This window comes from Streptopelia decaocto (genome assembly GCF_964273445.1).
Source record: "Streptopelia decaocto genome assembly, chromosome: 6".
Classification (NCBI taxonomy): domain Eukaryota; kingdom Metazoa; phylum Chordata; class Aves; order Columbiformes; family Columbidae; genus Streptopelia; species Streptopelia decaocto.
In genome coordinates, this window is record NC_138660.1 from 59,817,502 (window position 1) to 60,105,859 (window position 288,358).

A 288,358-nucleotide genomic window follows, 5' to 3' on the forward strand; every position below is an offset into this window, starting at 1 on the left:
GTAATTTTACAGCATCTTTTCACATTTGTGTAGGCAGTTTAAGTCACCTGCTCACCCAAAGGCCTGTTTCTGTTCTCTAACACAGGTTCCAATCCTGCCTAGTCCTCGAGTACAAATCAGAAGGAGAACACATATCCAGGTTGCATTTTCTCTGAGGCTTTAACTTGTCATCTTCTTTAATTAAGCAACCATGGGTGTGTTTCCAGCAAAAAGGAGGCTGGATCTTTCTCGTGAAGCTCAGGCAAAGGACAACAGGCTACAAATGCTGTAACTGTAAGCACATTTCCTATGTCTTGAAATATCCCAACAAACCAATTTGACAGCTGGGACATGTTAGTTTAGGCCTGCTGCTGCTTCAGAGAGCATCATAGATTCTGTTTGTCTCTCAGTGGGAGCTGTAAATCCACTGCAGGGTTGGCCAAAGTGCTCCCAGAGAAGCCTAAGTGCACTTTGCCAGGACCAGAATTACCCCCACGCTCTTCTGCTGCCACAAGCTGCTTCTGCTGTACGGTACCCACAATTTTGCTTGGGTCTAAAGCACCTGTGAATAATGATATATATTCTTGAGTGCCTTCTTTTGTCATTATTTCAGTTCGAGTGATTTTAGGAAAATTTCCTTTGTAGAACTGCCTTTAACCAGACCAACCCTGAACCCGTTTGAAAAAGTCTTTTAAATAACATTCTCCTGATCTCTTTAGTCTTCAAGTAATGATCCAAATCAAAAATATGCCATTACTCTTTATCTCTGAAGAAACACTGGGTGTGAAAAAAACAAAATCTGGTTTCAAGAGCAAAACCTTTCAACAGCTAGTTGTTTTTAAGCATATGTAAAAATAAATCTCTTAAGTTGCCTTCTTTTTGTCTTTCATCTTCAGTAATTTTTCAACTTTCTTTCTTAGGATTCATTCAAAGGGTATGCTGGGCACCTCTCCCTCATTTTGGTAGCAATAAGAAATAAATTACGTCATATAGTGCTTTTTACCCAAAATCTTTTAAAATTATATACATTTTCAATTGAGCAGAAATGTCCACTCACCTGTTTTCTTAACGAGAAACTCAATTCTCATGTATTTTGCACTTCCAGTTCAACCTGATACGTCCGTGACTCTGCAAGTCACACCTCAGTGAAATACCACTAGAAAAACAGACAATCAAATTCCTGTATACCAGGTAAGCAGCAACTGAACTGGAATGATGACAATACCTGTAGTGTCTAGAAAACTTTAGGTACCTCGTTACTTTATAAGAGGTAAATAAGTCCTTAAATACATTTACCATCCTCTGATCCTAAACTGTGGAACAGAAATAACTGCTTTGTCATGGGGATTTGCTGAGCTGCTGAGGTTATAAGCGTTGCACATGAGCTATTTAGATATAAGGATTTGAGACGTTTCCATTAGGGGTTTCAAGCAGCCCAGTCTCCCTTAGAGGATGCTGAATTGCAACTCTTCCTTACTTGTGTGTCAGCAGGGCTTAATTTCAAGGGTCCTGGCAAATTAATGACACTTCACATTTCCAGGTGTCCAAACGCCACAGGCCATGTCCATTTTACCTTTACCTGCAGTATAAACTGACCTTTAATTGTTCATCTGAAAAGTCTTTGCTTCTATATGTCATTTTCCTCAATTCATTTGTTGTTCCATAACAGGTGCTATTCAGTATAGTACTTTAAAAATTACCATATTAATAATATATTAACACTGTGTAACAGCATGATGAAAGAGGCAGTTTAGAGCATGCTTTAGCATATCTCCATTCTATTTTTATGGAATGGAAAACATTTCCAATTATTTCCAATTATTTAATGTTGTATTAACTTTCAATTTGTCTCATCTAGCTGTGATTTATCACGTGATTCCATGCCAGAACTGAGCATTCCTTATAAATCATACTATGCAAATCAATAAAATGAAATAAAACAAATAAGGTTATTAAACAATGTTTTGCAACCCAGATTTTTATTGGCTTATATAAACTTTAAGTTTAATTAATTTTAGCTAGCCTATTTGCCATTGTATTGCAAAATGACTACTCTGCTGCTTGCTTTGCATTTCTGTTTTATTTTGATATAAAAGTCAGACTCTTGCACAGCACAGTGCTGAAAATTCTGAAAATTACATGAGAATATAAAGCACTAGGAACATCCTTAGATGTCAGTGAAATAGTTTGACATTTACTGTGATGCTACTCAAGGGATTAGACCCTCTAACAGTGACACTCCAGGGAACAGTATCGTTGTATCACTTGGCATGTGCCTGCCATAGCAGGAGTTCAAAGACAGTGTTTGTGGAAATAAACAGCAAGGAAAACAGTGCTAGACCATTAGAAAGTAATGTAAAAGTGCTACAATCTGTAGGGTACAACATCTCTCAAATCAAATATTTCCTTTCATCCTTCACAAATTCTTAACTCCTCATGTAAGGCCACCCATGCCAGTTGTCTCCGTTTATTTATCATGGATCACCTCTCTCACAGCAGATAATAATGCACAAATCAATAAAAGCATTGTGGGTAGGAATGCATGAACTCTATCTGGAACAATAATTAATCCCGTTAAACCAAATTTCTCCAAATTTCCACTTTGTTTAATAATAGTCATAACAACTGACTATTACTTACTCTCAGCATTCATCAATTCCGATGAATATACTTTCTAGGAAACAGTTCTAGCACATCTTTATTGACTAAGGTCTCAAGATTCAGATGCTGAGAACATACATATTTACTTGCTGCATGCACCGTCTTTATAAATATTCAAAATTTCTGACTACCAGTGTTTCTAGTTCTACCACATCTTTTTTTGAGGGAGGATAAAAATAAACATGGTATTCAAAATTACTGGATGGCTTTCTAAATCCTGGGTTTGTACAACTGCATAATAATGTTTTCCTTCTTATTCTTTATGCCTCCTCTATAATCCCCAGTGCTTTACTTGCCCTTCTTGCTGTTGCACAGTATCCGGAGAACAATCCAGAACAGATTTGTGATCTCTCCCTTGCATAGCAATGGCACAGTTAGAGCCTAACATGCACAGAAATAAAACAATTTTCCCCCTCTATGCATTAATTTGCATTATTGCAACTGAATTTAATCTGCAGTTTTATTGCCCAGTCATCCAGGACTGCAGGATCCTTCTGTACGTTTTGGCAGTCAGCTTTGGATTTGTCAGAACAAAGCAATCTTGTGTCATCAGCCTAGTTGTTTTCTTGGCTTCCCTTTTGTCTCTTTTTCACCATTTATGATTACCTCAAGCAGAACAGACCCCAACAGAGTTCTTGCTGGGATAACTCAAGCCCAATAATTCATCACCATCTTTGTTTCCTGCCTTTTAACTAGTTTTATTGCTCTTCTATAACAAAAAGCTTCAGGACAGTTAGAAAACTTGGTGAACAGCTTTGCTAAAAATCCATGCATGTGATGCTAAGACTGACGGAACAGTCCTGTGCACCTACCTTGACTCCGCAAAATTCACACACCTCTTCACTGTATCATGTGTCTTTGAGTCCTTCCATTCCTTCCTTTCCATAGCACCTGTTTCCATGTCAGATGCAGAAATCAGGCTTCCTTCAGTGCAGCCATCGTTCCTTATGTGCTTTGAAAGACTGGTGGTGTTTGCCACTTTCCCCTCTGCTACCAAGATATATTTAAACATCACATACCACCAATAATAGTTCATCAGTTTTACACCTAATGTCCTCAGAGAGCTTTAGGGCAAGAGCATCTGGACCTGGCAATTTGTAACTGTAAATTTTATTGATTCTACTGAGGTCTCAATGTGGGATGGCTCCTCAGACTCAGCCCAGCACAGGTCCTACCTCTGCCATGAACTCTTGTGCGGAGATTCATCGCACTTGTCCGCATGCTCCCTTGCACCCTTCCTCTACCCAAGCCCTGCAGGTGTATTCTTTGCCTTGCCAGGTTTTGGGAAGGTTTCCATCATCAGCTTTTAAGCCTTAAAACCTTTTCTGATCCATCTGCTGTGATTATACATTTCAGCTACCAGAACTTGTTTTTTATCTTTCTACTTGTCCCATTTTTACATATTATTCATGTTTTAAAAGGTGCCTTTATTACTCCTAATAACATCTTTTACACTGCTGTTTAATCTGGATGGCTTTTTTCCACTTCTAAACAAACTTTTTCTTAACTGGGTATTTACACTTTGTCCAGGCATCTAACAGACCATCTTTAACCAACCTCTATGACCTGCAAGCTGCTCCTTTAATTGGTTTTCTTCATTTTATGTTGTTCCCCTTACAAAAGGTGAAAGTCACTATATTGGGTTTTTAATGCATGTATTTTTCATCTTTGAGGATGCTGAATAGAAAAGTAGTATGTTCACTGATACTGATAGCCTCTTCTACAGTTAAATCATATGCAGGTTCAAACTCACAACTAATTCACCAGCTGATTTTCCTCCTTCAGCTTCCCCCGTTACTTGATCCAGGAAAAAAGCATTAAAATCTCTAAAAAATGTGACATCTTCACCAAATCCTATAGGATATTTATTCTCTTTGCTTAGGGAAAAATGGAACAGAAAGCATCTCCTGATCTCTGCAAATCAAGACTGGTTTCCTTCCAGAAGCGTATTCTCTAGACAATCTCATCTTTTAAATAACCCCAAGTTATTCAGATTAAAGTCCATTTATGTGGTAAATGGACGTAAGAAAAGGAATGGGAATAAAGAGAAGGCCAGATTAATGGTTCCTCCTAAGATTAACTGAGAATCTGTATCACTTGCTGAAGTGTCATACATGCTGTTGTGCTCTTGAAGGCTTATTCAGCAAAGCAAAACCTCAGGGTACAATCAACAGCTCCTAGATGCTGGAATGAAATGCAGATCTATATACCCCAAGATGAAAGTTATATTCAAGAAATCCAGGACCTCATTTACAAAGGATAATAATTTTGCACATTTAAACCATGGGTTTGCATGGTCTAAGTGAATTTTTCTTTCCATTATTTCCACTGCTTTCCCAAATGGGGATTTTCATTTGCAAGTCAGGTAGCAAGGAAACTAAATGTAAGAATTATACTAGGCAAACCAGTAACAGAATCTGTATGTTACACGTATTTATTAGTGTTCAGTAACCTAAATTCACAAATCCACCTTAAAGCAGCAATTATCAAATGGCATTGGAAAGAATTCTGCTTTTTAGGGACATCAGATTTCCCGTATATTCCATCTGAAAGCTAATTCAGATTCCTGTAAAAGATAACACAACACCACTAAAGCATTGGAGACATTTTAGGTGAAGCAGTTTCTGCTTTCAGGATTTTGCATCCTGAAATATCTACAGCAGATGGTAGAAAGCAGAAAATCCAACTCAGAGCTGTCACATCCACGCTATTGACTGCAAGTAACGAGATTTGTGTCACTTCATCAATCAGCATAACTGTGCATAACACATGGTTAGCCTTTTTTACTTACCCAGCAATAACAGGCTATCTTCTCAAGACTCACACCACAAACAGACCTGCAGGGAGAAGCTGAGCAATTGCACCCTGTGAGCCAGCCCAGAAGGGGCTGTTTCAGAGCAGAGGGCAGCATCTGTAGAAGAAGCTGGACTGTGTGACTTTTGCTGGCTATAGTGCTCATTCACATCCATGCAAAGCACTGGATGAGACTTTAAAAAGATGGAATCTGAAGGAAATCCATAGGGCTGTCACTAGTTTTCATAGGAGCAAGTCTGTGATCCCTCGTTCTGTCAAGCCCTCCTCAGCGAGACAGAAAAACCTGTGTATAAAATGGTACTGTGCACAGTAGATACAAAATGAAAAGATCTATCATCTATCAAAATCTGATATATGGATTATTCAAACAAGAGTGGGCGAATTTGCCCCCAAGGGCCTCTGTTACTTTTCTTAATAAAATATATTAACCTGCCATTTTATATTCTTTTTACTACACCTTTTACCAAGCTGTACTTACATGTCCAGGTTGTACAAAAGACCTCCCTTGTACTTTGGGTACAAGCCTAAGCCATTAAAACAGTAGGCCAATTCTAGATTAACATGCAAACTAGGGTGTTTTCAAGGATCTTCACTCAAAGCCATTACAGACAGAACAAATCCTGTTACTGCCCTCCGTCCACCTCCTCTCTGAGGACATCGCCCCAAAGCAGCAGGACACAGAGCCCTGCAGGAGTTCCCAGCAGAGCTGAAAATCAATGCAACTCCACAAATATTCTGCTTATTTTGCTTTCCTTGATGGACTGATGTCATGAGTACAGAGGTGGCTTACTCTGAGCCCCTGTGGCTCTGGCAAATCAACACAGTTGATCTACCAAAGTTAAGCAGGCTTTAGGACAAGATTATGGTAGCATCACAGTACAAAGTGACCATAATTCCCATGGAATTTGGCTCCTGGTATCGATTGCTGGGCGGACTGTAAATGAGTACAGCAGGAGGCTACAAGTTTCAAATACCCATCAAATACAAATGAAGGAGCATTAGTGTGTCTCATTAGTTTTCATCAGGATAAAGAGCTCAAAATATATAAGAATGTTTCCTGAAAATACTTTTTTGGCAGGAAACGGAGCTGTCAACAGCAGGAGAAGAAAATGTATTCATCAAGGGATGCTTCCTAAAGGGACAGAAGAGATGTCACCGAGAGAAGCTTAAGGATGAACGGGCCTTGAAAAACATACCTCATTTTTTATACCACTGATTACTGGTGTCAGAGACCTTGATCTCCTGAAAAGGCAGTGTATCAACTCTTATATGGACAGAATTGTCCATATAAATACCTAGGAAAGGAGTTTTCTTGAGTGCGGAGATGAAACACCAGTTCATCCCAGTGAATCTGGGGAACATTTTCCCTACTCATTCTGAAGAAGTGTCCTCAGAAACACCAGCCAAAGCTTTCACCTGCATAGCACATGAAAGGTGATCCACACAACCAACCCCAAACAGATCAACTCTGATAATTTCTCTGTCAGATCAGCAGTAACTTTCTCTTTCTAGACCACCTCAAGACCAGATTCAACGTTCATTTTTAAAGCTGGCAGCTTGATGCACAACAGTGGCCACAATTCCAGTCTGCTACAGAGAAGGAGACATCCTGGTCAGGTCTGCTTCACCCCTGGATCCCGCAAACCTTTCTGCACCAGCTTGGTGCCACTAACTGTCACACTGCCAAGGGGGAGAATAGTTTGATACCATCAAGACTGTTTAAAATTAGTCAACCATTAGACATATCAGAGGGAGGCAAGTTCTCCATTTACATTTGCAGTGGTGCTGCCACAGGTAGTGTGCAAAATAGATTAATTTAAACAGTCTATGTGATTCAACATTGTAGATAAAAACTAAAAGTCATTTCTGTCCATGGGTAACAAGAGGAGTGCAGGAGCAGGTTTTCCCACAGCATTTAGGCATTTGCACTCCCAATTATTCTTCTTGGTCACCTCCCATCCATGAGAGCCATCCATATATACAGTCTCTCACAAACAAACAAAACACCATAAAGGGGTTGGGAAGGATGGAGATCCAAAATCAGAGCAGGCACACAGGACTGTGAGTTAGCCAGGTCTTATTTACCCCATTTAGGATGGCAAAGGGAAATAAAAAGGACCTGACACCTCAGCAGTAAACAGGAGGCGGGAAATGTGGACAACAGCAGGAGGGAGGGAAGTTAAGCAGTTATTTTTTTGTTGTTTTCCAGTGAGTCCATGGTAAAATTTTAAAACTATGTTAAAACAAAGAGGAATAAAACAGGCAACAACCACAACAGACACAGGATGAAACACTGCAGCTCCTGAAGGAAAAGGATATTTTGTCTGTGAAGCTTTCTCTGGGCCAGATAACTACCATTATAGCTGTTTGTTCTTCCTTCTCTTCTGCTAAACATTTACTGTTCTACACAGCACACAACCTAGTCATCAGTGAGGATGCTCATCAATCAGAAGGAACCCATGTCAGCATGTTAACTTCCATCCCACAGCCCAGTCTCACCAGGTACCCAGGAGGAGATGCTCGGCTGGGAGTAGCAAGGCAGTGGTTTCTCCTGCTTTTTATTCCCATCTTCTGATAAAACAAAGTGCAATCAACAGTGATAACTCTCTGCACTTCCACTGAACATGAATGCTCTAAAGAATCAATACAAATAATTATTTAACCATAGACATAATGCAGACAGTTTATTTTGCTTAATTCGTTTGCCCCCAGAAAAACTCTGTTTGGACAGCATAAATAGGTAATATGCCAATACATTAGACTTAAGTATTTAAGGTAAATAAATCAGTCCTTTTTTGTGCCTTTTCACAGCACTATGTGTTTATTCCTCTGCTTCACATAATGGGGAAAGAGAAATCCTAGTAGTTGGGTGTTCTTGTTGTGTTACAATGTGAAATGTCAAAAATAAATCTGTTATACATTTTGAAGTTTATGATGTAAACTCTCTTCTTCCAAGCTAAGTTATCTTTGCAATTTCACTGCACACAGTAACTTGGTCTTTCAGGTTGGAATAGCTATACTTCGCTACGGCCAGAAATGGATTAGGGAGACTGTTAACACAAGTCAGACAAAATTGGCTTGAACCCGAATAACCCTCATCATTCCTCTTTAGAGAGGTTATTTACAAACGGGTAAGCAAGACTTGGATGGAAACGCTTTACATTTTCATTCTGGCAGAAAGAGTGTGTGCACAGCGCACAGCAAAAGACATCTCCTCAGTTCCAGGACAGAACTCATATAAGAAGTTATTGTTGCACATGAAGTGTCTGCAGTCGGAGAACAATACTGTGTCCATCAATGCCCAAAATCCCCTTCAGAGTTTGCATTGGCTTCACTTGAGTGCAGCTCACAAATCCTGAACCTCTAGTTTCCTCTAGTACATCCAGATGCTGAGAAAAGTACCTTAGCATATATAACAGGTGATTTTCTCCTCTCAGGGGAAATAAATCTTTAGTACTTGCTCAGTATTTTGTAATAAAACCAACGTAGCTCCTTCTGTGTTGTCACTGTACGATCTCCACCAGACCAGGGTAGATACATTATGACAAGAGAGCAGGACAGGTCTGATCCAAACCCATTGAGGGCAACTGGAAGGTACCTGCTGACTTATGGGGCTTTGAATGCAACCCTTTGAGAATCATTGACACTGTGACTAGACTTCTTATAAAGCCACATACTTCAAGCATAGGAGGAATTTTGCTGCTAAAACACCACCACAGAGCTCTCGGCTGCTGAGCTGCTGGGGCGGTGCAGCCAGGTTGAGCATCCCAGCAGAAGGCACAAGCACAGCACTAAGGAGGGTTAACAGGGAGGGAGTGAGAAGACAATTTCCATACTCCTCCCATTAGCTGCTCTTAATTTAAGTGTAATGCTGAATGAGAGATTTGGAAAGCAAATGTAGTTATTATTAACGTGCAGAAGTCCAACTGCAAAGATGTCAAGACAGTCAGTAAGGCAGGATAATCTTTTGCTTGGACGTGTTTTAAGTGCACTCATATTGAGAAAAATTTAGCCTTAATGTTTTGTGTATTTCTTAAAACTAATTGCTATAGAAACAAATTAAATTGCCAGATTCTCTCTTTCCCAAATTGCCCATCAAAAGCCTTTGTGCTGCATATTTCTTGCATTTTAACAGGCTAAGGAGCTCATGTCAGAGCCCTCTCTGGTTTTGAAGGACAAAAGGAGCGTGCATGTGCGGGGAGGGAGGAGGAACAGAACAGGCCATTTATCTGAATATTTTTCTTGGGGCACTGAACTTCATCATAAAAGTAGGGGTTTACTGTTATGATCTCCAGTGGAATTTTAGTTCAATGTTGTAGGCATTTTGAGATGTGTAATAAAACATTGTTGCATTCACCTGGAGAGAGTTATAAGTTTGTTTTAGCCATGTTCTTTTGAAGAACTGTGAAAATGCTTTCATCCATAAAGATAACAGTCCTGCTTCTGTCTGTCTGAAAAGAAGTAGGATGTATGCTAAGGAAAAACATGAACGTCAAATAACAGAATCATTAAAATACAGAAAGCAAGCTGAGAAGCGCTAGTGTCAGGGAGGTGAGCAGGATAAACAACTCGTAAGTATTTTTTCAGCCATTTAGCAAGAGAGAACCTTGTTCCAGAGCTGCAAAACAAAACCGCGTGTGACCAAAAAAAAAGAGAAGACAAGGCAGGGGTATTAAGCACATTTTCACAGAGGGATCCAAGGAGCAGAGGAACCAGGGTGGTTTGTGAAGAGAGGAAGAAACTGTGGGAACTTGGGTCCCTTTTCTTGCAGCCTTTCAATAGCTTGTCATTTGAAAGCTGGGCAATATAAGCTGAAAAGAGCTGGCATAGCTGGCTTCTTTGTGTATTAGGCCTTGCCACTTAGCTTTTTCATCCAGGTATGAATGTAGGATTTGCAATCCTTCTTTCTGACAGTAAACACATTGCAGCCCACCCAAAATTAGTTGCATCACTTACCTTTGGTCCTCAAACCCATTTTCAGTACCAGCATTTCAGCTCTACTCAGTGCAACCATAGAATTTCTCCTTTTCAGGCAGAAATATCATGGCTGAAAGCCTAAAAGAAACCCCTTCAGCTCTGGAGTTTGGGGCTTGGCCCCTTGGAAACAAGTACAGACAAGACCAGGCAGGTCTTACCACTTTTCCTTCCTTTGCAAACTGGTTAGCAGTGTGCAGAACCAAACCAAGTGTGTCTCGTGCTCTGAAGGAAGGAAAAGTGCTGATGTTGTCAGAGTTGTCCTCCAGAAGCCTTCTGTTTTGGTTTTTTTTTTTTTTCCCTTTTTCACAAGAGGACATGCATTACTTCAAAAAATAAAATGTATCTTTCCGGTTTCACTACTTATGTCTCACTGTCCTGACCCTGGTACCTGAGCGTGTTATGTCCTGTGCATCTACATCACAGGGACCTACTATACCCAGAATTAACTGGAAAATCAAGATACAGAAAAGGCATATGCAGATACAGCAGAAGTTGTAACATGGGAGCTTCTCTGTATTCTTATCTAAAGACACCACAAAACAGTAGCAGAACTAGATCTCTACTTCTCTGGCTTCTTATCAATCTGGGTTGCTACAAGATCATCTGACCTCTTGTACTGCAAACTGATAGTTCTTATAAATACACTATTACATCAAGTATAACCTTCTCCTATATACATAAACCCTTTGGGTTTGGGTTTAGATTCTCCAGTAATCTGGGTCCAGCACAGATTTCCCACAGAGAAGCAAACATATAAAACCTCACTCCTTTTTTTTTCTCATTCATGTTAATCTATGCTGTACCCATGGTACCTGCATCACCTGTAGATACACTTCCGTTATCACCCAGTGGAGCTTGTAATTCTCTGCATCTCTTACAATGGTCATATGTGCCAGTTTATAGATTACATTACAGAGATAGAGATACTTAAATGAGGCATTGATAATCTGAAAAATCAATTTACTTGGACAATCCCAGATCCCCCCTCCTCAAGTCAGATGTGTTCTTTTACTGTCATGACATTATTATAATTGCTTAAACCACTTCTGTTGGATATATTTTCTACCTTAATTTTCTTGTCATTTACTATTAGGGATGTTAATATGGTCATTAAATGTCACAAATTGCTTTCCATTTTTGCTCTTGGTCTGGTTCACATTCCTGCAATTCAGAATTGTCCCACATACTTTTATACATTGACGTGTCTTAAACTATGCTCAAGACCAAGTTTATTACAGCATTAAATTGATGAACTTGCTGTAATAATCAATGTATAAATAATCAATTTAATGCTATAATAAAGAAAACATAAACCAGACAACTCTCTGTTGAGTGTGCAGAGCTGCAGTGACATTTGGTGGTAATGCATGGCAACATTTATACAAGCTTCATTTAGAGAAGGTGGCAGGTTAATTGGGACAAAACCCAAATGCAGTACAGCATCCATAATAAGAAGCCTGCACTAGTGGCATAAAGAAGGGAAAAAGAACTGAAAACCTGTTGCCACTCCTTCCAGACAGCCCCTCTCAAAATAATGTTCAGAATAAGCAGATAACTTGAATTAGTAACAAGATATTTTTATATGAAAATATACTAAGATATCTCAGCAGGCATCAAGTTGGTGGTTTTGTTTGTTTGTTTTCCTTTACAAACAAAATATTTGTAGCTCCAGACTCCTATTGCAGTAACTGGATGAAGTGCAGGTTAATGACACAGATTGCTTGGATTCAATTTCAACTAATGGAAGGTGGAACTAGTGTTGGAGGGGTAACACCCCACAGCGTAAGACATCATAAATGTGTGTTACACGGTGTTACTCGATTTTCATTTAAGATATACTCGTGTCTTTCTCCCCACCCCAAAGTCTGCCACAGAAAAAGACCCAAAATAGGAGTTGATGAAGAATTGAAGGCTTCTATGGCAACAACATCCGTATTCATCTGCAGAAATTCAAGCTTCAGCTAGGACTCTAGAAAACTGCTCTTAGATCTTTCAAATTCATCACTAGTCATATTTTATAATGCAGTTTGCATATCAGTATTTCCTCTTACATTCCCAGGGTGCCATACTCACACTATGACAGTTACAGAGGAACCAAGACTGATATGCTAAAAAATGCTAACTGACAGTCAAACTTAGCCCTGCAGATGTATTAAACTATAACAGACATTGTTTTGCCAAAAAGATTGTTTCGCCAAAATATTAATTTTTAACATGTCTGGGTTCAACACATTGTTTTTTCATCAAAACCGTAATCCTACATTGAGTTACCAGAAGAGGTTGTGTTTACTTTTTATTTTCCATGTTTCATGGACTGAAGGGGCAGATATGGGCAGATACTCTTAATCCACCACCTCAGCAGAGGCAAAGCACACAAGGAGTGGTTCATCCTCCCCACTATCAAAGAGCCAACAAAGACAGGTCCCTACCAGCAGTATCTGAGGACTCTTTACTTTGTACCACTTCAGCTGGAAAGACCTCATGCAGGGCATATGCAACAACCCTGCTTGCAGGTCAACTGCCTATCACATGGGGGATTTGCAATATTACGATCCTCCCAAAATAAATTTACAATCGATGTTCTCTGAAGGCACTAAAAACAAATAAATATGAGCTATGGGAGTTGTATCATGTCTCACAGTGGATGACTAGAACACATGCAGGAGTATTTGTCACCCTTTGCACAAACACGCTGGATGTTGTTAGCCCACAGGGCTACTGCAAATTTACATTAATTATCAATGTGCACCTCAGCAGCACACTCAGCCCCATTCAAAGTGAGATTGAGCAACACCTGAAGTTTGTGTGCAAATCAGCCCAGAAAGTTTACAAATTCAATTCAGGAAAAACATAATGAGCTCTGGCAAAGGAAGATAAGCGTTACAGAAGCAGGAAGGCCTTATAGTCATGTATAGTGACTAATCCACAGGCATAGCTCAAGTGACTGTGCCTGCAGAAGTAGAAAGAGCAACAGAGATTCAACCCATGTATAGCAAAGGGATCTGACAATCTTATGGCAGGCATGCACATGGCATAAACCCAGGGCTTTGCTGAGCCTTTGAAAGTCCCCCAAGAGGCTCTGCCCCGGGAGCAGACCCAGCAATACAGCACAAAAGGCAAACGTGGCATACCCATCTCAGGAGAGCAAAAAGGTGTGTTGGGAGATGGTGGAGAATGGCTGGAGGCTCTTCATTTGCAGCACCCAAGACGCTTGAGGGGGTGGTGCAGGAGCCTGAGAAAGGGAAGGGACAGGAGAGGCGAGAGCCCGACCTTCCTTCAGCATCTTGCTCCTGGCAGCACCAGACAACCCAGCCCCCACCAAAATCATGCTGTGATCAGGAGGAGGTATGTATTACTGATATACTGATGGTAAGTTCCTGTCTTTGTATAGGAGGAGTTTCCACCTTCCACATAAACAAGCCTTTGAACACAGTAAGGTTTCTTTGAGAAGATGGAGAGTGTGGCTATAACAGTATGTACACAGACTTTCAATGTGATAGGAAACCAGTCCTTAACAGAAAAGTTAACATTTATAAAATATTTCTAAAATGCACCATATTTATGTGACTTATCCACAACAATGTTTTGAGTCAAAGCATGATTTAAGCATGGAAGCTGTTTTTTCCAAAATTAGCATTTAACTCTGACAGTTCTGCTGCCTTAACAATCACGTGTAAAAGATGCACCACACATTTCTCTGCCTTGCCATCACCATATTTCAAAACCTGCTTATATAAATTACTGAGCTGCCTGTTGCAACATATCCTTGTGAGCCTGGCACCAGCTTTTATGAGGAGAAAGGAGGGGCTTCAGGCAGCATTTAAAGGATCCGCTTACCTCAACAGAAGACCATGGCACAGACCTTCCCTGCCATACCCCTCCCAGCACCAGACACAGCATGGTTTTGAATCATGGTTATACAAAGGGACAATCTAAGAAGTGATAAACCTTCAGCATGGTCTACAGAACTGGATGTGTTATCAGTTGTGGGTGCAACCAGTAACATGCAGGGGGTGCCACCCATGACTGCAATGCATCCATGTTAGACAGCAGAGCCGAAACACCTGCCACCTCTGCGCATTATCCACTTTTGGTGGGGATAATAATATTAGCGGTTAATTGCAGAATAGTAACAACCTGGATACACCTTCCATGAGCAATCTAGACTCACAATTTAAGTCCTTATGTTTGAACAGAGATTTAGTAGTCAAACAATCCCATCAAGGATTTGTTTTGTTTTTACAAGGAAAGAGGGAGAAGCCTTCTGTCAGGGATAGCTCAGTTCAGCTGTAGTTCTCTTTCACCACCCTCCAAGTGGGGTCTTCGAGGTTTTGAACATTTTGGATACTCCACATGAAGGTCCCTTACTGAGAATTCACTATTGCTTAGTCCATCCACGACAGCTTGCATTTAAGGACTGTGCTCCTTTCCTCACCACAGCATTTCTTTGATACTGTGCCAAAGAATACCAGGCTGGATTTGTCACAGACCAGCTTGACAGCAGATTGCTGGTCTCTTCCTGTTTCAAAACAAGTGTTGGGGGTCTCGGGGGCAGAAACAACAACTCACCCCCTTCCCTCCCCTTTTTCTTTTTGTTTTTGTGAGAGCATTTTCGTTTTAACTCTTTTGTGTGTGTGTGTGCATGTGTGTTTAAATCTTATTTAAATCAGACTTGAAGGTTTCCTGAGTTTATTTATTATCTCCTTCAGTTTTGCCCTTTTTGGAATAAAAGGAAAATTCAAAACTTACTTCACAGGAAATTCCTAAGGTTTCTCCTCTGATCAGCCCTATTTATTCCTGTACTGGGTATCGGACATCCAGTTCTTCTGCTTTACACAGATTTCTGTGGGGTGCATTTGTAGAGTTTCACCACCCCACCTATTGCATTTTAAATTGCTACTACTTGCTTTCTCACACACACACACATTGATCCAGTTAAAATGTAACACTAGTTTGATATATGTGAAGTTGTGATGCGTCTTAGACACTCACAGCAAACACATCATTATTGAAAACATAAAATAGTATTAAGAATAAGGAAGAAATCATAACTGACCCATGACTAGATAAGCAGTAACTCCCACACAGCGCTTTGCTTCCCGCTGGTTCACAACACAGGGCAGAGAAGCGTGGTCCTGTGTGGTTTCCACCAAGGTTTCTTTCCCTGCTGAGCACACAGTGACAGAGGGGCTGACCTCTCCCGCAACCAAGCACCACCATCTGCTTCCCAAACACAAGCACATCCCCAGGCTCACTTGAGGAAACTCCACTCTCTCCATTCTCCCTTTGAAGAGCAGAATTTCATCACCCAACCTCTCCAGAACAGTCCTGTAGGGACACGACAGATCTGAGAACCAGCTTTCTTCAACCTCAACTATCACTCCAAACCCCTCCTTTGAAAGTTCCCCTCTTCCCCAAAGTCAAGCAGAGGAGATGACTCTTTTCAACCACATAGCTCCCGTTCTCTCCCTACTTGCCCAGGGAGGCCTTTGGGGTGCTGCTCCCCCATGGATGCTCTTCAACACTTTCTTCTCTAGTGCCATGGGAAAGTGAATCAACCACTAAGAGAAGACCCTGACATGGTGACATCAGATGTCATGTTGTGCAACTACATCGCACCAGATGCATTCTGTGCTCTGCCTCACAAGTTTGGTCTCCACTATAATTAATGAATACTAATTAGCATGTCAAAAGAATTAAATCTTCTCATTCTGTTCTCATTACATCATACTAACACAGAGATGAGTCTTATTAGAATGCTGTTTATGAACCATGTTTGTTTCTTCACTCAGGGTAAATCACACCTTGCTCTGTTTTCCTGCTGGGCTGAGGCCGGTTCACGAAGCACCGTGCTGCTTGCCACAACTGCCTGAGGCTCCTGCTCTTCCAACTTGTTATTGATAAGCTCTAATTTTGACTTTTTTCAATGAAGAAAATGTACTGATAGTTGCTCGGGTCCTTGCTAGAAAAATCTGACCACAACCTTGCTTTCAGCTCCAACTCAGTTACACATTCTTGAACCCAAAAATGTAGGATAAAGCAAAGCTATAAAATTCGATACACTCGCCACAGTACTCCTCTCAAACATGAAAGTTCTGCCTAAATCAGTTTTCCACACTGCCTTTTCTTTTATCTTGCTTAATTCTGATTACACTGCCAAATGATTGTACTTGTTCCTTCATTTATGGTCCTCAGCTTCTTAGGATAATGTATATTTTTCATATGATGTTCTGTAAAACCTCCTTCAAATATTTCACTGCTATTCAGATTCACTGTATTTCCACAAGCAATTCTTACAAAAACACATAAACTCCCCTGTCCAAGTTCAGTACAATTTCTATCCCAATTAAAAAACAAAACAACCCATCAGCCTAACAAATGTAGTGTCTAGTAAAACCGAAAAGGAAGAACAGTTAAATCAACAATGTAAATAGCTTTAAATGTAACAATTTGCACTTTTTTGCAAAACAAAAGATTTCACTTTAACTGCTTATTTCAAATGTGGAATTATATTTAGCAATTCTTTTCTTATAATGACTATCTGAAATGCAGGATACAAATTAAACCTAAACACAGGTCTAAAAATCTATAAGAAACCATGTAATTCATAATTCTTTTGTGAAAACAACAGAATGCTTGGACTCCCATGCCATAAAGTTGATCAAATCAAGCATTTGCTGCATTTGTCTCTAAGGTTACCAGTTTTTGTGGCACACGCTAAACCACTTTAGTTTAGAGCTAAAGCTCTGAATAGAGAAACATACTGCAATGGAACATCTCTTTGTCTTTTCACAACACCTTTCTTTCACATCTCTCTCCTAATGGTGGTGAAAACCTTCTCAAGAACAGATCCTACATATTATGCACCCTGACAGCTGTGCCCTGAGCTTGGTTCTGACACCAAATACATTTTAGCAGAAAGCATTTTTCTAATCACTTTCCTTGCGGAAATATTTCCTGAGTATCTTCCTACCAATTAAATTCCCTCTGCTGGTTTTATCAATCAGCAGCTTTTATTTTTTCTTTGGTCACAAAGTCTAAAAATGGACTGCTAGCACTTTATGGGATATTTTAATTAAAAAGAATTGTGCATATCATCTGTCCTCATGGGGTAGAGCCATTATTAAATCAATTTTGTTGTTGTTGAGTTAGACTTATATAAAAGTAGGATATTGGATTTCTAAACTAATTATACAGGCAAGAAGTCTAGTCCTAAGTTCAATGGAAACTTTGGACTGCACATACTCAGGTGGTTTAATTTCCCTAATTCTACCCAAATACCTGATCAAATTTATCTGACAGCACTGTAATTTTCAGGCATCAGAAAGCAGACATTTGTTTTCCTTACCACTGCAAAATTTTGGTACTGGGTTTGTGGGATGCTTGTTGTGTTACTCCCTGGTGAGTGAATTACCAATACTTGTCATCCATCTTGAAGGCACGCTTCTCCTCAACTTTCACGTATGAAATGCAACAGAAAGAAACGTAAATAAATCCTTTATTTTCTTTTCAAAACTCCACGCACCTTGGAAGTTGTGACTCTTCTTAGCCACATCCCACGAGCTCGCCATCCTCTGAAGAACTCTTGAAATCGTTCAAAGGAAAAAGAGGTACTGAAAGATGTTTTGAAGAAGATATACCAGTAATCAATACTGGTGAGGTTCTTCCTTCCCCAGAGGCAACTGACTTGACAGCAGGAGTTACCTGAAGTAAATATAAAGTGCTAGGACCACTGCACCTCACCTATGTGGTTTTAGGCTGTGCAAAAGAAACTGGGATTCAGTCTCTTTGGGACAGTCTTTTCTCTGGCTTCAGTTTCTTCAGTAACATCTAATAAACCTGCAAAGGTCACACCTTGTATCCTCTGCATTTTATTAAAGGAGACAACACTTAACACTCCCAAGTTTCCATGGAGAATCTTTGGCTTCAGATCAAATTACAAGCTCTTCTGTCTTAAAAGGCACAATTTCTCAACTAAATTAACCTGACTCCAAACTCAAAGTAAGTGCCAGAGCTGAGAGAACAGAAGCAATCATCTTCATTTTCAGACACGGGTAGATCTACATATGCCAAAAACATTGGGACAAGGAGCAGTTGGTTACAGCAAATCATAGCAGATGCTGATCAAACCACATCATAAATAATTCTGTCCTTGCTGCAAAAATATTTAAAAAAAGAAGAATTTAAAAATAACCAGACTTTCTTTGTACTCAACAATCTGGAAAAAATATTCCAATTGACAGGCAGTTACTCCCAATTTTGCAATATAATTGAAATTTCAATATGACCTACAGGTTTCATAGATTTTGCATGTCCTAATAGCAGAAAAAGAGAGTGGAAATCAAGAAGGTAGCGATAAGCTCTAGCAAGCAGTAAATGGATAAGCTGATTCCCCAGCTTTCCACAAATTAATAGATCTAGCCTAGTAACTATCACATTTTAAGGACAGCTGAATCAAACAGCAATTTTTCACACCTAAAATGGCATCACAGCGCTTAACAATGGATAAGCTATAAAAAAAATTATCCTTTTCATGCCATTTCTGCGCAATGTGTTCTCATTCTTGACCAATACTCTAAATCACAGACTAATTAATGACTGATTGTCATTAGTTATGTATGTAGATTCTGATGGGCAACAATAGTTATGCTGGAAGTGAAAGAAATAGTTGAACCGGCTAGGAATAGTAGAGATCACTCTGGATCTGCCCTTGAACCAAATCCTTTAGTCTAACTACAATCAGAGGCTGCATCTGCAAATACTTTTGCAATGTCAGAATTTAACTAATGCATAAAACTTTCAGTAATACCAATTAATCTGGGTCTGATGTTTAACCTCATATAGGCGTTTATAGAAAAATACCTGTATTTGTAGGACATTGTGAGAAATATTAAAAACATTAAAAGCATACCACATTTCAAGACACATAAGCCCCATTTCAGCTAACACACATTTTAAACACACCAGTCCTGGCAAAAGCATTCTTACAGAAGCCATGTCCTCAATGCCACCTTCATAGTTACGTAAACTGATCAAAACTAAAGGCCAGATGCTGGGATAGAAAGAATGGGGAATGGGCCCCAGAAACAGAGCTATGGGGAAAGAAGGAGACAGGATGTGTGTTCCACACGTCTGAGACAACGTATTTCCTGAGCACATGCATAATTCTATTGCTGAGACATGAGCCTTGTTGTCTTGTGCAGGTAACTCAAGGCTATGTATGTAAAATACAGTAAAAATGGCTACCTAACAGAGAAACATCCAATGCAAACAGATAACGACCCTTTTCAGGCAGCAGTGTGCTCAATGTGTGCACATGGGTTGTGGATGCCTCATGTGCATTTGGCTCAAGTTTGGGAAAAACTCATTGACTTAAACTGGATTAGGACTTAAACTACTGTGTGTGGTTAGGAAAAGCATCGGTATTGTGTCAGGTGAGCTTTATTAAGTAAGTGGTATAATTTATAAAATCACAATCTAGAAGTCCCAGCCAGCAGAAGACTTTAAAATGTTGCTCCTCTATAGAAAACAGGATTTGCAAAACTTGGTTTGAATTCTTCTTACTTGTTTTTTTTTTTTTTGGTATGGTCTTATCCTAGTGCACATAGTAGCCTCCATATATATATATACACACCATACCTATGCTATACATACGTACTACATATGTACTATAAATACCACAAAGCAAAGCAATCCTTTGTGGTGACACTGGGAACCAGACAAGATATCATTGCACATTAAAACTGTATTAAACTAATTGAAAAATAGTTAAACATTGCTAATAAAACAAGATAAATAGTAAACATTAAAAGACAGAGACTTTCCAGTGTTCCATAAAACCACACCTTTCAGACAAATTAATTATTTGCATCATAAAAAAATGCTAACCATGAAAGAAAATATTCCAGAAGAAAGTAATGAGTAAAAAGCTTCAGGTGATTTTTTGATTACATTAAAAACAATTCCCATTCTTCATAAAATATGCAGAACTTTGCATCTTAAGTAGTGTGAGTTACCTTCAAAAAATTACTTTCTTTTTAATCTTGCAAGAAATGAAACCTTGATTGGGTAGGTAGATATTTGGAATATATCCAGAAAGCAAAAACGACAGCTATTCTCATGTTAGTGGCACAGCATCTGTCAAGAGTTTTCACATACCTTCAGGAAGATACCTTAAATTAAGCCAACATTGCACTTGATTTCAGAGATCAGAGTTAATATTCTGCAAACCCAAACTGGCTGCCTTGTTTATTTCATAGTTTCAATTTCAATAGCTGTAATTCACCTTGGCAAATAAACAGATCTATGAGGGGCTCGCCCTCTGAATGAATAATAAAATTTAACTTGTCAGGAGCTTCCTTTGCTTTGAATGAAAAACATTTCATTTCTTTGTAATGGTGTTGAATCTAAATCCTGTTACAAGAGACTTAATGAGCATCCCTGGAATAAAAACTAATGGAGTGTTCCAGATACGTGGCCACCTTGATGAACATTAGAATTACATCTGAGACCAGGTGGAAGAAAAGGAAGATACGCTATACAAAATATGTCTTCATTTGACGAGTAAAGTATTACTCAGTGATATTATACATTGTTAATAAACTTTCTTTATCTGAAACTATAATTTAATATTTATGTATCTAATTTACATGTGACAAAGTAGCATATTCTAAAATTAGAGTGTAACCAGCAAACTATTAACTACTAAAAACAATACCAAAACACAACCCAAACATATTTTAAGGAAATGATAGATACATTTTTGTACTGGGGAAAGATTTCAATTGCAGATATTGTTTTAAATACAGCTGCTAATTACATCTCAAAAAAATTCCTCAAGCTCATAAAGACTTTCTGCTTAGGGAGTCCTGGGTATATACATAAAGACCAAGAGTACACTACCAAAAAGTCCCTTATTGGTTACTAGTAGGTGCAGTAATAATAGTAAATGCTGAAATTGGGAAAAGAATAATTTTCAATATCAATGATATATGATGCACTAGACAATATATCCCCTTGGAGCAGAAACTAGAGAAAATATCGTGCCCTTTATTATCTCTGTGGTTTCTTATGTGTAATAATAGACAGCAAAAGAATTGCACTTATTGTAACATTGAAGTGTTAGGTTGCAGCTCACCTTTTAAAATATTAGTGGCCATAATACTTATGATATGTTGTGCATTATGCAAAGATGAATAAAGATGTGCATTTAAATTAAAAAACGAGCAACCACGTACAGAACCAACAGTGAGGCTTAACATAACAAACATGCACTAACTCTACACTTATGCAAAACTAATTTCTTCCAGGAAGCTGTAACCAACTGTTGACCTTCCACAAAGGTAAAGGTTTTGTCCCTTGGTAATATGTTTGGACTTTGCAGTCGAATTCCAGTTTATTAGCTCATTGTCTGTAAATGTGCTGTTCCAGTGTGATATCCTTTAGCTGCCCTTGAGCTTCTGCAGAATCTGCAATCTTACAGTCACTTTTATTTAAGGTTTTATTGAGCCACAAAGTAAGTCCCCTTCAGTACTACACAAATAGGCTTCCTTATTCGTCCTCTTCAGGTTCCTGTGGTAAAATTGGTGTCTCCTCCTTTAAACAAGCACTAAAAAACCCAAGGATTGTGCTGTAAAGGTGATATTTGCTTTTCTCAGAAGCAATGTTATGACCTTCATCCGGGTAGATCTAGCAGAGGAGAAGGGAAAAAAGAAAAAAAAAAGAGAAGTAAATGGCTTTTTTAAAGGCTTTTCAAATATTTAGGGGTCTAATCTTCTCTCTCTGATCTTCAAAATGTTTTAGATGACAACAGGATGATAACATTAGTTTTATGGCATCAAGAAAAGCTAATAAAACCCAAAGTAAAACTCATTCTCTTGAAATTTGACCTTAAATAAAGCCACCACTGGAGCAGGATCTGCAGAAGTGAAAAAAATGTATATTCTCAGCCATTGTGCTCGTAACTGGCACAATAGCTGGCATTTTCAATAGTGTCGAGGTATCCAAATCCCATTAATGTCAATAAGAATTAATTACCTTATGCTTTTAGGGACCTCTCAATATCCCAGCTTCTAAGTATTCAGTGAAGAACCTTTTTATTTGTATTTTAGCTTTTTTCCTATCTTATCTAAAGCCCATCATCTTTCTCTCCTAGGGTAGATGTGGGCATTTTTATCTCTTAATTCAAATTCCACTGGTAATTTCTCCTAAGTGAGGCTGAACAAAAATATGCAGGCTGAATGAAGAAATTCAGGCCACAGGATTTAGGATGAGAGACTTGTGGTGGTCTGAGGCAAAAAGCTTCAGCTGCTTCCTCAAACTCAGGTTATCACAAGGTTGAGAACAGTTCTATTGGGTTCTTCTGAGCCACCTCTGTCATTCCTGCATCTTCCTCTCTCCGTAGGCCTTCACATCACCTCTAGCTGGGACCGCAGGGACAGCTGGAACAGATCCTACCCTGCTCAGATTTTATACTGATAGTCCTTTTCCATTAACAAGTGATGATGACACCATTGTCAACACCCCCTCCCTGACGTGAGCTCATACGCTTCAGTGAAAACTACAGGTTCACTTAAGGTTCAGTAAGGTCGAGGTTGGCAATGTGTAACATCAGAGATACTTGGAGGAGTTACCCAAAATCATGTTGAAAATAAGGGGAAATTACTTTCATGTGACCCAGTATTTTTTAGGTAAAAAGGGACTAAAGGAGTGATATCCCCATATTACAAAGAGTGTATGTGGACTCTAAAGCACTTTGTCTAGTGTTGTAGGATAAAGAGGTGGAAAAAAGAGGAAGAGGAGAGAGAGAAGAAAGAGCCCAGAAGAACAAGATATAGTTCTTGACATCAATTCTAACAGTAAGAAAAATAAGATTAAACAGAATTCTAACTGCAAATTGTGGTAATATTGGTGTGTTGTCATAGGGAGGGTCCTTCTCAGAAAAGAAATAGCAATATGAGGTTAAATGTTAAACTGTATTTATAGGACATGTCACAGCAGCACATACCTGCATAGTGTAATTAACTCCATCTTTTATTAGATGTTTAATTAGTTCTGCTGAATGCTGAAAGTGGACTTTAGCTGCAAGACAACAACATTTAGATGTTATTAGAAAAACCTACGCTAATATAAAATACTTATCTGTTAAAACAGCTTCGACTGAAAATATTTTCAACCTTTGTAATTACTGAATCTGCAGCTGACTGGTTCTGGTCAGAAGCCCCACCACAAACAGTGACACAGGGAGTAACAGTGGAGGTTTCGGAGCAGGAGCTGGAAGCCCCAAGGAATCCAAGCTTTCTGGGCATTTGGTGAGGGCTCCTCTCTCTACCCTTGATTTACACACACTGCAATAGTTCAGAGGTGTGTAAAACCATTCTGTTTGAACATCATGACAGTTTATAATTGTGTTAAAGGAAAGTACATTGGATTTTCTATTGCTTCCACAGGGTTATTGCAGCCCATACTTCTTTAAGTAATGGGCTTTCTGTAACATATCAGTAACTTAATCTTGTGTGGTAAAAACAGGCAACTTTATTACCATGTCCTAACTCTGCAGAGGCTGCAAAAGGGCTGGGCAGTGTCACTAGATGTGATATTAAGCAAGGGCAGCAGGCAATCAGAGCCCTAGTGCTGAACACCCTGTATTGCTCAGACATCTATCAGAGTCCCAATTCCCTTCAGCGCCGAGTTCAGAGGGCTAGAAATTGCTGCTGCCTTTTACAATCAGCAGAGTCTGAGACCCTCATGCCTACTCAGTCACCCAGTATATCTCCTCTGCCCCTCTCTCCCCTGCTCTGGGAAGAAACGCTGGACGTTGGGATTGCACTTGGGATCCATAACACGGGTTTGAGAAGTTATACCGGGGTGACAGGCTGGTGGGCGCCATCCTCACTGTGCGGTTGCGCATGTAGGCACCCTAACCTCAGCCTTTGTCAGTGCGAGGGACTCATCCCTCCAGACTGAGGAGTAAGAAACTCTGTGTTATCCCACATTCACTAGGAAAATGCCAGGGAAAAAAGTAGGCATGTCAATCTGTACAGAAGAGTTTGTTGCAGCACTGTAATTTGTGCCTGCATCAAAGCTCGTTCTTTAGACCTACACCAGTTAAGAAAGTTCAGAAAAGCATACTGCAGTTAAATTTAAATTTGTAATTGCAAATTATCTTTTGATTGACACATCTTATGATTCAATTTAAAGTATCAGAACTTTGTTTTACTCATTCTCTGTCTTAAACTACTGCTGAAAGTATTGGTGCTATTAAAAGGCTCCCCATAGCTTCAGCTTCAGGTGCTTTGGCACTACCTTTTAATTAATTCGCTGGAAAGTTTAACTTCCCGTTTTGTGCTGTACTTCACCAACTATACTGATAATTCTTTCTTCAATTGCAGAATCTCTATGAATTTAAAATACCATGAAAAATGTATGTTGTTCTATTAATAATTCATATAATAACTTTCACTAGCAAGACGGTGGTCCACAAGATTTAAACAAATTAGAACATACAGGTACAAATATTCAGCAAAGTGTCATCAGTTTACAGTTAGAAGTGGCAATTGAAATAAAATAAAAAGTCCTATCAGAGGGATAATAAAACAAAAAATATACTTGCTAGGTGCGTGCCTAACCTGTCTCTGAATGCCTGGCTATTTAAAAACTCTGTCTCCAAATGTAATTGTGTCTGTAAATACTTACTATCAGCTGTCCCATGAACTATTAGCAAATTCGCTTCTTTTAAACCATGAAGATTGTGTAGTACGCTGGACACCTAATAAACAAACACACACAAAGGTGTAACTGAATTGCATTTTAAGAGTAAAACTGCCATATTAAGTTACTTGTTTATAGTAACTTACCTGATAGGTATGTTCCTCTTTTGATGGAATACCAAGGTATCTTTCTGAAAAAGCTGATGCTGTGAAAGTAAAAGCAAAAACTTGTGACTTCGTCAAAATTTGTTTTAAAAATCATCAGCTTATTATTTATTATTATTTTAAAATGGTTAGGAAAAAAAACAAACACAAAAACGCCAGCTCATTGAAGTAACCTGGTCTGATAGCCTGTGCCCAGTAAATACCCATACAGAATCAAATACTCTGACTGAATGATGACATGGTTGACATTGGAAGAAATTCACTGTTAACCTTAAATTCATTCCTATTTTAAGTCTTGATTCAGGCTGATATACCCGAAGGATTCTTAGGAAATGGGGTACCTGATTGAATTTCAGTGGGAAATGGGAAATAACACTCCTTCGCAAATATCAGTGGTGTTAATAATAATATATCTGTTGCACATTTTGGTAAACTTTCCCAGCATTAGCATTTAAAGAAGAGAATGAGACAGTGAGGTGAAACCTATGGCTACCTTGTCTGTCCTTAGTTAAAATGAGTAGCAGGTCCATGAATAACAATATATTTTTAATAGACTATCACACAGGTGAAGGGAAGGGAATACTCACCATACCACTTCATATCTGTAATTGGTGCCACCACAGCTCCACATTTGAAAGGCCGTTCACTGGATTTCAGGACCATTGATGTAATGTAGCCACCGTATCCCTAACAACAGAAATGATATGTAGATATTTATTGGTTCATTTGTCTTTAGCAACAACAAAGTTAAAGGCCATTGTGCTAATCCAATGGTGTAATTTTACAGTATGGATTAATATCTGCAAGAATTGCTTCTAAAGGAAATGTAAACCTACACTTAAGAGTGAATAAAGATACAGTTTGACCTGGTCATGGTCTTTAAACTATGCAGTTAATATTAACAAGTATACTTCGGCTTAAGCTCCATTACTCTACCATGAAATACTAGCCTATAGGTAGTAAAAGATTTGAAAATTACAGAAAAAACAAACTTCAACCAAAGGAAAGGCTTTGGGGAACATAGCCTAGACAGGAAGATTTGTACTCAGTTTTTAATATATTAAATGTAGATATTTGCTAGTTACCAAGCCACACTAAGCATTTTGCTGACAGGACAGAGAGTACAAGAATGGGGGAAACCTGTGACCCAATTTCAGTTTGTCATTCCCTGACACTTGAACCTTCACAGATTTAATCCTATTGCTATTAATGAGGTTTCTGCTACAGCACTGTCAGATATCCCACAAAGAGGTACAGATCCTGCACTGTTTTGCAGAACTAAAAGCTGCATGCAGCCACATTGCTCTATATTATGCTCTGTATTATTTTTGTTGTTGTATTTTGTTTGGCACAACACCCTTAAGGAAGAAGTTATCCCATGACAGGGAAAAGAAAAATGTATACCACCAACCAACCCCCCAAAAGAACAATGTGCGTCAAATGGTCATAGAGTTTTCTCATGGACTTTTTTGAATCTTGCCTGCTCCTGTTCTTCATGTCTAAATATTTAATGAATAGATGGTTTCTATGGAAGAACAGGAATATTTGAAAATCCTTTAACCTTAGTTAAGAAAAATAAGCAAAGAGGAGTGCTCTTCAGATTCAACCTATAGTAAATGCGAACAGACACACTGAAGGAAACACAGAATAAGAGCTGGATTTTCAAGGTAGTGTGAGGAACTGAGTCATCTCTTTCCCATAGAAATTCCATCCCAGAAGGCCAAGAGCTGCCCAGAATTGTCCATGCACAGGAAGAGATTTTGCCTAAGAAAGAATTTTGGAGTGGGCACCAATAACTTGTATAACTCAAAGAGTTTAAGAGAATAGCAACTTTCCTCTGCCTCTGGGTCTCTACTTTTGGTTTTAATATTCTGTTTGTATCTTTCACAGTAGCTTCGCAGCACAATTTTAATCCTGGGATGGCTATTGCAAGGTTATTTATTATTTATGCCTTGTATTCATTAAGAGCTTGTTTAGTTCTCCTGGGAAATTCTTTCCTTTGTGCTCGTGCCCTCGCTTCCAGCCAGGCTTTCCAGGACAAAAACATTACCAAGCGAGATCACATTTTTAGAAACACTTCACAATGACAATGCAGAAGAGCGTTCGTATGTTCTGATGCAAGGATACATGGTGCCTCACTCGTTGTTCGGATTTCTGGTGGTTACAACCTAATTGCCGTATTTTCAGGAAGGCGGTTGGCTGTAAAGTTGCAACTTATTTTCAAGCTCTCTTTCTACTTCCACGAAAAAAACCCCACAAACTACATGAAAACACAATTTGCTGTCTAACAGTTTCAAAAGGCCCTTGGATCGCGCATTGCTTGGGCTTGTACCCTCCCAGAGGTGAGCGAGGGGGCACTGGGAGATTGCCTGGCAGTTAGAAGCAGAGATTTTCCACACTCCGCCCTTCTGGTCAGTCTTCTTACTCTTGTGCCTAGTTCACATTGCTGATTGTGACAAGAGATGTATTTCCGTGTAGTTCTAAAACCTACATGAGACTACGCATGAGCCCAACTTTATGAGACCAGCATTAAGCAATTCCAAAACCATCTTATTTTCAAGCAGAGTGCACATCCTATTTCTATGACTAAGCCAAATTAATGCATAGAAAAAAAAAATCTTCCTATCAAATTGTTGTACATAGTAGAAAGGAAATGAGTTTTAAAGAGATTTTAAATTGACTCTAAAATAAGCAAAGTGGAGGCAAATACAATTAACTCTAGGAAACTGTTAAATAGACTTTTGTTTCCTGATTCTAAAACTGACTTAATAATTTTACGAATTTTTGTTTGACAGCAGAAAACAACTCAGAGGTTAACTTGGAAAGGGTAAATTTCCCTGAATTCAAAGCAGCACCAAAGCTTATCAAATTTCCCAGTTTTTGCTCTTGGCTTTCTCATATTTCCCCTTCTAACTCCTCAATCTTTCTTTCAGAAAATAAATGCAGGAACACCAAAATCACTATTTTGTGAAAGAAAAAAGTCGTCTTTGTGGCTGCCTTTGGCAGATATGCAAAACCATGTTTACATTAATGCTCTACAATAACTGACTCATCACTTCACCATCAGGTTAAGTGTCCTGCCCAAGGCCATGGAACAAGCCAGTAGCAAAGGGGATGGGAACTACAGGTTTTGATAGTGGAAAGTCTGCTGCTCTTATAACTGATGACTGAGAGGTTTGTCTTGGTATTTGACCAGAGTTTGTTAGTGCTTTGAGGTCAAAGGCACAAAACATCTTTTTCAAGAAAACACTTTTTAAAAATAATAGTTGCGCATGCTAGTTCATAGAAGAAGTAGCAATTATGTGGTGTGTCTAATTGTTGTTTTTAACAGACGTCAGTAAAATGCTATTTAGTTTGTTACTAAAGGTTAAGCCTTTGCCTTGTTCTGTCTCATGCCAGAGGCATCAACATGCCACACGGTGAAGCCAGCTGACATAACAGCAATGGCAAGATTTCTAGCATATGTCGCGAAACTGAAGTTGTTGACAGTACCAGAGGGTTGTAACTCAGCTAAACTTACAGGGTCAGTAAGACATTCAGATAGAAAAGCTGCACTGGAAGGCCACTGTCAATTTAACTGCAGCGCAAATGTAGAAGTGCAAGAAACAAGCTTTTGCAAAAGCTAAGGCCATATTAAACATTTCTGAGGAAAGCAGGTTTTTTAAACAAATACTTTCTCCTACAGATTCTGAAACACAAATACTGCAGTACCATAGAACTGATCTGATAGATCTCAAACACCCATTCCGAGAGTAAAAAATAATACACAGAACTTACAGTAAATTATATAAAGGTTTTTTCCCCTCTTTTAATAACTAGAATTTTCTTAGGAAAACAGATAAAAATATTTGTTTATGAACTGATAGGGTTTTCTTTAAGAACCATGATGATACATTCTGCACATTACCTTTCCAAATATACTCAGCCTCTTAGGATCAATAAAGGGTTGTTTCAATAGTGACCTGCAAGGAAAAAAGTGTTGTATTTTGGGTTTTTTTGTGATAAAATGGTGAATTTTACTTGTTGAATCAAGTATGTAAGGAAAATTGTTTGTACAGTAAGGAATTGTCATACATGCAGATCAGGCAGAAGAACAAATTATACCAATAAAAGTATTATTGCACTGAGAAATGTGATTTGCTTTCTAATTCCTTCTCGATATGGCAAACAGCTGGTATTGAGCTCATCTCATCTAACTTTAGATATCTGAATTTGAACATCTTGTCTAAATTGCCCATTTACATCTGCTCTTCAGTTAAAGGAGAGCAGAGAGACACCCTCAAACAGCCATTCTTTCCCACCCATGTTGGAAACCTCTGTCAGTGTGGGGAGAATCACCCTCCAGAAATACCAGGATTTCCCACTGAGTGTAGCTTAAATGACTGGCTTTGACCAGGTGCCTAGTCTTCCACCACCTAAAGGATGGTAAAATGAATGCAATTTCTTGAATCTAGATAATTATCCAAATAATTAATTCTCTCATCAAGGCCATTAATCAGCAATAGTGAATTTTATATAGGAAGACAGAATAACCTCAGGGCAAAATCCAACTGCTTTTGAGAAGACAAAACCAGCCACAGTATCTTCTCTCAGCCAAGGGCAACTTCCCTTTTTCCCCATGCAGCACCATCCACATGTAATTTAGCCTAAAACATCTTAGTGGTTCAGTAGCGAGCTCAGTTCTCACAGCCCAGTGTATGGCCTGCTCCTGATGGCCCTTTCACAAGGGTCACCTTGAGTTGCTTTGCTCAACGCAGCCCATTCCTGACCAGCATGAACATCAGGAGACCTATTGCCCAGGTATGTCATGTCAGAGACAGCTGCCTACTCATGCAATGGTTGAAGCATCAATCCCTTTCAAAAGAAGAAAAAAACCCCCAACCTCTGGCTTAAAATCTGTGTTTCCTTGAGAATCCCTAGAAAAAGTCTATCCAGACCTTGGTATCAGCCATTTTGGCACGTGGACCCTGAATAAAGAGTGTTGTCAAAGCCATGTGGGATTACACCACAAATGGAAATGACTTTTATCTGCAGCTAGTGGATTTATATCAGTCTAAGAATGATAAAGCAAATGAGAAATAGCAGGTATTTGCCCAAATTTTGCTCTGATTTACCCCATTATAATTCCATTTACTTTGTATGATTATTCCAGAACTCTGTGGTGGAAATGAGAGTAGTATCCTATTGTATAGGCCTAAAATACTGTGACACAAACGCAGCTAAACATTAACATGTGCACTGCAAGAAATTTTCCTTAGCAATATAGACATGTACAAATTAGCTCAGATAGCATATTTACATTGCACACGGAAGAACAGCTTTATCAAAGAGAAGCAACAACACAAAAAGCAAACTCCTCTTTGATCTTTTATTTGCTGGTTATAATGAAAATGTTATTGTTTCAAAATTTTCAACTGCATTAAAAGTAAACATTAATGGCATTCACAATGCAAAGAAAACATTATGAGCAGCTTGAGTTAAAAATGTTCGTTCATCAGACAAGGTAAAAGAGAAGAAAAGTTTGCACATACGTACTCTACGGCTGCTATTTGGTCCTTCACTTCCACTGATCCTAAGCCTCGGTGGACCTCCTGGAGAATCTTAAGGCCTTGAAATCCACTCCCTCTGCCATCAAATCGAGCTACGATGACATTATCAGAGTTGACAAGCACTGAGTCCCAGTCAATGTGAAACTTATCTGTAACCAACTGGCTGCCTGGAGCTTCATCACTGCAAATACCAACACACCAGACACAAACGAAGACTATTGACAATGTGATGCACTTTGCCGTTCTCCGATATTTTATTTAACCTAGCTGGCAGAGTTCAGTCAGTTACGGAATCCTGTTGAATTATCATCACTTCCATCCATACCGCCACATTACCTAGTGCTGGTATCCCTCCAGTAGTAGTAAGCAAAAGAGTTTCTTTAACTTTATAACCGCTATGTTGCAGTGTTGCCAATACCTGAATATACTTCACAGAAAGAAACAGAAAACTGAGGCATGTAGTGCTGCTTATAGGTTAATAAAGTGAACAGAAAAAAATAACATAATCACTAATGGCTAGCTCAGTTTTGAGAAGGCTCATGTAGAATTTAAGTCACACTAAGCAGACATAAGGAAAATTAATCGGTATCCTGAATATGATTTTGTAGGATATATAATACTATTAAGAAAGATGCCATCTTAGAAAACAAAAATAATTGCATTATTGTATCCTTGAATGGATTTTTTTGAAATTGGGTACAAAGAAGACTAAAATACATATTGGAGAAAATTATATTTTCTCCATCCAAATTCAGAGCAAGAAATGGATGCCGGCAGGAGTGATAAGTTTATTTTATGACTAAAAAAAGGTGCTTTACAGCAGAAAAGGTGGAATAGAATGGGGAAATGCAGCTTCTAGAGGAACAATAAACATTTTTTTGTTGAAGCCAAATATATTCTTTTCCTTCCAAAGAAAATAAAATGTCATTTTTAAAAGGGAAGCTTGTCATTATTTTTCCCCCAAGATAAACACAGAGAGCAGGCTACCATAAAGTTGTACAAAATGTGAAATACTTCTATGCATGCTGCATCTGTCAGTTGAATGCAAATTAAAATGTAAAAGTGTCTGTGCTGGCTGTATGGAAATTAGATTGGACAGTGTCTGTGGGAATATCCTGTCTTAGGTGAAAGAAAGATGAAGACAGAAATTATTATTTTGCCAAAGAGACTTCTATAAACCTGGGGGTAGGAAAGAGAGATAAAAATCTCCTACAATAACTACTGTCTTGTATGGACAACAATTTGCTGATACAATATCTAGTTTTGGCTGTGGATAACACAGACCATCTTCAAGGTAATCTCTATATCAATTAGTAAGCTTATGATGAACATATATGTTCTCAAATTCAGACTGATCTACCTATGTAGTTGCTATATCATGTACTAAAATCAAGATTACTTGATTATTGACTCAGGCACAACATGTTATGCTTGATTCACCATTATCTTGTGCATCAAGTTTTTACTTGGCTTTATAAAAATAAAGGAAAGGCATTTTTTTTTGGTTTGGTTAACCAGTTCAGTTGTGATTATGTTAACTGCCAACAGTGCAGAATGATTAATTTGGAAACACTGATTGTCAAGTTGACTCTGCAGAAAACACATTTTAGAAGTATATTATCATTATTATTTACAATAAGAGCAGGAGCAGAACAATTCTTTCAATTTCTGCTTGTTGTACAGAGCAAGGTTTCAGAATTCAGCATTCTACACGGACATAGATGTTTTCACAGACCTTTTACCACTGCTTCCAATAGTAGAAACCTCAGACCAGTTACGGGTTTTTTTTCTAAGTTCTTCCAACTTTCCACAATAAGATAATATGTCAGAATCCTTGTTTGACTAGCTATCTTTCCAACAGTTTAACGCACCCCACACAAGTGAAAAAATCATGAGTCAGCCTACTTCCCTCCCACCTAACACAAGAACAAAACAGTGTTCACTTTTGTTTTACACGTTATATACCTAAGTATTATACGCATGCGTATGTGTTTCTATGTATATGTTATGTATCTAGACACTTGGGAATAGGGGAAGAATTGTTATATTCGTAAGCCTTTCTCTATTAACAGGAAGTGCTTAAAACCAAAAAAGGGTTTTAAATGTAAGATGATTCCCTCAGATAATTTCTTCTATTAAGAAAGGAACAAGAAGAACTTCAGCAAGTTTCTCAATGGGCGAGGATGGTCAGTGATGTTTTCCCAAACTCCTTCTCTGGAGGGCACAGCCGGGCTACTTTTAGGCTCGGAATTTAAACACTACACATCTTCCTCTCCTGCATGATGGGTTGTTTGACGTATTGCTTTTGGAAGCAATTTTCCAGTGGTTAATCTATTTCAAGAATGTCCACAGTAGTAATCTGTGACAAGCATTTAAAGCTATTTCCATTGAGGTACATGTCAAAATTCCCATTAGCATCAAAAGGTCTCTTTACTCTTTAGCTGCTGCTATAAAATGATACTGATTATCTGAGGTGTGCTTCTGTCCTCCACAGAGAGACAGCATATATTCTATGCACCATTTAGGCCCCACTTTTAACCTTTTAAGTGGGGCTTCTGCAAGGTATTTATCCTTTGTGCAACTTTGAATATCACCCCAAGGGCTCTGTAACAAAGTGAGTTTGTCACTACAGCGCAGTAATAGATGCACAGCCTGATTTGTGAAGTTTGTCCTGGGACTGCAGCTACCTCAAAGGTCAGGTTTTGTTTTATGCTCATCACTACTTACAGCCTAATTACAATTAACTACTGTTCTGTGGTATTCTCTTCATAGAATTATTTCTAGACCCCACTAGTAAGCCTGGAAGGAAGTCTGTGCCATGTATGCTTGAGTGTAATACAAATGCAGAAGTTTTCTTCCCACCTGGCTCTGGATGGCCATAAGGGAACCACCGACTAGTCAAAGCACTACAGCAAAATCAAAGCCATCACTGACAGGTCTATGTGAATCCACGGGCTCTTCAACATCCCTCAAGGGTTCCTTAAGGAGCATCATCTCCAGAGTCAAACATCAAGAGCGAAATTCTTCCCGATTCATTTTTTTTTTCTTTTTAAGTGACAGCATTTCTACTTTCTCTATTTTATTTTTTGCTCCTGACTTTCAATGTTCAGAGCTGTCTTGTACGTGCCTTCAACAGCAACTATACTCAGATTATGAGCCCACCGTGGCAGTGCAACTGCTGATGACTTGGTCATCCTGCTGAAGTTCACCGTTGAGGTACCATTTAAATAGACAGAAGCCATCAATAATAAACTAATATCATTGACCTTAGTGGGTAATTTGTATGCTTCATGCAAGGCAGTCACATACATCTCAGACAGTTTGGAAAAAGGGGCAGCTCATCTTAAGTTCATATATTGCTGAAAAGGGAAGAATCTGTTCTTTCAGATTCTATAACTAAAAGCTTAAACTAAAGTCTCTGTTCATGACTTGAGTTACAGCCTACAGAGGATAATGTAGTGTTACCAGAGAGGCTGCTGCTGTACTCTGAGCAATACTCCTCTGCCATGCTGCTATCATGACTGCAGCAAAATTTATTCCAGGTTTTGCACCACTTAAAAACTAAGTGGCAAGATTTTAAATAGGAAATTTAGAAGTTATAGGGCTGACCAAGCAGCGGGGGAAACAATTTTAAAAGACATATGGCAACTAACTGCTATCATCACTGCTTAACTTCCAGTACATCTCTTCTGTTTCTGCACAACAGTGGATTTGATGCAGCATATGGAAAAGGTATCTTGATAGCAAATATGTCAGAAAGACTACAACTCCACAGATTAAATCTATGCAAAGAAATATTACTAATAAATGTCATCTTTTGCTTGTGGTGAAACTGAGTGGGGAAAGAAGACCATTTTGCAAAAGTAGTGTAATAGAAAAATCTACATCATTTCCAGATCTTATAAGCATCTCTTTCACAAGCATCAGCTTTGAAGCACACCCATCACTACAGGTAAAAACTCATGGAACTTGAATAGCTTCAAACACTGAGGACAAAAAATTCCAGATGTTTTCTCTCTGTTCATATAGTTTGTTCAGATATAGCAGACTGCAACTGAAAAAAGATCATGTGTTTACAACTCCTCCCTGCAGATATGGTCAAACAAATGAACACATCACCAGAAGTGATTCCATTACCAGGGTAGAATCATGCCATAAACATGACTGAAATAGATAGAATAATACAAAAAATAAAATGATCATTCTTAAAATATCTTTCTGAAACCCTTGAGGCTGAAGACTTTAAAAATGCGATTTTGAGAATATGAGATGTAACACTGTCCTGCATCCTCAGAAAAGGAGGTGAAGTTTTGAATCTCCTCGTCTTTTTCTGAGGAAGATTAAATGAGCATTTTATTCATGCAGCATGATGTGTTCTGCTGTGAGAGGAAATGGGGGTAGGGGAGTCTGAAAGAAGAAGGATCGTAGATCAGCTATTTTCCAAGCCTTTTGTGGGGACACAACTGAAGAGAAAGGGAGCGAGCAGGTCCGTCACTGCCCAGAGCATCAGAACCGCTACTGCAAATGAAAAAGCTCAAGTAACCCTCCAGTCTAACCCTCTTCTAGCCTAAGATATATGAATTTTCCCTCTGGGCCCTGAAAAATATTACAAAGTTTGAAGAATGGGGAAGAAAATCTAAAAGAGCAAACAAATACTTTGATGTAACAGAAACACAACTGAGCAGTGAAATATTGCCACACCAGGCAGAGGCTGAATGAACATGGGCATTACATGGATGGCTTGCAAAACATTTAGTGCATCGTTCACACAACTCAGGGATCCCCAAAAAAGTGAACTTTGCAGCTGTTTTACAGCAGAAGAACTGGCCAAACAAAAAGGGCTTCAGGGATGTCCTCCATGCAAACATACTGCAAAGTAGTGGAATTCACCACATATTTTTACAATTCACCATGTATCCAAGCATTGTTTCTTCACTTGCAACAGCTGCCAGTTAGAACAAGTAATATACTTTACAACAAATGAAAGGCACACAAGACAGCTATTAATACACAAAGTGTTACCGTACTTCAGATCTCGAGTATTTCCCAATACTTACATTATGCCTCTCTACATTTCTAGTCTTTTAATGAGTTATTCCCGAAGCTGTAGAAAAATCTTCGCTTCCAACCCTACTGTCTCATCTTGCTATCAGTCCCGAGAGTGTATTAACTGGAGGCATAAACAGGTTTGTTTGCCTGTGCAAGGCCTAAAACTTTCATCATTCAATAACAGGTGAAGTGATTCCTGTTTATTGCCAAAATATAAGAAAACAAGTAAACAAGCAAACAGAAACCTCTTGGAGACAATTCACTATTACCTTGGTGAATACTTGTTGTTTCTTTCCCCCTCAAAGATCAGAACAATCTCTCCACTAATTCAGGTTTACAATAACCACTTACATATTGGACAACTTTAAATGGCGTTAAATAACAAATGTTGACATTAAAGATACATTTTCTACAGATTTTGAAGGAATGAGCTTAATTATGTTCAAGAAAAAATAAAGAATGATTATCACCTCTCATTTTATTATCTGGATTAAATGACAGAGTCTTAATAATTGCCTATGTGTTATCAAGGAGTGTATCTTCCAACTTTTTTAATAAGTAAGGTGAACCATGAGAAAATCAAGGATCTGAAATTTAAACTTTGATCTTAATTATACAAAAAAGAGATAATAATCCTTCTATCAGGCAATTATTGTAACCCTCTCTAATCTACAGCTGCCCTGTAAGCATTATATCAGAAGGAAACTGAGTGTGAAATGTGTTAGTGGTTTAAGGAGAACAAATGGAAGAGAGTGTTATAATCTGTTTAGCATTTTATAGCCTATGCATCACAACTCTGGAAAGAAAAACAGTGCTAGCTGGCATTACCAGTTTCTACATTAGACCTATCTGTTAGGCAGTCCAGCCATACAGATGGACATAAATTTTAACATAGCAATACAATAATCTCCTATTTGAGTGCTTCAGCATGCTCTGCAACTACTCATGGATGAATCTTCACAAAATCCTTATGATGAAGGTTACAGGATATTCGGGGCCTGTTCCTTAAGCTGAGCTTGTGTCTACATGGAGCTGTACTGAGTTCACACCAAGGCTTCACACCAGGACCAGAACCCTTTGGTACAGTCTCTCTGGCAGGATTCAGCCTTAACACTCAGACACATGGGTGCCATATGCTGGCAGGTCAAATTTATCTGTGGGCATCCTTGCAGGAATACAGGAGCCTTATTACAGTCAAACACTTTTAACATGGTTACTAGCTTTCAGTGATTTGAAAAAAAAATACCAAATAATATCAAACTTTCTCCCCTTTTTCCATTTCTAACTTACTGTGATTATACCCCTATTGATCCAGAGAGCACATGAACACCACACAGAAGTTGCTGCTGAAAAAACAGAGTAAAATTATGAACCTCAGCCACCAAAACCCCACTGCATTCTGAGACAGTGAAACCAGTCACCAGTGCAAAAATCCTGCAGACAGAGCTGAGACCACACAGGCAAACCAGGTCCTAGCAAAGTATATGACACAGGGAAGGTCAGTCTCCACCAGAGGCCTGGAGTGACTCTGAAGCTATCACTGCAGCCAAACAGCCAGTCAGAGCCTGTTAGATCTTATACACCATATTTATTTACCCTTTCGCTTAGAGGACAAAGCCTATGTACACTTAGAAGCTCCTATGCACTTAGAAGCTTATATGCCATTAGAAGCTTATATGCACTTAACTAGGCATTTAATTTGCACTGCAGAGACATATTAAGTGAATTTCAGGTTTAAACTCACATTCGCCTTTCCTTCCCTCCCTTCCCTCTCTTTTTCTTAAGTCCTTGTCAAATTGCAGTGTTAGTGATATGGAAATCAAAAGCCACTTCATATCCGCAAATACTTAACTTTTCCAGATATATATTTTCTCTTTACATACATTTAAATATATGTTGCCTGGATCAAGATGTTATATAGAACATACAACTAAACCAACACTCTTACCAAGAACATTGGCAAGAACTCTTTTTCAGATTTTCAGGAGCTGGAATATAATGATAATTTTATCATGGCTGAGAATGTAAGCAGGGAAGTGGGTGTAGCTGAACAATATGAAAGACAGTGCTTGTTATCAGCCACTAATACAATTCCTGTTTATCACTTCTAGCAGTAGGAATAGGGGTAATTTCTCAGTCAGCCCCAACAGTCCCTTTGCCTGGGACTCAGGAAAATCAAATCTCCTGGAAATGATACCACATATACAATTAATCAGTGTTTCCTGTAAAAGCTACATGTTCTTCTTGGACTGGATTTTTTTTTTAATGTAGTACTTCTGATAATGAAATAAACTGTCAATTTGGAGTTGTGTAGGTTAACAAACTACCCTCTGCACACATGCAGATTTCCCATACTTCTTTCTCAAGAGTGAGGCAGAATTTATTAGGCTCCAATTATCATCCCACAGGGTAACCTCCCATAACTTCAGTGACAGTTTTCAGTTTTGTATCTCATTTGAGGACATCTTTAACTCAAAAAGGGATTGCTGGCAACCTTAGCTTAAAGTCTGCAAAAAGCTGCTGAAGAAATATAACTTATTGCTCTCCTAGGGAAGAGGGGGACACAACATAACGCATGTCACGTCACATGAGCCAGGACAGATTTCAAACCTTCGGTTTCATAATTTCATTAGTGTGTAAGGTTTTCTGAAACTAATTGCTATTAGAGCTAACACTGAGAATTCAGTATTGCAATGGTAAGGATTTGACTAAAAAGGAGCAAAGCCTCCATATTGTAAATGTAGATACCACAATCTGTATTCATAAGTGGATGAATTTCCTTTTTATCCCATACGCACATCATAAAAACCTAAAATAATTATAAAACATAGCTTTACATTATGACTTGGCCACATTACTCGCTCACTGGGTACTTACAACTTCGGTAACTTTAAATTCAGACTTTGCCTCAATACTGTTCTTGGTTATTTCAACTCTTGATATCCGAGAGTATTTCCTTAGCGTTTTTTTTTTTTCCTTCTCTTGTCAGTTTTGGCTTTGGCCTTCTCCAGGTTTCTGGTCCTTCCCTCCTGCCTTCTTCAGGTTCTACACAAATATATAACCTCATATTCTACCATAACTGTATATAGCAGACTACGTATTTACTAGGATACTTAAAAATGGAAGCATTATACTGCTAACACCTTGGTGTTTCCTTACTCTCAGAAAAAAGAATAAGTGCAAGCGTTTGCAACTCCCCCTAACGCTGCCGGTGTCAATTCACAGAGTCAGTTTGCCTTTGGCATATGTAAAAGAGCTGCTTAAAATATAGTCATGCTTCAAGAGCATACCTGCAAATGCTGCAAATATTAAAAAAATCCCTGTGTCCTGCTTTTCCACAAGAAAAATGTGTTCATGAGCCATGTAAAGCAGAGAGCCTCCATAGCTGCAGACAAATACAACTGAAAAACCTGAGTTTTAAAGACAAACCGGACTTCAAAATAAGCAGTTCTGTGCCTCTCTGTCCTACTATCTAAGATCTAATTTGAACAGAGGAATCTGGGATCACTCAGCATCTCAAGCTTGTGAATTTGACCTAATATGCAACAATAAGGATCTCTGCTGTCACTAAGGGAAGTTCTACACAGCTCCACTAATGTGGCATTTTTATGAATTTAGCAGTGCACTCCTACATCTGTGTTAGCAAAATCCACATAAATTCCTTCCAAATGGGACTGGAAGACCTGTGTGTATAGGAAAGCCCTCTACACCCACAGCAGACCCATGCTGAGCTCAGGAGGAGGAGCAACAAACGATGCCCTGAGCTGACCATCACCAGTTTTCCCCAGTAGGATGCAGGTACACTCATGGCTGCTCTCTTCCTCTGCCATACATTCTGTATACATGCAACTTAAAAGTTGTTTGTCTCTGAAGGAAATACACACACTATTTCTTTTTAAAAGAACAGCACAGGCTGCCGGGGAGTATCTCCTTCCTCCCACAGAGGGCAGGGATCAGTATTGACCCAGGAAAGATTGCAGAACTATTCACAGCTACACCATCAGGAGAGCCAGTGCCTCATGAACATAAAAGTACAACAAAGCAGAGCTATGTTTGACAGGCTCCAAAAACTCCAGACATCTCTTCCACATAGCACCTATAACAAAATCTTCCCAAGAACAGGTCTTTTGATTTATCAACTCAAATCCATAAGGTAATTTTCCTACACAAGGTAAAAAAAAAAAAAAACAAACCCAAAGAAAATAAACTAAAAAAAAAAATTTTCCTATTACAGAGTCAAATGTTTTCTATGAAGTATTTTTTTATTATTTTGAGTGATTCTACACAGATACTTACATTATTAATAGAAGGGCATACCGGTTTCGATCCATGAAATCCTTTGGCAGTGACAACTGTAAAGGGAGTTCTTTTAAGAAAAGAGCAAAACATTAAAGGCTGGTAGTTACACAGATGAAAAACATTAACATTGTAAGAAAGCTTTTGGTTCGTTAAAATAACATTTTGCCAAATTTACCGTAATCCTCAATGTGAAGCATTTTAATTTCAGTCTTGGAATTCTTTTTCTTATAAACAGCTTCTTTCAACACAGCATTATTTTCCAAAATATAAAACTCTGTAGAAAACAGGAAGAAAAAGCAAGTTGGAAAGTACGGAGAATCATCACATTGGAGACAAATCAAGATTTTAAAAACTTGAAGAAAAAGAGATAAACATGAAAGGATAAATCTTGTAAATGAATTCCTTCTGTAAATACTTTTTTTCTAAAGCCACTGCTTTCCAATTCAGGAACTGAGCAATCAGTTTAATTCAAAGCATATACATTTATTCCCTTTTCTGGCTTCGGTAGGCTTTGTTTTTGTTAAGCACTAACAAAGAAATTGCTGATGAACAACACAAATAGCAGTATCCCTGACAAATACTAACAGCTGCTGGGCAGTATCTGCAGGGTCGAGCAGGGATCCTGCTCAGGCAACACACTCCAACTCAATATACAGCCAGCCCAGCTCTACTTAATCACCACATGCCCTCCTCTGTCTTCTGCACTTCAACCAAAAGCAAGACCTCAGTCTGGTTTAAAGCTGCAGACAGATCTGAAGCAATCCTTTTGCACATTAAAGAATAAATAATTAGTTCTTTTAAATTTTCTTTTCTTTTTTACTCCGATTACCAATCTTGCTTCCAAAATGTAGATTTTTTTAACTAAACAATAACCCCTTCAGGTAGGGCCAAAATGGGTAATCTAAGGAGAATGTTTGTTCTAGGCTGTCAACAAAAATGGTATAATTACAGTCTGAGGATAGAATAATTGAAGTAATCTTTAATCATTATTTTATGAATTGAAGAGAATAATCTAATCTTGCACTGAAACCTTAAGAGTAAATTATCTCTTTTATTTGGTTTCTTGCTGTTACAACAAACAACATCCCTCTCTCCTGACTTGCTTTGCTTTGCTCTAAGATTCTGTACATAAATCTCTTTTATAATAATTCACTATCAAGAGAATTTTAGATACAAGAAATAAAGAGTGAAAAGTCTACCTTCACAGAATTGAATAGCTCTACAGAAGTCAATGAATTTACTTTGAGCAGTAACAGCTACCCCTTATCAAGTTGGATAGAACTCCCTCCCCATGGTGTGTTATGGCACTCAGCTTTGCAAATACTATCAACAGTGACATTAAAAAGAAAAAAAATGGAAGCCAAAGCATAGACATTAATTAATACTTGACAGTGTGATACTATTCATCAGTATGCTACTTCAACATGCAACGTTACGTCCACTGTTCTGGCTGAATAGTGGTTGATGCATGACAAAAGGGAAGCACATGAGTACAGTTTAGGGCTTTTGGATTCCAGAAAAAATTCTGGGGATAATCTGTTGAATGAAATTAGAACAGGTAAGGATTGGTTTAGTGGTTTTGAATGGGAAGATGTCCCCTTTTTCCTCTAATCCACACGTTCATGCTACGTGGAGCCACAGTGGAGCTGCTGCTGAAGGACAGTCCTCCACTACAAAGCCCCTCAAACAGCAACAGATTTGGTGTCAATATACAGGAAATTCATGAGTAAAACTTGAAAATTAGAGGTATTGAATACCCTCCTAAAAATCCTTTATTCTTGGATTTGCTATAATTGAAAGTATCAGTGGAGTTGCTCTGATATGAAGAATGTAAGAGCAGGACTACGTTCATTGTATGTAGGTCAGATTTTATGACCAGTCATCCAAGGACTGTACCTTGCTTCAAGATAATTGGATTTTAACTTTAAAAGCATCTCTAAAAATACAGAAGGTGTATCATAATGGCAGCATAATTTACATAGAAAGTGGAATGGATGAAGACCAACTTGCCATCTAATTAACTCAAGTGTAAATAGGCGATGAATATATATGCACTTAGCATAAAACATATCCAAAAAGCCTAGGAAATTTTTAGCCACTTGATTAACTTCTTTCCTTATCATTTGCAGATGTGGATGCTGCTGAGAGTTAATTAATAGAACTTTATATGAATGAGCCATCTATTAGTTCTCATTTACTTGTAACTGCCTTTCCCCTCCCCCGTGGTCCCCAGAAAAAGCAAGGACGATAATAAAATATACCTAATCCATAAGGAATACTCACTTGCAGTATTACTTGTACTGTGCACGCTAACAACTGGAACGCCTGGCCCTGTTTTGAGGAGAGGAGAAAAACAGAGGAAGTGTTAGGTAGTCAGTACTCAGTATTTCAGTCAATGACAAAGAATGAGAACACCAGTGACCATGTCAGGCCAGATCCTGGCAGCCCCATACACATCCTTCCCAACACAGCAGGAACTCCACTGGTGTTTCTTGGGAAGGACATGGGTTGGACTATGGTACCAAAGTGTGAAACAGAAAGCACAGAGAAGCTTTTTTTTTTTTAAATCTTCTCATTTTAGCTATAAGTGAAGAATAAAAAGAATTATGGAGGCATTTAACAGCACCGTCTAAAATATAGCAGTTTGACATTCAGAAACAGTAACTTTAGGCTGACTGGAAGTGAATTAATGATAATATTCGCTTATAATTTCTATGGAAAAGCTACAGAGATGTTGAAAATTTATCCCATATTTCACTTTAGCTCTTTCACAAAAAGCTCCTTTGGTACATCAGCTCTGCAAGACCAATGGCATCATGGTTAAATCTAGATGTAATGTAATCTAATCTTATTTCATGGTAATGTCAGACACTTTATTTTTACTGTACCACTAAGAAGCTAAAAGCACCAGGAATAATTCTCCTTGTCAATAGGTACCATACAAATGCACAAGATGGCATGTGAAACTGGGGTGACCAAACATTCAGCACACTCAGAAACAGAGCTGAGATCACTGTCCCTGCTCTGAGGATTCCCACTAGTGTAAACTGGGGAAGAAAATGCATCCCCGCCCTGCACATAGAATTTGTACACAGGAAATCTAGTTTTATCTCAGAGAGACAAGAGCTTGAATTACATGCAGGCAGTCACTATTGGGCTAGGAAGGATGATGCAGAAAAGCTGAAGTCCCTGAGGACCCCATGGCAGGTGAAGGCACGGACCCTCTCAAATTAGGAGTTCAGACTGTTCTTTTTCGGAGAAAAAAAAGATTCCCTTTGAGAGTGGTTCAGAGACAGAGCTTAATTTATGTGCTCTGAGTCTTCCTGAGGAGGTTGTCTCTCTCAATTAATTATGGCATGAGCCTAGGGAAACCTAAATACCTGAAATAAATAGTGTGATGCCATTCACAGCCTCTGACAGTCTCCTCTAAAGATTTTTATCAGTTTCATTCTCTGCCTCAAGAGAGACTATTGACAAAAACCCTACAGGTAAATTTCTGACAAATCAAAGCTTTCTGCCTTAGCTCTTCAAAAGATAATTTCTTCGGCTGTCTCTCTTTTTTTTCCCTTTTTCCTCCCAGTTCCTTTTACTTCTGAATTTGTCATCTTGCTTTGAATTCTGATTTAAGAAAGACAGTTTTTGGAGGTGAAAGCAGTATCATTTTCCAGGCCAGCTCTATTTGTCATACTAAAAGACGGAAGGATGACGACAGATTTTGAAAAAGGCAGATTATAGTAGATTAAAGAGCCGATACGAAAAGAGAAAAACAGACTTGTGTTACAGGCATTGTGTTACAGCTCATCAGAACTAAGCACAGCACTTGGATTTCCCATTGACCTCCTATAACTAAACACTAAAATCCACAACTTATTTCCTGCCGCATAAAGTGGGAAAACCAATTACTCCCTTTGTGAAGTATCTTATTTGAGTGGAGAGATTAACATCTGTTAGTATTTACGAAGTGCTAAAGGAAAAAATCCACTAACAGTGTGGAAAGTAAGTGTAAAGGACCCGCTTGCCAAAACTGAGAGGCTGTAGAGCTGGTCCTTCATCTATGGAGTTAGAAATAACTTCTCACTCTGCAGAGCCTCTGGAGATGGATACAGCTGCTGTATTGAGACAGATCTCCTGGCTGAGGGTAACTAAGGAGGAAAAGCCATCCTAACAAAGGTCCTCACAGGTAAACAGGAGGTGGAAGAATTGAAACACGTGCAGATCAAACCAGTTCAGAGTCCCCTAAGGATTTTTCTGGGCAAATTGCTTTTGTTGCAATTCAGCTAGGCTTTTTGTTGCTGGAAAATGAGTGTGTATGCATGTAGGTGTGGTGTCATCTGTCTCCTTGAAGCAGTTTACCTCTCACTCTTAAACGCAACTCTCTGCAGAGGAGTTTTAATACCCGCTCTCTGGTGATGTTGCCATCAACTCTGACACTGTCAAACACCCGCCTCACCACAGGTATTTTGCAGAGTTGTGGCAGTACACAGGGCCACGCTGCTTCCATAGCTGTCGAGCTCTGATGAAACACTCTAAATAACCCCATGTTGACAACTATACATTAATGTTAGACACAGGAAAACCTAATGACTGTGTTTTATCATCCCTGCCCAACATCTGCAGCTTAGGACAGTCTATTGGTTGCAACTCAAGGGAGGGCAGGTTTAATGCTGGGAGGATGATCTACAGTTTTATCAGCTCAGACAGAGAACTGCCATCTCCAAAGTCACTGGAAGTCACAAGCTTGTGAGCAATTTCACGTGCAACCTTGTACTGGCATTCACTTATATCAAAGGAACACATTAAAAATTAAAGGCTGAATATACTTTGCTAAAATAATAAAAAGAAGCTAAGTTTTTGGGCCCCAGCATATTGCTAATTCAGGGCAAAAAACTCCTCCCAATTTACCAGCCCTTCTTGGTGCAGGATTCTGAGATTTTCCCCATAGAGACCATTTCAAGCACAAGGGAAAACTCTGTTTAAGCCATAAGGAGCTCATTACTACTGCAGCCTTTACTCAGATAAGGGCCTCGGGATTAGCTCCATAACTTCTGCCGCAGCTTTAACCATGTATAAACCATACAGCTGGTATATTTTTTTTTCTAATCAACTATGTATTATAGGTGCACTTCCACAAAAACAAAACCAAACCAACCTTATTTTACCCAATATATATTCATAGTTTGTTTGTTTGAATAGATTCAATTCTCAAGCTGGCAGATATTTTATTTTTGTGCAATAAAAATGTACAGTTGCAAAAAAAAATAGAAAAAATGCATGCAAATAGAATGGGCTATTCACACGTATTTCAGATGAATTGTGTTCTACTCTTTTCAATCTGACGCTAGTTGAATAAAAATACTCGGAGAATATTGTCTGTAAAATACTGCAAGTTTCAAGGTCAACAGGTCTAGCTATATTCTTTATTGCTTTATGCTCTTCTGAACCTGTTTTTATAATCTCACTTATTTATCAGTGTTTATTTCCTGGGTGTAGGTTATAAATTTCTCAGTGTGGGATGGTTCTAGTTTTCTGTTTATACAGAAACTCTGAACCAATTGGTGCCATTTAGTGCTGCTGGGAATGCAGCCAGCAATAAAAAGCTAAATTGCAATTGTATTGATAAAGGGGATCTGTCTGTGTGGAAACCGTATCTCTTTTTTGGTAGATACATGCATACACAGATATACACGCTTATGTGGGTGTGTACAGACCTACTCTACGCACACATAGAGACATAGTGTTACAGAAAGCAGGCTCTCATTTTTAACGAGGTCTAGTTACACAAGATCAATCCCAATACATAAGATAATGAAGCTGCTATGAACCACAGTACTGTCACTATAAATCCCACATTTTTTGGTGAAGGGTTTTTATTCAGGTGAAATTTAAAAGTCACTGTCCTTTACTAGAACCGAAGGGCAAGGACTGGAGCAGCTTTCTGATATCACTTGTTATTTAGCTTTTACACAGAACATCTTTACTTACAATCTTGCAATAAGCTCTGTACAGAATTTTGAATAATCCACTACTGAGCTAAACGCTAGGCTCCAGCCTAATGCACTTCTCAAGGGAATACATTAATTCAGACACAAATACAGTATTATTACACACTCAGCATTTGACTTACCTTTACAGTGCAGTAAAAAATGCCTATTCATGGGGCTAAACTTTGCACTGAAGTATGTGCACTGGTCTTTCAAGAAGTTACATGACAGACACTGACGATTCAATGATCCCACTGTTGATACACTGGGGAAAAAAATTGATCAGAAACATTTTCCATTGGAATAAAATACAATAATCCAATAATTAGCTCATCAGAGTGACAAAATTTGTTTCAGCCCCTAAACTTGCCAAAATATCACCATCTTATTTTGTGCCTGCTGCAAACTGTTTTCAGGTGACTCAGTGGACGACTGTTCTGTAAAGTGAGCAATGTGGTTAGGATCCCAAACCTGCCCAAAGCACGACTGGGGTTCCAATAATGATTTGTGCTGGGGGGTAACAATGCCAGTAGGACACCATGAAAAGCCTCATTAGCTTCAGATTTAAGCACTGAAGTTTGTATAAGGAGGAGGTGCTTTGCTCACACACTTTGAATTGCATAATTGGACTCCATAAACATTATTTTTAATTAGATTTTCACTACTTTAAAAAATATAGTCATATTACATGCCTGCATTTAGGTTTAGTTTTTTAGATGCTTATAAAGGACTAGTGAAGACATAAGTCTTCATTTTGTGTGAAAATATTTTCAATTAAAAAAAAAAATCAGCATTTTTAGTTTTGAACAACTGATTATTTCTGTGCTACAGTTCAATTTTTACATATTATAAATACCCAAGCCCCATAACAGTAATTGAGCTCACAGAACATGATCACAGCACTTATCGCTTGGGCTGAAGATGCTGTTAACACAGCCCCATGTATTCCTTACCTATGTAGCTGTCTTCCTCTTGGGGATTCTTCAGTGCTTAAGAAATAACTGCACCCAAAAAATTAATAAAGTTAAACTCAGTTTGGTAAACTGTCAGATTCAGGTGATGTTTACAGAAGTAAGAGATGCCACAAATAACATTTTTTTAAATTAAAAATTCTAAAATACATGCAAAGAGCAAACACATATATAAATCTAAACTCCATGATTAAACTTAGATCTGGTATACTGAGTAGTTATTTTGGATGCTACATGGTTTCATATTAAAACAGTGCTCACATAGTATTTCATGGTTTCTGCTTAATTCCTGTAATGCCCTGGAAGTATCAAGAAATTCTCAGATCAAGAAACTCTTCAGATATATTCTCAAAACCCATGGAAGGAGTTGCCTGAGTGTTTCTCCAGTAACACTGGAGATGACGGGCATTGTCGCAGCCTCGGAAGGGTGCTTGCTGAAATATCGTTTATTTTAAAGCAAATCAGAATTAGACACATCCATTTATTTTTTGCCATGTGCAGATATATATGAAGACTAACCAAGATCCACTAAAGTAATCTGCAGCCTTCAAATGCTTTGTGTCAGTTCTTTGCTTGTCCCAAAAATCACCAAATAGATGTTGCATTTCCTTCCCACTATAATGTCAATATTGGCTTTGAAAAAATGTCCATCTGGATGAAAATAACAGATTTGGATAATCTATATAATTTGAATTTATGGGGTTCCATCAGATCTCTGAACAAAGCCCAGAGACCTGACGTGGTAACCAAGCAACCATGAAAACTGAAGATTTTGGGTTTTATCAAGTACTAAAAATAGACTATGACTTCTTTTCTGAGATCCAGGAGAGAGGTCACCAAAATGTTACTACTGCTGCATTCTGTGTCAATTTATTTTATTTAAAAAATACAGTGAGTCAACTGATGTCACAGTGTGTTCCTTTCTCCTCTGCATAAAAATGCATGAAGTACTGTACTGGAAGGTAGATTGTCTCTCAACTGCATTTTATGTACTTGGGAGTGTAAAATTTACAGTAATGCTCAAAAGTGAAATAAATATTGTTAATTTTAGACACACAATTTACATTTAAATGGATTTTACTTTAATAACTCAGATACCTCAATAAAAAAAAGAGAACAGTGCTTACATCTTTTGCGTATTTTCATCATATGCCAGGATTTTGATAACTTCCCAGTTTCCTGATGTCAGGTGTCGCACATTGATTTGTTCACTTTTAGCCTGGAGAGAGACAGAAAACATTAACTTTCACCTTAGTTGTTACATTTTCCTTTGCCTAGCAGGATTGTCTGCATATGTCATTACTGATTACAGCGTTTTAAACTTCAATGTGCAAAGTAACATATTTATATTTATATCACAAACCAAATATTTTGACAGGCCCGAACTTCAAATATCCTTTCCTGCCGATATATAAACTTTTCAAAGTAATTAAAATCATCTCAGTTTCCATTGCAATGTTTCTTTCAGTTGCCCATTTGCCAACAAACAATAGAAGTCCTATACTTCAATCTAAGGATCTTGTCATTATACACATTTTGTTTCTTTTAGTGTTTCTTTACGGTAGCAGAGCAGGAGAATCTGACTCAGACCCCTTTAACCAAAATCCTGCACCAGAACGTGCGCACCAAGCTTCCATGTTTATCATACACTTGTACTGAACCAAGATTATCGCAAAGATGCTGTGCCAAGCCAGGGCATCAACACCACCCTCCAAGGAGGAGGCAGGAAAACTTCTATGAGAAATGCGCTGAACAAACTCAGACACAGAAGTTCACAGGATCCAAACTTAGCTGAAGCCCCTGCTCCACCACACACTCTGGAGAAGCCTCTTTTTATCCAGGGTCTATGAGGAGAGTGCAAGAGCAGCTCCAAATTCTAGTAACTGAGCCAAATGCTTACATGTTGGGGAACCCCCCTTGCTCCTTCTTACAAATTGTTTCTATGCCAGTGCAAGCCAAGGAAAATAAATGCGACAAGGGGAGACTGAAAACCTCTCTCAAAGAATGTGTCAGCAGTTTTCTCGGCCAACACATCAGGGAATGAATTAGGAAACATCAGGATGCAATGGATATCTGCCGACAGGTGAAACCAAACTCTTTGCCTGGAAGTTGCAGCAGATTCCTAATCAGACATGGGTTAAAAACAATGAAACCTGAAGTGTGAGAAGCTCATTTGAGAGTTCTTCCTAGTGCAAAAGGTAAAATTGTGGCTTATGCTGCTGAAGATTAAAATTTCAACCCTCACTGTAATACAGCATGAACATACTTTGTTTTTTTCTATATGAAGGTTATGATGCTTGGCTTGGATATAAAAATTCTTAGTTTTAAAATTCTAGACAACTTTGTAAAGAAAAGAGGTGATGCTTCAGCTCATATTTCAGCTTTAGTAGGTGAAGCTGAGCAGCAGAAGTTATAAAGAAGAGAGATGAAGGATCTAGTGGTGCTTTCTGGCCATGTGAATCCAGAGCACCAGTTCCCACTTAATCACAGTGGCCTCAGTGGTTATGTGGCCTACAAAAAGTCACAAAGGCAAAAAGCCTTTTGTTTTGTTTTTTTTTTCCCCAGTCCCTCTCTTTCTGAACTGCACCCTGTAAACTCCACACTCTACATCAACAGCAGCAATAACTAGAAAGCAGAAAATGCTCAAGTTCACCTATGAGAGATGCCTGGAACCAGCAAGGCAGAAAAAGTCCCTAAGAACCGATCTGTTTTCTAGCAGATCCACAAGGAAGGAATGATGTAGTAACTCTATGACAAGTGTCGCAACCACCAAATGAAATCAGGACGATGTGCTAGGTGCTGTACCTATGTTTATGATGATGGTTCCCTTGTTCAGGAAGGTTCTGATACTCATTGCTGTTTCCAGGAATGATTAAAATACAAATTAGTGATATATTAAAAGTGACTATTTCTTCTTCTTCTTGAGAGAGAAGCTGCAACTATTGAAAGAGATATTTAAATACTGGGATCAGAGAATCTAACAAGAAACAGCAATAAAAAGCCCAGCCAAGCGTTAATAAACATGGTTATTTTTCAAGGTTACAGCCATAATACATAATTTATGAGGCTTGCAGGAAGTTTTTGCCTTGATCCATTAAAGCTACTTTATAATTCTTATTTTGTGGTTGGAAAAAAGAGACTTTCAAGAGTTGCAAATCCTCATGTAAGAAGTTTCTAGATACATAACATGATTCAACCCATTTTGAGATTAGTTTCCTTTAAATATTTCGTAAGTTACTAAAAGCATTTGAAAACAATAAAACACACATCCAGACAGTAAATAATATATGATAGACAGGAACCTTGTAAACAGTAACCTCCCTTTGCAAGAAGATTTAATTAGATGCTTCTGCTAACCTCCTTTGATTATATCATCAACACATGCTTTTCTAAAGTACAGCCAAAGAAATGCAGCCCAAGAAAGACCATAATTTGTCAGCACTTGTTGTAAAATTGACAGATAAGCCTCAGCGATAAAATTAATCTAAATCGAGCCATTAAAATTTACTTCTTTGTCACTGTATGTCCACGTTGGTTCTGTGTTTTAACTTTCCTGCAGTTGGAGGCTGATTTCTGTTAATGAGCTGATATCTGTACTGAGAAGTACAGAGAAGTAATGAGAACCTGAATGCCAAATTTCAAAGTTATCTGAGTTCCATAATGAAAAAAAACTGTGATCATCTGGGTACCGGTGGCCTGCCGACTGCTTTGAATTCTGCAGAGCACTTGTCACGCCACTGTGGCTCTCACAAGGTGTGACCAACATCTGATGCGACAAAAGACTTTATGTGCAATGGTTAATAAAACTTTTATGCCTCCATGTTTGCTTTAGAAATAATGGGCAATCAGATTAATGCAGTGTGCAAAACACAGCACATAAACACATTTCCTGTCCTTTATTGCCTGTATCAGCCCCATTACCACGCAGAATGTTGCTTATTGACGAAAAATGGTTGATACATGGGATATCACATTTCTTCTTCTTTTAGGGAGCAGCTATGTACTTAAAGCCAAATTTGTGATTGGTGGTACCATTCAGACTTGTGTATTCATGGCGATGGTAGTGAAAATAGAAGTATTTTTTATTTTTGGAGCTGTACAGTACCCAGGGCTCTAATTCTGCCTAAAAGGGATAGCATACTAAGCTCTTTATCATAAGCTTGACTTTAAACACTATCCTGGTGGGATTAAAACATGTATTTAGAAGTAGGTATACATTTAGTTATTTTATTGAATGGGAGCTTAGTCTTTTGCTTAAATATTTTTCTGAATTAGGATCAAATTTCCTGGGCTCTTTAGTAGTAAAAAATGTTAGACCCTACAGGTTTAAGGCAAATTCAACTGTATCTATAACATCCTTGGGAATACTCCAAGTTAATTTTCAGATCTACATCATTGTTATCTCATGTATTTTAAAGATACTTATTCATATTGGGAAAGAAACCAAAATAAGACTCGATTGACTAAATAGTTTTGTTCCACTGTGAATTTTTGTGTGGTTACTATATTAACACACCTTTACCAGATCATCATCCAAGTTACTGTTTTCTTTAGAAGATAGAATTTGACATGTCTTTGATCCTTTTTTCTTGTCTGATTCTTTCTTGATATATTTACTCTAGAGAATAAGTATCTTTTTCTTGCTTCTTCAGGTTAAATTTTTATTAAAGTTCTTTCGCTTTTTTTTTTTTTTTTCTGTCTGCAGTACACTGTGAACATATTTCAGACTTAATAATGTTCATACCAGAACACTGTCATAACGGGAGATAATAGAGTTGCCTGGTGCCAAGTCTGCTATTTTGATGTTTTGGGTACCTTGATAATCCCTCCTATGTCATATGGCTCTGCTAAAGTACCTGGATTAATGCTCTGCTGATTTAAATAGATGCCTTCAAGTGTTCTGTTCCAGGGCATAATTTCCTTTATTAGTTCATCAGAACTTCATATTGGTGACCTTCAAAGTCATAGTGTAAATTTATCTTCTTTCAGATTCTTCTTTGGAAAAAGCAATGACTCCGGGAAATGGAAGCCACTGGAAAATGTTGCAAAGGGTAATAAAAAAGTCCTAATTTTCACAAAATTTTAAGTTTTGGGTATTGTCTTCCTTCACTGTTGTATGTAAGACCAGAATTCTGAATATTCTGAATTGACATTTAAAATTATACTTGTGCATACATACTGTATATAAAGAGGGTAAAATGAGCATTCCTGCCAGTCTCTTGAATTTCTGTGGCTATAAAACATTATTATCAACAAAAGGGTTTAACAAGAAAACATCTCTGCTTCTCTGCAGAGGTACAAAGAAAACATGAAATCTTCCAGAGAAGTACTTTGGAAGTACCTTTCATTTACAGACCTTACATGCCACCACAGCAGAGGTCTAAGAAAAGAGAGAGAACCCCACTTACTCTGCAAGAAGTTATAAATATGTCCCTCTACACCAAGGGACAACCTGGACAGGAGAAATGACCACGACACAATGTTCAGACTCTAGTAAAGTGCAAGCCTTTGCTTGGGTCATGTGTCCTCAGTAAAAATCCTAGATGACCACTAGGACATTAAAAATAGCCTGAAGCAAAACCTTACCTGAACAATAAACATGGCTATGTGGTGAAATTCGCCCCGGCCTCCCTGCTTCACTGGGACGGTCATGAAGAACTTACTGCCATCCTTGGAGAATACTGGTTCTTCATTCTATAAATGTAATACCGTGTTAGTTTGTCACACTTCCATTAAACTTCCTAATGAAACATCAGCTTAGGTTTTTTGTCTCAGTGGTTTTGGTAGTTTCTGTGCTCATAAGACAACTAGTGAAAAATCCTTAGATTTTAAATTTATTCTGCTAAGATTAACAAAAATGCGGTGGCCAACAGTAAATGTAGTTCATGACAGTAGTTTTGCAATTTTGTCCTAAGGTATGGGCTACGGTGCTTGCAAAACTCTCGCTCCCAATTAGAGGTCTGGTAGTTTAGTCCCTAATGCAGTGGGACTTTCCTGGATAAAATCCTCTACAGACATACAATTAATGACAGAGATAAGTCCTACCAGTAATGAGGAGAACAAATGTTTCCATGGTCTGGACTCAGTAAAACATTACTAAGTACATGCTTAACACTCATTGATTTTAATAAAGTTGTATGGAAAAAATTAGCACATTGAAGTGATACTCTGAATCATGGTCTTACCAAAAACTGCAGCCTGAAGTGGTACTATTTCTCCAAGTCTAACTTTACACAGAAATACTAAAGGAAAATGGCTTGCAATGAAAACACAGATTTTTAAAAAAAAATGATTTCTCATTTGCACATTGCAAAATGAAGCCTGAAATGTATTTTAAATATAATGTGTTTCATCCGTTTATTGGATAGCTCTTTTGAAGCTACGAAAATGGAACCGTCTGCTGACATATTAGTTCAATGTATTGTTCTGGGTATGAATTTAGAAATATTCTTATGCATTCCAATTACAGCCTGTATGACCTCTAATCTTTGAACTCCTTTGGGATTAATTTGGTGGGGTTACTTTTTAATCAGAAAAAAATCAGCACAGTATGTAGGACATGCTTAGAATGGGATTTGTCTGATCTATCTTTAACTATCCAAGAGTTAGGTAGTTAATCAGCTGGTCATCCAAGTGCTTATTTAACTCAATCTAGAGATGGGAAACTGCAGGGAACATTGGCTCCAAAACCCAGATGGGTGACTTGGTTCAAAGGGCTGAATTGCTCACTGGAAGTGTATATCATTTTCCACCACTGACATGGTCAGCTAGACAGTGAAATGTCCTCTATGTGATGCTCAGGATTCCCACTACCAGAGACACAAGCTGCCATCTGAATGTTTACACAGGCACTGCTATAATCCTCAGCTGTTACATTAATTTAGGATCCTAAAAAGTATTAGTTTTTTAAAGGAATGGATTGTAATAGCTTATAAAATAATATATAATTAAATAAAAAAGACAATGAAGCAATTACACATTATACACCCAGAAAGAGCACTTATACTATACCTGTTTAGGAAGCCACAGGTCTGACTGCATTTCATATTTCTAAAAAGGAAAAAAATTGCTTTTATGGAATAGCTATAGATCAAAAATATTTCCCACATTCAGCAAAAGTCTCTAACCATTTCGTGTTTTTTTTCCACTGTGTTACAATCTTCCCATCTCTTCATTGGCACTTACATTGAAACAAATGATAATTTAATTACAAAGTCAGCTGCTTTATTCAGAGTTTTTGCTAGAACACCACAGGGGACCTAAGAATGCCTTTTTCAGTCCTTTCTGATTAGCTATCAAGAAGCTTTACACAGGCAGTTCTATTTGTTTTTTACCTCTAGGCATCATCTGACAACTAGATATTTTAGGTTCCTCATCAACACTGGGCAAACAGCCAGCATCAAGCTCAAAGTGTGAGACCTTTTCAAATCAGAATCCCTTGCTTTAATGGCTTGTAGTGTGGCATTGGTGAAGAGAAAAAAACAAATGCAAATGATTGCTTCTTGTTGGTCACGCTCATATTTTATATCATGCCATCTAAAAAAAAAAAAACCCAAATACCATGCACACATTGTTTGAAAAAAAATGGACTAGACGTCAACTGTTGTAAATTGTTACAGTCACACTGAAGTAATGTACATTTATTAGCTACAGAAGGATCTGTACATATACAGCCTGAAAAATGAAAGATTTGTAGCTACTACAGCAGCTGGTTTTATACAGTACTTTTTGGAATTGAGAAAGTGTGCAAAACGCTAAAGAAAATTTTTAAAAATTGTAAGTTTACCATTAAAATCAAATGGTCTGATACAATGTTAAATCTTCTCCCAAATAGCCAGTGACAGGACAAGAGGAAATGGCCTCAAGTTGTGCCAGAGGAGGTTTAGATTGGATATTAGGAAAAAAAACTTCACAGAAAGGGTTGGAACAGGCTGCCCAGGGAAGTGGTGGAGTCACCATCCCTGGAGGGGTTTAAAAGGCGTTTAGATGAGGTTCTTAAGGACATGGTTTAGTGCTAGAGTTAGGTTATGGTTGGACTCGGTGACCCTGAGGGTCTCTTCCAACTGAAATGATGCTATGGAATTCTCCCACTATGGCCTTTTCTCATTGATAACTGAATCCAAGAGCATCACTTTATCCCAGTTGAGGAACCATGCAGGGTAATGGGCAGGAGCCCTGGCTGAGCTGTGCTCACTACGGTGACGTTGCATCGTGACCCTTTCTCACCCACCTACAATGTCCTCCACTGCACTTTATTTCTTCTGGAATGGGACTTCTCAGTGTCTCTTATACTATGTCCTGAAATTACAGCTCCCTGGACACCTATTTCAAACAAGTCCAATCGACCTTGGAGCACACAAAGGTTCCCTTCAGAAGCAACTGCTCACAGCGGTTGCTGACTGCCTTTCTTAACAAAAGGGCACAAGGCTTGCAGGAACCAGGTAAAATGCAACCCAGTCAACAAATTTCCATGTTCACAATCTTAATCCACAATCTGGGGACTTATTTGCAGTTTCTGAGTCAGGAAAAGCAACTTGCACTATGTAGTAAAAGAAGCAGACAAGCTCAGAAATGATCCTTAATACTCTAACAGGACTGAGTTCAGCAGCAGACACTGACGGGCGCCTTTTGACTCAGAGGCCAAACTTAGACCTACATTAATCACTCATAACCATTTACGCTGCCAAATTATACCCTCTGCTTTGGAGTATCTGTTGGTACTGATGTTAGCACGTATACAAAACATTTATACTTTTAGCTGGGTCTGGGAGGAGATTGTGACTCAGAATGGGAAAGGAACCAACTGCATTCAGGATGCAAGACTGACTGGGAAAATGGAGAGAAGTAATGCGGGAGTGCCAGAAGTCAAAGTCTGGGTCAAGGGATGGGATGTGGCTGGATTCCAATAGAAACATGTATTTCAGCTTGGCTTACAGTCAAAATGAAATATCACTGTTGCCTTTCAATTATTTTTTTTCTGAAGTTACTTAATTCTGCTATCAAATTTGCAGGAATTATCAGAATGTTACACCCTTTACTTAAACATATGTAAGCTGTGAGAGACAGAAAGATCTGAAATGGAACTCTGTAGGGGGAGAGAGGAGAAACCAGGCAGATGGAAGAAAAGCCAGTCACCGTGCTTGCTATATCCAGAGTACAGGATGTTCAGCAACTGCAGTTTCCATTGAAGTTAATGAATGAATAAAGCTCAGTAATTCTGAAAATGTCACTCAAAGTTGCTAATTGCATGAAATCATTTCACCAGATTTGGAATTCTCTCACATCCATTTTCTCCCTCTTGACTAATTATACTCTGCTTGCAACTACTGCACCTGCAAACTGATTTCCAAAAATCTTTTTCTGATTATGAAAACAAAATGTAGGAAGAAACTTTGAAAAGAGACCTTTGAAAAAATCCAGCTTACCTTGCTGCAAGCCCCAGTCGTGGTTTCACAAACAGTAAGGATGGAGATATTCTGAGGTCTGTTTAACCATCTCACCACAGCCTTGGTGTTGCTTACCCATTTCACCATGGTGATGTAATATTCCCTAAGGAAACATTTGAAAACACAGTGTTCAGATCAGTCCTATTTGAGATTAGACTTTTTTTTTTTTTTTAAATTTATACAGTTAATCAAATGTTGGATTTGTACCGCATGACAGTATCAGTACTAAGGGATGGAGAAAAAAAAAACCCAAATGTTCAGCATCTGTGTTCCTACAAGTAGGAATGCTCAGTCCTAGCATGCTGTTTCCTGGGAAATTTGTACTCCATTAGCATCTCCTTCTCCACCATTTGTAACAGATAAGCTTTACTAACTGTGAAACATTTACTTGTGAAACATGTTGGTAAATACGTGTGAACCATGCAGTTCCTGGCCAGCTTAAGAATAAACATTAAATTTTCACAGATGCCACTATTTTCCTATACCAAATACCTTCAGAAAGCACACATTTTTGCAAAAGAATCCAGCCCTACTGCCAAGCAAACAAACAACCATAAAGGTCTGTAAGTCTGTTAGATTGCAGGTGAGACAACTTCAAAATGTCACTGGTTCTAAAGTAACAAGTATTTTATAATGGGACTTCTGCATGAAAGGGAAGTCAAACTCAGCACCTTGCTCAGCACCTGACAGTGCATGTCAGCTCCTTTTTAACAAGTAGCTCATAATATTGGTCAAACTGTCTGTCCCTGAGGACAGGAGGCTTTCTAGGCACAGACTCATGGTATGGAGCATCTGCCTCCCTCCTCCCAAAAGTCCTGCCAGGCTGTCAGACGGGGGACGCTGCAGATGAAGCCCAGTTGCAGCTTGTCATCCCAGCCAGGCTATTTGCTTCACTCCTCCACCCGTGGCAGCTTTCACAGCCCAGCTGAGTTAAGAGCAACAGTTGAGTGAATCTTTCTGGAAACTCAGGCCCCTTTTAAAACAAGTGTCTTAGCTTGCATATCATTAGACTTTTAATCTAATACTGATGGAGGTTTCGTTACTCCTTGACAACACATATTTAATTATACATTCAAAAGACTTCTTACTAGATCAAAGATGCTAAGCAGTGCCAACAGCCAATTGCATACAACTCTGATGCTGGACAGCGAAGATGCAGGAGACAGCAATTCACCGCAGCTTCCACCAGCCTTGCCCTGCTGCTGTATTTGAAGAACACAGCTGAACCACCCAATATGCTCAAGTTTCTTCTGGCTTTTATGTTTGACCTTTAGTAAGATAGATATTTTCACATGTGGATACCAGAATAATGAGTAGAAATGGTGGCTTCAGGTATATTCTGAATCTAATACTTACACTTTTTTGGTTTAAAAAGCTTTTCATCTTACTGAGGAGCAAAAATGTATGCCAAAAAATAAAAAAGAACACAGCCTGAGCTGTTCCATTTGAAAAAGTCTTCAGTGAGGGATGGAAACCAGAATTCGGAATTCAGAATTCGGCTGTTGTAGAAATTAATTGTTCAAATCAAACCATAACATCATCTTTCATCACAGATATAAACTCCTTGATCATTGAAGTGAAAGCAAAAAAATTTAAAAACTCCTTTTCACCCCTCTTCCATCAGTTATGCACTCACTAATTTCACAACATTATGACATGTTTATTGTGCGTGTAATATAGTGTGTTTGTATATATTTACGTAGAAACACACTTCTGAAATCAAATACTGTCTCTAGGTAATGTCCCTTTGTAATTCACAGTTTTGCAGTTAATCTATTGTTTCACAAATACAGCGTGCATCCACACACACAGAGCAGTTGTGTTGTTGCAGGTCAACAGATACAACCAATTCAAAGTTTGTGGAAGAAAATCATATGTTTTATTAGAGTGGTTGATACAGCTGAATAAAACCAGAGATGCCTGCAGGGCAAAACCTGTTTTAGTTCTGAGGAAGCTGCTATCAGATTGTGTTTCCAAACTTATCAGGCTTTTTTTTGCGACTAATCTATTGTACTAGTAATGAAAATAAGCACACTCTTTTTCCCTCAAGACCCAAATACACAAATGTACTGGGACTAGCAGACTCTCTGCATTTGTACATCCACTAAGTTTCCTCAACAACATCACTTTAAAAAGGAAAGACTATGATGGCTTTCCAGACAAAGGACTGAAGCAAGATATTAAATACAAATTTTCACTATTTTTAGATTCTCAATTTGATACCCATTTAATTAGGTGCTCTACAGCACTTTGCATGTTCAGAACACAACTTCTGTCCTTGTTTGAGAACATTTCTTAAATCAGACTGCAGATTAATTTTCTGCATGTCCAAAGAGTAAAAAATGTAATTACCACTCTCCTGTGCAATGTTGGCTTAAATTCACTGTATTACACAGGGGCTGCGTGGCAGAGACAGAAGCCAGTTTTAGCATCCAATCGGCCTAATAAGAACAGACTTTTCTCTCTTGCTGTGGCTTGTTTTATTCAAGCTGTGTCTCCTCACCCCACTCCTTTCTTTTTCCTACACTTTGTGTAGCCAGCTCCAGGGCTTTCCATATTGACCCCAAATCACAGCAGGGCCAGTCTAAGATGACCATGGGAACCACAAAAAACCATTGATACCTCTATCCCAACCATCTAACAAACTCTTAGGGTTCCTACTGATATCCTTGGTTTTCCTGAAAACCTCATTCAATCCCTGCTTCATAGACCTGCCTTTTTGGTTTTTTACCCAGTTCCCATTTCATGGTCTAATAAAGCTTTCATCTGGAACTTTTTAGAGTCTCTTTCATCTGCCCTCAGAGTTTTTCCTTTCGGAATTCCTTGTTTACTCTGGATAAAGGTGGACAGAAAACACTAACAACACAGAAAAGGCAGTCTCCTTCCACAACATCCCACGATCAGTGAATATTGAAGGAGCTTGTAAGTGACTCAACCTTATTCTAAGTTGGACTGAATAAGGAAATGCATAAAAACAAGAGCTTCAAGCTCATTGACCAGACAGAGAGCTACTTCTGATTCCACATCCCCCTTTAAAATCTGTCGCTTGGCTTCAAATTGGCCTAAGGCAATTATATAAGGAAATCAGTATAAAGAAGGCACAGCTTTCCCTTAGGCCTGTGAACCAGGAACATGACATGTGTACCGTTAGCTCAATAGCAGCAGCTGGACCATCCCGTATGTGCCGAGGAGATGCTGCACACTGGAGAGGTCAGGTCTTGGGGGCTGAGGGGGATGGAGGATATTCAGTGAGAAAAAAAATCTCCAACTGTAGGTGTTAAGAAAGAAGCTGTCTTTCCTGAGCATATGGCAATTAACTTTTTTTTTTTCCAAAGGCTTGTAACTTGATGAAATCTGGATTCATTTTTCACTGCTGATAAAAAACTTTTTAAATATCAAAGGTGTTTATCATCCTTTGCCAAGCTTGAAAACCCAATTTTTTTTAATCTTTCTTTCTTAAGAATGTTTTCCTTCATTCTGATTATCTCAACTGATACACAGTTCTACAGAGATGGTTTAACAGTTTGCTAATGTATTTATCATCGCTCAAGAATGTCCAGCACATCTTGTTTCACTTGTAATTTGTGAGATGCTTGTGACTAGAAAGACATAGATGTGTATCTTGGTGGTGATGATTGTAAGTGCTTAGCAAAGTCGACAGAGACAATAAGATGAACAAAAGAAAGGGATTTGCACTGCATTACACTGGAAGCAGCGTTACAATCATAATTAAATTTGAACATTAGATACTTAGATTTGAAACAGACAGATTAACATCACAGAAGAATAACCCACAGTATTAAACTTAAAAATAAGAAACCATTCAAAAAAGAGAGTCAAAGTTTGCAACTTCATACCATTCACCATAATGAAGAAATCTTTAACTCTAAGCCAATGAGATGATTAATATAAAAAAATCTGCCTAATAGGAATAGCTGTAAGACATTTAACATTTATGGCAATGGAAAATGGAACCTTACTTTTGTTGATGGTTCCAATAGATTTGGATTTGTATAATAACTACAACAGGGTTCAGCTAGAGAAAACCAACTTATTATGCTCTACTGGTTTGCTGGCAGGTTGTTATCTAAAAAGGTAAGCAACAGAAGCTTGCCCCATGCACAATGCTCTAGAATATTTACTACATTCTTAAATTATTTATAATATTCTGTATTGCAAAGAGTATGAGAATTTACAGACACTAGTAGAAAATGTCATTCTCAGAAACACACAGGGAAAACAACACAAATTGAGACATGAGCTGCAAGGTAGCTAAGATAACCAGAGTTTATTAGTATTGTGGTATACTACACATGACTTTATTTGTGCATTGATGGATGTACCACAGTTTTCTTCTGAGACTAAGGCACAAGCATTTGGCTAGAAGGACCTTTTCTAGCTCCCCTTTGCATGGGTGCTGGTGGCCACCATCCTAGCCAGGCCAACAAGCTCTGCTGTTCATTGGGCCATGAACCCTGGCCATGACCATCTTGGTAGCCCTCTGATGGATTCTCATCGTTCCCCTTGAATCCCAAAATTCGTTGTGGGTAGTGCTCTGCTTTTAAGGGACACGGACACCACAACCTTCCCTTAGCTGCTAGCCACACTCCTCCTGGAGCAGGGTCCAGCCCTGGCGACAATAAGCCCGGCTGTTGTCTCCTGTTCAGCCCAAGCACAAATCTTCTGGCAGGACGATGGCTGGGCAGGCAGGCAGGTCCCCATCCCTGCTGACCTGGGTTGGTCCTGGCCCACCTACAGAACTTGCATTTCTTCCCACAGAACAGGGAAGAGAATAATCAGTAAATTCCTTGGCCCTGTGTGGGAAAGCTTCAATACATACATTCTATAAATAAATAAATAAATAAATAAATATATTATGTGAATATATTTTTATCCTGCAAGCTTGGGCTGAATAGATTACAAACATTTGCTGTAGGGTATGATAGTGAATTAATCCTCTACATTAACCTCGTGAGATAGGTATTGTTATTGCCAAGTTACAGAAGAAGGGAAGGGCAGAAGCTCGGAAGAAGTGACAAGACACAGCATAGTTAAGGAAGGCTGAAAGTCAACCCCAATTTTCTTAATATCAAATTGCACCCCTCTTCCTAATCTTTCCCATTTCCATTTAGAATCAAATATGCTTTATATTGCAAAGAAAGGCTCAGATAAACTGGCTGCCAGAAGTATAAAAACAACCTTTCTAGATTCAAAACACAATTTCAAACTGGAAGTGCATAAATATCCAAATGATTCTGTTGATTTGGAAATTTGTGGATGATAAAAACATTGCTGAAGCTTGTAAGAGCATTGCATGAATTTATGCAAACTCAATTTAAGTGTTTTCAGTTCCACTACGAAGGATTAATTAAATTCAATATAAATTATTTAAATTTGTCAAAGTCAGAAGGGTTGACTGTGTATTTCAGTCTCTTTAAAAGCAGGCATATATGAAATGGGAAAGTGGACATCTAGCATTTTTTCAGGCATCTAAAAATACCATTTGTAAAGCTAAGAAAAATTGCTTTTACTGTGTTTTAAAACTACCTGGTCAGCAGTGGCTGGGAATAGTGCAGAGCCAATGCAGCTTGCTCACTATGGCTGAGAATGGGGAAAGTTTGCAGGAGATGATCCCCACGCTGAGACTTTCAAGAGCCAATACGCACTCATAGCAGAAAAATCTTATCATCATGTATGGAAGCACAGCTCTACTCTAGTAGCTCAACTGCAGCTTCTTTCATGTGTTATTTCACATTACCAACTTTCACTTTCGAAAAGAAATTGAAATTTTCTGCCTGACAGGTCTAAATTCAAACATGGGGTTTTCAAAAATCAGCCTACATAATTCCTAAATATCACGTTAATGCCTTATATCTAAATATCACCGGTTCCAAGGATTCTTCAGATGTCCTAAGGTACAGTGGTCTGAACTGACCGTATCGCTTTTTCAAGATTTCAGCAGGAGGTATTAGCTTTCCAACCAGACCTTCAGGAGCTAGCAGTATACCAGTGCACACATATTTCATCTTACAGGTATATTGGCTTTCTAGGACTAATGAGAAAAAAAGCCTTGCAGTGCAAAATCCTGATTGCCACTGAAGAAAACAGAAAGTAATTGAATGCATGGAATGAAAACACCAAGGGGGAAACAGTAATTGCACAGAATACGACCACTGGTTTAAAGGAAGACTGTCAGTCATTTTGCGGCATCAACAGCACGCAGTAGATGGTAAATTCTTCCACAGAATAAAACTTTCAGGACTAAATTTACAAATGTTATTGCTACCTTTATATCAGAAAAACATGAACAAAACTTGGGAAATATTACCAAGCACCTTTATAGAGTCACTGAAATGAAGGCAGAACACTGAATTTACTCAATCTTACATCAAGTTCCCAGATGCCCTAAAAATCAGAGAAACAGTTTTCTTCCTCCATAAGTTCTGCTCTGCACAAAATCTGGGGAGAGTTGAGGATCTGAATGTTACTTTTTGTGGTTATAAAGAACAGAAGCCCCCTTCCCTACCCATTTGTGTGGTTTCTCTGTGTAGGAGTGAATTTCTCCTGTAATAACAGCTCGTACAATACATATTTCCAAAATGTTTCTGCCCTGAAAGATCCATAAAACTAGGTATGATAGTATTCCATTCCATTTAATTCTGGAAGTCTCCCATGACCTATTCACTAGTGACTCCACAACAAATGGATGAGAAAGGTTTTGAAAAAAAAATGGCCCCTAAAAGTACCTACTACTTTTGATAAAAAAGCTAATAGTTTACAAAAAACTTCCAGCCGATACAAACTACAAAGATTTCCGCTCTAAAAAGGCCTGTTCGTAGCTCATTCCTCATACTTGTATATATAATGATATATGGATATATATGGATTGATGACCAGTGTGATGACTGATTACTACTCAAATACTGAGTCAGAATGCAAGATTTACAGTACACTTGGCTGACAAGTATATAATTTTTCTAAATTTTATTGCATGGATTTTACACCTTAAGAGCTAAAATTATTATGAAAATAACCTTTTTCCAGGTTTAAATAGTTTTACTCTGTCTTCTGATACAGTAGCAAACCAGAATTTTCAACATGAACAGTATTTCAATTAAACAGCAACAATATCTTTATCAAGGACCCTAAAATCTGGCAAAGACAACCCTTAACACTCAGAAAAGAAATTCCACAAATTGAGCTACTGCTATAGCCTTCAGCTTCTTGATGCAAAAAATGTTTTAAGATATCAATATCATTCGATTCTACTTTTATTTTCAACCTGTTGTGGAGAAAGAATGAATCTGAAAAAGCAAGAGTGAAACCATAACATCTGAAGAACATTTTCAATGTTTTTTTCCTTGGGGATTTACACATTGCTTTCCCATTTCACTTCTTTGTGCCCTCTGATATTTAAAGGGCAATTTTAATGCTGTTTAAGAGTTAAGATGCTAATCTTGATGGCAAGGAATATCTTACAAATCTTACGCTATCACTTAAATTAATGAAGGGTTAGCAAGCAGCAGGAGATTTTATTATGTTTTTCAGCAGTGGCCCATCAACAGAAAGAAAATGCTTCAAAAAGCACAACTCATTCAAAATCATTCCTTTCACTAACACAATCAGTCAGCATTCCAGCTGACATAAATAATTGCAAGGCATAATTCACTATTAAATTATTCCTGCACTGAATTAGAGTACCTCAATTTGTGTAGACAAGAGCTGTGCCACCTTAAAACTGGTTGCAATGGCTGTGAATCAGTGCCCGCCGCTAACATCCTGATTGTATTGGGAGCAATTACGGTAAAATCTTTTGGGTTCTGTAGGAATTGCAAAAAGAACAAATATATAGAGAGGTTTATGGTTGTTTTTTTTTTTTAGCTAGAGGTAGGTTTATGGTTGGCAATCCTTTTCATGCCTTTCTCTATCTGAAAACACCCTGAGTGAAGAGAGGCAGTAGTGCTTCCCTGGCCCTTAGACTGCAGCCAGATCTGGACTGTAGTAACTCTTTTACAGTTATTATTACCTATATTGTATAATAATTTAGGATTAGAAGATCATTAGCACATGCACTGAAACCAGAATGGGAATTAATCAAGATGACCACTCTTCTACAATCTAGAATATTTGTATGGGAAGGGATGGAATTTTTCTTGCCCTTAAAGGAAAGTTTCAATGCATCTTGAAGTGAGGACAGGTAATCGGGAGCTCAGCCTAAGGTAGCACCTTCAGCAGGAGGTTCACTGTTTTCAGCCAGACCTTGTTTCATCAGCCCCAGAGTCAAAAGGACTGTTATATTAGCTCAGTGTTTCTGAAGCTGTTTCTCCTGGAAAAATACAACACCACCCTTATCAGTCTATGCGATCTGGTGTCATCACATCTTGCCTTCTGCCACCTCGCTGCATCTGTCAGCCACGGGGAGAAACAAAACTTCATGTAACCTACTGGAATTGAAAAGTTCAGACCATTCCTCTCTAAATGAGGAAACACTGATTACATGTTCTACGCATTTGTAGTATACTTCTATATTCTGCGATCTCATTTCAGAAACTGAAGGCAACAAGTTGGCATGCCACAAGGAAAGGCTGGGAGTGAATGCCAGAACAGCCTCAGAACCACGACAGCGTTCAGCCCCCTTGAGCAGACCTTAGGATTCTTAATTTCATATATTTCAAGTAAATTGGTGATTCTCAGAACATCAGACATGAGCAAATCCCAGATTCCTGTGATTTTTTAAGAGAAGCACCAATCCAATACAGCTGTATTTTATTTTATCATCATTATGTTCAGCCACAGTGATGGAGATCAAGTGCATTCCAGATAAGTGTTGTGCTGATGCAGAGAGGCAATGATTAGCCTGAGAAACAGTCACATTAAATTAAACATGAGTTTCACAACAATGAAATTATATACCTTGATTTAAAGCTGTCAGGTGGCATCAGTTCCAGTGTGTGCGCTGGTCCATACAGATTAACTACAAACAGCTTGACTGTTGGGTTTGTTTGACCTGCCTTTGAGAAAAAAGGAAATAGGAGCTTAAAAGGCACTGAATCAGTGACAGCTAAATAGACTCACTCATTAACATAATTCAGTATCTCTATAATTATGAGAAATTATTAAAGTTTAACAATCTCAAATCTAAAAAAAATATTTTCACAGCTATATAAATTACACAGATAAAAATACGAAGAATTCATTGAGTAATTCTCTCACTGTCCTTTACTGATGGCAAACCTGCCTGAGCAGAGCAAGTGACCAATGTTAGCAGTGGTTTGGCCCAGTCAGCTGCAAAAACACAGCCAGTTCCTAAACCAGCAGCTAAATCCAGCCTCCAGCAGTGTCTTTTCCAGACACTATCGCTCCTTCTTCCAAAAAGCTACACTACCTATATCTGGGATAGCATTCCTCCTCTTCCTTCTCCCCCAGCCTTCCTTCCCTGGCTTGATGAGTTGGAAATCTCTGGTTTTGGTCCTGATCAGGACCCAGCTGCTTTGGCAGGCCAGCTCTAAGAGAAACAAAATGCTTCTTGTTGCTAAAGGATAATAAAATGGCAGCTTGATATATATCCACTGGGAAGAGCCTAATAAATCCTGATGATCTACAGGGAAGTTGGACTTGTTCTTCTCCTGGTAACATGCCTTGTTACAGGCTGATGTTCCTGAGATGAAGAGAAAGGACTGGAGATAGAGGAGCTCTGCAGGTCTGAGAAGAAGATGATACTAGTCCCAGATCCCTGTCCTAGCTATATCATATTCAAGCTTCTTGTTCATGTAAATCACAAGAGTCACACAACACAATCTAGGATCCTTGGGATATGGGGGATGAAAAGAGTGCTTTTCAGTGGGGCTGACTTCTGTTTAATATTAGAAGGATAAGGTACAATCACTGATTCTACAGATTTAATCATAAGAAACTACAAAGCTGCATATCTGGCTCCTCACAGGGGTATTTGGTAATGCAGAAGAGCTTGGCTGAAATACTATACATTCACATATTCCCCTTAGAAATTGGACTTATCACAAAATATAGACAGTCTAAATGCTGTATTCAAATGTTTCTGAGTGATATGTGGGACAAGAAAGTGATATTTGTGTATTTTAACTAATGTTTAAAAAAGTTTTAAAAAGTGATTTAATGAGACTCCTGGAATGTGTTTCTTTCATAAAACCTTTTACATTCGCCTCAAAAAAAATGTGGTCACATACATGGAACTACATATCCTGCCCAAAAAGAAATCGAGCACTTTGAAACTGCATGCAAAGGATGGATAAACTAATAACCTGGAAGACAATATCGGTGCTGGAGCTCAGCACAAAAATGACAGCTAGGGAGGCACTGGGGGCAATTTCAGACATTATTCCTGTCTGGGCTGTTCTTTCACTTTCCAACACAAATCTGAAACCCCTTCTCTAAATCTGGAACTCAGTGATAGTTCTATTTTTTATACATATATATATATATATATATATATATTTTTTTTTTTTTTTTTCCTCATTTTGATGGCCAGGAAAAGATTTTACTGTGGCTTAGCTTGTTCAGAGCCAGTCTGTCAGATTTATTAACAAAAGCAAAATTTGCTGAGATCTACGTAACTGCAATGAAACAAGCCCTGCACTGTGCACACAGTGCATACGACTCCAGTGCAGTTGTGACAGTATCTTTTTTTCCTCTGCAGTCCTTTAAACATATTACTCTTCTCCCAGAAGTGGTGGATTGATTTTACCAAGCAATATATCAATTCTGAAATTACTACAAATCAATTTGTCTGCTGCTCCCTCACCCGATAGTTTCTATCCAGCAAAAGGCATTACAGTCTACTGAAAAAAAAATGTAATTAATATTTCCTGAAAAACAACATAAACACAAGCAGCCTCTGTTAGTGCCTAGATCAGTTGGTCCATGTCGTTGAATACTATCACTGTGCAAGGAAGAGCAGGTGGGGGCTGCACTCCCACTCATCTTACCTTAGGATAAGGATACTGCTTTCCTTTTGGATAGATAGCTCCAGTAAACCGGGGAATCACCATGTTTGGTACCAGAGAGTCATTTATAGTCAGGAACGCCAGTCTTTCACCGTCTGGAGACCACCAGTGGGCAATGTGGGAATGAAGAAGTTCCTCTGCAAAACCAGATCTCCTTAGGGTCCATAAAATAACTATCACATAGTTTCCAGCTCATTCAGTTGATGCTGATTTGTTCTTTCTGTACCTACTTGAAATGCATCTGTTGTAGTTTCAGTAATTTCACATTATCCTGGGTTGAATGTTTGGATAACAAGGCATATCAAAAGACCAAACTTTAACCATTTTCCCCAAATGAATACTTCACTGACATCAATAAATCATCTAAATGTGAAAGATGATTGTAACTGCCATATGTTTAGTTCCATTGCATTCCATTAGATGTGTTTAATTAATTTTTAAGTGCTTTGGACCATTTTAATATACAGGTTTTTTAGGACTGTCAATCTTTCAACATACCCGATTTGTCTGAGCTGTGACACCTGGCAACAGACAGATCCTCACACAGCAATATTTAAATAATAATTTTTGGAGTACAATATTTTAGCTTTCCTGTGTCAGTCTAATGGTTAGCTTTAATTCTTCAAAACTTCAGCTTTTCTGCAATGTAACTTTTTGAAAATCCAAACAAAAGTTTATGTTTTTATGCAAATTTTATTTGACCTCCCAACCAGAGTAATTCTCAAAAATGTCCTGCAATGTTTTCTTACATTTATTGTCATTATATTTCATATTAGAAAGAAACAAAACATTAACAACCACAGAAGCAACACCCAAACTCCTGGAATCCCAGTAAATGAGCTCCTGACCAATTCCAGATTCACCCTGTGCAGGTATTCTGTCTTACACTTGTTAGAAACTCTTTTTCAATGCATGTTCAAACTACTGACTTGTTTGGTGACTCTTTTGTATTTTAATTTGAAGAATTTGGCTGGAAAACTAATTGACTGCATACCTAATTTAAGAGCATACCCAAAACTACTTAAATTGTCAACGGAGACTCTCCAAGAAGCTAATCAAATTCTGAAAGTTTTGAAGCGGCTTAATAGGTTGCATGATCTAAGGTTAGGTGCAACGAAGCTGGGGTCTATATTAAAAGTCATATATTCTGGGTCATGCTTCTCTCCCTGGCTGGATAACTAAAATCTTTTACACAGGAGAAAAACAGAGAATGAATGGTGAATATCAGATAGCACAAATCACAACTGTATTTGTTTTGAAATATTACTGTTTGCATTCAAACAAGGTTACTACGCAAAGAAAAGCTATTCCCAAATGCTTGTGTAAGGTAAAATGCTAAACACAAACTCATGCAAATGACAGAAGAAAACAAATGAGGTCGAAAGGAGGAACAGTTCTCAATTCAACTGAAAATCTCTTAACTTCGTCTGGACAATATTCAGCTTCCTCAGCTTCTGACGCTATTAAAAATGGTACTGAATGTAGAAGACTGGTATAAATCAAACAGTGGTTGATGGGAAAGAAGCAGTACGTTCTTCCATGCCAAGAGACACTGACAGTGGTCCTCCAACTGGTAGAGGCAGAATTCCCTTTCAACCTCACTTTAATTACATATATTATGGAGAAGAGCCCACTGCCTGCATCCCTGTGAACCAGGAGAATTCTCTGTATGTTGGGAAATGCAACAGCTGTTTGGGCCAGTGATTAAAAAACTCAGAAAAGAATGAACAAAATCACTTAAGGAAGGCTTTAGGACACGCATCAGTAGGAAAACTTTGGGATGTGTATCACTGCAGAAACTTTCCAGTCCCAGACTGGACACTTTTTGTGTTTCCTTCTCATGACAAAGGTACATGTACAGCTGAAGAGACAGGGAATAAGAAGAACAAAGTGAGGCTTTAACTGACGTGGCAGTATAAGATATTTGGACAAATATGCCTGGCTTCCTTTTCAAAAAAGAAGTAGCAAGCTCCCGGACTTCTTGAAAATCAGCCCTGTATGAGGCTTATGTATCCATGTGTTCACAGGCATATGAAGAAGCCTGTTGTGTTTTGTTGTCAGCTAAAGAAGTTCTACGAAGCTTTAAAGCCCTTCAGTCCCCAAATATTAATTAATAAAGCGTGTCTATGCGAAGGATGGGCATACACAGAGAAGCCGGAGCATAACCCCAGACAAGCATCCTTGCCATTATTGTCCTAGTTGCTCCTACTCTTTCCAGGTTACCCCATTTGCTTTTCCTGTTCATCATGAAGTATTTGCAGCTTAAAGGAAAAATCACTTGTTTTAACAACAGCATTGTTGATCTTTAAAATAAACGAAGTTTAAAAAAATCCACATCAACCTCTTCCAGATACTGAGATACACAGGTAAACTTAAATATAAAATAAAAAGCATATTGGCATGTTTCAAATAAAAGAGATTAGTTTTGATTCTTTTTAGTTCCTAAATGTAGATGTCATGAATACAGAGGTTCAAATCATATAAATACCCTGACATTTCTTCCATTAAAATATGTCTTAAACTTCGATCTGTATAATTCTTAAGTGGGATGTACTCCATCCCTTCCAGACAGCTCCAATAAAACACCTGGCAAATACCAGAACCGATCTGTTGCACTAGGTAACCTTTTGTGGTCCCTCCCAAATGGACTTATTCTAAGATATCTTCCTTTGCAGACTAGGAAGGGATGTTTTTTTAAAGAATCTCATGTCACATTTTGTTCTGTGGAGCAGAGCTGGATAATGATCCTTCACGATATGTCACTCACTGCAGCTCCACGCTGCATATGAAAGAGAAGGGAAACACGGGCTGCCCTCTTCTGAACAGGTGTCCTCAAAATGCTTGCAGCATTGTAGCCACAATTGCCTTGTTGCATTCATGACTGTGACTCTTACTAACTTCACTTTGTTTCAGCAAAAACTTGATATACCATATCAACTTCAATGAGCTACATATGCTTAAATTCCTCAATTTGCATGAAGTCACGTTAGATTTGAAGAATACAAAGTGCATATAAAATGATATGCCATTCCAAAGATTTCCTTTGTCGCCAAGTTTTGAAATGTGCCAACATATTAAAATATTTCAACACATTAATAGAAACCTGAGAAGTGGGTAATTATCAGACATAGGCATTTATATGGCTAAGGGATGCAAACTACCATTCTAATTTCAGAGTTTACCTGGGCAGAGAAATAAAAAATAAACATTAAAAAATCAATTAAAAAAGTGAGCTATCTGCTTATAACAACTGAAATGCCAAGAGGCATGGATAGATCAGTTCTAAGGGCCCCGCTGAAGATCACTGCTATATGGTGTAACATTATTCCTAAAAAACACTGCCCTGCAAAACTCTGCATACAAGGTTATATTCTTCAGGTAACTGAGTATTTAACACCAAACTATTTATCCATAAAATTTGACTCATAGAGGGAATAACTGAAATGCGTACTAAATTTAAGCTCTTGTACCAAGCTGGATAATCTGCTTCCATTTTTAAAAATTATTTATTATTATTTTAAAAGCATTACTGATGCAGAGGGAAACATTCTGTGTTACTATGCAGAAGGTGGCTTCAGAAGCCAAAGGGTATCACAGGCTGAGCTTGTCCTCCACTCCGTTTTGGCACTGCCTGCCAGCAACAGCCAGTTTTCCATCAGTCCAGCCCAGGTTGATTTAAGCAAAAGTAGCGGCCACTGCTGAGGTAACAGCACAACACTTTCAGATCTTGCTACAACACTGATGTTTTCTTTAAAGTCAAGCACAATGTTACTGCCTGGCTTGAGGGGCTGGAGTCTCTCGTCAGTCACAGTAAAGCACAGCAAAACCAACACTGAGGCTGAAGGAGAGACACTGGTAAAACATCAGTGAGGCACCAGGCAGTATCATCTTTGATCACCTTTAACTGTGTATCAAGCAGTAAAAAAGAAAACGTAGCCAAATCTGCTTCTACGCTACGATTATTCTGTGCCCTCTTCTATTATGATGCTTTAACTGTAAGCAGATCAGCACTTGTTCACAAAAGCAAACTTGAGTCCTTCCCCTCCTCAGCTGCATTGTAAACCCAGAATAGCTCCAGAGGTATGAATGGAGTTATTCTAGATAAGCAAAACATACAGGGTGTTTAGTTTTATTTGAAGAGCTCTATTTGAAATGCCAGCCTCACTGAAGTTGGCAGGAAATTCCACATCAAGATTTCACTACTGTAGCATTTTTTACAAGCTACCTAGTCTTCATAATGCATTTGATGCATTCTGGTTGAAAACAAATTATTCTTTCTCAGAAAATATTGTTATATGCAAAGCAGCAGTCAATACAAAGTGTGAATAGATACAAAGGCAATCTTGCAAGAAAATGAGAAGGCACAGAAGAAAAAACTACCTTAGACACCATTCTCTGAAATGAATAGATTTGTGCTGTTGGGTCTGTACAAGAGCTTCTCCTCTGTTTTAATAAACAGATATGTTTGTCTGGCTTACCTTCATATAACCAGTCTGCAATTCCATTAAAAATAATTCCTTCTTTTCCTGAAGATGTCAGGCGCAATGAGCTACTCTTTACGTCAGGCTGATAGTAGATGTTATTTTCAAAAATATAAATCTGGATGAGGTAAGAGGGAAGGAGAGAAAAAAGAACATTTTGGTAGATATAAATGAATGTTCAGCTGTGAGTAATTTCCTCAGGCTCAGAACAGTCTACAGAATAATTCAGCGTGAGTTTTCACCAACACTGGTTTCATATTTATTTTTATTATAAATTTGGACAAACTAAGCAAACTCTTAATACTTATGCGAAGCCAAATTCTTCCTTTGAAATTGTCTTCCCAGTTGAAATGTTTCAATTCACTTTAAGAAATATTATTACATTCCTCAGAATCGCACAGGAGACAAATTTTATAACAGTTGAATAGATAGAGAAATTCTCCATTAATTCCACTCTGTCTAATAAGATAATTTGTTTTTCTAGCTGTGAAATTAGACACACTTCTGCAAGTACATACAGCACAGTACATACATCGTAAATGTAAGTCAGAGCTTTCTATCATGGTGTGATAACTTACTGGAAAAGCAAAAATAAACAGCAGACTGCTGTTAACTTCTCTCAGCTTGCTGACACTATGTTTGACTCTGACACACGTTTTACCCCAAGTGTGTTATATAGATGCTCTTTATTTTCAAGTGTGGGCTCCTCCTTTTCTTCCTGAGAGCGGCAGACTAGACAGACAGACCTTTCCTCCTTCGCTGCCGCTTCTCAGCCTTGTCTGCTTTCCTGTCCCTGCTCGCTTTGTTGCAAAGGTTTTCAAGTTCACCCTTTTTGTGCAGCTGAGCTCCAGGCTCCATGACAAAATACAATAAAGGAAAGACAAAGGCCAACCCCTCTCCCCTGCCCCACCTCCAAAAAAAAGGACTACAGAGGAGGATGGGGATGGCAAAAAGGACAGGAGACAAATACAGTGATGATGAGGAAAGTTTGTGACATGGAAATTCTTGCATACTCAGACACACACCACAATGGGCTATATGTATGCCTTTTCTCCTATCAGCCAGGAGACCCTCAAGCACTTCAATGCAACGCAATTTAGGTACATGCTGTCCCACAGGTATTAAAAAGCAGAAGACAGCTATTAGCTTTTCCTGTAACAATGCTCTTGATCCTTTTTGTCTCTACTCCTGCACTCCTTGTTTTCCTGAGTTGTCAATGCCTGTGACTAGACTTGTATTTGAGCTGTCATTTTCTCAGAGTTGTAGACTTTTTCTTTGCTTTATTACTAAATTACAACGACCACATGTGCGCTTGCACAGCTTAGCAATGGAATCAACCTAATACCAGTATTACACACCAAACTTGTTTCACATTAAGAAAATACATCTAAGAGCATTAGAGAAACAACACACATTAGAAATTTCTGTTCCACAATTTCATAAATGTACACTGATATACAGAGTCTCAGGGACTGCTGCCATGAAGTAAATATATTTCCACCAAAGAGCATTTTAAAAGCCTAGTCATTTATCATTCTCGCATACATCTATGATAAACGACTTATGGGAAAATACTAACCAGAGAGCAAAGTATTATTGTCGCTATTACTGCTGTTCTCTTTGCTTCTAAATTACCATCTGAAACAGATTTCCCTGTAAGTCCCCAAGCTAATGCCATTTCTTGATTTTTAACAGTAGGCACCTCATGATTCCTGCTGCATAAAGCAATAAAGCTGAGTTTTGTTCATACCATGAGAAATGCAATGATTTTCAACATTACTGAGAATCAAGGGTGACTTGGAACAAAGTACTTTTTGGTCAGAAATTCAAAACTGAGCAGTAAGTTCAAACCTGAAGTAAAAATAGTTGATCCAGTTTGAATAATCCAAAATGTACTGATCAGTAGTTACATTTACAGTTTTATAAATAACATTTGATACCATTAAGAATTTATGGGAATGTGACATATGACCCAGTATTAACACCAAAAGAAAACAAGGATTAGAGAAAGATGGACATAGCAATCTTCTGAAATATTGACAAATACTTCTTGTTAATGTATATTTCCACAGTAAAAATGTACATTTTTTGTAAATTAAAAGAAACAGATACAAGTAATAACAAGGCTTGGCTAACTGCTTAACCAAGAAAAATAAATAATTTAGTCAAATACTTGCTATTTAAACGAACTAAAAAATATTCCTATCAGCCTAAATTACAGATGGCATAAGCAGTCGGAACCAGACTGTTGCTGACTAAGGAGTGATTTCTTACAATTGACAATCTCTTATATAAAAAGCTCCTTCCAGGAGATTAAAAAAAAAAAAAAAAGCCTACTTGATCAAATGAGTCTATTTCATTTAAGCTTCTTTAATTAAATGAGTTCAATCTAATTCATTTTTGAAGATCAGAAGTATTGTTTTTGCTTCTCTCCCACCTTTTCAGGCCGTTTTTATTTTTAATGGTGAAGATACCCATAGTGTCTAGTCTCTGCAATGAAAAGCTTGCGTTTAAAGCCACCATTGCCAGATGAAGTGCAGGATTAAGAACTACTTGTTTTATGACTGAACCATGAAAAGGTCGTTAATCCTGTTATTACTATTAGCAGGCATTGCTAATTCCATTTGACACATTGCAAATAAGTAAATATCTCAGAAGGAATACTCACTGTTGTGCCACTGATTGTTGCCTTCCTTGGCTTTATTCCCCATTCATTTCATAAAGCGGCTTTGTTTCCATCCTCAAACAGTTCTCAGCCACCCTCTGAACATCCCCACAATCCTCTTAGTCTACTTTGTCACTGAAATTTCCCTTCTCTCCTCATCACTCTTGGCATGTGTTCTTTCACTTCTGAAAGCTACCCCAATTAATAATATTTCTTCTAACATATGGATTGGGACATTTTAAACTTCTTGAAAAACTTCAGAGCCACCCAATGGCTCTCTCCCTAGCAAGCCTCGAGCTCACAGTGTACTTGAATGTATCATTAAAAATGATGAATTTATGTTCCTTCACAAAACATTTTATGCAATACAACCGTTTGTGTTCCTCCACGTAACTAAACACCATGTAAATGCACAACGATTTAGGGTTGGTGCACTGGCAAATATTGTTCTGCACCGCCTGAAGCATTTGGAAAGATCAATAAGCTTGCGCTTGAGGCTGTAAAAGCATCTTGGAAAGATTCACCGTTATGGTTAGTCATTTCATCTCATCTGGAAGTTTGAGCATTTGTTATATTTCAGGAGGTGCCGTTTTCCACATAAAGCCCACAACCTGCTGTTTGTATTGATAGGAACCGCTTTGGGCACATGTCCTGCGCTGATCCTCCCTAAGCCCTGTAGCCAGGACTGCATTCCTGACCATGCCAAAGTGCTCATCTCTGATTAACTCCTTCAACTCTTGGAAATATGGACCTGGAGTTAAAATGTTGATTTCTGCAGCAAAACAGGCAGCAGAGTTATAATGAGTGACAACATTATCATGAAAGCCACTCGTTGTGGCCTGAGAGGCTCTTTGCTTTGCTCTCTGTAAATCCAAGCTGTGGATTCAATTAAGTGCAAGTACTTTGTGTAGTCATGAAAGCCAATCTCCCATCTTCCATTACTGCCTGAGCGACGGAGCCAAGAAAGATGTTTCTACAAGGCATACTCATTGTGAACTCTTCTTCCCAGTATAATATTGATATGGTACAAATATACCTCATATAATAACTCTGAAAACACTGAAATCTTAACAGATCACCACCTGAAATTAATTTTGTTCACAAGATTGTGACTACATCTTGCTCATCTTTGTCCAGCGTTTGCACACCCAACACTGACCTGCAGGCAAGTGTCTTGGCTTTGTGTCCCCCTGAAAAAGCTGTGAGCATAGAATCATTTCAGTTGGAAGAGACCCTCAGGATCATTGAATCCAACCACAACCTAACTCTAGCACTAAAACTATGTCCATAAGAACTTCGTCTAAACGCCTTTTAAACCCCTCCAGGGATGGTGACTCCACCACTGCCCTGGGCAGCCTGTTCCAATGCCTGACAACCCTTTCCAGGAATAATTTTTTCCTAATATCCAATCTAAACCTCCCCTGGCACTACTTGAGGCCATTTCCTCTTGTCCAGTCACTTGCTACTTCGGAGAAGAGACCAACCGCCTCCATACTACAACCTCCTTTCAGGTAGTCATAGACAGTGATCAGGTCTCCCCTCAGCCTCCTGTTCTCCAGGCTGAACAGCCCCAGTTCCCTCAGCTGCTCCTCATCAGACTTGTGCTCCAGACCCCTCACCAGCTTCGTCCAGAAGCAGCGTGTGCCCAACTGTGGTTTTACCAGAGAACACTGAACTGGGTCCTCAGCTTCTGTTTGCCTGCTGTGGCCACAACACCACTCCATGTTCCTTCTGCTACCTGAGGTGGTGTCAAATGTGAAAAATGAGTTTATGAGGAAAATGGACACTGGTTTTATGTAGTTTATCATGAGCACACCAGCTAAGAGCGGAAATGGAACTACTCCTCATCTTAAACATGCAAAGAATCCTACATCAGGCCCCAGAAGCAAGGGAAGTCTTTAAAACTGAGTGACAGAGAGAGCAAGTGGCTGGAGAGAACTCAGACTACTATTTTTCCTATAAGAGAGACTTAAACTCTTAAATACTGCAAGGCAGATAGCAAATCATGACACTGAGATAAAAGCTATTGATCAAAACAAACAAACAAACAATTACTGGAGCAGAATCTTGCAAATACATGAGCCTAAAATCCCGGCTCCAGTAAGTAAAACCTAAGAATTTCCAGGGCGGCGACCTGACATACTTAATCACTTTGTATATTGTGTTTTAGGCAATGTCACATAAACCAAAAATTTCCCTTGCCAGTCTATCTCCACTCAGCTATTTGGGACCAAGTAAACAGGCTTTTCTTAGGATACACTTCAGGCTAATTATTACATCATGAGGACAAAAATGTTGATTGCAAGTACTGAATCTTCCAATACTGCTAAAAGACGAGTTGCTAACTCAGTATCAGACAAGTATTCTCATTAATACATCAGCAGCATTGTGCCCAATATGCTTTCACAACTTTCAGGCATGATGATAAGAAAACAAATTGAAAAGGGCACAAAGTGGAACCAAGATATGCTATCTTATATGAAAATTATTATTATGCACTTTTTAACCTCTTCTCTTCACCACCTACTTCCCAAGTATTTTTAAAATATTTAGAATTAATTATTAGCTAAGATCATTTGCTAATAATGCTGTAAATAGGGATAAATATCAGAATCTATGGCTTTCAAAATTATTTGACTTTTTGTTTTCTTAGAGATGTTGCACAGCTAGTTATATCAAGCCTTAAACCAAATGAAGAAAAAGCCACACCATTTCTTTAATTAAGTACTTTTCAATTAATGAAAGAAAACTGCAAGACTGATTTTGATTAATGAGAGATAAGTTGTTGATAATGATCACAATTATTTTAACTGATAGTGAAGAATTTGAAGCTCTGCTTGGTCTAATATTCTACCTACAGTACTAATCCTTCCCCTTCTTCCATATCTGTCAGCCTCTAAACTATTTTTTCATAAACCGCCTTCTAAATTAATTTCTTCCACAACACTTATTTATTGTTTGCAACATGTTTCACAATTACATGATCTTATTTCAGGCTGAGGTCTTATGCGGAGCACCCAGTCCAAGCAGCAAGTTCCAGATGGCAGACATCTGTGACAACACAGAAACATCTAATCCCACAGCTGACTGGCAAACCTGGTGTCAATAGCTGGAGAGGGCCCCTGTGTGTCTTCAATAATTTCAAACACTACAAGCAGAGAAAAGCCACTAAATTACGGAAAAAATATTATACTTTTTCCCTTTAGGTGCTCGCTGAAGCTTTTTCCATGGGCATGTCCACACCTAATCACTCCTCTGATCGCAGGGTAGCACATCACCAACAGCTGAAGCTTTTTACTCACCAACTGGGCAGCAGCAGTTTGCCTGGAGCTGTGTGGAGGTCACCATGCAATCGCTCACCCAGCACACCAGCAATGAGCGTGGGTGAACAAGGGCTTTGGGCTCTGCCAAAGCAGGGCCAGCTTCTCCATCAGAGGCTGGTTAGCCCTGGCAGTGGAGACAGAGTCACCAGCAGATGTTTCCATGTGTCCTATAAATTCATCCACACACCAAAGCTCAGACTTGTATCCAAAAGCCCAGTTATCTTTAGGTGGAAGAGAAATAGAGCTGCAGCCCTTGCTGAGAAAACCTTCCCCAGGACCAGTCATCAGTCTCACTTGAAGAGAAAAGCTACCAAACTGAGAGAGGTAAATTTCTCTCAAACCTGATGATAAGGTAGACTTAACCATCTAGCATTAGTCCTTTCTCTGCCTTACACATACATAAACTTATTTTCATATCAACATAATGACAACTTGTTGCATGGTAAGCTACGTTATTATTATACAACCACTGACCATATGGGTGTAAGGTATTGCCACTGCTGTTCCCCAATATAAGACAGAACCACCTTGAGTCTAGAAGCAACATTACTCGCTCATGTCATGCTTCCCTCAAGCTGAAGGTACATCTTCCCACTCTGTACCACAACCAGGTACTTGCTGGCCTGGGTCACACTTCTCAGTGGAGTGTGACCACAGTTTAAAAGCCATGAGAAGGTAACACTGTCCTATAGGGCACAAATTTGCAGATCCCCAGTCTAGTATTTCCACATTACTTGATGTGAAATAATAGCAGAACTCACTAACAAATAACACAGAAGAAAATGAGTTAGCACGGTCTTTCAAATTGCCTTGATATTTATCATAGGGAAAAATTGGATGCCTATCCCATAATGGTTAATATATCAGGGACTTATATTCCTTACTTAATGAGTGAATCTTTCTAATTAATCCTCCAGAGTTTGAATATGGAAGATTTGTTTGACTTCCTGATTGATACCACAAGTAAAAATAGATTTTACCATCAATAATAAAAGAACTACATAATGCAAGCTGCAGATATCAGTGGGCTTTGTAGCCACAATTTACCCTTACAAAAGTTTTAATAGCTCCTGAAATTAATTTTTCAAGATAAAAAGATAATGTCCAGAATCCAGCATCTTGTCTTGAAGGAAAGAAACTCTAAAGCTACTGGGCAGATACAGCTGGAAAGGAAACAAAAAAGGCATCTGTACCAATATACTTCTGGTGAAAAAATAGATTCGTACAACAAGAACTGGTTTCTTCCAGTGTAGGTGAGTGTCCCACCTATGAACTGAGGAAATCGTCACATCCTTCATTCCACAGACTCTCTAACCAACAAATACATGAACAACTATTCCAACTTGGAACAACTTCAGCACTCGCACTTAATACCCTAGAGAAGATGACAGTCTTCCTTACCTTTCACAGAGACAACAGGAGCTACAACAAGACTATGGCATTTCAGACAACGCTCAGAAGGAGACCTTCAGACATTTGGGAAATGCTGCTGCCTGCAGAACTCCGGCAGTGACCACTCAACTGCACTTCTTGCTCTATACAGAGGGGTAAGTAGCAGTTTTACTGACAGAGAAGCCTCTGTGGTCCGGTGCAGTAGTCTGGCTAATCATCCGACTTCACCACCCTCATGGCTGACAGCTACATCTCAGCATAGGATCTATCAGACTTCTTCATTTCCTAAGCATATGGCAAAATTCCATCCCTTCTTCTTGCAAGACTGCCAGCTAATTAGTTAGATAATTAATTCTTCAAAAGCTTCAAGATGTTTTTCCGTCTGGGCTCACCTCTTCCCATTTGTTCTGTCTCCTGTCTTACCATACATTAACCAGGGCCAAATTCAATTGCCCTTAGTTAGATCAGTCACTAAAATTTCCAGATGAAATATGTTTCCCTGCTAACAACTGTTAATACAAATAATATCAGCTATTCACTAGACAGACAGAAGTAAAATAAAAAATACTTTCTTAGTCACTCAGCAAATTTTGTACATTGCTCTTCAGAGACCTAACCATGACTTCTTCAGTTCCAGGTATGAGACCAGGCTGGCACAACACTGACTATTTTACCGCTAAACCTCATACTGGGAAGGAAAGATCCCATGACACAAGCAGCAGCTGTATTTCTCCTAGTTTTGAGTTAATGTTGGAACATGTGGTGGAACAAAACACACAGCATTGAGGGAATGAGAATTACTTGTTACACCATCTAGACCACAGCTAAAGGAGCACAATACGTAAGCACAGTTTAAATAGCTTTCATACAGCCAGTTTCACCAGCAGTTAAAACCCAAAGATATTGGCACAGAGAGCCCACACACATGTTATGAGGAAAAACTAGCTTGAAACTAAATAGATTGATCAAAACTTGCTTGGTGGTGTTTATATTGTATGGCCATATATATGCAACATGCATATTATATATATCCAAAGAGTCAGTGTTTGTTTCCTTAATGAGCTGCTCCATATGCAAAGTTCAGTGCAAGTAAGTGATCTTAACAAATAAATATGTTGTATCATAAATGTAATCATTCATTTAAAAATTTTAGAAAAAAAAAAAAAAACAGTTTCAAATCCTACTTCTGTTTTGGTCCCAGTTATGGAAAATGCAGATATCTATGCACTCCATTTGATTTGTAAATAACATTTAAACTAACTCTGGATTACAGGAATAAATTAAAATCAAACCCCTGTAACCACATGGAAACCATTTGTTTGTGTGTTTTCAACACTTGCTGTCAAGATAACAAGTTTGATTTTCATTTAAGTACTTAACATATTTGTTACCACTTTCTGCTTCACAGATCTGAAAAATTATACAAATAGCTTCACTTCAGAATCTTACAAGTATTTTTTATCACTGTAAGGAATACTGCAAATCAGCCACTGCATTCGTCAGTGTATTATCATTACAAATAAATACCTGGCTTGGCATCTTCCCTACCACTGTTCGGCATCCGCCAAAGCTCTGATAGACACATTTTTTCTCACAGAGCCATCAATTATGATAATCATAGTCACAGTGTAATGTCTGTTCTCTTCTTCAAGTCCAAACGGAACAAACATTTTCTTTTCATCTACGATTTCACTTACTATACCCCTGGGACTTACAGATTTAAATTGAGATTGCCAGATCATTATTATACCCACTGATACATTAGTTGAGTACCCCTTTCTGGCTTTTTCCCTTGCCAAAATCTCATTTAGTTGAAGCAGCTTCCCACTGAAGAACAAAGTGTACTTAAGATTACATGTTTTGTGTGTTGATGCAACAACAGTATAACTGCTATCTTTTTCCTCTCACAGAAAAAAAAAAAAAAAAATGCTCATTTTGGGAAGGAGACACTTCCAAATAACATCATCCAGAAGAATTGCACATACAGAATTATATAGGAAGAGTTGTTTATTATACCCAGTTAGAAGTTCCATGATGGCAATCCAAACCTTCTGGTCTGTATCAAAATTCCTCTATGGCTAAGAGCCACAGGGCACATGCTGCAGTGAGCCACAGAAATCCTTCAGCTCTCCATTTGGTTGCAGGGAAGAGGTGGATTTCCTTGTGTTCTCGGATCAACCGGTGTTTTGATGTCATTTGGCTTGTTTTTACCTACAGCTTGAGACTCAACACCCATCTTCAGCAGAACTCTACTGAAAAAAGTGCTGTCACAGGGGTCACTCATGGGCTGCGTGCTTGGTGAGGATGATGGGTACACCACCAATCTTCCTCTGACAGTGCTCTATACATGGGTCTTTCCAAGTTAGGTGTTGATTTAGTGTTCCACACATGCAAATGTGAGATCTGTTGTGTTCAAAGTCACATGGACAAACCATATTTCTAAGGGGCATTTTGAAAAAGTGGCAAGATAAAGGGTCAGTATATTGCCCACAGTAATAAGCTGCGGAGGAAGCTCCATGGTAACAAACCGGGACACTCACACACTGACAGGCAAGTACAATGCAAGGTGGCAAAGTATTACCAGAACAGATATAACGCATTTCACTGGTGTGACTGATTATTCTGCTGATGTCTTTCTATCAGGTCCTGCAGCGATCTCCAGACCCAAAGAGAATTACTATATTTTGGATAATATAAAACACAGAAAAGTGGCTTATAAAACTTTTATAAGTGTCAATTTTGGATGCTTAGTGTATTCATTAGTGTCTTTGTCAGTTACAATTATGCACACTTTTTCCACATTTGTTTTTCACATCTTGTAAATTTTCTATCCAGATCACGTATGTTACAGGATGACAATTTCAAGGGAAGTTTTATGGAATGCTACTGCAAAGCAGCAGTTCGATACAGTTTGCAACACAGCTGCTTTGCAAGTTTCCAGTAGTGCAGAACTGCGCTGATCTTCTCTTTGCAGATTTTATTCTTTTGGAGCTCAATCGATACAGGTATAAAATTTTCAGAGGTGTGCAGCTCTGACTTGCTCCAGCTCTTACTCCTTAGTTCCATGTGCACCACAGATCACTAAATTATGCAGGTACTGGGCACAGCAGGTACCATCAGCTAAGCAAAGCGTGGCCATAGATGAAAATCTACTCATTGTGATCTGTGTTTCAAAATCATAAGACACATTGCAAATGAGTCAGAAAACAAATAAGAGATAATAACAAAATTATTATAATTGTAAGCAATAATAACTACATTCTCTCTTAAAGGTACCAATTTTCTAAAGATTGTGATTGACCTAGGCAGGAATTTTCTCAGGGGAAGCTTTCAAACCTTTTGATTATGTTGTAACAAAAGCAGAGGGGAAGTAGTTGTTGATCAGGATGAAACATGGAGACCTCAAAACACATATATCCCCATGTCATACGGTACCTTTTTTATTTTTTGTCAGTTACAATATGTTAATTTTATTTTTGCAGTCATCAAGCTGCCAGCCATAGCACGAACAGCAGAACGGAGCACTGAAGCACCACTTTGCTTCTGTCTAGATTAATGCCACTGCATCACAGTAATGTGTTAGCGCAATTGTTTCTGAGTAACTGCAAACAAACTATAGGGCTATTATATTTAATTGCTATTTAGATAGTTTATAAATCTACTGTAAACAATAGCGAGGATACACTCGTAATGCAGCTAGACCATTAGTTACTAATGTCATGGAATAAACCAGGGCATGAACTCACAAAGTACCAGCAAGTCCATGAGAACTCTGATGCTTATGTCCTTGATTTACAATGAAAGTGAGGAAGCATTGCCCTCTTTTGTTTAGCCAAACATTAATTATGTTGCCTTTCCAACGATATTGGATCATAACATGCACTAAATTCACATGCACTAAAATCCCATAATAACCCACTCATGAGCGCAAACATTGTGCTGTGTGTTGTACAAATAAAATCACATATAATATCTGAACTACGACCTACGCAAAAAAGCTGCTTTATAAATCTTTGTGATTGCACAGAAGATTCCAGTGAGACTGCCTTGTCCCCAGGCTGATAGTCTGGATCTGCTTCCTCCCCATAGAGCTGCCTGGAGAACCACGCTGGCTGCAGCAACTGTGCAAGACATCTTTGAGGAACCAGACTGCTCAGCCCTTTGCTCTTTGTGCGATGTGTATAACAGACTCATCTATAAACAGTGCATGCTCAGGAGCTCACACGCCTTGTTCCTCGCATTCACTGATAGTTTCTGACTAATGAACCAGCATGGAAGAGCGTGGACAGAAATGTCACTCTTACACGCCTAGGTTGCTCCTACGGACCTAAAAGAAAATAATAATCTGCCCTTAACATAAAATCTTTTTAAATGATCTCTGGTATTTTGAAGGCTCATCTCACACTGATATCAAGCGTTCAATTTTGCCCAGACTGATCAATCCACAACAGAAGCTAAACCAAAAAAATTTCAACCTAGTTACTCTGAAAGAAAAAAGGCAACGTTGGGAGATGGGATAATATCTAAGATTACTGTCTGGACTTGGTGCCAGAGGAGGAATTTTCTCTGTCTCCTTTGACAAAATGTAAGTAGCCTCCTAACAGCAAGAATCAAAGCCATGAAAGACAGAACTGAAAATCCTGTGCTATTAAGTCATATTTAAATTTCCTACTATTTCTACAGTGCTAGATGATCCCTGAGAACTTTGTACATTATTCAAATGCTGAAGTAGACCAGCATATCCCTTCGATATGAGAAACCCTAGCACAGTTTAACACAAAGCTTTGTCTTTTCAGCTACTATTGCTGACCCACCCTATCTAGTCATACAGTACGTGTGCCCTGGTCTCCCCACTGTCCACTCTGTTCAAGTTGCCCATTGTCTTTATGATGGTCCAGCATTTCAGCAGATGGCATCTACCCATACAGACCCCACAACCATTTACCACTTCACACACACGTGACATTCCATGCAAGAAAGTCAGCTTGTCTTAAAAACGAGACAAATAGAAACAAAAAAATTCTGACTAACGCTTATAATAGCATTTCTGTTTGCAACATTTCAGGGTCTGCGAAGCAACACTTGAAAATAACCGTTTGTTTTCTTTCCACACAAAACCTCTATTTCTGTAAATGCACTGCCACTTGCCATAAACGGTGAAGTAAAAACGTGCAGCGTTCTGCAATACTATCTATATGATAAAGTAACACCTATTAGTCATTACGGATCAAGCCCTGCTCATATATTCAGTGAGTATATATGAGCACATGAATACTATTAATGCATTACTTCTTGACCATACCCTATCCTCCAACTAAAGTGATAAATAAATTGATCTGCACAGACTTCTGTTTTCCTCATTAATGTTGTTTCCATCAGCTTAAAACTGACCTGATACCAGTTTGTTTCTGCAAAAGAAAGAATTGTAAGTGTTGGCTGACTGCTGGTTCCTTCAGCCTTCTTTCCTCCCTGCCAATCAATGCTTCATTTTCTCTTACAGATCAACTGTATACCTGTCTTTTTAATCCTTATCCTCCAGGGCTGTCCTGGCCTTGAAGCTATCAGTGAATATACACTCCCCTCAATTACACACCTGCGAGCAGTCCCCTGCGTTTCACTCTCTGGCTCAGGCTGAGTCAGCACGAAAGCCTAAGCCACTTCAAGACAGTGTGGCAAGTGATTAATCTACTGTGATCTTTCCATGCAAACACAGGGGGAAGTCATAACCCCATTGTAGGAAAAAAAACCAACATGCAAGGACAGTTATGGGCTGGTGATGATGGAATTTAACATCTCTTTTTTCAAGAAGGCCTTGCCTGAAATAGAAAAAGAGACTACAAGAGCATTGAACAAGCCCAAAGCTGTGTGGTCATAACCTGTTGATTTTTTTTCCCCTCATCACAGCTGTCTTTATTATAGAGACTCAACAGGGAGCCATGACACCATCATACATGAAGTATATACAGCTTCTACTTTTTGGGGTTTTTTTAATTATTTTTTAAATAGTAACAAGGACCATCTATTCCATATTTGCCCATAGGAATGGTGGACTGACATAAAGGGCCCACTGATCTAAACTGGGCCAGGATATCATATCTGGAACAACTGAACTAAGTTTCAAGGACACGTATCATAGGGGAAAAGGAGGTTCAGTCCCACTGAAGAGGGGAGTCACTGTCACTTCCATTGACAGAAACCCGTCTATATTTTTGCTGGACACTACATACCAAATGAGAAAATAAATGTCAACATACAGCAAACAGAACCTATTCATAGGAGAGCCACAGGACCCTTGCATGCAGCAACAGTTCAGGGGGTTTTGCTGCCAAGTTGGTTTTATCCCTTCACCTTGTTCCTCTGCAGGCAATGGTGCCATCACAGGCACTTCTGCAAACATTTTACAAGAGCTAAATAAAATCTGTGTTTACCATTGGATAAACCACCCCCCCCGGCTTAGAACCTCAACAACAAAAACATTAGAAACGTTAGTTCTTCAAACTCTTCTGTTTTGATATTTTGGCACCTTACCATTTTGAATTTTCCTCTTCTTTTTCCCCAGATGGTAAGGAGGAAATAGAGAATACAATATATCTATTGTTCTTATCTAACAGATAAGACTGACAGGCAATTTTTCCACTCCATCCTGTGGTATATTATATTTTTTTAATATCATATATTAAGTGATTAGGTGATTATGTGATCCATGGACATAGGTAAGCCTGAAATGTTTTTAGGCAGGATTTTGGAGTTATATGAAAATACAAGTCCATAATAAAACTTGCTACCTAACCATTCTCAACTCTGATTTATCAAAAGGTTCAATCAAATTTTGACCTCTCTTCTCATTGATTGTGTATCTAGTTTTTATGGGTGGTTATTTCTAAAGAATTTTTGACTGCTGAAGTATAATTTTCCTTTTTCTGCTTTACATAAAGCTATGCAATTTTCACACAGGAAGCACAGTAATCCTGTTTTATGAGCCATTGACTTGCAGTTAATATTAGCTAACAGACAGTAGTGTGACTATTCAGATATGCTTTGTTACACATACACATGTTGAACAACATGACAGTCCAGATGAGCAGGGTGTATTTCTATTTTCATTGCTCCCTGCAGGCTGCTGCAAAGTCCTGCCAATTACTCTTATCGAATATATGTCTCTGTGTTTTTTTGCATGAGTCTCTGTGGGACTGTGCATATGTACGTATATATACATACAAATATCTAAGTGAAAAAAATAATTTGCTGTCTAGTCAAATGATATGTCAAATTTCTAATATATTGCCTTTCAAAAGAGTTAACTGGTATGAGTCTGGATAGAAAAGTGCATTACCTGTGTGCACAGTTTATATACTGACTCAAATATCAGCTGCATGCTAGAGCAGTGATAATAGAAAGTGGAGAGGAAATATCTTTTCTCTCTTCTCTCAATTTATTCACTATAGAGGTTCTGGGCCTTTTATTGTTCCACATGAAAAACAGTAGTAGAGGAATAATGCTCCTATAAAACATATGATTTTCTTATTATTTCTTCACATTTTTCAGATATAGCTAAGGAGCTACGCTTGCAAAGGGCTAGCGATATCTACTCCTTAACAGTTAATATTTTTAAGTTACCTTTGATACCAGGACATGTTCATTGCATTTCACTAAGCAAAATGATGAAGCAACTTCTTCCATGCTCAACTTATCCCAGTTTCCATTTGTAAATCTTCCTGCTCTCTAGACCTCATGAAAATTTTATTGAATATATCCAACCTTGATATGTTAAAATGTGTTTTTCCCGTGTTTTCCAAAATGTCTGTGTTTGCTGGCTCCATTCTCCTTTCCTAAGATGGAGAAAGCTGCATTCATATTGAGTGTCACTTTTGAAACCAGAGAACATTTAATGCTTATCTTCTCCTCCCACTTAATCTATATTTAAGTGAAGTAGGTACCATGAAATTAATAATTTAAAATGAAAATTAGTTCAATAGAATACCTCCAAAGAAACTAACAGGTTTTTTTTTTTTTCTTTAAAGAATAGTTTGGATTGAATTATTTAGATGGAAAAGCAAAAAACACTTACATTTTACAATGCTAGTTTGAGCAATCAAATAGGAAATCCAATGTGTAGCAGAAGCTTAGGACGAATGCAGTTTTATCCACGACTTTTAGATAACTCTAAATTTTATGTGAAGAAAAATATTATATTTCCTATGCTCACCACAACCCTGATAAAAAGCAGTTCTTGTATCAAAAATAAAGCTACAGACAGCTTTTGCATGTAAGTGGCTTTCATATAATTTCATAACAGAATCTGCTTAGCACATTGCATCTAACACAAAAAAAACCCAACCCAAATGACCAGCCTTGCAAAATAATAAACAATCTATTTTCAGCTGCTAGCCAAAAGTTGGTATTAAAACAGTCTTTTTGTGTTCTTTTTTTTTTTCTGTCAATAGTTTTGCTTTCTGTTTCAAATCCTCAGCCTCTGACACAGTAAGTTTCCCTGCTGGAACCTAGAAATGCAACGAAAACATCTTGAAGACAAAATAAAAAAGCTTTAGTAGCCTCCTTAACTTCTCACTGCCTTCAGACAGGCATGACTTGAGCATTTGCTAGAGTTACGGCCAAATCCCTTAGGGACTCAACTAGGTGGGCAATGCTCAACCATACAGGTTCCCTTTTTTATAGAAGCATCCTCAACAGGACAAAGGATCTCCAAATATGCTTTGAAGTACAGAAGCTCTGTAATGAGCTCCTCATACATTTTAAATAAGAAATCATATCTGAGGTTAATGTCACATTAAAAAGTTATTGTTTATTTCTGGTTTTCAGAATAAATTCAAGCAGACATTTTCTTCTCAGTTTTACTGCCATTTGCCTCATTAGCATAATGATTAAAAGGAAAGATGAAATAAAGCCTTGACATTTCCATATGTGATTTTAAGTTACTCATAAAAATACAGCAAGTCTAAAGAGCAAAAGACTTTGAAAATAAAAACAGTGGATTAAATATATTTATTTATAACTTAGTTCATTAGCATTAATTAAGCTTCTACTTGGCTCATGAACCCTGAGAGTTCTTTTCTTCATTTGCAAATGGAGATGGTTTTGCCAGGAGGGGGTGCCAAGTACTCACAGCATTAATTATGCAAACATAAAACACATGGCAAATATTTTACAGAAAGTTGTTACTAATTTTTATAGTAGTTGTACTTTGAACCTTGATAGAGCAAATAGTAAATGAAGCTTTCAGCAACTAATAGCTGTTAAAGCATCTGTTAAACAAGGTATGTGTCTAGTATAGTCCTGCTCATTTCTCATTTACTAAAATTAGTCTAGTGCTTATCTGGGTACTTGGCAAATAATACAACATCAAAGAACTCTTCTGCTGCAGCGTTTGTATTAACTAAAATGGTATTTGAAAGCCATATAAAAAGGCTAACATTTTTATAAGAGAAGGCAACTGTAAGGAAATGTCATGTTAATACAGCAACTGAACAGTCTGATAGATCTTCGCATTTTTGCAAGGCAGTAGGTGTTGATGAGTGGGGAAGGAAAGGTGAACCTCCAAACAACACAGCCAGGATAATGGTGACTGATCACAAAGCAGAGGAACAGAGAGCTCTTAAACTGGTATATTTATTAATAACACTTAAAGCAGATTTTGCCCACTTTTTTTTTTTTTTTTCCCTGTGTTTCTGTTTGTATGCTTGTTTTTAGGTAGTTTTAATACAAGGTGAAGTCCTTTTACACTTTTTTTTTTTCATTCTTTTTGTAAAAGCTTCTGCTTTAAAGCCCTATTACCTGTGAGTACCCTGTTCCATTTTTTTGGAACACGGAGCCTATTTTCTTGTTTTCTAATATTGAAAATATTTTCTAAAAATTGATGAAAGCATTCCAAATCCACAATTCAGATACAGTCAACAAATTGTTCCTTGTGTATACAGGATAATAGGTAATTTACACAATGATGACCTAAATTACGTTAAAGCATAGTAAAAGCTCATCTTCAGTCCTACCATTTGATAATGTTATGTTCTGTTGATGGCATTAAATGTTGACAAAGAAAGCCATCAAGCTTCTGCAGAATAATCTTTTTAGTACTTTGGATAGTTTTATTATTTTCTTGATTTCTGCTTTGTTAACATATGCATTTATTTATGAACAGACATATAAGTCAATCGATCATTATTTATGCTGACCCATCCAAATATATGATTCAAGCTCCCTTCAAAAACACTTAATATATCAAAAGAAAAGTGAGCTCAATGCAATAAATAACATGAAATACCTATTATAAATATAAAGGCAAACTGACTTTCATGGATGCATGTTCATAGAATAAAGTCAAAAGAAAGTATTTCAATACAAAATGAACATGTACACCCAGGCAGAAGAAACTTCACATATAGCTTTCAAGAAAAAGCTATGTAAAACTGAACAACTAACCACACCTCACTGGGAGCTACTTGAAGTAATACATCTGATGACTAATCGGAAGAACTATCCATAGCGCAAGAAGAACTGCAGAGAAACACTACATCTTTCACACAAAACGGCGTACACTGGAGACCAGAGGTCAGTTTTTATATTCAGGCTTCTACTGTGATACATCACCACAGATAGGTACAGACAGAAAAGGCTCTCTCCCCAGTGTCAGAGAGGAGCCAAGGCCAGCACAGAAACATGAAAATCTACAAACTATTGGAGAAGATAAAGCCAAAGAAAAGAGAACCATTAGATAAAAATCAGGTATTTCAACACCAGAGGCCTTTTAAAATCCCCCCAAGCATGTTCCTCCTCAGTAAAGCCTTCCTGCCAGGTATGGGATATCTCTTTGTCGGAAACATGCAACAAGGTCTCTCATCAATTAAACAAGAGGCAGAAAAATGTTGACAAAACCAATTAGCTATCTAGTTGTGCTGGTTTATTTTCTCTGGAAATACTTAATGCTGGGGCAATGGATTCTACAGATGCAAGGTTTGCCTAACTGGTGAAGAGGGCTTTAAAATAAAGTTGCTGGGTGAGTGGAACATCAACTCATCCCACTCCTAACAGTTTGATGCCAGTGCCAGCAACAGATGCCCAGAGAGGGATCACAGGTCAGCAGGAAAACACCTGAAGAGCAGCACAAAGGAATTCCAGCCACTCCAGCCAGCAAGTCAGCTCCATCGGGGGCCCAACTGAAATGCCTCTGTGCAAACACACGTAGCATGGGGCATAAACAAGAGGAGCCAGAGACATGTGCATACCTGCAGGGCTGTGATCTCATTGGCATCACGGAGATGTGGTGGGATTGCTCCTATGACTGGAGTGTTGGAATGGAAGGACGCAGGCTCTTTAGGAAGGATGGGGAGGGAAGACAAGGAGGAGATGCCACCCAGAGGGACCTCGACAGGCTTGAGGGATGGGCCCGTGTGAACCTCATTAAGTTCAACAAGGCCAAGTGCAAGCTCCTGCGCTTGGGTCAGGGCAATACCAAGTACAAATACAGGCTGTGGGGAAAATGGATTGAGAGCAGTCCTGAGGAGAAGGACTTGGCCATGTTGGTTGATGAGAAGCTCCATGTGACTCAGCAATGTGTGCTCGTAACCCAGAAAGCCAACTGTATCCCACCTCCAGCTCTGGAGCCTCCAACATAAAAAGGACATGGACCTGTTGGAGATGGTCCAGAGGAGGCCCACGAAGACACTCAAAGGGCTGGAGCACCTCTTCTGTGAGGACAGGCTGAGAGAGTTGGGGTTGTTCTGCCTGGAGAAGAGAAGGTTCCAGGGAGACCTTCTAGCAGCCTTACAGTACCTAAAGGGGACCTACAAGAAAGCTGGAGAGGGACTTTTTACAAGGGTGTGTAGTGATAGGACAAGGGGTAATGGCTTTAAACTGAAAGAGGGAAGATTCAGATTCGACAGAAGAAAGAAATTCTTCCCCATGAAGGTGGTGAAGCCCTAGAACAGGCTGCCCGGAGCAGCTGTGGATGCCCCAACCCTGGAAGTGTCCAAGGCTGGATTGGACAGGGCTTTGAGTGACCTGGTCTAGTGAAAGGCATCCCTGTCCATGGTAGGGATGATCTTTAAGGACCCTTCCAATCCAAACCATTCTATGATTCTATGAGCTAAAGAGATATTCAATCGATCTCTTTCAAAATTTTAATCAAATATAAGGAAATACGAGAAATATTTAACGAACACATGAACAGCTCCCTAACATACTAAGACACACACAAATGGTGCTTTACATCTGGCATAATCTTAACACAGTTAAAAGACACCGACTTAAAGAGTGTGTGACCTTGAAAACAGTTATCAAAAATAACATATACGTGACCTTAAAATCTATTAATTCATTAGGTAAAAGTTTGTTCTCCCCAACGACGAACTTACTCAATTTCGCAATCCAAATGTCATGACTCAAACAGCAGATGTTTCACTGAGCTTTTCTCTTAATCTTTACAAAATCCTCTATTCTAGGTAAATAGCAAGAAACTGAAATAACTTGCAACCACCGTGGTAGCTTCAAAACAATGGTATTATGGCCCAGTCATCTGGTATCTGATATATAAACATAACTGTTGTTCTTCGCTAGCAACACGTGACCTGCTGTCCCATTAGACAACCCTAGAAATTATTCATAATGGTAGACAACATGGACTGATGCATGATTTTCACAAGGAAATAAAGTATTACTGTATACTTGATTTCACTGTAGCCATATTCCCTCCTCTGTGCAACAGGCACTTCCTGGCTTCATACAAACTTTCATGCTCAAGCATTTCAGTTCTATTTTTTTCTCTTCATCTTCTTATATTATCTATTTGAAACTCTTGGCAATTCCCCCTCAGGGAAGAACTCAGATTAAGATTCCTGTGTAGGCTACATTGTTACTTGGGTCTTCTGAACAACTAAGGATTGGAAACATCTTATTTTACACTATAGGCAATCTACTGAAAATAGCTGATCCAAATCCATGTGTTTTCCCACATCATTTGGATTTAATCCAGGACCTTCCAAATAGTTTCAGTGTAAAGTTAGGATCGTTGGCTCAGTCAGACATCCCTGTGCCTTGTGTTTCACATGTTGCGCTCGTTTTGCTGACGAGTCATGGCTACAGTATTGGTATTTTCTTCTGCACTGCACCTGGAAGGGTGTTATTCCTATTCATTTTAGAGGTTTATGTGATGGCCACAGGATATGTGTTATGGGTCTTTGTAGGTGAACTTTTTGTATATAAAGTTAATTTCTTCTCCTCCTGTTCTTCAGTTGTAAAGAATGGCTCCTGGAGATTACGCAGATTAGTAGACTATGATTATATTATTTAAAGTATGTATTCTAATGCCTGTTTTACTATGAATTATTACTATTTCCTTATTACATGGAAAGACATGTAAGGTAGTTGTCAACATGGATCCATAAAACTGCATCTTTGTTGGAACCCAGATACATGCTATCAATAGCTACTGCTGATGTATCACCATGCGTTAGATCTTCATGGCTTCCTCTTTACCCAGTTTCACTGCCCTTTGCTTCCTGTACTATCTTTATTCAAAACTCACTGATGACGTCTTTGTTCTAATGACAAATTTTATAACTGAGAGCCATTATAGCAATGTGTCCTCAGTCACACATCTTTTCTCTGCTTAACCTACACTGCTGGAATGATCTCTACTGTCCTCTTTCTGCTAGAGGCAGCTGTTCCATTGGCCAGTAGCAACAACCATTATCCACAACAGTTTTTAATAATTCATGCTCATTCTACTCTTCTGGCTTGCTGCTGGAGTGGGATGGTAATGTGGCGAGGCACTTCTGCCTCTTCAAAAACCTCCTTTTACCACATAAATAACTTAAAGAGCACATCCTTCTCACCAGCAAGTGTTATGGAAGTGACCTTCAGTATATTGTCAATGCAGGTTTGCATCTGTATGACAACACTTGGTATCATTCAGAGTGCACAGAAGATTCAGTGTTTTAATGAAAGTTATTATTTCCTAATTCTGCAGACCATATGGCACCATAAAGCCCACAGCAGAGCAGATATTTTTGAAGCATGACATTAACTTTACTAGGGACATTAACAAAGATGAGTAATGTTATCCTCACTGAAGTATAAATTATGCTAACGTTTTCAAATTCGGATGATTAAGTTTGTATCTAAAATGACCACTTATTTTTCTGCAGTTCTTCGACTTAAAAGTAGTCCACCTGTGCCTGTATCTGAAAGTATCCACACATATTTCCAGAATGCCAATCTAGGCAAACTGATAAAGATAGTTTTATTCTGATTTATTATTCTTCTGATCACGTTCTATTTACTTTCTCCTTTCTGCCTCCACTTGCTTAATGTCATACATTCAAACCAGAAACATTCTCACCATCTTGATGAATGATATAAGCAATGGGGTATATTCTTACTTACCAGTTGCTGTCCTTGGACGCCCCAGGCTGCATACTGTAAAACTGAATCCTCTACTTCTGGAGGGTTTAACTCCCAAACTTCCCTTGAAAAAATGTAAACATTTTTACTTGAACACACTGGGATCACCTTATGTATAGAATCACTGAGAATGTCATCATATTGAAAAAACAACGTGACATACCTTGTGTGTATGTTATAAATCACATACGAAGCTGTATAAGAATAATGAAAAACCTGTGGAAAAAAAAAAGGCAAGCATAAGAATTACAAAAACAAATACTGGATTAAATACAGACTACCACTTTGATAGTTACAGACTTTCAATCCCTGTAAACACTAATATCTTTACTACTGAAAGATTTTACTGAATTAATTATAACCATTAGACTAGAACCAGGGTTTGAATGCTGTATGAAGGAGACACATACTCACCTATTATTTTAACCAGATACTTAACCTGTACAACAACTGTACAGAAAAGGGCTGTGCAGAAAAAGCTGCATTCCTATTTAACAAACCAAAACACAACCAAACAAAAAACCTTAAGAACTTACATTAGGAAAATAAATCACTTTTTGCTGTGCTTCGTCATCGCATTATGGTCAAAATCATTGTACAGGCATTGCAGCTATTTTACTTGAAATGCAGACAGATGCAGTATCCTGTGATACTTTCTGACAACCTGCTATGTACAGCCTGAACAACCTTCTGGGCTATTGCTCACAAAACAGAGCAGAACAGAATAACTAAGAGCTGACAGGGGCTGTGTTTGGCATGGCTTTCCTTAAACATGTTTCAGTCTGATTCTGCAGGAATTTCTTTGAAATTCAAGGAAAGTTTATCTGATTTTTTTTTTTTTTTTTGTATGCAACCTTTTGAGTAAAACAAAGAGCTATTTGCCAGTAAACCTTCCAAATTCATCAGCGACCTCTGGCCTCAGCAACCCAAGGATTCTCTGGACGGGAGAGACAAGCAAATCTAACATACAGTCTTATGCTGCTGTATTTATTTGTTGAAAATTTTGTTTAAGTTGACTGAAATGAACAGGATTGCCATTCAAGTACAAAGTACCAAGGCCTGATGTGTGTGGACCCAGAAGATCCACGGTGGGCAACAGCACAATACAGTGTATACTGTGACATACCACCACATTTGTTAAAATCAAAGCAACCTATTAATGTTCAACATTTAAGAAAACATGTAGTCTATAGTCTATAAATACAGTGAATAACAGACATTTTGCTGTCCTCCAGGCTTGGGTGATTGGTTTTAACTTAGCTCATTTCTCTACCACTATGTCTCGCATTATGAAAATAGCATAATTCCACAGTACTAACTAGTCTTATTATGAATTGAAATTACTTCATGGTCTTGGAATACTAAATATATTTGTGACTCATTATCACTGTACTAAGAGAAACTCTTATTTTTAGTGTAAGCTACTGTCAGACGTAGGGTGACATCCACTAGACTTACTAGAGCTTCACGTCTACAGTTACAGTGTCTCTGCTTGGCATATGATGGACTTATTTTGGACAGTGTCAGGCTAGTTAGATGGAAACAGAGACAGCTGTAAAGCGAAAACCTTGATATAGATATATGTGTTGGGAAATGTTTAGTTTGTATTATCTGCAGCAGGAATCTCAGTATCTCCAAAGAGACAGATGAGGATGACACACAAATAGAGCCACTGGAATTTGCCGCAGTTGCACACGGAGTGGTTTCAGAGGGTCTTATTTTGGCTGGAGGTCATTCCATAACAGAACCATCTGAAACATCCTTCCACTGACTCTGTTTCCATTATTAGTTCCCTGTCAACACACACCAAGAGTTTCGCATGTCCTAAATCCTTTCTGGATGATGCCACAAGGAGCTCACAAAGGTCTGTAAGATTAGTAACTGTACTTTGTGCAACAGCTGGATTTCCCTTCTATAGTTTCCTTTTTGGCAAGAATCACTCCCGTTTTACAAGTCTATGATGATAAACGTAGAAAAGGTTGCTTCAGTACGAAGAATCACACATATATTAATAATTATGCCCCGAACTGTTCATTTTTTTAAATATTACAGCTTTTGATAAAGTGTTTCATCAAGCAAGCTACGAGGTTACTCTGAGAAGTGCTAAGTGTAACAAAAATAGATACAAATTATAATAATATTACGATCACTGTAGGAGGTACAAAGATACCAAGAAGAATATTCTTAGTAATTTGATACTTATTTTATTTCAATATCTATATATCTATTACCATGTCTCTATACTCTATACACATATGTATCTAATGATATACATAGTAGAAGTAGACTACTGGCTTACATACCATCATGTTTAAAGTTCAGTGGGAAAAATTAACTTGGTAACAACACGACTGAGGGACTATCAAGATAGATGTATGCAAGTACTGCTGGTGAGACAATGAGACAAAGCTTTGGCTTCAAAGCTCTTGCTTTCTTTTATAAATATTATAATGCTAGAGGTAAGAGACAGCAGATTAAAGGGACGTAAACGGTTAAATCATGGTGGTTCCCCGCAGGGCACACATTGCCAGAGGCGACCCAGAGGGGCACCTGCCAGCAGCTGTTGAAGGGAACAGGACAGTCTCACACAACCAGCTGCGGTAAAGAGGAATCGGCCCTTGTACTTCGGGGAAAAATGTATCACAGATACTGTGTGAATAGTTGGTAAATGTTTACAACAGAAATATTTTAAAAGTAAATTAGAAGACGGAATATATTCCAACAAGAAATGCTAAGCTAATAAGTCATTTTGACAGATTTAATAGAAAATAAGCAATAACAGGAAGAACACTTTATACTTCCTGTGGAAACTCTCCTCTTGCCTTGTGGTGAAAGGTTAGGTATTAATATCTTTGTGTTAAAAGTATTAATAATTTCAAAAGAGCTCCACAATCAGAGGATATCAACATTACTGTGAAGTCACTTTCAGACAGGATACTGACATTTTTCTCAAATTGCTCATGTTAATTTTATTTCTTAATAGGAACACCATGAATAAATTACAAGTAGGAAGTTTCCTAACTCATCCTGCTTGCAAAAGCCACATACTGAAACACCATAATTATTGAAATTAAAACACACAAATAAAAAAGAGAGTGTAGAAAAACCTTTATTTTTCAAGTCTGGCTTATGTAGTAAGTGTCATATTCCTAGGAAGCTCCTGCAGTTCTGTACCTGTGGAGACTCTTTTTAGGATGTCCACTATTTTGGTAAAGCGTGAGCTTGCATAGAGCCATGTCAGTGGCTGGGACTACACATCTCCTGATCCCCCCCATGTACCATATCTGTTGAAAATATTTCTTGTAGTCCACGCTTTCTAACTAGGGTGGTATCCAAAGACTGAACTAAGGCTAATATTTAAACATGGACAGTAGATTACTCCTGCTGACAAAAAAAAATTACATGCTTAAGCAGTGTGAAACTAAGGAACAGGAAGAAAAGTTGTAGTGAAAAAAGACTCATCTTCTAGGTACAAAGAAGAAAATCAATTAATGAATATGGACACACTGTCTCTAGGAAGTGAAGCAATGCAGAAGAGCAAAGCCTTTTAAAATATTAAATGCATTACAGTAATTTCTGAACTGACACATCCGTGGAGGAAAATGAAAAGAGGAAAATGGCCTGGCATAGTTTCTTTATATAACTATCTATGTTAAGGTGGGACATTGCGAGGATCCTCAGTGCCATGCATGGCATGGATGCTTGCTAGGGTTCAGGCCTTTCTGACAGGTAAATAACTTATTTGTCTGTTTCTATTATGATAAGGTGGAAAATGGTCCCCACAAGGTTAAGTATTGTGAAAATGGCTTTATAGATCAGACAGCATACCTCTCAATAGAATTTATTTAATTTTTCTTTTGCTACAGAATGCAATAGGTAACAACTATTGCATATCGTATATTTCTTCTGAATTTAGTCTTTCATCAACTGAAGACAGGCTTTCATGTGATGCTGCTCTACACTGAAAAGGTAGCTGTATTTGGATACAAAAAAAGTAAAATCACAGAACTATATTACAAAAGACCTAAAGAAAAAAGGTGAAAAAGCTATTACAAGACGAATTGCTCCAGTCAAATCTTATTGAAATAACAATCTATTATTCAGCTAACAGCCAACAATAAAAAAAAAAAACCTCATTGATCAATCATGATCTGAACTTTTAGATGACATATTTTTCTGGGTTTTATATGTCCTTTATTTCCTATGTCTTAAGGAATGTCTTTCTCTTTCTAAAGTTCCTAACAATGAAATACTGTTATGGAACACAGTGCTTAGCCCAGCAAGACATAGGAAAACAATATGTAATATACATTTAGTCAAATACACTCCACTAATTCTGTGGTATACACCAGGAAATAATCAGTTAGCTGTCCTTGGGTAATTTGGAAAACATCCCTCAGCAGAAGAGTGTTTGTGCTAAAAAGCTGCCACTAACACCTCACTATCAGTATTACTACAGGATGATGAGGGTCCTCAGCCCCAGCGAAAAACAGAAGAGATGACATTAGAACCTTGCAGCCCTATCATCACAAAATTATCAAGCATGCCAAACACCTTGACACATCCTTTAACCATTTCCTGTGTTATGAACCAATCATATTTTTTCTTGTGTTTTTTATTCAGAGCAATAACGACACCTCCTTGATACCACAAAGCTTTTGGCAAGGTAGTGAACAGACTGTCCCATATTTTTGTTTTTACCCATGCAAACACCCATACTCTGAACTCATCTCTGCAGTTCTCAGCGCTGTTAAGACTCTGTAAATGCTCCTTTCAGATTCCAGTAAGACTTTTCACAGGGTATAACAGCACTTAGTCTGAGCAAAAATGATAAAAAGTGACAGTATATGAAATATCCTGAAAATTTTAGCCTCTGCAGTAAAACTTCCAGTTATCTCAAATTTTACCGACCAAATGGAGTATATATCTTACACAGAATATTCCTATGGCAGATAACTATCTGTTTGTATTTTACCTAGCAAATAACAAAGTGACTATTTAAAAGCCATGCCCTTTGCATTAATTAATAACAATGCAGTGGAGTATCATTAAATAACTGAAATTGCAGAATATGCCAGCACACCCATCCCACTTATCTCAAACACCTACACAGACTTGCAAAGAGAGGCAGTTTCTCAGATAAGGTTCAAAACTGTACAGATCTTTATGATTCACCATTGCGGTATCAGATCTTTTATGGATTAATTGACACTTCTGATCACATGGGAAACAAAATCTAGTTTAAGAGACTAGTAGACGGAATGAAAAAATATTATATTATCCTATGAATTAAAGGAATTAATCACAATTAAAAATGGAATTATCAACCTTAGCTCTGGGAAGTGTTAACTGCTGCAATATATAGATGTGTCTCAAATAGTATTATTGATACAAAGAGAAATATCAAGAAACTACTTTTATTGCTTCAAAGGCACAAGTCAGTTATTAGGCAGTTCAAAGCTAAGAGAACCTGACCTGGAAAAGGTTTTGTGAGCCTGAGAGCTTATCTATTTTTGCCAGCTACAGTCAGTTGGTCTAATAAAAGATATTACCTCTTCCCACAAATCTTGTCTTATTTATCTCTTCAGGCCATCACATCTATAGCAATAATGTAACTGCAAAAAAACATTCCTGAGGCCACCTGAAAAAAAGGACTACCTAAAACTAAAAATGATCCTTCCTAATTGATAACCTGTATTACAATGTATTTCACAAACTGCACGTGAACCAAGAAATCAAATGACACACAGAAGCAGGGAAATAAACAGGAATACATCTTTCCAAGGACACTCATTCATCCATGGCCCTTCTCACTTTTCAAGGTATTTAGCAATATATGAGTTAAATGGTTCGGCATGTTTTCAAACTGCTTCAGTAGGTGCCAGGCACAGGAGCTGTTGTACACAGCTTGAAGTAAAGCAACACGAGCAGGATTTTTGCCTTCATCCTCTTTTCCACAATTGAATTAAGCATTTGAAGAATTACTGAAAAATCTACTTAAGCTCAAAACCGAACCAAAAGACTTTGCCATGGTAAAGTGATTATACACGGTGCGACAACATACAAATTAAGACCCAAAAGAGGTTGGATGGCTCTATGTTGTATTATGTTGTATGGTAGAGATCTGACTTTTGCTACTTAATTTTCAGCTAGCATGAAATGAGCCAGCCAAAACAAATAATTGTATTATGTATTTTCAGTAAGTCAAGTTACTCTGTATTCAGATTCACTCTATACAAAATCACAGACTATACAAATTATATAAAATTATACAAAGTCTATACATATTAGCTATATAAATTATGTAAATTATTACCTAAATTATTTCTCCTCTAGCTAGTGATATTTTACTCTCAGTTTTGCTCGGTGTACACTGCTGTAATTCAGATTTCCAGCAATGAAAATGACAAAAGACTTTGAGCAGGTCATTAACGTCATATACAAACTCTTTATTCTACTACACATTTACAGAACACCGAATTATTTCAGGCCAGACTTCATCCTTTGTGGTAGTCTGCTGTAAGCAAACGAGTTACAGTGGGAGGGTGTTAAGTCCTTGCCTTTTGTCATCAGTATCCCAAGCAGCAACTTTTTACTCTCCAAAAAAATTGATCAACATTCACATAAAGCTTATAAAAACAGATGAGGAATAGAAGTTTGTTAAGACATGCAACTTTGCTAGGACTGCAGTGCAAAGAGATTGGTATCAGTATCTAATGTGCTGAACCAGAACTTCCACAAAACAATAAAAATGATATATTATTTTCTTTTCTTTGTATTATGAGATGTGTGACACCCCTGGCGGTAAAACTTGTGATAGAGGAAATTAGTGGCAGCATAACTACTGCCAAAGACAAAGTACAGCTGCTGGATGAATCCTCCATCCATTTTGCAATTTAGGTGCTAAATAAATCACTAATGTTAATGTTATGAATAACATTATTAGATGAAATCCACCTTCCTTTAAAATTGCATTATCATTCACTTCAAATGTTCCCCATTTGCCTGTCCAGTCTGACTCCATGTGCTGTTCAGCATAGGAAATGCTTCTAAAGGGGATTTAACAACTAAATGTGGCATAGCCATGTTTGAGTTTTATGTAATTGGCTCACTGAGTGTGTAAAAAGTGACGAGAGCTCTGCAGCATTAACTTCCAAGCCACAGACACATGAAACCACTATATAACACTTATACTACAAATGAAGAGTTTGAATAAAACACACACTGTATCAACAAGGCACTGACTGCATATTTATAAGAAAAATATTGGTTAAAGGTTGGACTTCTGCCATGGCAACAAATACAGTGAAACCTCAGACTGCGTGTTGATACCAAGGCTCAACTCACTTAGGGGTATAAATCAGAAACAGTTCACGCTGTACTTCAGTAAAGTGGTACCTTTTGTTCATGGGAGATGTACTGTTTGGCTGTTATTTGCCTGGTCCTATATTAAGCAAGAACTTAAGCGTATGAGTTAATGACTGATTTCATATGGATTATATCTGGTGTAGAGAAGGACACAGAATTTAACTCCTTCATGAATTATGGATTTGTACCACAATCCAGTAAACTTTTCAGTTTATCTTACCTTTAAACTGCAGTAAACGATAAATTAATTCATAGTTCATACAGGTAGGATGCGCTGCTAAGATCATCATGTCTGACCTACATCTGAAACAGTTTATGGGCTTTCTCATTCTAAACAGTATGATACACAGAGATTCCTAATGTGTTCTTCAATGGGTTTCAGAGTAAACCCTGAGAAACAGCCAACTAGAGTCTGTAATAATGAGATGATGGATTTCCACACATCTTTGAATCCTATAGTTTCTACTGAATTCTAGAAGCAAAAAAAAATAGAGGTAAATTTTACCAGTACAGATGTCTAAATTTCTCTATGTTTTTTTCATAATTTTTGGCATTTATAGGTAGAATATCTTGTTTCTAAAAGCTCTGTATCTATTTGGAAAAAGTTAATCTAAGATAGCTTGATGCATTTGCAGCACTGAAGTTAAATTACAAGTTCATAACTTTGCAAAGCATTGTGTTTATTTGTTTCAATCAACATCCATTACTTGTCATGATTGACAAGAACCACTGCATATCACTGGTACTAATTTATGGTTAGCATTAATGCTTTGGGGTATGAAATATTGCCAGCCATAACAACTATATGCTGCCAAACCAAAATAAATATAAAGGCGAGACATTTCTAGACATGTAATTTATCTGTAAGAAGAAAGGCTGTCAAGCAAGCCTAAACAAAAAGCACCTCTAGAAAATCTGTTGAAGTGTCAACTGTTCCACACATAATTTTTCAATAAGATTAATTATCTCAAGAAAAAGACATTCACTGCGGAATGTTAATTAATGCACAATTAAACTCAGTTCATCTAACCAACAGTAATGTGATACAAAACACAGTTCAGAATAACTGCAGAAACTTTTTCTTCTCCTACATCAAGAGCTGAGATAGACCACCCTATATTTGGATATACAACTCAATCATTTTTGAATATATAATAACTTCAGATGAGTGAATTATTCAAAAAAGAATGTTCTGCATTGCTGCTTCTGAAAGCTTCATATATCACTGTCATTTGAAATTCTATTAGTTACACTATCATGTAAAATATGTTTTTTGAGTCTTGTATGAAGTTACTTATGACAGAAATTTATACGATTTTTTTTCTGGCTTATTCACCTTCAACATTAAAATCAGGTATTACTTCACTGAAATCACTGTTACATGATGGCGACACCAGTAAGTCTTGAGCCACAAGCATAATGTGCACAGTTGTTTTAATTGATACAAATGTACAAGCTACACCATTCTCAAGTGTATGCCCACACTCATATTCAGTATGATCAAAATTTTGACTTTACAAATATTTCAGGATTTATAGAAACTTGGCTTTTCCTGAACTGATTTGCAGACAGCTTCACATGCATCATGCATATTTCGATCTGGACTAGAGTAAGGGGAAACAGAAGATATCAATTTTGACAACACAACCAGAACTTTACCTCCATAGAAATATGAGGCTGGTGAGGGTGCTTGCTTCTGGTCATTGCTCCTAGAGATACCAAATCTGTCTCAGAAAAATATGTATTTAAGTACTTTAATTCTGCCTGATACTTTAAACAGTCTGATCTCTTTACACAGTCCTTCCAGTTTAACCTGAATCCTGTATAAGAGGCATCCCAAGGTTGGGAAAATTGGATTGAGTATCCCCGCACATATTGAAAACTGTTAATTGAAAACACAATATGTTTTAAATCACTGACTCTTGAAGGCAGAGCTGCATCAAGTCTCCTTAGAGTGTTTTGTGACGGCTTAATTTAGTTTGCTCTTTGGGATATCGTGGAATAAAGAATGAAGCCAAGGCTTGGTTTTCTTCTCAGCTTTTCCAGGGTAACATGTTTTTTGCATGTTGTACATACTCAAACAGACTGCTAAAGAGAAAACTGGCAAATGCATAAAAAAATACCACCTTGTTTTGAAGAGACACACTTCAATATCTGGTGATTCCTACAAAAATGTGCATAAGCTGATTCAAGTGAAACGTTACATGCAAAGAAACAGGTAAAAAAAGTTGTTGACAAAATATTTTTAAAAAACACATTCCTAATAAAGTGTCCAGGTTCTGAGCATAGAACTGAAGATGCCCTGAAATGATGAGGCTACAAAAGAAAATCAATGCATACAATGGGACAATTTTCAAGTAAACACTACAGTCTCAATATCTCTTTTTCTTCTCCAGGCACCCTGACTCACTTCAGCAGCAGTAAAAAAACCCCAGATACCGGATGCTCCTCTGCTGTTTGCTTAAAAATGACTTGAGGAGCTGAAAAGATCTGCTGAAGCTGAAGAAAGAACAAGCAATGAGATAAATGGCCTGTGGGTCTGAAGAAATGCAAAGGAAAAATGGAAAAACGGGCTGAGGGGAAGCAGATGGGTGAACCAGTGAGCATGTAAGACAGAAGAAGGAAGACAAAAAGAGAGGGCTAAAAATATAATGATAAGAAAAAAGAGAATAAAAAGAGTGAACAAGTTCAGAACGAAACAGAAAAGAGTCCCTTAAAGGGGTGAAAATGAAGAGAATCAGATCAAAAGAGAACAGGCAGCAGGAAGGGAAAGCAGTCAGCAGACCTGCAGGGTGTTGGCATGGTGGCTGGAAAATACAGGGTCTTGGGACTGACGAAGGAAATCTATGCAGAGCAGACTAGCACGTAGAGCCTTCCTCTTCTGGAGGACAACAGATGTGAATGAAAAATGCAAATGGTATTCTCAGGAATCTGACAGTTCAGTACTTGAATACATGAACTTCCTGCCTTTCTCCACCTTGCTTAGCATCATCACTAACTGCTTTGTGTGGATATGTCACTTGGAAAAGCAGGAATGCAGCAGGTGTTTCATATGTGAAAAGCCACCTTCTCTGTGAGCCTCCCACAGTGATACCAATACAGATTTAATGGTATCTCTGGGTGCTAGTCTCTTCCGGGAATTTTTTGTATGCTACTGGGTTTCTTCTTTTCAATAGTATTTTAATTCCTTATTTAGTCTTTTATAGAGTTTTTGTGAGAAAATGACTTTTTCTTGACTTTGAGTATTTATCTGCCTGTAGGTTGAGCTGCAAGCAGGTTTCCCAGGTACTTTCTGAAATCCACGTGGCTAAACGCTCCTGTACTGCAATCAAACCTTTATGACTCAGGCAGACAATATGGCCAGGACTCTATCTCTCCAAACCATTCCCTAGAAACACTATTTAAACTCTTCAAATGATTTAGATGCTGCAACTTAGATTTCTCTCCTTCTTACATCAGTAGTGTACTGGAGTGTGAAGTCCAGCATTTTCAATAAGTTACACTTATGTTAAGACAGTATGAAAAGAAAAAACTTATCCACAGGAGTAAATTCTAGAAGTATCACTACAGCTAAATTTCATCTTTAGTTTTAAGCTTCCTTTCTGGTCATGCCCTATTCATCTACCTTATCTCTATTAATTCTTTGGTGCTGCTGGTCCTGCTAGCTGGCTTGTATTGTTCCCCTTCTGTTCCACTACCTTGTTACAAAACCGAGCAAAACATCACCTCTGTGGGCAGCTTCCAACAATTGAGCTCACAGCCAGTTATCCACTCCAGCACTTCCCATTAGCCAGCCATGGCGCTGCTTGTAGTCAACTAGGCCTACCTTCACTAATTTTCCCTCATTGTACCATATTTCTGCAGTGGTCTCTGTTGTGGCCGTTTTATGATATTACAGTTCCTTTGACAGGGGTAACATGAAGTAGACTCTTGTAGCAAATAAAAGACCTCTTTATGATGAGGCGATTAAAAGGTCATGATAAGAGAGCTATTCATTTAGCACAAGGGACTACTTCACAGTGATCTCAAAGAAGCTATAACAAAGTGGTGAATAGCTCACACCAAACTCAGCTCTCCATGGAACACCTAATCTGGTGCTGTATTTGCAGACAAATAGAATTAAAAGGTGTGCAGGTGGTTGACTGCCTTCACTGAAACATTAATTTATTGCCTAAGAGCCCAGGCTAACAATCTTTCATGCTCAAATACCCAAAAAAGACTTGTCCTTACTTAAAAAGAACACAAAAATTGGACAATTAAGGGGCACATCTTAATATTTCACTAAAAAAGTGGAGTCAACCATTTGATCTGTTAGGTCTGTCACACTATCCGCGTTCCTCAGAGCATCAGACGAAAGCCTGGTTTAAAACATGATGTGTAACAAAGCTTTGCAAAGATGTGCTTAAAACATTTCTCTGGGACAGTTACATGTGACATAAAGGTCTCTTATACACTATCTACTTCAAGGTATTTCAACTCTGTCTATGTATGTATTTTAAAAGATCTTTCATTCTATCTGTACCAAAGTAACTGCTAACTCTCATTTTGTGGGAATTCACTTATTCAACACTCCTCTGTTCAACGCTGTTGAGAGATGCAAATGCCAGCAGATTTATCTGCTTTCCTGACTGACCTGTTGGCCTAGTCAGAGAAGAGATAGCCAGCCAATTTTTCTTTGATCAAGGAGCCAGGAATGCAGCCAATGCCTCTCCTGAGAAAGATGGGATGGGTTCCTCATGCATAATGTAGATGGGAGATACCCTGCCATGCAATGAGCTACAAGAAGAGAATTGTGAGACAGAACAGATAAAATGTTTGAAAAATATACAAACTTTTTTTGTCTTTGGGTATTTGCTCTGGGACAAAGTTTTCAATTAATGGATTACGTATTACTTGTTAAAATCCAAGGCAGTGCCAACCATCTCCATTTGTATTTGCTTGCACGCTGGATTGAAGCCCTGCCTTAGCATTTTTAAAGCAATGACCTGGGTCAGGCTGACCCTCTTCCTTCAGGCTAAGTATTAATAATTCTATATTACTAGAAAGACACAGGCTTTCCATGAAAGTTACTTGTTCATGGAGATGACCTAAACAGTCAGCAACCCATGAAGATAGGTTGTAACTTCAACAGGTTACTCATGTGGGAGCTTTCTTGCAGTGACAATAATACCAGGGTTCTCTCATGGTCATATCTGACATCATTTTCGATGCTGCTTCTGCATAAAACATATGTGGGGAATAGAATTCTAAACTTGATGAAGATGGATGCATTTAGGTGTCACATGAAGTCCAAGAGATGACAATAAGTCAATGAGATGCAGACTTCTAGCATGATTCTTAAAGACCGCCTTTGGTGCTAATCTGCATCTTTAGGCATTCAAATAGGTACGTAAATCTGACATGTGAGCCCTTGGAAATTGTTACCTTTACACCTTCCACACGCACTGAAGCCATCATAATCAAAACATAAAGAAAACCAAGTGATTTTACATAAGATACCTGATATAAAGTGCTGATATTCCTCTCACATACTCAAGTGAAGCAAATTCCATGATATAACCACTTATCTGACATTTAATTCATCTTCCTTGTAATTCAACAGGTAGAATTAAATGATTAAACCTAAAGTGATTATGTACATAATGAGTAAAAACAGATCAATTTTTTTTTAAATTTCAGAAGTGGTGGTTATAAAAATGTTTAAGCACCTTTAATATGAGGAACTACCTAGTAAAATTCACATTTGTGTCCTTTTAAAAATAATAATGGGACTTTAGTCAAATTAAGCTTCTTAGATTTCCAAGTAAGGAGCTGCTATTCTATTACAATGCACTGGCCAGATTCTCAGTTGCTGAACTGTTTTCCTAACTGGAGTCTATTTTGAACACCTACATCCCCTTTTAAAATGTTAGATTTTGTTGGGGTTTTTTTTAAATGTGTTTCATTTGTCATAAGAGATAAACAATAGGTCATATAGTCAAGAAGGAAAACAGCCTTTTCTGTTTGGCCTGTGCCTTGACCATCAAGTTCCATGAAAATTTCTCATCCCTTACAGAAATTTATAATCATTTTAGCAAAGTCACTACAGAATCTCTGTTACTAATAATGGTGAAACAGTTTAAAAGGCTCTTACGTGGCTCTTTTTAATTTTATTTTACTTATAATATCTATATATTCAATATGGAATCTGAGAGTAAAAAAAAAAAAAATACTTCTTTCAAAGATAAGAACCACGTGTCTGATTAATACAAGCAGCAAAGCTTCGTACCTGGCAAGGAGGCACAGGATTCACAGTAAATCCACCCTCTTTCAGGGCGCAGATTTATTCTCCATCTGGTTCACCTGAGACTGAGCAGTGTAATTGGTTCAGCACTCTCTCAAAGTCTGGATCTTTTCTGATTTAATTCAATAACAAAATTTCATGGTCCTCAGTAGTACAGAGCCCAGCTATCCTCACAGACATAAAGAGCCATTTTGGGCATCTATTTCACATGTAGACCTCAGCTTACCATCAAATAAATAAATGTCTCATAAGAGTCTGCAAAGTGACCTTACTATGCACCATTCTCATTCCAGCTAATATTAAATGAGCACAGGTATATATGGATTACATGTGAGTGCTTTGGGAATAAGATTAAATGTGACCCTGAGAATTAGTACTTGTCAAAAAGTTGATCATTCCTTCTTCTCTCTTTCAATATTAAGAATGATAATCAGTAAGAGCAGCTGAGCAGTGAGCCCTACAAGCACAGCACTACCAACGTAATACAACACACATACAGCTTTCTGTAGTCTACTGCTGGTTTATATATGGGTGCAATATATATGATTAATTGCATTTTCATTTAATGGGTTAGGAATTTATAAGAGTCTATTAAGAACTTTATTCTTTATTAGATATGTCTTCTTTTCTCTCTCTCTGTTTTTTTTTTGGTTGTTCAAATAAGGTCAGTGGTACCTGACAGCTGAGATATATATATACATAACCAAATTCTACTGAGTTCTTTCTGTTAGCAGACACTTCTCTGTCAGTACTTAGGAAGCAGATAAAGTTAGTCAGGCAGCTAATGATCTACTTTGATAGAGGAAATTTTAACTATCTCATCATCCATTCCAGTTATTAACTGATGGGGCTTCCTACAGAAGACTGCTTTCTTTACATATGTATCATTCTGGAAGAACTGATCTAACAGGACTCACACCCAGGAGCCTATTACTATTTTTATGTAGGAGAACCTGCATTTTCCAGTATTCCCAAGCAGACCCTTTTAAATTTCCATTTGCATTTCTGGCATAGTTCCTACTGCAATGAATCTCTATTAGACCACCATTAGCTGTAAAATGTAACACTAAAATTCTCTAGTCTTCCCATTGTGGCCACTGCAGCTAATCTGACCACAGAGCTTCTCAAGCAATTACCCTTCTGGTGATTGTAACTCTGAAATAAAAGGATGAGATAACGGCATTGTAACGCTTTTTACAGCAAGACTGTATCTAGCAAGGCTCTCCACTTCATTCCATACTATTAATAATAATAACACATTCGCTTCTTTAACATCTTCTCAAAGATTTTTATCACATGGCAAAAAATTGCATTATATTCCATAAATACATTTTAAGAAATGAAGTGGTTTGGAGTGTAGAGTGCTCTGTCCACAGTGTTTTAGCAGTACAAGTTATCATTAACTTTCTAGCACTGACAGATGATTCCTTGTTTGACTAAATCAGTCTGCAATTAGTCCTGAGTACTAAATTGCTGTGTGCAAACTGACAAAAACATCTTTTTTGAAAAAAAAAAAATAAAATGCCTGGAACTTGATATTCTTCAGTGGAGTTTTTACACATAACTTACTTTTACTTTAACTAAATATTTGCCAGTAATACAAAAATAAGAGCCAACTAAACCAAACTTTTCATAATTCACAAATACAAATGTTCTATCAATATAGCAAATTATGTTACTTTTCAGTAGGACAGACACCAATAAATTTAGGAACAGTTGTTACAGAATATTTATTTTAAATTCAGTTTTCCACTGATATCAGAAGGCAAATAGTGCTTCCTTTATGATCTTCTGAATTACTTCTTTTAGTAATCTTTTAATTCCTCCTATTTACCTAATCCTGGAATCACAGAATAGGTTGGGTTGGAAAGGACCTTCAAAGGTCATCTAGTCTAAGCCCCTTCTTCCCAATCATGTGGTTTTCTCCATGCTGCATCAGATTTGGCTTAATACGTATTTCTCTAATATATTATTGCAAGAAGAGAGCTTGGTGTAGTAAATAAACTGGAATCTGACAACCCTGTCTATTAATGCAGAAGAGCTGATTAACATTCCGATCATACTTAATGCAACTTAAGCAGGTCTTGCAATCAATAGGAAAGGGGAATTTGTTGAGTCTCAAAGATGTGCATAAATAGACTTTTCTGTTATTGGATTATCCTCTGCACTGAAACAGGGTGAGCAGGGGACTGTAATACTAAGCAGTATGAGATTAAGTATCCAAAATACCAATGCTTGATGCAAAAATGGTAGGAAAATCTGACTGAAAACCAGCCATAGTTTCACCTCAAGACAGAATGAGCTGGCCCTAAAGCATAAAGAAGATATTGCTTTAACGAGGTTATAGGAAGTGTCCAAAGGTGGAAACTCTGCAAGCTTTCCAATAAATTTATTTCAGTTTTTAACTGGTTTTAAACTGAAGGTTTCTCTTCATTCCAACCTAAATTTCCTTGTCTACATGTTAATCCTATTACTGCTTCAACCATAAGAGCATATAAAAGAAAAAAGTTTATCATCTCGCAACTCAGGAACCTTTCACGTATTTCACTGAATCACACAGAATCACAGAATGTTAGGAACTGGAAGGGACCTCTAAAGCTCACCCAGTCCAATCCCCCACTGGAGCAGGAACACCCAGATGAGGTTACACAGGAAGGTGTCCAGGCAGGTCTTGAATGTCTCCAGAGAAGGAGACTCCACAACCTCCCTGGGCAGCCTGTTCCAGTGTCTGTCACCCTCACTGAGAAGCAGTTTCTTCTTCTATTTGAAGACTTACATCCCCAGTCTTCTCTTGTTGGGGCTAAGGAAATCAAATTATTTCTTAACGTAAATAAAGTTTTCAAGACTTCATATGTCCTACAGAAAACACATGCTTAAACTTTTTTTTTTTCCTTAAACACTAGGGTATTTTTGTGTGTTCAATTTGTGACCTGCCTCATATCTTCTTCTACAATACTACTGTCTATAATACACTGTCTATTGTGTATTTGTTTACTAGATTTATTCCCAATTAAGTGTAAGATCTTGCCTTTGTGGCTATTGCATTATAACCTACATATTCAAATCACTTCCCCAATTTGTTTGTATAGCTTTCAATTCTAACCTTGTCCTGGAGGCTGCTGGTAACCCAGTTTGATATAATCTGCAGATTTAAAGTAATTTACTCCCTGTTCTATTATCCAAATCATTAAGGAAAATGTTGGTATCTGGTCTCTGGCCAGAGCCCTATGAACCATAAATCCATCTTTTTTGACAGTGAACCATTTACTTGCCAGCATCCACTCCAAATATAAACTGCAATCTGCTTTTAGTGGTCCCATTTAAGCCATGTTTCCTCAGGTCTCTGATGGAAACGCGATGGCTGCTCCTTATCTGCTCAGCAGGCTTTTTGCACAATTACAGAGACAAATTAGACTGATTTGTTAAGGTCTGAACTTTACAGATGGATGTTGGCAGTTTCTCACTGCCTTGTTAACTCCTAGGCACTTTCAAGCACTTTATAACTTTAACTCCTCCCCCAAAATCAATCTTCCTCTGTTTCTCCACCAAAATTCCCCAGAACCTCCCATTTGGCCTCTTTTGGGGAAAGACCACTGTTTGCCCTTTTCAGTTTTATGGATCTCTTCTATCTTCCACGTGTCTTCACAGATAACAAATAATCACTGTTATATTACCTCAGTTACTTCCCTACAGCAATTTTATCAGGGCCAGGAGAGCAATTCTAGCCTTTTATTTCACTATCTTAAGCTAAGTTCTTACCCATTTGTTCCTGACATTAAATGTGTTAAACTATCAGGTCACGAATAAACTCGCCCTTCAACAGTGGGGCAAAAGAGACAATCAACACTTCAGCCTTCACAGTTATTAGCAGTTCCCCCTCTCTCTGAGAAACAGATTGACTTTTTCCTCAATTTTCCTTTGACTATTGTTGAAGTACTTTCTAATGACTCTTTACCTTCACTCGATTGTCCCAGGGGGACTTCCCATATGCTACATCTTCTGCGTCCTGGCTGTGCCATAACTACACACCGGCACAAAACCCAAGTGAATGACAACTCTGACTACTCCCTCGTTCCTCCTCCTCCTCTCTTGTACTTTCACCGTGCACTGCAGGAGAGCCGGTCATGGTGCCTAGTGAGGTGCTCTCCTGAGCATCCTCTACACTGCCCAAAGGACAGTGTAATTCATATACAGTGTAATTCATATACAGCTTTCTCATCCCCAGTATTCGACTGATTTTCTCTACTTGTTCCCATTATTCTATTTCTGTACAAAGTTTGGTGTAAGTCATTTGTTACTTTGGGACATACATTTTCTCCAGGCATCCCACAAATCCCATGAAAGAACAAACAAAGAAGATGATATATGAAAAAGGAAACAGCCTGATTTCCAGCTACTGCTCCAACAAAGTGCAAAGAAAAGAACAAGGGGAGAAAAAGAATCAGCTGTTGCTTCACAACTACAGACCAGCCAGGCAGCTTATAGCAACTATGCTGCATGTGCTGTGGCTCAGTTAAGCATCTGTGCATCAAGATTCAGAGGAAATTAAATATTGAATTGCATTATGTGGTCATTTTTTTTTTTAATTTCAGCTGGAATCCTATGTAAATACAGGATGCTTTTTTCAGTATCATTTAAGAGCCAGCTGTAAAATACAACTCTGATTTGTAAAGTGGATCACAGGGAAAATTTAGGCTGCAGCCCAATATTTCAGCCCTAGGGGAAAAAGAATCACTGGAAGAAACTCAGATATTGACTACTCCTAGAGGCATCCTTTTTGCATTAAAATTCCTCACACATGGCGGGGGGGGGGGGAATCAGTTTTGAAACAGGTGCTAAATTGCTGTGCTATCACACATAAAATACAGCTGATATCCCCAAGAGGTGAACTCTTTGCTCCCCTCTGTTGAATGCCCTCAGACCATCATTCACTGCACCCAAACAGGCCAAGCCCCAGCAATCACCGCTGCCCTTCCAAACGCTGCTGAAGAAGGTGGTGGCCATGGCGCTCAACCCACCAGCTGCCACGAGCACCTGGGTGCCCAGGAAGGGGAGTTTTCTCTGTCTCCAGCAGACACTCTCTCCCTGCCCGCTGAGATGTGAAGATGCTCTGCACCAGAGACCTGCCCACCCTGGAGACCACTGCTCACACAACAAGCGGACAAGGGCTTCAAGGCTCCTGCTGTGGTTCAAAACCAGCTGCACACAGTGGGGTCCCTGGCTGGGGGCCGCAGAGAGCAGCTCATGCAAGTGTTACTCTGGGCACCAGGGATGTGTTTTGGATATGCCTCCTCCAGCCTGTTCCGAGTTCAGCTCGCTCTGCTGTCAAACCCAACCTCAGGAGAGCTTCTCCAGGCACTCTGGGGACATTTCAAGGATCCAGGTAATTCTAAACTGGACTCACAGGGACATCTTTCCGTGCAAATTTACTTTCAAGCCAGGCAACTTATAATGCTAAATGGAAAGACTTTATATTAATAAATAACTAAATTTTGTTTTGTCAGTTCTTATCAGAGAAGAAATCAGTCTGTTCGTGAAAAGGTATTTTCTGGCATAATGAATAACACAGTATTGTATCTCACTGTTAAACAAACACATATGGCCTGAATATGTCAATGCTTTGTGCAGCTCTGGCCCGTGTGGATCTGCTTTTGAGTTTTTTCCTACTGATTTTAAAGTGTGGCAGCTAATGGGAGGAAAAATAAATGCAGAGCTTTTTAGATAGAGATATTCTGTCTTGTATAAAATATAATGAAGTCAGATTTAAATACATATAACCTTGGGGTTATACAGTGAGTTCTTCTAAATGTGCTGTGCTCTGATAATACCTGACATTTAGAGAAACATCTCCCACAGTTATGCAATAAAGTTGATAACTTTCCAGAATTAAATCCACTCGAAGTGTGAAGTTTTGTACAAAGAGCTGAAAGGGAAGTTGAGGAAATACCCTAAAAACAGGATGTCTATAGGTTTGCCCATAATTGATTTTTTTTTTTTTTTAATTTCACAATGAGACAATAAACAATCTGCACCTGATTTCAAATTGAAAGATCTTTCAAAGTTCAGAAAGTAAAGCAGGCATGTTGACTACTTGTTCATTTTGAGGAACAACTTCATTTCAAACAAATATTTCACAAATGCTTAGATGTTGCTTTGTACACTTGCCTGTAGCTACAGTTTGCTGGTACCTCTTGAAACAACGCTATACAAGCCTAGGACTGGCAGACCTTGAACACTAATACTTTCATTGACTTTTTTTTTTTTTTCAATACAGAGGTCTTCCACCAAAATACACTCGATTTGCTTCTCCTCATTATTGAAAGCTTCAAGAAAAACAGTTCTGCCATTTCTGAGACCAAAATTTGGAAACGCTTGCTGAAGCGGAGGAGGAGGACAGCCCAACAGCCTGGGGCACAGCAGCAAAAGCTTCTCAAAGCAGCAGCAGCACTGATTCCTCGGGGTTAGCTAAACCCTGTTAAAAGCCTGTACAAATCTGTGAACCTATGGCTGCAAGCCTAACAAAATGAGATCCCAGATTTGCCTGGGTTGGAGTAAGACACTCATCCTTTTTTGCAGAGAGGAAAGAAGGAACTGTGTTTATGAATCCTCTTCTCTAGGAAAGGGCAATGTGGAGACAAGAGGGCTCCCTACATACATATATGCACATACTCACGTCTTAACATATTCTGCAGTCATTCACCGGGCACAATCTGCTGCAAACTCGTTAGACTGCTTTTACTGGGATGGTTTAATTTATTTTTACAAGCTTCCATTTTATTTTGGGCACATATCGAAAATAATGATATAAACAGTTACCAAAAAAAAGAAATGTGAAAACTGAATATGTATATTTAATGCTCCGTCTTCCGAGAGTGAAACATTACTAGCTGCAGAGAAACTGAAATTGAAGCTCCATCTTTGATGACACCATACTCATTAAACCAACTGTTACATAAAACAGCCTCTGCATATTCTTATGATCTCAGGAAATCAAAGAGAAAGATGTCGAATTGCTATAGGTTACTCACAGTAACACAGGATATACTTCATTTTGGAGAAGATGAAAGGAACATGCGAAAAACTCAAATATCATTTTGTGTTTTAAAGTATTATCTTGATAACCATGCCTAAGATGCCTGTTTGCCTTGGTTGTGAGCTGAAATATCTTAAATGCAATAATGAATTCCTGGAAGAAGAGAAATACACATCTTTACTAAGAATCTAGGCTCAGGTATGGCCTGACTCCCCCCTGCAGCAGGAATGGGGAAAAACAGTGGCATTCACCTGTTTTACCAGATTTACTTCTTTACACATACCCCCCACCACGTGTAACTACAAACATCGTTGTGCTCACATGCATGACAGAAGCCACTTTTTTTCTTATATTCTGACAGAGCATGTAAAAACTTTCAAATTTAAAAATCACCCATTAAGTATTATTTTTTTCCTATATTTAGAACATCTTTTAAAAGGAGTGTTGTGCTTTTTAAAACAAATTTGAAGATGATTGAAACATGCAGAAAGAAAAGCTGCATTCAAAAAATATTCTGATTACATTGTAAATTAGGATTGGATTACTATAAATGCTTTACCTCATAGAAAACAAGTATAAAATGCTACTATTCAGATGTGGTATCAGTCTTATTTAATCTATGACAAAAGAGAGCACAAGATATTGACCTCCGAAATATTAGCCCTAGAATTACTAAAGTTCTATTTTCAACCAACATTTTCCGTCTTCCATTTATTCTGTTGCAAATTCAGGTTATAGAACCATAGAATAGTTTGGGTTGGAAAGGACATCAAGGATCTAGTTCCAATACCTTCCACTAAACCAGGTTGCTCAAAGGCCCATCCAACCAATGCCAAATGCTTTACATGAGACCAGGTACACAATGTCAGCTGTTCTTTCCTTATCCACCAACGCTGTAACCCTGTTTTAGATGGGCACCAAATCTGTCAGGCGCAATTTGTCCGTAGTGAACCCATGTTGCCTGTCACCAATCACCTCCTTATTTCCATGTGCCTTAAAACACATTTTCCTGCTTATGGCCATCTTATTTGTATTTAATAGTATCTTCAGTAACTACCAATTCTGCTTATTTAGCTGGTCTTGCCAGAGAATAAATATATTCCTCAAGGCATACAGAATGGGGAAGCAACACTAGCCATTCACAGTACACATTTTCTCTCCCAAATGCTTTCTTTTTAAATTGCAATGCCATTTTACAGAGCTGTGCTCTCCTGTATTCATGAAAGCCATTTTCACTGATTTTAGTTAGAATGTGAGTGTAATTTAAGGATTAGAAGTGAAGATAAGCTGTACAAACTGATTACTTGTGATCTCAAGATGTACTACTAAGGGGTTAGAAAACTCACTTCTCCACAGGCAACAAATAGAACTGGAAAAGGTATTCAGTTTCTGGTATTTTAGAGGACTAAAAGGCTCAGAAATCAGAGTTTCTGTGCCAGATATGAATACAGAGAACAGTATTATACTTCTCTACTTTTAAGCCAAAAGTGACCATTATAATCATATATTCTGAGCCCCAGCCAACCTTGTGCTAATGGCATACATTACTCTGCAATTGACACATCACGCCAGTAATTTCTGTGTGATTTTGAATATCACTTTAAGAAAACCATCAAGTCAGTGTTATAATCTAGAGTCAGCCCATCTTCCTTCTATAGCCAATTACAGCATCAACAAATCCTATCTTGTATATTGCTAAAATAAGACAAATATGTTCACATGGCTGTTTTGGAAAATCTTGCCTAGGATTCCCTTTCCTGAGAGTTAAAATCCTTTCCTCATGATCTGATTAAGCTTTACTAATATCTAAATACACACTGCAAATGGTGAAGTGCAAGTAGGACTTTTAAAAACTAAATTACACCCATTTTAATCACTCATTAACACTCTTTTTGGTAGCATTCCAATGTCACTGTCAGTTGAGGAGGAAAATTGTACTTGTGAATGTCTTCATAATTTCACATTTAGCTTTACAGAAAGAAAGAACAGCTTTACTGGGGTGTCTGGCACGTAATGATCTCTGATGGAGGGGTTGAAGAATTTTAATTCCTCTTTCTACACTCCCTGAACCAAAACTTATGAAGAAGGAAAAGCAGCACTTCCCCCTGCCCTGCCCCTATAAACCCAGGAAAGGATGGAGAATGTCCGCTCTCATAGCAACTCTGCATCTTCCTTTGCCTCCCCGCTGTCTCGCTGCACACTAACACAGAACCTTTCCAGGATTTAATAAAACCAATTTTACTCCTATTAAAAAAAAATGTAAAAATAATAAACAAAAATCTTATTATTTAAGCTTTTTTTTTTTTTCCTGTGAGACTCCTCCAGGCACTGCAGTGTTACTATTCTGCATCCCTCACTCAACTGCTGGCCCAGGCTCTGCCATGGGCTTGGTGGATGACACCTCCTGGGCAGGACCTGCAGTCACCTGCATCCCTGTGGCACCGCACAGCCAGACGGGGAGGGACTGACCGGGACACACGTCTTGCCTGAAATGTCGATTTCACTGGCGATCAGACTCATCGAACAATGATGTAGTAACAGTCATTCTGTTTTCTTGAAATCACTGTTACCAGTCTTTAGGAAACCATGAGAAGAGACATTGAAGACAGCCTTCTTTATCACCTTATCCACTTACGTTATTATTGGGGTTAGAACAAAAAACAAACTAATTCTAGCCTTTTTTTTTTTTTTTTTTTTTAAATATGTCATGATGATAACTCCAAGGTGCTGCCATCTGATTACCTTATGATAAGCTCTACTAAATTATAATACTTGGAAATTAAGTTCATTGGTTACGTTTTTGAGAGTCTCTGAAACTTTTTCTTCACCATATTCTTTTTACTTCTATGCCCTGCCCTTTCATAATTTTATTTTTTGTACTTATCTTGGTTTCTCATGTTTAGGTTCCTTTCCTCTTTTCTTTCTTCCTACCACTTTTATCTTCCTTTTTTCTTGTAGTCACTGCCCACACTGCACACAGAAAGACTATGCTTGTTGCTCATTTTATTATTTTTAAATTTTTCCTTCTCTTTTGTTCCTTCCTTCTAAGTCTTTCCTTCCCTTCTTCCTTCTTTAGCAGTTTCTAGAGAAGGTAGGCTGTTTCTGCCCTGAAACATGGGCCTGGTGGCAGTGAAAAACAATCTCACTGAGCTTACTCAGACTCCCTTCTGAACAAGCCTGAGGGTAACATGTTTCAGACTTGGGTACTCTGTTTTGCTCCCAGTAACCAGGACACGTTTTCACAGGAAAACAAAGGAAATGTCCTGATGTCTTCAATTTGTCATCATCAAGACACTTGAAAATTTTTGGCCAATGCAGAAATTGCAAGAAAATTAACCTCAAGATATAGCAATGTGGGCAAGGATGAAAAACTTCATTCCGTATTAGAATTCCCCAGACCTTTCCTCCAAATGGGATTTCGTGGCAGGACACAGATGCGAATCTCCCGGCTTAAAAGACCACAAAAACAAAAACTCTCTATTAAAAACAAAGGATAGCTCTATATAATTTTCCAATTTAGTTTAGGTCCTTTAACGAGACCAAACCCCAGCAATGGGAGCAGGTCTAGCAATTATAAAATTAAGCAAAATAACATTTGGATTAGTTGACTATTCATAATTCCCTGATTGTTTTTCTCTTTAAAAAAAAAAATCCTACAATCAATAAGCTTCCTAATTTCTACCTATTTTTATCCTGACAAAGCCTCTTGGCTCACTAAAATTTGCTTGGCTGATTGCAGATTAAAGAAATGAGGATCAATGCTTTTTCTTAAAATTCTAATTATTTCCCTGTTTTTAACTTTGCTCACATTACAAGAACATTGGGAGACATCAGGGCTCTCACACTATGAGTTTGTCAGTGCTTCCAGTAATCTTACTTAGAGAAGGTCTGGTTTTCCATCTCATTTATTTAACCTCATTTTTACTCCAGTTCTCATTCTATTAATTTCAGAAGAGTTTCTTAGGAACCACAAGGCCATTACAGACTAGAAAGTCAAGAAGAGATGAAAATTAAAGTCACTGTTTTAAAGTAGAAAGTCAGTGTGGCCAGATAGCATCCACTTGATATATTCAAATTTTCTCTCAAACTTGTACGGGTCTCTTGGGCTAATAACTAACTTTGAAGTTTGAATTATCTTTTTGTAATTTACAGTATCGACTACTACCCTTTTAATATATCCATTATTCATAGAATCACAGAATCTTTTTGATTGGAAGAGACCCTTAAGATTGAGTCCAACCACAACCTAACTTTAGCACTAAACCATGTTGCTGAGAACCTCATCTAAATGCCTTTTAAAACCCTCCAGGGATGGTGACTCCACCATTTCCCTGGGCAGCCTGTTCCAATGCCTGACAAATTTTGTTGAGGAAAATACAACTAGACAAAATTATTTGTCTTCCCTGTGCCAGTTGATATAGCACAACACCACTGTCAAGACTAGGGTGCTTAAAAATGAAGAAATCTAAGAATGTGCCCTAAAACATACAGGATGCAAACTCCAGCTAGAAAGTTCCATATATATGAGGTGCTTTCTGTTAGAAGGTGCCCGGATTTAAAGATGAGAATTTCCTAACAGAAGGTTGGGTGCTTGCTGGAAACAAAAACATATAATAGAGTCTGATGGGCAGCAGCCATCCCCTGTAGTGAGCAGACCGTGGTTCAAGACTGAAGAACGGGAAGTTCCATCCGAATATGAGGAGAAACTTCTTTACATTGAGAGTGACAGAGCCCTGAACAGGCTGCCCAGAGAGGGAGTCTCTGTGGAGTCTCCTCTGGAGACATTCAAACCCACCTGGACACATTCCTGTGTGGTCTGCTCTGGTGAACCTGCTTTAGCAGGTGGGTTGGACTGGATGATCTCCAGAGGTCCCTTCCAACCCCAACCAGTCTGTGATTCATGGTCAGTCTCACATGAATGACTTGTAGATGCCCCCAAAGCCACCAGCTGTGTGGCTGGAGGCCACAAGGAGAGGCCAGTTCTCCCCCTGCTCTGCCATCTCCAGCCCCATGGGAAAGATCTCTTCTAAAGGCAGCCTAGACATGATGGTTCCCCACTTAAGATAATAAAAAGACTCCTTAAAAAGAAAAACAGCCTCTCTGGGTGTATCCCAACAACTTGTGTGTGACCTTTCAAAGAAGAAAGGTCAAACTTCAGAGCATGAAGTGTAGGACAGACCTCAGGCTCAGATGTACCTGCCAACCTGCAGGCCACACTACATCTTATTATGAAAGAGTTTTTTTCCAAAACCCCTCAGAAAAATAGAGTTTTCACAGAAATACTGACAAAGCCATAATTATAGTGCAGTAGTAGGTGATTCTACAATAAACTATATTTCTTCCCTGTGAAGATATTAATTTACTTTTTTGAAATTTTCATTGCTAAGCCTAAGATTGGTTTTTTGAATTGTGTTCAGAGGCAATTTATGCATAAGTAAAAATACACTCTATCTTAAATGTACAGAACTCTAATTTAAAATGATCTATTTGCCGTAATATACATTCAATCCCCTAGTGAAAAGTTTAGAAGCTTCTCCTCCTTCACATGCAGTACCATCAGGCTATTCTTATGCACTGGGGGTCCTGGCATACATTTCAGATGAATTATGAGGCTTCTATTTCAATTTTTACAGCAAAAAGTTATGGGTTAGATACATGGGTTAGATATAGTGCAGATACACTAGCAAAACAAGTTTCCTAAGGTGCACATTCAAAAGCATCATCATGAAGGCAGTTTCATTTATCAAAATATCAAGCAGTGATTTTGATAAATATGGTTATTTCCAGAAAAACCTAAACTTTGTTGGAAAACTTGTATCCATTTACAAGCACCAGTTTGTGAAGCTGAATAATATTTTCAAAATCAAGACCAATTTTCTTCTGTGCTTCATTTCTTTTATTGTTAGAAATTGGACCCCATTCATTTTTTGTACCTAATGTGTCAAAAAAAAAAAAAAAAAAAAGAAAGAAAATATCACAGAGGACTGTGTTGGGTATGATCCCATCACACCTCATTTACATCTGCAACTGTGTGAGACGCTTTATTTGAAGTAACTACTATGCATATTTTGCCAATTAATGCCCATTTGAATTTTCAGTAGCATTTTGTATTTTAATTAATCCCTGTATATCAAAACATTGGGTAAAGTATCTTTGCCAGTAAAAAAACATCCTGTACGTACCTTAAACGTGTGAGTTCAGGAACAATGTTACTCCTTGTGCTTCTTCATGGGGTAATTTTACTGAGCTCTCTGTGGTTATTTTGGATTCACATTATTTTAGGTAAGAAGTGAATCTGGCCCACCAATTTTGAAATTGCTGGGTCTTTTATTCCTCAGGTAGTTTAAGGAAAGGACTATACTCAGTCTTTTCACCATTTCAATATGTCTTCACTTAGTTAAATAAAGCTGTTGTATTGCTCCTTTAGGCAATAGTGCTGTATTCACTAAACTGAAGAGAGCGTATCGACAGCCAACTGAGAAAGTTTGCAATAGAAGCCTTGTGACCTATATCTTGTCTACCTTGGACTATGCTCTTAATACCACATACAGCAGAAATCAAAGCAGCAAGGTCACAGCCCATGCTCAGTCATGAGAAACAGAGTAAAAATAAAGCCCATCTTATCACTGTACCACGTTTAACTCACTGGCAGCAGTATTTCAACACCCTCTACATGGCTTGTCTAAAATCAATGTGAAGTTCCTGCTTCTTTATTATTCATCAAACAGAAATATTCAATTAAATTTCCCTTTATAATTAAGCTTTCACTTTACGTAATACACCATTTATGTAGAATCTGCAGTTGCTATCATTGCTAGAGAAAAGAAATGTCAACTTCAAAGTTAATATCCCGTACAAATTAGAAATTCTGTCTTTGTACATGATGGTTATAGGTTGTAGACTCTTAAAATAATTTCAATTTGGCTGAACTCTATTTCAAGTTCAATCAAGCACATATTCTTCTCCCATAACAGGTGATGATGAAACAGATTATTTGAAACATTTAAATCAGAATACATTAAAAATACATAAACATATAGAAACACTGAAAAAAAGCCAGGTAGAAATGCCTAAGTATATACAGCTCATAAAGAATAATGAGAACAGAACTTGTACAAAATTTCTATTAACATTCAGACACAGTTTTATCTTTAATTCACTTTGATTATCTCTGGAAGTCAATTCATCCAGGTGTATTCTAACCTGCATTCAAGAAAGCCAAGGTACATGGTTTTTCTTATATCAAATTATACCTATAACCAAGGCATAATTAGTACTGTGGCAGAACACGATTTGTTTTATGATATGTCCTCAATGCCTCTAAAATTTTAACTCATAGGTCCTTGCTCTTGGGACTTAGTACGTACTTTGTAAACTATCATATAACTTAATCAAACCTTACAAATTAATGCAACTTTATCATTAATTTGTTGTGTTGATGCATTTATTGTTAATAACATGAACTATTCACATCGACCAAATGTGTCAGTCTCTACTACAGGATATAATTACTAACTCATAACAAAGCCAACAGTGACTGCTTACCATATACAAGGACATTCAGAGAAAATTATAGCAGCACCAGAGACTATGAACTTGTAGGGCTAGTTCAATGAACTATAAAATATACACATAAGAAAAGTGTTTAGGTGTTTAGGAAACTGCAAGCAACCTTCCATAGCCTAGGAAAATAAAACAATTCTCTGGCTTAGCAAGATACAGTCAAGGTTGTTAGGACAAATAAATGATTTTCTTAGCAGTGATCCAATCAGGGAGATTTTGGGTTTTTTTTTTTTTACATTCGGGACTGCAAAGGCAAGGCAAGTCTGCATGTTTCTAAGACTAATTCATGCTCAGGCAGATAAAGTTTCAGTTAACTAAAGAAGCAACGAAAAAATTAACCCCTTCTGCACACTGTGGGATAACATGATGTTCTGTAACTTGTCAAAGTGCAATTTATACCAGAGATATAATGTTAAATAGACTGGTAAAATAAACCCCACCTCCACTGTCTTATGCAGAATCAGTTCTGGATAACTAAGTAACATCTGCCTTCGGTCCAGACAGGTTCCCAAGAAATACACAAGTACAGTTCTAATATGTTGATCAAGGTGACGAGAACAAAACACAGATGAGATACTAAAATGAAAGAAAGAACAGATATGACATATAAAGAAATAGAAAATTGATTTGGCAACAGCTGGTGAGACAGCTGAGAACAACCGACACAAAACAGTGCTTGAAAAGAGACCCTACATAAAAAGAGGTAAGGACACAGAAGGTTGAATTGGTTAGTGCATTGAATATATACCCTGTAACTACCTAATGGCCTCTAATCATGCCTGATGATAGTATTCGTGAACCCATTACACTTTGTAATGGTAGCTTGCTAATGCCATACAAAAACTGAAGTGCATCCTGAAAACAGTGGGAGAAGGTGAGGAGCTGGAGAGGCTGTCCAAGCACAGACCATGTGGATGACATGAAGCACAGAGCAGATCCTGCAAACTCTTGAGGTTAAGACTGCAAAGAAAGTCAAATATAGAAAAGGAGTTCGATTGGGATCCTCCAGAATGAAAAGAGACTAGCTACTTTTAAATTTTGACTTAACTTCTCATACAGTTTTTTTCCTAATTTCTTTATGGAAAGATTTTGCATCACACATTAATTTGGATCCCTTGTTAAAAATGTGAAAACAAGTAAGGAAAACTTGAGGAATGTCTGTAACCTTGACACTTCTATTCCTCTTAATTTTGTTTCATAGAAGCTGGATAAGAAATGCTGAAGTTTTGATGAGAGATGGGAGAGAAGAAGGAGGAATAACTGATGGTCAACTCCCAGAAACATGATTATTTTAATAAACCAGTCTAAAAAAAACTGAAAAGTTGACCACTTCGATAAGCTTTTGAATTTCAAGAGGAAAAATAAAATATGTGAAATGACTATCAAACACTTCTTGAAAATTGCAATTGTTTTTAGTAGCACTACATCCGAATGGATGGAAGAAAGGAAAGAAACAACAATCAGAACACAGTATAACAGAAATATTTAAAAAAAAGTTGGCAAGGAAAAAAGAAGACTGCTATATGATTACAAGCCATTACTAACAAAATAAGAACTACAAATATTTCTCAAGTGTCTGTTTCGAGTTTTGATGGAGTTGTACAGAATTACTAAGTCATTGTATGAAAAAGATGATCAACCTCCCCTGTGGAATTTAGAGAATTGCCCATGTAACCAGATTCATATTCAGCTTTAATTACTACAAAGAGGCATTTAGAGCTAAAATGCTGCAAACTATCTAACGCAGGATGAGAGATGCATCCAGGTAAAATTCTTAAAACCTACATATATCCTGTCCTATAAAGACATTTATAATTATAACATTTTTAAAAAATGTTATTTAATCAACAGCTGGAAGTATCACAAAGTCTAACTTGAACCTCCACCTTTTTCTTCAGAGCAGCCCTGCAGCAAGGACCTCACCTGTCCAGGTTACAAAGTAGGATCCAGTATAGTGAGAAGCAGTAAGCCTTCAACGAGGCCAATTTATCTGAAATGCTTATGCATATTTACCAAAATCATGGGTGAAATTCAGTCTGGTAAGATTTATAATCATTTACACTTTACCCAACTAAGATATTTTTATTTTGTTCAGCTACAAACCATATAATTTTAAAGCAAATCATCATGAAAACCTATTTATACCAAAGAGCACTGTTAATCAAAATGAAGAGGAACACCTAGACATCTTGATTAATCATATTTATTTATTCCATTTTGTCAACACCTGCTTTTGGGAGTAAGGACAGATCCCTCAAGGAACCTGGTGAATCACGCTAACACAAGGTTTTCATTATAAAAGCTTATAGTGTTTTAACGTTCTTTCATATTGAGCACTACATGCTGTTTCTATTGCCTTGTTAATTTAAACTAATTGTATGCAGTACCATTTTTTAGCTTCCAGTTCTGGCAAAATATCTCAAAAATTTTAACTCGGATGACCTGCACTTATTACTGGTGCATAAGTTGAGAGTTTTCAAATTAAGATTTCATTTAAGATTCTTTGTTCTGTAATAAGATTCCAGTATCCTGGAAACGAAAGCAACAACTGCCCTGCAAACAAACTTCTGATGAAGAACACCGAACAGAAATTTTCCCCTAGTACTACCCATGTTATTCAAGTACACAAGCTCTTCTATGTTCATTGTTGTGCGACACAAGCCGACAGTGAAAGGGAAATATGGATTCCCAAATCCTCTCAATGCAATGGCAACACTCTCAGCTTCTGCACTTGCCAGGACTTCCACACAGCAGAAGACCATGGATAGCATCTGTTGGCTGGAATTTAGGAATCCAACAGCTCTCCAAAATTTGCTATCACATTGGGAGAACATGGATTATAAACAGTGTCATTGCCATTTAAAATAAATTACTTTCACATCATATAGTAATTCACAACCTGCAAACTGGCTCCAAAATGTTTTCACAGCAGATTGGAGTATTACAGACATATTCAAACCTGCTACATTAGCAGGTTTGCTAGATATTCCTATCTTTCTTCAAATTATCACTTGTCTGTCAAGCTTTCCCTGAAGAAAACTTAGGCTCAGAACGGTCCCCATTAACTGAGAAAAAATAATGGTTTTAAAGTCTTTATTTCACACTTGTACATTGTGTATGAAAAGCTTGATCCATCACCACTGAACCAAGTCAATGAAGACAATGGAATCAGGAGCCAGCTTGTAATCACATTATTTCTTAAGAGCTTAGAAGCTGAAAAGTCAAGCACTGAAACAATCCCAGATTTCAAGGACATCATCACAGTGTGGAACTGGATGAGGTATGGAAAAGAATAATCTCTGCTCAAGTGAAAGATATTTATTATCGTATTTTAGTCTGAAAGCGAGTCCACTATCCACAGCAGATTATGCAGGCACTAATTTAAAAAAAAAAAAAAAAGAAATATCACATGAATAACAATCTTTGATGCCAAAAAAGAAATCCTGACTAGACAACCACTAAAGAAATACAAACAACTGACAACTAGCTCACTGAAATGCAGAACTGATTCTCTGTATCATCTTCAAGCTCATTTTCCAGTACATACTCATTTCCTCCAGTTGAGAGCAATGAAACAAGTCACAAACTTCAGTAGATTAGTACACTGATTATGTGGTAAAATATATAACATATTGTGCATGAACCTTACCCAGTCCTGTAATCTACACTCAGACTACAGTCAAAGGTGCTACATAAGCAAGAGCTGAGCAATATGGAATACTGTTTCATGTTATACTGCACACACCATACCGGCAGATAATATGCATAAGAATGTTTACTACATATAAACAGGCTGTAAGTGTCCATGAATTAGTTCAGAAGATAAATGCAAAAAGCTTTCCTGCATTGTTGCAGTGGAATTGATGATCGGAACTGGAAATAGTGGTGAAAGAAATAAAAGCTTTGCCAACTTGAAATCTTTACCAAATGCAAGCTGTATTCACAAATAAACAGCTGAAACACTGCAGCCATCCTGTTATGCAGACATCTTTCTTCTGTTAGTCTCCATTTAGTTGTGCACATAAGTGCATTCAAAGTCCTCAACTTCACAGCTAATAGCTCATCTGATAAAGCCTCCCACATGACATTTGAAATTCTGCTAGTTATGTTAAGTACCAAACAAACCCACAATGTCACTGCAAAACAAAACCAAAACAAGATCTGAGCATAACAACTCCCCAAGTGAATGCAATAATGCTGCTGCTTTAACTGTAACAGGGATGAGGAAACCCCATCTGCAAACTCTGTCGTTCTGTTGTATCTGCTGTACGATTCAGAGTAAACACATGCTGTCACAGTCACACTACCGTTCGTATTCAGACTAAATGAAGGTCACGTCATCGACCCACTTCCCTCATACATGTCATGGCATAGACAGACATAAATGTGCCGGCTGGAAATAATCACTAGAAACATGTGTAAAATTTATTTTCCAGTACTGAAAAACCTGTTTATCATAAATACTTGAGGTTTCAGTGAGACGTACACTGCCAAGTCACATTTCCCAATAGTCTTTTTTTTTTCCTCAAAAGGTCTGCCTCGCTTGCATAATTGTGCTTTAGAAATTATTCTGAAGCTCAAAAAAGGAAAAGGAAAAAAAAAAGTTACATTTAAATTGCGGGTTAATCAGTAGCAATTCCAGTTCAGCATTTTAAGTAATGAAACTTGAAAGTCACTCCAATATTTTCTAGAGTGGCTGAAGGCAGCGGCTGGCCTGGATGGAGGGAGACAGCATTTCTCTTTGAAGTTCAGCCACCGTGTTCAGTCAGAATTTAGAGGCAGAGGGAATGCTTTGAAGGGAGAAATCGACAGTTCTTTTTATTACGGTGTGCTCCTGATTTTTTTGATTATTGCTTTTTATAAAACCTAGGAACAATGTGTTTCACTAAGCATGCACCAAAAACAGAGCTACCAATTAAACAAAATGAAAATCAGTGAAAGAAAAGCACAGAATAGTTTGGGTTGGAAGGGATCTTCAAAGCTCATCTAGTCCCACCCCCTCCCATGAGCAGAGACATCTTCACCCAGATCAGGCTGCTCAGAGCCCCGTCCAGCCTGGCCTGGGATGTTTCCAGGGATGGGGCATCAACCACCTCTCTGGGCAACCTGGGCCAGGCTCTCATCACCCTCATTGCAATTAACTTCTTCCCCATGTCTAGCCTGAATCTGCCCTCTGTTATTTTACAACCATCACCCCTTGTCTGACCGTAACATGCCCTTCTAAAAAGTCTGCCCCCATCTTTCTTATAGGTCCCTTTTAAATATGGAAAGTACTATCATAGAAACTCTAAGTAATGCTACCTCTATGAAAACTTCATTGTTGTTCTTATTCTCTGTCCTATAAAAGAGGATTTCAGGTGTTATTTACAGAAGCTTCAGGCTCCCAAATTAAAATGATACTAATAAAGTAGACTGCACGACTAATGGATCAGAGAAATGACACATTTTATACAATATATTGGCAGTAAAGGCTCAAATTGTTTTCCTAGCAGAATTTCTTGGAATGAGGGGGGAGGGGAGAGAAGACAAAGGGCAACAGCCTTCAAACCACAGCAGACCCAGAGATGTGACCTGCAGGCTGGGGATGTTGCAGGTCCCTGGGCAACACCGCTGGTGGGAGCAATGGGAAGGTTCCTCCACACCAAATTCATCTCTGCAAAGCCCAGAAGCTGCAGGCGATCTGCTCCTGGCTGTTCTTGCTTCCTGGATTTTGCAAGTGTGATACGATCACCTAGAGTGTCTCAAAACCACAACCATCTGACCAGCAAAAAAAACTACAGCAGTTAGGGGAAAAAAAGTCCAAATATCTGAAAGGACTGAAAATGGACACACTATAGAGAAAACTACTATTATTAGCATATAAATCTAAAAATTCAATTCAGGTAAAAACACAAAGGTGTATTCCATGCCCTGCCTAACATCATCAAATCCTTGAATCGTCCTTGCTTTGGTGCTGAGAGAATCTTCTTGTTTTTCTTATTAAAGCCTGAATCAGAACCCTTCAAAATCAGCCACCATAAATGCTTTTCTACTGTCCTAAGCAGCAACCAGGCAACAACCACTTCCCTTGCAAATGCAAACATGTCAAGTAAAGGCCAACAACAGACACGGGCTGTACTTGTGTGTGACCACAAAAGCCAGGTAGCAATCTCTGCTGAAATCCCATCCAGCATGATCTCCTTGAATCAGAGAGGGTCAGATACTCAGGGTGGTTTGTGGGTTTTTTCCTCTCCACAAATTCTAGGCAGGCATTAGAGCATTCATCACATTCAAAGCTTTAAAAGTGAAATGATCACCTTGCTGAAATGTATGGCATTTTCCTGGGGTCGGATCAAGATTTCAGTGGGTGTAGGGCAAAGGCTATCTAAGCTTAGCTAAAGCAAACCTCTCACCTCTTCCATTTTCTGTTTGACTTGCAGACAATACTGACATTAATGGAGATTATAGGGCTGAGAGTTTGCTAATTCTCACCATATATAATTCTGCAAGGTTTCCTTTCCCATTCAAACTATCTGCATCTCTTTTTTAGAGCACAATGCAAAACATGATTTTCCAAATTCAGTTTGCTTAGTAGTTCAGTTAAGGGAGGATGTAGAAGAACAGAGATAATTTATGTCTTTTTTGGGCAATACAATTTTGTTTGCTTCTCATATATACCACATAAATGCACTAAACTTTTTTTTTAATTATTTTATTTTAACCAACACATCAACTAAGTCTCCTCCATAGCAACCTTACTTATCCCAAGGTATCTCCCTCTTAAAATTACAGCTTAAAACAATCCTTATAATATGCCTAAACTTCAAGATACCTGAATATGAATTCTTGCCCATACACCTAAATCCCCCACACATAAAACATACATAATTTTGGTCAAAACTGGCAGGTCTGCTCCTGCTCTGGGTTTGTGCCCACCTCAATCCCTATTCATCTCCACGCAGTGAGATTATAACATAAATTGGAGTTGCAGAAGTCAAACATAGACAATTTTCTACTTCTATTCTTTTTTCTCTCTCCCTGCCCTTCTATCTACCTCTTTAGTCTTCCTGCAGTCCAAGAGCAATATCTGCCTTTGCACTTAACCCTCATTTCCCTCAGCAGCTATTCCCTGCTGTGAGCATCATCCCTTTTGGCTTCAGGCTGCGCTCCCAGGGCTTGCAGGAACGCTGACAAAGTTGGAAGATGCAGGCAACAGCTGCTCCCTGCACAGCTCTGGCAGTGTGGAGCCAGGACTGCAATCTTCAGAAGAGAGAGGCAGGTGTCCAAGTAAGACCTAAGACAGGCATATGAACTCCGCTTTTTGCAGTCGATCCACTTCTTGGCAGGATCTTTCCCCTGTGTGACAAACCTTTCACCTCTCAAAGAATTCAGACTCAAGTTGTGAAATGATGGGCACAGTCATGGAGATAGAAGTGTCAAAAATGGTGCTGCAACCAAGTGCTGACATAGTTGCTATTGTTTTAAAGGGAGCAAAAGTACTGAAGTGTTTTGAGGATGATCATCGAATTAAGAAGGATTCTAGAGGGCAGAATCCATATAAAGAATTTATGCTGCAGCTTCCTACTAAAAATACTATCACACTCACACATCTCAAAATGGCTGTGGTGCAGAAGAAACAAAGAATTGTATGCAAATGCATGAATTTGAAAAAGCCAAATAATTAACTGTATTCATTGCTGTCTGTCCACCAGAAGTTCTCATAGTCAAAGTATGTCTTTCCATGTGCTGCCACATCTTAAAAAAACATGTTGTTCACAGATGAATATTTAAGAGAGCACTCATAAAAATGGAGTTGTAACATTTTATTTGAAAATCAAAGTCCTTTGTATGGACAGCATATGTTATTTATGTCCTTGCAAATCGTTGCCCTGGATAGCAGGGAAAAACAAAGCCACACCACCAATACTCACAGGTTCTGAGAAAAATACCAAGCGAAGTGCAAAGCATTAGTTTTCGTCCTTTGCCACTGCAGCAGCTCTCTGAGGAGAGATGATGTCAGTAGCCGTACTTGTGGATCTTATTGGGTTTCTCCACTCCCAGAGGGGAATGCAGGCAACACATCAACCTGAACACCCATCCTACTGTGTAAACAGCTGAACCAGGTAATAGGAGCTTCTCCAAAGAAACTACACATTCATACTTCAACCACAAATTCACAAAACTGCTTTTTTTGTAGCCATGTATGATGGTAGGCTAGAACATCCTTTTCCTTGGGGCCGTAAGAAAAAGTGAATTAATCCTACAGGGCTCTTATAGGGATTCTTAGGCACATGGGGAAAAAACTCAGGCAGGCAAGTGCAATGCAGTGCGAGGAAGCGACACCTTGGACGTGGCAAAACAGCGCGGGTAGAGGAAGGTGCTTTGGCTGCTGTGTGTTTGAAGACGAGCGTAAGGACACCTGGCGATGCAGAGACCACCCCTGACAGCAGTGACACCACTGCCAGTTTAGAATATGAATCGTATATGCCAGGAGACTATCAGCTATTTTAGAACAGTCGTGTGTGGGTTGCGGAAACCAGTCACAACTGAAAAAAACATTTCAAGGATTTTTTTTTTTTGGTTGTTTACTTAACATTTGACAAACAAAATGATTGCCATAGCAACATGTGTATTCTATTGAACAAATATCTGTGTAAGTACCACAGACGTAAGGGTGTAATTAGCCTATGCTGGTTTACATTCCTTCAAAAACAAATCAATACCTTTTACTGCGTACTCTTTTTCTTCTAATTTTGGTGTATAATAAACACATTTTAGCACCACTTTATTATGAACTCCTTCCTGTGCAGTATGTGTTTCTCTGGAGCTGGTGGGGTAGAGAAGCAGAGGGTTCCAGACAACTATTTGCTGTGCTCGTATGAACTGACAGCATCCATACATGGTACGTGCAGGTGATGGAGCGGGGCCACCCCTAACCAGCCAGGCTCAGTTTAGAAGCCAAAGGAAACACAACAGCCACCAAATGCCTGCTTTGAATATTCCTTCAGTCCACATTTCCATTCAGTGTCTACCAGTACAACACAAGGCGCAACAATTTCTCACTTCAGTCGCACACTCAGAGAACTGACTGTGCTCAGGGCTCCCCTCTTCCTGCATTAGCCCCCAATGACACCCTGAATACCCCCTTGTGCCTTTTACCAGAACAACAAAACCAAAAAAGCTCAACTGTCTGCCTTTACAGATATATGACCTGTCTGAAGCCACCTTAAAAATTGAATGTTTTGGAGTCTGAATGTCTTAGCAAAAAATCAATGTTTTCTTTTTTTTTCAATTAAGGAAAAACAAAATCTGAAAACCGTAGGTCTCAAAACTGCAAAACTGTCACATCTCTAATGGCCTCTTCCTTCCACTTTTGTGAAGCTCAATTATTCCAATTTTCAGTACCTCTAATTCTCTTCTGCTTGTCAGCATCACAAATCATTCAGTGGTAAGCACAAGAGGACTACTACCTCTAAATATATGATTGAGATGAATAAAAAAAGACATAGAAAGAGAGCACCACCTCCTCACTCTTGAAAATTGAAAAGCATTTTGTGACACTTGAAAATTCTTATTACTTTGCAAGTAATGGTAAAATGGGAAAAGCAGTTAAAAATGCTTCAAGAAAAATAACCAAAAAACCTTGGTCATCTGAAATCTCCTACCTATTCTATAGAGCAAAGAAAGTTCAAATGCACTTTGGGACTAAACTCTGAATCGTCCTGAGGTTTAGCTTCTAATTAACGTAATTTTCTTGCATAGCCATGTGGAAGTGCACTCTGAGAATGAACACCAGACCACGAAGAACAGTCATGTTCAAAAGCGAAGCGCTCTCTGCATGGAAGTCTGATAATGCTCTGAATTTAGAGAGAGGATGGAAACAGAGATACTTTCTTGGCACATTTACAAATTGGAAAATGAGAGTGACAGGTACTGAAAGCTCCGCAGGCAGCAGAGATAGCATGATTTCAGTTGTAATTAAAGCAAACAAAAGTCTTTCTGGCATGGTTGATAAGACTGAAAAAAAAAAGTGGTAGATCAGAAATATAGTTTCTTGATTGGGTAAGAACTTGAGAATTTCACCATTTTTTTTCCTCAAAAGTCTGTCCAGATTTTTGAAGACAAGTGATGCAGTCATTTGCATGGATTTTCTTTATTAAAATGTTATGTAAATACTTACAAAAATATATATCTTTACCACATCTGCTGTCCAGAATTTGGATATTTCTAAAGATTCTCTAATTTACTTTTGGGAAAACAATTAACAATTTACTGAAATGTTTATCTGTCCTCACAACTGATTTCTGAGCTAGTATGACAATTTTTTTTTTTTTTTTCAAATGTCACTCCAGTAGTAAGTTATATCAATCACTAGAGGTATTTTTCACCCAGCTGCTTCTTAGTTAAAGAACAATAAAATAAAAAAATGTTGGTGCTTCACTTCAGTTATCTGTCTGTCTTTGGTTATATAAGTATGATCAGTTGATTCTAATTCTTCAAGTCAGACCCAACTGATTTATGGAGTACAATTCTCAAAATAGATTTTTTTGACTAAAAGGTAAGACATTAAGAACCTAACAAAAATATTATTTAACTCAAAACTGAAAGAGGGCAACTGTAATAGGATGCAAGGGTACCATCATATGTGAAGGGGCCTGTAAGAAGTGAGAAATATTATGCTAACATGGGTTTATTACAAATGCTTCCATACATTCCTATTCAGGAATAATTAAAAGCTTTAAGTTTCAGGTATATTTGGGAATCCTATGCTTTCTTTCATAACCACAATTTGCAATCAACAACTAATTTAAGGACTAGTATGTTACAATTTCCAAATCAACGGGAAGATGTTTTCAATCCACATACTCAGCTTGACTATCCCAATTTGCAGACCACAAATCAAATTTCAGAGGATACTTTCACTGGCTGATATTCCAGATAAGAATAAGATTTAAAGCTTTAGGTTCTTTGCTGTTTTAACTTAGAGAAAAGGAAAAACAACATTCATTATATTAAATCCAATTTACATTTTATTTACAGGTTCCTTTTAAAAATGCTTTTCTTCTGATTAAATATTTAAACTGTTAGGACAAGATTTTAAGTGAAAAATTGTAACCTGAGAGAACTTAAAACTCTTTCATCTTGTTTTTTAATTTCTCTCTGTGGCATTTATTTTTACATTTTGCATTATTTTCTGACTGAACAAGCATTAGCAGTGTGTGCCTGAATGACTGTGCTCTCTGACAGCTTTATACACTCAGAATAATCACGATTAAGATCTCTGTAGATCTAATTATTGTGTTTGATACGTAGGGTATGCAACACAGTGCCTAATGTTGCAAAAAGTAAAATGCTGAATCATTTAATTGTTCTTTATGTTTTCATGCCATATTTGCTTGTTTCTGCACTCTTGCTCCTGCTCTTTTGATCCAGATAATGAAACACTTAGTGGAACTGGATGTCTGGATCCAGTAATGGAAGCTGCAATGTTCCCACTCTTCACGTTTCTTCTCCCCCTTTCTTCCTTCTGTCAAAATGGCTGGATTCCCCAAGGGGAGATTATTATGTGCAAGGACATGATAATTATTCCTCAATCAGGAATAAAACAAGAGCCTGCATAAAACATTTTCTTCAAGTATGCATCAATCTAATAACTTACATAAGGAAGGAAAAAAACACTCCTAATGTGACCAATAAATATCAGGGTCCATATACGTTCGTTAGAGGGAAAGATGAATCAAGTTGTCAGCTACAGGAAGGGTCTCGGTGGCTTCTCCTGCTTTGTAGTAAAACAATGGCAATAAGCCCCAAAAATACGCTTAAAGGTTTCTCATTTATTCACTCCATGATTCACTCACGTTCAAAAGTAGGTGAAGTCTTCCACTCGCAAACCGCATTCAAAACACAGTTTTCAGCTCTGAAAGGATTTTATTTCAGCTCTGAGCACCAGGAGAAAAACCTGAAATAAATCAGGTCAACGATAAACTGGTGCTACCAACACAAACTTCTTCAGTTGTAACTACATAATATTTCTCTTTTGGCATAACAGAGTTTTCAGGAAGCCTGTGTGCAAAATCATAAAGATGTTCAGCTGCAAACTTCGGTATACCATATAATCTTCGATCAAATGCAAATTCCTGATTATGTAACGTATTAACTGACTTAACTTTTTTACAGAACGATAAATAAGAGACATGTAATTTTAAATGCATAGAAGCCATTTAGGGAGCATATTCCACAGATACAGAACAGAGATCCTAAATCTTTATATTCTGTTCTCCTTAAATTCTTCCAACCTTTACATATGTTTGCTGATCCTCCACACTTTGAGAGACAGAGAACATTCTAAAGTAACAAGATCTTTCTTCTTCATCTGTACTATGGAACTGAGAAGTGTTTTTTCCTCTCTATGTAAGCAGCTATAATAAACATGAAATGAGTAATAATTGAGGGGTGAGGTAAAATAAAAAGGCCCTAATGGTTTGACAGCGAGTCAACTGTTTCAGCTATGGTCTAGATCTTTAGAACTTAATTGCATAGTAGCTGTTTTAACCTATCTAATAGTGGCTTCACTAGAACCAAATACCCCAGAGTGGCTCTGGAAAAACTCACTGCCAATTAGTTCTGTACAATAGTTTTTACTGCATCTACCACATCAGTGAGAGCTGGGAAGTGTAATGAGTAGAAGGCCAGGCTGAAGACAAGAAAAAGAGAAATGAAGAGCATATTTCAGGACTTCCCTGAAAGATTCTGCCTTCCTGACACTTCTCTAAACAATATATATCATTTTTATGTGCTATGCCCATGAGAAAGGAAGAGTCACAAATAAAAAGAGACCTTCAATACTAAGAAAACTACTATCATAAGCTTGCCATTCATAATGATGTAGTCAACACTGCTGATTACTTATACATATTACTTCACTTTAAGGTTTTATTACGTCTTCCAACAATTTCCATGAAGACTAATATAATTCCCTCTTGTGCCAAGTTATTTTTATTTATGGATTTTGCAAGTAAAATCAATACGAAGCATTGTCCTCTAGAATATTATATTTGCTACTCCAAAGCAAGTGCACAAAAGGCAAAACAGACACTGTGCACCAGTGCATTAAGCAACTCTTATGTTGTTAAAATTACTGTGCCACTACAAGCTTTAATTGCCACATATGGAACTAGATACGTCACATTTAAGCAATAAGCAGGAAATGAAAAGAGGCAAAAAAAAATGAAAACTGTGATAAATACAAAGACCTACAGCACTGTGCAATAACACTGAATGGAGCCTGCAATAATAACTAATTATATATGAGAGAGGAGCAGGGGAACTGGGCAGGAGCACAACGCTGTTTGTAGAGACATCCTTTGGGACAGCCCACCTGTGCAAGATGCACATTGACCTGAGCAGTTCACCCCTGACTCTTCACAGCCTGAAACACTTTGGCCGTGACATTGAACCTCCGTGCTGCTCCCAGTGCTCAGCCAAGGGTCCCTGCCCAGCACACCCTTGCACAGCGGGTCACGGCCCACAGTGCAGAAACACAGCTCATCATATGCCTCAATAGAATAACTGACTGCTAGAGAAACAGAAATTTTACAGGTCACCCTCAACTCGGCCAAAGAGAGCTAAAATTGTAGTAGTAATGCAAAGGGGTCACAACATTCACCGCCTGTCAAGTAGGTTTTGACTGGTCACATCCACACTAAATGTAAAGACCATGACATGCACCATCATGTATTCACAACTGCCCTTTCCCAGCAACCGATTTTTACACTTTATTCCAAAGCAGACACTGAGCACAAACTAGGATGAGAAAGTAAGGTATCAGAGAAACAGAACAGTCCTCAGAAAGAAAAAGCAGTATGCTAAAACCATGACATAAATACGTTATGTATATTCGTAAAACGCTTTGAAATTTGTGACTGGAAGACACTATAGTAAATAAAATCTTTATAAGTGATTAAATATTTAGAATGAGAAGACATCCCTCCAAATTCTACTCATATCTGTAGATGAATGTCAAGATCTAGACGGCAGTTTTTAATGTATTCTTATGAATATGACATTTCACTGTCTACACTAAAGTTTGTTACTGAGTCCGCTTTGACTTCAAACTTATTTAATCTGCTTAGGTGTCTTTATGGATTTTGAATCTAGTGACTGGATTCAACTCACTCTTATATAGCCTCTTTCATCCACTGCCAAAACCTGAGATGGAGGAAAAAATCCTTAGTACAGACTTCACACTACTATTTGTTACTTTTATCTCATTTAAGCAACTGAATCCTTTCCCTTGACAAACACAGTCAAGTTGAAAACAACTGGAGGAATTTTTCATCTGAAATTCTCTCAAAGTAAGAGGTTCTCATCCATGTCAGTGACAACAGTGGGACAGGGTAGGAATTCACTGGACCAGAGCTGCAGAAAATTTATTCTACTATTAGAGAAGTTTGCTTACTAGCATTTTTTTTAACTCACTCTGATGGTGAATGGTTGTGGGCAATAAATATTTTACAGTATATGTTTTAAGAAGAAAAAAGGAAATAGATTACAGATGAACAGTGCAGAGGTTGGCAAGAGTGTTTTGCATAGGACTGGAAAGAAATGAATGCAAGTCAGTCGAAAGCAGGAAATCATCAGGTAGAAATATATCAGAGTTTGAAGATCAAAGGGATCAAAAATCACCGAGTCCAACTTCATAGTATAGAATTATTCCGCTTTCATTACAGTTTGTTTTTCTTTGAATTCTTACTCACATTGGTTCTGAAAGTATTTACCAATCAGCTTCTGCTATTTATTTATTTTAATCACCAGAACAGCTGGTTGTAAACTGCACCATAACTACTAAGATTTAAAAAGACCTCTCTTCCCTATCAAATGTATCCCACTGCTACCACATGCAACACTCTCCCAGAATCTCACACACAGACTGATCAAACTTCCCCTCAAACTGAGCGTTGTTGCCTCCGCTCTACTACTGCAAGATTGGCCCAAGACCCTGCTGCTCTGCAGACGTTAAGACTTTTTACATATTCTCCTACTTTGTAGTTTACATTAATTTATTTGTTTGCACCCTTTAGCAAGAAAAGCATCCTTTTATGAAAGAAACCAAGCATTTTTAGCTCTTCTTATGAGATAATACTTCAATCTCCCTTGATCTTTTCAGGGTCTGACTTTACACATCCTGAGCAAAGGTGAGCAAAATTGCTCAGAGAATTAAAAAAACAACAACAACAACAAAAAATGTAAAATATCCAATGGAGACTGTGAGGTGAAAGCCACATTAACACAACTATCCCTTTTGTTCAGGATCTTCACTACTAATTCTGCACCCCACTGCGCAAGCCCACATTGACTTGCAGATAACTGTGACATATTGATTTTGGTGCAGATATGTGCAAAAGGTTTAGGATAATTCATATTTTTCTACCTTTCTTAAGATATTTCCATGTAGTTTTCTAGTAAGTACGGATAAAGATTGCTCCGTGATTGTTATTAGAGCAATCCCCCTCTAACACGGTGCTGTCATTTAATATGCTGCTCAAAAACAATGCAAGGGAGTTGTTATTCAAGACAATTGTCTTGTTCTTCCATAAGAAGAAAGCTACCTGGCAAAACATTTTATTCCAAAAATTTGAATGATTAAGTTGATACCATTTTCTAGCATGTGATGACACTTCCAAAATAAAAGCTTCTCAGTCAACTCTGTTTTGCTTTGGAGTATTGGAATTTATACCTTGTAGGGATAACACAGAGAAAAATTATCCTGTAAATAAATGACAAATGTCAGAAACACAAATCTCTGAGAATCTATTCACGTACTGTGCATTCAATATATTTTCCTCAGCTAAAAACAACAAAATCATTATTTCCAAACTATTTTAAAACATGTGAAGAATTACTGTGCCATTTCCAAGAGGTTTTCTTTATTTCAAGCCTCATTCGTGTGGTAATGGCTAACACCAAATAGGTAAATGTAATGAATTCTGTTCACTGTGGCACAAATTGGCTTTCTGTGACTCATATGTGCTCTTCATGATCCTCTGCAATTAAAGATGTGACAGCTAAAGATCTAGTTTCACTAAAATCATCCATAGACAACACTTTCGGAGATGTTAGAGTAGCTCCTTTAAAATAACCCTCTGAACAAAGGATTTTTCCACAGTTTGACTGAGTAACTAAATAAAGTGCTATATATATGTCCAACCATACTTTCATGAAAGATTTTCAGTTTACACCAATAAAAAAGCAAGTACAACAGAGATGAAACTCAACATGCCATTTTTGTAGTAAACTACATCTCCAAGTTACTCAATAGCTCTTTAATCAATGTCCTGAATAATTACCACTCATTATTCTTGATGCATTGTAAGAGAACACATGACTATATATCACTCACAATTATCATTACATTTTATGTTAATTTAATACACTACCATACGTACCATCTCAAGGTTAAAAAGAAAAAAAAGAGTCTCGAACATTTCTGAAAGAGATATAGCTCAGGAATTGACTTTCATTTCCATTATTTAAGATAAGTAAAAGTACAGATTTATAGATATGTTAGCCACTACTGGTAATAATTATTCATTTGGATTACTTTATCAGATATAAAAGACTGGAAATGAAGACCAAATTTAGTTGCTAGCATAGCTCATGGACTCTGCATATTATTTAAAATAACTTCTATACATGGGAACGCTTTGTAGTCTCAGACTTTTTGATAAACCATCGCAATGGCAAGCACTATACAGGAATTTGAATGAAATGGGCTACCCTTCCAGTTCAAGGCATCTAGCGAGATGGTCTGCCAAGTTCATCAGAAGGTGTGACCAACCCTGGTCATGTAACCAGCAAAATGAGCAAAGAAGTTCTGGGCTCAGGTATATTCTCATGTTTAGTCACTTCCTAAGCTGCTGCAGTCTCATAGTGTAGACAAATCATAAAAATCTGCAGAGAGACTGTGTGCTCTGAATTCCCATTTTTTAGTTACATCACGTTGCCTAAGATAGCTATGACTGATTTTTCTATTAAACTGTCAAATATAAGACAACTAATAAGGAAAGTAGATACTACTAGTACTACTAATAGATACTACTAATTGTGAGAAGAGGTAAAATAATAGATAATACTGATTAAGTGAGAAGAGATCAAGAAATATATTTGAAAAGAGAACTTTTTTTCAGGAAAAAAAGAACAGGAACAAATAAAAAAATGAAAACAACAGGAGTAAAAGAGTGCATAATGATATCTGGGAGGGGATCGTATTAAGAAACAGAAAGTTTCACGAACACTAAACAAGCCAGAGGAAAGAGAGGCAAGAAAAGTGAGAGAAATGGAAAAGGAAAAAAAGAATGAGGGGTGAGATTTCTCAGACAGCTTGGTATTAAAGGTTCTGAATATGGACACATGCACAGCAAGAATCTGGGAATGCTTCCTAGCAGAACATAACAGCAAATCAGCAGGATAAATGCAAATACCCGGAGGCTTTGATACTATGTATCAAGATACATAGTAAAAAGAAGAGTTAAGAAGGATGTATCATTGGATATTAGTAAATAGGAAAGAGAAAGGGAGAGCACAGCAATCTGTTCCTTGCCACAACCCCAGCTGATTCCACGATTCTCCCCATTAATTTCCTTGTCACATTCACAAGAAGTTCTAAAATCCTATTTCACTGTAAGGTTGCAAAAACTCCTGGAACACTAATATATGCAAAAACACCCAAATTGACAGCCTTTCCCTGAATATTCAAAACAGTTAATGCTGTTCTTCTATTTCTGGAATGCTGTACAAGTAGAACATAAATTGCAATGAGTTACAATAACTTTAATAGTAAGCTCATATTTAGATTTTTTTGTTTCCTAGCAGTGTTCAGTGTACGATGATTTTCATTTCATCTGAGATACTGAAAAAAGAAATCATGGCACTGCCAAAGCAGATGACTGCTGTAATGAATACCACAGCTGAGAGTCTCAGTGAAATTCCACTAATAAGAAATACTATTAATGTAAAAGTTTCCTTTCTCAGCTTGATAGTGTGTCCTTCTGGGGAGGACTGGTCTTTACGTCTCTCAAGGTGCTGCAAAGCAAACTTCAAATGTAATAATTGTATTTTTAAGTGTATATATATTAGCTTGTTTTTAAGCTTCCTATTTGGAAGTCTTACAAACCATCCACTCTGAAGACTCCTAGTCTTTTAACCAACTGAATGATTAGGCCTAATAACAAATCATGAAATATCCCAGAAGTTTTTTTTTGTGAAAGCATCCAACTTATCTTTTTTTTAATATATAAAAAAAATTAATATGGATATATCGCTAATAGAGAACAACTCTCCTGTATAACCTAAAATATATAAAAAAGTCTAAAAATATATAATATATTCAAATTTAAAAACATCTTTGTAGGACTCTTGAGAGGTATGACTCATTAACTCTTTCATGTCATTTGGGGATCTCTGAAAGAAAGCAACCATACAGAGTATTTCTATTATCAGAATAACATCTCTTTTTCACATCACTGAGACCCCAGAACCTCATGCACAGCACTCTGGGATCACACGTGGGCTGAGACTGAGGCACATGGAAAAAAGAACCATCACCTCAAAAATAAGACTCATCTAAATTCTCTGACTTTCATACAAAAGCCTTATTTGACTTTAAAAATACAACATCAGGTTACAGAAATAGCCATATGGTCCCTACTAAAATAAGTACCACCTCAGTTTGCTAATTGAAGTCTGCCTACAGTGTATATACACGATTTCAAATAAGTTCTTCAACCGTTATGGTAACCTGAGCATTCCTGGTCTGATGCCAGGTTGATAGCACAAAATATTTGAATAAAAGACTCTCCAGCTTTGACCAACATTCACAGACATCATTACATGACAAATATAAACTACATAACAAAGTGTAAATTCCTATACAGTAAATTAAACTATTTATGCAATCCACCAGCTGAAAGAAGCCTCCAAAAAAAGGCTACATTAGTATCAGCCCGTAATCCCAAGGACATTTTGATGAGTTAAAAGCACATTTATCACCATGTTCTTCAGGATTTCCATTATACAGCTGTACCAAAACTTCCATTACTCTTCGTGTTGCTGACTGAATAAGACAATTGAACCAAAATAAAGTAGCAGTGGCATCATGTGTTAGAAAGAGACATGAAGTTACTTCTGCCAGCTCCATCTTCTATATCTTACTGTGGACTGAAAATCAAAGGTTTAAGGGAAACTGCAAAAGCCAGATGCATCTCTAGGACACACGAGAACTACACAGTATCAGTAAGGACCAGAGCTAGTAGGTCCACTGCAGCTGAAAATTATTTCAATGTATAAACAAATAAACAAGGTGCATAACAGCTTATGTAAATAATTCTTACAGCATGAAAACAAGAAGAGTTTTTCCACATGCAGACCCTTCCTCAGCTGATCTAATAACAGGTATGGCCTCTTCCTACTAACCCGCCTCCAAGCTAAGCTTAGAAAAATGTGAATTTTTGCAGGAATGGACTATATGAAGTCATAAATCCTGCATCAGAACTTGAAAGGGAGATGAAGCTGTTGAGCAGGATTTGTTAGGTGACAATTTCATGCATAGCTGCCCCCAGGGGACAGCACAGGAATTACCATAGGAAATGCTGGGATTCTGATCTGATTAGCAACAGAGAATCAGTGACTTTCTTTACTCCGTGAGTCCGGCCAGCAGAGCCGGTGCAGAGCAGCGAGGGATGCAAAAGCCCTGTTCATCTTCTAATTACTCCTTGATCACAAATCCCAAAGAGAGAACAGCTGATGAGAGCAGGAGTGGTGCCAATCCAGTGCCAACTCCCCATGAGGGAGGAGGAGAAGCAGAAGAATAAACTTGCTTTCCCTCCCCTATGCAGCCTCTTAGTCTTAAACATGTTAAACACAGCATGTTCACATACATGTCAGCACAAACAACAACAGAAGGGTCTTATAAGAAACCACGGACAGATTAATTTGACAGTGATAAGAATTTGAACCAATTCTTGTCTCAGCATCCACAAGAAGCAGCTGAGGAAACTTTTCACTGGAGGAAAATGTAGTTTTAAAACATCTTTAAGGTAATGACACTGAAGACAGCAATTAGAACTACTACAAGCTGACAGTGCATGAGGGTCAAGTGAATTGCACCCAAAATGCTACAGAAATAATAATAATAATGATGATAGTGAGCTGTCAAAAATCTCTGTGACAGCTGTCCCTAAAGAGAGGGAACACCATGGGAAGCAAAATGAGTGATGTTCACAAAGGTGCAAACAACCTACAGACCTAAAGGCTGACTTAGAGCACAGAGGAGCCTCTGAGAACATTGATAAATCTGTCCTCTACAAGATCCTGCTGAAAATCCTAGCGGCACACGGCATCATTCATCGTCCACCTGGCTGCTGCTGTCACACTATGGAGATGGCTTTATCACATCTGTGTGATAGGTAGACAAGAGCTGATCCAAAAGTCCATTTTAAAGCCAATGGAAAAAGTTGCCCTGACTGTAATGGCACTTTCATCAAGCTCAGAAGCGATAAGTACCTTAGGAACCTGCTAGATAAAGGTTGCTGCTACTTAAATGTAAAGGTAATGATATTGTCTGCACAGTGAAAGACACCGGAAGAAAATTAAATTCTGATGTGTTTGCACTGGTTCTCTGAAATGTGACACACAGCTTTGGAGCTCCTGCAGCACAAAACATCATCCAGCTTCACGATCATTTTCGTATGGGCATTTGGGACGAGAAAATATTCTCTATGGGACAGCTTTGAGACACGTTTGCTCATGTTCTGGACCATTTGCCATTGCTATAGGTTGTCCTTACCACAGATACTGACATGTGAACTTGTATTTGGAGTAATTCATTTTTTCCTCCAAAGGTGCACCCCCCCACTCACGCAATCTGAGTGAATGCACAATACCAAGTCCGTCCTTCAAGACTAAAAACATTTACTGGGTAAGAAAATTACGGCTACACTTTCATTTTTTGCATTGCATTCTTCTGACCAGGTAATTGCAAGTTGGAATTAAAAAGCACTTTCAAGTCCTATACGCCACTGTGATTTTTTTCTGGTCACTATTTTTTTTTCCAGTTTGTCTATTTTAAGCAAAATTTAATTATTATTCAATGTGTGCTGCTGATAGAGACAGAATTAAGCAGAATAACTGCAAGACCAGATTATTTTTCCCCCTCTCACATTATAAAATAATTGCTTTCCAGATTTGGCCAGCCTATTTGACTGTTTAATAATAAGAAGTAACTGTGAATCTTCACTCAGAGCTTAGGTTTTTCCTTCATCTGATTTTCCTCATTTTGCATAGCACAAACATTTGAGAACTCCTTCCAACAAAATCTGATTGCTGTAGTGAGAATTGTACCCATTCATGTATATGGAGAGACAGAGAACGAGATTTCTCATTCACACAGAGGTATAGAAACATTTGGTGATTAAGAATCCAAGTGAACATAAAAGAAAAATATGAATAAAACTAGGAGAATGGTTTCAGGAATATTTATGCATTTTGTGGCACTTTATGGAACTGGACAGCTGGGTAGACATTTGTTTTCTTTCTTGAGACTGCTGAAAATTTTTTTTAGTTTATTTTCTTTAATCTCAGGAATCTTCATCCCAAGGTGGAATGCTGCTGCCGTGATAATACTGACCCATGGACTAACCCAGGTTGAAAGGATCTTAGAAAGTGCTTAGTCCAATGTCCTGCACAGAGCAGGATCAACAGCGATTCCAGCTCAGGTGGCCCAAGGTTGGGTCCATCTGCGGCCTCAAAGTGCAAAGCCTCTGTGGGACAAGTGGGATTATGCTTGAGTGCATTTAACAAATGAAATATGATATGAATATAATGTTGGGGGCTTTGATTCCAAGATAGTGTCGCTGACAGATTTCTGTCAAAAGATGTATGAGAACACTTACAAAGCCAGAGAAGTATTAACTCTTTTGTTTTCTAAATGCTTCCACTTTGTCCATATTGTTGTTTACATTCTAGGTTAATTTCAAATAAATATTTCAGTCTATATTTGTTTAAATATATGCACATATTTATACATGTATATGTAAATACATCCTTATATACATTTAAAATGTGAAAAAACAGCAGGGCGCCTCTACGCAGAGATTTGGTTTAGCTCTTTTAAAGCTATTTTTAAAACCCCTAGGATGTCTGTTATTAATGTGACTTCAACCACATGCTAGCACATCAATCAATATTCTTCAGTATTCTATTTCATATATCAAATGTATGTGAAAATATTTTCATAGCAAGTGTTGTTGCATTAGAAAAAAACCCCAAGAAACCCAGTAAGTCATCTCTAGTTTGTAAATCTAATCATAACACTGAAACCAAAGAAAGATGTTAATTCCTTTTGATCTAAAATTCATGACCACTAACAACATATACTAGTTTGTCTGCAAGACTAAAATTCTGAATGTGTGATCAATGACTATTTTAAGATTAAGTGACCATTTGGGATTACATTCATCAATACTAATGGTATCTTATTTAAAAGTTTAATGAGAAAGCTATAATGCATATCACATTTCTCAGTAAGATACATTATTATTGAATTTCAGATAGAGAGTATTATGAAAAATGAAATAAAAGCAAAAAAATCCATTGTTTAAAATGGATTTTGTAAGTGTATTGAACATGTGAACTGGACTGTAGGCATTTGTTAAGAGGGCTATTCTTTAAGTAATTCAATCTCGTTTATGTTCCGTACATATAGAAAGAGTACTAAGTTAGATCTGAAATGAGTCACTATTGAACATGCTGATATCTACAGCATAAAAAACATATATGGCATTTTCAGCAAAATGTTTTAACATAATGGGTCAGTCGGATGCATGAAGTGATTTTGTGCCTCAGAAGTCATTTATTCACTGTATTTGAAGACGTGAGCCAGCTCTTGTACTTGAGAAATCAATAAGTGTAGCAGTTGAACTAACAGTGATTCATGCTCAGGGTAAAACCTGTCAAAACTGAGAGATGTGTAAAATATTCTTTTAGTCCATATTCTTTTGGTAGTAAGGAAGAGAATTATTATTTCTTGGGAGCACAGAACAAAGAGCTTTTAAAAGCAGATGGGCGTATCAGTTGACTCGAGTTGCTTACGGTGAACTCTGGCAGATCTCAATCCAAATTAAAGTTCTGTTCAGCTTTTCCAGTCTCCAGCCACTAATACAGTCTCCAATTAGGACTCCTAGCAGTCCTTGCCCTGTTATTTATTCAGGCTGTCCTTGGTGGTTTTCTACTAAAATAAAATAAAAAATACAACACAAAAAACAACCATACCAACCACAATACTATAAAACTGATTTTTCCATTCAGCATTGCTGAGGAAGACTTATTCTCACGGATATTTGATAAAAATGTCACTAGTACCTCATCTTCTAAAAGATACATTACAACATAATCGTAAAACTAGCTTTCAGTTGTACACTATTCCTGGTAACATCATTAGTACACACAACGGATTATAGTAAGGGATAAATGGAATTTAAAAATCCCACCTTTTAAACACAGTGCTTTTTTGTCTATAAGCTATGATGGACAAACCCTGAACTTAAAATGGACATTTCTGGGATATTTTTGCATATTATCAAAACAGAGAGAGAAGCAGGGAGCATGTGATCAGGCTGGCAGCTTCACAGCAGAAGCTACAGCTTATACTGTATAAAATAATTTGTTCATAGATTAAGGGAACTGCTGACTTCAATAGTGTAATGTTGCCTATTTATTTAGCACACAGGGATTCCAGCCCCTGTGGATTATTCTGTAGTGCAGGAATGCAACCACCTGAAAATCACAGTTTGTTAAGACTGAGTTTCTAAACTGCTGGATCTTGGAAACTCAGCTGGAAGCTACCTAAGTATTCCCAAGATAATATTGTCATTCTTATTAAGTATGAATACTGTTATTGAAAATATATACTTTTCAAAAATCTCAATAAACATACTGTTTGAAAAGCTAAATACCTGAGAATCAATTTTTACTGAACAACAGCAAAGCACAATGTTCTTTTTTTCCAATACTGTCTTGAGTAAGAAGTTGAAAAAGGCAAATTCTGATTTTTTCAACTCTGGCAATCCTGAATGGGGAAAAAAAGAGCCATCATCTGCCTAAATCAGAATTATTTTATTTATTTTGTTTACTTATAAAACTTGAGGCTGAACAGCAATCCTGTAAGTATAACAGGAACAGAGAGACCCAGTAAGTTATTTGAAAAGCAACAACCCCTTGCCTTATATGATTTCCTAAGAAAAAATAGAGGACAATCAATTTTTTTAAACTGTTACACAATGCTGAACTTGTATGTATGAATCAATATGTCAGCTGATGAAATCATGCACTTTCTAGAAGAAATTAAAAAACCCCTCTGAAAAATACATAAGTGGCTCAATATGGACATGTATGTGACATGTTCACTTTTATATTAGATTTTTTATAAAGTGGAAGCATCCAAATTGTACCCTGGCTTCCATACCTTTTTAGATCAGAATTTCTTTTAAAGGAAGAAATTGTGACAGTTCAGCCCCTTGTTCTGCAGGTGCTCATATCAATGCTCCAGCTGAGAGCAGCCCCATCATCCCATCACAAATACACCAAGAATGTAAATATAATAATGCATCCATAAAGACAAATAATGCAAAAGATATGCAGACAGTCCAGGTATAACTCTGCTATTCCTAATCAGTAATAAGCTACTGACCTGTCTGATGAACTGAATTGAAGCATTAATACTTACAGGACTGCAATTGAGCATGGACAAAATGAGCCGTTGATCAGATGAAGGCCATTTATCAAACAAATACTAAACAAACATAAATGCTGATGATTCCCAGCATAAAACACACTTTCTTTTTCCCTCATGTTCTATTTACGAGGACTGGTGGTTATTACATTTTGACACATGATTTAGATGAAACCCTGGACAGAAGTGGGACACTATGTACTCGCATGAATACTCACTCCTATGGGGTAATTCATGGAAACAGTGTCACCGAATTCATTGTGCAAGATTTTACTACAAAGTACAACATCTACTTATGCAACGACCATGTCTTTTTATACCTTTAAAATGCCTTGCAGATCTATGGAGATATATAAAATAAAGACAAATATATGTAATAGATGAGTAGTATGCCAAGATCACTTACAGCCTAGCTATTATGTTAACAAATTTTAATATAGCCACCTATAGCTTCAACTCAAAGTAAAACAACAGCCTTTAAAAGCGGAAAATTTGAGCAGACCACTTCCATAAATATCTGGCCTTTTAAACATCCAATCTTGTCATATCTAAGAGAGAAATAAAATATATCACAAAAATATTTGCAAGAAATAACTTCAAATTTTGGGTGTGGATCTCACTTAAAATTCCATTCTTATTTTTTTCTCACTGCCCTAAAGCTGATAAAAACTGGTCTTTTGAGTTCTTGACAAGTGATAAGGATGAATGAGAAAGTCACGTCTGCATCAGACTTTTATTTATGATCTCCTGAGTTCAGGAGTTTGCATGTGCATTATTTGCTTCTGGACTCATCTCAAAATGAATTACTGAAAGATGGAAGACCACTCTGTCTGAGGACCTAAGGAAATTCACTGCAAAACCAGCTTTATCTAAAGACGAATGCATTTCTGGAATAAAAAGTTGATAGTGTGAATTTTAGAGCAGACAGTTACTTCACAAACAGTGCTACATAAAATGTTTTCCAGATTGCTGGTGGTTTAAATCTTCTGTTATTCTTGTGCATGTAATAACCTTTTTCAGAAAATATTGTTTCCATGTGCTATAAGACAGATTTTGTTTCATCTTTTTTGTGTATGTTTCCAATCATTAGCTGGTGCTCCAGATAATGCTCTTCAAAGTCAGATTTTCATAAGCACTATATAAACTATCTTGTAGAAAACACCTGCACAGATTAACACCAAACAGTGGCTTGATTGAAAATAAGACATAATGCAAGGTGATTTCTTTATCCTCTAATTTTTGCAGAAAAAAAATGCAATAATTAATTTCACTAATCAAGAAGATTATTGACAATTCAACATTTATTTTCCACCTAATTGGCAGAAAGATAATCTCCAAATGCAGAATAGATAATCATAATTTAAGACTTCATTGAATCTTTCCACTCAGGGATTCTTCTAATCTGAAGACAAACTCCTGAAGGTCTTTTCAGTGCACTCGAGTAAACCAGAACCAGAGACAATCTCTAAAACCTTGATGAGCATGTCACTTGTTGCTGTGTGCCCTTAATTCACTGTAGACTGTGGTCAGCACTCCCCCTCATTATCCTCTGGAAAACAGATACTATAGCAGCAAAGTGATGACAGACATCAGCACCCAGCAGATAAGCAACTTCTTTCTCTTGGGGTGTCTTTGATTCAGGCACTGTGTTGGACTCTCATCTTTACTTCAAAACATTAAGCTACAAATGTTCAAAACCCACTGTTGAAATATTATTCATTCCTCCTGAATGAGGGATGGTTAGAACTAAAACTGTTTTTCTCTCACCTTTCTGAAGAGGATTGGATAATTCTTCCTCCTGATCTTACCATAAGAATTATTAAAATCTATTTTCACAGTGCTTTAAACTAAATACATTGTTTTATTAGAATTCTCTAGCTAAAAAAAGATTACAGTTGAAGTCTTAATTCACAAAAACATTTCCTTTCTTTAAGGAGTGTATAAATGCTTATGCTCCTAAACTACAGATTAACTTTAATCTGTTTTTAAGCACATTTCTGTACCGAGGGCTAGAAAAAACTCACACATAATATGTCTTGCATTGAAAGAAGGATGCATTAATAATAGTAAAGAGAATAATGTAGGAAAATTTCCTGAAAGTTGGTATTCAAAAAGGATTTGAAAGCAAGGAGAAGGAAAGGGCAATTTGTAGGAAAAATAAACCAAACCAAAACCCAACCAAATCACAAGGAAAGGATTATAATATCAAGTGAGGAAAAAAGGAGGTTTGCAAGGAAAAAGAGGAACTGATCTCATTTACTTGTTCTGTTGCTCATCTATGGCATATTATATTCTAGCAAGAGCACAGGGAGAACATGCCTATGATGTCTGAGCAAAAAATCCACTAATATCCAGAATAAAGCTTATTTTCATTTCACGTGGTCTCCAGGGACCACTTGCGAGGTATAACATTCTGCTGAGGGACACAGAAGTTTCTCAATAGTAAAAGAATTTCTTAGGACCTCAGTGCTCACTGCATGGGAAATTGCAAATTTACTGCCCCATTCTTCACCATTACTGCAAGAACAGTGTGTCTGATTTCCATTTCCTAATCAAAACTATAAATCAGGTTTCGGTCGTTGTGAATAACACCACCAGCAGAGTGAGTAAAACCTTAAATGTCATTTTAACACAGTCCTTATTAAAAGCAATAGTGAAATAACCTTTCCCCTGAAAATTTCAACTGGCCTAGATGCTCTGCCTCTCGGAGCATCACATTCTTTACTCATACCTTGGCAGCCTTCAAAGGAGAGTCAAAATCAAAAAGATACAGCACTGCGAAAGCGTCCCCTCTCCGCACACAATACGCACAATGGTTTCCCTGCTGCTGTGTTCACACTGTCCCAGAAGAATCAGGATGGCAGGACATCCAGCAAGAACCTCTGTGTTCATCCCTCAAATTAGTTCCTACTTACTGATCTGCTGCCTTGCAAAACGAGACTTTTTCAGCCATACCGACCAAATTACGGTGAGTGACAGAAAGTCTGAACTACACACAGTCGATCCATGCAAGTTTTTTGGCAAAGTCAAAAAACTTGGAGAACTGATGAAAGCATTTCAGAAGTGTGGAGAACTATGGAGCACTGCAGCAAAGAACACACAGAAACTACCTCTAAAATTGCCACAGCCTTCTGTTAAAAAAGAAAACGCCAGACAGCCATGGTGCTTATGCCAGTAATCCTGGTTTATATTCTGTGACCTGCTAGAATATAGACAGAAGGAACCTGATGTCCAGAAATCAATTTACAACACTTTGAATTCCTTAGCAAAGGAATTTTCTTCCATATGAAGTTTAGCGAGCTACACGAAAACAGCTGCTGTGCCACTTGAAATGGTTTTGTTCCTTCCATTAAGCATGATTTAAATGATTCATTCAATTATTACTTTTGTATTCAAAGACGGCTTATTTTCATGCAGATTTATATCCTGTTATGCATAAAGGACATTCTTAATTGTGCTGAAACAACTGCAAATTTAATTAAAGTTTGCCATTCTGTGCATAAAATAAAGAAAATGCTGACAATAGTAAAATAAATATTCAACTATTTAATTTAACTCAACATTTATTTTTAATCCAAACATCAAAATAACCTTGTTTCTAATTACAATTTCATGACAAAATGTCTTGAAGAAACATTTGTCTCTATTTTTCTCCAATCTGTTCAGCTGAAACACACTGGCTTATTTCTAAAGCTGTTGATTAATAAATCTGTTCCAGCTGTATTACTGTATGTTACAAAGAACACAGATTAATGTATGTAAACAACCATTATAATTTTAAAAACCCAAAGCCTTGACAGTCCAAAAAAAGCAGAAATGCCATCAAATACATTACAGTGCAATTATATGCCTAAATCTTAACAAAGAAGGAAAATCAAGGGGCAAACATAGGTGTAAAGTCCAGGTGGCAATTTACAGCACATGGTGAAAGCAACTAAATGATTACAAAAGGTTATTTGCAGTTCCCTGTACTGGATATTATTAAAGACTCAAGCAAATCCTCAGTTTCACAAAAAGTTATAGCCAAATGAGATATGAGCATAGAATCTGGCCTGGTTCTACTGAAACTGATTTGAAAAACTCCCATTAAGTCATGCCATTTAATGTTAATTTTAATTTTATAGGCAATACATCTTATAATTTATAGTTAACAGCTGGAGGAAGGAGTAAGGTAGACAGGTGGATTTAATCTCATCCAGACCCAGTAAGTCTGGCTCTGACTGAGAAAAAAAGAAGAAATCCCAAGAAGAATGAACACTCATTTCATTCTTCATGTTATGAGGAAGCATTAGTTATGCAGAAATAAGGAGGGTTTCCAAAGCATCCCACACACCTTTTCCCCAATAGAGTTTGAGAAAACAGCAGTGCCTCACCAGCCTAACAAAAACCCCAAGAAGCAGAAAATTTGGAGGGAAAAAAGGCTTTTTACTACATACTCACTTTTTTTTTTTTAATTTGTAACTTCTGAAAGAATTTGCTTACACTCCTTTTGGTGATTTTTCCCTTCCATCCCAAGGAACAGATTTTTCCCAGGAGGTAAAAGATTTCAATGGCATTATCATTATTTACATCAACAGAGGACCTGTCTGCAACATCCAGTAGCTGACCAAATTCAGCATCGCCACCGCTATTTCCAGAGGACGCAACAATCACAGGACGTTTCTGGTCTGAAAGCCACGAGCCCAGCTGGAACACTCGATAGTAACCATCACAAACCTCATCCAAAGCCATCCAGGACCACACCACAAACTGCTTGCCGAACCCTGTTCATTTCTCATTTTAATTTACTTCTTGTCAACATACTTGAGCAAAGGAAACAGCTAAATGCAAAACTAAGTGTTTCAAACCTCACCCCTCTATGTAACTACCAGCAACTGGACTGTAAAAGGAAAGTTTCTTTTTGCAACGAAACCAAGAACAAAATATGGAAAGAGCGTTCTCCTGCAGAGGAATATATTCAGCATGCACTGATAACAATTTGCATCTCAATAGACCATCTTTACTGTGGGGCAGCGAGACATCCCTGATGTTACTATATCTAGATGTAGTAAAGTGTGATGGATATTTTCATGCTTTCCTCTATTTCTGTATCAGCTATATATGCAACTACTAAGAAAATCTGAAAGAAACTAACCCAAAATGAAAATTTCAATAAATTGAATGAGGAAATTGAGTCAGTATAAGGGATTATTGAAGTATTTCACACAAAAAGAAACAATCAAGAATGGAAAGGGCAAGGAGCAAACATTTTTCAGACAGGAATCAAACTGGAACTTTCTTCAACAAAACCAGTGAACTGAACAACAGCGGCTCTTTCCTGGCTTATTGATATATGTATTTCATAACAAGAGCTTGATCCAGAATCCACTAGAACCAGTAGAAGAAAACCCTGCTTGGATCTAGTCTCAAGTAAACAAATCATTTTACATCAATACCTTTAGAATACTTCGGATCATCTTTCAGCACTTTTTCCAGTGTGCAAATATAATTATTAAAGCTGCAGGTATACAGAACAATACAGCAATGTTACCAGGAGGCTAGAACGGTTTTGCATAGTGTCCTGGAAATGAATATTTTATTGTTCTAAGAATTTCACAACACACAGCTTTTGTATTATCAGTTACTAACACAAAACAATAAGTAAACTCCTATACTCTAGTAAAATGTGATAAAAAACAGTAATCATTTTGCATTTCTGAACATTCACTTCTGATATTAAGGTCACAGCTATAAGCAGGTATTTGTAAAGTTTACTGGTCCAAAATAAAACTTAAAAAAAACCCACAAAACAGCCAACTCAAACTTGCTTAAATAACCACTGAGTCCACCAATCCGGAACTATTCCGTAATGAAAGGCAGTTCACATTTTAATAGCACTTTTTGATACAAACACCAATATGCACAGAGAAAATTCATAAAACCATTTTCATTTTTTTGTGTGTTCAAAGATCTATTTTAGAAAACTCTCTATGGTTTTATTGACTGAAACTCTTTTTGACAACATAATAGCCCATAAAATCTCCAAAAACAATGAGAAACAACACATAGTCCAAAAGACTTTCAGGCTATCAGGTTTCAGACTACTGAAGCCAGCGATAAAACTTCCATGACATGAATCAGCCCAGATTTGTTTCTTTAGTATAGCCCATAGATGCCATGTACAGCTGTTTAAGCTAGAAGGAATACCAAAAGATAGGCTTTTACGTTATCAGAAGTAACAGAACAGTTTAAGGGTTATCAAACCTGTACTACAAAAACCAGCACGACACTTCAGAGAAGCCACAGCCATTCACGTCAGCTGAGAACATGCAAGATTTCTGTACACACTTAAATACACACTTCATCATTGCATCAGAAGGTTTTGGGAATTATTCAAGTACATGACTCGTATTATATGATGTGGAATCACAGATGAATTATACAAATCGGCACTGGTTTCAGAGTTTTAATTGATTACGAACAGTTGGCTTACCTGCTTAACATCATACGCAAGAAGAACAAACCTTAGGTCTGGTGAAACGGAGTACCTTGATGCTTTGAATGTTACCTAAAACAAAGTAACAGTAAAAGTGAGTTTGCAACAAGACGGATAATTTTTTTTTTTTTCAAATTTTCTTACAATTCATTTAAGAAATTCCCATTCTGATTTAGAATATGTATGTAATTTTCAGAAAAGAACGACACAACCAATTCTTAGTCTAATTTGCTGGTATCAGTATAATGGCAACAGATGAATCTGGCCTTTACACTAAATACCAATTAAGAAGCTGATGAGTTTTTTATCGCGATTGCAAGCACTAAGCTGAAGAATAACAACTATAACCAATTTATTTACAGAGGATGAAGGAAGATACTTTGGTTGCTGTGTGATTATAAGAAGAGATTCATCACTGTATTAAGCTTAAAGATAACATACAAGAAAAAGAACAGGTGCGCACTATATCTCTATTGCTTTTCCTTTAACTCCATATACACGAAGATTTTGCAAGGCAATTTGCATTAAAGAAAAACTCTTTCTTGTAAGAAAGAAAGTGCTTAGTGGTGAGCAAAGTGAAACATAAGGTAGCATTACAAAACTAATATTGCTTTACATCTATCCAAGACTACATGACACCCAACTGAATTCAGGGCTGTAATTTAATCAAGAGGTAATGCTGATGTCAGAAAGAATTTAATGTATCTAATGTATGAGGAAGATAAGAATGTGCTTTAAAGAGCACTGAAGGAAATAATTTTAAATGAATTTCAAGACACCTATTTGCAGAATGAAAGGAAAAGGGACAAGAAGTGAAAAAAGCAGATAAGATTAGAAAAAGCAGGATAGAAAAAAATATCTGAACCACAAAGTTAAAAGATAGAAGAAAACAAGCAAATAGCTATGCAGAATAAGACCTATCCACTATTGAAATGAAGGTTTTTACTTATTTTACTTCTTAAGTATCTTTTCTGTTTAGCCTAATCCCACTGCTAAACTAATGAATTCAACAGGGGTTTATAATACATGAACCAGAAGTCACAAACTAGTACATTCAGAGAAACTAAGGAGTTATTCCAGGGGGGAACAAACAAAAAACCTACCAAACAACAACAAACAAGCAAAAAAACTACCAAAAAAACCCCTCGGGTTCCTAGGTAATACAATCACAATCAAGCTATCCAAAGAAATTGAAGGAACAAAAGCAGTTTTAAAGATAAACTCTCTGTTAGTTTGATGCAAGAGCATGACAGTATCAAATGTTAGAAGAGAAACCTGCAGTCTTGAGGGGAGAAAAAAAAACCAGCCAAACCTAAAAGCATCCTTTGGTATTTCCAGAGCATTCAGAATAGTTCCTGTCGTGGTCAAACCAGCTTCTATGAGTTAACTATCTTTAGGCAAAGGCAATGTTAATCTACGAGTAACATTCCCTTTCCTTGGCACATCACTGAAAACATATTTAGATGTGAAATTTTGCTGCTTTCTAGCAGTTTATTAATTATTGCCCCACTACCTCAGTCTTCAGAAATATATAACCCAAGCAGCTTCCCAAATTTGTTCTCAGGGAGTGTGGTGTTCATCATTTCATGCTTTTAGTAAGAATCTTCAGTCACTGATTATGCCACCACAAAAGGATGCACTTAATGCAAACACCTGAGTAGCTCACCTGTGAACTATTGGCAATTCGAGGCAACACCAGCAAGAGCTGCTGACATATTCTATATCCAAGTATAGAGTCATGTGGATCTGGGATTTAAAATCATTTGAATCCTGCTGAAGATGACTTTGTTCATTCAGCTTGCACTCAAATGCAAAATTTTGTTTGCCTCCAGAGATGGCTCAGATGCATGATTTACGTGCAATGCCAACAAGTTATAATCTCTTGATTGCAGGTAATGGTTTTGGCAAAACGCTTTTTTTTTTTTTGTTGGTATAATGGCATTATTCTTGTTAAAAGGAGCATAAAGCTGTTTCAAACTTTTTAATGTTTCACTTAAGAAACAAGAAAATAAAAATTAGCCCAGCAGAAATCAAGTGTTCATTGGCAAAGCTGATAGCAATGCTGATTTCTTTAAATTCTCATAAAGAGATGATTAGCCTATTTATTTTAAAGTTGGATTTACAATCAAGCCTTTAAGGAAACATAATTTTAATTCTAATAGCATCTCAGAGAGATTAAGTGACTGAAAGTCACTTAAAGAGAGTAAAATTTCCTTAGAGTTCTGTTTTGGTTTTTTTGGTAAAGACAAGCACAATTTTGGCAATAAATTCAGAAAGCGTCTACTTGCATCCACAGAAGAAGCCCTTCTAGATTAACAACAGAAAAAAATAAATCACCTTATTCCTCCTGCCAAACATGGCAACTAAGCTCACAATCTGTGAGTTCACTAAAACAGAAGACATATTTCAGGTTTTTCCCCATGAACATGTCAAAGGTATTTCATCAACCAAGAGATACCTGACTCCAGGACTGAGGAATTTGAGATCAGCTGGTGATGGGCTTAAAAGAAAGTTGCAGTCTCTGCTGTAGGAGGTGAGATTGTGCCCCTCAAAAGCCTTTCGGAGATTGTCTATTGGGACATTGTCTACAGGGATTAGATATATTTATTCATTAAAAATAAGATTGTGAAGTCTCTGACCCCAAGGGTTTGTTCTGTTCTCAGGAGAACACATTTTTGAATTTTAAAGAAAGTGTTGGAAAAATATCATATTTGAAACACTGGGAATTAAAAAACCCTGGGTGTCTTGTTATAAAAAATCTGGAGGATGCTTGTTCCACTATCATGTCTGTGTATCTGCAGCTTCTCAAGCTTCTTGCTTTGTCAGGAGCTGTTGAGCCTTCTTCCAGGTAGACAGACCCAAATGCTGCCCCTTAGGACTATGGTTTAGCTGTGCTTGATCTCTAAGAAATGCAGCTTTGGACAAATAAGCTCTGAAATAGGGAGAAATACAGCTGGCTGATTAGGCATGACTCCTGGATGCACAAGCAGGACTAGTTTCCCTCTGCATCAGGAGACCAGGGGTAATTCAACACAGCATGGCAGTGTGTGCTCCATATACACCCCTGTCCCCTTTCCAAACCACAACAGAGGAAAGGCAGAGGAGAAGGAAAAAGGGAAGGCAAATTCCTTATATTCCTAGTATTTGTCAGCTCTACCCAGCCTCATTGAGACTCAAATCCCCACAAAAACCATTAGCTATGTGCAACTAGAAAACACTTTGACTAGATAAATTGCTGCTATTCCTAAATTACCTGCATTTGACAGTGTTGTATGATTCAGAGCCAAAAAAAAAAAGCTTTTTAAACACCTGTACACTGTCTTCTCTTCTTCATTCACAAATCTGTCATCCACTTTTCCTATATTGCTGAATTTGACATCATTTCACTTTTTCAGACATGAAAGAATGATCCTATATCTGATCTTGGATTCCTCACCCAACAAAACCACCACTGACTGTATAATTAGGTCTAACCATACTCAACATTGCATTTCTAGGCTTCTTTGAAGTGCCTCACGTGATAAGAGTTTTAATTCTTCTCCTGACAGTGATGCATGATGTGATGATCCCACAGACAAGCAATGACTGCTCGTCTCACTGTCACCATAGATTGCAGGGGTAAAAGCCGACTGGAGGCAAAGGGACACAGTGCATTTAAAAAGCCTTTTGCCCTTCAGCTTTCCAGCTTTTTTCTCTCATCCACACTCAAAACATGTCTTGCTACACTTAGTTTTGCATGGAAAGAAAAGCAGATCAGAACAGCTCGAGACAATAGGAGTGAAAACAAAAGAAAAAGCAACTCTGCAACTAATAAATATAAGGGACAACCCCCCTCCTACACACACAGCTGGCTTTTCTTCCACCTTTCCATATGTATGATTAAAATGGAAAACAATATATATTCTAAAGTTTGATTTCCAATGTCTATTTTTCTTGCATGATTTTTTTTCATTTTGCATTTTATGTGTGTTTTGCTGTTAACAGAAATGCCTGTTATGATTGCATTTGAGAGATGTTTTAGGTTGGGTTTAGCTTCTGCATCCTCATCAAGGGCTTCTCGCTATCAGCTCCCATCTATTTCTTCTGTTTTCTCCATGTCTGGTTCTGAGTTACTGATGTAATTGGCTACTCCCTTCATCCTTGCTCTGTTCTTTCACCTACTATAAAATATTGTTTTTTGCTATTTTTGTGAATTTTAACGACTATAACATTTAAATCAGTACCTTATTCATACGCACTCAAAAATTCACTGTAGAGCAGACAGATGGAAGTTACCTATACCATAGCCTAGCCCAGAGCTATAAGAACGTATCCTTAACATCTGTCAAACACTTCATAGTACTTTTTCCATAGTTTCAATTTGATAGTTTTAACTATGATGTAATATTTCACTTAAAACCTATAAGATGAATTTTTCAATTTTGTTCAGTTTACTTACTTGCTGCTGTTGTTTTTTTTTTCTTTAGTTTAACCTCTGCTTCTCTTTCAGTTTCTTTTACTTCTGCTTTACTCAGAAACTTACATCTCCCACACTCCTTTTATCCTTCTCCAATTATTGTTCAGTGCTTATTTACACACATTTAGGCTTTAAAAATATTTGTTATTCATCCAGGATAAAATATTTCAAGACCTCTAGAATATTACTTTAAAGCCTACTGGCAACACTACTGCTTAGGAAATTATACATCTCTATATATCACATACCTACACCTGTATCAGGATTTTAATTTTATGGTTAATCAATGTATGGGAGCTCATCAGCACTCACAGGTATTCAGCTCATCTTATCAGATAGGCATTGACCAAATGGAAATGCACAAGTGGAATCAGATGGGACAGAATGACACAAGCTGCAAAATGAGATGGCATTTGGCATGTAGCAGTTTCCTCGCTGTGACTGAGAGGAGAAGCTGGACCACGGGGAGGTTAGAGAGCATCGGAGGCTGGGGCCATGCAGAAGAGCAAGACTTGTAGCAGAAGAAACTGGGGACATCCGAGAAGAGAGTCAGATTGTAATTAGGAAAATGCACCATAATTACAATGCTGAAAAACTTCCAGGGTTACGGTTCTTAATGCACTATTTGTTGCATCACCTGAGCATTTTATCTAGAACCAAAAATGCTGCAATGCTGTGTGCTGTAACAGTTCAAACTCAGGTTTTTCCATCCAGTGTAAAAGATGAGCGTGCCTTAAAACATGATCTAAGCTGAACTTTATGGATGGGGGCCCTCCTGGATGGGTGTTTCTCAAAAACACAAACCAAATTTCCCAAACTCACCTGAAACTCCTCCTGTAGTCCCAAGATACTTTCACACACATGAGGAGATGATTGTAGGACATTAAAAAGAATGAACAGAACAGTGAAGCTCACAGGAGCCTTGCACCATTGCCTCCCTAGTAGAAAATAATCTCTAACCAGTAAATCACAGAATTTTCTCCCTCCCATTCCCCATCTTTGATAGAGTTAATCAACTATTTTCTATATCAAAGAATGATCTGATCAAGACTGTTAGTAATATTTAGAGAGATCCCACATAGAGCTGCCCTAACCTGACAGTTTGGAGTACTGTCCCCTGCATTTTGTATGTTGAAACTTCCTTTCCTTGGACAAAAACCAATGGCCACCACCAAACCATAGTGCCAGCAAACCCCTCCATCTGTCAGGCTTTCCCATCTCTATGCACAGCAGTGCACTGCAACAATAAACCCTGACTCATAAAAACCCCTCCACTGAAAAGGTTTTGCTGAGGGGGCTGTTTAACATTTAGAGGAGCATGGGAGAGCAGAGATAATGTTACAATGTTCATAACGACCTATTTGCAACATGTGTGGGTCATTAAAATGTCCAATGTTGCAACAATTACTAATATTTATGTGGTTATACAAGGTTGTTTAATGTATTTACCATTATTCACCCTTTCATTAATCTCTTATGCAAAGCTCTTAAAGTATAAGCATGTAAACTACTCTTGTAATTAAATCTAAATTAATCAACAAAGGAACTATAATTGCATTAAGATGCTGCAAAGAGTTTCCCATCAAAAGAGGGAGGGGGTGTCGTGGTAGGGAACACACAACAATAGAAATGTCAAAGAGAACTATCAACAAGAGGGGCTGTTTATGAACAACGTTCTGAAAAACACCACAACACAGTCCCTGCCAAAAGCTCTGCTCAGACTAAAACTCCCATTCTCTGTTTTGGCTGCAAGGCCTCCCTGGGGCTTCCCCAGCTGGGCTACCACAGCCTGATCATGATTCATGAGCCAAGACCACTCCTGCTCCGCTCACCCTTCCGACGCCATCCCCTCGTTAGCAATCCTCTCTCCATCCTTGTGTAGGAGATGGCCCACAGTAATATGACAATACAACACTCTCCAGGGTATCCTCCCAGAAAACCCCTGGAAACACATTTGCAGCTCAACAATAATTGTTTGCTGTGCACCAGGATGCAGTTTCCCCTTGGGCTTGACAAGAGTTCTGGAAAAGTACTGAACCCAAGGGGGAGAGCAAGGCGGGAGATGAGGGGTTTAAGAGGAGTCCAAAGAATACAGCTGGGGGAAAGCTGCTGTAAATACAAGACCCTATTCTAGAGTTTCCAAATTGAAACACACTTTTATTTTCAGGCATTGCAAACAAATCACTAGACTCTTATTCAATGATTCGATATATATCCCACAATCTACAGCTGACAGGCTTAAAGAGCAATGCTAGATCCATTTCTGACTCTGGACTGCGTGTTTGTTAGTGTGTACACATGGCATCCGAATAATTTTGCATATATCCCCCACAAAAGCAGTGGAACTGAGGGCTAACAAAAACCAGTCTTAGCATTTTCATAATTATTTCAGCTTTTTTTAAGAGGAATGAATTAAGGCAAAATTTCTAAAGGCTTCTTTCAGACGATTCAATGTATTTGGCAAGTACCATAACAGAACACAAAATCCCTACACACGTTTTCTCTCATATCTGTGTTCACGCATTTTCATTTTGTTGTGGATTCAAGGACTGTAAAACAGTCTAGAGAGGCTGAGCTAGAAGCATGGTAAGGAACCAGACGGACAACCTCCCCTGAGCAAAAGAAACCAAGTGCTCCTCCATTTAGCCAGATCGTGCGGATGGGCTGTGCATGACCCGGCAACCTGCTCCTAGTGACTTTATGTTATAGTTGACGGCAAAAGGAATAAATAAAATCCTTGTTAAACACTGGAATTACGTAGATAAGAGTAGTGTAACGTTTCTTATTTTGGAACTGTAATGTGTAATAAAGTATTGCTAAATGCTGAAAAACCGGTAGGGATGTCACTTACGATCACAGTGATAGGTGCCTCTGATAGATGATAGAGAACATATTGTAATCACATATCGAGGCAGCATCGCAAACATCAGGATGCCACACAGTGATTAATGTCTAGGGCTTTTTCTGGCTCCATTTAATAGAAGACTAGCCCAGCTGCCAGCTGTTAACATTTATATGCTGCTGGCTCAGAATATTAACTGTTTCTTAGACAGCTTAAACAGGATGCACTACATGAAGGCACCGTGAGGATAAATACGTATTAGAAAACATCTTTAAACTATGACCTCCAGAGATGCTAATAGATATTCCTCATGCATCACAAGCTACTCTTTGCTTCTATCAATGTATCTGTTACCAATACTATTGCTTTGTTAATAGGTTAATTACACGAAAGACAGATTGTTTTACTAATAGATTGATTATAGAAAAGGATCATATTTGAAAAGCACAAGTGAAGCACAGTATTTTCTTCTACTGTCTGAATAAAACCCAATGAAATCGGAAAAAAATAGTTTTAGCTCAGGAACTTTGGATAGATATTTCCCTATGGAAGTGAAATGGGCATCTTGGAATGACAAAACACTAGCTTTTCTTCTTTCTGGGTGCGTGGCTATTTGTAAAGGTGTTTTTAAAAGTGGGATTTTAAAATCATGTATATATATAACTTCTATGTGTTTTTAAAAAAACCTGCAGTCTTTTTTTTTGCTGATACACATGCATATTGAGCATAGTGGCTCTTCAGTAGGGCTATCTTTGACTTTTAGACAATAAGCAACACAGAGAAGGATAAAAGAAATGTACTTTGCACAAAAATGGCAGGCTCTAAGATGCAAAAGAAGAGACAGTGACCTGAGCACAGCAGAAGACTGCTTCAGGGGATTAGTAATGAGGAGAAAAAGAAAATCTCTTCTGAGCTGCTGGTTCAAATACAGACCCATCAGGAGAGACAAAGAGCCACCACCAGCCCTTTGCCTCTGCATTATGAGTTTATCATGGGAGTTCAATTTTTAATGGATAATTATCAACATTACCAAGAAAAACCTGCCAGTTGTGGGCTGCTTGAGCAGAGGCAAACCAGAGAGGGAACGCAGATTGAAAGCAGACTAATAACTCCCATTGAAACGTGACTCTTCTGTGACCAAAACCCTTTGATAGGGACGAAGGAGAGCACTTGCACTGCCACTGCCTTTGTTGGATCTGTGCTGTATTTTTTATTAACACAAGACAGCTCTGCAGAGTCATTAAACCAGCACCATTCTAATTATGCACCAGCGATTAAGCAGATGTGACATTGAGCGAGGAAAATGTTTGATTAATGATCCAGGTGTCTAACTTTGGAAGAGTACATTTAGTAGTGTGAATTTGGGGACAATGGAGCTTAGAAGAACAGGATAGCTTTTGATTTCAGCCATATCGTCTGCCTCTGCCTTCTGATCTACTGTTACAATCACCAGCTACCTTGTCAAGAGACAACGCAGCACAGCAACGTTTCCCATTGCTCTCTGCCAAACATACACCAACAAACTTTCTGAGTCTTCTGCTCTGTTTTCAGCTTTTTATTCTACTTCTATATGAATAACCATTGCTGGGACTCACTTTATTTATCTCTAACACTCTCAGGTTTTGCCTGTGTGCAGAGAAGAGCTTCGCAGGAAAAACACACTAACGATTTTATTTGTTCCATAGATACCTGTTAAATGTTTACTTGAATACTATCCTTTTGGGATCAGTTTCCCACATCTAATGAAAAGCAGGTATCTAGTGTCAAGATCTCTCTCAGTCCACATGAAAAAAACAAAAAAAAAAGGAAAAAACAAAAGCCCAGAAAAGTGCAACTTTGGGAAAAGACGCAACGCTCGCAGTGTGGAGCAGCCTGTCCATACCGATCCATCATTACTTGGCAAGACTGGTTTAGCATAATGGCCTGAGTAGCCTGTCATGCTGGCATTACACTTGACATTGCAGGAGCCAAATTCTTGCAGCCAAAAGCGTATGAATTCATCTGTGAGGACACTCAAGTCTTGTCATTAAAGTCAAGTTTCATAGTCAGGGATGCCCAAGCAGCTGCTGGCATTCAAGTTATACACTAAAGGCAACATGTGGGCCTGACACGGTTAATCCTCTATTTAGCCTGGCAAGTGCTCATGCACATACACAGATAAGAGAGAAAATGCTCCTGCACTACTTTGTGGTTTGTACTTGACAGAAATTCACCTTTTCACCCACTTTTAATTGTGTCTGCCAGCCTTTTTTGGGTGGCACATCCCAGCACATGGAAGGGAGCAGCTCACAGAAAGGGAGCCTCACACACGCTCCATTAAAATACAGTTCTCTCCTCCCTTCTCCTTCATCTTTACATTGACCTAGGAAGTCAGCGTCAAGTTCTTTATCCTGAACTTCTGCTCTTCCCTTTCTAGTTCGAGGAGTTTGAAGAAAAGGTCACCAGGGGTTTTAGGCTTTGAAATGAGGAATTTGTATCAGCAAAGTCCAGGAACGGACCAGGAATAAAATCAGCCTTTGCCAAAGACCCCTGATGAAAATGAGTCATCCTTTTGGGTCTGCAGATGCAAAAGATTTTACTAAATTAAAAAATACAGGGATTAACAATAACAGCCAGTGGTCTGTATGGAGTATTTTTGAAGAAAGATTGACAAGTCACACATTCATCCTGCAAAACCCTGATAAAGGAGAATTACAGGGTAGGATACAAGTGGTTTCACTAAGAACAGCAGCACCAAGCAAAGCAAAAGCAAATGTAGACTAAGGCGTTAAGACATTTCTTAGCAATTACTGCTAGTCAGAAGCCTATGCAAACCACTCATGCATGTACTATTTACTGGTCAAGAAAAATAATCCCCAAACTTCTAGTTTGTCATTAAAGCACACAGGAATAAGTAAGACAGAGACTAAGAGGACTAGGAAATACATTGGTTTTTTTTAATATATTTAATTGCTTAAAGGAAAATCTTCATATGACTTTTCAGAAACTTTCCCCTTTTGTAATAGGGAAGAGCTCTCGACATTCTGAGCATTCTCCCATTTTATCTTATTAGAACAGACATCAGGCAGATTCACCAGCACATATGCCAGGCATGATCCTTCAAGTGGCCTGAACAAAGCAGGAACTACAGCCAACAACACATCCCCCAATATCTTAGTTGTTTACATACAAGCCGAACAATACAACAAATAACTTCAGCCAGAACCTGTGCACTGAAAGAGGAAAGGACTTTCCATTTATAGATAATCTATTCCAGGTTATAGACATATGTTCTGTAATCTTTCAATATTACACTCTCTCACTCCTCTTGCACGAAAAACTGCTATCAAATTTCCACCAAGAAACAAGTAAATGATATATATTACTTACAAAAGTTGTATTTTCCAATAATAATGTAGTAGTATTTGTTTCTACATTCAGTTCAACAACATGTCCATTCCTATTTTTGTACACCACTGCTGTATCTGCAAAAACAAAGGCATTAACAGTTAGCAAACACATTGACTATTTAATACATCTGTAGAGAAAACCAGCATATTACAATCATTAGAATATCTTTATCACAAGATGCAAACAAGACTGAGAGAATTGCACTCATAATATCTAGTTTTACTGATTTGCCTCATGAGCTTCAAAAATATCAGTTATGCTATATAGCATGTTCACCTCACTCAAAAATATGATTTCACTTAAATGGAAACATTTTCTGTGGCAAAAATGGGATTGCTGTGAATGAAGTGATATCTTGAACATAAACCCACTCTCACCTCAATACCACTGTCACTCTGATACCTTAAGGTCCAACAATATTTGTGAGGAAAAGGGCCATATACCAAAGTAAAGTTTTGCAAAGAAAGAAGCTTTTGCTGGACACCATATCAAAGAATCACAGAATCACAGAATGTCAGGGATTGGAAGGGACCTCAAAAGCTCATCCAGTCCAATCCCCCTGCTAGAGCAGGAACACCCAGATGAGGTTACACAGGAAGGTGTCCAGGCGGGTTTGAATGCCTCCAGAGAAGGAGACTCCACAACCCCCCTGGGCAGCCTGGTCCAGTGTCTGTCACCCTCACTGAGAAGAAGTTTCTTCTCAAATTTAAGTGGAACCTTTTGTGTTCCAGTTTGAACCCATTACCCCTTGTCCTATCATTGGTTGTCACCGAGAAGAGCCTGGCTCCATCCTCGTGACACTCACCCTTCATATATTTGTAAAAATTAATAAGGTCACCCCTCAGTCTCCTCCAAACTAAAGAGCCCCAGCTCCCTCAGCCTTTCTTCATAAGGGAGATGCTCCACTCCCTTCATCATCTTCATTGCCCTGCGCTGGACCCTCTCCAGCAGTTCCCTGTCCTTCTTGAACTCAGGGGCCCAGAACTGGACACAATACTCTAGATGGCGTCTCACCAAGGGAGAGTAGAGGGGAAGGAGAACCTCTCTGACCTACTGACCACCTCCCTTCTAATACACCCCAGGATGCCATTGGCCTTCCTGGCCATAAGGGCACAGTGATTCTGATATCTCCTTAAAAGGGACTCTAACAAAACTTATGTGCTATCTCTGGTAACTGGAGTGACAAAGATACACACTATATCTTAAGCTAGTCCATGTCCTGTGCAATTAGTGCTGGGCCACAGAATACCAGATAGTCACAGAAGCTGAATGTTAGCAAAGGAGGGTTAAAGCTAAATAGGTCCATTTGCGGGACATTTAAAACACTGTGGGATGAAGTGTCTTAATTTTTTCCTTCTACAACTTACTTGCTTTATAAGTTTCCATATGAAAAATAATTGAATACACCCAAACCAAAGAAAAAAAAAATTACAAAATTAATTGTGGCTTCTATGAAAAAGGCTTTGCATCTGTTCGTATCAATACTTGCAAAATTACCAAGAAATACAGAATAACTACATAATCCTTGATTTTAAAAGGTTCCAAATTTCCCACTATTTCTAATAAGAGAGCAAATAGATTGACTGCTGATTCTTGCATCTTATTCAAAACCCATGTTAGAGATTTATATTTCCTCAAATGAAACTATTTTGATATGAAAATGTAGAAAGCATAAGGAAAGTTCTAAATTAAGCCTGAAGAAAACACAAAAGAACTCTACTAATCCTCATTAATGTCTGAGAAATTCATTACAGATCCCTGAATTTTATGAAGTGGGAAATAAACATGACTGGCGAAAAAGGTTATGCTATCATAAAAAATATGCTTAGTTTATTCAGAAAAATGTAGCTGTATTTTAACTGACTCCACAGAAACCCTAGATATACAGCACTAGTGAATGTCCTCTGCTATGTTCTGTAAAATGAATGAAGCCTCATTTTAAGAGCTTACTAAACTATTTTAGGATCATATTTAGAAAGTGGGGTGGGATTGATGGAGTTCAGGACAATTATCAGAACTGGTGCTTAGGAAGGAAAATTAGATTGTGAAATGTGTGATTAATATAGATTTATTATAAAGAAAAATATTACAAATATTCATTTTGAATAAAAAAAAGCAACACTTTGTAGAAAGTTATAGTGGTTTATTGGCTACTTCAGAATGTTAAAGTTTTGCAGCTTCTTTTAGGGTTTTTTGCAGGTATTCTGTTAGGTGCCCTAACTCTGAATATCCCCAATGATGTTGCACCAACTAACTGCAACCAAGCAATATTACAGAAAAGATAAAGCTGTCTGGACAAAGAGCTGTCCCTAATTATGAGTAAACCATAATGTGAGAAATGGCACGTATGACACAGAGACATTGAACAGCTGTCAGCAACTTGCCATGGTCTTTTTTGGTCCATAGGTGAGACTAACATGTTACCCAAAGCCAAACAACAGTATCAGACTATAACTCCTTCTCAGTTATCCACTTTACTTCATGCCATTTACATTTGACCAACAGGATTTGTATCATCATGACTCATTAACATCCTACCAAGAACATTTCGCCCAAACAAACCTTGCCTCAAAATTGCTAACAGCACCACGAGTAAAGCACACAGTGCTAGGGCTCTTCTTGCAGGTCACATGGTGCAAAACAGTGTTTGGATCAGCAAATACTGTGAATGACATGAATTAAAGCCTTTGTTCTCAAGTTAGAAGAAAATTTATTCAAATGATCAGAACAGAAAATTGAGAGTCAGACTTGTTTAAAAGGCAGATATTACTGGACAGTAATTGTACCTCTCACTGAACTTGGGCTTTCATTTCTATATTGAATTCAGCAGTTAACTCCTGAAGTATTAAAATTAAATGAACACTTGCAAAATGCATGGAGATTCTCAAAGATTATATCAAAATACCATGCAACTTTTGAGCATAAACACAATCTTCAAAAGTAATCATATTAATTTATACGGAAGTCTTATTCCAATCAATAACTTGTCAGGCCAGATAATGTGAGAGTTGATGGTCATGCAACATAACAATTATTTTTTTCATTGATAGCTCAAGTGTAAATACGAGCCATAAACATACATTTGTTTTGATTTTTTTGTCACTGAGAGTCAAAAAATCTACAGTAGAAAATAATACTTGGTCCTTAACATTGTCCATTTACACAACTGATTATTTTGTTTATTTTCTTAGTGTCTTCAACCACAAAGAAGATGAGGGATCCCTAAACACTTCACAAAGTCATTCAGAGAAGTAGTTCCTACTTAACAAAGTTCAAAGACATCTAGGTCATATATATGTCATACATATAGTCACGAAAAAGTTGATGACAGGTACAGATGTTGGGATGTGTACAAGAGCCCAGCAAAGTAGATAATAGAATCAGCAGCCCTGGGGTGTTTTTCCTTAAACATATGCTTTAGATCTTTATATCAAGAATTAGTTTAGTCTGAATGTGGGTAAAAAATATAAAGAAGTTGAGTTTGGATGGCTGTTGTGATCTCTTCTGGCCTGGAATCTGTGTATTTATTATATCACACTATTGATTTTCTCATCTCTTGCAATCAGTCTTTTGGAATATAGGACTGTCTGCACAATATAACTCATGTTTGTAGCTCTGTGCTAAGACAATTTTAATAAAATTCTCAAACCTTGGGTGTTTTTTTAGTTGACAGCCTGTGGGATCAAGGAGTATTTATTTTTCCTTCTGACGCTTAATTGTGGGAAAGCAACATGTGCAGTTCCAGCCACCTGGATGATAAAGGAAGATCAACACTAACGTAACTATCCGGATGGTCAAAGAAGAAATAATACTAACATAATTAGATCACAGCAACTATTCAAAATATAAAGGGCCTCAGACAGATTGTACTGAAGTTTGTTTTTCATAATTGTAAAGAGTGATAGCCCAGACTCGTGAGAATGGTATGTTAGGCCAGATAATCACAACAAGTACATGTGATGTGTGAATGTTGTTGGGCCTGTGAATGACTGGGAATGTGATTGAAACAGACACAACATGAGTGTGGTGTGTTTGCAATAACAATTATTGAAAAAACATCTTGTTTAACCTCTTAGACCAGGCCCATATGTGTAAAAACTATAAATTGCCAATAGCTAATAAAGAAGGCATCAGCCTGGCTCAGCTCTCTGCTCTGCCCAGCTCTGCGCTCCTTCCTGAACACAATCTCTGCCTCTGCGTGCATCTTTGTCTGTGTCCCGGTGTGTGTCGTTCCTCATCGCCGCACATAATTCATCCCCACTTCCCTACAAACTATCAAATACCGATCTTAGCTGCAGATGGGATACTGGGGTTGCTTAGTGCTTCAGCCTTGTTCAGAGAATCCACGTGGGCGTGTGCCTGGTTTGATGCTCCAAGGCACAGCATGCAAATTCCACAAATCTCAGAAAAGACATTGTCGCCAGGCATAAAATGGACTGCTGCTCTTTCTCCCTCTCCTGCCTTACCTTGCAGCAGGTGGTTTAGTTTACCTGCTGAGATGGTTCAGGTATGCCTTTCCAAATTTATTCACACAACTGCAAGGGTTTCAACAAAGACTACTATAAATATATTTCTTACTCTCTGTGTTGCATATTTAAGGGTTTTCTGCAGTGTCTAATTAAACTCATTGGCCTTGTTAAGAGAGATACTTCATGTCTATCTGAATAACATAACAAATAGGGTTATTCAGCAGTAACTCTGATGATAGACAGAAATAGTTATGGTGGACTCAGCTATTATTTTTGATTTTTAGAATTTGTTCCATCTTGGTTTTGAGTTTATTTCTAAAACTGATTCTGAGTGACACTGTCTAGTAGACATACAAGCTCTGTAGACCAAACCTGCTGCTGAACAGGTTCTGTATATGCTATTTTGTGTTTTTAAAATTAAATCTTTTCAATGTGCTCTATCTCTAGGCAAAGAACGTGGAACACATGTTCTGCTGAAATGATTAATTCATACAATTTAAATCCTACTTTGGATGTCTTTATCCATATCATGAATATAGCCCTCAGTGATACAACTATTACGTAAATATGGCATCATCCTAATCTCAAGTGTTTTTAAAATGAAAGCAGCATTTCATATAAATATTTTTACTTTTATTTTTCCTGTTTTAGATTCAACACTGGTAAAAGTTTTGCTAAAGATCAGAATATGTGTTGTTGGCAGGAGATGCAGCTCTACACTGTGCCTGGCCTAATATATTTTATTCCAGGGAATGTCAATGTACAGGCAAAATAACATAAATGCAAAGAAATCAATGTAAAACTTTTCATATTTGACAAGCAGCTCGACCACCATCAATTCTGCAATAACATCTTTACCCTCATTCATTGAATTAATAACACTGTCATGTCCTAAAGGCTACAGAATTCATTTGTAGTACTCGCTGTTCCAAATAGCTTCTCACAGCATCATATATGTTCACATTATCTAAAAAAAATCAGGGTCTTTTAAATTCTAATGAAACATGTATAACTGGGGGGTTGGGGGGGGAATGGACTAACTCCCATCCTTAATTACATCACCATCACTGAAAATCAAGCAGTGAATTTTTCTAATGTAAGAATTTGCCCCAGGTCTATTTGGCCTTTAATGATCTCACCTTTTGAAAGCAGGACACTGAATAGTGGTGATTTATTTGGTGAGTATAAACTCTGATTTCATGTGTCACTGAAATTAACCAACTCATCCTGTCATTTAAATTACACAGATGGGTTGAAAGGGCAAGTCACCATATACTTTAAACCAAACCTAAATTGTGACTAAACCTCCATACTCTAAACACTTAAAAACTTATTATTGTTTACAGCCAGCCTCTATTATCTTTACTCAAAATGACTGCATCTGTAAGCAATGCTATGAGGTGGTATCTGCACTGCTACTGCTTTGCAAAATAAATCATCTAATTATTTCAAACAACAGTTGTGCAGTGTTAGCCCACTGAGCTGTTTATTCGCTTTCACTAGTGTTCCCCAAATGAACATTAATTGTCTTTTCACCAACTTGAAAAACAAGATTGACTTAGAGAGAGCCATTGCACCTTACTTCACAAGGACACAATTAATATTAAGTACGGCAACTATTTCCTCAGAAACCCATCTTTTCCTTGTGTACAGATGCATAAGTCTGTTGTGCTAGAACCATTATTACATATCATCAGTTTTCTGCTCCAAAGAATTAGAAAATAAAAGACAATACAAAAGGTAATAGTTAAAGAAGAGGAAGAGCCAAAGTGATTTGCCACGTCACAAAGCCCATCAAGAGCACAATGAGGAACTCAAGTCTCCACTTTCAGTCCAGCACCCTATTCACTTGCACCTCAGTACTGATCCAACCTTTCAGTAGTTGCAAGTTCTCTTCTTTTATTTGTGGTACCTGCATATTCAGACCTCTCCGTGACACAAAAAGTTCCGGGCTTAACCTGAAGATTGTAAAAGTTTGTTTTCCCATGGAAAATATTTACTAAGTTTTGGGTTGTTTAAACAAAATTCACGAACAGCAGTATTACCAAGTCAGAGTCCTCTTTTCCTTTACATTTTCCTTTTACTTTTTTTTAATTACAAACATAAGAGAATGTTGATACCTTGCTGTCAACACATATGTCAATCAGTCTTTGTTGTATACCGTATTATTAGAACTGCAGATGGCATTTCATTAAATTGATTATAGGAAATGTCATGCTAATTAAAATAGAGAATGCTTTCTGATTTAATGAACAGGAGGTGCTAGACAAATCTTTGTCTAATTAAGTGTTTGCTAATTAAATAAAATAGTCGTTTACAAAGATATTACACATACAGACCAAATTTCATTATGCCAGATAAGTCATGTGTCAGATTTCCACTGCTCGTCTAAAAGTCTAAGCTCCTCTTAGTAGTGCTTTCCAGAAAGCATTTATTCTGCACTAGTTTTATAATGCAAACTATGACTCTTCTAGGCAAACTTTCATTATATAGAATATTCCCTACACAAACTGGCTTGCAAAGTTGTAGACTTTGTGCTGTCAGCTTCATTTTCACAGCAAAACTAAACCATCACCCCAAGGTTTTTGAAAGGTACATTCCTCTTTTATGTACTGCCACGATAACACAAAGCTGTTCGAATTTAGAAATTTCCAAGTTTTCCTACAAGCTTCTCAATTTATTAACTGGTAACTTAAACTGCAGCCTTTTGAGAGCTTTGGTCCCGCCAGCTGTCACAGACAGTAGGAACATTTTGCTTGAGCTATTTCTTCTCCACTCTCCCTGGATGGAGAATTTCGCCTGCGCTTCTCTTCTGCTCCCCTGGGACTCTGCTTGGAAGTGAGCACAGTGGCTCTACATAGATCTGCTCACTCAGGCTTCCCAAATCCAGGCTGCCCCAGCATGGTCTGTCTCATTTTCTCAATTCCAAGAGCATGCTCAGGATAACACAGCTACAGCTGAGCTCCAGCTTTCTGAAATGGTCCATACACCACGATGGTAACTTACATCATTTAAGGAGCTGTCCAGCAATTACAGAAAGTTGAAAGAAAATAGGAGTCATGCCATAATCAATCTCCTATCAGAAGTAATAAAAGTCTCCTTCATTTTTAGGACACAATTGGACAGAGCACTGCAAAGCAAATTAATAAAAACAAATGAAAATGCAATGATCTAAATGTGTACTAGCATAAATGAGAAACAGTTATCTAACCCAAAGAGCAATCAGTTGATGGACTAAAGCACAAGATTTTACTATTTTTGCCATTCCTCCTCACACTTTCCCCACTCCACTTTTTCTAATATAGAAGTCTCCATCTGTATTTCTGTCATTATTGGGAAGAAAATGTAAGGGATATTCATTTCCTACCCTAGAGCAAACCACTAAACATGATTTCATGGTGTTAAAAGCTAGGATAATAGACTCAAGACTATTAGTCCATTCCAATTTGTTTGAAATGCCATTAACAGTAAATCAGTACAAAGGGAAAGAGGAGGGAAAGGGGCAGTGTTCACAACAGACAGAGAGCCTTCCAAATACTGCTGGAGTGCCACGCAGTTCCAGGAAGGTCCACCAGGTTACTACTCCTGGATACCTTCTGTTCCCTACACTTTTATTTAGTTGTTCTCTCTGTAAAAATATATATACATATATAGGGACTTTGAATTAGAAAATGTACTGCACTTAGGGCGCTAAAAACTTCAAAGCAGAAGAGTAGGGAAAGTTATACCAGCACTTTGGTTTACTCATTATGCAGTGATGGTGAAACATCAGATATCATTGTAGATGTTATTTTGCCAGCAGAGAATAGCCCACCTTTCCCTGAATTTCCCACAAAACTGCTTGTTTTACCAGCTACAAGGAAACATTTTTCGTCAGAAATAAAAAATACTCTCTGGTTGCTTTCTTGAATCGCACCAAGGACCATTACTGAGCCAGCCTGGCAATGGACTCAGCCAGCCGTTGCCCTAATAATGTATGTGTCCCTGGACTATTGAGAAAATTAGGGAACAAATTGTCAGTCTCAGTCACACATCTTATCCCAGCCTCTTCCCCAGAGAGATAACAAGGTATCTCAATACAGCAGCTCTTCCCTGACAGCCTTGGGAGTCCACCTTTCTTCTGTGCCTGTCAAGAGAACAAGCCAGACGGGATGCAGACAGCTCTGCTTTGGAGTGGGCAGCATGGCCAGGCTGGATTTTGCACAGGTTACTGAATTGGCAAGGCTGCACTTTGGATAAGACACAGTGATTTCAAGAGGAAGGTTTATATGCTTCTCTACTCCTATATAATTACAACTCTCACATAAAAATGAGTATTTCAAGCTGTAATAGAAACATGAACTTCTTGTGCCTCTCCTGAGAGCTCACCATTGTTCTTACTTCTGTGGTGCTCTAGATGCGACTGGGGTTTCATAGATAAGCCCAACAAGCGAGAAAATTAAAATTCAATGGCTGTATACATAACACAGTAAAAGACCAGTCTCTGAAGCAGCTGTGGGGCTATTGTTTGCTCACCCCTTTTTGTCCACATGAAGGTGTCTCAAGGAGCTAATTCAGCCAGAGCTGGTGGCTCAGTGCCCACCATCACACCCAGGCTATGGACCTGCCGTGAAAGCACAGCACATATAGCACCGAAGTGGCCTCAGGGCTGCCTGTAACAAGCTGCGTAATGCAGCCCCCGAAAATCTGGTACTCCCATGTCAAAGCCAAATAAGGTCAGAGCGTAAGATTTCCAGCTTTACACTGACAGTGCTGATGCTTACTATTTACCGTTCTTCAGCTGATTTCTGTAGTATGTGGATAATGTGCTAAGTCCAGTAACGGCTGTAGCCAACTTCATCTTGAAGAAATTATAACCAAAACCTTAATTTTTAGTGACTATTTTCACTTATTCAGAATAAGCTTTCTACTGTCATGAAAACAACAATCACCAAATTTACCACACTACAAATTTACCATTGCTACTGTAAGATTGTATTACACACACAAAAATTACCATATTAGCCATTACAAAAGCAAACTTTCCTCTGTAATGTATGGTTTGATTGTCTTGAACATTGGCCCATAGACAGAACTGGGAGAGAATAATCTAACAATGAAAATACTGTTACGTATTCGCAGTGTGTTATAATATTCATCAACCAGGAGAATATCTAATTCAATGAAGCCTAATTTGAACGTCTCTCTACTGCCTTCTCCATGACTACTACACCATGGATTGCATCCCCATTCTCAAATGGTACCAAATCTTCAGTCATCATCTCAACCAGGATGTGGTGTAAATGCTTCTCAACATGGATGCTATTCCAGCTATGAATGAGCAAGGTATCTTCACAGCTCGAAGTCTGAGAAATAGTTATGTCATCATCAACGCCATGGTGATAACGTAAACCATTTGAGATGCAGAACACGTGGTAGAAGGAATAGCTAATTATCCATTAAAAACAATCCCCTCTATTTTTTATAACTTTGTGTGTAGGTCTGAGAGTATCTACTAATTATTGAGTAGCAAAAGGTAAAAGTTTGTGATCCTAGATATGTACTTGAAATCTAATCTGAAATTCTACTTGCAGATAACAATAAGATATATTTCACAGCTATTAATTTGTGACCACTGAAAATTAAATTAAATTTAAAAATAGGGCACTGAATAATAACCTAAAGTACAACTGTGTGCAAGAGAAATGCTTCCTATTTTAATAAATATTCTGCAAAAATTTCAGTAAGCCACTAGTGCATTTATTTTCAGCGAGATATTTACCATGTGCACTGAATCCAACAGCTTTGCTAGAATTTAGACATCTTTGTTAAAACCCGGACTGTACTGGAGCCAATGACAGTTTGGCTTCACAGTGCAGTGGACCCATAATTTAGCAGCTGCAGATAAATGTCACCCAACTACACAACCACAATTGAGAGGATTTTTTTTTTTAATTTTATACCACCAAATGATAAATAAAATATTCTAAGTTATTATAAAAATAAACAAAGGTAGGCAATTTTCTGTTCACAATTATTTAACCTGCTCTTTCCAAAATAGCAGGTGTCTCATTCTGATTTATGGGAAAAAAATGTTGATTAAATGAAGATCATTAGCTCTCGAAAATTATCATGCAACCAGTAATACATAAATCACATCAAGGCACTGTTGAGTGATTTTATTTGTGTCTTTTTATCAACCTAAAATACCAGTCTATATTAAATTATTTCTAATCATCAGACATCTGGACTTTTAATAGAAATTAGACAAACAAAAGTCACATGTGCCATTAAAATTCTTGCTCAGAAGTATTAAATCTCTTGTATCTAAATTTAACTTATAAAATGGAAGCACTTAAGAGGTCTTGATTTTGTATATGTTCATTACCTAACATACTACTGGAGTTCTTGGTAAATACCCATGCCAGCTAATTTGAAAATTAAATGGTGAGTGTGTAAGTGTCCAATCAACATGGATATGGAACCACAGATTTGGCACCAACATTTGAGAACACTGGCAGAATTTCCTTTGGCATCTATTTGGTTTGGTTATCACTGTCTAATCCGTACATTTAATTCCTCTGGTCTGCTGAAGCGTGGGGGATTAGACTGGCAGTGCCAGCAGCTGTGCAGGATCCCCAGGAGAACACTTGGCTTCATCCAACGGGTCCTGTCCCATAGGGGAAACTCAGTGCGAGCTCCCTAAGAGCAAGAAGCGGGACTGGAGGATGAAACGACCAAGGAAGAAGTCTTTTCCTCAGCATCCAAACAGAAAACTCAGTTCTACACCTCAGATTCATACAAACAACCCTTCTGATAGAAAGAGATTAACTAAAGCCCCTCCTACTAACCTGGAAAGGATTCTGGATCACTTGCTGACAGATTTTATTGTATTTGGCTCAAAGACAAAGTCATAGTTCCAAAGGGAAAGAGACACAAGCAATTAAGTTTCTATCTGAACATTATCTTCATGTGCTTTACTTTGCTACTTTCAGAATTACAAAGGTGACATGTCATGGACATTTTGTGCAGCTCATCTGTGCAATTATTTTAAAATAAAAAGTAGCCGAATGGCAACATTACAACAAGAAGATCAAGGAAAGGTTGAACAATGGCACTCTTGTCAGGCCAACAACTGTTCTGTAACAGCGTGAACATCTGATGGTAATTTGCCTCTATGTTCCCCACAAAAGGAGGAGCACAGATCTGCTCCAGGTGTGATGTGCAAGTGAAACAATAGAATTTTTCTCCATCCTTCGGTCATACATCAGTTTAAAATAATAAATACTTAAATTATGGTTCCAAATTTATCCTACTGACTATTCCAGGGAGTTACACTGCTCACCTGCTTCTAATCAGATAATTCAAGCAATTCGCCTTTTATTATCCATTTGAATTATGCTTCCCTTTCAGATTAACATTGTTATTGATTTTATTAGTTTCTGGTTTTCCCTAAGTAAAAGTGTCATTTTTTCACTGAAATGCTAAATTCATTAGTAAATCTATACTTACTCAATAACTGCTTTAGACACCTAGAAATTATTCTATTAAAAGTTTAACACACCTGTTTGGATATTTTTCTTTTTTATTTTTGCACCCAAAAACCCCTAGGAAAATAGCTGGAATTATTGAATAAACTAGAGGATGAAAGGTGAAAAATATATACTGAGTGCTCACCATCTGTAAATATTAAAATAAATGGATCCAGAATAAGCCCCATTATGTCATGAGGAAACCCTGAACAGAAATGCCTTGTCCATTTTTCCTCTACTCCATGACCAAGGTTGTATTGCAGGACATGTAAGAAGGGTTGATCCACAAGTATTTACAGGAATTAAATTTGTTTTGGTGTAACTGTGCATTTGGCAGAATGTCCATAGTTTCAAACCTACATATTTTGCTTTGGAAGAATATTAAACATGTTGTATATGAGATGAGAAATTTGCTTACATTTATTCATTTATAGCATCTTTATTAAACATGCTTCTGATAATGAATCTGTCAAACAGATTTTGTTCTATCGCTTTCATTTTCCATGCAAATAAAAAAATACCTCATGCACCAAACTGGAACATAGACAGATATGTTCTATTTTTTTCCAAATGCAGATCACTTTTAGTAGTTCTAGACATGAACTTTATTCTAGTTTATAGGTTGAAATCTAAGTCACTCCAGGGAAGCTACTTAGCCGTTCCACACACTCATTAGCAGTATATGAAGTGGATTTTTGTCTTCCAAATTATATATTCCACTACATAAAGGCTGGACAGTCAGAACTGATGTAAACGGAATAAACTGCATTCATTATACACAGTAGATTCAGAGATTTCAAGGCCAAAAGGTCCCATTATGGCCTTCTATCCTGAATTCGTTCAGAGCACAGATTACAGGATTTTGACCTGCAATTCTGGCACCAGGCCTGTCATTTCCTCCTGGCTTTTCTTTTATAAAAAACATGCAGACTTGCTTTAAATACTTTAATGCAGAATCCACTTTATCTCTTGATATTGTAATATGAGCCAATAAAGGAAAAAAAACAAATCCTACCATGATGCCATTAACACTTTACCTAAAGAAAGACCTTTCGATATAATAATGCCTGGGGGAACTATCAATAAAATAAATCCGTTTAATTTTACAATGTAATGTGAAACACACTAAGCAAATGCCAGAACTTAGAGCCTGTTCTTCTCTGTTCTGTGGAGCGCATCACTTCTGCTGCCTGAATCCAGTTTGTGTCACTGAAACATTTCACTAGTAGGGTGAAAATATGAAATTATATCTAAACTTAGCCAGCATACTGCAAACATACCTATGGGGGCTACACTGTTGCTTCAGCACTTTGCCGTTCAAGGGCTGAGCACAAGCATTTCAACTAGTAATATCTCCCCATCCTTCCCCATTGGAAACAGCCTCAAATACAGCCCTGTTGTTTATTATAGCATTGCACAGAGGAAACATATTTGTGTTACACATTACACATATGAAGAAACAAATTATTATATTTGCAAGTCCATCAGGATCTGTGCTTTTCAAAATAAGTAAAGGGCCTAATGGAATACAGGAATACAAATATTACAGAATAAGGTTTGCTTGAAAAATCCCTACCCAGCAATGACAACAGAGACCTATAATACATGTTTAAGTTTTCAGGGCTAAACCTATTCTGAATACTTACAGACAGTTCATTTTCACTCTGAAAGTATATTTTGTACTTGGGCCACTGAAAGTCACAGGTAGCAACGACATATCTGAAGACCAACCAATTAATTTCTATTACTTAATTAAGATGTGTGTATAAATTTCTATGCCCCATGCAAACTCACACATATTCTATCTGCCAAGAACACAAACATTTCTTTTTCTGCAGTGGCTTTTCCCTAAATACGAAACCCAATAAACTGTGACAACATTACTGTTACTGTAACACTTATTTTCAGCTTAAGCAAACAAAAAAACCACAAACAAAGCACTGGATCAGCTTTAAAGACACAGCCCCTGCACTGGCAACAGAAGTATTCCACCCTTTTTCCTCCAAGAAAAGAACCCACAAATGAAGTTTCCTAGGAAGAAAATAGCGACTATATTTGAGGATGGATGGATGTCTTGTTCTAAGCAGATGCCTAGTTTGGGCCAAGAACCCTTGGTCTTATACCAGTGACTGTAAGCAAGACTTTTCACATTTCTTAGCAGAAGGGCAGAGGAATAAAGCTTTCAAGCTCCCCTTGGCACACTTGGTTTTGGGGAGATGAGAGGGAAGAGAAATACCTTAATTCTCACTTCAAGGAAAAAAATGTAGCTAGCTCTTGGCAAGAACAGGTTATTTATTCCCTACAGCAAGGAAAGCAGCTGGGAGAAAACTATAACTTTCAAAATATTTGAAACTCATCACTAACACAGTTTGGCACAGCTTGGCTCCGGCTCTTACTGCAGGACTTAATCACTGTTCTTCTTACCTCTAGGAAAAACGTTGGGAGTACACACCAAATCATGCAAAGAAAAATATATTCAGTATTTTCACTAAATAAGCATGATAACAGAAGTACCTACGGAACACTATTTTATTTCTAGCTATGAAAAAACAGGCAAAAATTATCATCTGTGCTTCTGCAGTCTTACAGCCAATTAAGCACTCCTCTTCTGAAGTATCACAAGGCAATGGAAAAAAATTGTGATGTAATAAGTAGCCTGCATTTATTTTTTTTAAACATTCTAGCTTTTTAAGACAAAATGCCTTTGAAATTCTTCAGCACAGAGTTATTTCGAAGTACTGGGTTTCTTGGTACTTCTTCCATTTAGTATCTGAGATTCTATTACATTAATCTTTCACTTGTAAAATAAATGGCTGGTTATACATATACTTAAGGGTTAGATAAACTGCACAATGCTAGTGCATCCTAACACAGTTAAGTGTTAAAATGACATGGCATGACTACACACTTTCTTTTTACAATATTGCATTTGATCAGACAATTTACATACACCACTATAAATTCAATTAAAAAGTCCTACAAGTAATTACTGAATGGTAAATATTAGCTGCATTGTGTAGACCACATCAGGATTTCCTGTATCCTTGTGAAAGAAGTGATATCATAGTCATCCTCTGTAATAGGATACTCATTGTATTGTGAAGTTCTTGTACTGTCTGCCAAATAACATAGTACCCACACACTTAACTATTCAATACATCCAATTAACATCAATCACATCACATAATAATATGAATATACATCACATACCCAGAAAACCATTCCACAACTTCATATTCAGGTCATTTAAAAAAATACAGTTCCTATAACATAAACGTGAAGTCAATGATTCTCTTCTAAGTAAACCCCAACAACACAGATGAGGGCTGTACTTTCTACATAACTTACACCGTACTCACATCCAGAGTATTCTGTCTGTGACCCAGAGCAACCTCATCTATAAAAGCACCTTGCCCAGGCTTTGCACCCTTTGAGGCAGACAAAATTTCCCTCAACAACCTGGGCATAGAAACAGAGATCTCTACATAGTATTATAATTTATTCTGTGATGCTCATGGTGCCATTGGCAGTGATGGAATTGCACTCTGATGTCTTCATTACATGGTAGTAAAAATCCTGGTGGCCAGGAGGATTAAAACAAATACTATTTTTCATTTGGACAGCAAAAAAAATGACCAATATTTCTAATTTGGTTATTATGATAGGTTTATTTATGCCTCTGCATCCTTACAACGGTAATAAAGATTGAACTGTAATAAAGATCAAATTGTTATATGCAAAATACTTGAGCTCAGTTAGCCAGCTGAGGGAGTCATTCCTTCCTAGGAAAGGAACACTTTCATGGGAGAAATTATTGTCAAGTCTAGAAGAATGCATAGGAAAACGTTTTTCCAGTTTTCTTTCTGCAGACAGACACCGCAGAAAGAGATGCTCTTTCCACTAGCCCTAGGTTTCATCAAGCAGAAAGTAAAAGCATTTACTATTAGTCTGGCCCTTGGATCACTTCTTTTTTTAATGCTTTTGTTCTTTTTTTCACCCAAGTTTGGTTTCATTTACATCAAACATTTTCCAGCCTAGCCGAAGGCTGGAAGGTAAACGGGTAACAATAGTTTCTGAAGTCAGTTACCTGAAGACAATTCCAGAGCAAATCATACAGTCAGAGACCAGAGACAGTGAAACCGATGCCAAAAGGTCCTATTAAAGTCGCCTAGCCTGACCTCTTACAAATCATATTAATAAAGTATCAAAAAAACAGAAATTATTCTAAAAAGGCAGTAACAAGTAAGAAGACATACATATGCAAAGCAGAGAGTACCTTAGAGAGACATGTTTAACAGTAATAAAAGATGTGCATGCTTCTATACTCCAGTACCTCATTAATACTATGAAAGTGTTCGTAGATTCAATTTTGTTTAGAGAAGACCTTATGAACTTATTTAAGATGACACAAGAACTGAGAAGAAAAATATTTAATCAGTTATAAACTGGATATAGTAATAAAGGAAGAATTTGTTTAAGTTTTTAAGTTCCCTCTAAAGCTTAGAGCTGGAAGACGATTAATCACATGCATTAAAAAAAAAACAAAACCAAAACCAAAAACAACCCCCCTTCCCAACCCACAAAAAACGTAACAAAACAAAACCACAAACCATAAACCAAACAAACCAACAAAAAACCCCCACCACAACTCCCACAGTTGTCAGATATCCCATATCCAAAGTAGAGAATCAGTTGTGTCATGTTACACAATCATAAAATAGAAGAAAAGGAGGAGATGCCCCTACACTGAAGGACATTTGGTGCCCAAAATGCATTTCCAAATCTGCATAATCTGAGTGGAAAGCATCTTTTACACTACAGGAAGCAACAGATGAACTCATTTACAAGCCACTTGGAAAAGATTTGGAGGCCATGCTGCAGAAGATGACCAGCGCTGCCTGTGACAGAAGCAGAACTGATATTTATGATCCAGATTAAGAAATAAAAGTTTGGTATTTACTCACTCTTATATACAACATGGCAAAATTCTTGCACACGTTCGGTTGTAAGTTCATAAATCTTTCCCCCTCAGAGGAAACTACTAACACTAAGAAAGAATCTTCCTCTAATTACAGAAGACATAACAGATTGTTTCAGTTCACCAACTGGTGATACCTGAAACACAGAGCGACATACAGATTCAAACACTTAAACACCTACATTTTTCCTTCAGTCAACATTAAGAGTTATTGCTGTTCATGGACGATCCATGCAGATGAGTGTTAAAGGAAAATCACAGCCAGCCAATAGATGGTACTAAATTAAATAGTCAGTTCACTCGATTTCAAAGAGAATACATACTTACAGCAAGCATCTCACAGTCTCTTCAAATCTTAAGGAGGCAAAATGAGCTGAGAAACCTTTCGTTTCTCATACAGCTACTTTTCCATAGACGGAAAAGATAACTTGAGTAGCTCTCCTAGACTTTCATCAGGAGTGATCCTAGAACAGATGCCAGCAAACCTTCACCAAAGATAAAGCTGCTGGAGTCTGCATGCAAAATCAAAGACTTAGTCATAAACACATTATAGTGGGTGGCTGCACAAGGACAGCGTTTGTACATGAAGTATAAATAAATAGTGGGGGAATGATGTTGTCTCTTGAATCGTCTAACAGTCACTTTGATAGAATGATGGTGGCAAACGACAGGAAGGAACATATGGTGACTTCTGGGCTGCGACAGCTAGAAAATGAAAATGTGCATCTCCTGCAGAAGCAAGAACATACCAGTTGTGTGACTTTAATCACTGGCTTTTTGTAACCTTGCAATGACTTTAATCTCATTATTTTCTACATGTAGCACTTTACATACTGCTACATGTAATATCTCCATTGTATTTTTGCGTTTTAGAAATACATACTAATCGACTCAATATGGTGTATGATATCACCAGAAGACTACCCTTAAATAAGGCCATTTGGAGGGTTTTAATATGCGTCTTTATCACTTGGTGTCTAGTTCCTAACTGCGCATAGCATTTCTTAGCACAGATTACCCCAGTATTGATGTAAGGTAGCAGCACAAGCTATAATTATTTATGTAAAAGGCACAGAGCAGTGAGATTAAACTTGCTTCAAGAGAAAATACTACATCCAGCTTAACTAAATACCCACGTCAACAACTCCTGCAGGCAACAGTGGTAGTCCAAGAGAGACGAAATAAGTGCATACAGCTTGCAATCCAGCTTTGGCATTCTGAAATGCTGAGGACATTGTCTGAAACCTTCTGGTGATCCACAGATTTGAGTTTTACTCTCTGCAGATTTTATACTGCAATTTGTATATCATCCACTATGCTTGCCTGTAATATTTCTTTTAATGGGAAGGAATATAGTTTATGACATACATGGAAGACATACCATTATCACTTCTTCCCCAGGTCTGAAAAACAGTGATCTCAGCACTGAGTATAACAGAAGCAGTGCCATTATAATGCACTTTAAACTCCTGTCTTTATTTTAATGATGCCCTATTTTTAATGATATTTTTACGGAGATAGAGGAGATATGTGACTTTTCCCTAGACATGTAGTGATGACTCAAGATTCCTGCACCTTGAAATTCTATCAATATTGACTAAGAAGTTGAAGGCAGAAGCCTGAAAAAGCCATGCAAATGGTAAAATAGTAAAAGAATGTGGTATACCATAAATTTACAGAGTTAGAAGTCTTCATGTATTTTCCCAAAGGATTACTTTGTAGCTCGAAAAGAGAAGAAAAGTTATCTCAATAGCAGAAACGAGAGACACCTTGGAACTGGGTGAACCATATTTAGAGTTTGATCATTAGGAGAGCAAGTATTTTGTAGACAGGAAAGAAGAAAAAGACATTACTTAAATTAGCTTTTTGAAAATAAAGAGTTCAAGCTGTTTGGTTCAACTGGAAATGTTTTAATACTATGCCTTCTGACATAACAGGAAGAACAGTCACCCAGTAAGCATGAAATTCAGGTTTAAATAACCTCACTGTCAACTGCAGTAGCTCGAAGTCAAGTCGTAAGAAGGAGAAAATGACTGACCTTACAGATAATGTGCCCTCTCTCAGTCTTTGAGTGAGACGGTCCTGACTTTTCAGACTGATTGATCTGAAAAGGTTTTAAAGATATTTACCACATCTCTAACAAATGTCTAAAACACTACAAGATATAACCAAACTGTGTCTTCTTTCCTGCTTCATGAATTGTTCCTAAAACCCTTTGTGAATCAGACCCTTGCATTTTTTCAAAATCACTAAAAGCTTCATTTACCTCAAATAAAGTTTCCTCTTTGATGAAAATCCTTAAGCATCTCAATCTTGGAGCTGATCCACAATCAGCACTTTACATACACACACATATCCCTCTGTCTTTTTTCACTTCTGCTGCTATAGCAAAACATTCACTCACTGCAGTCAGTTTTTCACCTGAAAACAAGAAACCTCCCACAACCCTAAATATCAGAAAAGACAAAATACAGTCACTCCAGCACCCACAACAGCCAAACCTTGTTTTAAATACACACATCTCTTAAAAAAGAACTATGAGAACTGCTACTGCCCCTTGAATCCGTCCTGGGAAAGGAGAGGCAGGAATTATTTCCTGATAGGCTCCTCTCAGCGATCATGCTTTTCCCCTCATTTTCTTGATTTAATTCAAGATGATAAATTAATTCATAGCGATGGCACCATACATACAGTGAAAAAAAAATGCAATGTATATGCTTCTCTGGAGATGTACTAAACCAAACCTATGATGGACCTGAAGGGAAGTTCTAGCCAGGTGGGGATCGGTCTCTTCTCCCAGGCAGTCAGGAACAGGACAAGGGGGCATGGGCTTCAACTCTGCCAGGGGAAGTTTAGGCTGGATATTAGAAAGAAATTCTTTACGGAGAGTGTGGCCAGGCATTGGAATGGCTGCCCAGGGACTCACCGTCCATGGAGGATTTTAAACTGAGATTGGACATGGCACTTAGTGCCATGATCTAGTCAATGGACTGGAGTTGGACCAAGGGTTGGACTTGATCATCTCTCAGGTCTTTTCCAACCCAGTCGACTCTGTGACTCTAGTATTAGCTTTAGGATAAGAACCAATGTATTTCCATGGGCACCATAAATACATATGGTATCATATATATACTTGGTACTAGCAAACTTCTGTTGGAGTTACATAGGTGACTACATTCCCTTGCTAATTTGCATGATTAAGAGCCTCTTGCTTCGGTGACATTTGCCTTGACAAGCCTAAGGAAGAACAACTGTGTAAGCAGCAGAGAACAAAGAGCACCTCTTTTCTCACTGCTGTTGAGGGTCCTCATGGGAGTAAAAAAAAATAAGGCTATCAGCAGAAATCTTTCATTTCTTTTTGTAGGATGCAGGGACCACAGGTCGTTTCTTCCACTCCCCTCTTCCATACAAAGACAAATCAAGTTGATTGACGTGTCCTTAGTGTGTGGTGGAAAAGTACACGAAGTACAAAAAACCCACCTGATAGAAAAATTCACCTTATTCATTAGCTAAAATTATCTTTACAAATGCGTGATTTCCAGCATTAAGAACTCAGATTAATTACAAACTGTGCTACAAACAGGTAAATCATCTGATAACCATGAACAGCTGTTGGTTGTTGCACGCTTTTTATTAAACCTATATTTGAAAAGAGCAATCTTCCTGAGAAATCTATCTTACCACCAGAGCTTTTGTAAGAAAATGCAATGGAAAGAAACATCATGTAATCGTATCTGCTGGACTGTGTATCTTTCACAGGATGAGCTGCTCTGAAATGCGACTGCCTTTAAATAGTTTCAAGTGTTTTTTCAGCGTGTTTCTTTTTCATATATACTACAGGTCCACAAGAAAAACTCAGGATGTCATTGTGATCTATACTACCTCTGCCTCTCACAGTAAATGGCAGTCTTAAATCTTTGATCAAGGAGAAAAAGAAGAATTTTACTGAAATTTTGATATTTCTAGCATTTATCTTATTTTCCTCAATTTTTTATTCCCCCCCCGATATTACCACATTTCCTTTAGAGGAGTATGACAAAAAGGCCACTATTCATGTAAATGAAACAGCACCTTATTTTGATTCATAATGTCAGTCAAACAACACTATAGGATAGGATATTATCCTCACCTGTAGTACTCCCAAGCTCAGATACATAAGACCAGGCATTGACGGTATCTCTGGCAGCCATGGAGCCAGAGCCCAGTCTTCAGAAGTACTTCCAGTACTTTGATTCAGTCCCGTGGGCCCTTTTTTGCACCTCCTTAAAATGCCAAAGTCTCAATACCTGCTGAACAGACACTATTCCTGCAGGCAGCACTGATCCATGAGGAAAAGCCCCGCTGCCCCCACTGATACCACATCAAGCACCAAGTGTTTGCATTGGGGTTCCAAAGCAACTCGTTATTTTTCCTTTTACTCTTACATCAATATATAACTTTCAGGCTTTGAAACTATTAAACATTTTTGAAGTCCCAAGTAGATTATTAGAAGCTCAGATTTGAACTTTACCAAATCAGCAGTAGCTGACACATCTCCAAATGTTAACAGTGTAAATATTCACATGTAGAAAAACAAATTTCTGGTTACATTAAGCAGTATTTTTAATAAGATCTTGTGACAAATAAGTAAACATTAGGGCACTTCAGGGTTGTTTGATTTGCTTTTCTTTTGTAATAATGATTGAGGGCTGATTTGGAACAGGCTGCCCAGGACAGTGGTGGAGTCACCATCCCTGGAGGGGTTTAAAAGGCATTTAGACAAGGTTCTTAGGGACATTGTTTAGTGCTTGAGTTAGGTTACGGTTGGACTTGGTGATCCTGAGGGTCTCTTCCAACCGAAATGATTCTATGATTCTGACTAGCCTGCAACACTTTTCATGTCAGTAGTTCTAATGTCTACATATAAATAACAGTTGTGGCGTGAATGCAGCTCTAAAACGTTTAATCTGGATTGTGTATAAATTAATGGAAAGACTCTTTGTTTTCATTTGGAGACATGGATCAAGCTTCATGACTAAAATAAGGTGTTTCTACCCAGGTTCTAAGAAAGTATTTATGTAACCCAAGGCATGTTATTTACAAGAGTATCACTAGTGCTAGATCTTGATTGTCTTGAGCGTGCAACAGTCCTCACCCCTGTTTGGGATAACCTCTAGAATGGGCTGATAAAGGAAAGACTGTTGCCACAAACAGCTTTTCACTGTCACTGAGGGATGAGATAGATTTTCATGGGCTGATTAATAAAAACCTTATATATAAATAGCAATATTATTTCAGAATTATGGAGAGGAAGCAGAGAAGACAATGGCCTACTTGTGGGAACGGCTGAGCAAACCTCAGACAAGGGTAAAGACAATACTATCCACGGGTGAAGTTACTGGGGAACCACAGCTTCCAGTATCCACCAAAACTGGACAAAGTTCATGGTGAAACAGAAACTATAACACACATCCTCTTCCTTCAGCACACTAGTTTGCCTCTTCCCACACCTCCTTCCTTGTGAAAAAAGCAAACAGGTACATAGGAGTCAACATGAACTTATAACTTAACTTAGCAGTGCTTCCTTGGAAGGCACTGAAATAACCCACCTATTTATGAGTAGAATGAAACACACAGAAATGTCCTGAAAGTTAAAACACACGATTCACTGGTCTGCAAAGACAAAAAGAAGTCTGAGTCAAACACAGCTTCATGATTGATTTGCAAGGCACAGAATTCCCTCTATTTCCAGAAGTGTTCTCAAGCCAGTTTAATATTTCTAGGTAAATAATTCATGCTACTTTTGCTTCTAGCAATAATGTATTCCCAGAAATGCCGGTTGCACAGTATGCTGGGCTTTTTCCCTGGACTTTCAGGCTGTGCTGTCTGAAAGTACATCACTTAATTCCACTACCAGAAGTGATCACCACCTATTTTTGAGTATGAACAAAGAACAATGCACGAAGACCAATCTTTTCAGACATAGCTTCAGCTGTAACATATGAAATGGCCATAAACACAGAAAAGTAAATTTGGTATCTATATATTAGATAAACAATCACCATAAATGATCAAGTATTTCTCTGACTAGACATCTCATATAGCGAGAACTGAACACTCTGTATTTCCAAGGACAGTCCCACTATAATGAGGAAGAGCACAGAAAGATTAAAATCACGTTTCTGTTGGGAATGGTGTCCTATTTATGTGTTTACCTCTTTGTCCTTTGCAAGGATAAAGTTTGCAAGCACTGATGCTCTCCTCAAAACATGTCTTTATATAAGTCCTTTCCTGACCTGCTATAGGGAAGGCAATTATTTTACAAAGATTGTTATTTAGCAGGTTTCTACTTTCATCCTGAAAAAAGATCTTCCCATATAAGATAATATAGTACTGTTGTATCCTACGGCATACTAGCTGTGATAGAGCTGTAAAAAAAAATCAGTTACAAGCTTATAGCTATTAAAACATACCATTTTAGGACATTAGAAACATAACATAGATTTACGCATGGATTTTTAAGTATAATTATCCTGTGCAGGTTCAGCTACCAGAAGAAACAGGGAAGAATATCTTTTCTGAGTTATCTGCAGAATTATCTTTATCTCCAAAGAAACAGTGGGAGACTTGAAATCTCAGGGTGTTATAATGGGGGTAAATTTGGGCCATCATGCATACCAGCGATTATCCCAATTGCTGCAGTGATTTATACCAGTTCTGTAACGTGAAAGAGTGAGGAATGGTCGTGTTTCTTGCAATTTGTTTCCAGAAGAGCACAGTAGTTGCTCACAGTGACTATTCCTGTTATGTTCTCCCTACTAGTTTTATGTTGCAAAACTAAGATACAAACCCATCATGATCCATCCACAATAGCGCCTGCAGAACTACAGTGTGCTTGCATAATTCCACTATTGTGTCACTTAAACGTGCATGAAAACCCAAACTATCCTCAACACAACAGAAATACTTTCCACTCTGATCAACAGGAAAAAGTGGACTGAGATCAATTAAAAAAAGCTCAGTATCAAGCAATAATATCAGTATTGTTATGATCAAGTGCACACATGGAAATAGGAAAACTTGAGGTGTGAGCTCAAGGTGAGGGCTAGTTTTATTATTTCAGATGCAATCAAAGCAGAGACAAAGAAATAAGTAATTTGCAATAATATTTAATACATATGCAAACAGGAATACTACCTAGGCATTATCTATTTATTTGTACTGGTAATCTTCTTAAAGAATAGTCTATTAATCACATATTTTACTGCTGTCAGCTTTGTTTGCAGAATTGTCATGAATAATGAATAATTTACTGTACCAGCTTCAAAGGCTCAAAAAAAAGTACCACAAACTCCTTTCTTCCCAGTATGTGTATCTCTTACAATTTTATGACTCATTCTATTTCAGTTTCCCCCCACAGATGATGTATTCCAAGCTTGAAAAGGGAAAAGTCACGGGTTATCAGAGCACACTTCACTACTAAATATTAATCACTTAGTCTCTCACTGGCAGTGAAATCTACTTTATCATCACTAGTGGTGATATTATTTGATTCTGACAGAAGACATTGAGACAGACTTTTAACAGCAACCAACAGAAGAATGGAATTTGGAAGTGGCTTCAACATTATGGTAATTTCAGATAATCAACAAAGACTGATTCAAGCTGAAGCTTAATATAGTTATTGATCCGACTTTGGGTTTTTAAAAGTGTAAGTTTAAACATTTTTGCTTTCAAATCTTTCTGTAATTGGCAAGTTTAGAGCTCTATATATTTTCATATTTAAATATCTATGATAGTCATTTTCATCAGGGGCCACATCAGCCTCGCGGTTGCCTTCAAAGGGCCAAAAGTAATTTTAGAACTGTATAAATGTAACTACTTCTACATTCAGCCCTTTGAAGGCAACCGCGAGGCTGATGTGGTCCCCAGTGAAAATGAGTTTCACACCCCTGGTCTAAGACAATGATCTGACGTTATTAGTTCCATTGACATTTAAGAACTTTTCCAATCATACTTAAAAAAAAAATCCCTCTCTCTGCCAACTTAAAAATAAACATGCAAAAGTAAAACTAAATTACAGAATTAGATCAGTGATATAATTCACTATAATGCTATCATTAACTTAATTGACACTATGCAAATTTACATTACTTCTGGATATGCCTTTTATTTATAGGCTTTTTTTTTTAAAGATACAAACAGCAACCATGCCAGAATAAATTTTGTAGTTTGAGTGGGTTTGATCAATCAATTAAAACTACAAGATGCACTTTAAAAAAAGAACCTGGTGAAAAATTTCCAATACTATCCTTTAAAATACAGGTGATGTTTACCTATGTGCTAGGTGCTGGCAGAAACGCTATGCAGAATTTATAAGCATCTTTTGAATATAGTTTAAGCAGTGCTTTTGTTGGCTGCCTAACACTCTTTAGAGCAGAATATTTTCTAAGCAGTGGTGTTAAATTCTTATTTTTATGTCTCAGCTTAGTCATACTCACAGGTGCTTCTTGTTTTTGAGAACTGTTATGTCCTTCCAAGAGACAAGCCTACATAACTCTGTTTCTTCCGTGTGCAACACCAGAGCAGGGAGAAGTTCCCATAATCAGTTTTCAGCCTGGTCTCTATATAGTGCAGACTGATATCTGCACTGAATTCCAATTTTACATATCTTATTATACCAGCTGATCTCTGCTAAGATGTCCACTCCCATCTTTAAAGTCAAGCACTAAGGTTAGATTAAAGAAAGATTTTCACATGCCAGAATCTACTGCAGACACAAGTGTTTGGGGTTTTTCTCAAATTTCTTTAGAAACCTAGTCTTCAAGAGAATATTGCTAATTCATGCTGTGTTTCCAGCTCTCAGACAGTGCACTAGATTGCAAGGTTAATTGACAAAACCAAGAGATCCATGAGGAACAACATAATTCCTGCAAACGTGCAAGATGAAAACATGCTCTGCCCTCAGCAGCAATGACATGGTCTTTCAGCCAAACAGCCATAAAAGTTCCAGTGTGTTCACTGACAAGTGGCCACACTGGGTTTTGTGGTTTGACTGGTATTCAGACCCACCATTAGACTGGCTGCTTACTTTCACTACAATGCTTTACCAGGTAAATATACATATTGGTCCTAAAAAGAAATAAACTCTACATTGCTGTTATGATTTAAGAAAAAGGAAAAAAAAAGTCATACTGGGGACATGAAAGATAGAGAGAAACATTTGAAAGTGAAGTTTTAGTTTTTTCCCTCTAAATGTCGAACTGCACCTTCAGCTCCCTGAGAACGTGTAACAGGACAAAAGCAAGTCTGACAGGTATTGAACAACCCAGATCTTTCAGTAACAAAAAAACAAGTTGCAATTTTCTGTGAGTGCTGCTAAGAGTAGCCAAGTTTCAGAGGAAGTAAAAACAATTCAATTTTTGTTCCTTATCTTAAAAAAGTAGTTCACAAGTATGAAGAACCTGAACGTAAGTCCAGGTTACAAGTTGCTCCACCTCATTTTCCTTCATCCATTCAGGTGGAATCTTCAGAGAAGATACATTTACTGGACAAGCCTTGCGTAAGTGGGGGCACAGTAAACATGTAAAACGAACAGCATGTACCCTGACAACCGCAAAATGCACCCTAGTAATTATACATCCTATTATTTCCTTAGTGAATTAGAAGAAGCAATCAGTATGTGAATTATAATAATAAAAATAAGAAGAAGAACAACACAATGCACATGTGCTTGCTTTTAATTGTTTTTTCAAGAGCACGAAGTCAAAGGCAGATCCCATAGCCTGGACTAGGCTCCTAACAGCTTCACTGGCTGCAAAGCACATGGTAGACTCTGGTTTCTCACCACATCGTGTCACCGGCGACATTCCAAGAATGAACCTTCCACTTTCTGTAGCTTGTGGAAAAGTCATCTATCATTTTAATTGCTCTGCAGTTAGTAGATAGAGGGGTGCCAATCACTCTCAGACACTTTCTTTTCTACGTCTCTGGGAGAATAGTGTTCAGGAGTATTTAGTTGTCAAAATGTGACACAATAATGCCATAAAAAAGGCTTCACTTGGTGGTGGATATGTATGAATTAAAAGGAGAGAATAATCAAATTCTTTTGGGCCATCAGAATGAAACAGAGCCTCCACTCTTCCAAATGTGCTCAATTCCTAAAGGACTGAAGCCAAAATTGGGATCCTGAAAACCTCCAATTACTGTCTAAACATAGGGACTCCAAAATGGCAAAAACTTTATTTTTTAAGGTCACCTTTCTCCAAGTTCTTTAACTTCTGCTCCATTCATTACACAACCAGAGCTGAGCATCCTCATATCTACCTGCATTCAAGCCCTGGTCCAAATCAATAAATCAGCTGTCCTACAGCCAAAGTCTTCTGTGGGTGTCAATGCAGGCATTTGAAAACAGACAGAAACTGGACTGGGATCCTTTCAAATTGAGAAGCAGGAGCTTTTGTTCACAGTCAGTTGGGTAGAAAAACTTTTTATCTAGCAACTGAGCAATGTTTGGCAAGGAGAGAGAAAACACTTTTTTAGTTCATCTCCTAAAAGGTGTTATATTCCATACTCTCAAAAATTCTGCCAATGCATCAGGTTTCAGATTTTTTTTGTTTAGGAAGCACACCCTTCCTTCTTTACTGAAATTATATAAACCAAATGACATTTCATAAGGTGAGTGGGACTAATAAGAGCGTAGTGCCGCAGCTTAGTGGTTCAGAATTTCATCTGGGACCGTGAGATTCCTTGAAGGAGAGACTGAAGCAAAGGTTTTATTTATGCTTTTTAACCAAAAGCTGTCCAATGCAAACACAGCTCCCTCTACATCTTTAACTACCCAAAGGCATTTTCTCAAGTCTTTCAAAACTGTGTGTGGCTTCTTCCTTCATCATCTAAAATTTTGAAACATGCTTTCAAAACTGGGGAGCTTTCAACTGGAAAGAGTATTCCTGTACTGACCCTGTCAATTCCACATCCTGAGCTAAAACCACCTCTCTGCTTCTACTCCTGCTTTAGCCATTGCTGGAGCTGTGTGACGGAACCATTGTCCTTATTGCCAGAACATCATGCTGGAAACTCACATGTCCTTGCTTATCCTGACAGCTAAACCTTTCTCAGTGCCACCGCTTACTAAAATACAAATGTATCATAACAGAGGTTTGACTGCACCACAACCATTTCTTTCCTAGGAGTACATTTCTTTCCTAGGAGTACGTTTGGTTTTGCTGTTGTCTTTTAATTTATTTATGTTGCTGCCTTAAAATAAACATAAAAGCATCTTGCATGCACAGAGGTCCACAATGTTGTTGTACATGATGCAGACAGATGAACAGATTATTTTTATTCATGTGAGGATCTTGGCACCATTTACAGCAGATTTTATCAGCAGTGATTTACTTTGAGTTCACTCATGACTATACCCACAACTCACCATGGGGAGCCTCAAGTGAACCATCCTTGTGACATTTTAACTTCTCACTGACAACTAAATTTTAAGATCTGTCAGTCAGTCAGTCAGTTCTTTACCCATTTAAAATGTGCTCTACTGCAATTCTCTGCTGTAATTGTGTTCAATGTGGTAGGTAAAATAACTTGCACGATTCTAAAAGATGATATTTTATTTAAAAGTTGCCATGGCCTCAAGTCTCCCATTTTCATCTACTTTTTCTACCATGGAACAGATCAGCATCCAGAAACCAGGTGGAATTTAAGTTTTAAAAAACATGTCTCAGGAAACCACAAGCCTTTAGAGCCAATGAAACTTTGTCTCTCACTCTCTCAGAACAAAAGTCTAAGAACTACTCCAGAATCCTCCATCTCAAAGTAGAGGTCACAGAAATGTGTGAAACAGAGGAAGACAAGATGGCTGGAAAAGCCCTTTGAAATGAAAAATAACAGTATGTGTCCAAATGGCTGCCCAGAATTAGACATCCCTGACAGAGAGGCTGGGAAAAAAAAACGCCTCTGGAGGCTTCAATAGCCCTGAACATGAAATACCGGCCACTCAAAACCTCTGCCCCGCACAAAGGGACTGACTGATTTCCTCCTGACCTCGGCCGAGCTCCCCGAGCACCGTCTCATCAGTCACTTTATGGGGGAATTGGGAAGGCAACACTTGGAATTTCTGTACACTTAGAAACAAATTAACCATAAAATATGCCTCCAAATACATAAAAAGAAAATTGTCCTCCATGATCTCAATTAAATACACATTACAGCAAACCTTCTGACTGTGTTAAGATTTGATTTCGGTTCTTTCACGACACAAAACAAACACTCACATAACCACAGGAGATTGCAACTGCATTTCTGTATGAAATTCCACAAGACGCTCCTGATGGAAAGAGCTGATTCATTCTTGAGAATTCATAACTAATTTAAATTTCAATGAAGCAAGTGCACACCTGTCTGCACATTTTGTTCCTCCACATCTATCAAGTCTAGAGTCTTCAGTGCCAAACCAGTGAATCTTCCAAAGAAAAAAAAAGAATAAATTAAAAAATCGATTAACTTATTTTAGGAGTTACGGATTATATTTTAGCAGTCACTACTGAATTCTGTATTAGCATCTAGTTTACATGCTCTGTTGTATAATAGCTTCATTGCCATAACGAACATACTACAATAAAACTTGTAAAAGCCAATATCATGTAAGAAGCATTTTAACAATTGCAACAGCTTATCATTCACTGTGTTCTGTTCTGCTGTAGACAGAACTGACAAACACATATCCAGGGATGAAAAATACCTCTGCTATTCAAAATTTTTAAGACATTTTTCATCAAACAGGATCAAAATACTGTTTTTCCAAGATAAATGCATCCATTTTGACTGGTAATTGTCTTTCATCAAATAACTAATGTAATTTGGGTTTGTGTGGCTTTCTGAAGCGACAAAACAGAGTTTGTTTGCTGTATTGTTTTTAATTCAACTCTACTTGAAAATATTAGACAGCAATGATAAACAAAGAACAGTCAGCTGTTTCAATTAATTCCTTGGACAATCTCTGCTATACATGCTCCCCTCCAGAATAAATATTATAATCAGCAGTAGTACAGTGGCCTATATGAAAGTTTTACTTTAAATGTAAACATTAAATGTTGGGTAAGAGCAGATTGCTTGAAACAACTTAAGCTGAGTCAAGTGCACTGTTAATAAAAGAACAGGGGAGCTCAGAAGCCACGTTCATGCAGCAAGAAAACATCAAATGGATCATCACATCGCCCAGGGTCTCCATGATTTCTACAAACTCACAGAATGAATAAAATGTTTTTATGATCACAAAACAATCAGAAAATAGAGCAAGGAAGAAAAAGGAAGGGAGATCTTTCAGTTCAACCCCTAGAACCCAAGAGCTGACAAAAAGATATATTGAAAAACCCCTTACCTTTCTAGAAATCTCCTTTCCTTGCTTCTTACACAAAACACTGTTGTTAATCCTGACAAGAGCCCTGATGCAAAGCCTACTGAAGTCACCAGTAGTATATTCAAAGTAATTCAAAGTAACCCTCTGGGGAGTCTGGATCAGGTCACTCCATAAGTATCCCAAGAAACTCAAACTGAAGACACAAAATAATGAACAAATAAGATTTTGATTGTGAGAATCCCTCCTCATGCAAGTAACACCTCTGAAATCAATGTTTCTTTGTAAGGACTGTGCACATAAAAATTACTTAAAATTAAGGTGTAGTCCTTTGCACATCGCTAAGGTCCTGAATTATAACAGTTCAGAAAATTCAGCATATAAGATTATAAATCCACTGGTGTAAGAGCTTTCAAGCTGAGTCTGAACTTGTAATGAATTCTTCTGCCATGGTCCTCTAAAGGAGAAAAAATACGCAAATCTCTCTTTTTTTACTAGCTTATTACTCTTCTGAAGAAAAGACAACAAGTGAAAGTGAAAGCTCTACGTATATTATAAAGTGCTGCAGCCCAGCAAGAGTTGATCTGTAGACAGAAAGAGTGCTGAAGATCTGACATCCACCCATATTAACCGTATCTCAGGGGTTTTACTTCAGAGCCGCTCCAGAGTGGCCCCATGGACTGAAATTCCCTACGGAACTGAAGCACCCATGGGGTGCTCCTGGATACCACCAACTAAGCCATCTCCATCTGAAAGGAATCCATTCCACGTGCTTCACAACCAGCCCACAACGCAAACTATAGTAAGTGGGAGCAATGGGTAACTCACTTTGAAAGCGTAACCTCAATCCAACCCAAAAGCTGGATGTAGAGGTACCCAAAAGTCACCACCATCCTGAGAAAACTCCCACAGATCCACATAATTGGGAAGCCCAGGACTATCTCTGTACCTTCACAGAGTGAGGCCAACTTAGATCATAGCGTCCCACCTCCCCCAGGAATATTCGACAGCTGGTCCTCATTGTGGAAATATATGGAGACTTCAGGCATAACAAAAAGGTACTTTCCAACAACACTTGTATTATGATCTTCAGTGTTGCGAAAGGGCTGTAATGTTTCATCTAAATTGGCTCACAAATATCAATATGGTGATTCACATGAAAAGTTATGCTTCTGCTGAAGGGTTTGCAAGCCTGAGCTTTTAGTCCAGATGTTTGCAAAGTGCTGGATTAGAATGGCCACATATTTGTTCACAGGTGCTTTGCAATGTATAATATACACTATTATTCATCAATAGTAACTCCACTAAAATCAAAGACAGACAGGGCTGGAGCTGGTAGGAGTGAATACAAATCAAGTTGTAAAAGTCTTGCTTTGCTGCATCTTTTTTCTTGTCCCTAATGGCAGGCAGAAATACTAATTATACACAAACAAAATATTTTACTATGACCTTGGAATCACATAATTAATATCAAATGCATTTCTGATATCTTGCAAAAATGTTTTAGCCAGTATTGTATTAGACGTTCCTGCTCACAAAGACATTATTAAGAGGCTTTGTTATGAGAGTCAACCACTTGATTCCTAAATAATGGCCTTTCAGGTAACTGGAAGGAAAGTAAATTATTTGAGTTTTTAGACTGACCTTTAACCTTGTCACCTAAAGGAAAAAAAAAAAAAAAAAATAAAGCCTGACATGAAATTAAAAAGATTCCAGGTTTCAAACGTCTCTTACAATGTGATTTACAGAACTCGCTCTTTTTGGAAAGGCGAATGCAGACCTGACTGAGAGATGATGAAGAAAGAAAACTGATAGTGTGGTGACCTCTGTGGTCAGAGCCAAGACTAATAGTTCTGGGAACTGATCCCTAACTACCTTCTTCCTCCCCTCATTTTTTTTTTAAGTTCTTTGAAATCTATGACAAACAGTTCTCTGTATTAACTTTTGTAGCACTAGCACTATCAATATATATACATAACACTTTTTCAAAAGCAGCTTTTCAATAAATGCAATCCTCATAAATAGTGAAATAATATATCTCAAGTCTGAGTTCTCTACAGCTTTATCATTGCTGCAATGTGTCACCGAGGCAAGATCAGGAAGAAAAACAGTAAAGCCATGCTGTCTATGCATGCAAACCAGGAACAGACCCTGGCTGGAAAGTTTTTTCCTATAGGAACACGGACAGAAACACAATACGGTTTACCTGGCATTTCTAGTGTATTTGTCCCTTAGTGGGGGTAGGCAGGAGTATTAGGTCATGTATCCCATTTTTGCTGCTCCTGGTTTAGGAGAGTGAGTCAATGCAGAGGGTGCATTACCCCTGAATAAAGATATAAGTCTGGGATGTAAAAAAACACGGTTCAGTTTTTTACACTAACGTAGAGGTCTTGACTGACGGTGGATATATCACTCATATTCTGACTCATTTCCTCAGTTATTAAAAGGGAAAAAAAGCACTTTCATTCCTCCATAGATAAATATACCCACAGTTGTAAGGCAATCTGGTAATATGACGATGGAGTTTACATTAAAACACAAAACTAATTACATGGTAAAGCTGGTCTCCAGCCTGTTCCTTGATGGCACAAGACACAACGAAGGAACTGTGTGATGGGATTGGGCCACATGGGCCATAAGGACACCAAATAACCATAACCAATATTTTTATCATTTAACCTGGTTTGAAGGGTTTAAAAGTCATCACTATCCCTCAAAACTTGCCCTGCATGGTCTCTCAGTTAGTACACAAATTGTTTTTAGCAAATATAGTTTAAACAAGTGAAAAACGTGAAAATTTTTGCACGTCTACTGCAAATTCACATCATCTATTTTTTTACAGGGACTTTTTTAGTAAGCAGCTTACCGTGCATGCAATCATTTCATGCAGCTTACCCAAAATAATGTTATTTTAAAATTAAAACAGACAGGAAGACAGATTGCAGTCATTGCAAATTGCTTCCTCCAGAAGATTACTCCAATAACCTAATATTGAATGCCCCCTCCCAGCGTACAGCTAGGACCACTGTACTGGAGCTGTCATTTTCCAGGGTTAAAATGAGCACCATTCAGCATGGCAGCTGTTCCACCACTGCCTGCAGAAAATCGAATTAGGAAGAAGAGCGACTCCCATTAAAAAATAAACAGCAGTATTCCTCTTTTATTACTCCTCTTAATCCACTTTGGTTTAATTTGGTTTTGCATACTTATGGATTCTCCACCCTGGTCTACTTTTACTCACAGACCAAGATAAATATACATACCCATAATTATAAACATAGGACACTGTTTGAGCTAAAGCACATGACTGGTGAGAAGCATGCAAAGCAGAGGCAGCCCAGAGATGCCACCGGTGCCACTGTCAGCAGCTGCAAGCACAGCAACTTCTGTGATGCACACGCTCCTCCCATAAATATCGTGATACTTTCCAAGCCCTGGTAGTAGGGGAGGTAGGAAAGGAGGAGCTGTATGTAGTCCCTGGTACTACAGAACCACTCAGATACAGTTGAAGACAAGACGTTCAGGCTGCCTATAGCTCCAATGCCCTAAACGAATTCCTCTCTGTGTGTATGGGAATTTACTACCCTGACTATTTGCTATATTGTCTTAGCAGATGCAGAATTTGTGGAAGAGGAAAATCCATCCTCATTCTTCATCTACTCAGAAAAAAAAACACGCACAGCTGTAATTACACTTACATTTTATTCCAGTATTTACCTTCTGTTCGAGTCTTTCTAGAGGACTCAGCCTGTTAGCTCTCCAGGCACATCTCAAGAAGCTGATGTGTGTATTTTCACTGACCCAGGTCCCTGATATGAAATTGTCTGAAGCTGAGTGGCACATTCATCCATCAATTTCAAAAATGCCACTTGGTTACAGTTGTTCTTTTTTTTCCCCCCTCCCAGAGACCTTTAATGCCTGCACTTTCAATATGGCATTAACTGCTGATGTAACACAGCATTAACAGTGATGATGCACCTAAAATCATTAAAACAATCTCATAGAAAGTACTATAATAACCACAGCTCCACAAAATTAATCGAGAAAAAATAAAGGACGCATTTTATTCATTGAATCATTTCAACAAATCTTCTTAATTAATCAAATTTAAAATGGCGAGAGGGAGAAAAGCGAGTGTGCTGACTTTTAAGTATTCACATTCTGACCAGTGTTCTAAAAGCACTTTGTTTAGGTCTTTCTGTATACAAATCACTGTGTCCTTTCCTGTCTTCATCTCCCCCCATTCTTTCTTTTGTACATAATAATCTTCTAAATTTTAGGCCATTTAGTCATATCTAACCTTTATAGCATTTTTTTTATGATGGATGTATTCTTACCAAATGAAAATTATTCTGTAATAGCAGAAATTTTTCAATAAAATAAAGTAGTACTAGGTAAGCAATAAGAAAATGCTAATCATATTAACAGCTCTTCATTGCATTTATGTAGCATAATATTTAATAATGTGGGTTTATCACAACATTTCACTGAATGATATAAAATTTAGTAATGTAATATAGAACTCATCCATCCAGTTGCTCAAAAGCTGTTCTCTCTCCTTGTCAGTCTTGGATTCTAACAATTAAACTACAGAAGAAGAAAATGTTCTGAAATATAAAGTAGGGGACTGTTGTACATCTGGAATATTGTGTCCAGTTCTGGGCCTCTCAGTTCCAGAAGGACAGGGAACTGCTGGAGAGAGTCCAGCGCAGAGCAACAAAGATGATTAAGGGAGTGGAGCATCTTCCTTATGAAGAAGGCTGAGGGAGCTGGGGCTCTTTAGCTTGGAGAAGAGGAGACTGAGGGGTGACCTCATTCATGTTTACAGATATATAAAGGGTGAATGTTATGAGGATGGAGCCAGGCTCTTCTCCGTGACAACCAATGATGGGACAAGGGGCAATGGGTACAAACTGGAACACAAAAGGTCCCACTTAAATTTGAGAAGAAACCTCTTCTCAGTGAGGGTGACAGAGCCTGGACCAGGCTGCCCAGGGAAGTGGTGGAGTCTCCTACTCTGGAGGCATTCAAACCCGCCTGGACACCTTCCTGTGTAACCTCATCTGGGTGTTCCTGCTCCAGTGGGGAGATTGGACTGGATGAGCTTTTGAGGTCCCTTCCAATCCCTGACATTCTGTGATTCTATGATTCTGTGTTTTTTACAGTTTTTGGTTTTCTTATTGTTAGTGATGGGCTCCAAGCATGTTTGCCGTTTTTTTTTTTTAATTTATTTATCCTGGAACTGTTTTTTGATGGTTTCTTTAATTAGTCTGAATCTCTTGTACTCTAGAAGAAGACTGCTATATCCATGATATTCAATGAAATTACAGCCTAGAGATAGCTTTTACAAACTTTTTAGTCCGCTCTGTCTGCCCAGGTCGCCTGTACCTTCAAAAGTACTAAGTAGACTCAATCACAGTGAATGCTGTTTGCTAAACTGGCTGGGTGTGCAATCAAGAAGGTTCTGGTAGCAAACATGGAGGTGAACTTCTCCTACAGCTGGCTCCAATACTGAAAAAGACCGTATTGTCCACTGCCAAACTTAAAGTTTCTTTCTCTCTGAAGTAAACTCTGCCAAGGGAATTCACAGACTTCTGAACCAATTTTTTTCCCTAAAAAGATATGAAAAGAATACTGAGGGGAAAAATACATTCCCACTTGCTTAAAGCACCAAATTATGAGGCATTATATTTTATGACTTCAATAAGTAATAAGGTAAGAAAAGATTACCATCTTTAATTAGAAAACAAATTTGACTCCATTATTTTATTTAACTATTGGTTAGCAATTGCAATTACAATGGGAAAATACAATTATTTTTCTGTATAAAATAATTTTCCTAAACTCTTCTTCAACCATCACAGACACTGTGTGCAGCCCTACCCATTTTAAAGTAGTTGCCATATTATTCAATTTTTGAAGAGTCCTTACAGTAGTTACCTCTTATATACAGTGCATACATTACTATGCCTCAAAAAGAAACAACTGATTTAAGGAAATACGTTCTAAAAGGCAGAAAGTGAAGGTCTTTTTTTTTATTTTTACATATTTAAAAAAAAATCATGTGAAAGGTCATGGCAATTGTGGAAGGTTTCTGAAAACTGCAAAAAAGCAAGTTTCATCTTCAAGATGGGCAAGAAGGAACAGGTAACCATGGGCTTTGTCAGCCTTACCTCAATCCCTGAGGTGATTGGAACAACTAACCCTGGTAATCATTTCCAAAGCTATGAAGTAGAAGATGATATTTGGGTGCAGCTGACAGAGGTTTACAAAGGGTATTGCAGAATCATGGAATATCTCAAGTTGGAAGGGATCCGTAAGGATCACCAACTTTTTACTGTGACATTGGTCAAACATTTGAACCTGTTGTCCAGACAGGCTGCAGCGTCTCCATCCCCAGAGATACTCAAAACCTGACTGGTTGGTGACAGCCCTGAGCCACCTACTGTAGATGAACCTTCTTTGAGAGCAGTGGTTGCACTGGACCAGAGGCGCCTTTCAACCTCAGCAATGCTGTGATTCTGGATTCCAAAGCCTTAGAGATCAACAGCACTTGTCTCTCTTGTTTCATAGTGTGAGTTTGGCTTTCAACAACTAGTACCTTACTTTCCCTGAAAAACAACAGTTAATGTTACACAGATTGAGTGCTGAATATAAGAAAGAACCTTTGCTGACATAAATCAATGTACTACCATTGACATCAATGGAACTAATTCAAAATCTGCAGCTGAAAGACCTATTTCTATCTTGAGATGCATCTTTTCAAGTTTTTCCATTAAACTTTTATTAGCATTTCATTGACTAGTATTGTAAAGTATTCTAACCATGCAAAAGAAGGTCCACTATGCTACCTTTTAGAATTTTCATTCTGTGTTGAAGTCAGTGTTCTACAGCTGTAGACAGAACAGCAAAGGAGCATAAAAGAAAACATTTCTATACCAAGAAAGAGTATCTTTCATTAGACCTTTGTTATAGCTGGGAAAAGAAATGACAAGCTTCAAGGGAAAAAAAAAAATCTTCATTACGCTTCAGATGTTTCTGTTTGAATTTAACAAAAGTTCAATTTTTAGCTGCCTTGCTTGCAATGAAGCCACATAATAAAATACAGTAGTATAAAATGCCACTACGTCATAAATGCTTGTTTCACTCAGAAAATAATTGCTACTAGGCTGAAGAAGAATCTGAGAACAAAACATTTCACCAGAGCCTTCTGGTATTCTCTGAGTCCATATGCCTGTACAGTCAGTTTTCTCACTGCTGTCAGGACAAGTGACCTTCAAACTAAATCATGAAGCTCTCAATGCATAAAACAAGTCCACCACCACCCCGCCTCCCCAAGCCTAGGGCTGAATTGGCAATATTTATAGAGCATCCAGTATTTATAACTCACTGTCAGCAGCAGTAGTAACCAAATATTGCCTCTCAAACAGGAAACAAGATGTTAGCGTCATACACTCAAATATTCAACTCTATAAAATGTTATTTCTTCAGTGAAGTGGTTATTTATTCTGGACCATTCTGGAGAGGGCAGAGCATAACTTGTTCTAAGAGCCGCTGCACAAGCAACAGAAAGGAAGTCACATTGGCACAATGCCACTTCAGCGGGGATCACAGGCCCCTAAACCTTCCTCTGAGGGGCAGAGAAAGTTGATATGACCCAATACTCAATGCAGAAAACTGTTCAGCAAATGATTTCTTTTGCCAGATACTTCTGGATTTATGAAGAGAGCTGGCTGAAAAATTTCTCCTCTATACCTGCATAGGCCATTTACAACAGGAACAGGAAGAATGAGAAATTTATGTTTTCCTCTTGGGTTGAATACATCACCTAAACCAGAGATGCAGACGCTTCAAGACCGACGCTGATCAATAGCTGGGGAGTTAGTTCTCCCTCTCCCTCAAATCTGCAGTTCCCATCCCACTTTCCTTCAACCATCACCTAAAACATTTCACCCATCCCAGTTATTTCCATCTGCAAGTTTTGAGAACGTGAACATTTCTACTGTAATTTTCACCTCTTTCTCCATCTCCTGGCAGTTCTTTTCTACCTGGTTAAAAAAGGAAAATCCCCAAAAGTCTTTTAGTTGTAGCAGTGCTCAATTTTTAGAAATTTCACCACCTTCTCTACACTAAATGTCTTGCCCACGGAGGCTGGTGTAACTTTCTTGCTCAGTATATTCCTCTGTATCCCAGGTTCAGCCTTGGGAAGAACAAAGCCATCCAGGAGCTGTTTTGTAGACACTAGCACATACACATGATTTCTTTACAGCTTTATCTTGTTTTATCTTTCTTGTGGTTCCTTCAGCAACTCCTTTTAGTAACTGAGTAAATCACTGGAAAAAGCAGAAATTTCACTCATCAGTGAAGAGCTATTTTTACTTCTCACTACGCATAAAAAAGACATTAGTTTATTAACAAGGACAGTGTAAAACAAGCACTACCCTAATTTCTGCTGCAATTCGTAAGTCTCAAGGCCATTCTGTGGCTCAGATCCGCTGGACACAGGTAAATTGGGTAAATCCCTTCCCAGCCACTCCTCCTTAGTCAAAATGTCCATGATTCAACATGACAGTCTGTGAGACTTCTTGTAGGAGGAGGAAATTATCTGAATCCTATCAGACATATACAAAGATATCCTGACACAGAACGCTCCAGTATTTGTTAAATAAACAAATTTCTAGTGATTGCCAGAATCGGGGCGGGGCGGGGGGGGAAGTTACTTTTAAATTTTAGCCATAATAATGTATCTTGAGGACAAACTCAGGCTAGAAAAACACTCAAGGGGTGTAGAATTTGAAATAACGTGTTTGTTTAAAGCAAAACACATCTAAATCTACAATGAATAAAATTAAAAATGCCACCACTAAGATTCTTCCTTTACAACTCTGCTCTTATAAAAAACCTAGAAGAAAAAAGCCACTATTTCCACACAGTTAACCATGTTCAAGTGTACTATTTTTGCCCAGGGCAAACAGAAGGTTGTTAGTAAAAAGTTCAATATAGTCTTAAAATTGCAAAATCTTGGTTGGTTCAGTCTCTTCCACATCTGTGACAAGGGGAGAAAAAAAAAGACCCACCACAAACATATGACAGAGATAAGAAGGGAAGGATGTTCATAAAGTGTAGTTTCTCTAAATCATAATTCATGAAAATCCAAAAGATCTAAAGGAAACCACCAGAGCACTTCACAACCATTTCTTTTTTCAGAAGGCCAAATGGAACCTTTTATTTTTTACATTAAAAATGAGCTTATATTTGTAATATAAATTCTTTGCTATGGTTTAAGTTTTTTCATCATCTTTAACATTACATTTCTGTATTCTTCTATCCTACAGGTAATCATTATCATATATAAATACATGAACATTATCAATTTTCTCCGTGATAGTAAGAAAAAAGAAAAAAAAGGTATGAGTAAATAAGTGGAAAAACAAAACCAAACCAAAAACCTAAGCACTACTATCAATAACTGTAAATTAAATCAGGAATAAAGCAGCAGAGCAATCAAGGTCAAACCAGCAAGCTGACTTCAATATTGTATTTGAATCAAATAACCAAATTAGTTAAATTGTTAGACTAATACAAAGATAATCAATCCTAAGAAATATCTAAGGAGGTTTCTGTCAATTGAATTCTAAGCCACAACTAAAGACTTACAATGCAATGTAATCAAGTCTTTAATTTAGAGTCAAATAAATATTTTAATACCAAAACTAAACTGATACCAAAGTCTAAACTGATGCCTTAGAAATATTTTTTTTATTTTCCAATGGCTCTCTTATGTTACAGTCATTAATTGTTCCAGCAATTAAGAAACTGCCATGCATCCTTAAAGAAAAATTCCAATGAACTAAAGTAATAAAATTCCTGTACACCAAAATGTACAACTGCTAGTTAACATTTGACTACATTAAACTCTTCAGGACTCAAACACAAACAGTACATCAGATTCTGAGGAACATATTCCCTATGCCAAGGTTTAGAACTATTTCAGCCTGTGGAATATTTCCCCTTCCAAAATTTTTAGGGATTTTAATACTGCTTGTATGGGCTTACACGCAACCACTAAGAGAATCTTGCCAAAAAAGGATTCACATGAAAATATTAAATCAGATACAAAAAAAAAAAAAAGTGTACAGACTCTCAGATCTTGCAAATAAGTAAGATACCCCAGAAAAAATAGTCTGGGACTAGGATGATTGGGGTGCACGGCTTTTTTTGCCCTGCAGTGCCGAGATCTGCCAAAGGCCATCAGACGTTATTCTCTGGGGTTGCAACATCCTCTCACAGTTCTGTCTTGAAGTTCTGGTACTTCCAAGGTTGTTTTAAGTGGTTTGTTGAACAGCAGAGAGTAGATATTTGTATCTCTCACAGGTTCTCTCAGCTCTGGTCATACTCCACAAAAACCAGGCACAAAGCCTCCCTCCGAAGCGCACTAACTCCTATTTGTGAAGTCTCCTTCTCCTAGCATCAAATTGGAAAAGCTAAAAGCTTAAAATTTGTGATTATGAACCACAGACACACCAAAGGATTTAGGAGGCTATCTAAAAACATATTTTTGATATATGTGGGTTTATATCCTGGGACGCTATCTGACGTGAAATCCAGATAAATTAGACTCTTCTGCAGCCAGCTCAGAGCATCCCAGCTCACGGTTTGGAAGAGCCTCTTTCTTTCATTTGAGCAGAAAGCGCAAGGCTAAAGAAATTAATCTCAACATTTTCAACATCATCCTGTAAGACGATCCTCTTCTTCTCCCTTTTAAAACTCTCTGACAGCGCACACTGCAAAACCTTAACACTGAAAGCAGGGAAAAAAAAGACAATTTTGGAGGCATCTCGCACAACCTCGCGAAGGTGAACACACTCTGTGATGACATACTTGTCACCAATTTACAGAACATTCATCCCACAAATCTATAGAAAAAGCTGACTGAAAGGAGCTAATGACCACAGCTACTCAGTATTCATCTATCAGCAACATGAAAAATAAATTTAACTCCTTATTACTAGATGTCACCATTCGTCTTGCAAACAACTAAATTCAGTGGGAACCAGCCGTAGGTCAAACAGCCCACCTCTGAAACTTTTCGTTTTAAAACAGGACAAGTATTTAAGAGCTTTAAGAAACAGAATCCATTTTAGAACAGAAATTGAATTGCATAAAAGGACTCTGTTATCATGTACAGGGTATTTCACGCATCTGTAATTACAGTGTGATAATACTGTACAATAGTGCTGTAATCAAACATTCCAGCAAAAAGAAACCTGGGAAGCTTTTCATACTTCAGCACTATATTGATGTATTTTTTATTAAATTACATAAAAGCTTCTTACTAACCACTTTCTATTCCAGCACGCAGACACTCAGCTAACCAGAATTTAGGGAAAGTAGAAAAGAGCCACTTGTCTGAAATGTGGAAAAAAACAGGCTCTCAGGCTCACCTTCAGTATCATTCTCAACCTATTTAAAAACTCCCAAAGTTCCCTTATCCACACTTACTGAATTGTTACTTCAGATGATGAAATAACTAGCGATAGAATCCCTGCCGACACTGTATTATTATATACTTTTGAGCTATGCAGCAGTAGGTTGTATAAAATATACTGCAGAGTTTTGACATCCAGTTTGGGAGTCAAATACCCTACTCCTAGTCAAGTATTTTGCTTATTATAATCCATGCAGCACTGGGGATCAATGAATATTCAATCAAACTATCCAAAATGAAACTGCTGCGGCACAAAGCACTGAAAAATCCCTGCTCCAGAACATACCAGAGGGTGGTACTTTTGTCATTTATCTGAGAAACACAAGTCAGTTTCAAATCCCAACAGCAAAAAAGGTTCCTTGGCTACCTGATGATTCATGTACGTGCCGCAAAATTTTCATGCTACCACAGTCACATCAGAGCCTGGGGAAAAACCAAACCAAACCACAATTCTGCATAAAATTGTAGAGGATGAAAGGAAACATTAATTGCATATTGCTTGCCAAGCAAGTGTTGCACCTCCAGACAGCACAGCACTAGGTACAACTTTGAATCAAATTGATTTTGCAGTTTCCAAAGAAGGGCAAGATATTGGGCCTGTGCAAAGGTGATGAGGGTGAATGATCATAGAAACTATCAATAAAACAAAAGAGGAGTCATCTGAATGTTAATCAAAAGCTCCTGCTATTTCCCTCTGACAAATGGCTGCAGTAACGGCTGAAGAACCTTGGAATAAATTCCGAAGTTTAATGTTAATGACAAAGGAATTGAAATTATTTGCATCACTTTGGACAGAGCATGTTCAGAGATTGAGGACTGTCTGATCTTGAATTCTGCAACATCATAATTATTTATCCAAAGTATCTGAGAAGAGTTATAGATCTGACATTGCCAAAATAAAATAATGAAGTAAATACAGTAGCAGATAGAAAGACATAAAAGTTAATACAATTAAAAAGATGAGACTGACCTTCACAATCATAGTGAAGTGACCTTTCTATATTTGTTAATTCAGATCCTTTAGGAGTACAACCTTTAGCAAACCATATTTATGCAGACTTAACCGCCGACAACATTTCATTTTTAAAAGTCAAACTGCAAGGACTAATGACGGATGAACCAAGGTAATAGTCCATCATCACCAATACTACAGCACTTGGTCTTTTGCAACAGTGATTATTTTAGTAATTAAATAAATAAAATGAACATTCAGCTCAAGAACAAAGCCTATTTTTCCCAATTCTCACTTTTTTAATCCAGAGATATAATTTGCTATTTTTTTTCTAAACACTTAATTCAGCTGTTTATGAGTTTTGTGTCTCTGTGCATCACTGCAATATTCAATATCAATTTGAATCGGTTTCACACAGAGAAAACCCTACCAGGCTTTCAGAATTCCCTTCTCTTTGTTCACCTGGGAGTCAGACCTTCAGCAGTTCCCACAAGGAAGACTGGATTTACTTTGGATTTTTTAAGAATAAAGTAAAAGACTGTAAAAGGCTGTAAAAGGTTTTCCCTCTTAGTGCCAGAGCATGTAAGTGTTATGCACAGCGGAGGCGGTTGCCTACAGATGATCACGCCAAGACTTGCCACACTTTCCCCTGTTTACCATCCTTTACTCAATCCCCATTTTTCAACTATTTCTTCAGCTTTCCTCTACACACAGAAGAGAATAAGTTGCCCGAACCCACTCCTAAAACCCCACTGTAAGTCTGATTCGTTCTCACACAATCCAAAGTATTATGCTTTGGTGATGATGATGATGATGATGCTGCCACTTAAGTTTACGTGGATCAATAAGAAATGTGCTTTTGCCAGATTAATCAGCGGCAGCGGAGTAAAAAAATCAGTGTTAGTTTGCTTATCACCACAAGAGCAGCAAAAGGGCCATCTGGGAAACATCATGAAAATCAGAGGAGAATTCAGCATGAAAATAGTTCAGCATTTCATTGACTGCACTAGAGAAAGTCTCTTCCTCCAGGGTGACTGGGGGAACAGTTCAGTAGATCAGACAACAAAATTAATAAAATAGAGACAAATAAACAGGTATTAGTGTCTCTGAAAGGTTTTTGGAACTAGGCTGTCATTGAAGGGAATGTATGCCAAAAGAACTAGGACAGCCAAGAAAGAGACAATTTCAGGTCACAACTGCTGCTGACCACAATTCATGTAGCTGTTTTGGAAAAATCAAAGGCCTCTTTCTATTTTTAATGGGGACCATTCCAGAACCTTTGTAGCATGTCAGGTAGCTGCCCCAGCTCACATCTGCACAAGGAACTGAGCTTGGGGCTGGTCTTCAGGCATAACCACACATTTGAGTCCAAGTTCGTGCTGTGAAGACCCACTCCATAGCCCACCTCCTACAATTCTGTCCAGCCAAGATTATATTGCAACACTCACAGTGCACTGAAATGCTCCCCTTCTATTTTCCAGGGAAGTGCAACAGCCCACAAAACCAGAAACAAAATGTTATTAGCAGAGACAAGTACAAGCAAGCATATACTGGGTAGAACACTTTGAAGAATCTCTTTACAAGAGTGAGTTCTGAATTAACTGTAATTTCTTAGGAAAACCGAAGATAACCAGATATATTGTGTTTTCAATGAAGTACAGGATCTGACTGTGAAAATCAAAGTAGACAAGAAAAAGAGATGTGTTGAAAAAGACATGTTAAAAACATAGCCACTTCATAGAGGAACAACTTCAATTTATTTTCACTACCTATGACACAAAAGAAGCCATGGAAAGCAAAAGAATACAATTAACAACAAAAGTTTCTACTTCTAAAAAAATTAGAGACAGTATACCCAATTCAGGAAAAAAAAGGATGACAGAATAATGCCTCCAGTACTGTAACAAACAACATTTATCCTCTTTTCCTTCTCTGTAAGATAAGTGTTTCCTTGATTACATTAAAATGGAGACATAATATGGATAGAATAAAGATTTTCTCAGAACACATAATGAACCTTTTGATCTTGCTGTCATAGGAGATCTTGAGGCAAGTGGTAATTAGACTGAGCAAAGCTTTGACAGCACAAAGTTAGATTTATGGTGAAAGCATCACCTCGAGTAAAATCGCAGAAGTCCTACCAATTTTTATGTGGGTAATGTATAAATAATAATAGTCTCAGAATCAGAGTGAAACACTATTTCCCAGAAACAGGAGAGCTTGCTTAGTTTGGGATCTGTGGTAGATCAGACTACTCCATGCCTACCTTCACACTGTCTGTAAATTTAATTTTTAAAAAGCTGGGGGGGGGGTTGTTTGTTTGTTTCACTTTTGTGGGAGGGTTTTTGTTTGTTTTTTGTTGGTTTGTTTTGTTTTGTTTTTGTTTTGTTTTGTTTTTTTAAGTTGGCATGCACTTTGCACAACTTCTTAAATATTCGTGTTACGGAAAGGCCATAAATCCAAAGATGACACCACGTGCTGTGACACGAGGCAGCACACGGCCACCATCCTTCACCCCACTGGGAATCAATACAAGTCTGTCTCTAGAGGGAAAAGGACAGAGCTCACTGTTTTCTCTTCCTATAATTGTCAGCCATTTGTATCGGAGAACCGGTGATGCGATTTTTAAGTGACCCATTGACCCATATATATTACATAATATTTTATATTACATATTACATATGCATATCTTATAATACCATGTAATATGTATACCCACTTTTTTAATCACATAAAATGTATTTGTTTAGCAATGGCTTTTACAGTACTAACCATTCGTGCAAGGCAATCATCATGCTTCAAGTGTCTAGAACTAAGCTCTGTTTACATTTCACTAAAGCTTTTAGTCTGGACTAAAACCCACAACTTTCAAGCTTGAGGCATCATGACAAAATCTAGAAACACTTTTGCAGGACTCTGACTTATGAGTGGCTTATTGGATAATCATTGGACTTTCAGAGGATATAGAAAAATGCTTGCCCAGAAGTCCTTCAACAATCTGTCCATAGAGAGCTGAAATACTGATTAAATCTCTGCAAAGCAAGGCTATCAGGCACGTGTTACACCTCACCTCGCACAGGACCTGGTCCTAGTAAGGGAAGCTGCACTTCTACAGAAAACTGAGTAGTATGTTCAGAAAACCAAACTGTACAGCCTGTCACATTTCCAACTATGCTCAGACTGATGTAATTCACAAATGTAGAATTATCTACTGTTATTTTTTTTTGCTCAGCCTGGTATTCTCCCTAAGCCCAACTGCCTGAGTAACCATGCGTCTGACTCATTGGTGGTCCTTGAGATTAATCACTTCTGACTTTCACATAAATTTAGCCTTCAAGGCTCTTATGAAAGGTCTGGTTTTGCAGGTGTCCCTACAAGATGCTGCCCATTACATGTCCTGTAAAAGTAAGTGTGTTAGTTAATAACTGAGTTTTCCACAATTCCTAGCATTATGCATTTTTGCCTAAAACAAACCTGCAGGAAGAAAAATAAATAATAAAATAAAATAAAATAAAATAAATAAAATAAAATAAAACAAAATAAAACAAAATAAAACAAAATAAAACAAAATAAAACAAAATAAAACAAAACAAAATAAAATAAAATAAAATAAAATAAAATAATAAAAGTAAGTTGCCTTTTTTTTTTGTAAATCCCTGATTGTTCAGGTGCAAACTGGTTGGATTCAACCACGTAACTCGTGTTAGTAGCACCACATGTGTATTCAGTCCACCTGTTTTCCAGTTTAATAAGGAAATGCTCTTCCTTTGTTCTCAGATGGCCAGGAAACAAATATTCCATCCACCTTCTCCCACTTTATGTGATGGGTAAAAGGAAGATGACCAATACAAATAAATTTTAGTAATCTGATTTACAGTCCTTTCTTCTCCAGCTATGACCAACATCCTACAACACCACCACATAAAAGAGATGGCTGATTTGAGTGTACAGATTCCAAAATCTCTACAGTGCAAGGTCACATGCAGCACACATGAATTCCTGAATTAAAAATTTACCACAGTGCTTATAGTTTTACTTTAGCCATTTAATTAAATTGTTTCCATCAGAAAATGCTATTATCTCCACTGAAAAATAATATTTAAAGATTCCCATTGTAAACAGTAAGCCTAATAAAACACAAATAACCTCTGGGAGAATCACCTACCATGAAACATATCGCTAATCCTTTATCTGAACAGGATACTTACCTAAGGGTTTTCCGTACTTATACATAACACATTAAACACAATGAAGCTGCCAACACAGTAGTTCTCAATAGGCAAGTGTGTAGCCTGTCTTATCATGCTTTGAGGAACAGATTCAAGCTTCTTGCAACGAGTCGCAACAACTACAAGGGCTGACCTCTCTCATGTCGTTCACCTGCCTGCACTAACACAGTTTCTTACCCTGAAGCTCTGCACAACTAATGGGGATTTCCACCTACCGCATTTTGGGCACACCTGAACAACCTGGAACAGACTTTTCCACAGAGAAAGCCTAACAAAAGGCAAAGCTAAGGAAGGAGATTTATAGTCCGGTTTCTGTTAGATGTGACACGGGTTTCCAGGAAGAAAAGAAACGGGACTCTGTCTGCAGAAACATCAGGTTTTGGTTATTTCTGTAATCATAACCTGCTTGAAGAAGTCAACATTCATCAAATTGTAGTTTTCTTCCCAATCTGTAAGATGACATAACAGTTTCTAAGTAAAGAACCTAAACTATTAGCTCTGTTGGAGGAAGGTAATTCCTGCATACCTAGTGTTTCAATACAGCATTTTCCCTTGTATTTTTCACTTCTTCACATAGCTTTGGAATAAAAAATGCCAGTCTGATTCAGTTAGTCTCACTCTTATACCATCAGAAGGCAAGAGAGAGCCTGAAGATTAAGAATATTTCAGTCTAAGTTTATTGCTACAGGAAAAAATAAAGTACCATTTGAAATCCCTGGAGATGTGCTGCTATGAAACCAATGTGAGCGAGACAAAATATACACAACCCCCGCAGTGGTTTAACAGAGTTGTAAAATAAAAGCATCTCCAGTTTCAAGTATTTTATCCTTGAGCTTCAAATTTGCACTTGTGTCTGTGTGGATACACCGCTATCTAAAATCAGACTGCTCTGAATTTGTGATCCCTCACCAACTACAGAGCAAGGGGTTTGCCTCATATTACCTCCCTGTCGGCAAGCAGTATTTTCTCCAGAGCAATTCTCTTGGAATTATTTCACAGAATCATTTAAAGATTTAACACATCTCCTGGAAATACTGCTCACCTTGGCAGGTACAGCAGGGAGCAGGGCCCAGGCAGTGAGCGTTCTGACATTATTCTACTTATTCTTTGGTTTGTTTTAGCAGCTCTGCCTCATTGGGTGCTGATGTGCATGGAAACACCCACCTTTGCTGTCTTGAATAACACACAAGGATTCCAGACTCCTGTGGCTTTTACTGATTTCTCCAGCTTTGGCACATTTCTTTATGTTTGCTGTAAACTTCACCATCCACTTATAAGGCAGCACACTGGGGCAGAGGAAAATACGGAGGGGCTCAATAAAGCTACTAAAATTCATTTATTACAGCAAGTCCCTTCTAGAAACTTAATTTGAATTCCCTTAATATTTTGCCATTAGTGACAGCACAATCATGGGGGTTTTTTTTGCATTAAGTGCTAAACACTGGCATTTAGACACTAACAGATATGTGTATGTGGAAAAAGGGTCACTGATCATTGAAAAGATGCATTGATATCAAACAAGAAATGCAGATCTAGGTAGCGTTATAAGCTATTATTATTATTCAAAGATGCTGTGACTGTTTTTTTTTTCTTTTTTTTTTTTTTTTTGCTTTTAGCTTTTCAAGGAAATGCTTATTTAAAAATGCCACAAAACAAATACATTATTATGTATTGAGACTAAGGCAAGAGGTGGCTCCCTTCCAGTAACATGTATTCAAACTTTATAGAGCTTCATTCAATCCAAACATGAGTGTGCGAGTACATTATCTGTAAATGCATCACAATAATCATCACTCTACATGAAATTCAAGTTAGAAATGTCTGTCAATTACGATGTATTGTAAAAAATAACTTTCTACTGAATTGTTAGCTTAAAAGTAACCTTATTAAATAAAAATCAGTTTCATGCAGTGTTGGACATGTGCATCAAAAAAGTACTTACAGTGTTCAGTAACTAAAAAACATAACATGACAACATACAATTGCCATTAGGCCATTGAGTACCCCTCTTCTTTGCATCTAATCATGAAAAAATCAGCACAGATAAAAATCTGCTCTGTGATTCAGCATATTTGGGCTTTATTAGAGAAGTTATACAGCATAGATTTTTCACCCCATTTCATGAAAATCGTCCACCCTGAGTGACGGTGTGATTAACTGCATGGCTTCAGATTGAATACCTTGGCACCTCTGAGACGAAATATGAAAATACCATTCAGCACAAGTTCTTCTTTTAATTCAAATTAACTAAATGGCCATTACACTGAGTTAAGCACACAAATGTAAATGTTAGTCTAGACATACCACAAACATTGGTGGATTACTCTTGATAATCAATTAAGTCCAGTTAAAACAGACCAGCACAGTGGCCATATCCTTTAGGATTTAATATACATATTATGCAAAATACATCAGCAGATATTTTTATTAATTAAACTCTACCTTTAATTGCTACCCAAGAGCTTTGGGTAAAGTCATTCTATTGTTTTATGGAAAAGTTTTTCAATGCTGGAATATATTTCTCTCAGGGTTTTGTATTGCAATGTAGTCACCACTATAATATGCAAAAGGTATAGAGATAAATCACCGCAACAAGGTTCAGGATGGATTTCATAGGCTAATCAACACTCCTGATGGGGAGGAACTTCCCACAATAATGAAAACACAGGAAAGGAAGAGAAGGAAGCTGAGTTCACTTCTCAGGAACACTCGTCCTGTGATGCTAGGAAAAGCCTTTGAACTTAAAAATCAGAGAAGACAGATCAGAAAAACATGCCAAGAAGGCATTTATTCTGCTCCCTCAAATTCCTTCTTCTCCCATCTCCTCCTCCTGCAACTCCCCATGCCCTGCTTAGAACCAGCTACATCTAAAGCATTCCTGGCAGATACTTGTCTCGTCATCCGATTTCTCTCCTTTTACCCACACTTTGTTTCACATCACAGAGCACTCCTGGAGCACACAAACTGGAGCTCTGCAGGATGAAATGGAACCTCTCCAGGAGGGCACCTGACACACTTCAGCAGCGCTTATCCTTCCATCTGTGCATCAGACTGCAGCCGGTCCAACATAAAACATCCCAGTTAGCACACAGGCATTAAGCTGGTCCCAGCACCAGCCAGGTCACTTTGAAAATCCTCTCCAACAGGCCAACACTGCTCACTAACACAGCCTGAATCAATCACCTCTTGCCATTGCAACCCTGGAAATAAAGAGTTCATAATTTTCTTCTCTTCAACTGCCGTTTTCATCTCTTCAGAGCTATGCCTTAATTTCCTCACATCAAAGCAGGGACAGTGATTGTGCTTCTCATTGATAAAGGGCCTGACTATCTGTGGAGGAAAATGTGCGATCGAGATGATGCATATCTTCATTGAGCTCATTATTTCCATGGTTCCAGAAATAACAGACTCCTGCTAAAAGGAAGCAGCTCTTTTTGCACTGATGCAAAGGGAGGAACTGCAGTCTACTACTAAGCAATGACTTACTAGTTCAAATAAACTTTATTTCACAGAAGATTTTTTTAATGAAAGTATCCATTGTAACACCCAAGTGCTCTTGAAAGACTAGGGATTATAGTAGCATATGGCACTCAGTGAAGAACTAAACAGAGATTTGCATCAAGCTCCATTCTTCATTTCAGATGAAGTTTTAGTTTATATGCACGGAAAATAAAAAAGGCTGGCTTATATTTCCAAACTCACATATGACACTTGATTCTGGAGAAGAAAAAAAGTTATTTATATTGCAGTTCTAATATACCCATAAACACAGAGTTTAATCAAACATAGTACTTGTTGCAAAGACGGGTATCTATGACAGTAATTAATATATTATATATAAATTAATAAATCAGTCTCAATGCAGGTTAGAAAATAAGCTTTGACAGCTTGTTCCCATTTTAAATAAAAACATTTTAATCCATACTTCAGTTGTATTGAAGCACAATAAGACCAAGAAAATCACAGACCAAACTATCTCCTATTTGTGCAACTGATATATCATAATAAAATACCAAACCAGAAATTTGTAGTTAGAGCTGACAGCTCATCTGTTTCAGCAGAACTCCCGCCACTGAGATGGTCTTTTTCCATTTCACAGCTGCTTTAAAATAAGACAAAATGTCATCCTTAACTCCCAGTTTCTTCCCCTTGTCATTTCATATCACAGCTCTAATTTTATTTAAACATCCTCCTCTGTTGCGATTACATCTCTCAATTTGTCCCAATACAAATTAGAAAGATACATGCCAGCTTTTACTGTTATCAGCATAGTTTTCTCACTGCATCTTGATTAATTGCCCATTATAATAGATGAAACAACAGAACTTACATTTTAAGAGTGTCTTTTGTTCGCATTACGGAAAGAAATCTAAGTCCCCATAGAGACTTGCTCTTTCGCCATTATCATAATTACATGTTTTCTAACTAAACTATCATATCAGCACATTCCCACTGCTGTGGTGAAGGACGTCAGGATCCTCATCATCAGCTCTGCAGACAAGTACCAGGCTGACTTGAGCCAGTAAGAGAAAATATTCCTGTCATGAACCTCAATACACAAATATAAAAATAAGAGACATCTCTAAACGTAGAAAATACAAGCACTGGATAATAAGAAACTGGAGACACAAAAGAAACAGTATCCATAAACGTGTCAGGAAAAAACAAAATATCTAATACTGAAATGTAGTCCTCATTTAATGTTAGAACAAACAAGTGGAGTTAATTAAATAATGAAGCATCATAATTTCAGCCTAAACTCTCTTTAAAAAATTCTGGTAGAATAATTTAGCATTAAATATGAAGTAAGAATAAATAACAGCCACAGTAGGACACACAAAATATTGTGGCTCTAGGCACATAACATAATGAAGAAAATCCTCGGTCCTGCAAAGTGTTTTGGCCAGAGGTTGGGGCAATCATGGAGATTACTCTGGTGGCTCCTTGTAATCGCATTTCAACACATTGAGGATTTTGCCCTTGCAGCAAAAACAGACTTGGCAGGGTGGCAGTTTCATAATCCTCATTCCCATTCTTTTGCCCCGTGGAAGTTGCATTTGACCAACTATGACAACTGGAAGGTTGGGGAAAACCAGTAGTGATAATGGGTATTCTCCACCAAATGAAAGCCTGAGGAGAAACATGTGGGTTTTCTTCTTTTTGCCTTTCTATTCTCCTTGCACTCTTTAGAGCTGTGGGTTTGGTGTGGTTTGGGTTATCCAGTCAAGCCTTTTCTCTCACCCTAGCAGAAAGTCTACTTTCTTAATTGCATCTCTCTGTATATGCTCTGCCTACTGCTATACTGTGGACTCAACAGTTAGTCTTCTACTCTGCAGATACCTAAACCTGCTCCTTCTTTCAGGCAGATACTCCAGATCATGCATTTGCCACCACCACCATCTCTCAGGCCAAGTGCAAAAAGGACTTCAGAGGACTCCACTTCAGCTTGTGACAAGGTTGAGCTGCAAATTTTACAATGTGTGTGAACAAGAATAAATATCAAAAATATCATTAAATCCTTATCAATCTTGCTCGGGTCTGAGATCCATGAATCAGAGTTTGAATGCAATTTTTATTCCTCTACCTCCAAATAAACTCTGTGGTTCACAGGGAGGTTTCAATCTTACAGTGGATTTGTCAGATGCCTGGGCAGCATAAAGTGTCATAGATCAGGGAGAAGTGACAAAGACTAATTCTAATAAGCTACTTTTTGGGAAAAAAAATAAAATTAGGTCTCTGGTCAAACTGATTATAATCTTTCACTTTCTGCTGATCTTCTATATTTATCTAGCTGTTTAAAAATTAAATTGCTTTACTGCTTTTAGTGTCCAGATCAACCTATTGCATCTGCATCATCTTCAGTGTGAGTGCCTACCAGCAACAGCAACTCATCCTTGTTTTCCTCAACGCTATTCAGCCTTTTCTTGAGTGCTGTTTGCAGTCAGACTTGAAGCACAGATCTGTTTTCTGATGCTCATTGGTTTCTGCTCGCAAGAGGAAAATTAAGGAAAGGCACAAGAAACACCGCTGACTCGTCTATCTCAACTTCAGTCAGATAAAACTTGATCTGAGGTTAACCTTGGAATTGATAACTTAATGGAACAGTTATTCAGCTGTCAGCTAAAGGTAAACAGGGGAAAAAAAAAGACATGAGGTAGGCTGGGTATCTAAGAACTAGATGTGAGATAACTTCAACTATCGATATGTCACAATGTAATTTCAACCAAACACGGTACTAGTATTTACAAGATTTAATGACAATATGTCAGTCAACGCCAAAGCATTCACAGAAGGAGAAGGAACAGGATAGAAATTCAGAATAAAACATTTCAACACCAAAGAATCTCTGTCTTCAAGAACATCTCACATTTTTTTTAAAGTGTTATAATTAATTGGAGTGTAGACTTTTCAAAGCGTAAATGCATAACTCCCATTAGCACTAATGGAAGTTAGACACACTCATCAAAGGCAGAATATACTCCTATCTTTACAAAAGTAATCAGAGTGTCACAAAGCTGTATTTTTTCTTTGCATGCTATGCAAGCTCAGTACAAAGGTTTCCATTCATTTAAATTCAAATTATGCACTTAGAAAAGATGTTTCCTTCACTAGAAGGATTGAATGCAAGAAATCAGCTTGCTACTACATTAAAAAATACATCACAAAATGCAATAAAAATAATTACCCTTATAATTAAAGGTTGTCATTGTAAAATGCTTTTAAAAACCCATTATTGAAATAACTTCTCACTGCTGTTCTGGTAAAGATGTAATCAGGTGATTCCTGTTTGCTGTTCTTTATTTAATACTTTCCAAAAGAATTGTTACAGTTTTGTCCACCAGCAAACTGTTTTGGTATATCTACATTATCTATTTGGGGACAGGCTTTTTAGTAGGTCCTGTTGTGACAGGACATGATTTTAAACTAAAAGAGGGGAGATTCAGGTCGCACATATGGAAAACAGTTTTTACACTGTCCCAGGTTGCCCAGAGAGGTGGTTGATGCCCCATCCGCGGAGACATCCCAGGCCAGGCTGGACGGGGCTCTGAGCAACTTGAGCTGGTGAAGATGTCCCGGCTCATGGTAGGGGTGGCACTGGATGAGCTTTGAAGGTCCCTTCCAACCCAAACTATTCTGTGATTCCATTAACATGCAGTTACTCATGTCTTAACAAAGAAGGTGAACTGATGGCATTTCTAAAATAAATAAATAAAAGTTCATATTTACTTTTTTAATTTATTCAGTAAATACTTCAAAAAAGCAGAAGCTTTATACCTTTTTGAGGAGCATGGGAGTGGGAGGCCACGATCAACTCTCAAGGAAAACATGAGATGTCTTACATACCTATCTCTCTTTTCTGACACTACTTGTTCATTAACAATAACCACCCCTAAAAACATTAGAGTGCAGTTCTTATTCCAGCACAAGCTTCAATACTGAAAATAACTAACAAAAAAAATAACAAAAAACCTTCCTGAGAAGGTGGGCAACCGGTTTCCCTGTGCTGAGCACTGTGAACCTGGCAGCACCGTCAGTCAGAGCCTGGGAGCACTTCTGCAGTATCAGGTTCTCTATTTGCCAGAAGACTAAATGTTTTTCCTGAGCCCTGGGCTCTTCATACTTGTCTGAACATCAAGTAACATGTAGTTAGGCAAACCCTAAACAAGGAAGTCCCTGAATTATTTTATGCCTAAGAAAGAACAAGTCCAAAGTCCTATGTTTAAATTAGCATATATAACAGCATCGTACTGAGTTGTGGGTGCTCAGCACTCCTGAAAAATCTAGTTTTATGTTATTACCCAAATATTTCTTTTTTCCTATTCCACAAATAAAACATTATAAACTGTGATTCAGAGGCATTACATTTACTAGAAACAGCAAAAACTCCCAAGCCTTTTTGAAATTGTAATTCAAAATTAACATCCATGTACTCTGACTATCCTTTTTTGAAGCCCCACCATAATTTAAAAATATATTTAATTATGATAACGTATTGCAGTTCAGTACTAGGCACTAAAAGAAAAGGTATTCACTGAATATCTGCAGATACATCAATGTACCCAGTTCAAGTTACTAAATGCAATTGTTTGAGGAGTTTTGCTCTGGATCTTTCTATATTTATTAAACAAAAACAGGAAGCAGAGAATAAGACAGATACTAAGTCAATATTCACAAATACCAGTACTAAGAACTAAAATAACTTTCACCTATCACATTACCAGTGTTGGGAATTAGGAAATTTCATAGTTTTCAACAAAGGGACTGTCTTTAACATTGTGTTCCAAAACTCCCACAAGCCAGCTAGGAGCCAGGTGATTCATAACGCTGTTTTCTTGCTCTCATCTCTGGGCAGTCTGCTCTCCAACAAAACACAGACTAGATTTAATATATAATTTTATTTCCTCAGAGTTTAGCTTTACCTAATCCAGAAAAACACCAAGCAATCACACAAGTGAATGCAATTTATTGAACACTCAGACTTGTTCATTTTCATAACGAGGAACAGAATAAAAGATACTGTTAATTTGTAGTATATTTTAATCTAGCAGTGAGGCAAGGAACGGCTGTGTGTTGCAGTACTCAGGACAGACACACCCTTTGCTAAAGAAATGTTTGGTTAAAATTAGTAAAAGATCATTCTGAAGATTGTAATGAGACAGATATCATTTAGTCCTGAAGATGTATTGTCTGCCTCTACTTCCACATACTATTAACATATAACAAACAGCAGGGGAGCGGGTGAGGAATGACAGCACCAAAAGTAAAAATAACTGTACATCTTCACTTTCAGCTCTTTTTCAATACTCTTTGTCCTCTGATATTAGCTATGTAGTTAAAAAATATAATTTAACTTTATAACTTCTATTGGAGTAACACAGTAGAACTATTGTTATTATTTCCATTATAACAACATGTATGGGCTTATCAAGGTTTTCAAAAAAAGGAGTTTTGAGGCCAAATTGTTTTCAATTAATAATTTACAACAATCAGAGCTCAAGAAATAGCTGGAAAAGAGAACAGAGTATTAAAAGAGAGAGGGCATTTATGTAACACATTATATGATCATTTTAAATGGCTAAAAAAAGAAAGGACTAAATTGCTAGAACAGCGAGTCCTTGACTCTAGGAGGACAAGGTACAATGCTTGGTTTGAAAACAGAAAAAGGATAAAAAGTGATAACTCACATAAATTTCATTACATGTGCAGTTACCCAGAAAGCAAAGAACCAACATCCACCTTTCAAACAACCCTTACCAGGAGCTCATTTCCATACCTCTATGCATCTGGAATCCATCAGAAATCAATGGAAATGCTGCAGGTTATAATATTAACTCTGCAACTGATTTCCATGAATGGAACATGACATCATAGTTTGGGTAATTTACAAAGTGCTTGGAGCTCTAAGTGATAATATGGCTTAGAGACTCCTTCTCAAAATTGCCCACAGAAATGACCGGAAAACAAAATATTGGAGAGTGCAAGCATTTTTGTTCCAAATTAGAGTAAGTTGAAAATCTTATGCTTTTTTTTCTTTTTAAGAAAAGATTCCTCCTAGTTTCAAATAGAATATATTGAAATACTTCTTTTTAAATGTTGAACTGTTCACTCTGACAATACCAAAATACAGCATTTTGCATTAATAAAATAGTTTGCACAAGTAATATAAAATACATTAAAATAACAGAGAAATGTCAAAATGAAATGATTACACTAAAGAGAAGATTTCAACATTAGAAAAAGATAAATCACATTATCCAAAATGTGAGAAAGGTAAAGTGAACTATTTAAACCTTTTTCACAAATCTTCTACAGAAACACTCTTTCATACAGAAAAGTTTTCTGACAAAAATATCTTCAACCAACCATCATTGTCACTCTCAATCTAACTCATGCCAGTAGTACCTGAAAAGTTACCATCATCAGACAGCTGCTTAGTGACCTTTACAGACCAGCTGTCTGAGATCCCGGTAACAAATACATAAATGTATGAATCATCATTACAGAATTAACAGACCCATTTTGGCAGACAAGACTTAGGATGTATCTCCAGAAAAAGAAAAGCAGCTGCTTGCTTATCCTAGAGATGGCTGCTCTAGGATGGGGTCAATAACTGTCAGCCTGAAGCTACTGCAACTAATTCTCATGCAGTGTCTGTCCTGCAATAAAACAGATTAACTTTCCAGGCTGATGTTTATTTTGCTATTACTTACAATGAGAACTCTAAACTCCTGGGTTTTCACAGCCACATTTTTCAAGTTTCAAGTGCTTTCAATTTTTAGTTTCAATTTGCAATTCACAGATCTGCTGCAAACTTTAGGCTTCCAAGCAGCTTTGGCTGAACTTAAAAATCAATATTCTACATGCAGGAGAAATGTTGCCAGCCATATGCCTAAAGTGGGATGCAAGTGCAGAAAGCACACTCTACATGTCCCTTTGAAGGACCTGGCAAATACGATGGTCTTCATTCATCAAGTAAGTTGTCAACTATGGATAAAAAAACCTCTCAGAACTAAAGATTTGCTTTTTCCCTGAGAAGAAAAATATCATGGAAAACCTCTACAAAAACTGTGCTGAAGTTGAATTGCTCTCAGCATGGGAGACCAGTATCTAAATGCTGTCAAAAAATTGATTATTTCTCCCAGTCCCACATTTTAGTAATTTTATTTTAACAGAGTGCCCAAAATTTAATTATCTCACTAGAGAGGCTATGGGTTTGTATAGCCCTATTAACAGAGCAAAAAGCCCTATGTTTATGGATTTGGCAAAGGGATACATTGTTACTATGATAATTACTAGTTGGCAAATATCTCACATTAATTGCCTTAAAACTTTGTGAGCTTGGATAAACAAGCAAATATGAAGTTGACGCTGGTTCTTCTAAACTCTGCAGTCTCATACAGACAGTATGGGGGACACACTTGAATTCTGCAACAGTAGATTACAAATGTAATTACATCAGACTGTCAAAAACGTAATAATTTAAAGTCGATAGCACTTTTGTTCTCACTGCACTTCACACATCCCCAAATAAAGATGCAGCTACAACTTTTGGCCAGATGAAACAGCAGGCAGGTCACACCATGAGATGGTCCTTGGGCACCGTGTCAGCAGGATTAGGGCAATAATATGGCTTTCGTCCCATTTTGGGGCTGGTCGCAGGAGTCATACATCACACGAGTGTCTTCAGCACCAGGCTCACGTTTCCTGCTCATCACTAGGGCCAGCTCTTGTCTCTCAAAGATGGGAAACGCTACAATCAAGTGGCAATTCTCACTGCCTACATGCGTCCTCCCAGAAGGTGCCTGAAGTTGGAGGACAGAGATGTCCTTAATGGGAAACACGTGTCCTGTGGTGCTGATGAAGCACTAACACAGTCCCTTGTGCTCTCCATCGGACTGTCCCTCATTTCTCTCTCCTATTCCTGCCTCTGCTTACTCTTTACTCAGTTGTTTTCCTTCTTGCTCATTATGGTTTTGTTCTGTTACTTGTTTTATGCTTTTACTCTGCAGATATCTACCTCCAGTATTTTTCTACTCTAAACGTGATGTACCTAAAAGAAACATGATCAAAACCATGTAACACTTGTGCCATCTCTTGCTCCACACAAACACTTTTTGGGAGAATTTAACAGAGCTGATACACTGAAAAGACGCCTGAAATAATCCTAAATATAGGACCTAAAGACAGATAGATAGATCGATCGATCCACTTTCCCAAACATACTACAACCAAAAGTCTTTTTGCATTACAATGAAAGAGATAACAAGCTAAATTGTTTGAACAGGTCCTTGAGGACCTGGTACTGGCCTGGTACTCATTTCTGTGTGTGTGAACTGCGCCAGAGGTAGAGGAACAGTTCATACATTTAAGAAAAAGCACACCTGGCACAGAAGGCAAAATAGACCAGGGAAGTGGAAAAGTGAATGGCAAATGAGTCAGTGTCTCTGAAACCTGCCACTTGAACAGAGAAAGAAAAAATCAGACAATACACAATGGAATCAACTAAAGAGAGCAAAGAAAAAAATGACTAAAGGTGCAAGAAACATATGTATGTCTGTAGATATATACATGTTTAAAAAATGTAGTTTTTATTGATGCATTAGGTAAGCATTTGAGCAATACAGAATGGTATACAAAGCACTGTTTCTACTGTCTCTTAATTCAAGAAAAAACAAAACAGAAAACAAAACATAAGGATAAGAAATGTAAACTTTGGGTTTTGAAGATAACTACTTTAAGCAGTACACAGCTTACTAATCTGCCACAAAACACAACTGAGCACTTGTTAAACTGTCTATTTAGACAAATAGGTAAGAAAGCTGAAGAAAATGAAAATGATTGGGTTTGGGAAAACAGAAGGCGGCAAAATCAGCCAGCAGCGCAGCTACATGCAGCTACCACTAAAGGTATATCCTCCTCCCATGAAGAACATCAAATTGTTGATGAGCAAATTAGACCTGACTTAAATAAGCCTGTAAGAAGGACCATAAAACCGGCTGCACGTGTAAATAGCAGCTTCCAAAGGAAAAGTTGACAGGTCACTACAAACCAGATCCATGGGGAAAGGACTACAGCTCCAGCTGGGCAACTGGTACCCTTCGGCTCAGGAACAGTGATGGTACATGGGGAAAACAGAACAAGGAGGCATAAGATGAAAAGAGTACACTTTGCAAGTATGTAAACCTGCAGATGCATGAGCCCATACATCTCTGTGTATGTGTATGCACATACATCTCTATGTATAACAGAAAAAAGTGTGGCATTCTGGAGGCAACTCACAAAGCTGTTGTATAGGACTCGTCATCTTTTATTATTCCAGAACTCTCAATCAACTGTTCAGGTTTGCTCAAGTAGCAAAAATATTTGTCCTAGAGGGTAGTATCCTAAAAGCAATGATGTAGCACATCCAGTTTATACTTGTTCATATTAAGGACTGCTTTCTTAGTCAAACATGTACTACTGAGAAAAGGTCTCCTTTTTTCAGGGACATTGCTATGGTAACTGGAATAGTAACCTTAATATGTTCGCTACACTCAGGAGACTTTTGCTTCAACAAACAAGGAGAACTAAGATTTATTAAGTGTCTGGTCCACTTTCCTAGGGGTTCACATAGAGAATTACTGTACTTAACCCTTCAACATTAGGTTGCTATCTATAAATATTGCTTGGAAAATGTAAACCATTCTGCTAACCCCTCTCAAAAGACAATACTTCATACAACAGATACACTGTGCCTGTGTAAATACTTTCCAAGTAAGTATATTGATCTGTGTTAAATTCTTAATGCTTTGGGTTGTGGGCTAAGTCAAAAATCAATAGGGGCATACATTTTAAGAAGGATCACAATAATTAGCTATATTTTTGGCTAAAGGTGGTAAAAGGTAGTTTGTTCTTCCACTAATTGTAAGACTTGATTTCATTTCTCCCAACTTGTATCCTAATCTGTGGATTTTGTCCCATCCCCATAGATTCCAATGAGCATGGAATAGCTCTACATCTTAATGAATACAACTAGAAGTAAGTTGTTACAAGCAATGAAGAATCTTCAGGAAAATAAATTTGAGGTACTCTGTGAAGAAAGCAATGGGAAAAAAAAGTCAGAAAAAAAATGCCCAGGAAAAAGCTTTTTCAATCAATAACAGTAATGCTCAAATGAAGAAGAGAAACACAGGACAGTGTATTGGTCACATCTAATACAATGTCGTATTAATGTACAGAGAATATTGGTGAAGAAAGGGAGATTTCTAACTAGGTCATTTACAAAATACAATGGTGACACAAGTTAATGGCCCTGAATACATAGCACTATTTAACGCTTGTTAACGGTCATTAGCACTGGCACCAGTATCGATGTAGCAATGGGGCTTAACAAAGTTGATCTGAGCAGAAATTACCCAAGATCTACTTCCAAGCAAACAAGTCATGTAGCACCTTAGAGACATCAATAATATCAGAGCAAAAAGAAACAGTGTGGTCGGGCAGGGAAGATCAGTTAAAACAGCCACAAAGGAACAGTGCTTAAAGACCAGACTGCATACAGTCCAGAGGAAAAAAATAACTGAGGAAAAAACTCTATTGTGTTACAACCAGAGAAATAAAGAATTTTAGTGAGGAGGACAAAACATGGTTCTATCCCCGGGGCGGACAATCAGAGGATAAAAGGAAGAGTCATCCTCTGGCCTTGTGTTCTGCTGCTGCCCCAAGAGCAAGCACACCTGCAGAGACACCACATGGAACAGGCGAGATCCCCTCACAACGGCAAGTCTCTGAATCTGAAGCACAAAAGCATCTCTCCTTCATGGAAGAAGATTAATATTTGCTTTGTGATAGTGATTATTGATGAAAGAGACCACCTCTTTTCTGATAAATTCCTACAGAAATCAGATTAAATCTCCATTTCCATGCGGAAAAAAGACTGGAATTTTCCCCAACATTTTTAAGGGTGTGTGTTACACTTGCGCACAGTTTCAATCCAAATTATTTCATGCTTTCTTATATGCAATCCTGCTTACAATACTGCATAAAGCAATTTGTTTCATTTCATATTTCCTGTTCACATTAACGCTTTTGTAGCTTTATGCACCTCACATTATTTATCTTCTGTTTTACGTGAGTTCTTCACATGCAATATTCAAGAGTAAATTCATTTTGTAACACAAGAAACTCAGAGAAAACCAAACCAAATACTATGGCACTCAAACTTTAAAACAAACAAACAAACAAACAAACCCATGCACAAAAAAAACCCACAAGCAAGTCAATAAAAATTCTTTCTAAACCAAGACTGGACTCTCATTGTTAGAGAAGCCACAGTTCCTGCATCAAGGGACACAGCACGGCGCGTTGTGCTGGTAAGAGAGTGGTCACCTCCCCACCCTTAGCCTGGGAAGTCTTCAGCATCAGCGCAATACAGCCCCAAACTCCTCCTTTCAACCCCTTAACAAGAGAATCGAATCATTCAATCCATTTCTAAACAAGGTTGTTCAAACTCTTTTGTTTAATAAGTTATTTCAATAGATCAGTGGAACAGCATCAATTAAAACTTATATTCCCCTTTTTAGCAGTTTCTGAGAGAAACTTCAGCCAGCCTGGAGACACTTGATGCATCTTTTCAAATTTTCTGGGAATTTTCCAAAACTTATTCTTCAGACTTGGCAAAACCTGGGTGTGTAATTCACACCAGTGCTAGAGTTTTATGAAATAGGAGTTTTTACCTAAAAGCCACCAAAGAGTAGAGCCCTGTCTATGATTTTTCTTTTTTTTATTTTTTTTTTATTTTTTAATTTCATATGCTGCTTTTCCCTGCACAAGGATTCAAAGTCCAACCACCTTCTGCTGCCTTTCAGAAGTGAACCCTTCACACTGAACCACAGGCAATAAAACAACTCCCTGGCCTGGCTTCCAGCTTCAGGCTGCGTGCTGATAGATTCAGATAAATAATGAAAGCCATATCCAGAGCTGGCAAGAGCACCACTGTACGTACCTCTCTCCACTTCAGCCCCAGTCCCTGACAGAGCATCAGTGCATCATATCACAGCCTAAATATCTAAATCCCAAATACAGCTCCTGCTACACTGAAAATGCACTTGTGCACAATGGCTGCATTCCAGCCTGGCCACTTCAGACTCTCATCTCATTTAGAGGAAGGAGAAAAAAAAAAACAACAACTAGCAACACACAGAGCTTCACTCTTAATAATATCCATCATCATTTACAAAAGTAACACCAAGATATATAGATACATAATTCTAATAGAGATATTTATCTGTTCATCGATTCTAACTCAGCAACAATCTGTCTTCTTTTATTGCTTAGCAATGGACTGATTCCTTGCACTTGACCCATATCCATTGGCAAACACCATAACATGCTCAGCTCTGATAAATAAAGTTCATATTTGCCTCACGTGCACAGGAAAAGGTTCTTTGTAGAAGTGGTAATTGTTTTAAACCATATTTTCCTGCACAAATTTGGCAGAGGTGGCGCTATGGAATCTGTGTACTGTGTGCTTTCCAAGCCACTTCCAGTTTTATCATCCACAACTTTTAAAGCAATTTCAACCATCTTCATGCCAGGTTTCCCAGACTTACTTTTTATTTATTTTTTCAGGATAGAGAAGAGCCCATAGAGACTCAAGGAAAGCACCAGCTCAAGCAAAGGGCACTGCCTACACATTTCACTCCCCAGGTGATAAAGGCAATACACAGCAAGACAAAGGTGCTGGGGACAACCACAAATATTATAAATCTATGGGAAGCAATTGTCTTATTTGTTCTTTAAGTAGACCAAATGTTATGAGAAGCAATACTACTTCTTCAGCCTGGTAATATCTTTTCATGCCCACCTTAATACACAGCCTACAAAACACTACAGTGAAGTGACTGTTCAATTCTAAAGCAAAGTGGTCTAACACTTTTTTTTTCTTTTTTTTTTTTCTTTTTTTGTTTTCTTTTTTTTTTTTTTTAAGAGAGAGACTACTAAACACAATAAATGTTTGCAAAAATCTATTTCAAGCGGGGAGAGGGATTTCCTCCATAAACCGGTCCCTTGGTTTCCCTGGTGTTTCAAAAGGGTAGGCATTACCATTATTTTTTAATTCATGCTGATAAAATTATTGTGTGAAACAAACACAGAATCATAGAATGGTTTGGGCTGGACAGGACCTTAAAGATCATCTAATGCTATAGGCAGGGACACCTTCCCATAGACCAGGTTGCTCAAAGCCCCATCCAACCTGGCCTTGAACGCTTCCAGGGATGGGGCATCCACAGCTTCTCTAAGCAGCCTGTTCCAGGGCATCACCATAGAGTCATTTCAGTTGGAAGAGACCCTCAGTATCATCGAGCCCAACCATAACCTAACTCTAGCACTAAACCATGTCTCTAAGAACCTCATCTATTCATTTAAAAGGCATTTAAACAAGATTCTTAGAGACATGGTTTAGTGCTAGAGTTAGGTTATGGTTGGACTCGATGATCTTAAGGGTTTTTCCCAACCAAAATGATTCTATGATTCTATGCAAGCATGGGGTCCTATGGGAGGAGGGAATCCCTGCTCTCATCTTTTGCCCTCTAAAAGGTCATTCCTCGCCTCAAAATGCCACTGAAAACCCTTCCCTCTGCGCTGCCAGCTGACACGTCTCCACAACACCAACACCTCTGCTTTGCCTGCAGAGATGTGATGCTGCCCAGTCATACACAATTCCTCTACACTCTTCCTGTGACACGGTGGTGCAAGGGCTACCGAACACAGGGACAGCTGCTGCAGAGGCAAGCAAGACGGAAAGAGAGAAATATTTATTTTATCATCTCACAATTTCAGCAAAGCACCTTACAGAAGTTTTACCGTAAGCAGATGCCTCCTGGCTCCATAAAGTACATACACATGTACTGAGGTACTTTGCTGAGCTTTAGCACAAGGCAGGATTCCAGAGCACATCCTGCTCCAGGCCATCATTCATACTTCAGGTCCTTCTCCAGCATTTTTCATTCAGATATATGAAAAATATCATGGCTGTGCTGACTATATACCCATCCAACAGAATACAAGCAAGGAGTCAATGCACTCTATCCCATATAAGAAAGGTTAGCAAAGATTATCTAAATAGCTAAAATGCAAGCAACTCCCATATTCACAGAAGGAATAAAGGCAAAGATTCTGAATTTTATTGTAGTCAGTAACAGAGTCTCTGATAATGAGGGATGCAAGTGCACAATGAAAGATCTAGGGATTAGACTGACAACCTTTTGAGCCCTCAGTATTTCCCACAGGCCAGCATACATCTTTCTAAGTAACTTAAGAGAAATGAAGAAAATACTCTTAAAAATGCTTCAGTATAGTTCAAAGATCCAGCTGCAGACTGCTAATATTGGTAGATAAGCAATGATTCATATATTGGTTTATGCACAACTGACAGAGGAATGACAGAGTTGTCATCCCTGATACAGCTAATTTAGAACATACCCCAATACATCATGTATCATGACCTTCCATTAAATGCATCCTACTAGTACCCAGGAGACATGTTTCCAAAGCAAACTGTGGTCATGAAATGAGATGCTACACCTGACCTGAAGCAGAGACTGGTCCCTGTTGCAAAATAGTTAGAATCCAAGGGAACACAGTAAGTCTCAATGAGTTTTTTGGTAAGGGAAACCATAGGGCAAGTTTAAACGCAGTGATTTCTTAAAATCTAATTACTCTGGATCTTGGACTTAAGTAAAACAAGCCATTTTACCATCTAATGCAAAGCCCTTATCAGTAGTAATGTGCTGTCAGATTTAAGTACTTTTATTATTCACTGGCAGCATTTAAAATTCTCACTTCCTATTAGAAAACCTGAAGATCAATAATGCTAAGGGAAGATTTAGTCTCAGTTAACATCTTCAGAACTATGCCAAGGAACTGGAAGGCTTTCTGAAATCAAATGTTCTTTCAGATAACATGGGTTGAACTGATTGATGGCTGTGTATGCTCTTCACAATGTCCTTCTATATACAGTTGAAGTGATCTGATTTATAACTGAAAAAAGCTTATTAAACTACTAACTTATTATTTTTCAAGAAAACCACCTGCACAGGTATATCTTCAAATTACATTAAATGTGAATATATTTTGTCACTTTTAAAACCAGCTCAACCTTTTTCTTTTATGTTCTTTGGCAACAGCTGATGATGTCAGATAAAGAGCAACATTTCCTCTGCAGCTTTAAACATTTGCATAATTATTAACTTCGGTGGCAAGCACATAAAATTGTGGACTCAGTTTTGAGCAGAAAAGGAAATGGGCTGTAAAAACTTCTGTATGTAAGAGTTTTTCTTATTAAAGAGTAGACTATAAATGACTACATGGAGATTATTTTTGTAGTGGAGGAACTTGCAAACAAGGAAGAAATAACATTGTGTTTGGAAGCTAATGCTAGCGAAATTCAAACATCGGTATGGCAAGCTTCATTAAATGGCAGCAGTTAAATTCTAGACCTTGCCTGAGAATACAGTGATTTCCTCTAGCACTTGAAAGCCTTAAATCAGACATTTTTCTACAAAATAGACTCCAGACCTTGCAGAAACTGCTTACAGCAGGAATCACTTTTTCAATCTCTGTTCCCATCCCTTCCCAGGAGGTAAAGATGATAAAACTTTCAGATGGATACAAATTATTCTATCCCAAGAGGAGCTAAAAGCAGTAGTAAGTAGCTACTTATTTTCCACTAAAATCTTCAGGTGCAGTGTCCAGAAGCACTTACCCTGCCAATAGCCAAAGAAAATGCCAAATGCTCCCCGCCAGCTCCTCACTAATGAGTGCTGAATATTAAGTGATATATTTCATTCTCCACGCATATTATGCCACCCCTGCAATGCCACCATGCCATGAAAGAAAATATAATCTTATCCTAGGTCTTAAAAATATAAATAGAAGCAGGAAACAGAAATGCTGCTTAGCATGACTCCTCCTCATTTTGTTTATTATTTCATTGACTATACTGGGAATTTCCAAGGAAACTAAAAAAAATATCTGATACATAATTTTTCTGTGTTTGCCAGAAATACTAAACAATTAGGAAAATCCTTAATTATCCTCACTTTTTCCTCAATTCCCATGCGCACACATACTCTCGTAAGAAAAAAGTCCATTCTTTCCCTTTTTTTGTACCACTGGACTTCATTGTTTCTTTGGCAAATAAACACAGGAAAACACTCAACTGCAAGCTTGGAAGTTCTCATATTGGCTGAGAAAACCATCACTGCAGAAAGACTGCATATTAGTACAACTGTACACCTAATAAAACACGAGGTCTTTCTTTATTTGTAGTATTATTTTCATTAGATAGAAAAGTTCATAACAGTACAACCTTGTAGCTTTTAGACTGGATGGCTTACAACCTCTGCTTTTCACATGACAGTAGTAAAATTATCTTGCTTTGTATCAGTTTCTTAGGATGGATTTTCAACACCACAAAAGAAACCTGTATCCAAGCAGGTGTTTAGCACCAAATTCTACATCCTGTGCAGTCTAGTCTAGGTGAACCTGCTTTAGCAGGTGGGTTGGACTAAATGAACTCCAAAGGTCCCTTCCAAGCCCAACCATTCTGTGATCTCAGCAACCGCATGGTCACTGGAGTAGCTGGGGAAAAGGAGCGGCAGGACACTAAATTGAACCTCCCCTCTTTTACCCCTAAAATACTGGATAACACCACCAAAAGAGCCCTGGAAAAAAAGTCTAACTGGACTTTTCTCACTTTTTATCCTTTTTTTTTTTTTTGAAATGCACTTAGCCTTGTTAAGCTCATTTCATTCTTTAGAATATACCATAAAGCAACAATTCAGTTCAGCCATATAGCTTCCTACAAATTAAAACTAGTTCTAGTTATTACTAAACACCAATGTTAATTAATATAATTGATTCATTATTTCCGGTGCAAAGTTATTCTGAATTTACATACACAGTCACCAGACTTCCAAACTCTGACCTTCCATGGAGCACTCCTTAACAATACTCTATTTTGCACAAAGCCTATTGTTACTCCTTTGATTATAATACCTGGAGTAACACAAAGATCCAACTGTAACGACACAACCAGATGGTCGCTATTTTGTTACTTGTACGTTTCTTGCAAGCAGAAAGAAGGTGAACAACCCATGTGATCAAGAGAAAAGGTGTTCAATGAGTTGAAAAAGAAAGCTTTAATTTATGTTCTTTTTTATATCAAAACTGCAAAATTCTTTGGGAATCTGCACACCATTCATAAATCATTTAATAAAGTAGAACATTCAATGCAATTTGTAGACATCAGAAAATTACTAAAAGCTGTACAAGTATATCAAAATATTTAATAATCCATTCCACACGTGAAGAGTCTGAACCAGTTCTCAAATCCCAAAGCTCAGATATTAATAGAACAATTTAATTTTCTGAATTGATCTTTCTGTGAACCCGTAAACAAGATCCAGTTCTTAAAAACAATTCTTCATCACTGCCTCCAACTGAGTCAGTAGCATAAATCGAGCATTTTACTGAGTTTCTGCTAGACAGAAATTTGAAATTAGAAAGCCACTTCAAAAATTAATGAAACAGACATGATTCAGAACTGAAGGAAAACCAGGACACTGGCCAATTTCAAAGGAGTTTGAAATTTTAACCTATCCTTTCTCAGTGCCTAGGTAGTGTTATCATTCAACACTAAAAATTATTAACTACTTTCAAATTATGTGAGTTTATACACTTACCATTAATCCATTTGGCTTCTGGATTATGAACTATGAACTCTTTTCTGAAGAGATCTTCCAAGGACAATCTGGTTTCTGACGAATTTGCGAATTCATCTAAAATAAGCATAACAGGATCATTTTAGATAGTCATTACAATCAATATATTTAATGTAGTTTGCATAACATTGGAATTACAGGACCATAATACATAGTTCAAGGGTTCTATTGAAATCAATAACAATACTTTGATCTTATTTTTTTTTTCACTACAAGAAAAGGATACATTTTTCTTCAGTAAAACTTCAGAAAACACAGTATTGGTACCTCATGGACAGGACAACTGAAGAACACAGTGCTTGGCTATTTATTACACTAGGACTGTAGTGGCAAAGTTCCTCCTTCCCACAGCCCTACACCACGAGAAAAGTCTGATCAAAGCCAGTACAAAAACTTCCTGACAGCCAAAGGATGCATGTCATATTGATGACCTTATACAGACAGAAACTACGTAAAATACTTCTGTGAGTAAATCTTGAACCAATTTCACCTATTCTACATATTAAAATGTAAAAATGTTTTTTTAAATCCCACTGCATTCTATATTTACATTTTATAGCTTATGTTTGCTCTCTAGTGATAAGCACAACATAACATTTAGCTAAGAGCATTGTGTTTTTCCCAAACATGATAGAACCCAGGAATACTGTGCTTCTGAACATCAGGCAACATCGATTTTCAACATACAAAAAAGTTGCCAGCTCCTAAAATCATCTCCACACTTTAGAAAAAAGAAACTCTGCTAAATTCTGCTTTTCTTGTGCTGCAGGTTAAAGTAGCAGAGATCCAACAGTGAACTGTCACATACCATGTGAAATCAAAGGTATTATTAAAGCAAGTTTTGTTGTCAAAACACAAAGGTTCCAATGAATATTCACTGATAGCAGCTATGCACTTCATCTAACTGCTTTAGGCTATTTAGGAGAACAGCAGCTGCCAAAAGCTGCATTACACGTTGCCTGTGCACTAGCAAAAAGATGCACCTATGCATTTCCTATGCTATCAACCAGACAGATGCCCGCTCAGGTCTTTTAATCATTTTATCATTACTGGGCAGGTTTGCCATAGCATACTGCAGTATTTCTCTGCTCTATGAACTTTTCTTTCCAATGTCTCAGGCATCCACCTTCTCTATGAGAGGATCATTTGTCAGTCAGATTTTGTCCTTACAGATTGCTGAAATTAAACAGTGCCACTGATGACAGACCCACAGAAGGAATATCTGGAATCACAGCATCAAGGAGCAATCTTGTTATCGTTCTGTCAACCCAATATGTCACCAGCCCATTTTTAACAAAGTAATGTGCCACGTAAGGGCTGTATTTCAGATGAAAACATGACCCCTTCACAGTGAATAAAGTCAATCATAGTTTCATTATTGGTCTTTATTCAGCCAAATTTCTCAATAAGAAGCCCAGCTGAAAGCTTACTGGAATCCACAACAACATGATTTTTTTGCCTTTAAAAATGTCAGCACTGCCTGCTGCAGCCACTTCAGTCAGTATTAATAAGGTGCATCCTCACTGTATTGAAAAGAAACGCCTTTTTAATGCACATCATAAATTTTCAGCAGACACAAGGCCATCTGAGCTGCTCACCCCACAGCTCTGCTGCACTTTGAATGTGCCTCCCTCCCAGGTCTCAGCACTTACTCACCGTGATCAACTCTTCCTGCACCTGATGTCTTACAAGCCTAAGCAAGGAGAGTTGTTCAGATTGTCTCTCATAAGACAAGCGTTCTAATCCTTAAATAAGCTTTTTGCCCTCTTCCTGCCGTGCAAAATCACCTGTTTGTTTTTTTTTTTTTAGTCTCCAAGTCTAGCGTGGGACACAATATTCCACTTGCAGTTTTACCAGAGCTTTTTGGCATAGTAACATTATCTCTCTTGATCTATACCTAATCCCCCTGTTTACACATCATGGGACCTTGTTAGCTCCTGCCACACACAGAGTTTTTACGTTCAAGGGAAGCACACGTGTGCAACTCAGTTCCACAATTACATTCCCTGTCTTCAAAACTCTGCTTCTAACTTAACAGCATCAAATACTGGGCTCTTCATATGCCCATTGTCCCCTTTCTCCATAACCTTGCTGACTACTCTCCACAAGCTGTTTTCCATCACCTATTTTGATTCGAGACACCCTCGCCCTGATGCTGTTTGTGATCCCAGAAAGTGTCCCTATAGCCTTTCTTCTGTCTATTTATTGTGACCCCTTATATCCTGCCAGTTTGCCAACTATCAATCAAGCTCACACAGGCTTCTGTTGCCAAAAATTGTTTTACCCAAGGCAGTTTAGTTTTCACAGGTTTTTTTTTTTTTTTAATTAATTACTTTAATAAGAATCACTAAAACAATACATCAATTGTGTACAGAAAGGCTGTCAGAGAACAAAGGTGCACCAGCTCTGCTGCCTTCTATCTAATTCACGTGCCTGACAAGTAATCTTGATATAAATTGCAATTTAAAGTAACTTTTTTAATTGTTAGCATTTCTAAGCTGAAAAAACTGGTATTTTCAAGCAACTTTACTAGATATTTGACAAATACTTTTTTTTTCTGATGCTAAGTCATTACCAAAAGAGAACCTTGTTCATAATTCTTGACATGAGCTTTTCACTCTGTCAATATCTCACATTGTATCACTTTTTAAGAAAAATGTTGATTTGACATCAAAAGACTCTAAAATATAATAGTAATTTATGTTTCCAAAATGCTTAGTTTGTACATAGCAAGATGAATTACCCATCATGTTAACTCTCAAAGCACTATACTGGGTTAATCTTTCTTGAGCACAAACACAAATTAACATGTACTTCACAAAGTACCTGTTTTATTTTAAAGACTGACTTTTTCCACTTTATGTTTCTTACCACCATCTCTTTTTCACTTCCATTTAAAATTTCATGGAATTATTCCTTGAAGGAATCATATTTCCAATGTCCTCACACTATTTCCTACTGATTTCTATATTTCAGTCTGAAATTATATATCCTACATATAGAAAACACACAGAGATTACAAAAGATACAAACAAAAATCAAACGTTAAAAACTAAATGGCTACTTTTCAACTACAGATCAAACTAACAACAGTTCAATAACTGGTGTGTTTTTATTCAAATTACAAACCTGTTTGTGCTTACTAAACTAGAAGACTGCAAAAGTAGAAATTAATAGCCTCGTTACTTTGCATGAGTTTATAAGATATTATTTTTGCAGGTTAGTAATTAAAAGTAGTCTAAACACTCATAAAATGTACCTTCTAACTTAGCAAATATAACTATAAATGATGTAGTGTAGTATATTTTTAACTCAAACTCCTTACTGACTTTTCCATCCAAAAAAAGTTTTAACACCAGGAATTAGGATAAAGGTTTGATGTTAAATGCCATCTAAAAAGTGGAAAAACACCACTAGTCCATTGTGTGCAAGCTAACAGGTGTATCTATAACTGGGAATTAGTACACTTCATATTAAGTTTTCATGAAAAAGGAAAAAGAACTTGCCAGAAAGCAATCAGATATCAAAACTTGTTTGCCAATTTACAGTACTTACAGGGAGCCTATACATCACTGAATGGAAACCTGAATCTCCTGGTAATGAATTTCTACTTCAGCAAAAGTAATTTCAAGTTTGCTTTCTATTCATTTAAGAGTGGCATGAGAGATGGTGTGGAAGGGTTGGTCCAACCCTTTTCTAAACACAAGATTTATCTATTGGACATAATCCAAATGGATCCTCTTCCTAGAGCTCAATTTTACTCAAGACAATTTCAAAAAAGTATTTTCTGTCAGTTTAGCTGACCTAAATGTTCCCTAAAGGATTTTTTTTCCAACAAAGCTGTCCTGGTTTGTTTGTTTGGATTTTGTTTTCTTTTGTTTTGTTGGTTCTGTTTGTTTGTTTTCCTCAATAGATAGCAAACTCGGAGTTTCCTTTGAGTCTATGAGTAGAGTTACATGTGATTACCATATTTAAACCATTACACGATTTAAATGCCGACATCACCATCCCAGTAAAGGAGTCCCACATACAGCATTTGAGTCTGGCACAGCTTTAGAAACTCTAAGTTAACATGAGGGTAGAACTATAGTCATTCCCAAAATGGAAAACAGCCTTAAGTGTTATGGTAAAACGGCTGTACAAAGGTGGCAACGTCTGTACAATTTTTAGGCTGTTCCTATGTGATTTTTCATACAAAAGCTTTTAGTTGCTAGTAATTCTAGTTTAGCATTTCTCGGTTTTGAAATGTACATCAACATTAGTCAATTAGATAGGTCTCCAGAAAATCCCTGTGATGTGGAACATACTGCCATGATGCAAAGAACAAAAACGTGCCAATTTGAAGGCAGGAGTGAGGCACTGATCCCAGAAGATTTACCTATGAATATTTCAGGATGTGCAGGTTATGTGATGAAACTTCGAAACCATGAAATGGAATAAAAGCACAACAAGAACAATACTTGTCTTATGTTAACACTGACATAGAAACTAAACAATGGCATCTCATAAACAGCTATTTCCGCCTCTGCACTGGCCATTAATTCACAATATAAAGAAAGTTATATTTATAGGATCGTTCCCAAAGTATTTTCTTCTTTTAGTCTCTCTTAAATACTTCTCCAGTAATCATCTCCAAGTATTACACACAGAAATCACTGGATTCGTAATTAAATTGCCCCAGAAGACAGACAGGCTCCTATTCTGAAACTCCCAAGTTCTTCCACACTCCAGTCCCTTCAAAAAGAGCAACCTCATTCTTTGGCATCTCCACGTACTTTATCACTGCACTTTTCCTTATTCCACCAAGGCTCAGAGAGAGCTGCTGAGCCTCAGCAAGAGGTTACTAGACAGGGAGTCCATTCAGACTCTGCCACTAATCTCTTACATTACTGAATGGTCTGGTCTTCCATTTCTCCATCTCTGCTGAGAACACTAATACATCTATAAAGTTTCTGAGTGTTAGGACAGATGAAACACAATATAAAGGGGACCAAAATATTACTAATATTGTTGGTATAATTTACAAAAGCCACAATCAGAATTGCAATGCAGATATTTCTTATTTTAACAGAAGCTACTAGGAGGTCAAAATACATCTCTTACTTCAACACAGTTTCTGCTTAGTGTTGTATTTCAAGTTATATTTCATGTAATAAAAACACTAACAAAAAAACCAAGAATTTCCATTTAGTTTTAATACTGCTTATATCTTTAGCAGAAGCTAAAACGTCTTTGAAGACTTTTGCATACAACTTACATAGAAGATTTTCTTTTTGAGCCTTGTTATCTCACACAGAAGCATTGATCCCTCTATTAAAAAAGGCATGAAAGCTGTTGCACAAAGTTTGAGTGAAGTCAGATGACAGCTATTAAAGTGCAAGTTACATTGGGGACAAAGCAACATATAAATGATTGTAGGCAAAAGGGATAATTTCTGGTGGATTTGGCATATCAGTAAATACACTTTTGCCTCCACAAGACTTTTAACACAACAATCAGGTTTCTGAGCAACCATCATCTGAAATTATTATCATCTCCATAAAAAGCAGCAGCATGATGCACAGTGCTTAAGGGAACTTACATGAAATCTAAAAAGGGCGCATTGGTACAGGCAGAACTAAACAGGGAAAGAAGTCTCCGATGTTCAAAATAGTATTAGAAACAAAAAGCAATGTACTCTGAACTATCCCAAGGTAATATACAACAAAATTCTCACTATTGCACTGAACACAGTGATAGTCTGATCTATTATATTTTATAAGAAGAATTAGCAAAACTAGAATAACAAATTAGTAGCCCCTTAGAGCTGAGCACTTTGCAACAGTCAGACCTGTGAGAGTCTCCAAGTTTTTCCTCCCCTCAAATGCTAGACACCCCAAAGTGATCTTGAAAGTGAAGTGATCTTGAAGTGATCATGAAAGTGAAGAGGGAACAGCCCTGATTAGGATCAAAATAGGGAAAGTAGCTCTCCTACAGTGTACCTCCAAAGCTTTCTTTGGTAAGCATTTCCAACCTGCAAGAAACCCCAGTTTTACAGACCTAGATCATTTTGGGAAAAAGGTTTTTATTTATATCAGGCTCTACAGTCTCTGTGGGATATCTTAGAGCATCTGAGCTGACAGAACTAGTTTTCACTCGCATGACTTGAACTGAAATGTAGGTCCCAGCTTACATCAAGTTTTCAAGCAAGCTCTCTGGATTCTGAAACAACCTCAGAGATGTTGTAATTCACTGAGCTTTTTTAACATATTAAAAACACTTCCCTAGGTTGTTTACTTTTTTATCCACAAGTCCCTTCAAAGACTTCAATTTATGTTTTTACATCATTAATAATTCTATACAGAAATAAGAGCCAGAGCTGATGTTTATTATTGTGGATTCTGCATAACACTTTTGAGATTTTACAAGCCTTAAAAAAAATTACCTCTCCTTGAAAAGAAAAACAGTCTTCTGTCTTAAAGTGTACCAGGATATGCCACCATTCGCCCACAACATCTGGTTTTTTATTATTCCCTGAAGAAACTCCTATATACTGAAACTACAGCAGCACATCTTTGCTTTTATTTTTCTCACAAATGTGCTAAGTGGAAATAAGCAAACACTCATTTCTTTATCATTCCTTGGACAGCACCATGTATATGTACTAGGTCTTTACAGAGAGGAAGCAGAACAGTCTGAACTATTACTACACACTCTCTCCAGTTGTCTCATTCCCTCTGACAAGCAAAGCTTTTTGATCCTTTTCCATTCGGTCTCACCACCTTCCTTTCTTGCTCACGCACAGACCCAGCCCAGCTTCCCTTGATGAATTCATCCAGTGGCCAAATAATCTGGAATGACTATTCAACTAAAAAGCGCTTCATTAACCTTTTGGTTGAGACAAACTGAGCACTTGCATGGCAGAACATCTGCAGACCAATATTTACTATCTAGCCATGCCAGCCAAATCAGGTACTTTACATTATAACTTTAAATCTTACAAAAAGGATTCAAAGGTATTTTTTCTTTAACACTTGTGCAGTGTTTCCTTCTCTTAGGTTCCTAGACGTAGTTAAACGGTTGCTGCCTGAGCAGCAAAATCTTTAGAAAAATAAACTGTATCAAATTATAACAGCAACAACAAAAAAATGTTCAACTGCTTTTTTTTGTAAACTATTTGCCCTCCCCCTTTTTTCTTCTGCAACTGAATCATTAAGTGATTTTGCCTCTCTTTGAGAAAAATAAAAGGTAAGAAGCTTGTGCATATATGTATGAAAGATGCATGCTTCTGGTTCAGTGAGGAGTTTCACTCTCAGTAGTTTTCCATGACATACAGCCTTCTCTTAGCTCATCTGTGAATCTGAAATTACACCAAGACACAAGTGACAAAATCTTAAAAGTCAGCTCCCAGCTGCTGAGGCTAATGAGGACTGCTTGTAGCTGTCTCAAGGCTGAGACAATCTTAAGGACCTATTGCCAAAGCCAAATCTTCTGCTCCACAAGGCCTTTGATAACTTGAGTCCATACAGACACCAAATTTACAGTAGCCAGAAGTTAAAAATCCTTCAGGGCAAGAGATGCTTTAACATTTACATGTCATTTTAATGACTGCATTATGAATCATACACCTTCAGTAAGATAAAATAAAGAAGTAGGTTACCTGGGGTTAAAAGAATGACAGACATAGTGATGAGTGAACAAACAACTAGAATCACCAGCAGCGCAATAGCAATTCCCTTCCAGTTCCTCTGCGGAGGGCTGTTACTTCCAAGTTCCTACAGGAATGGAAAAAAATAAAATAAAAGGAAAAGACCATGTTTCATAAACATATATTTCTAGAACCATTAGTGACAGGAAGATTGCTCTGTGCATACTCATAATCACAGCACGGGAGGCGATCACGGTCCCTCCCCTCTCAATAGCACAGAGTCATCCAAAGGTGTGCAACTCTCATGCTTTTTAATAGATATCTCTCTTTTTAAAATATATATACATATGTAATTTGGTACCCCTAGGAGACAATCAAATGAGCTTATACAGGCCATCCAAAATACAACTGGTGTTCAAATGTGCTGAACATAAACTTCACGACAATATCAACTAGCAGTTTATAAGATAATTATAGGAACGAAATGTAGCAACTTATTGTAATTCCACCTAACGTGGTATGGACCATAAAGGTTTAAATACACATCCTTTTTAATGTACACTATTAAACTTATTTGTAATAGAAAACATTTACAAAACTGCCTGAGGCTCCAAGAATTCCATCTGAAGCTACACAGCTCTTCTCTACACAGTAGTTCAACTGTAAACTGCTCCCCTATTACGCATAAAAAATCAACAGTAGCTTAAAACAAATGTTAAATGAATTCTTCTGTAACTACTAGTACACTTAAACCTACATTGTCTGTGGTTACATGTTTAACTGCTATTAACTCCAGCCAGGTGCCGTTTAGGTTTTTCAGCAGCAGCAACGCATTGCCTGAGTTCATGGTACAGTTACAGACCAAACAACATGTAAACATCTAATAACAGAATGACAAAAACAGTATGACAATTGTTTCATACAATCCTAACTTTCACAGAAGCTAGAGCTGGCAAGCATCAATGTCTCTCTACGACTTTTACTATAGTAAAATTAAATGGCTGTGGTATGAGTCTGTGAAAAGAAAGGGCTTCTCAGAAGATCACAGTTCAGCCTGCTTACAAAGTTGTTACACAAGCGCTTCACAGGCTGCTCAAACTTCCACTAAGCTCCAACTAAATACTGGGTGGGGTAAAAAATGTGGGCTTTAGCCCATGTTCGCCCTTGAAGACAACACCACATAAAAGCCCTTCCACAAGACCTGCTGCCATGACATGCATTAGCACAGCCCTGTAAGGCCAGCTCTCCATTGAATGCACAGGCACTGACTGCCAGGAATGAGGAGAGATTGCTTGGAGCCTCTCCTATTCGATCTGCAATCTTGGGTTTGTAATCTTGCAAGTACACAGCAAGGATATTCCTTTTTCCCTTTCTGCTGGACCAAAGGGCAGAGGGATGCGGGCAACTCTGCCACCCCAGACATCTTGCTCTATGGGTAGGACTAGGACATAGGAAGGCACCTCCTGCTATGTTTTATAAGTTTCCAAAAGCATATTAATGCTTTTTCACACACATTTCATTTTTGTTTTCTGAATTATAAATGAGTGAGAAATTGAGATGTTTTCACAAGAGAAAATGACAATGTTCTTGTGTGTTCTTGGCTGGCATACACCAGCTCAACACCATACACCACACACAACAGCATCTCGGTGTCTTTTTTTCACCTGTTCACTTCCACCTGTAAAAGACCATTTCTCTCCCTGGTCCTCTTTTCCAGGAAACACAAGGGGGATTCCCCTAAGCTGTCTCTAAGCAATACCACAGGGGAAGGCTCACAGGAGCCCTCAGACCACGGCAGCTCCCAGCAGGGAGCCCAGTGCCACCCCAACAGGGCTCCCACCCCGTCCTCCCGCCTGGCCTGGGCCTGGCTGAGCTTGCTCATTTTAGAGATTGTTAGCCTAACCAGAGGGGAAAAGTAGCCAGCCTGACGACTCAGTTTAAAGCCTAAGCCACAGCTGGTCTTCAGGGGACCTTCTCCCACACCTGACAGGTGTCAGCCTTCCCCAGCCCACACCTGAAGCCAGCTCAGGCATAGTGGTAAATGGCCACCAGCCAGCCTGGGCTGCTCTCAGCCCTTCCCTCCTGGTGCCTGTAGGAGTAACTGTACTTTTTTATTATTACACAAATCTCTTTGGTGTTGACACTGATAGTAGATGACACTCAGTTACAGCACATAGGAGGAAATCACTGAGGATAGTGCAGTTCGGTGGACAGCTCCTCTCAGACTAAACTCCATGCAGCGTTCATGCAGCCATGCAGGAGAAGCCCGATCACCATAACCAACAATGCACCTTTGATGCCCATATTATTTTTGCTAAAGTTGAGGTCTCCTGTCTTCCACAGGCAAGGGTGAAAACAATGGTATAAGCAGGAACTCCTGGCATCCATCTCCTTTTCCCATCCCTTTGCCTCTATTTCTCAGCCTCTTGCAAACGTGCCTGCTCCCCTCATTTTCTTCAGCTCCTTCTGATTCACTTCCACCTCATTAAATACTGATCACCACAGCAACCCCCTGACTTGCCTTATTGAATGTTGGTCTTCTGGGCCTGCTTGATGGCTTCACAAGCCCCTTTGATGACCCCTAAGATATGAGCATGGCAGAGTTCAACCCTTTCTGGACTGATATGAACTTATTCTGAACATAACACCATAAGCCTTACTCACGTGACAATTAGTCCATTGGTAACAGAAGAACTAGCAGCACATACAAACAAAAATAAGTGGCACTGATAAAACAGGAGTCAGCCTCAGAGGATCATGAAAGCCTACTCCAAACCCTGCTCCAAAGGACTAACTTAAAACGACAGAAGCTGGACAACTTGATTAATGTTTTCTGTACAAAAGCCCCTAAAAAAGCGTACCAAGTCCTCATTATTCAAAAGGTTCTTCTCTGCAGATGTGAATATTGTTCAGTTTCTAAATATAAAGTTCCATTTTAAATACTTCTCCAATTTTTTTGTAAGGAGCATATCAATGGATGAATCACGTACTGAACATACAAAAGTATGTACCCACAGTGAGAAAGAAGGGGGTCTTCCAACTAGTTGAAGGCCTTGGACGCTGGTATAAAAAGAAGGACTTAACCTCTGTCTAAGAAGAAAGTACCTGGGTTTTAATAATTTGATACAAATTATTATTTTTTCTAAATTATTAGATTAGAAGTTTTTAAAAGGTCATGAGGATGTTTTGATATTTAATGACAACATCCTAGTAAGGCATTTGCAGTTGATGTACACTAACAAAAATATTTGATGAAATTTTAGAAAAATTACTATAATAAGGTGAATTCATAGTACAACTAGTCTCAAGGACATCTCCAATCAACTCTCTTGATGTTAACTGATGCAACTCTGTGACTGTAACCTACAAAGTTTTAAAATAGAGCAAGCTGCTGTTCTTCAACAATAAAATATATTTAGCCTTGCACAGCTTTTCAAAATGGCCATAAGCAAAAGGCAGTTAAATAGATTTTTTAGTCCATGTACCACTGGCAAGACAGAAGCTGTCATTTTTGAGTACAACAAGAAGATAGAGGCGTTCAAGAGGAAACATCAGAGAGAGCCATACAATGAGAAGCTTTTGACATCACACAGTTTCCCCATAACTAACTGTTAACTGGCACGTAACAACAATGAACACACAGATGGAGATTTAAGGATCTAATCTTCTAAATAGGCTCTTCTATTAAAATAGTTTGAAAAATTACCAACTTTTGAACATTGCGTTTTATATATAATACTATCTATAATGTTATTATAGATTTTACAGCCTAACTCTAATGAATCAGAGAATGGCTGCTCAAAGCAAAATACAATTGCATGTATTCTCATTATTTAAAGTACCTTTTCTACAAACCATTTAATTACACTGTTGCCAAAAAACAATCCTTAAGTAATACATATTTCGGAATGTAATTTGTGATTGAGTAATATCTTACAAAAACACTGCTACAAAGACAAAAATCCATTACACTGCACACACAAAAAAACCCTGTACACCAGTGTTATAGAACCTAATGTTTTTGGCCCATTCCTGCCAAATGCTACAGACCACATTTCACCATGGGCTTTTAATCACTACTATCAGTGAACTCGATGTATGCAACTGAGGGAGGTTCCAGCCTAAACCCCTGAACTTTCTGTTCTGTGATTGTCTCAATTTCACCTCTGTTGAAAAGACCCCTACAAGAAAAGGCGCAATTTGCTGTCAGACTGGGTTTATGAAAACAAGTATTATATGCCATTAGAAACGTTGCAAAAAAGTGTAATAACGTCATCACACCAAAATTTTGAAATAGTAACCAAAAGATAGGCTAAAACTAAAGTCTGCAGAGAGCAGACATGAGAGGTATGACAGACTGAGGATGCCAAAGGAGAGTATGAATTATTTCAACCCTTCAGCATCCCTCTATGCTAAATCCCACTTGCCACTGAAAAAGTATTTCAGAGGGAAATGCAGAAAAACTATACCCAGAAAATACACAACGCAAATATAAATCAAATATGCTCAAGCATTTTTCTCTCTTCTTTTCTAGGCTAATTCTTAAATATATACTCCCTCTGCAAACACAATTTATTGACTGATAATGAACAGACTCACTACGAGCATGAGAATGTTGTAAGTACTAGCACGACATGGCTTTGAATTTCACAGTCTATGGCATGTAACCTCATCCAACAGTGCTGAGCTCTTCTCTATTGTTGAACAAAATATAGAGTCTGACATGGATGTTTCACCTTGAGAATAAAAATACCACAAAATTACCTCCATAATGGATGTGTTGCACCTGAATGTAACAAGAAGACATAACCCAAGTTCCTATTACAATAGAAATAACAACGTGAAACTAATTTCCATTAAATTTATTCCATATAGAAGTATTTTTTATCCAGAAATGCAAGTGCTTATAATTTAAGAGTGCTGTTTCCTTTTAAGTAATATTGGGGATATTGATTTGGGAAAAAGAATCGCTTAAAATTAATAGAAAAAAAAAAAAAACCCTCAAATATTTCCATATATTTATCTGAATAAACTTACAATCTTTCTTGTGAGCAGCATAACCAGGAACAAAAAATCAGAGCTTCCTACCTAAAGCTTATCGAGTTGCACAGTTTTATTGTTAATCAATGAGGATAAAAAGCCTTTAAGGCATAATTTTTCTAGCAAGCATGTGCAACTGAGGAGACAATAAAAGGTCAGAAAATATTACCAACAGGCTGCCTTAATAAGTCAGGTTTTTGAATTATCTTATTAGCGTTTTCCTGATCTCTTGGAAAACTGTTTCTGTAAACTACAATACAATTTCTATCCTGGAAATTATGCCAGGAGCAGTAGGAGGCTCCTGGTGCAGTGGGCATGCAGAAGGGCACCGGCTAAAGCCCAGGGAATAACAAGTGCCTCTGCCAGGTTGTTCCAAAAGAGGCAGGTTAGTTAAAATGCAGCATCCCCTCTGGGAAAAGACATAAAAAACAAACTTTTAGAGACACATTAACCCCAAGAGCTGGCATTGAACTAAACCGCTTTTTCTCATAGAACTACCTGCCCACGCTGCAATCAAACCATCCGATAAAGGGCGAGATGAGCCAAATATAGAAAACGTATTTAACTATCAAAATTAAAGACAAGAACCCCACCAGTTTTAACTATTTCTGCTCTATATAGCTGCGTACCTTTATTTCTGCAATCTGGAGTGAACCTCACGAGGTTTTCTCTCTCAGTGGTACAAGCGTGCAGATGCACACTGGTCTTTATCCCTTTACCTCCCTTACCACTACGGCCATGGGATGTAGCAGTTTCTGCCAGCACAGCATCTTCCTAAGTCTTGAATGAATCGCCTTCTTTCTTTTGTCTCTTTTCTCTTCTTTTGAAACTCCTGTGCCATCACTAGGACAAAGCCTACAGAGGAAAGCTCTAAGTAGAATCACAGCCTTCCCTTATTTTGGCAAGAATTTCAGGGCAAAGCACATTAGGGTAGGAAAAGCAAATGTAATTTTCTTTGCGGTAGGAATGAGAATGAGTCTCACTCTGTAGTTTAGATGTAATCACGAGAGTATCACTTAATGACTCCTCCAGCATCTACTTCATTAAACACTATCATTTGCATTCCCCAAACATGAAGAAAAGGTGATAAACATAAAAAGACAAGGAGTTTCAGATTGTGTCTCAGGTGTTTTAAAAGACAGACCGAGGATATTTATAGTAAAAAGACTGCAGTCTTTCCAGAGTTTTTTTACATTGCTGGTCCTGCAACTGATATTAAATCCTACCTGCCCTGATTTTGCAGTGTGCTGTTTGCAGGAAAATTACCACAGCAAGCACGTAGCATTTGTGATGAAATAATTGCATCCATTTCTTCCCAGCTGTTTTTGACTAATCCCATGGCCTAGACAGCAAGAGAGACCAAAGGACAGATCCAGAGAGTGGCACAGGACCGTATAACCCATTTGCATAAGTACCCATCATTTTCATCCCTCCTGCTCCCTTTACAATTTGCCATGTTATCCTATTGCTCCAGTTCTTGTCTGAATGATTATGGTCATACAATTACTTTCCCCATTCAACATCTTTATTCATTAAAACGTTGATGCTTCTTCTCAGAGTCACTGTAAAATGCCACTTTCACGGGAATGCAGGACTCTCCATCAGCTCTGTGGATAACAGGCTTTTTAAAAAGAGAGCAGCTTGTTAGCAATTACTCTGATTAGAACAGGTGTGGATATGGATACAGGAACAATCTGTCTTCATATTTTTATTTCTCTGGGCTGTGCTGGTGAGAGAAACCCCTTCTTTTGCAGGGCCAAACTGTAAAAAAACCAACCCAAACTAAAACAAATAAAACAAAACAAAATCCACCCTGTCTCAGTAAAAATAAACCAGAAGAGTAAATGTGCACATGTAAATCATTCTGAGAAGTGTTAATCACCAACACTGGTTGAGTATTTTCTTAACCTTGCAAAATATTTTGTGATTCAACCTTGATCATTTTTGTTCTAAGCAGAGAGATTTTTTTCCTGGGCCTGCAAGTGCCCCTTCAATAATTGAATTTTGGTAATTTTTTATCTTTAATAACAGCTTTGTTAACACCCTTAGTTCCAAATACTTACAAAAAGATCAGAAACATTTATGGAAACTATTTAATGTATTATGGCTAGCATTATGAACGCATTTCACATCGTCCAACTCATTTTGCAGTGTACCTTGTAACATTTACTCAAATAACGAGCTAGATATTACAGTAGACAAACAATTAAAGGCCTAACTTCTAAAGGATTCTATGGAAATCCCTCTTCAAGGTCTAATCACAGTCAAAAATTTTGGTCATTACCTATACATGCAATAAATACAAAAGCAGGGAGAAAATGGGGTCAGCACCACTGATTGAAACAGCGTGGCATGTGTGGGTAGCCACAAATTTTAAATTATACTTCTTTTTAATGAGCACAACAGAACTAACGTTTACAGCACAGAAAAGCAAGGGAAAGCAAACTATAATTGTGCGTGACATTAAAAAATGTAAAATGCAGATCAAGGAAAATACTGCCGTAAGGACTGCTGAGCAGCTGGGGCAGAGGGAGTCTCGGATAAAATAACAATGAATAACAAAACTGGTTTATATTGGACATAAAAAATAGCCATGATGTAAGACAAGCTACAGCAGGCAAGGGAATTCCTTTGGCTTTTGGGAGCTGAGCTGGACGTAACACACTTCTAGGAAGAGGGATAATGCCACTTAGAGTTACTGCAACTTCATTGAGACTCAGTACTTCAGTTTGTCAGCCCTTCTCATCTTATTCTCACTGTCTTTTACAGTTTATTTCTAACAAAGTTGCAGAAGACAAACTACTGTACTCTTGTTCTGGTCCAGCAGAAATACTTGCAGAACTAAGGAGAATAACAATGTTCTGACAAGATGTATCTTGAGATTCAAAAGTCCTTACATGAATGAAAGCTACAGATATCCACCTATGGGGATTTTTGGAAGTTCTTGACTAGAACAATTACTGAACAGCTGCTTTATTAAATACATCTTTTTGCAACGTTCATCCAGTCTCCCCTGCAGACCTCACATCCGGACAGCTGGTTCTCAAGGGGTCACACAACCTTTTGGGGGTCTGAGGGTCCCCGCTAACCCTGGTGTGACTCCACGGTACGTTCCCCGTGTCCTCATTGGACCAAAGCTCCGATAATCACACTGTGCTGCATCTTCTCTTCCTCACAAAAGTCTCATCTTGAAGCTGATGAGATTTCTGTAGGAATATGAAAAGCTATCTCTGTATATTGAAGACTGCCCGCAAGATTACATGGAAATAAAGCAAGTGGCTTATTTCCAGTGAGCCCATGGATCATTACTATCTAGAGGAAATCAACGATTCTTTTGCCATAATTAGAAAAAAATCTTAATGTATTTTACTAAAGCAAGTAATGCCAGGGACAGAAAAAGATGGCAAAACAGTAGGCACAAACATGATTTTATTGCAGGTTACTATGATGTAAAGGAAGAATTCTATCTGAAAACTGGCACAGTCATTTACGGCCAAAAAGGCATTTTCACAAATTCCTATTGATCCAAACTTTAATGAAATGTCACAGGATAGTAACATATTTCTTCCATTCTTATTTTGTTGAAGAAAAATCATTCAATCAAGTAAAATTATATATCTCAAAAAAAAGATATACAGAAATGGATGAATACAGGCTATACATGTTGCATACCTACAGATCTTTCTACAGATATATCAGTTGTTTGCAAAAACTTGTCCTTTTCACTACTCAGAAACTAAATTATACTTTGCCTGATTTTTTTTAAGCTTTTAAATGTATTTTTTTATTTCTCAATATATTTGCAAGGTCCCATAGCAGACAACTTTTAAAACTGACATAGTCAATTTTGGCATTAATGAGTAGATCTGTTTGACAACATAACATTACACTCCACTGAAGGTCAGAAAAACAGGGAAGGTTACTATACTGCAGTAATGTCACATACGTCAAATTCAGGTTTATGCCACGTAACTTTACAATTTAAATTGAATACAGTGCCCCCATATTTAATGGTATAACACCAAGCTCTGAACTGGAGCGTAACTTAAAATTAAGAAAACTGTTAGATTAGAAGAAACAAAACTGCCTTTTGGAGTTTCTCATTGTTCGGGTATTTGTACACACGTGTAATTTTATGCCATTTAAGAGTCCTGGAGAATGGATTTGACAGAAACATGTTTTCAGATCAGTGATTTTAATTCAGGAGTTGTCAAAATATGGAACAAATTTGTAAAAGTTATTTGCAAATTTACATCAATATTTTTCTATTTGTTTTCATATTTACATAGAAATTACTTTAGAAAAAAAGTAATGTAAATCCAAATGTGCCTTAATAAGTCTTCGTGTGCACATATATATGTATACACACTTTATCACAGAATACATATACAGATAAATATTATTCAAGGCAACATTCCTATAAATAAACTAAAATGTAAATAAGGCAAAGAGTGTCAGTACTGGGAAAGGGAACACTGCAATTTTTGCATTTACAGTGATCTAAGGCACTAGAAAGTTAGGTAAGTTTGCCAAGGTCATAGAGAATGGTAAAGCAGCAACTCTTTATGTAAATATTTGTGAACAAAACTGTAGCAAATAAAATGATCTGGCCAGTATCACTGGCTCAAGCTACCACAGACACGTGTGCACGTAAAGATGCTTCTGTTGACAAGTTTGTCCAGTTGCTGTGTTTATTGAAAGCCAAAGAAATGTGTAGATACATCAAGGTCTGCTCTAGAAAAGCTTGGACGCCCTGAGAAACAACTCAAAAGAACATTTTATTGTGGAGATAAATAATCCCCTGTGATCTTCTGACTCTCGCTGAAAGCCCCTATTGCTGCAATAGCTGGGAAGTTCCAGCCTATAGGGGAAATTAAGCACAGAAAGAGCCTAGATCTGGTATTTGTGGAATTAATAGAGACACAGGATGGAGAGGAAAACAAGAGGATGACTGAGAAACAGACCCTTTGTTGCTCTGCATGGAGTTCCTACATTACCTATAGCTCTTGTTTAGCACGGCAGCATAAAGAATACAGAAGAGCAACAAACTGTATTACTGCAACTTATGGAAGAGTGGCTGAAGCCTAAAGCCTTTACTGGCTGGGGGTTAGGTACTATTATTTCAAGCAGTATGAAACAGCAATAGTTGTTTCTTGTGGCTAATTTAGGCTTTTTGTTAAATCAAGGACACATCTGCACTGCAAAGAGAAGTAAAATTCCACTTGTGTTTCACCACATTTTTGGGGGGGGAAAATGTAGATTATTAGAATGGGCAAGACCAACATAGAATTAGTAATTACTGTAGCAATCAGAGCTTCCTCTGAAGTGTACAGTTATTTTTTAACCAAAGGCACATACATTGTAATATGCCCATTTCTTACTGACCCACACTAGCTCTATCATTGCCAGAACAAACCCATTTCTGAGGCACAGTCCTGCACAGCAGTTACAGTATGGGAATGACAAACAGCAAGCAGAAATCAGAGAAATTAGGTGTAGTGTATTTTTAAAAATCAATTAAGAACACTGTGATTAAAAGGGAGACTTGGCAGTACTAAATGAAGAATATTTTTAGGGGTTCTGTCATACTCTTAACAAGAGAACAGCAGATAGTGCTGTGAAAAGCAATGACATTGTCACACACCCCATGCATGCATTAATACTTGTACTAATAAAGGTGCAAGCATATCACTGAAGATCTTCGAAATCTTGGTTGAAATCCATCCAAACTAGGAGCTTTCACTTAGATCAAGAAATGAATGGCTTTTCACCATTTTCACCAGAGTAATGTTTTCTTCCTAGCTGGTTTTCATGACAAGTAAGGAAAGAACGATTTAAAAAAAAAAAATAGATACTATCTATTTCTTTTTTGGTTTCTTGCCATTTTGAGAGTTAGAAGAGTTACAATCAGAAGGCTATTAAACAGAGCCAGAGAAAGAAGACAAAGGCCTTACCGATGCAGAGGTGGGTACCAGGCTGTTGACAGAGCTGTTACACTAAATTGGACAAAAATTTCAAAACAGCCTTGTCACTGAATTTTCCATTAATGCACTGAAGGTAATTTGCTGTCTACAGACCCAGGACTCACAACAGATCTTCAATTCAAAATCTCTCCTTGGCTCTGAGCTTTAATATAAGAGCCAAATAATGCCTTTAGATCCACTTCAACAATTCCTACTGAAATGTCTGCATCCAGAGGACAATATTGGACTCAAATGAAGGTGTTGGACTACAAGACAGGCTATAACACTGGACTTTCTTAAATATACTTACAGAGATGTACTGTAGGTTTTAGAGGAAATTGACTTTTTGGATACACCATGTTTCTCCAGATTAAAAAATAAAGAAGTGTCAAATTTTATTTCCTTTTTCTAAATACTTGTCAAGAGTTGCTGATTTTCCTATGAGACTGAATGAACATATTCAGTCTGTCCTCAAAAACAAGCTACTAAAAGTTAGAATACAGAACTATATGGACAATTAATGTGAATAACCTATTTAATAAGCTACAAAATGAGTGTTTTCCCAGATTCATGCCAGGCAAAAAATGCCTTCATAGGTAACCTGGAACGTTCATAAAACACAAACCACTTTCAGAGTAGAGAGAGGAAAAAACTAACTAAAACAAACCAACCACCCACAGAACTAAGCGTGAATTTCTTCACAGATAAGTGGCAGTGATTTACAAATTTCTTTGCAAATTTGTGGAAACCTGCCAAGAATTCTTTCCTAGCTAATTCACAAAAAGTGAATGGTATCAAAAGTGCTGGTGTGGTTAATATCTGACTTTTGCCGGAAAATTTCCGTCTTCACATTTTCTCTTGATTCTACACCTGTGGGATTCCTTTTCTACAATTCATAGTACCGTATGCTCCTTATTCCCTGTTGAATAACTGGATAATCCTTTATATCCATGTCTCCTTTGTGTAAACAATCTATTCAGTTTTCTGTGAGCAGCTGTATTACAACTGATGAGGTTACAACTTTAGGCAGCTCTAGCAGTTCCCAGAGGACTGACATTTTGAATGCCATTAAAACCAGCCCAAAGATCCTTGAGGATGCCTTGACATGCACCAAGTGACCATGCTGCTCCCATGATTTCTGGCTACAGCGGCCCTTTGAGGAGGCAAATCCTCAAGTCAAAGACTGTAGAAACAAGCAGCCAAATGCCATCGCCTCTCTGCTGGGTACATGACACTGAAAACACAAACCAACTGCTGAAGTAGCTGTTGGGCAGCACACTGGGTGGGAAAACAAAGCCCAGAGACTGAACTCCATCTTTTCCAACTTCCCCACCAACATAAGCAAAAGACAGAAAAACAAATAAACCAACAAAACAAAACAAACCCCGCCACACAAAATACCAACAATGACAACCAAGGGGCGAAACAAACCAAAAGCACCTTTGACAAAACTGACTCTGACAGCCTGATGGACCAGCTAGTTTAAAACTTGAAGTTTTGAAATTTCCTCCCCCCTGCCCCTGGCTGTGCTGGTCATCACAAACCTTGCAAATAACCCCATCATACCTCGTAGCAACAGAATACCCCCTGAGACATTTTTCTGTACAGTCTTCTCACCGAGACTTTCTTGTGGGTGAATGGGGACAATACACAGCGATCTATACTTTTTTTTCATGAAAACTAGTGTCAATAAAAAAGCTTAGCTTCTAAAATCAAATCAGCCAGTAACTTGGAGCCCCATTTCCTTTAATGTTTTCTACAGAAGCCTTTGAGGGCAAAAAAGCATGGTTTATCACACGTTTGAAAGGGAAATAAACTTATTAATCCCATCAGTTCATAAAGACTACCTGTCTACAACAGATTCATTTGCAAGACAATGTGGTATTGTAATCACATGATGTTTCAACATAAAGCAGCAGAAGTAATTGAGGCAATACATCTTATAGGAAAAGTATGTGAAGTTTCTGATCTAGTGTAATAACTGCATATCTACATTGCTGATGGTATGCTTCATTAAAATGTATCAAAACAGTTGCATGTAACATAGTTTGAATATAGTAAGCTTGGGCAATTTTAAAGGTAATTTTTCTGACCAAACTAAACAGTTGTTGTTGGTAATTATTCTGTCCTTTCCACTAGGAGGGGTGTATATATGCATTACTCAATACTTCGTATTATTATAACACTATCTGAAAGGATACTGCAAGCAGGATTTTGCAACAAAATCGAACTAGGACATTTTTACTTGGTGATTTTATTATCTGAGTACTTTTATCCTGTACCGTGACGAGGAGTATTCACATCTGACAACAAGCAGAAAGCTAGATTGTTCTTTAAGAAAGAATGGAAAAACTGAAATAAAAAACTACACATCTGAAAACATCCAACAGAAAAACAAAAAGTTTTGCAAAGTACAGTTGCACCAACAGTAATTGTATATGACAGCTTCTGAAAGAAGCTACTAAAAATATATACATTAATTCTTCTGGGTGCCTTTACCAAAGAGGCAACCAAAAAGTGCAGTTTACTCAAAAGCTGTCTATATACTGCTCAGCATACAGCAAGAAATGTACCTCCCCTCCCCTTAAGCTTCTCTGAATATATCTCTGTCACTAGTCAACACACTGCAAGACATTGCAGTAAGAATGTTTTATTTTCTGTTTTCTATGCATTCCCTGAGGTTATTAGTTGCATATTTAGGTAACCCTGCCAGTGAGCAATGAAAGAAGCCCTTGGTGCTTTGTCAAGTAATTTATTTTAAGACTGCAACTTCAATATTTAAGAATAGCAAGCAAGAAAAGGCCATAAACTCTCTAAAAAAATGAGACCCATTCTCGTTCTGTAATATGCCAGCCACACAATAATTACTGTGTTAATGTGAAGGTTACAAAGGAAAGGAAAACATATTATTTGGATTATAAATCAAGCTATAGTTATAGGACAAAGGAGAAGAATCAAATTGATGTCTTAACTATGGCTCCTTTATCTGGAAGTGCCTGTAAACGTGACCTCGCATCGAGGCTGCAAATCTGCACCAGTCCCTCCACTTGGGCTCTAAACCGAAGGTGCAATTACTTGTGCTCTGACTGCAGCCAAGTTCATTTGCAGGCTCCATCAGGCAATTAGGCACGTGAATGGAAGAAATCATTGGTACCACTAATTGCAGCTCAAATGTAGAAGACGGCTTCTGAAAGTGCTTGTCAGACAGGAGCCCGCAGGCATAAGGAAAAGCAAGTGGAAGGAAATTCACCCAGCTCAAACAGCACAAGTAGCCGTGCACGGTGATTCCTTCCTCTGCAACAGGGTTTCCAAAAGACTTGTTCTTACAAGGAAAAGAAATTATAATAAGGCCACTCTCATCTCAGAGGAGAATATCTTCATGACCCACATCTCTCCTGACACTTGTAGCTGATGGTCAGTTTATAACAGCAAAATTCAGGGCAGATCTAGATAGTGCCAGATAGCACTAATCCATAAACGTGTATTTAAAGAAATAATTATCACATTTTCTATTATACATCTCATTTTCAATCATACACCTTTTATGGGTCACTGTCTTCTGAGATTACGAGAGTAATTTTTATACCTAGTTTAGATTGATAATCACAGGATGGGTAAAACTTCATTAAGCACCATAAGTGGTGGCACAATCTACGGGACATTAAGGTGTTTTACTTATGCTAAGTCAAGCAGAAACACAGGCACCAGCAGTAGCAGAAACATCAGCTAAACTAACTATTTTTCCCCTCAATTTATTTTGCCTTCTAACAAAATCACCCCACAAAAATTGCCAAAACTGTTGTATTTTATCAGTCATAAGGGGTCCTGAGCCTGACTGCAGCTTAATATATTATACCAGGTAACAGAGATGATACAAGGTCAAAGGAAAAGAAAACATTACTCAGAATTAGTATGGAAATCATCCATTACAGAAACATCATGATGATCTAAACCTGAAGAGCCGCCTAAAATGTGACTACATAGTGCACTTCCACTTCTTTTTTTCCCTTATTGACAAATCTTCTCAGTTTTACGCTTTCCATCTAAGTCTATATTCAAGTTGGTATCACAGGTTTGTTATACTGAAAGAATGGAAAATTATGTGGGAAAAAGGACGTAGAACTGACAAAACACAAATTCATAAATTGAAAAATTTGTAAGACTGGCAAATCTAGGTGCCTAAAGCTTCATGAAAGCATAGCATTTAGCACAGTTATATTACTGTAATTAGAAAATCTCAGTAAGCTTAGAAAGCAAATTATACAAATATCCTAATACTAATTAAGTTTTCAGTAGACTGAGAACAGCAGCATCCTTGTAGTGTATTTCAGATTTTTACTTGAACACTCAGTGCTTGTCCATTTCAGAAGAATAAAACCAATAGAATAAAATTCATTAGGTGGTATTTTAAGTCCTTTTTTGACTCATTTCTTAAGTCCTCAGAAGGTTTTTCATTTTGTCATTGTGCCACAGAAGAAGTCATCCAGCTGAAGGACTGAGGAACATCACAGCCCTACTCAGTCTACTGGTCTACTCAGTCTACTGGTCTACTCAGTCGTTCATGAATGAAATGTTAAAAATTACAACCTGAAGTACAAATATTTACATTAGTCTTCAATAACTCTTGGATTCATACTATCTGGCTTGCCACTTTACAATACATTAGCCAAATTCAGTCTTCAGGTGTATCTACGCAAAAGTTTTGCACTTTGCCACTACTGTTTTAAGACATCTCTTTAAATTACTGAAGTCCTCATTAACATTTGAATCATTCAGAAAATAATTTTCCTTATTCTGTTTGGTAAAACCGGAAGTACAAGCAGAAAACAGCTGCTGTAGCGGGTGACTGAAATGTCATTACCCTTCCAATTTAGCTAATTATTCTATACATACTCTTGTTTTTGTTAACTCTAATATTGATAAAATATAGTTTAAATTATCTTAATTTCTTAGAAAGCTCTCCCTCTCATCTTTACCTTTCTGCATTTTTCAGACATCATATCCTTTCCCTTCCACAACTCTCATTTTCAGTTTTACTATCTAGAAGTATTTACTATCTCATTATAGTTTTACTATCTAGAAGTATAAGTAGTCCTGTTATCTACAGTGGCTATTAAGAACATGAAAGGTAAAGCCAAATCACTCCACTTTATCAAATGTTCATGGTCATAAGAATAACTTTTAACATTTTTTAATGCACAGAAGCACTTAGGGATTTCTTTGAAAAGAACAATATTCAGTAAGATTTAAGTAAAAACTCTACTTATGTATTGTGAAGCTAATTCATGGACAGGTAACTATATTTTAAAAAATCCTTAAAAGTAATACCTAGGCGTAATTTTAATTATCTTCAAGGTTATAATGGCTATGAACCCGGTCAGATTACTTCAGCGGCAGAGAGTCAAGGTTGACTTTCTGCTCTGCCATGCCAGTGAATGTGCCCAAATGTGGAGGGGAAAGGCAGTCAGCTCACCCGAGATGCGCCGGCCGCGCTCCCTGCGTGAATTCACCAGAGATCTTACGCAGCCTTCGGGAGCTCCTCGATGTCTGCGCTGCTCTGAGCACACAGTGCACAACGCAACCATCATTTTCATCCTCGCCAAACACTCAGCGATCTCCAGGATTTAATACTGCGGTGTTTATTAGATCGCATCAAAAAGGATTTGTCAAAAATAAGTAGCGCTGCCAATCAAATAAAATCCACACAGTTCTTTGCTGTTGTAGGCCAAAGCCTCTTCTGTCAATTCTTTGTTCTGAGCTAACATTGTATTTTCAAATGAAGGTAGCACATTACGTGTCTGTACAGAATTTAAAAAACAATATTATATTATACTACAACTTTATGCATATGCAATGAACATCTGTGTAACTAAAATACAGCACAACAAACCTGGAAGGACAACGATACTCCTACACCTTCCCATAGCAACAAACAAAGCTTCAGAATGTTAGAAATAAAAATGAGTAACCTAAAAAAATGTAAAGAGATAGTGGATCAACCTTAAGCAGAAGGCACAGGTACAAATCTTACCTGAATACAAGTCACAAATTTTTGAAATGAAATTAATTCTGAATATCAGGTTTGGGTGATAACTCAGTTCTAATCCACTGATGTAACCTAAGATTTTATAAATTTGAGTTTGATTTTTAAGAGGTAGGTGGAAGGATGAATTATCATGCCAGCTCTGAGTTAAAGTGAAAAAAGAATGCTTTTGTCTAAATTAGGATTTAAAATTTGGGAATCCAGAAACTTCTGCCCAAAACATAAGAGCTTCACAGAAACTTCATAAGTGCCTCATTTTATAATCATAAGAGAGAAGGCAAAACAATTCACATTTATAGACAATCAGTTCTCTTTTTTTGGAATGTGAATTACTAATTTTAAGTTTATACTCTGTATTTGGATTGTACGTACTTTGTAAGGGTTCATTCATTATGAACAAATCATGCAGAAGCATGGATAGACCTCAGACCTGATCTGAAGTCTTCAGCAATCTCTCAGGGTCAGGCTTTTAATAGCACCTAAATTAAGTCTCTTTATTTCAATGGAGATGACTTTACCTTAGTACAAACAGTTCTACTGTAGTCCTAATCAAGCTGAAGTGTGATGAAAAGCACTGCATTTTAGTTTTTCTGTACTTCGGTATTTACATACAGCAGCATGCAAACCCACCCTATACCACCTGGCCATCCTCTCTCTCTTCAAAAACAAAAAGAAAGCATAAAACCAGTCTTATGTATCAGTTGACAATGGTTTTTGAGATAACATACTATTTTTTGTTCTTATTATCCTAGTGCATAATCAGAGGAAATCTGTCTACCTGGTTAGAATCATTCCTTATTTACAAAGCTTCACTGAGACATTAAGAGGATCAGCTGTTCTGCATATCTGGGAACCAGTAATTAAATCACAGGGCAGAAATCTGAACTGCTGCAGGGATGAAGGCAGCAATGGGACACTACCTCTGAACTGGGGAATCCTCAGGCCCCGAAACTGTCAGCAAGAGCAGCATGCCCAAGTGATGAAGAAATGCTGATTTGTCCTGAAAATGGGTTCATCCGAAGAATAGCAACCTACCTCAGGGACGAAAAGTGCCTTCCCACAGTGAAAAGTTATCCAAATACATACTTTCTTTCACCAGAGGAAGTATATTTTGTTATTTACTCTATCTGATTTAATGGACATATAAATACTTTTTGTATGCCAAATATCAATATGTATCATAAGTTAAAAAACAAACAAACAAGCAAAAACCAAACAAAACCACCTTGAAACTGGGTGTAAAAGTAATAAAACAAAATGAACTTAGCAAGGATACCATTTTGCAAAGAGGCTTGAGTTCAGAGTTTTAACATACATAGCAGTTTTTCTTAGTAAACATATTTCCAAGGCAAATTCAATTCTAGAGCCTGTGTCTTCAGAATGATGCTTCTATTCCACGCACGTGAATTTGCAGCTTACAGGCATCCTGGTCTTAGGTATGATAATTTTATTTTTGCAGAGTGGTTGGAGGCACTCTGAGCCTTATCAGCCAGGAATTCTCTAACCCCAGAAAGGAAGAAGTACCAGAGTTGCTTTAAACCAATGCCTGTACTCTAGCAAGGTCACTTCGAGGACAAAACCTAATTATCATTTTGACATAGTTTTACCTTCAAAACCAAACATGAAAGTGATAGTATAATATGCCTGACTTCCCTGGCCTGTTTTTTTCTGTTTTAATTTTCTAATTTTAATGAGCAAAGACACTCCAGAAGCAGATCCATTACACAGAAAAATAGACTTCAGTCTTCAAATATGACCTTTTAATTAAAATATAACAGATCATTAAAAAAAACTATTTCAACAGTTGAGAAAGCTGAAAATACTATTTTCTTAAAACTCTATAAAAGAGAAAAGTGGTGGCCAAAGTCACAGATGCTTCATTCTCAAGAGGAAAATAACAGTATTTGCAAAGTGAGTGGAGGACACAGTATATCACAATTACACAGACTAATTTTATGCTGAACTTGGGCACAGAGGTAGAAGTATAGGTGGTAGAGGGCAAAACCTTCAGTTTCCATTAGCACAAACCCACACACATATCACAGAATCACAGACTGGTTGGGGTTGGAAAGGACCTCTGGAGATCATCCAGTCCAACCCACCTGCTAAAGCAGGTTCACCAGAGCAGATCACACAGGAAGGTGTCCAGGTGGGTTTGAATGTCTCCAGAGGAGACTCCACAGCCTCTCTGGGCAGCCTGTTCAGGGCTCTGGCACCCTCAAAGTAAAGAAGTTTTTCCTCATATTCAGACAGAACCTCCTGTGCTTCAGTGCAGGTTGTACTCATTAAATGGCTTTTAATGACTTTTGGAAGGGGTTGGACTACAGTCAGAAAACAGAGAGTGGTGGAGTTTTCACCATTACAGCTGGAGCATCATCCTAAATGTAGGACCACGGAAATCTCTCTGCCTGGCTCAGAGCATGGGCATGAAACACTGCTCAGAAAGGAATCAAAGCTGCTTGAGGAGTGAGGCAGACAAAGATTCAGCTAATGCAGAGCAGCCAGGAGGCAAATCTGCTAAGGCTCTAAATTTTCGACTCCAAGTAAAAACTGTCACAGCAACCTTCCCCAAAAGAAAGATCAATTTGTGGTGACAGCAAGAGACGTTAATAAACAACAGAGGGTATTATGAATGGAAAGAAAGAGCTTTGGAGAACAACCCTTATGACAGAAAGAACAGGTGGGAACAAAAAAAAAAAAAAAAAGGTATGGCTTGACAGAAGACCCAACTAGGTTACCATCAAAATTTGTTCACAGAATCATTTTGGTTGGAAGAGACCCTTAAGATCGAGTCCAACAATAACCTAACTCTAGTACCAAACCATGTACCCATAAACCCCCATCTATACATGTTCTAAACCCCTCCAGGGATAGTGACTCCACCACTGCCCTGGGCAGCCTGTTCCAGTGCCTGAAAGCCCTTTCCATGAAGAATTTCTTCCTAATATCCAATCGAAACTTCCCATGGTACAACTTGAGGCCATTTCCTCTTGTCCTATCACTTGATACTTGGAGAAGAGACCAACACCCTCCATGCTACACCCTCCTTTCAGGTAGTTGTAGGCAGCAATAAGATCTCCCCTCAGTCTCCTTTTCTTCAGGCTGAACAGCCCCAGTTCTCTCAGCCACTCCTCATCACACTTGTGCTCCAGACCCCTCAGCAGCTTCATAGCCTTCCTCAAAACTCTCTCCAGTACCTCAATGTCTTCCTTGCAGTGAGAAGCCCAAAACTGAACACAGTGTTCAAGGTGGGGAAAGCCTCTGAAGAGAGGCTGCAAGCACAGGGAGGAGAAGCTTGAAGTCTCAACTCTCACTTGTGGAGCTGCCTGGCTCCTGCACACAGGCTGTGCCGTCTTGGACCAAACAGAAGCACATGCATCTTCACCAATGTTGGACACTGCAAATGACAGTTTCCTCCTGGAAACTGCATTATTTCTACACCCCTCCAGACAGAAAGCACATTCCAGCAGGAACAAATCAAATAGGGGCAACTATAGAAATGTGAGACGAGCTCTGCTCCCTTCTAGTCATTGAACTCCCACCACGTGGAGCCAGACAACTGGATGGGAAAGAGGAAAACTGCACTTTACTAGCAGAGGGTGGGGGATGCACACACTGTGTGTCCTAAGTGGTCTTGCAGAAAACAATCATGCCAGCAGATCACTTCCTTTTGATGTTCACCCAGAAATGAAGCAATTTCCATCACCTCTATACAAAGAGTGAGGCCACTTCCAATCTTCAACCTGTGTATGTACTAAGCAGTCTACCAGGAAAAAATAATCCTTCATTTTCTCCAGAAGTTTCTGTTGGAGTGAAGTCTCATTTTTTTCTTCTGCTCTTGATGGCAGCAGTGCAAGAGACAATTCATAGCTACAAATGCCCTTCTACACCTAAACTGGTAAAATGATCTACATCATATCTCACTCATGTGCACATCACTGAAGACAGTGTAATAAAACTCAGCCCTCCCAATACTTTCTCCCACTTTTTATAAATATTTCTTTAACTGCAGTTTAACAGGAGATACTATTGCTCATCCACTGCACATCTATCATGACATATCTATCCCGAACAGATATTTTTATTAATGTTTTTTCTCTATTAGTTCTTATCTAAAAGACACATTTTTCTTGGACCATTGTTGACAAAGATAATATTAGGGAAATGATCGCATATTGCTTTCCAAACAATTTGGAGAGTTCCGAAAACACTTTCCGGGTGCTCTCCATGAGCGTGGTCTCCAGTGCAAACAGGCAAGCGAAAGCACTGCCTTTGCTAGAGTGCACGGCATGTTTTAAAATGAAATGTTTTTTGGTGGCTGCACACTCTCTCTTCAGCCTGCCAAACCCATGGGTTTTATTATTAGGCAGAAGGTAACAATTCATGCGGCATTTCAAGTTTCTGTGTTTGTTTCGTGCCTCACTCTATTACTCAGAAGAGTTCTGATCTCTGTACTCCAGGTGCCAACATGGATCAGAGCCAGCCTTAAAAATACATACATTCAAACTGCCAGAGAAGTAATTATTAATTAAAGACATGGGAAGTTGATTCCAAAAATGTTTGAGGTAACATTAATTTTACAACTGTCTCAATCAGTATTCCACACACACCTAAGATTTTATATATTGCCAAATATCAAGAAGATGACTGCTTTTGAGAAAGATTATGAATAGCGTGAGTTTTCACAATGGTCTCTTTCATTTTCTGACTCTAGAAAAATGATATATGCAAGGCTCTTTTTCCCCCCATTTCAGCATCTGCAAATGTTATTGTAATATCCTGGAAAAAATTATCTTTTTGTCCTGGAAATAATTCTCATTTTGCAGGCTACCATGAATCAGTCCCCTATTTCAGGGTTAAATGCTACTTCTTGACAGAAAATATAGACAAAAAGACAGAGTTGAAGATTAAGATTTATCCTGCTTCAGAAAGCTGTATGTTACAGGATGCATCTTCACAAGAATATTAACTGGGTTTGGGTAATTTTTTTACAGCTTCTTAAACAATACAGTAGGCCAGATTTTGGCTTCAACTGCAACAGCAATACTGGACCAGAAATACCAAATTCACAGGAGGTCATTCCGTCATAGATGAAACCTAAACTGAGCTGATTGTTTTCTTGGGCAGAGCACAGTGGTGTGCCATGTTCTCATCAGGTTAACGTATGGAAGTCATCCAAATATAAATTTCCAGGACAATGACAAGTTCCCCTTTGGCAGCACACCTCCTAAACCATGTCAGGGATCTGCAGACTGAACACTGCACATTTTAAAGGCAGGAGGGCCCCTACTGAAGGCATTGTTAGAAAGACTTCCCTCCTTGATGAAGTCTTTGCTGATGGTGAGGCACACCAGCCACACCAGGCAGAGAAGGTGGGGATTGAATCTGAAGGTGGGACTCTATATAAAGTCGACATTTGAAGCTGTGCCCTTGATGATCCCTCAAAGCTGCTGTTGCTTTGGTTGAGTAAGCCCTGAAACCTTCTAGGACTGAAGACCTTTACTTCTGTAAGCTCTTTTCATGCAGTATTTGAACAAAGAAAGTTTTTGAAGCAGACAATTCTTTATTGACTTCTCCACATGTCCTGAAATGGTCTCTTCAATTTTGTGGATCTCTCAAGATAAATGAACCACCCTCCTGTGATTTAGACAATAGAAAATGCCTTTCAATTTCTTTGATCCCTCTAAGAATGGATGCATCCTTATCTGAACAAATAACTGTTATTGTGTGGTAAACCTGGATCTGGATCACTCCAAGTCGATCACAATAACAAACTGAGCATTACTCAATACCAGTAATCTATTTTCCAAATGTAGGGGGTTTTTTTCTAATAAAGTTTCAGTGCTTCATCTGAATCCTTCTGCATTAAAACTTTGCTTAGGGCATGAACGCAGCTCCAAAGCCTCTTATTAAATGCTCCCTCAATGATGTTTTCCATACATGTGCCACAAAGCTGAACTATTACTTGCAATGTTTACACTCACCACACTTCAGTAATTTGAAGTGATTATCCAGGTGTTACACAGCATCCTACAAAGCTACCTTGGTAATCACCTCTAATGGCTTCTATGGTTATTGTCTGGACCACAAAGAACTCTCCTTTCTTAAAAGAACTGTCTGCAGACATCACGCAGAGAAAGTCCCCTGACAGCAGTGTCTGCCTGCACTCCTTATATGTTTTCCTATTCTAATCTCTGCCTGCTCTTTCCCTATCCTTTACTAACTTTCTACTTCTTCCTTTATATCAATACATTTTCATGACAAATTGTTGCTATTTTTTTCCACTAAATATTCTTAAGCCTGTCTGAAAGAACTGCCTAATCAAGTTATTTTTCCTATGAAAATCCTATATTCATGCAAACTCTTGAATATACTCTGCTTTCCTGTTCAGGTTTTACCTTTCCTACCTACTTGCAGGATTTTCTACTGCCCATGCTATCAGTGTTTATAAATCATAACTAACCTCTCTGGAGCTTCATGAATTGCTGGTCATCTCTAAGGACCCTGCAGAGCAAAACAAGTATCACAGAAATAAAATGCAAATAAAAATTGTTCATGTTCTCTGCTTTCCAGCCCAAGTAAATGTGCACAACCAACCTGTGCCTGTTCCAGTAGACCCTCCCCAGCATCCTGAGTGTAGGAAACCAAAACCTTTGCCTTAGTCCACTGCAGACATACAACACTTTATAGGCAAAGGTAAGGGATAAGGATGTCTCTTTAACTCCTCAGCTATATTATTTGTCCATCGTGTCTGTTGTGGATATTTATGCTTTCCCTTTTCACATTACTTTAGGAAAATGTGTCTTATATGCCATTCTCAGCCTTCAAGCTAACAGAGAACACAAGTTTTTCTAGATACAGATAAAGAGCCTTTGACTCTCTTTCCTCTGTGCTTGAGTGTCTGTACTGGCTGTGCTTCTTATGGGAGGCCCTGTTCAGGTTTGAATACTCAACCAAAATTGTACCTGTCAATATTATGAAGAATTGCAGCTCCCTAATAAGAAACACAGGACCCAAAAAGGGAAAGAAAAAAAATCCAAACCACAAAATATCCCCACTATAATCCTGTTTTTTTCAAATGGAAAATCACCAAACCCACCACACAGTAGAAATTCAGAGCATCAACCGTGTAGCACCAGCTGTGAAGTTAATAAACCTCTTTTTATCATCACGAACAATGAACTGGAAAAAATAGATATAGCGCTTTTTTTTCCCCCTCCTACTTATGTAATACACTAAATTATTCTAAGTGTTTAAAATGCATATTAAATTATTGACCATACCCATCTCTCTAGTCCATAAAAAAATCTTGCAGAGGAAGGCTTTGCCCACATGGCTCAGAGCTGCGCTATATCTGTCCTGCACAGCACTCCATATGGGTCTCCTATATGCCCCACGAGGCATCTTTATTACCTTAAGACATAGTTATTTATGTAGTACCAACCACAGCAGCTGCAATGAGCAGCTCCTGAACCAAACTCAGCCCAGCAACACACCTGGATCTCGCCTACAAAAGAAAGAGCTGGACCTCTCCAAAGAGAAGCCAGGAGTGACCAACCAGGAACCTCAGGGTGAAGCAGGGAGTAACGTATTTTCACAGTATACTCCATGCCCAGAGTATTCATGGTGAAAAAGCACATATTCATTATGTAAATATTACTGCAAGCCTTGTATCTTATTGTTAAATATCTGTATTTATCTATAAAAAATATTTACATGCATTTCAAATACCAACACTTACTTATATTTGCAGTTATATTTAAGTATCTTAAAAAAAACACAACAATATATGATTATGGATATTTAGAACACTGTTTATAAAAATTATATTTTGGTGACTATGGGCAAGCAGTAGCTAAAATTAGAAAATAATGACAGGTTCTTTCATAGGAACTCAGGATATAATTCATGTGTCAAAGATGCAAGTACCTTTTCCTCAGACAGATGACAAACGGAGCTCATCAAAATAGCTCAATTTTATGAAAGTACTGGTTTTTTTAAAATTCAGGACAGCAAAGCAAATTATTTTGTAAGTCCAGCACAATGACAGCGTGGGAACTTTATGCTGTCTGCATCTTGTTTTAGAATCAGGACATAACAACAGTAACAAGCAGCTCTGTTAAGGATTAGACACTGATATAGTGATGCAGACAACAGATACTGATTAAATGAGTATTCTGTATGAGTTCATTATGCTTCCACAGCAAACCAGCTATTCTTGTCCTTGGGATGGATGTATTTGCTCTCAGTTGCATGCTGTAGAGCTAATATTGGAGTTCAACCTATTCCAGAAGAATCTGGAGTCAGGAAAGGTAATCTGCATAGCAGCAGTTTCCAAAAGTATTATATTTACTATTAATTAATTACACAATTAGGAAAATTCTTGCTAGTAAACTCAATGATATTTCAGTTACTCAAAAAGCCTACTAGTAGTCTGCCTTCCTTCAACCTTAAAGCTGTAAAAATCTACTCAAATTTGCCAAAGGTGTGACACGAACCTACTAATTCATCCATCCTGTACATTTAAAATTCTTTATTTTGTGCAGTGCTTCCACTAGAGTGTGTCTTTGCTAGAGACGCTCCTGGAAGAAACCTAAATAGTTTCCAGAGACAAAACTCGGTAGCAGAAAACAAGTGACTTCCATATGACATGGTAAGATAGACGCTGGCCAAAGGCTGCTACAATTTTTGGTGGATGTCATCTTCCCATATGCTGTTAGGGAAGAGCATCCCTGGGAAGGTCTCTCCAGGGGCTCGGCCTCCTCTCCCTCGACTCAGTGGAACACAGAGCATGTTCAGCCCTTGTACCAGCACATGGTTCCTCCAGCGGCGGTTCAGCCCCCAGCACAGGTGATAGCAGAGGCTCAACACCTGGTCACCTATCAGTTCTTGGCACCTACATTCAGTTTACTATTGCTTTTTTCTCTTTCACATATGATCTGCCAGTGAAACATCTCCAAAGATGCTTTGCCTATTCATCAAGTGGATTTGGCATCATACAACTGGAATATTCCTCTCCTTCATTCCACACTCAAGACCAAAGCTCCCTCTAAGAATCTGAGCACATGGGCAGGCTGCCTCGCTTCTCGTTCTGGAAACATGCTTCTTTCTCCAGGATCATAGAAGAAAAGACAAATCAAGCCACTTCATCTTTAGAAAGCCACTAGAAAAGAGAAACATTTTCATGAGTGCTGTATCCAAATGCTCCAAGAGGAACGGATATATGCTGAATATTATATCCAGCATTTTTCTACAAAAAAAGACCAAAATGTATCTCTTCTTTTGGAGAATCTGTTTAAAAAGCATCCTCACTTTGTCAAACCAAACTAACCAATAACCCAAAACAAGATGCAGCTATCCCAGTCAGCTCTGAACTATCACATCTGCCCACATACGTCCCGCTGGAACTTAGTGCAAAATGGGGCAGCAAAGACACTATGTATATTAATTATGACTTTAAAAAGCACAAAGTCTGGAAACCTGCTCAAATTATTTATAAGAACCATTATTTGTGATCACTTAGAGGTATTCATTCCTTCACTCAAGCTAAACAGTACTAAGTAAATATTATCAATAAGAACTCTTACAGTACTAATTAATTCTTCAAAATGTCCCAAGAAGATAAGAGACACAGATAAGAGACACATCCAAATCGCTGACAAGATGTGTGCAAGACAAACCTGCCAATCTGCCATCAACAAGCCCGCATTTGCCAACTTGCAGCAAGGACACTTTTGTACTTCACTACCATAACAAACACCATAGAGATCATGTATGCATTCCGAATACCAGCTAAACAAAGCAAGAAATACTTGAATATATACTATCCAGCACAACAGTGAGTTACGCTGCACTGTACTTCACACTTGGCACAATTTGTATGTTGTACAAGCCTAAAAAGCGTTATTTTACAAAAATGGAAACAACTCCTCTGGGATAGGTGGCCCCTCAGGTAACTATTCTGATTTTCCACTGTGTCTAGGAAAACAGGATTTATTTATTTTTAACTTAAAAACTTAGTTTTACTACTGGTTCATCTACTAACCCTTAATTTTTGTCCTAGTTTTATTAAAAACAGGACCAGTTCTCTTTTAGTGATTTTTCTTTCGGCTAAGTTCTTCTAGGTGGCAAAACATTCTTCTGAGTTCCATGCTAAAAGTTAAAAATAGTTATGAAAATTATTAATCTGCAGTAGGTTCAGTAACATCTTTCCTAAAAATCAAGGCTCTATTACGTACGTGTAGATTTTCCTCCATCTTTTATGAAAGGGGAAAAGTATCAATTTTGCTAAACTGGTACGCTGCATTTTTTTTGCAAATGGCTCCCAGGTAGTGAGGTTCGATTTATTTACAGCCTTATATACAGCCTTACAGCACATCTTGCATAAACCTCTAATAAAATACATCACTGAACTAACCTGCCTCAGCCACTGTGGGCCTGCTTCTGCTCCAATCTCAACAACAAAATTTGGTACCCTGTAAAACGAGTGTAGCACCATTTAAGCTGACACAACGTACAGAATATTCACTGAGTTTGACGAGAGAAAAATAAGCGCAAGCTCTGCTGGCAGCAATTGAACAGTGAATGTCTTCCCACTGGCTGATGAAACCGTCAAGAAGAGTGAGCTCTAGTAGGATAAATGAGGTCACTGTTTGCAATTCCCTGCCAGCTTGCTGGTTAAAGAAAACACCATTCGTCAGTAAACCGAAAGCAAAACAGACTATACCACAGAGCTATCCGTAAGTCATTACTCATCTCCTTCAAAAACAAGAAAATAAAAAATTGCTTTTAATTCTGAAATATGTCTTGTACACTCCTTACTATTATAAACATGATATTCGTTTAACCACTGAATAAAATTACCATTTCATAGAACTTCAAGGTAATCAGGATCAACTGAAAAACAAGGCCTAAAATAAATGGAAAGCAATGGCTATAGCACTGCTTCCTAAGCAGCATCTCTGGAGACAGGCTACAAACTCTTGGAGGTCCAATATTTATAGAGGGCCATTAATTCATATGCAGTGCGTTCATCCTGTTAATCAGCCTTAATAAATAGGTCTACCCCAGGGCTTTGGGCAATCTTTTGATGCTCAATCTGGCTGCATTGAGGAACTGCTCCAGGAAATGAATTTAAGACTTTTAAATAGAATACACACAGAGAAAGCAGCTGTGCTGAAGGCTTTAGTGGTGGTGCTCGTGGAAATGCCGTGTTCCTGCCCATGGTTTTTCTGGGTCCCCAGAGACCGCAGATACCGGCATCAAAGCCTTCTACCAACTTGTGGCTTAAGACTCCTTGTGTTACCACAAAAAGAATAGTTGCACAAGACACTTCATGCCAGAACACTTGACTAACAACAAAAAAATGTTTAACTTCATCCATTTTTAATTAGAGTTTGTCAATAAGAAACCCTGGCTGAGCTTTACACAGGTCCCCACTATTGCCATATGTAATGCTGGCACTGTTTATCCTCTGCGATTCCAATTCCACTTTGAAAACCAAAGTCTCAGCATCAGGAAATAAATACATAAAAAATGAACACAGGAATGATCACGCAGGCCATTTGTTCCCTTTAAATACTGCTTACATAGAAGTAGCTAAAAGAAGTATTGCAGAGATAACTAAGGATGCTTTAACAAGCCTTTTGAGGAAAAGACCCTGCTAATGCCAACACAGCACAGGAGGACACCTCTTTTAGAAATGGGAACAGGGCAGGGCACAAGGAGAACAAGTGTCACCCCATGGCGGACCAGGAGTCGGAAAGGAAGCAGAGGAGCAGATCCACCCAACAGCTTTGGAGCAGAGACCTCCACAGAGACCCACAGGGACAAAGCCCTGCTCCTCACTTCCCACCTCACATCAGGACCAAAGTTGCTTCTTGCTACGGGAGAGAATTAACATCTACCTCCCTTGGGAAATCCCATGGCTATGACAGGCACCCCAAGGCTCCTTGCTGGGGGTCACAGCTCTGCACAAGCTCCAACATGGGCACAGCTGGGATTTAGGAGATGAAGGATGTTCTGGCAGTGTACAGGATTGGCTGCACTAAGTCGCTTCATGACTTAGGCCACACACCTCTGCTACCTGCCCGGTAATGCTCTCTACTATCAATACATAGTTTTTCCAAGCAACATAGTTAATACTTTAATTTACAATAATGATCCTATTTCCTCTGTGATTTTATGACGAAAGTGCAGTACGTGCATACAGATCACCGAGTTACGGCACCAGGACCTTCCAGGCAGCAAGTACCCTGTGGATAAAGCAACACGCTGCCCAACACTTTCACAGGCCGGAGAGCTCCCAGGGGTTTTTTCTCAATAATTGAACAACTCAAATCCAGGAGACCCTGACAAAAGTAATGCACAAGATACAATGCAATTATTTCGAACTGCTTATTTAACAGTTTCTTATGATGCTGCTTCCTACATGGCTGCTCATGCCTCCTTAGCCAGAGGAGGATCTGCATCTCAGGGTTGTCTGCCCTTGCACACGATCACAGGCTCCTCCTCAGAAACCATCCTTGACCTGCAGATACAGCCCACAGCTCATCCCAAAGCCAAGCACCCTGCGGCTTGCTCTGGCCCTTTGGGACCACTGTGGCACAGAGGACTACAGAGCCCTGGGAGCAGTGGTAAGGGACTCTGGAGCACAGGTCATTTTTTTCATCAGTCCTCTCAGGTAAAGGCATGGGGTTTGAAAGGGCCAGTCAGATCTGGTGAAATAAAAGATGGTTACAGGACTGGGGCCACAGCCAGCTCAGCTACTTAAACTGTGGGACTCACTTTGAGAAACCCCATCTCCTGAGGACTGATGGGTCCATCTGTCACAGAAGGGGAAGAGCGTGTTCAGTCACAGGCTTGCCTGACTGGTGAAGAGGGCTTTAAACTAAAGTTGCTGGGTGAGGGGAACCTCAGCCCATCCTGCTCCTACCACTCTAATGCCAGTGCCAGCAACAGATGCCCAGAGAGGGATCACAGGTCAGCAGGAGAACACCTGAAGAGCAGCATAAAGGAATTCCAGCCACTCCAGCCAGCAAGTCAGCTCCATCGGGGGCCCAACTGAAATGCCTCTGTGCAAACACACGTAGCAAGGGGGATAAACAAGAGAAGCCAGAGACGTGCACATGCCTGCAGAGCTGTGACTTGACTGGCATCATGGAGAAGTAGTGGGATGGCTTCTATGACTAGAGTGCTAGAATGGAAGGACCACAGGCTCTTTAGGAAGGATGGGGAGGGAGATGAGGAGGGGGTGTCACCCTCTATGTTGATGAGCCAGCTGGGGTGCATAGAGAGATGGGGATGGTGAGGAGCTGACCTAGAGCTTATGGGTCAGAATTAAAGGGAAACGCGGTATGGAAGGGGAAATCAGGAGGACTCTGCAACAGAGTCTGTTCTCTTTTCTCTTCTTCGCCATTGAAAATACTGTCTATTTGATCACAAGTCAAAACTAATCCACCTCTGTCACCTCCTTCCTTCAGGGGCTGCAGAACAAAACCAGAGGCAGCCAAGTGAGATGAAGCCCACAAAGATCAGAACAGCTTCAGTCAAGCACTGAGCACCCTGATGCCAACAAGTGAGGCCATTCGGACAGTATAAGAGTTCAGGGCAATGGGGCTGGATATCTTCATTGATAAACAGTATTTTAATCCTCTTTCCTTCCTTGTTAGAGTTATGCTTTGCCATGGTCTATATGGACCAGTTTTCTTGACTTGAGCCACCTAAGGGTGAATCTGACTTTGAACCCCAACAGAAAGTACACAGATGTGATGTAGAAGTGTTTTCTACTACAAGTTGATGAAAACACTTGATTAAAAAAACCCTGTCCTGTAGCTGATGCTTAAAGGAGAACAGTAACACTTCTGTCTTTCCCTTCTAAAGGCACAGAGCTGCTACAAAGATGATTTCCAGTCTCTTCCTGTGACAGCAAAAACACAAAACAAGACTGTTAACAGCTTAGGCAATGCTGCATAAGGAACAAATTATTCCTTTAAATTTCAGGGCAAAAAACATCTCAATAGTGAAAAACTGGAGTATTTGCACTACAAAATTTAAACATGGATCTCAACGTATATTCAGGGATTCGGCATGAGCCTCAGAGATGTCAGCGTATGGCATGTTCCCTGCACTCAGGATGGCAAAACACTCTCATGAACAAGGCCTCTAAACAACTTAGAGCAAAGCAGCATTTTTAGTCAACACTAAGGCTCTCGTTATACAGAGAAGTAAATTTTTATGCTATCCACATATATACTTTTCTGAACAGCTTGCTGTTTTTTTTAAAAAAATACACAGTACAAAGGTCTTTAGCTTCCTCTTGTTGATCATAATTACAAAACATTAATCTTTGTCAATCACCTTTGTATAAGGTTTACATTTTCTGACACCAGAACACACTGACACAATGCCACATTCTCTCCTGAGAACCAGCAGTTGGAGCCGACTCTGAAATCATGACATAACTCTCATAAATTCCCAGAATCATGCCAGGACTGTTTGGGTATAAATGAGTCCTGGAGTAGATTCGACGATTCTCAGTCAGTCCTACACTGTCACAGAGAGGGTTCAAAGGTCTTGCAGACCAAGTCCCCCTTCTTCGCTGGCTGTGACTGTCTTGCCTTGCTCCACCTTCAACAGAAGTTCCTTCTGCTTGCTCTCCAATTCAAAAGGAAATGCAGGGAAACATCTGAAGAAAATCCAGCTCAGATATTGCTACGTCTTATGCACAGGAAATGTTTATAAAAATTGACTCTGAGAATGTATTTTTAATAGCAATGAAAAAAAAAAAATATATATATATATATAGTTCTTGTATTCCAGATTTAACCTGCCTATACTCAGATCTGAAACCATTTCACCATGCTAAGATCCATATTCATTTCACCACCATTGTAGACATCTAATTTAATAGCAAAGTCACTCAGGCTTCCTCTAAAACAGCAGAACAGTGATGACCTGAATCGTTCTGTTGAAATACGTAACATTTGTCTCATCCTCCCTGCTGATTTAAGAACTTCATCTAACGGCTTAAAGTCAGGTGAGAAGACTTTCAAATTAAAAAGAAATTAAAATATACCCCAAAGAACAAAAAGCAACCCAGAAACCTAGAACAGGAGATTAAGTCTGCTTTAAAAATACAAAAGCCAGATAGCTACTCAGGGTTCACAAAATATTTAATGCCTATGCATTAAAATATGTTAAAAATTGAATTGGTTTTACAATTTAATGAAGCAGATGGGCAGAGCGTGTGCTGTTTTCTATGCACAAGAGCCCAATCAAAGCAAAACAACATCCCTGCTGATGTCCGCATGTTGGTAAACTCAAGGGATTAGTAACAATACAGAGTGGTAGTGTTTTGCCTCAAAGAAATTTGCAAATGAAGATTAATTTTAACAACTTGATGCTTATCTGATAAATAGCACTAGAAATGCAGAAAAATACATGTTCCAGAGTTGTCTTTTCAAGCAATTATTTGAAAAGGCTTTGTCACAGTGGCATGAAAATTGGTTACTGTCTACTAGTTTGTAATCGTTTCTGCCTTAGAGTGGTTTTCAGGAGCCCAAGTACTCCAGGCTGGATGTTACAAGCATTTGGCATTTCTGAATATTGATCACTCACGTTCCACTCCAGAGAAATGAGTTTGCAAAACTGTGACTTTCTTCTCAGATCTGCCAATGGCCAGGAGAGGTGAAACCACATTTCAGCATCTGCAGCTCCAAATGGTGGCAAATCATCCCAGAAACAGGTGGAGCAAGAAATCACTGTGGTAGCAATAAGCTGGTGACAGGTAACACGTTGATGCCATCACAGCATCCCGCCTGCACGCTGCACCAGATGACACCAAAACCACCAGGTACTGACACCGCAGCACCTGCGACACCACAGTCATGCTGTACTTGCTGCTGCCACCCACCTGTCCTCTTCCCCCGCCTTTTCCATCATGAGGGTGCAAGATGGTCCAAAGGCGAGCGGCACCTCTGGGTGCCGATGTGACCTCGATTTTGTGGGACCTGAGACACTTTCTGTGTGCGCTGGTCTGCACCGCAGTGCACAGCGGGTGGCCAACCCACACCGCACCCCTCTTCCAGAATTTAAACTATGAACACCTCGTCTGAAACCTGCGACTACAGTAATATGAAAATACCACAAACTGTTATTTTTCTGATGTCACGGTTGTTTCTTGCCCCACTCCTGTGCGCTGCTGCAGGAGCCATGAACACTGGCCAGCAGAAGGGGAGCAAGAAGCAGATTACATCTGGACAACTGGTGTTTTTATTATGTAAGATTTCCGAACAGGAAAATGGGATTTGGAGCTTTAGTTTAATGTCCAGGGATTGGATGACTGGATTAAAGCTTTTCGCTCACTGTTCCGTTACTCCTCTCAAGACCAGTTTATACTGCAGAGGGTGTTGCTTAGAAGAAAGGGTTATTGGCTCTAAGCTGTATCACTCAGAGTCAAGGGTTAACATGGATCACATCCAGCTTTACCAGCTCAATATCTTGTAAGAATGGAGAAACTGCTATAAGGCTGGTTTCTTCAAAGTCATAGCATGGTGAATTAGAATACAGCTGTTCTCTGAGCAGCAGGGCTACTTGTAGCTTCACTAATTTCTAAGAAAAATATCAATAAAATCTCCAACTGAATTTACACAGCACATACCCCAAGATGAAGACTTGAGTAAATCTCAACAGTAACAGCTACACGTTTATGAACACTTCTAGCGGGAAGCCCTGTATTTTGGGGAATAAGAAAAACATTTTGCATTTTCAAAGCACCTATCGCTGTACCATTTCAAACTGCTTCACAAACGTTAACTATGCAAAATGTATACTGTCCTGGGAAGCAGGTACCATTACACCCAATTACAGTTCGGTTTAGTATCACAAATGATTTGGTGCCTCCAAACTTCGGAACTCAACTGTAAGCACCAGACATCTTCCAGGGATGCGAGTTTATTTTGAAAGAAAGACAGGGAAAAAAAAAGGGGGAGGGAAGAATTAGGAGGGGAAGGGGAGACAACAGCTTTTCTACATCTTGGGCATCATAAATCCAGGCACAAAAAGGCTAGTCCCGGTCAGTGACAGAACAACAGAACTCAGAATAGACCACACTGTTTCTTCCAGAAATGCTGCTTGTACTCTGTGAAAGGACTCATGAGGGGCACACACCCAAAAAGCAGGAAAGTCAGTGTTAGGGCTCTGAAATGAGATGAACGGACACACAGTCCTTTCCAGAAGCGACGGCTGGTTTATTTTCCAGTGCCTGTTTCCAGAGGCTTTTTGCAGCCTCCAGCTTCGGTGGCTCATGTTCAGTCACCCGATCCCCAAGGTTTTGGGCCGGTTCAGGAGAGCAGGACCAGCACAGCTCCACACTAGGCCTGGCTCAAATGTCAGGAACTTATCCCATGGTTCAAGATACCAATGCAGATAGAGGGTGAGCTCTCAAAGTCAGCATATACAAATAATTACAACACAGACTGCAGTAGATAGAAGTTAGCACTGTATGGCACACTAAATATATTCATTTAAATTCATTCCTTCCATGTATAAAATTAATATTCACCAGAAGTTCTCAAGCAAGAAACGTCACCATGAAAATGATCCCAAAGTCCTAGTTAAAGGATTCCAACCAAGACACATTAAAACCCTGCAGCTACTTCTTTTCCCAATATGCAATCTTACTGCTTCTTTTTCCAATCTGATGGGATTGTTTGCCAATATTCTGTTTATGTGGCAATTTTTTAAAAATCTAATCACTTCAAGAAAATGAAATACTCTTTCCTCCGTAATCTCCCTCGGTATGTAAAGACGCTGTCCCCATTTCAGAGACGGCCCATGTAAGCTACTGGCAGGCTTGTCAGACCACAACAATTCACTCCCATTTTAGGAAAACTGAAAGAGAAAAATGAAAAATGTGGATAACAGTATTATCTTTCATCCGCTTGATATTTATCCAATCTATTTAGATTTCAGAAAAATGTCTTTGTTTCCCTTGATGTTAGAAGGGCGATCCAATCTTAGATAAGGATTGAAGCCTTGTCACAATATAAATAAAACTTTCTGAAACGCTGATCAACCATCTGCTCTCTCAGAATTAAACTGGAACTGCTGAAGTACAAAACCGCAGAAATAAAGTCTTTGGTGCCACGTAGCTGAAGAACGGAGCCTTCAAGAAACAGCAGCTGCTTTGAAGAGAAACAATGAAAGGTCCTACAACCTTGTACAAAAACCTTTCATTGATCACTGAAAAAGATGGGATATTTCAGCAACTTTGACAGATTCAGAGCAGTGTGCCTCCGTACCAAAAGCCCTGGTTCAGAGATCCATAAAGGAACAGGCTTTTCTTGGTAAAAACAACTCACCCTCACCCAGATTAACCTCCCGGCAGCCTCCAAATCCTGTTTTTACTTAGAAGTTTTATACTCGAGGTGAACTTCTGGAGAGTCTTAAATTTCATGCTTCACCAACATCAGAGGATGCTGCATCCTGAATGCAATGCCTTTGGGCAATATCTTAAAAGCCCACGAACTGCTGATTTTTCCCAAGTGATGTTAAATCTTGATAAGAGGGAGTTGTTTTCAAACACTTCAGGGTGAGGTACAGACACCTCTAAGTCTCAGAAGAGGACTGTAACATGATCAGAAAGTAGATGCATTTTCCAGAAGTATTAAAAACTTAATCCGTAAATGCATGAAGAGCTTGAGATAATAACGGGTAAGGAATCACAGGGACAGATCGCCATGAAACACAGCACACAACAAACAGAGGGAAGGAAAAAACAAAACAAAACAAAAAAACACACCAGAAAGCACTTTGTGGTGTTGCTGGTTCATCAAGGTCAATCCGCAAGAGACTTAATGTGGAGAATACCTTCATAACATGAAGATATTATCTCCATCGCTATCTCCCCTTTCTCTGATGTAACCTGACCACAAAAAACCTTTCTGCAGGGTAGGACAAAACCATTCAAAAGGCAGAATCTTCTCCCATGTAGAAGAATCATCTGGAAGTTTCCTTCCCAGAGGAAAGAAAATGTGAAACATTTTCTGGTTAAGAAACAGCTATTATTACCATGTTTTCTACAGGACTGGTGGAAACTGATGAAGAGTCCCTCAAGATACTTCACAGACCTCACTAGTTTATTTGGCAGGGTTTGCAAATCCCTCAAATACTGGAAAAAAATAAGGCGGGGGACAAATAAAAAAAATAAATAAATAAAAGGAAAAATCAAAAAAAAAGAAAGCACAAATGAATTACTGTAGCCCAGAACTTGGCAGAGACGTATGTATGCACAGATAATCTATGTAACGTGTTTGTTTCACATTCCTACTGTTCTGCACCACGCTGTAAAACCTGCTGTTATTACATGCTATACTGGCATGTCTATTACTTTCCAACAAGAAAATCATTATTTTGGCCTGCCTCTTGATCTTGTTAAGTTTTGTATAGCTCACCTGGCCATTTCAAAAACACATGCTGAAAAAGTGCCTATACATTCAGATACTTGACAGAAAAAAAAAAGAAGCATTCTGCACTATTTAGCAAAGCCAGGATTGTACTGCATCAAATTCTACTGCCCATTTTTAACTACACCATCACTGAGTACAAATTGCACTAATATAACGGTTCAATATTCAGTATAATGAAGTAGGCTCAACAGTGCTCCACCAGTCACAAAAGAGACATTACTGTCTGCTGTTTGTCAATAAACTTCCCTTTGTCGTGATTTAATCAACCTTCATTTTTAATCTGCATACATAAAACATTAAATGCTAGAAGCTTTAATTACTTTGAAAAACACTTGCTGAATAATTTAATCTCAAAGCACAGCTTTCTGCATACCACGAACATCAAGAAAGTCCTTCGGGGCAAAATCCTCCAGTAATCCATCAGCTGAATCTGGGAGCCTTCATAGAAACAGTTAACTCATTTTCAATGACTTAACACTCCTTCTACGAATACTTTTAAATACAGGATTTTTCTACATGTCATGTGCAATGTCAGGCACATAGATTCAATATGGCAAAACAACATTTTAGATTTGATCCCGTCTCAAAATCAAGTCCCAGTATACCAGATATAAAACAAGGCTTTTCTTAATGGGAGGAAAATACCTCCCTGAGGGACAAAAAACCTGATACATCAAACAGATGGAGTCACTCCACCTGAGCTAGATGGACGTTACTCATTTGCACAGCCAAACACGTACCTGCTAAAGCCACAAAACAAGCGTTAACGTATTTCTGGGCCTGCTTTGACTGACCCAACACTGTGCATATTCACAAAGAAGACACATAGTCTCTTTCACTACGATAGTCCATGTGACAAAAAGCAGAAAAGAAAGAATTAGTTTCATCAAAATGTATATAGTAAGTGAGATGCAGTATAATTGTCCTAAGAACCACAGTTCACACCAGGTCATGGATGAATACTGACCACAGGTAGCAGAAGTGCAGACTTCTAAATCCTTTTCATAATCATAGCTGCATCTTTCAGACCCAAACGTAAATATGTATTAAGTTTTGTCAAGTGCTGTATGGAAACTTTCCTAACAGTAAGATTTCTTATTTAAGACTGCAGATCTTCAGGAAAAGTTCTCTTTAGCTCATATATAAAATAACCTATAATTCTTTTGCTATCCTGACAAAGATTTACAAGAGCATATAAAAAGGGAAGGAGGAACTTTCTATCATTGTCAAGCAGCAGAAGGGAAACAAAAAAAAAAAAGAGAGACGATTGGTAAAAAGGCAGGGTCTTTTTCTTGTAGGAGTTAATTTATATTGACTGTCAACAATGGTAAAACCACTAATAATTCACTGATTCACCAAAGCATCAAAAGCGATCCCCATCATTCCATCTCTTGCAGATTGCAACCCATTACATTTCACTGGGATCTTACCTCTGTCCAAGGGCCAAGAATTTTTGCTTGGGCATCTTCCTGGAAACCATTTTTAGTTCAAATACATCTATCCGGGTTTTCTATTCCAAAGGTTAAATTGCTTCACTTACAAAACAAGCTCCTCGTTTCACTTTCTTTTTTTTTTTTTTATGTATGAATTGATTCTTGTCACGATTTCTGCAAGATGGACACCTAGATGTAACAGAGATCAGCACCTGGAAGGCACTTCTCCCCGTCTGTTTCCTCTCTTAACTGGTCAAAGTCAGGGATTTCAGTCTCACCCATCCCTCCTATTTATGTACCTTGTTTCCACTAAGCTCAGCCCAGCACACATTTTAGATGGTGAACTGGACTCATGCATTTAATGGAAATCCACTACAGTAAAATAGACAACATCATTCCCCTCATTAATGGAAATGGCTTCCAGGTAAACGTGAGGCTCATTACCCCACACGGTACTTGAGCACACTGTTCAAGTGCGACACAGACAGAAAGACCAAAAAAAGGCTGTTTTTATCAGGTATTTTGCAATTTGCTAACCATTTTGTGTACTGTTCCTTTTGTCCTTATTACTAGTGCAAGTTCAAGTTCCTACAAGTGATTGCAAAGCAACACTTAGTCCTGGAGCCTTGGCATCTACAGATTACTGAAAAACGGGTGAACGGTTCAGACTCTGTCCTGCTCAGCTGAGTCACACGGGATTGTGCCGACAGCAAGAACAGACCAGGAACTTGCAGCCCTTATCAGCTGGAGCTAGACAAACAGGGAATATTAATTCTACCCAAAGCCACAGAATTATTCACATAAAATGCTGCCTTAAAGTTAGCCCTATTAAACAGTTCATAGCCAATCACTGAAAGATATACTGGATCATATCTGATCTTCAAGAGTATTCTCGTTATTTACAGTTAAAGAGTATTTTCCTGGAATAACAGATAGAGAATGGATAGTACAAGAAAATCAGATTAAACCAACTTTGTCATTTTTATATATTCTTTTTCAGGACTTCACAAATTCTCTCATGTGAAACTCCAGGCGCAGAAGCAATCTGTACTGAAAGGAATGGAAAAATCTTGCACATGGCATTTCAAGGATCAGCCTGCACGGATGGTTTTGAGGGTGAGTATTAACAAATTCCGCCATAATCCCCTGGCAGGAGCAGCACCTGCTTATCACAGCACCCTTGGAGCTGCTCTACTGAGACAGCAAACGCAGCCCCATGGAAGTGTGACACTTTGGTAGTATTAACTGCGCATTAAGTGGCAACCGCTGTGATCACTGCATCTAAGATCATTCCTGGTTCCTGTCTTCAGGGCAGAAATCCAGAGCCTCAGCTACCAAGAGCACAACTTATCTGGATTGTAAGCATAAATCTAAATATTTGTGTTCTGACATAGGTACACAAACGTCAGCAAGTTTAGACTCACTCCAGCTATAATACTAACCTAACCAACAGACCGCTCCCCATATGTGAGATATCTTCTCTATTTTATTGCTTGATAATGCTTTAAGAAGGCAATCAAGTTTTCCCAAATGGTAACTGATCTCAAATGCACCGAAGCTCTTTTTATCCAACACAGGCAACTCTGACATTTCAAATTCCCAGCACAACTCCACACCTCAAACTCTGCAGACATTTCTGAAACTGCAGCCTTCAAGGACCTACCCAAGTCACAGAGAAATTCTGCAACCAGGCAAGAACAGAATAAGGGCTTTTAATCTCCAATTTCCTAATCTCTGTCCTCTTCCAAGATAGCAGCACTCTTTCACATACATTCACCTACGTAGCACTATGGAAAAGTCTCAATTATAAAAGAACATATGATCTATAAGCCTCCAGCAGGACTTAGATTTGTTTTCTTTCTTTGTACCTATTCTCTCTCCCATACTCAGATTCTGAGTGGTCCTCACAGGCATCTCACTACAGAAACTGAGACCTCTTCACTACCTGCAATCCATTCATTTTTACCAGTGTATTCCCATCTTTTAACTGGGGAGGCAATAAGGACTGGATTGTTTGAAAAATGCAAACAAATGCCTTCAAGCATATGAGAACAAAACCCAATGTTGCAATATAAAAGTTTTACAAGGCAGTTGCATCAAGCATACAACAAAGTGAAAAAAAATAAATAAAAGCATACCACTGCTTTTAAACAATGCACTTACGTGTCACTATCTGTGTGTGTGTTAAAGCTATGTGTATATTAGCAGTGAGTGGGGAGAACTGGAGGTAGAAACCATTCACGTTAAGAACCTGATGACCACAACCTGTGTTTTCTGGGGGTTATATGGACCAGCTCTGGTCTGATCCAGGGGACCGAACACCCCTCAGCAGCTGGAGCACATCAGCTGCATTCCTGGAGCACACCAGCTGCCTTAATTTCATCCTAAAGGAATGAGTTCACACTCTGAAACTGCTCTGGGGTACAAGCCAAAGTTCAGCAAGTACAATCAGGATTTGTTTCACTGCTACGTTTTTGATCCAAACTAAAACACTACCACGGCCTTACCCCAGAGTTATTGCACTGCAATACTGGGATTTACTACAGACCAAAGGAACGCTGAAGGGCAAGCTCACATGCAAACACTTGGAGAATATTATGCCAGTGGAATTATTTCCTTGCCTAGAGATGAGCGAACACATTCAGCACCTCCCCAACCCGATTGCAGGGCAGACGAAAGAGGGAAGCCAAAACAAAAAGAAATGGAATAGGTAATTAAGAGTAAAGAGAATTACAACTTCAAAAGCTATAGCAGTTTAACAGATATTAACAACAGCAGGTAAGGGCATTTATTTACTTTATACTTTCAATATGTTACTTTGGCAGACACTGTTCTTCCTTTTTAGAGAGAAGAAAAAAAGTCCTGTTCTGAAGGACCATTTCATCGCAGGAAAGAAGTGCTATTAAATCCACTTAGGCTGGCAACTGTGAGATGAACTAAAGCAAAAGCTGGTGTTGCGCTGCATCGTACTTGCCTAGCTTACACTTTAGAGTGGAATCTTTACCCACTCAGAAATAAGACAAGATTTATGACCAATATAACTGTTTCCTAGATACTAATAACACATTTAATAAAGCATAACCTGAATGAAGTAAAAGATAAAGGGGAAAACTCTCAAAGTTGGTGTTGAGAAGGAGAGTTGTTCTGTGTTTGGGGTTTTTTACTGTTGTTGTTTTGCTTGGTTCTTTAGAATAAAAAGCCTGATTTTGATCTCCAGCTGGGCTGGGTACAGTAGCTCCAAATAAAAATAACGCAAGGAGGTGGCCAGAATGAGGGAGGTAAATAGACCTCAGGAATGGGACGTTTTCAGTGAAGAAGCTTACCTTTTCTTTACACGCTGACTATATTCCCTTGCTGACATGATATATGGCCCTGCATGTGCTTCTTTCAGAAATTATCTATCATCTCTCCATACGGTTGTATGGAGTGAGATAGCTACCCCAAGATTCTTGGATTTGGTATATAGGATGTAAATAAGAGTGAAAAGATATGCCCTGAGCTGCTACATAAGGCCATGTTGCCCACAGAATTAGAACACTAAAGCCTCTTCTCAAGTTTTTCCTTTTGTTGAATAAGCAGGGACTTTCTATATTACACTTAATTATACTACGACGAAGATAAGAAGGAACCTCCTTTTCTTAAATTCTTGTTTATACTTACAAATATAAATACATCAGAGACCAGAAATAATAAAAATTCTGATTTCCTCTGACATATCAATATATATTCCACGAGGATTACTCCATTTTCATTGGCTGACCAGTGCATTCTTTGAACTACAAGCTTACTGTGTATTAACATAATTAACATTACGGGATAGGAAATCAGAGTGTGGAGTTACTCTAACAGAGTAAAATTCTATTCAGATGTCTGCCTGTCTTCCACTGCTTCCACTAAGACATGATTGTGGCAGCCAAGGCAGGTTACCACGAGTCTATTCTCTTCCATGCCCTCAAAGCTAACAGTTTCCCAGTACAGAATGAAAACACTGGATTGCAATGGAAGTATCTAAATACATAAATTCATTATAAATATGTTACTGTCCTCTGTTCTGAGACTCATCTTATGATGTTGATGAAAGCCAGCGGTACATTTAAGTGAGACGACATTCTTCAAATGATTATCAATGGGGAAATAAGAGTAAGATCTTTGTTATGTTGTTATTTGCACTGAGATATTGCAGAAATCTTTCCAAATAAGGTAAAAATTCACAGAATCACAGAATGGTTCCTAAGAGAAGATCTTCAGCAAGTACTACCAAGAAGATCTTCTTGAACTGCACTTTTTCTGACTAAAGCAACCCTATTTTCATAGGCATTTTGTGTTTTTTAGAACTGTCATACGATTATCTGATTTAAACAGTTCCTCCATAAGATTCAAAACCATGGCACATCATTACTCCTAATTAAGTGTACTGAGGCTCAAGTTCTTATTCTGAAAGACACAATATATATTAAATGCTTTGATTTTACCAGCCTCTGAAGCCTTATGATGGGAAAAGGGGAAAGGAAGTCTGCGCCATCAGGAGCAGAAAGAACAAACGCGGAGGATGAATGATCAGTCGCGCTGGCAGCGTTTGGTTTAGTTTCTTGCACTCACCCAGCACTTCAAACAAGTTTAATGGTCTTCCTACTAGTGTTTGGAATTCTCTCTGTATTTCCAGAAAGAAAACTCTAACGTTAATTTACTCAGTTTGTTTTCTAGAAAGCTACAAAATGCTTTCCCTCCACCCCCTGAAGGAATGTAAATTCCAAGTGTTGCCCCAGGCAGTTGAAAATAACCCCGAAAAGCCTTTGAAGAATCTTTATTTTCCTTAAATTATCACATTGTTTGATACTTCCTAATTGATTTTCTTGAAGAACATCCTCCAAATGTCAGAGGGCTTTTATCTTGGTTTAGAATCATTCAAAACTATTTACAGTTTCTCTATATAAATAACACATAATAAGTTATGTGGCTGTTGCCAACAGTGTTAGGAACAATTAGAAAAGGTCTTTTAGTTTCAGCCTCAGATCTGTAGGTCATCCAGTGTCCTTCCTAATGGATAAATACAGTAATTTATCATCATCAGTCACCATCAGCATTGTTCTTTTTACTATCATATATTCATGAACATTATTCGATGCAGCTGAGTGGAGCATAAAAGAAGTGTATGATTAAAGTGGAAAGGGACAGAGTTTGAGACAGTAAAGATTTTGTGGCTCATGCATGGACTAGAAATATGACACAGGGCTTACAAGAGTTACAAAGACAGCATCAACAAATTACAGCTAATTACAGGACACGGGCATTCATAGCAGCAGGCGCGTCTGCCTACATCTGCCAGTACAATGTTAAAGAAAGTATAACTTGTGAAGTACAGTCTTGTACAAGTTTTTCCGTAGGTCAGGCATATTTCAAAGCCTTGTTAGTTTAAAAAATAAACAAACAAACACACAACAAACAACAAAACTAAGAAGATACCTCTCTAAGGATCACATGTTACATTCCTCTTTATTAACATTACGGGAAGACAGCCTGTGTTCACGTTTGTGAGACATTAACACGTGTATGTAATCTCTGAATGCCCTCAAGTTATTAAAAAATGCAAAGATGATGGCTTTCAAATTCTAGAGTAACAACAAACAACATCTCTGTTTGCTTAAAGAGCTCTTCCCTCTTGTTAATTATCAAAACAGCTTGCCTGAAGCAATACTTTCAGTTGGAAAATACTGGAAAGAAATACTGAAAGCATATTTCAAAATAGCTAACACAATATGTATATTCAAGTTTCTGAGGCGACTATGTAACCTACAGCACGCCTGCAATCACTTCAACACAGAAGAGCCAAAAAGATTGCCCCTGCTTCACAGTTTTTGATTCACTGCATTAAGTAATCCCTTTAATCCACCTGCAAAATGGAGGGCTCTAAACGCTGAAAACACAGGTGCTGTGTTATGCTGCACAGATTCCCACACGCTGTTTTGAAAGCAAGAACCTGCAAAAAGGCACCGGAGCCATGAGGGGAGGGCACAAGGAGCAAGAGAGCACGGGGTGATTGTCCCACCCTGCGGCCACCAATGGAGACTCTTCACAGTTGTGCTCCTGGCAGGTGCCCCGGGCAGAGGCTGGAAAAGTTCTCTGGAAAGTTCTCTGGGAAGTTCTGTGTAAGGAAGAGACTTGTGTAAGGAAGTGTCTCCTGAAGAGACACTGGTCACTTCTGAATTTGGGATGTACAGAGAAACACACTTAAGTGCTATACAGCCACTTAAAAAACCCTCATCCGACTGCTCTCTCAAACTACTGAGATTCTATACGTACACAGACCATTTACAAGAGGTCATTTAAAATTATGCTTCCCAATTAACACCAGAAGCATTTCACAAACAACCATATTGTACTTGCCCTTGCTTCATGGAGCTCCAACCAGAAGACTGGAAATGCAATTAAGGTGGAAGATGAGCTTCAGGCTTCTTGTGCCCAGCACCAAACCAGGTATGTGACTCAACTACATCAGAACAGCCATTTGGCAAAGAATTGAGACATTTGACAGCGAATTGAGGCCACGTGTATCGTTTGAAAGATGACACGTCCTGTGCCTTCCCCTAGAACTTGAATCCTGAATGATATTCCAAACCACAACAATTAACACATTTTCACATAAGCTTCTTGTCATATGTTCAACAGATACTGCAAGCCTATAATACTTCTGGACCCAGCACAGATATAGTATGGCATAGATACAGTGTATGAAATAGAATTTAAAAGTTAAAGCTAATATTGAGATGTTAATGCTTTAAGAAATATTCTGGGCATAATAATACAACCTTATTTCTCCACTTTTATTGGCTTTTTTCACCCGACATTTCTGACATTATGTTGAACCGTGCAAAACAGAATGTTTGATGCATTGCTGCAATAAAACAAACAAAAAGTTCCACCAGGTTCATAAGAAGGAAAAATGCAAAGTCACTTTGGATTATGTACTAAAACAGAATTTCTTATTTCAGCCTGAAGCCAACTCTGAACACAACCAAGAGCAGAAGATGTGGAGTTGACTAACTAAATCTTTTGAGTTACAGGAACTGTGGTACATATACGATTAAGAGTTCAAGTTTCTCCCCGACCCATCAAGCTCAAAATGACCTGCGTGGGGCAGGGGAGAGCCCTTTTACCTTGATAAGATCTCATTAAGATGAGTATGGCTGTGGACAGACACAGCTATCCATCAACAATTCTCCCACTGCAACATCAGTCTGCCTTTGGGAAAAGAAGGCAATAAAAGAAGACATAAATTATAAACTATTTTGGCTTTTTTCACTGAAAAATAAAACTGAGATTGTTCTCTTTTGTTCAGGTGTGCTTTTAGAAAACACCCATTTTTTTGTTGGCCACAGAAACAGATGCTGAGACAGAGAAAATTCAACTCTTTAAATCAAGGCATTGAAGCAAACAGTAGTTAGTTGTGCTTGTCTGTATACTAAACATGTCATTTAAATGCTTACCAAATAATTTCCCTATTCAGTGCAAGACAACACAGTCTGATTTCATTCTCTCTTATCTGTTTTTAAGCAGAATAATGTAGTAGATTCTAAAATAACATATAGTAAAGAAAAAAAACAAAGAAAAACTGGGTTTTTCTTATTTTAAAATCAATTTTAAGAAGACCTTAAGTTGGAAGAGTGAGAGAGGCTCAGGAGAGAATGATTATAAATTTCAAAGGTCTGTCTTCTACACACACAAAGAACAGCAAGGAGCACCAGGTGGTGTAGATCATCTGGTTTTTGTAAACAGACTGAAGCCTCACAAAGGTAATACCTAGAGGAATTATCTTAGTTTTTTATCTGTAAAGACAGCAACATTCATCAACCAGCAAGCCATACAGGTACATCATATTTTTCAAATATGTTGTGTCCACTGACTACTGAATAGTTGTGCCTTCTAAAAGTGATCATTAAACGTCACTGTCCAAGACGCCAGGATGGTTCTTAAAAGCTACAAGATGAAAAACACTATTTTTTGAACTGTTTGAGAAGTGAGGGAGCCACATCCACTCCTGACACGAGGGCTCAAATGACAGAAGTCCGAGCACTTTGACAAAGCTTTCCAGAAACACAAGTAATTTACAGCTATTTTCCTTTCTACAGATATATCATCCAAACATAAAAGTGTAATTTTGGTAATAAATATGAGTCATCATTTAGCAAAGAGTTGAGAATAAATCTGGGTAATTTATCAAACCAATTGCTGAAACATCAATAGCACTGTTAATGGAAGTTATTATTAGATGCCTCGGCCCAGGGGAGGTTTTGTTTAAAAATAGCATCAGGGGAACTATTGGACATGAAGTTGTAACCAATTTAGTTATAAGCTGATGGCTATGGATGCTTCAATCAGTCGATGCAAGCTTGTATTTAAGTGAAGAGTCCCAACATTAGCCTGCTATAATTAGAAATTATAGCTCAGGTCCTAAACCTATAAATTTACCACAAATTAATCACCTTTGATATGACTATCCTCAAAATACCTGTAAAGCTGGACTTTGAAACCAGGAGATTTACACTTAGAAAATATTGGCATAATTCCTTGTTCCTTCTTGGACTTCCCACAGGCCCAACCACTTCTGAAAAGATTTGCTGTTCCTACTATCTCAGGAAACCCTCTCGGTGCAAATGCACCTTCTTCTTAAAAAGTAAATCAATAAACTACAGGTGTTACCTGTAGTGACACTCCAGGTTTACAGACGCTCACCAAACAAAATGCCATGTTAAACAAGAGTACCTGGCCAGAGATGGATTTTGTGAACGCCCCAAGAAGGCTGCATCTTCCACATGGACCACAGCAACAGTGCTATGGGGTATGGAAAACCACGGTGAACATAGGAGCCCCTGTTTGTTCTTCTCCACATGCCCACCACAGCTGCAGCTCTGTAACCACAATAAGCCAACAAAATCTTCTAACCCATAATAACCCTATGTTAAGACCACAGCCACATCACACTAGGAACAGTTCCCAGCATAAACCTGGAGTCAGTCACAGCCTGCGAACCAGCCCTGAGCTCTGATCACACACATCTGGGCTGCTGTGAAGGTGTATGAGTGGCCCTGGTGTTCACAGAGACCCACCAAGCGTGGCCTCATTCCATACAGAGCTCGATGCATCCTTATTTAAAGCCAAAGAACAATTTGCCATGACATCCTTAGGATCTAAACCAACAGGCAATCAAATATCTTTTACCAAGAAAACCAAACGTGGTCTGGAAAAAACTGATGCAAATATACAGGATTTCATACTGACACGTCATGCAGCCAGGCACAGCAGGTAGAGCAGCAGTCCCCCCATCCACCACTGAGAGAGGCTGAAAACTCCAGAGCACTTAGATAATAATATTTCTATATTTAGGATAAATTCATAATATTTAGCATGTTTTAAATTGAGAACTTACTGCTGTTCCTCATTACAACCTATAAAAGCAGTAAAACTGGTAATTTTTGGCACATAATGTTAAGCCCACCTCCCACCTCCAACAACATAAAGCCATTCTGGCAATTCAACACATCTGAATTGACTATAAGGAAATAAAGACTAGTTAAGTTCAAGTACCTTTTATTGCATCTAAAAGCAGTATTTCTCTAAAGCAAAACAACGTCCCTGAAATTTACAAGCTCTGTGAATCTCTAAGACTACTTAAAACGATGACTTTTCCATAAATTTTACTACGAAATTTAAGTACTGATGGAAGTTACCCATCTTTGCCAGATAATGTAACTTATGTAATTAATTTATTCAAGAAGGCTCCCGAAACTCAGATGTATTATTTTATCAGTATTACATGAAAATACGCTGTAATGCATACACTTTTCAGCAAAAAGCATACATCTTATAATTTATTTAAATCAACGGGTTCACTACTATTTAAAGGGCTACTCAAAAGCTTAACATGCAGTCTGGGTGTGCAGGCAGGGCTGGATACTCAGATACAGGCTTTCTAAAACATAACTGCGCACAGCATCTTTCACTGTTGGCGTTTTTCACCCAACGTTTGCGTATCAGAGAAAATGAAGCTCTGTAGATGCACGTAACGGAGAATAAAAACGTGAAATACGGCTCCCCAGAAGCCGCAAGCCCCGTTCGGCGTGCCGGGGTTCAAACAGAAAGAAGTAGTGACAATGTACCAAAAAACCACTGCTGAATCTCGGGATGCTGTTGGAATTAGCGCATTTTTAAATACTTGGGGGCGAGGGAGAGCTCCGCCGCGGGGTCTCGCCCGGCGGGCGGGGCGGGCAGGTGGCGGCCCCGGCTCGGCCACGCCGGCCCTGCAGGAGCGGGTACCGGAGGGACCCACCGGAGTGTTCGGTGCGGAGGGTCCCACCGGGGGGTTCAGTGGGAACACGCACAGCCCCATCTCTCCTGATGCGTTTGCGCTACCGCCCTGGAGCAACAGATACGGCGGTCTGGTAATGAAAACTTCGATTTTGTGATGACGGAGCCAAGTTCAGCCGCTCCCCCGGTTCTCATCCCTAAATACGCGGAAGC

General features: G+C 38.1%; 1 protein-coding gene across 1 annotated transcript; it reads right to left on the bottom strand.

Annotated features, from left to right (window-relative positions):
* Nucleotides 1-19,844: 19,844 nt before the first annotated feature.
* Nucleotides 19,845-240,742, bottom strand: DPP10 (dipeptidyl peptidase like 10; the record flags this gene model as incomplete). Its single annotated transcript, XM_082055996.1, has 26 exons — nt 19,845-22,119; nt 23,438-23,511; nt 25,126-25,198; nt 25,287-25,345; nt 25,892-25,991; nt 29,212-29,266; nt 30,840-31,034; nt 40,199-40,268; nt 40,377-40,475; nt 42,485-42,532; nt 46,326-46,447; nt 47,136-47,183; nt 48,281-48,372; nt 52,740-52,847; nt 54,165-54,203; nt 56,579-56,702; nt 65,513-65,610; nt 67,564-67,718; nt 72,060-72,180; nt 93,840-93,921; nt 94,021-94,073; nt 153,340-153,414; nt 164,010-164,104; nt 232,230-232,325; nt 239,908-240,022; nt 240,653-240,742. 26 exons carry the CDS (start codon nt 240,740-240,742, stop codon nt 21,982-21,984), a joined length of 2,424 nt encoding a protein of 807 aa, XP_081912122.1. The 3' UTR covers nt 19,845-21,981.
* Nucleotides 240,743-288,358: the final 47,616 nt, after the last annotated feature.